General features: G+C 39.8%; 2 protein-coding genes and 1 pseudogene across 10 annotated transcripts, besides 9 other annotated features; all 3 read left to right on the top strand.

Moving 5' to 3' along the window:
• Positions 5,999 to 6,418: a silencer, noted in NCBI's record as "silent region_12383". NCBI's record gives its function as "represses an Ori minimal core promoter by ATAC-STARR-seq in GM12878 lymphoblastoid cells {active_cell/tissue: GM12878}" and the evidence as "EXISTENCE:reporter gene assay evidence [ECO:0000049][PMID:35858748]".
• On the top strand, positions 6,472 to 121,685 carry CUL3 (cullin 3). Of its 7 annotated transcripts, none has more exons than NM_003590.5 (16): positions 6,472 to 6,891; positions 33,979 to 34,176; positions 56,194 to 56,307; positions 77,063 to 77,223; positions 78,197 to 78,311; positions 80,253 to 80,481; positions 84,832 to 84,977; positions 85,703 to 85,879; positions 88,013 to 88,183; positions 88,763 to 88,870; positions 91,348 to 91,472; positions 93,986 to 94,082; positions 95,869 to 96,003; positions 109,757 to 109,943; positions 113,490 to 113,635; positions 117,459 to 121,685. In NM_003590.5, the coding sequence occupies exons 1-16, from the start codon at positions 6,826 to 6,828 to the stop codon at positions 117,588 to 117,590; spliced, it is 2,307 nt and encodes a 768-aa protein (NP_003581.1). In that variant the 5' UTR covers positions 6,472 to 6,825; the 3' UTR covers positions 117,591 to 121,685. The 7 variants fall into 7 exon arrangements, with proteins under 7 accessions (NP_003581.1, NP_001244126.1, NP_001244127.1 ...); NM_001257198.2 differs by lacking the exon at positions 6,472 to 6,891 and adding an exon at positions 21,880 to 22,146; XM_006712800.3 differs by lacking the exon at positions 6,472 to 6,891 and adding an exon at positions 28,499 to 28,641.
• Positions 6,749 to 7,008: a silencer, noted in NCBI's record as "silent region_12382". NCBI's record gives its function as "represses an Ori minimal core promoter by ATAC-STARR-seq in GM12878 lymphoblastoid cells {active_cell/tissue: GM12878}" and the evidence as "EXISTENCE:reporter gene assay evidence [ECO:0000049][PMID:35858748]".
• Positions 70,108 to 70,177: a silencer, noted in NCBI's record as "silent region_12381". NCBI's record gives its function as "represses an Ori minimal core promoter by ATAC-STARR-seq in GM12878 lymphoblastoid cells {active_cell/tissue: GM12878}" and the evidence as "EXISTENCE:reporter gene assay evidence [ECO:0000049][PMID:35858748]".
• On the top strand, positions 91,618 to 92,655 carry ANKRD49P1 (ANKRD49 pseudogene 1; annotated as a pseudogene).
• Positions 105,936 to 107,135: an enhancer, noted in NCBI's record as "MED14-independent group 3 enhancer chr2:225349417-225350616 (GRCh37/hg19 assembly coordinates)". NCBI's record gives its function as "activates an origin of replication core promoter dependent on BRD2, BRD4, P300/CBP and CDK7 cofactors, and independent of MED14, by STARR-seq in HCT116 cells {active_cell/tissue: HCT116}" and the evidence as "EXISTENCE:reporter gene assay evidence [ECO:0000049][PMID:35650434]".
• Positions 106,130 to 106,669: an enhancer, noted in NCBI's record as "H3K27ac-H3K4me1 hESC enhancer chr2:225349883-225350422 (GRCh37/hg19 assembly coordinates)". NCBI's record gives its function as "activates a minimal SCP1, AML or CMV promoter by ChIP-STARR-seq in primed H9 embryonic stem cells {active_cell/tissue: H9 hESC(primed)}" and the evidence as "EXISTENCE:reporter gene assay evidence [ECO:0000049][PMID:30033119]".
• Positions 149,204 to 149,263: a silencer, noted in NCBI's record as "silent region_12380". NCBI's record gives its function as "represses an Ori minimal core promoter by ATAC-STARR-seq in GM12878 lymphoblastoid cells {active_cell/tissue: GM12878}" and the evidence as "EXISTENCE:reporter gene assay evidence [ECO:0000049][PMID:35858748]".
• Positions 157,790 to 158,408: an enhancer, noted in NCBI's record as "OCT4-NANOG-H3K27ac-H3K4me1 hESC enhancer chr2:225298144-225298762 (GRCh37/hg19 assembly coordinates)". NCBI's record gives its function as "activates a minimal SCP1, AML or CMV promoter by ChIP-STARR-seq in naive and primed H9 embryonic stem cells {active_cell/tissue: H9 hESC(naive and primed)}" and the evidence as "EXISTENCE:reporter gene assay evidence [ECO:0000049][PMID:30033119]".
• Positions 158,409 to 159,028: an enhancer, noted in NCBI's record as "H3K27ac-H3K4me1 hESC enhancer chr2:225297524-225298143 (GRCh37/hg19 assembly coordinates)". NCBI's record gives its function as "activates a minimal SCP1, AML or CMV promoter by ChIP-STARR-seq in primed H9 embryonic stem cells {active_cell/tissue: H9 hESC(primed)}" and the evidence as "EXISTENCE:reporter gene assay evidence [ECO:0000049][PMID:30033119]".
• On the top strand, positions 189,728 to 213,137 carry FAM124B (family with sequence similarity 124 member B). Of its 3 annotated transcripts, NM_024785.3 has the most exons (3): positions 189,728 to 190,798; positions 191,330 to 191,454; positions 211,627 to 213,137. In NM_024785.3, exons 1-2 carry the CDS (start codon positions 190,067 to 190,069, stop codon positions 191,414 to 191,416), a joined length of 819 nt encoding a protein of 272 aa, NP_079061.2. In that variant the 5' UTR covers positions 189,728 to 190,066; the 3' UTR covers positions 191,417 to 191,454; positions 211,627 to 213,137. The 3 variants fall into 3 exon arrangements, with proteins under 3 accessions (NP_079061.2, NP_001116251.1, XP_047301844.1); NM_001122779.2 differs by lacking the exon at positions 191,330 to 191,454; XM_047445888.1 differs by lacking the exon at positions 211,627 to 213,137 and having other exon boundaries at positions 191,330 to 191,458.
• Positions 218,529 to 218,823: a silencer, noted in NCBI's record as "tiled region #15583; HepG2 Repressive non-DNase unmatched - State 23:Low". NCBI's record gives its function as "represses a minimal TATA promoter and a strong SV40 promoter by Sharpr-MPRA in HepG2 cells {active_cell/tissue: HepG2}" and the evidence as "EXISTENCE:reporter gene assay evidence [ECO:0000049][PMID:27701403]".

Raw genomic sequence — 243,793 nt, 5'->3', positions numbered from 1 at the left:
AGTTCACCTTCCTCCACCCTGGACAGTTGTACCCTTGTGACTTTTATGGACTCCATCAATGGCTCCCATCAATGGCTCCCTTGAGCTCTGGCTTTCAGTTAGGTTCACACAATGGGAGGCACCAGTCAGAAATCCCACGGAAGGAGGAAAGTGAGGCGGGTATTTTGTCTGTTGGCAGCCTTCTCACTGTGCCAGAAAGCATCAGTAGCTTTGGTTTCCCCCTAATGCCTCAGTTTGTCAGGCAGCTCTCTCCCACAGTAATAGCAAGAATCTCTGGTGTCCACTTCTTCCCTTTTGTCCTTCAAGCCTGGAAGCAGTGCAAGGCCCCCTGCTGTTGCTAGTCCTAAGCTGCTTCATCACCCCTTGATCACCTTCTATCTCTACCCATACCATGTGAAAGTCCTGTAGTTAAACTCTTCTCAATTTCCCTGTTGGAGTGAGCCATCTGTTTCCTGCCAGGACGCTGAGTGACACATGGGGGAAACAAACTTTGACTATTTTAAGCAAAAATGGAATCTGGGGAAGGCATGTTTGGAGTCACAGAAAACTAGGGGAGGTAGGAGGACCAGGGTTGGACAACAAGCAGGAACCAGAGGACAGCTGGAAAGTCGAGGAGCAGGAATTGCAACTAAAGTCATTCTGTGGGAAGAGCCCAGGCCACCCACTGCCACTGCTTGAGTACCCACCAACCATCCTGTGTCCTTCAGTCACCTACTCAACAGTCAGAGCTTCTAGGAGAGGGTCTGATTGCCTGTGTCTCCCTGTACCTCCACTCCCAGGCCGAACTGGGCAGAGGACAGGGAAGATCAGACCCCTCCAACTACCATGGTAGGAAGTAGAAGCCACTATCCACCAAGACCACACCCAGTGGGTGATTCTGTTAAAACAAGAGACCAGGGTACTAATAGGAAATACCTCCTCCCCTCCCCAAGAAAGGACAAACATCACTATACTAATTAACAGAAGAATATGAAACTGCCTTTACAACAGGCATCTAAAGTAGTTTTTTTCCTCAAAAAAAACCAAAAAAAACCCCAAAGGTTCATGTAGAGATAGCCACTTCTCAATGAGAATTTCAGTAACAGAGAAGTTCCATACCATTTTTAACCAATTTCTCATAAATGAAAATTCTTTAAAAGGTTTTTAACTAGGTTTGATGTAAAGTTGCTGGTTTTATCCTAACAAGGTGTCCACTTGTCACACTATTTCAGAATTGCCCATTAAAGGGTTTTTTTTTGCCCAATATCTAGCCATGCAAAAATTAGAGGACTCAGAGACCAATAACTTAAAAATCAACTTACTCTAGGAATTCATTTGTCAATTTCAGGCTAGAAATAGGCCCCAACAATTTGTTTTTGTTTTTGTTTTTGTTTTTGAGATGGAGTTTTGCTCTTGGTGTCCAGGCTGGAGTGCAGTGGCACGATCTTGGCTCACTGCAACCTCTGCCTCTCGAGTTTCAAGTAATTCTCCTGCCTCAGCCTCCAGAGTAGCTGGGATTACAGGTGCCTGCCACCATACCCGGCTAAATTTTTTTGTATTTTTAGTAGAAACAGGGTTTCACCACATTGGCCAGGCTGGTCTTGAACTCCTGACCTCAGGTGATCCTCCCACCTTGGCCTCCCAAAGTGCTGGGTCTACAGGCGTGAGCTACCACGCCTGGCCTGGCCCCAAGAATTTTTACATCTTTTAGTCTCTTAAAGGTTCTTTTCTTTACGAGGGCTCCTTCTCTCAGATTCTGATTTCTACCAGTTCTAGATATAAGAGTTAAGAATATAGTTTTATTACGAACTGAAGACAAAGAGCTTATTAAAGAAGTTTAAAGATAATGCCATTGCCGGGCGCGGTGACTCACATCTGTAATCCCAGCATTTTGGGAGGCCGAGGTGGGTGGATCACGAAGTCAGGAGTTCGAGACCAGCCTGGCCAGCATGGTGAAACCACATCTCTACTAAAAATACAAAAAAAGGAGCCAGACATGGTGGTGGGCGCCTGTAATCCCAGCTACTTGGGAGGCTGAGGCAGGAGAATTGCTTGAACCCAGCAGGCAGAGGTTGCAGTGAGCTGAGGTCCCACCACTGCACTCCAGCCTGGGCAAAAGAGCGAGACTCCGTTTCAAAAAACAAAAAAAAGATAATGCCATTTTATTACATTTGTCCACTGTAGTATTTATAATTCATACAATTACTAAATCTAACATAAAATTTAGACCATTATTTTTATAGCTCTTTTGGCACAATGCTTTATCTCAACTCCAAAATTAACTTACTTCACAAAGACAGAGCTGATGAGTTACAAACTTCAACATATATTTTACTTGTCATGAATGAAAGCAATACATACTCATAACTGTCCCCTAGAGGTTTCTTGATACATTTACTGTTACAATGGTATTAATAAGAAGAAATTCTTTTTCTTTGAAATAAGATTACATAGAAGCCATGCCTATATTTTTAAATTGAGAATCTATATTATGTTCAATTGGGTTAGTTGGTTGTATAGATATTTTTATTTACAAAATGTTAATTTATTGGGTACATGTGGAATAAACAGACTGTCCAAGCCAACCAGAACATTTCCAGAGCTGCCAGGGAGATGATTTTCTTTTGTATGACCATATGATGAAATACTGAGATGGATTTTTATGATATAATCAGACATTTAACATTTTTTAGTTTAAGATGTAACGTCTCATATGCTTATGTGTCTCATATGCTTCTTGTCTCAATAATATAAGAAAAATTTTAAGGACACAGTAGAAAAGTTGCATGGAGAAGGCCTACAGTTTTCACATATTTAAGCATCTGTGGTTATGTTCTCAATGGGGTATTTGCCGACAATGTCATCTTATAATGCACATACACATGCTACTACCCTAAATATATACAACTCCATATCTAATGGCCTATAATACTTATTAGTTGCCTGGTAGAGACAAGAAAGTAGAAGATCTAGCCCTTCCATTCCAAGAGCTGATAATATCTATACATCTTTGCCTTCCAACTTAAAAACATTTTCTCTCTCTTAACATAGTCTTGGTCTACTCAAAACCATTGAACGGGTCTTTCAAATTGAAATTGTAGGCTTTGAGCTGTTTTAACAACCAATATCTGTACAATAAAATCAGCAGATCTGAAACATTGATTAAAGTGACTTGGTATCCCGAGTACCTAGAAACTGATGGTCAAGAAGAGGCTATTACTTCCTTTTACCAGCTCCTCACATCTTATATTGCTCTTTCACAGACTGGGATGTAGAAAAGGGGCTGGCCCACCCAACTGCCTGATCTCTCTGAATGCATGTGCTCCATATGCATAAATGGAAAGAATAAATGGAAATGAGGCCACTGTTTTCCTGTGTCAGGACACTGTCAGCATGAGTAGGAATACCAATCGCCAGCCATGCAAGATCTAGTGAGTTCCTATTCCAGTGCTGCTTTCTCTGCTAGATCAGGTGGCAGTTTGCAGAAAAGCAACATCCTGAAAGTTTATTTGCTATTTGCAAGTCAGGGAATATGACTGGGCACAGAAAAATAATCTACTGCTGCTTCAGAAAGTATTTCATAGACATTCTGAGGATGTTGCTTCCACAGGAAGGAAAATATCTGATTTCAGAACTGAAGCATATACAAAGTTGGGGCCAAATCCAATATGGGTCTGTGGTTTACAAACTGTGAGATGTGAAAAAGGATGTGATGGCAGGTCCCATCTGTCTCATTCACCCTAGTTCCTGACATACAGTAGCCATTCAATAATAATTATTGAATAAATGAATAACTGAACAAATAAATGAGCAGACTTCTTAATGACAAAATCATTTTGAAGCATTTTTCTGATCCTTGGTGGTTAAAAGCTTAAGGGAAGACACAGTTCACAGTGATGCTTTTAGACGCAGCTAAATTTTGGTTAAGCAACACCAATATACGAAAATCTGGGTTCACAAAGCAAATACATTACAGTTACTATACTTACTATATGCTTTACAATTAAGTAGAAACATACCTTAATGTAGTGGGTTTCTAAATGCTGGCCCATGATGTCTCCTTAGGTTCACAGTGAAATAAGAAAAATTCGTGTGACGTATTGTTCATTACGAGGCTGTTCAATTCAAGGAACTGTCCTTTATTCAAAAATGGATCTTCCCTCATTTCTGAGGTTAAAATACTTTTTAATAAATGATGGGAATAATCTATGCTAGTTGTTCCTTTTTAATACCCTTGCCAATATAAAGTTGCCAAATCTATAATGACTCCCTAGCTTATCAGAAAATATTTTATTAGTCTGAGAGATCCAAATGTCGGAGACTGGCTTAGTTTCAAAATATGACTCATTTTATAAAAGCATACAAGTGTTTTTTGTTGTTGTTGTTTAGAAACCTACCTATTGAATAAAGGAAGTAGTATAACCTTGGCTTTAATGCCCATGTTAATAACAGCCAACAGGTGGTAAGTTGCTGCTCCATGCCCAGTTCTCAGGGCTCTTTAAAACGTATTCATCTATTTAAATTTCACGGTAGCCCAAGGAGGAAGTATTGTTATTGTCTCCCTTTTACAGATGAGAAATTCTGGGGATTGTCAACTCCATGCCCCAAAAGATGCAAAACACAGCTAGTAAAGTGGCAGAATTGAGATTCAAACAATGGCTCCAAGAACACATATTCTTTTTTAAAATATTTTTTTATTTCTTTTTTTGGTTCCTCAGAGATCCCTATTCTGAACATATATTCTTACATTACAAAGAAACTGGGCCATATGAGAGTACAACCAAGAGAAAAACATTGTTTGTTATTATATTATGTTATGGAAATGGAGGTTCAATTAGCATAGAGATTATAAACTCCTATTCAAGGCTGACATTATCTTACATTGAAGTCAGAGCCTCTCCCAATCTTAGTTTATCAACTCAGTTCTTGATAACCTATTTTTAGCTTCAGTATTTACAGATATTGTCTTAAGCAACATTCTTGTTTCTTAAGCTCCTGCTTTAATTAGCCAATACCAAAAAACTCCCACAAAAAAAAAAAAAAAACAAGAAAATATGGTATTTGCAGTGGGGCGTTTTAAGCAAGAAGGGGCTTTAAGCACAACACTCATAAGCTTAGTCATCAGGATTAAGTTAATTTAGGGCAAATTCAACCTTACAGTCAACAAATAAGTGTATTTCACTTTATATTGTTTGCTATTTAAAAGTATTAAAATTCCAGCTTCTAAATGTAGATATCCATCCCCCAAACATATGCTTCTTTAAAATAGGAAGAACACAAACTTTAATAAGAACTCACGTATTCCCTTGCAGAGTCAGAAACCCAAACATAACAGCAATTGGGCAAGTAGGTAAATGAGGAAGTACAATTCATAACAAATGGACAGCAAAACCGATAAGTCAAATTAGACATTTTGACTATAAAGCGACCAAACGCCTCTCCTCCAAAACCAAAAGCCAAAACCTTTTCAAATATACAGCAACTGAATCAGACGGTAATTTTGGCTTTAAAAATCTACAATACTCTTGGTAATGGTAGAAATGATTTATCCGGTAGGTTAAAGATAGGTTTCTATCATTCCACTTAACATTATTTACCAAATGCTGCATTTCATTAATGGAGCTGTCAGTTTATTCTGATGGTAATGAAAAACAGGTTTTAACATGAATAAGCCCTGGGTCCACCAGAAAATATCAGTGAATCAAGAGGTCCCGAAGCTTATGCAGTTTAAGGGAACTTCGTAGATTAAATTTCCACCTTCCAGTCCTGAGAGCTGTGGTGTGCACACCCAGTCCGAATACCTTGTTGAGCATACAGGACACTAATTTCCGACACTGCAGCTAACTCCTGCACAAACTCTTCAAGTTGCAGGCTTCTACTCAAGTACCCATCCCTAGTCCACATGCCCTAGAAAAACACAGGAACCAGTTCGGGACGTAGTTACACATCTAGCACCCCACGCTCCTCCTCAAGACTATCCTCCTGCTGTCCCAGCCCAGTGGGGCCCAGCCCACTACCATCCCGCTCCCGCTCTCCGAACTTCCCCCCTCCCACTCCCCACCATGTGACCAGGACCCTCCCAACCGCCGCTCCGAGCTCCACCAATCAGCAACCACCTCCACCCAGAACCCGGGACCTGGCGCTCCACTTTCAAAAAGGCAGCTTAATCCTCCCGCCCTCAGCCACGCCCCCTTTCCGCTTCCCCGCCCCGCCGGCCCCTCCCACTTCCTTCAGTTCCCTGTTCCCCTCCTCCCCTCCGGTGGCGCCCACCCTCTCCCGGGCTTCGCCCCGCCCACCAGGGGGGCAGCGCGCTCGCCCTCTTCTCGCGAGATCTGAGCGTCCCCCGCGGCGGCCGCCGGGCTCCCCCTCCCGTCCTCCCACCTCCCTCCCCCGGCATCTCTCACTCTCCGGCTCTCCTCCCTCCCTCCTCCCCCCTCCACCCTCTGGGCCGGATCTCGTCTCGCTCAGGCGGAGGAGGAGAAGGAGGAGGAGGAGGACGACGTTCGGCCTGCGCAGTGAGATGTTTGTCCGTCGCCGCCGCCGCCGCCATCGCGGAGGAGCGCGATAAAGGGAGCCGAGCCGGACGTGAGGGGGACCCCGCGGAGCCGCCGCGCCAGCGCAGCCCCCCAGCCGCATCGGAGTCGCCAGAGTCCGAGCCGCCGCCGCCGCCGCCGCCGCCCCCGCCGCCGCCGCGGCTGCCCAGGGGCCGGCCAGCTCCCCAGCCCTGCCCGGGGGTCGCGCCGCCGCCGCCCCCAGCGTCGCCCCTAGCCTGCCTGCCCGCCTTAAATGTGACACCGGCGTCGCGGAGCGCGACCTGAAGCCGCCGCCGGGGAGGGGACGAGCACCATGTCGAATCTGAGCAAAGGCACGGGCAGCCGGAAGGACACCAAGATGCGGATCCGGGCCTTTCCGGTGAGTCTCTCCTCGGCGTCCGGGACCCCGGGGCCGGGGGCCGGGCCGAGAGCCGCACGCGAGGCCCGGGCTGAAGTCCCCCAACAGGCCGCAGGCCCGGCCTCCCCTCCCCCACGCCCGCCGGCCGCGGGGCGCGAGCCTTCCCGGCAACCGGGCGGCGCGGGGCCCCGGCGCGGCCGCCCTCCCGGGCCGTTCCCCGCGCCGGGAGCCCGGGCCTGGCGCCGCGCCCCCGTCCGGGAGCTGCTCCTTCAGCCGCTCCGCGGGCGTCGGCTGCGGCCGGGGCCCCTCGGCCGCCCCACGCCTCCCCACGTTGCCGGGGTTGTAGGCCCAGTCTCCGGCGCTGCTAGCAGCCGCGGAGTCCTCCCTGTGTGGGGCGTGTGTGGAACTTTTCACGTGGGGTTTCGCTACACTTTGAAAATTTACCCAGCCTAGCTTTTAGGGTGATGAAGGGGCTGCCCTCTCTCTCTGCCCCCCTCCCCAGGAAGGTCTATGCCATCAACCTGCCCCCGACGCAGTGACAGTGGTTCCACGGAATGCTCCGTGGTCATAAACTAGTAACATTGGGTGTATTTATAGCGTCTTTCATCCTACAAGCTTCCTAAGCACTTTACAAACTCTTGTGCAGGATTGCCTCGCCACTCGGAGGAAGGCCGGGTGGGGGGGAAGCAACAGAGAGCAAACCGGCCAATTGGTTCTCCATTTCTCAGCCTTGGGAGCCCAAAGAATGAGTGTAGTCGCCTTGCGGAGTAGCTTTGTTTCATCGCTTTCAGTGACAGCAAACGTGTTCTGCTCAGAAACTTTTTCTTTTTTGGCATTACGTTGAGTCGTACCCTTGCGATGTTTAGTATATAGGATATAACTTTGGGTGTCAAATCTGGTTCAGCTTCCCCGTGGCAAGCAATTAAAATGTACTGTTAACGAACTGGGCATACTTGCCTATGTCGCTACAATAAAAGGCATACGTCAAGACAGACGAACTAGCAATCGGACAGAAGATTTTAAAAAGTAAAATTAGAGAAAGATCTTGGTCTTCCCTTCTTAGATTCATAAATACTTCATATGATGTACCAGCGAAAGAGGGGGATTTGTTGTCACTTTTTAAAGCATGCTTTTCCTGAAGCGCAGTTGCAGTGAGGAAAGACTTACCTTGATGTGATTGCCCCAGTTGAGTCAAGTGATTTAGTTTCAGAGAACATGAGGACCTCTCTGAATTCCTAAAATTTAAAAGGATACACCTCATGCAGAATTCTGAAATTGTAAGAACATAAATACTAAAGTCAGTGTGCGAAAACCTCTGCTTTGTGTAAATAGGTACGATGGAATTTAGGAGAATAAGTGTTTTGATAATAATTAAAGATTTTTTGAATGTTTCAAACTTTTTTCTAAGTAAACGTGAGAAATGTTGACAAGCGAGTACTAACGAAGCTTACTAGTATGTTTTCCCTTATAATTGGGCAGAGCTGGGTTATGCATTTGTGAGTGATATTAATTTTCCTACTAAATTCTGACCACTTTAGAGTTTAGAATTACTTAGAATTTTATGAAGTTAATAGTTGTATACAACAGATTTTCTTTTTTTTTGAGACAAGAGTTTCGCTCCTGTTGCCCAGGCTGGAGTACAATGGCGTGATCTCAGCTAACCGCAACCTCCGCCTCCTGGGTTAAAAGCCTCCTGAGTAGCTGGGATTACAGGCATGCGCCACCACACCGGGCTAATTTCGTATTTTTAGTAGAGACGAGGTTTCTCCATGTTGGTCAGGCTGGTCTCGAACTCCCGACCTCAGGTGATCACCGACCTCGGCCTCCCAAAGTGCTGGGATTACAGGAGTGAGCCACCGCGCCAGGCCTATATACAACAGATTTTCTAGCAGTGTGTGCAGCCTTACACTACTCAATTCTTGAAGTCTCATGTTCTAAATAAGATTTTTTGCTAAAATGTGGAGTAACTCAAATTTGACATCAACTCACTCAAGTTAATGGCCTTCTGATTGACCAGTTGTACGTTAATGTATGTGTAATTAAACTCTTTGACCTCTTCAGGTTTCCCTGCTCTTACCTGTTTTGCCATCATTTAATTTGTTCAGCAAATACTGAATATTATGTGCCAGGCACTGTTCTGGGGGTCTGTCAGTATAGCTAGAAAGACCAAGATCCCTGCCTTTTGGAGCTAATATTGTTGGGGAGAAGAGGTGGGAGAGAATTTCATTATTCCTTTAGCTGACCAGTATAATAACGTTGTGTGATACGTTACCACATAGTACTGGAACTGAATTTTTTTTTGTTAGCTTCGTTATGATTATGAGCTAATTTGGATCCATTCTGTCTATAACTTTTGCAGGTTTTTCTGAAAACCTTACATGAAGTAAGTGACTAGTTTTGGTATTCAGTAGTTAATAGCTGCTGATTTCTAAAAGAATTTTTCATTACTGTTTAATAAGTATTAATAACATTCCTAAGTGATTCCCATTGGAAAGAACTATTACAGTTTATGGCCCTTTGTTACAGATAGATGTATATCTCAGTGTTAGGGTGTTTCATAGATTTATCTTACTAACCGTGTGCTTATAGACCTTCAAAATTCCTGTCTTCCAGATTGGCAGTCTTGTTCATAACTACAGACTGCGTGAGTTGCTAGTCAAAAGTAGTTAATACCTAGTGTTCCGTAAAGAAAAAATATGGCCGGGCGCAGTGGCTCACGCCTGTGATCCCAGCACTTTGGGAGGCCGAGGCAGGTGGATCACCTGAGGTCAGGAGCTTTGAGACCAGCCGGGCCAACATGGTGAAATCCCATCTCTACTTAAAATACAAAAAATTAGCGGGGCGTGGTGGCGGATGCCTGTAAACCTAGCTACTTGGGAAGCTAAGGCTGGAAAATCGCTTGAACCTGTAAGGCCGAGGTTGCAGTGAGCTGAGATCGCGCCATTGCACTCCAGCCTGGGCAACAAAAGCGAAACTCTGTCTCAAAAAAAAAAATTGTTTATGGTTATACATATGTACATCCTTAATTGTTTATGGTTCCACATATGTACATATTTAAAAATTATTGTATTTTACATCTGTTGTTTGGATGTATACTTACTGTAATTTAAGGGAAACTGTAGTTTCACCAAAAGTGTCAAGCACTCGGCCGGGCAAGGTGATTCACACCTTCACACCTGTAATCCTAGCACTTCGGGAGAGGCAAGGCAGGCGGATCACCTGAGGTCCTGAGGTTAAGAGTTGGAGACCAGCCTGGCCAACATGCAAACCCCTGTCTCTACTAAAAATACAAAAATTTGCCAGGTGTGGTGATACACGCCTATAATTCCAGCTGCTCGGGAGGCTAAGGCACGAGAATCACTTGAACCTGGGAGGCAGAGGTTGCAGTGAGCCAAGATCGTGCCACTGCACTCCAGCCTGGGCAACAGAGTGAGACTGTCTCAAAAAAAAAAAAAAGAAAAGAAAAATTATATATGTTTAAGATGTACATGATGTTTTGATATATGTATACATTCTGACATGATTACTACCATCAAGCTAACACATAATCACCTCTTTTTTTTTTTTTTGAGATGGAAACTCGCTCTGTCACCCAGGCTGAAGTGCAGTGGCACGGTTTCAGCTCACTGCAACCTCCGCCTCCTGGGTTCGAGCGATTCTTCTGCCTCAGCCTCCCCAAGTAGCTGGGATTACAGGCGTGTGCCACCACGCCTGGCTAGTTTCTGTCTTTTTAGTAGAGATGGGGTTTCACCATGTTGGTCAGGCTGGTCTTGAACTCCTGACGTCGTGATCCGCCTGCCTTGGCCTCTCAAAGTGCTGGGATTACAGGTGTGAGCCGCCACGCCCGGCCAATAGTTCTGTTTTTTATGTCTGTGTGATGAGAACAAGTAAGATCTACTGCCATAGCAAATGTAAAATATGTAATATAGTATTATTAACTGTTCTTAACTGTGCTGCACATTTGATCTCCACAATGTATTCATCTTAAAACTTGTATCCTTTGACCAAAATCCACGCCCCCATTTCTTTCATTCCCCAGCCTAGGCCTTAGAGCAAGACTCTTGTCTTAAAAAAAAAAAAAAATCTCAAGCACTCATCTCAGATTGTTTTACAAAATTAACTTGTAAAAAAATATAGAATTGTGTTTTGAGATTGTTTTCATTGCAAAATAGAGTGGTAATTGAACTTACTGGATATTTTATAGATACTACTCCAGATAAATTCCCATCAGTAATATCAGATTCTTTTTAGTGTTTTGAGTGCATTTTTTTTTTCTTTTTTGAGACAGAGTCTTGCTCTGTCGCCCAGGCTAGAGTGCAGTGGCACGATCTTGGCTCACTGCAGCCTCCACCTCTTGGGTTCAACCGATTCTTGTGTCTCAGTCTCCCAAGTAGCTGGGACTACCGGTTTGCGCCACCACGTCTGGCTAATTTTTGTATTTTAAGTAGTGATGGGGTTTCGCCATGTTGGCCAGGCTGGTCTTGAACTCCTGATCTTAGGTGATCAGCCCACCGCTGTTACGCAAAGTGCTGGGATTATAGCTGTGAGCCACCGCGTTTCAGCCTTAGTGCGTATTTTAAGTATACCTTCATCATTGTCTGTAGAAGTTATAATACACAACAGTTTAATGCACAATTTGCATTTTTAAATAGACCTTTTCCTAGAAGTTCTTTTTAAGATGGAAGACAATAAGGACGTTTCTGTATTTGTAAGCTGTTGACAAAGGAAAAGTTTATTCCAGTTTATAAGCTTTCCCGCCTTGCACAAAATGTATCATTTCACATCTTTTTGATAATGTTTAAATTTTAATTTGTATGCAGAGGAACAAGGACCACAAAACTTTTTAAAGAAAGCAGGCTGTAATTGTGAAACTTCTGGAAATAATGTGGGTCTGGATCAAATAATTCTGCCCCAGGGAGTCTCTTCCTTACTCCTGGGCTTTGTTCCACTATGTAGGATTAGTTGCTTTCAGGTGAACCTTTTATTATCTTTATCTTTGAAAAATCATTTCTTACCATTTTTACTGTCTGGGGTTTTGCCCACATGGGTTTGATGAGCTTGATTAGAATTGGAGAGGATACGTTTGAATGAAAATGCTGTCCTTTCCTGTATCAAACGGTAATAAAGCCTTTCTTGGCCTAGCCTTCAGAGTTTGGGAAACCTGTTATGAAGGTGACTGTCTCCAGAATGTAATCAGGCTCTTAAGATCTCTACCCTGGGGTCCTGGAAGTAGCTTCAGTTAGTTTATAAAAGCTTGCTAACTCATCAGGAGAAAGAGTGTTATGATAAAATGCCCACTCCCTAATGCTAGAGGAACTCCACTTGTGTAGCATGGACAGCAACTGTTTGGAAGTGATTGTTAGCTGGAACATACAGGGCGACTCACATTAGTGAAGGAGTTTTATGTTCATTTGTGATATACTTAAGAACAGGAAGAGTCTTAAGGACAGATGGGTACAGTTAATCTTTTTTTTTTTTTCTTTTCTTCGAGCTACAGAAATGTTTGCCAGATTTGAGGGAACAGCTTTCATCTTCATAGTAGGTTTCTCTTTCTTAGGGAAGGTAGTTGTTGGCATAGTACTACCTGGACTGGTACATAGAGGAAAGCTGGATGGTAGTCTTGCAGATCACACTGAGCAGAGAATTAATTATAAATTTGCTTTTCATTTTTCATGTTATGAAACAAAGTGAAACAGATTCATTAAAGTGTTACTTATACTTAAACTAATACTGTTTATAGTTTTGGGACAGCCAGTATTGTCATAGCTGTTAGTACTACTATGACTTTAGAAGTTAGAAAAATAAAAGCATACGGTTGTTATTAACAAAGTATTTATTTTGTCTTGTCTTTCTAGATAGCAGTTCAGAGGAACCTGGAAAATTATTAGTACCAATATTGAATTAGAAACTATTTAAGTAATATGAAATATAATGTAAAAATTTGGCTTTTTAAGTAATACATAAATCACAAACTTGATTCAAACAAATTAGAGAATGCTTCATTTGTTTGTACATCATTCATTAAATGAAGTTAAGGGATGAAAGCATTTGTCCAGTTCAGGAAGATTATATGATTAAGGCTAGAAAAAGTGGTATGCCTTTTTTTTATATTATACATTGGGGGACTTTAAAGGGAATTTTTTGTTATTTTCATTCCAGAGTACATGGATGGTCTTTAGTAGTCCTGTTAGGTTTATATAAAAGTTACTAGACAATTTGTAGTTTTAAATAATGCAACTTTTTTTTAAAAGTAGTTCTTGTTAGCCCATTGTAAGGTCAACAGAATGTAAAGGTATTACTAGTAAGAACAAATCACTGAGTTAACACATGAATTACAATTAGTTATTAGTCTATCAGTGTCTTGTGAAAACTATTCAACCATAGTCTGTTAAAGCAATGAATTTATTTTAGTAGCTTTTCTAATTATAACAATGATGTATATTCCTGGTAGAAAAATTGATAATTATCTAAATGTACAAGTAGGGAAATAAAAAAAATCACCTGTAATCCTACCACTTGGAAACAAACAACATTAACATTTTCATGTGTTTTTGGAATTTTAATTTCATATTGTTGGCTGAACAGACAGTAAAATTAAGGTAAGATAATCATTGTATATGCTGCTGTTAAAAAATTTCTTACTGTAAATTTTTGAAAACATAGTTTTTAATGACTATCATACTTCAGTTTGCTTAACCATTTCCCTATTGCCAAATATTTTGGTTGATTCCAGGGAGTCCATATTTTTTCTGTTAAAAAAGATTGCAACTATGACTATTTAGACACATAAATATTTGAGTCCATCTATGATTATGGAATTATTGGGCTGCACGTAACTGAAATATATTACCTAATTGACCTCCATAAGGGTAATAATAATAGCTAACACTTTCTAAATGCTTATCATGTACTCTGCATATCTAAACTTAATCATTTGAGCAAACTCTATTGAATACTACTATTATCTGTTCTACAAATGAGGCTTTGAGAGGCTAAATAATTTGCTTAAGGTATTCTTCCAAGTGGCAGAACTAGGATTCTGACCCAAGCAATCTGGCTCTAAAGTGAGCACTCTTAAGAATTAATTATATTTCTCAAGGTTGTATCCGTTTAACTTCTGTGTAGCAGTATCTTACCCAGCATAATGTATGTTTAATTTTATAGGTGAAAAAATAGTACTTTAATGCTTTAATTTGCATTTCTTTGACTACTTAGGAGAATAAAACTATGAATAGTCTGTAGAGAATTTTCATTTACTTTTGCACTGGAGTATTCAACATATGAATATAGGGATGTGACTAAAAAGTAAAGAGACTGAAAGCATAGTAGTTAAGAGTGTGGGCTTGAATACCAGCTCCATGTCTTTCTAGCTGCATCACCTTTTTTTTTTTTTTTGAGACAGAGTCTCCGCTCTGTCACCCAGGCTGGAGTGCAGTGGCGTGATCTCAGCTCAGTGCAAGCTCCACCTCCCGGGTTCACGCCATTCTCCTGCCTCAGCCTCCCTGGTAGCTGGGACTACAGGTGCCTGCCACCACGCCTGGCTAATTTTTTTGTATTTTTAGTAGAGACGGGGTTTCACCGTGTTAGCCAGGATGATCTCGATCTCCTGACCTCGTGATCCGTCTGCCTCATCCTCCTACAGTGCTGGGATTACAGGCGTGAGCCACCGCGCCCGGCCTCTAGCTGCATAACCTTTAACAAGTTACTTCTTGTAGCCTCAGTTTTCCCCTGTGTAAAATGAGACTGCTAATGAGACCCACCTTACAGGTTTGTTGTGTGATAAATAAAATAAAGCTTTAAAATAGAACTTAGCAGATAGTTAACTATTATTATACCAATATTTAGCCACGATTAGGCCAATATTAAAATTGGATGTTGTTTTTGCAAGCAGTTACATCGAATGCCATACACTTATTTTAGCGATCCTGTCATTTTATTGTACAACTTCTAGAACTTAAGTTTTGAAAAGCCTGCAGAGCCAGTTTGTGAATCGTTCTAAGAAAGCATTCTCAAAGGATATGGGTTTAGTACCACTGGGATACTTAAAGAATCCTGTTGGCTCTTGAGGGGTGGCTTCAAAAACAGAAGTTCATATATGATTCACATGTAATCCTTAGAGTAAGTGTGTAACCTCTTGTAACTTTATTGAAGGAATAAACACTCATTTGGTTTGCATGTTCTATAATATGTACGTTAAATGTGCATCTAAAAACACATCTAGTTTTTCTTTTTTCCTTCCTTTCCTCCCTTTCTCCTCCTTCTCCTCCCCCCCCCCCCTTTTTTTTCACTCCTGAACTAGGTTAGGTTGTGGTCCCTGTCCAAAGCTTATGCCAGACATCGTTTTGAACCATGCAGCATTTAGCATAGTGTGAGTGGTTAGTGAATGATTGATTACATGAGAAACTAGTCCTCTAAGCCAAACCATAGTAATTGATAAATTCAGTGAGTCAGCGCAAATGATGCTCTGAAATGTTTGAAGTTTTTGTAACTCTAAGTGAAGTCTTAAGATGTAGTAGAGGGTCGTTAAAGATCATGTGGCACTTCTGTATGTAGCAGGGTAGTCAGCCTAGTCTCCTGGAAAAATGAGTTGAAATTGTCAGTGACCCTGAATTGGGAGTTAGAAGACTTAGTCTGCGGTCCAGTCTTTCTGTTTACTAGCTGTGGTCTACATTTCACTTCCTCCACCATGACTGTTCTTCGCATCTCATCCCTTCCTGTCACACTGTTAAATTGTACACTCTGGTCCCCTATTTCTCAGGCTTATCTTTTTGAATTGAGGTTTCTATTACAGTCCTTGAATTATTGGGCCCAGATGTGGTTTATTGCCACTTCCATCATCATCTTTTTTGGCTTGAGAATTACTCTCCTGCTCTCTCCCTATGACCATCTGACTTCCTGAACTCATGCTCCCTCAGTCATTGAGGAGTTTAATACCTTCCTCACAGATACTATGTTAATACATTCCTCACAGATATTATGTCTAGCCTCTATTTTAATTTTGTTCATTGCATGTGGAAGTCATTCATTTATTCAATTTAAAATACGTTTATTGTGTGTTGCTGCTATGGGTCAGGTCCTGGATCTACAGTGGCGATCAGACAGGCTTGTATTGCAGGGATCTTCACGCTTAGAGCTTGTCATCCTACTAGTTTAAAAATCTTCAAACTTCCATTTTGCATTTTATCCTAGCTCTTCTGTTTGTTAGATGTAGGACTTTGAGCAAATCACTTAGTGTCTTGTCTGTTCCCTCTTTTGCAAAAAGGAAAAAATGATGATACCTACCTCATAAAATTGTTTTAAAGATGGAGTTAATACATATAAAGCTTCTTAGAATAGTGCTTGGCACATAATAAGCATTATACATAAATGCAAGGTGTTATTATTTAATTATTCTATCTTGTTGCTTGGTTCCTTCTCACGTTAATGTGCCCTTTGATCTCAGGAAGACCCATTTATTCTCCCAAGCCATGGTGCTGTCACTTCCACCTATGTTACCAGTTGCCCCTTTCTTACTACCTCCCCAGAACAAGGCCAGAAATAGCAGCAGAAAGCATCTTGGATCGTTCTACCTATTTGCCCCCACTGAACATATTTTCTAGCTACTCCTGGAGAAAATTGCAAGACAGTGGTCTCTAATTTAGCTGGACTCTCAGTGCCTCTGAGCAGTTTCCTTTATGTCCCTGGTCAGCTTCCTCTCCCCTTTCTTGCCTGAGCTATTCCAAACTTTAATCATTGTCCTTAAGCTATCTCTTGAGAATTCTCAAATTGCTCTTACTTCAAGAAACCTAACTACTACATCAGTGTGAAAAGGAATGTAATTAGGTGAAAGTTCGAAGTTCATTCAGCATTCTTCCCTTTCAATTATATTATTTAATCTGCATCTTTATTCATTCTCGACTCCTTCCCTCTGGTCTCAGAGAAGGAAAATGTCTTTTTCCTGTCTTCTGCATTATAGTAACTACCTCCTTTCACAGCCAAGATTCTTGAGAGAGGAGTCTCTATTTCCTTTTTTAGAGCATAATTTTCTTGAGGAGGCCTCAGTCTTTTTTATGACTTTGATCAGTACAGCAGTACGCACCCAGCATATAGTACACAATGTTGAATAAAGGAACTAACAGACTCTTTAAGTTTGTTTCCTCCTCTTTAAGATGAGAACTACAGCAGTCTTTCACAAATTGTGAGGATTAAATGAAATCATGTCAGAAAATGCTAATAGTGGTATCACTATGACATTTAAAAGAATTTCCCAATCATAAAATCAAAATTTTCAACTATAATTCTGTTTCATGTAGGGCAGTTATTTTCAAACGTTTACAGGGAGCCTGGAGGGTGTCTAGGACCCAGGAGGCCTAGGAAGTGTTAAGTAGAAATCTTTGAAAGCTCCCTCTGTGGTCCTTGAGAGCAGCTCCTGTGTTACCATTTGTATATGGGGTTCTGTAAAAGATTTCATTTTAAGAAATGCTGTTAACCATTGCTTTAAAATCACTAGTAATAATTATTAATGAATCTTTTTTAAAGGTGAGGAGAATACTACTTGCTCAACTTGATAACGGTTAATAGGAAATTGAGAACTGATCCTGTAGTTGCCTTAACTCCTAATCCAAATCTGTTGCTACTAGACAGCATTCTTTTTTTTAAATTCAGTTTTAAAGTTGAAAATGTAACTAAGCAAAACTTCCTAATTTGACCTCCATTTAGTACTTGTAATCATTGAGAAAGGATTGGACCCAAATTTACTCTTTAAATGAGAAATGTTACTGCTGAGCAGATGAATAAAACGACTTCAAAGGGGAATTTTTACCTACTTTAAGAAAATATAAGATTCCTTAGAGATACTTTCTTATAAAAGCAAGCCATCATTGCTAAGAGGAATTCCTTCACATATGTGTTTGTAAGTCATTCTTACCTAAAACAGCTCTTAACTGAGCAACACTTAGCCTCTTCTGTTTGCCCTGTCCTCTCCAAAGTAATGGTGAAAAATTCCTTTTTCTTTTTCATCTCCAATTCCTTTCCATTTCCACTAGAGGTTGCCTTGTAAGATTAGTGACAACTTGTTGAATGTCTGACTTGTGGTAGGCTGTTTTAGATACTTTTAACTAATTATCTGAAATCCTGAAAACAATTTTAAGTATAATGTGGTTACTCCTGTTTTAAATCTATTTGGGTCTCAGAGAGGACTAGTAAAATATTTATGATATTACATATACGCCTAGAGAAGGGCAGAGTTGGGATTCAGATTCTAGGTATGTCTGACTGAAAAGTTCATGTTGTTTTCATTATACAGAAAATTAATTCTAAGGTTACCTTTTAAATTATTAGCCAGGGGCAGATCTGGGGACGCTGAAGCTTATACAATGCACTACTCTCTTTACAAAAAGAATCTACCTTCAGGTTCCAGGAGTTGGAAGAAGCCTTCGTAAGCTTCCTTCGTAAGCTTAAGTTTTACTGGCTTTAAGTAAATGGACCATTTATAAAAGTTATGAAAAACTTGGGAAATGTGTATTGTTCAGTAACATTTGAATATATAACTTGTTTAAGGGGACCTTAGTGTGTATTGACTTGAATAAAGCAGTCAAAAGCATAACCTGTAAGAAAGGCTTATTATTACTAGTTGACCTATTTATGAGTTAACACTTTGCTACTTTAAATTGTAAGGCCGACGACACACATTAAAAAAATTTGGTTAATAGAAATTTAAGTATATACTTAGCAAAAAGTGATTCCTTGAAGTTAATATGTCTAAAATACTTTGATTTTTGATTTTTTGTCTTTAAGAATATACTAAAGAGATAGATTAAACAGTAAAATGTATTAGAAATACAAAGATTAAATTCTCTAGTAATAATTTACTACTTTTGGTGTACGCAAATGCAACATGAAAGAAATAATGCTTTTTTGATGAATGCTATCACTAGCCAAATAATAATTTGTGTGCTCTTGTGTTAGTATTTTAATTTTTGAGGGCTAAAAGTGACTCTTGAAATCTTTTTGTGGTGCTATAACAAAATCCTGCAGACTGAGTAATTTATAAAGAACAGAAATGCATTTTCTCACATTTGTGGAGGCTGGGAAGTTCAAGATCAAGGTGCTGCAGGTTCTGCTGTCTGGAGAGGGCTGCTGTCTGCTTCCGACACGATGTCTTGATGCATTGTCCTCTCGGAATTCTTTGGTGGGGACGAATCCTGTATCTGCACATGGCAGAGACAGAAGGGCAAAAAAATAAACTCTCTGTCAGCCTCCTTTATAAGGCCACCTAATCCCATTCACAAGGGTTCTACCCTTATGAGTTAATCACTTCCTGAAGACCCCACCTTTTTTTTTTTTTTTTTTTTTTCTCTCACTCTCACCCAGGCTGGATTGCAGTGGCTTGATCTTGGCTAACTGTAGCCATGCCCTCCAGGGCCTAATGGATTCTTTCACCGCAGCCTCCTGGGTAGCTGGGACGACAGGTGCAGGTCAGCAGCAATTTTTTTTTTTTTTTTTTAAGAGACAGGGTTTCACTGTGTTGCCCAGGCTGGTCTCAAACTACTGGGCTGAAATGATCCACACACTTTGGCTTTCAAAAGTGCAAGGATTACAGGCGTGAGCTGCTGCACCTGCATTGCCGTACCTTTTAATACTGTTAAATTGATGATTAAATTTCAACATGAATTTTGGAGGAGACACAGGCATTCAAACCGTGGCAGAGACTTTTGAGAGAATCTGTTCTTTCTCAACAGATGAGCAAACAGGGGTCTAGAGAAAGTGGTTTACCAAGGGATACACTCCTGACTTGAATTTATGGAAGGACCATGACCAGAAGCTTGATTTCTGGTTAAAAGCTCTTTTCTCTTTAGCAGACTGAAACAAACATGTAGCCGTAATAACTCAATGTTAACACTGGCCTATTTAATTATAAAATGATTTCTCAGTATTGAGCACTCTGATTATTTGAGTTGACATGGTACCCTGGAAGGACACTCAGCTTAGGACACTTGGACTCCTTCATTGCTCTGTGTGATCTTGGATAAGCTTCCTTAGCCTTAGTTTCTTCTTTGTGAAATGAAGAGGTTTTAACTTGGGGTTACCTTAGGCTTATTCTAGCTCCAAAAATTTCAGTAAAAGACAATTGTGTTTATACATAAATCTAGGCACCGACTACTAGTGTCTTTTCCTGTGGCCTTTGTTTGAAATATTTTGTGTGATGTTGCAAAAATTACTTACTTTTTAGTCTTAGATTTTTCTTTATGAATGGTATGGTTCAGTGATGATGGTTAAGTTCTAATGTGAAGCAGTGGGAAAGTTAGCTGTGTTCTTGTGTACATTTTTTTTGGTGAGTTGACAGTTGTAGGAAAGTTTTAAACAGACTTATAGCAGATTTTTGTAACAATTTTGTGTCATAGACCTTTTGCTGTCATATCTTATTTGATTACAGTTAGAATCATTCAAAGACAGAGCAAACTATGGCAGTTCGGTATTTTGTATGTTTTTTTCCTTTCCCTTTGGGTTATGTGTAATTGATTTAGGTACAATCAATTTGTCATTGTCTTACAGTTTATAGAGTTTTTATACATTATCATAGATGAATGTGTAAAAAGTAATTTTATATACATGTGACCCATGTATAAATAAATAGTAGTGTTAAATAGTATAAATAGTAGTGTTTTGGATTTCATAGTATATTGGGAAATACAACAAATTTTATTTTGAAGTGTTGATTTTAGATATAATCACTAATTTTCTTAATATAGAGGGTCTGTAAGTACAATGTTTGAATTCTAGTTATGATGACTACTGTGTTTTTTGGATAAAATGTGTTTAAGGGAGTCCTGTAACATCTCTATTTTTATGGGTGGAAATAGCACCAATAGTAGGACAGTGACAAGCTTTTTACCTCAGTGAGAGTACTTACATTATTGTATCTTATTTGTTGTGGTCATTATCACATTTTGAAATGTTATACATACCTTTTTTTCTATATATGCAAAAGTCATTCACAGAGATATAGTCGAAAGAGTTGTTAGTACTTTTAGCTCAATTGCTCTGTGACTTAAATGGACTTAAATAGGCTAATCTGGAAGCTTGACCTTGTGTCTTTGAAAAAATTGTTTCACATTTCCCACATTCTCAAATTGAGTTTTGGATAGCCTACTCATATTGAGGACTGAAATGCAAATCATAATTGAACCTTCTATTGATGATTTAACTTTCTCATTATGAATGTTACTGTTCTGTAATGTAATGATACTAGAGCCCAATTGAATGTCGATCAGGTTGTGATTTCATGGAATTGTCCCATGCTGCTGTGCTTTTCTAATTGATAATCTTTTTTTTTCTTTTTCCTTGGCATCAGCTCTTTTTTTGGCAGCACTCCCCCACTCCCATCTGTTCTCCACTGTAACCAGAGAAACCAGTTAACCAAACATCAGTAGTTTTTACATTCAGTTTTAAGTCACTAATCAAGGCTATATGTCTCTTCTACATAGGCAAGGAAGAAACAAACATATTTATTGAGCAAGTGCTGTGTGCCAGATGCTTTCACAGACTTTCTTAATTACCCCACAGTCCACCGTCTCACGTTTCTCTGGCCACAAGCAAATGAGGAAAGTGAGCTTTGAAAGGTTAATTTGTTCAAAGTCTGTTTGAATGTGTCCCACTGGGCTGTTTTTCTCAAAGCTTGGATCTTTGGCTACATTTTTGATGGTTGATGTTGCTTAAGGAATAATTGATGGATAAATGGTATTATTGCAGATGTCATAAGTAGTTGTATACTGTTTGGTCATCAAATAAGACTCCTTATCATTAACTGCAAATGGACTGTATTCAGATCATTTTTTTTTAATATTATCTATACATTGTGCCACGCATTGTAAGGGGTACAATAACATAAAGACCTTATCTACTGTGAGGTGCTTACAGTTTGGGAGGGAGCTTCCTTATGTAATTAATAGTTTAGTTGTATCAGATTTAAAAAATACTGCCATTCCTCAGATGCTTGTACCAAAGCTTTTTTTTTTTTTTTTTTTTTTGAGACTGGAGCTTGAAATTAAGATCAAGTATTTTCCCTTGTTTATTTTTTTTCTAGCTGTGTCATTCTGAATTGCCTGGAATTTCAAATTCTCACCCTTTCCCCCACCCACCCTGTTCTAAATTTTTTCTTGTAGAAAATTATTCACAGAGGACTAAAGACTTCTTGTCCTTTGTATGTAGTAGATGTTAAGAATTCACTTCTTTTCATTTAGTTTTAATTTGTCTCATGATGTAGTTCTCTCAGTAATCACAGAACCTTCAAGATGTGTAAGTATATAATAGACTGACATCCTTTCAAATTCAGGCATTTTGAAGGTTATATTTTTTATATCATCTGAAGTAATGTAAATGAAAAGATTTTGCTTTAAAGAAAACAAAGACCATTATAGATTTATTTTTGTTATTGATACTTTTCTGATGGGAAAATTGTAATCCTGGATTGGAGGGAGGTAAGGAGGCAAAGATCACTTTCAAAAATTAAATTCTTGACTTGGTTTTTGAAAGTCTTACTAAACTATAAACATTTAAGAATCCTTAATTATATTTTTCCTTTAAAAAAGCTTTTGTTTCTTTTTCTGCTGAATGAATTTAATTTGCTTGCTGATCATTTTGTAACTTGGCCTTCTTGGGGAAGGGTCCTGTATACATCTGATAATTAGATAGCAAATATTACATGTTTGTGTATATAGATGATAAATGTGTGTGCAGTTTATTTTATTGTTTTGCTGACGCATTAGTTGCTAGATCCCTTAGTGTATTTGCAGTTATTGCAACTTAATCAGTTTATCAATGGGATTAAAGCCCTGCTCAAGTAATTTAGAATGTTACTTTAAAAGAATGTTACTTCTCTTTTAAAAAATATATTAATACATAAAGTTAGAGCCTTTAAATTTTATTGCTCCTGGAATGAAGTATAGCTTAAAGTTTTTATTGTTAACATATTGATGAGGTGAGAGTTGAACATTTAGGCATTTAAAAAATTTTTCAGTAGCAGTTAATGTTGCTTCTGTGTCAGGGATGGGCAAGTGGAAAGATTAAAGCTCATTAGTAACATAATTATTTTGCCAAGGATGTTGACGTGCATTTGATGCCAAGACCCGATCATGTGTATGTATTAATCTGCACTTGAAGCCCATTTCATTTGATATGTAGTTTTTGGACTTATTTGATTTAGGGAAAGATTGTAGCTTATTGATCTGCTTCTGAAGGGCCTATTTCGTCTACCCTTTTTTTCCCAGTTAATATTTATTAGTAAAATTAATGATTAAGCAGCCTTCTGGGTGAGGCCTTTAGGTGAATGGGAAAAATCTGAAAATATTGCTTGATGTAAAATTTAAAAGTGTGTTACTTGTACACTACTTCTGTTAGAAAAAGATTTGATTATTTAAAAATTAGATTAATTGCTGAGGGTAAACACATTCAACCGTTTTCCTGTATCATTGTGCCTTATAAGTAAAAAGTTTGTGTTGTCAAAATTACATTGGTATAACATGGATAAAGTAGTATTCATTCAACAGACATTTGTTTACAACCTTCTGTGTGGCATTGAAGAAAAATGCATAATCTCTTAAGCTCATAGTCTAGTGGAGGAAGATGCATGAACAGATAATTCAGCTACATGGGAGTGTAGTGATGGTTACAAACTGTCACTAGTAGTTATAGACTATCACCACATTCCCATATAAACGAAAATACACTACAGTTTATTTAGTGTATAGTTAAGTAAATACAGTTTACACTATAAAATATCACGGAAGAACTGAGAAGGAGTTGTTAACTTTGCTTGAGGAGTTCAGTGAAGGATTCCTAGAGGTTATGACACCTAGCTGTGTTCAGAAGATATGTGTAAAGAATCAGATAAAGAAAAGGCAAAGCAAAGGAGGACCAAAAGCAGGGGGGAAAAAAGACATGGGAACTGAAATAAGTGGGGAGGGGCTGTGACAGTGATGGAAATAGAGTGAGAAACAGCAAGTTGTATATTTAAGAATTCCCATTGGTTTAATGTTGTTGGGAAATACATGTCAGACAGGTGTGGATAAGTGAGCATAAACTAGGTCTGTGCCTACTATGCTACCATAGAAAGGTTTTGAACAGGGTCATGGTGTGCCTATGTTTATTTTGATTGTGATTTTGAGGGAAGTAGATTCCATGAGGTTGGAGTTCATAGTGTTTGGAAGGCTCTTGCAGTGAACTAGGTGAAAGGTTTTTTTTTTTTTGAGACAGAGTCTCACTCTGTTGCCCAGGCTGGAGTGCAGTGGCACAATCTCGGCTTACTGCAACCTCTGCCTCCTGGGTTCACGCCATTCTCCTGCCTCAGCCTCCCGAGTAGCTGGGACGACAGGCGCCCACCACCACACCCGGCTAATTTTTTTGTATTTTTAGTAGGGATGGGGTTTCACCGTGTTAGCCAGGATGATCTGGATCTCCTGGCTTGGTGATCCGCCCACCTCTTCCTCCCAAGGTGCTGGGATTACAGGCGTGAGCCACCGTGCCCGGCCGAAGCCTAGAAGTTTTAACACCACCCTGGGCAACAAAGCAAGACCCCCATCTCTACAAAAAAAATTAAAAATATTAGCCACGCATGGTGGCACACAACGGTAGTCCCAGCTGCTCAGGAGGCTGAGACGGAAGGATCCCTTGAACCTGGGAGTTTGAGGCGGCAGTGAGCTATGATTGCACCTCTGCACTCCAGCCTTGGTGACAGAAGAAGACCCTGTCTAAAACAAAAACGAAAACAAAGAGAAAAACACCTTGTGACTAATCATCTTCGTGTGAGCAGTTTCTCTCTGTAGTGTAGTAAAAAGTTTTCTTTTGCGGTTTTCACATATTTTTCATTATGTTTAGTGGAAAACTGTAAACCTGGAATAACACGATGGAACCCATTCGACGTGCCCCCAGTGAACCTGGAAGTGCTCCCAAAAAGCAGAGAAAAGTCATGACGTTACAAGAAATTGTTGAATTGCTTGATGTGTACTAGATTAAGTTCTGCAGCTGTGGTTACCTGCCATTTCAAGGTAAATGAAGCCAGGACCATTGTTAAAAGGAAGTTTGTGAAGCCATCGCTACACCTGTGCCAGCTGGTGCAAAAACCTTGTGCTTTTTGCAAAATACTTTTTTATCTCATATTGAATATGCAGCTTGTATGTGGGTGCAGGATTGCTGTAAGAAAAGTATACCTACTGATTCTAATATGATTTAAGAAAAGCAAAGTCATTATATGACAAAGTCAAAGGAAGGTGAAGGATCTAAAGCTGGAGAATATAATGCCAGCAAAGGATGGTTTGATACTTTTAGAAAGAAGTTTGGCTTAAAAAATGTCAAGGTAATAGGAGAAGCAGCTTCTGCCATTGAAGAGGCAGCAGACAAGTTCCCAGACACCATCAAGAAAATCATTGGAGACAAAGGATCTGTCTAAACAGGTTTTTGATGTAGACAAAAGTGCCCTATTCTGGAAAAAAGTGCCACAAAGGATATTGACTAGTAAAGGAGAGAAGCACATACTAGGGTGTACAAGGCAGGAAGGGATAAGCTAACTCTGCTGTTCTGTGCAAGTGCAGTCAGGTTTTTGATCATGGCTGACTTTATCTATAAATCTACTAACCCCTGAGCCTTGAAGAGAAAAGATAAACACTAGCTGCCAGTCTTTTGGTTGTTCAAAAAGGCCTGGCCTGGACAGTGAGAACTCTTTTTCCGGATTGGTTCCATCAGTGCTTTGTCCCTGACGTCAGGAAGTACCTTGTCAGTAAGGGATTGCCTTTTAGTATTTTTTCTACTGGACAATGCACCTAGCCACCCAGAATCTCATGAGTTCTTCAAAACTGAAGGTGTTGAAGTGGTATCCTTGACCTTAAAGTGTTTTTAATTCAGCCTGTAGATGGGGAAGGTGGGGGGTCAATAAGGACCTTTAAGGCTCTTTAAACGCAGCAGTAGTAATCTATGGAAAAGATTGTCATTGCTATGGAAGAGAACCTCAATAGAGGGAACATGATGAAAGTCTGGAAGGGTTACACCATTGAAGATGCCATCATTGTTAAAAAGCCATAAAAGCCATCTAGCCTGAAATGATACATTATTGCTGTAGAAAACTGTGTCCAGATGTTGTACATGACTTCCCAAGATTTACAACAGAGCCAGTCAGAATCACGAAAGACTGTGGTAAAGTGAGGAGTGAAGGGTTTCAGGATATGGATCTTGAAGAAATTCAAGAGCTAATGGACATCACACCGGAAGATGACTTGATGGAGATGAGCGCTTCTGAACCAGTGACAGATGATGAGGAAGATGTAGAAGAAGCAGTGCCAAAAACCAAGTTGACATTAGAGAATCTGGCAGGAGGTTTCTGATACTCAAGAATGCTTTGACTTTTACGACATGGACTGTTTTATGATGTGGGCACTGAAACTTAAAACAAACAGTGGCAAAAGATTTGGGAACAGATAGAAACATTTTTAGAGGAATGAAAAAGCAGAAAAGTCAGGCAAATTACAATGTGTTTTTGTGAAGTTACAGAGTATGGCTCCCTCTCCTGCCTCCCTTTCTACCTCTCCCTCCTCCATCTCTTGTGCCTGTGCCACCCCTAAGACACCAACTACTTCTCTTCCTCCTACACCTCAGCCTACTGAATGTGAAGACCAGAAGGATGGGGACCTTTATGACAATCCACTTCCACTTATTGAATACCAAATACATTTTCTTTTTCTTACAATGTTCTTAATATTTTTTCTCTTTATTCTAAGAATACGGTGTGTAATACATGTAACATACAAAACAGGTGTTAATAGACTGTTTATGTTATTGGTAAAGCTTTGGGTCGACAGTAAGCTATTAGTAGTTGGGGGACTTAAAAGTTATACACAGTATTTTGACTGCTCAGGAGGTCAGTTTTTCCTAACTCTCACATGGTTCAGTGGTCAGCTGTATTCGGGATGAAAAAATGGGAACATATTTGAGAAATACCTTGGGGTTAATGTCAGTAGTACTTGATGATTGGATAAGAAGGAGATGAGAGATAAGAAAAAATATAAGGCTTATGTTTCTAGCTTGTATAATTAGGTAGTTTATATTGCCACAACTGAATTAGAGATTACAGGAAGAAGGTTTGGGCAGGTTTGGATGGTGAGTTGTCAGGGATTTTTGACATGATAAGTTTGATCTGTGTCTGGAGCTTTTGATTGGAGATGTGTAGCAGGTGGTTGAAACAAGAGTTTTAGACTTTGTGGGGAAGATCTGGGCAGGCAGTATAGATTTGGGAGCCACTAATGTAAATGCCAGTACAGAAGTCCCCACCCCATCCACAGGGAATCTGTTTATTCCAAGACCCCCAGTGGATACTTGAAACCATATAGCCCTGAGCCCTATATGTACTGTTTTTTCCTATGACGTTTAATTTACAATTTAGAAACAATAAGAGATTAGCAACAACAATAATAAAGTAAAACAATTATAACTATATTGTAATAAAAGAACATGAATGTGGTCTCTCAAAATATCTTGTACTGTACTTAACCCTTGTGATGGTATGAGATGATACACTGCCTATGTGATGAGATGAAGTAAGGTGAATGATAGTGGCCATACTTCTGTAGTTTTGAGTTGCGACAGCAAAACTAGTGCAGATTCTTTTTCCTTCTCCACAGTTTCGTGGATAGAAGAAGATGTGTTCTTTTCTTTTCTGAGACAGAGTCTTGCTCTGTTGCCCAGGCTGGAGTACAGTGCCACAATGTCAGCTCAGTGCAGCCTCCACCTGGGTTCAAGTGATTCTTGTGCCCTAGCCTCCCAAGTAGCTGAGATTACAGGTGTGTGCCACTGCACTCATCTAATTTTTATATTTTTAGTAGAGATGGAGTTTCATCATGTTGGCCAGGCTGGTCTTGAACTTGTGGCCTCAAGTGAACTGTCCACCTGGGCCTCCCAAAGTGCTGGGATTACAGGTGTGAGCCACCACCCTGGCGAGAAGATTTATTCTTAACATAGATCTTAGCAATCTCAGCATACCTTTTTTTTTCCTTATTAAGTAGAGAACTTTCACCTTTTCACTTAAAGGAAGCACTTTATTGCTTCTCTTTGGCATTTCTGAATTGTCAGCATCACTACTTTTGTGGTTTGGGGACAGTATTAAGTAAGATAAACATTGCCTGGACATAAGCATTGTGATTTTGATCTGATAAACCAGATGGCTGTTAAGTTACCAAGTTTTTAATGGGTGTGGGGTGTGTAACATAGTGTGGAAATGCTGGACAAAGATGTAATTCAGGATTCACATCCTGAGTGGGATGGCATGAGATTTCATCATACTACATAAAATGGCATGCAATTTAAAGTTTATGAATTGATATTTCTGGAATTTTTTATTTAATATTTTCAGGCAGTGGTTGGTTGCTAGTAACTTAAACCAAGGAAGGTGAAACTGTAGATAGGAGGACTGTTGTAGTTTATCTTCTTTAAGATATGGACAAACTTAGGAAATCTGATAGAAATTAGGGACCTACTCTCCAGAAAAGAAGTGCACACACAGTATACTTGGAAAGTTTTGTTTATTGTTTTAGGAACCTCTGGAATCCCTCTTAAGTTTTAGAACCCTGCATGTACGGATAATAGATGTAACCATGACAATGAATGAAAATACATAGAGACCCAGTAGAGAGTGACAAGAGCCAAGGACAGAGTTCTCAGGGTGAAAATGATTTAAATGGCTCTGGAAAAGTAGTATACAAGAGATGTAGGGGAATAATGTTTTCTAAAAGAAAGCTACGTTATACTGAGGTGCATTTATCATAGTGTTATTCTTAAGGTGCCTTTGTTTTAGCTCATATCTGTATATTTGCTAAGCTTGAAAAAGCTATATTTCTTTCTGACATTTATTTGATGACTGTCGATGAGCGTTCAAGAGATTCTATCATTGGGCACTTTCCTTTGTTGATGCATGAGGGATTATACTGTGCTCTGGGCTGTGTTAAATCTACTGACGTTCTCATTTAATCTTCATGACAGCCCTTTGAGATAGATGCTGTTATTGAACCCAGGACTTAATTTTCTCAAGGTCACATGGCTTGTGAGTAACAAAGCTGTGGCACAAACCTAAGGCTGTCTGACAGCAAAACCCATGTTCTCTACCAGTATACTAACTATGTTTACCAAGATAATCAGTGACTGTGATGTTACTTTACCATATTAGCACAATGGAATGTGACATTAGTCCACTGATTTGGACTAGGTTTTGGGATATATAAGTTCTAATCCCAGCTCTATGATTTTGGGTAAGTCATTTAATCTCTCTGGGTCTATTTTTCATTGTCGTCGTCTTTTTTTTTTTTTTTTTGAGACAAAGTCTTGCTCTGTTGCCTAGGCTGGAGTGGGCTGGCGCGATCTCGCCTTACTTCAGCCTCTACCTCCCGGGTTCAAGCGATTTTCCTGCCTTAGCTTCCCCTGTAGCTGGGATTACAGGCACGCACCACCACATCCGGCTATTTTTTGTATTTTTAGTAGGGATGGGGTTTCACCATGTTGGCTAGGCTGGTCTCGAACTCCCAACCTCAAGTGATCTGTCCACCTTGGCTTCCCAAAGTGGTGGGATTACAGGCGGGAGCCACTGTGCCTGGCTCTTCTTCTCATTTGTTAGAAAAATTTTTAACCTTAGCTATCACCAGAAGGAACATTTTTTCCTGCAGCCCCATCTTTTATCTATCAATAAGGCATTAATTTAAAAAGAAAAAAAAAACGCACTACATACAACCTTGTGTAGTAAAACAGCTCTTGATGTATATATGTGAAAATGGTTATGTTATAATAATGTGAGAGTACTTTTACAATGTTTGAAGCCTCTTGGTTTTATAGTTTTAAAATTCTTCAGCTTCTAGTAGAAAAATTTAGTAATTTACTCTGGGTAGAGACATTTTAATACTTTTTCTGGCTTTCAGAGGATCTTAGGTTATAGAGCCTGTAAAGATGATTTGATGTTTTGCTCAGCTATTAGCAGTATAGGTATCTTTGAGGCTTATAGTTGACATTAACTTTTCTCTTTTTTGAAATTGTTCTGAGTATTTTGCTTTATCTATTTGTTACTCAATGTCAAGAGATAGTGTCTTAGTTTGCTTTATTAGAACCTCAGCATATGTAGTCAACAAACTAAAACCACATTGCACGTACGTAGCTATGGTATTTGAGGCCATCATTATTACATGGCCTTGAATCTTCTGTTTGTGAAAAGTTAGCCGCATCAGTACATTTTATATGGATGACATCCTATCAGGATATCTGATTAAAAAGAGGTAGCAGTATAGGTGTAGGGGTAAATTCTTTTACAGTCATTTGATAAAAGTCTCTGACAGACTTAGGTCTTGGATAGGATTTCGGTAAAAGAAAAGAAATTGTTCTGTTAAAGTTCCTTCTCAAGCTCTTCAGAAAAGATCAGAATAACAAGATTCAGTTTGAGTCATTTGCTTAAGGATCGTCTTGATTGAGAGTTGAGCTGGTATTTTACTGCCAGGGTGACTAAAATAACTATTTTGCCTACTCCTTCCTCTTTTCACATTCATACACATCAGACGTGACTTGGAGAGGATTCCACTAACTCAGTAATTTTTATCCAGTTCAGATCAGAAGTTTGTGTGAAGCTGATCAATGTTGCTTAGGTTGTAAATGCAGAACTTGGAGATTTTATGTGGCATTTACAAAGGGGTCATTAGTCATATATTAGCAGAAAATCAGTCACCGAAGTATGAATCCTTGTTATGTGCCATATACTGTTTTAGAGGCTGAGGAATTTGGCAGTGAAAAAAAGATCCCTGCCTTCATGAAGCTGACATTTGGTTGTAGAGAGGGAGACCAGGAAAATAATGAAGAATGTGGGTTGGAGTTGGGGATCAGTAGTGAGGTGAGGCTGTTACTGTAAATAAGGTGGGCATTTAAAACTTCACTGTAAGATGACAGTTGAGTAGAGGTTTGAGCCATGCAGGAAACTGAGGGAAGAACATTTCAGACAGAAAGAATAGCAAATACGAAGACACTGAAATCAGCTTGTTTGATGTATGCCAGGGAGTGCATGGAGCAGAGCGAACAAAAGGAAAAAATGGATGAAGTTGAGAGATTATCAGATCGAATAAAGCTTATAGAACATTGTAAGGACTTTGACTTCAACTCCAGGGGAAATGAGAACTCATTTGAGAGTTGTGAGCAAATGAGTGACATGATTTGATTTATGCTTTTACATGGTCACCCTGGTTGCCTGATGATAGCAGGCCAGGAGTGGAGATGGAGACCAGTTGGAGGTGGTGGTGGTTTTACCAGGATAGTAGCAGTGGAAGTGGTGAGAAAGAGTTGAATTCTGGGGATACATTTTGAAGTTAGAGACAACAGCATTTTCTGTTGGAGTAGTAGTGGGGTCAGAGAGTAGTTAATTATGATCACAAGCATTTTGGCCGGAGCAGCTGGAAGGATGGAGTGGACATTTGTTCAGCTGGAAAAGACTTCAGGGGAAACCAACTGAGGGAAAAGATGAGGAGTTCTGTTTCAGGCTTGGTAAGTTTGAGATGCCTACTACGCATTAAAGTGGAAACATTGAGTAGGTAGCTGGATATATGACTCTGGCATGTACAGAGGGGGCCAGAGAATGTATCAATTTTAAGATTGATTTAAAACCATGAGAATAGATCAACTCCACCTAGAAAATGAGTGTGACTAAAAAAAAACAAAAAACAAAAACTGAGTGTGGCTAGATAAGAAATCGAGAACTTGAGCTTTAGGATTGGAGGTTTAGGTGATAATTAAGAGCCAGTAAAACAGATGAATAGGAGACAGAAGTAGAAGAAAAACAAGAGATTGTAGTGCTTGGAAGTTAAGTGAGGAATTTGTTTCTTTTTTTTCTTCTTCTTTTTTGAGACAGGGTCTTGCTCTGTCATCCAGGCTGGTGTGTAGTGGCGCAGTCTCCACTCACTGCAGCCTCGACCTCCCGGGCTCAAGCGATCCTCCCGCCTCAGCCCCACTAAGGAGCTGGGACTACAGGTGCATGCCACCATGCCCGACTAATTTTTGTATTTTTAGTAGAGATGGGTTTTTGCCATATTGCCCAACCTGGTCTTGAAACCCTGGACTCAAGTGATCCTCCCGCTTTGACTTTCCAAAGTGCTGGGATTATGGGTGTGAGGCACCATGCCTTGCCAAATTTGTTTCAAGGAGTAGGAGTGATCAGCTCTTTCAAATGCTGCTGGATAGGTAAGTAAGAGGAGAACTGAGACTTTGCCCATTAGATTTTGGCAATATAGAAGTCACTGGTGGCCTTCTCAAGAGTAGTTGCAGTGAAATGGTAGAGATGAAAGCCCTACTGGAGTAGATTCAAGATATAATGGAAAGATGGAACTTGGAGACAGTGCATGTACAATCTCCTCTTCTTGCCTGTGATTTTGCCATAAATGGAAAGAGAGATTAGATGGTGCTGAAGGAATATATGGGTTTGTGAGGATTTGTTTTTGACATAGGAAACTGACATTTTTTTTTTTTTTTTTTTTTGAGACACAATCTTGCTCTGTCACCTAGGCTGGAGTGCAGTGTTGTGATCTTGGATCCCTGCAAACTCTGCCTCCGGGCTCAAGTGATTCTCCTCCCTCAGCCTCCCGGGTAGCTGGGACTATAGGCATGCGCCACCACGCTCAGCTAATTCTTAAAAAATTTTTTTGTAGAGACAGGGTCTCACTGTATTGCCCAGGCTGGTCTCAAACTCCTAAGCTCCAGTGATCCTTCTGCCTCAGTCTCCCAAAATGCTAGGTAGGATTACAGGCATGAGCCAGTCCATGTGGTGAAACTGACAGTTTTCAGTATGAATGGAAATTATCTACCAGAGGAAAAATTTTGATGATGCTTAGATGTGTGATTACTAAGGGGAGGAGTTTTCTTTCTTTTTTTTTTTGAGACAGAGTCTTGCTCTGTTGCCCAGGCTGGAGTGCAGTGGCGGGATCTTGGCTCACTGCAAGCTCTGCCTCCCGGGCTCACACCATTCTCCTGCCACAGCCTCCCAAGTAGCTGGGACTACAGGCGCCCACCACCACGCCTGGCTAATCTTTTTTTTGTATATTTAGTATATTTTTTGTATATTTAGTAGAGACCGTATTAGCCAGGATGGTCTCGATCTCCTGACCTCATGATCCGCCCGCCTCGGCCTCCCATAGTGCTGGGATTCCAGACGTGAGCCACTGCGCCCAGCCAAGGGAGGCCTTTTCAATAGGTGGTTTGGCATAGAACTAGAGATTTACTTGTCAAATTTCATTCTGTATAATATTACATTGGGTTCTTGTTAAAATGTCGATTCTGTTTCTGTAGGTCTGGAGTAGGGCCCGAAATTCTGCACTTCTAACAAGTTCCTAGGTGTTGCTTATGTGTCTGGTCCTTATGCTATACTTCGAGTACAATAACTTGGCACTTTGAGCACAAGAACCTAGCAGGTTTTATTGGCATAAAATCAGGTCGGTTGGTGTGTGAATATGATGGGAATTTGTATAGTGTCTCATCGGGTTGTTTTTATTTTCTCAGTGGAATAGGAAGCAGTCATAATCATAGAGTGAGGATGGAGGAGGTGGTATAAAATCATCTAGAAGAGTAGAGTGAGTAGACTGACTAGTGGAATTGTGGGGTTGCATGAAGGCTGCACTTAACGTTAGTGGTTATGAATTTAAACTCAGATGGACCAAAAATATGGGCATATGTTATTCTTTGTTTTCTTTCAGCTATACGGATATATGTCAGGAGTATGTGGGCTGTTGGGATTTAACTTGGCAAGTATTTTGGTGGGAGAGAGATAAGGGGTAAGTGACTTACGGGTATATAAATCATTATGATTTTATTTAAAGTGAAGAGTTCTGCTCCAGGTAAGATTGGAGGGAGGTCTTAAAAGATGAGAAAGTGCTTCTAACAGATCTAGAACCTATTTTTAAATGTATCCTTTTTTTCCCCCTGTTAAAATAGGTTGTTAATGTTCTTATGTGTCATAGATTTATAATCATATCTATATAATACAATATTTACTATATATGGACAAATATAGAAAGACTTTCAACCATTGGTTTTTTTTTTTTTTTTTTTTTTGTCTCTTCTCTCTCTTGGATATTACAGATGACCATGGATGAAAAATATGTAAACAGCATTTGGGACCTTCTGAAAAATGCAATTCAAGAAATCCAGCGTAAGAATAACAGTGGTCTTAGTTTTGAGGAGCTCTATAGAAATGCATATACAATGGTTTTGCATAAACATGGAGAAAAGCTCTACACTGGACTAAGAGAAGTTGTTACCGAACATCTCATAAATAAGGTATCAAACTTTAAAGGACTGTTGCTAATACTATATTGAATGTAGAAAATCCTTTATACCATATTGCACTTTGACCGGAAGTGTTCTTTTTAAAGGTGCCAGAAGCCTATAGAAATTACTAATTCGTGACTGTTAATAAGCACTCATGAAAAATTTATAATCAGCTAAATCGAAAATTTGGATATTTGAGAGATGAAGTTTGTGAGCTATAATAAATGCTTTCTTTAAATCATAATGAAGCAAACTCAGTAATTCACAAATGCTTATTAATATGTTAATTACAAGGAATTTTTTTCCTTAAAATGATTTAATCAGCCCATTTTTACTTTCTCATTTTTCTGTATATTTGAAAACAATAAAACTACGTTGTTTAAAATATATTTCTAAGATGGATCACTAACTAAAATTGACTTTATTTTAACTGAGTTCTGTGGTACATTTGAATTTTTTTTAAAGATAAATTATTGTTGGGCTGTTCACATTATTAAAAATGGTTCTCTGATTTCAGAAAGATGTATTTTTTTAGAACAAATGTTTTTATAGAGTGAACTCTTCCAATGCATGTAAAATGTAATTTCATTTAGAAAATAAATTTTATTACAATGCCTTGCTTTAAGATTGTCAAATAAAATGTGAAATACCACACAGACTGATAAAAACTTCTCATAGTCTTTATGTGGTATTGGGGTATTTATTTTTTAAGTTTTATTTTGAAAAAAAAGTTTCATGAATAGCACGATGTGAACTCTTGTGTACCCTTCACCTAGATTCACCAGTTGTTTACATTTTGCTACATTTTTTTTGCCAGTTTTTCTATTGATATGTGTTATAATTACTGTTACCAATATTATTATTGCTGAACCATTAGAGAGTAAGTTTTAGATTTCATCTACCCCAAAAGACTTTGCAACATTTCTTTTAAGAATAAAGAAATCTTACTTAACCAAAGAACAATGATCAAAATCAGGCAGTTTAACAATATAATACTGTTGCCTAATACATTCCTTATTCAGATTTCACCAATTGTCCTGTTTAGTGGTGATTTCCTTTATAGCAATTTGTTTTCTGATCCAGGATCCAGTCCAGGATCTCATGTTCAGTTCCTCAGCCTTTCTTTGTCTTTCAGCACATTGACATATTTGAAGAGTATAGGTCAGTTGTTTTGTAGATTATCCCTCAGTTTTTGGTGTGTCTGATTGTTTCCTCATGACTAGTTTCAGGTTATGCATTTTTGGCAGGAATAATACATAAGTGATGTTGTGTCCTCAGTGCATCACATCAGGAGGCACTTGATGTCAGTTTATCCCATTATTGGTGATGTTAACTTTGATCATTGGTGTCCGCCAGATTTCTCCACTGTAAAGGTACCTTTTTTCCCTTTGTAATTCATAAGTAATCTGTTCAGATATATTTTGACACTGTATGAATATCCTGTTCCCTAGAAACTTTCATGTGATGGTTTTAGCATCCATTGATGATTCTTGCATGAATCATTATTACTATGGTGGTTCCAGAACAGTAATTTTCTATTTCTGCTCTTTCTTCTGTAATTTCTTTCTCTTAAAGGGAATTACATGAGCCACGCAGTTAGTATCTTATGAAGCAAGGTGATTGTGTTTTTCACACAATCAGCAGTTTTTTATTAAGTGCCTATTATGCACAGCTTTCAGTCATAATGTAGTGGATGCAAAGAGATAAGATACTATCCTTTCCTGGGGTTTTTATTGTGATGTGAGAGATGGATGATACACACATTTAGATAACCGTGTGAGGCATTATATAATTAAGTGGCAAGTGAGTTGCATAGGCAATAAATGGCTTAAGAATTCAAACGGAGGAGAGGTTGCCTTGGGATGTAAGATTTTATGGGAAAGAATGAAATTGAATTGAGCCTTGAAAAATATTTGGGATATATATGAACAGTGTGGTGGAAGGCATTCCATGATGGCAGATGTTGTGAAATTATATAGAGATGAACTGGTTGGTTAAACTTAGGTGGTAAGTAGAGTTTGACTGAGGCATATAATAATTACAGGGATTAGTGGATTGTAGTGTTACAAAGATGGTTTGGGAACAGATTGTAGAAAAATTTGGGTGCCAGACTAAGTAATTTGGACTAAACTGTAGACAGTTATTGGAGGTTTTTAAGTGGGTGAAAATGTGACAGAATATTTGAAGATGTGATTTTAAGTGGGTGATTATGTGGCAGCATATTATGAGGATGCTATAAATGTAAAATTGAGAGGAGGTTTATAAAATCAGGAGAAGACCTGGAAAGATCTGGGTAAAGTGATAGGCTAGAAATGAATGGATGATGTCAGAAATTCTAAACTTAAGTCTAGACAAAGATTGCTTACTGGGAGAATTATAGTGCCACCAATTGCAAATACTGTGAAGTAATAGTGGGAAACTGATTTGAAATGGGTAGAGAATATGATAAGTTTTGTTTAGATTATATTGAAAATGTTTATCCTTGGAAGATACCTTAGAAATCATTTTGCATGTGAGGAAAATTGAGTGTGAGATCATAGTAAGATGCCCAAGTAGAGATATCGTATGTTTGGAGACACATAGATTTAGAGCTTGGGCAGGAACTCAAAATTAGATGTGGAGATTTGGCATTTGGTAACGTATACTGAGGAACAAGTGTTGGAGTTCAGAAAATGAAGAGCCCAGAGCCAAGGGATGAATCTTAGGAGCAAACTATAGTAAGTAGGTGTGGGAAATGGAAAAGACCAATTTAAGAAATTTGGCATCAAAAGGACAAGTGGAAGAGTTTTGTTTAAAGCTGCTGAAGGAGAGAAGATTGGAACAGCTGAGTTATTGGATATAGAGAGTATGGGATTAAGAACAATGGAAAAGAAGTAAACTTGGAAGAGGGGCATGTTCTCATTCGTCAGAGGTTCTATAGGGAATGATAATTAACACAATTAACTTTTATTTAGCATTTACTGTGTGCTAGGCCCAGTTCTAGTGCTTTTACATGTTTTAACTTAGCTAACAGTCACAGCCCAATGTTGCAGATACTACTATTATGTCTGTTTTACAAATGAAGAAACCAAGGCACAGATAATTGGTCATTTGTCCAGGTCCATATAGCTGTTAAGTGGCCTAGCCGGAACTGAATTCAGGCAATGTGGCTTTAGTCTGAGCCCTTGAATTCTCTGTAGATCTGCTCCTAAGGTAGAATGATCAAGTTGTAGTATGCTGAAATTCAGTGTAAGGGGCTTCAAGTTAATGGACTTACTGTCTGTAAACCTCCAGTCCTTTAAATTCTAGGAATCCTTTAAATTTACTTAATAATGGAGTTGGAAATAATATCCCTGAGATTCTTTATTTCTAAAATTATTATGAATCTAATAAACCATCCATCTTCTGAAAACGAGACGAAGAGACTTGGAGTAGCCTTTGTAAGGGATATACTAAGGAATTGGCAAGTGCAGAAGAAGATAGCTTCATAGGAGTTGGCCTGAATGTGTGCTATGTCAGTTTTTTTAAACCTTGGGCACAGGTGCAGAAAAAAACATCAGTAGTTGTGTGTTAGGGTTGAGAAGTGGCTCGTCCAAAGAGTGAGGAGAAGAGAGAAGGCCAGAGTGTGAGATCAGTGTTTCGGTGACCAAGTTTTGGGCTCCAGTATGGTCAATTGGATGTTGAAGATATGGTCCAGTAGATATTGAAGTTACGTGAGCAGTCACTCCATGAGAACTCTGAGTTTCAGTATATTATAAGTTGCTTAAAGTGGTCCCATATTTAAGGTTAACTGTTGTCTTCCTCATCTTAAGCTACTGTAACAAATCCCATAAACCAGGTGGCTTAAACAAATATTTCTCACCATTCTGGCAAGTGAGAAGTCCAAGATCAAGGTGCTTGCAGGTTCATTTTTCTGGTGAGAGTCCCCTTCCTGGTCTATAGACAACCACCTCCTTGCTGTGTCTTCACAGGGCAGGGAGGGAGAGAGGTCATGTCTCTCATGTATCTTATAATGGTTCCATCCTGTTAATGAGGGTACCATTCTCAAGATTTAATTGCCTCCCAAAGGCCCCACCTCTAAATACTATCACATTTGGGATTAGGGTTTCATAATATGAATTTGAATAACACAAACATTCAGTCCATAACAATTATCATTTCAGAATATAGGCAGTTTTTATAATATATTCCCCCAAAACATGCATTCAAGTTGATTGTACTAAATAAATTTTAAAATATACAGTATATGCTAAATTCTTAAATTTACTTTCCTTATACATAGTCATTAATGATCATTGCCGGCATCTGAAAATGTTCTTTTATTTATTCTTTTCTTTCACGCTCATTTGACCAGTCAATTTTTGACTAGGAAATGTAGCAATTTCAGCATGTCTGTTCATTGATTATTTACAGTGAATTAGGTTTTGAAGCCTCTGCTAGTTTCTGTGCTTTTGTTTTCATGTTTACTCCTATTTTATAAAACAATTTTAATAATCATATAAACACAGTACTACTGTATTGAAGGGGACACTATCGAAAGAACTATTAACTGATAGGTAGGACCATCTGACATGTTTGTTTCCTAAGGTAGGACCTCTGACATGTTTGTTTCCTAAGGTAGTAAGTCTCAGTTTGTTCTACTAAATGAGACTTAGAGATGTTACTGATACAATGTGCAAAAGCATAGTTTGCATGAAAATCAGTACTGCCTATCTCTGCATTGCATCTTTTGACTAGAAGGTGAGATATTCTTTCAGGGTTCTGTGGTATCAGAATACCTATCTTTAATCTCACAGAATATACCTTTTTTTGTTGTTCTGAAAGCATTACTGTTTGGTCTGCTCATCAGTTTTTAATTCACAATGCTTTTGGCAGTTAGCTGAACTGCCTGACGAACCATATATTTATTTATTTTAAAGCAAAGTGCTTTTAGTGCTATGGTATACATAGCCAAGACCCATCTTTTCACATTGAAGAATTCCAAGGAAATATAATTTTTACATGGATTGAGGGCTGGTTTGTTATATAGTTTGTTGGTACTTTGATTTCAAGGTGAGGATAGTGAACAAAGTCAAACATTTTGGTAAAGTAGCGCAACACAGACTACCAGACAGCAGATGACGGGAGGCTTCAGAGAGGACATCTCTTTGGGATTGTTGTAGCTGATTGTTGGCTTTCAAAATAAGTTCACAAAATTGAAGCAGGCATAGAAAATATAAGTACTGTTTCTCTAATAAAAGCACTTCTGGTAGGATATTATTTTTCTTGTCTCTGGAAGAATGTTTCCTTTGAGGAAACTGACACCCATAGGAATTTAGTTCATTTCTCAAGACCACAAGGCAAAATTTAGGGTGTAATGTGGCCTTTGTACCTCACCATAAGAAAAATCTTGGTTTAGAAAATGAAAACATTTCAACTTACACAGGAATTTGTTTTTTAACTTTTTTTCTAAATAAAGTAAAAAAGCATAGTAATGGAGGAAAAAAGTTCTGCTTTTCAGATTTAAAGACGTTTAGAATATATATTATTTTGTCAAAGTGTCAAAGGTATCCTGTAAGACTTTTCCCATCACAGAATTCAGCATTCAAAACTGTTTGCCAGGCTCTGTGCTAGGTGTAAGGAATATATTGGTAAATAGAATACATCTGATTCCTGCACTTATGAAACAGATAGTAAACAGGTAAACAAGTATTTAGTTATAAAATATAATCAAGAAAGGACACAGTGATAGAGGAAAAAATGATAAAGACAACCACATAGGTCAAGAAAGGGCTGTTTGAGGAAGTGATAGTGTTTAAACTGGGATTAGAAGAATAAGCGCTCACAAGAAAAGTGGGTTGAAGAGTATTCTAGGCAAAGTGAATGGCTGTACAATATTTTTTTCTGTAAAGGACCAGATAGTCAGTATTTTTGTTTTTCTGAGCCATACATTCTCAGGCACAGCTCCTCAGAGTCTGTTTTTGTAGCACAAAAGCAGCAACAGACCAAATGTAAATGAATGAACATGGCAGTATTCCAGTAAAACTTTACTTTAAAAAGGCAGCAGGCTGAGTGCAGTGGCTCACGCCTATAATCCTAGCACTTTGGGAGACTGAGGTGGCAGGAACACCTGAGGCCAGCAGTTTTGAGACCAGCCTGAGCAACATAGTGAGACCTTGTCTCTACAAAAAAAAAAAAAAAAATTGACCAGGCGTGGTGGCTCACACCTGTAATCCCAGCACTTTGGGAGGCCCAGGTGGGCAGATCACGAGGTCAGGAGATCGAGACCATCCTGGCTAACACGGTGAAACCACATGTCTCCTAAAAATACAAAAAATGAGCCGGACGTGGTGGCGGGCACCTGTAGTCCCAGCTACACAGGAGGCTGAGGCAGGAGAATGGTGTGAACCCAGGAGGCAGAGCTTGCAGTGAGCCGTGATCACACCACTGCACTCCAGCCTGGGCGACAGAGTGAGACTCCGTCTCAAAAAAAAAAAAAAAAAATTGCCGGGCTTGGTGGCACACACCTGTAGTCACAGTCGCTCAGGAGGCTGAGGCCCAGGAGTTTGAGGCTGCAGTGAGCTGTTACTGAACTACTGCACTGCAGCCTGGGCAACAGAGCGATTAAAAAAAAAAAAAAAGCTGGAGGCTATTCTTTGCCACTTCCTAAAGACATTGAATAAAATCCCATCATAAGTAGGGAGCTAAGACTTGGTAATGGAGAGGAATGGGACAAGATGGGGTTGCAGAGAGAAGCAGAAGCCAGATCATATCATGCCAGACCTTGAAGCCATGGCAGAAGGCTTTGTAATTAATTATATGTACGTTAGGAAGCCATTTAAGGATTTTAAGCAAGATAAATAAGTTAGAGAGCATAAGAGTTGAAATAAGGGGACCAGGAAGGAGTAATCCAGAAATTCAGGTGAATAACAGTGATGATTTACACTAGTGTAGTGACAGTTAAGATTGAGAAAAGTTTTAAAATACAAGATATATTTTGGATGTAGAAAGAACGTTACCTGCTAGCAGATTGTTTGTAGGGAATAAGAAACGGACAAATCTAAGATCAGTTTTAAGTTTTTGGCTCTTGGCTAGGCTAGGTGATTTAATTTTCTGATACGGTGGGGCAGACAAAGGAGCTCCATTTTGAACAGGTTAGTTTTAAGATACCTGTAAAATTTGATATGCAAATCAAATTATCCGAGAAGTTTGAACTGGAGATGTGTATTTGGGAATTGTGAACATATAGATGGTACAGGTTGAACATCCCTAATCCAAAAATTCAGAATGCTTCAAAATCCACAACTTTTTGAGCGCCAACATGATGCCACAGTGGAAAATTCCACAGCTTATCTCATGTGATGGAGTCACAGTCACAGCACAGCCAAAACTTTATTTCACAGACAAAATTACTAAAATATAACATTACCCTCAGGCTATGTGTATAAGGTGTATATGAAACAAATAAATTTCATGTTTACACTTGGATTCCATCCCCAAGATCTCTCATTATGTATATGCAAATACTCAAATCTGAAAATTGAAACACTTCGGGTCCCCATGCATTTAGGGTGAGGAGTACCCAACCTGTATTTAAAGCCCTGGAAGTAAATGAAGTCACAGAGACAAGAGAAAAGAGGGCCCAGGATTGCACCCTGAGGAATTTAAACACTTCGTGTTCAGATACATTGAGGATTGCAGTGGAGACTGAAAAGTTGCCAGTTAGTGGTACTTAAGACTTAGCTCTAATCTTACATTATAAGATAATAATATTTGACAGGTATTTAGCAGAGTTACAGTTTTTCACAGCCATTTTGCGTGTGTGTGTGTGCGTGTGTGTGTGTGTGCACGCATATATGTGTATATGTAAGTCAGATACTAAAGCACGGTTTTAAATTTAGAAATAGTAATAATTAGTTTTGCTACTTTTGGGCATGTTAAGGGTGGAGCCATCTTCTTTCATTCTCCTTTCATAAGGTTCCTATTTGGGATTCAAACTTGACAGTTTTTAAGCTTGTTGTAGAGTAACAAAGGACTTGCCTTTTCTTCTTCTAACTCCTGTTGAGCACTTTAATAGTAAGAAATAACCTAGATGCAGCTGCAGTGGGAAAAGTAATAGGTAGAAAATAGAACTGAGCATTGGTACTTAATTCTCTCACTAATAATCTTGAACAAATTACTAAACCTTTCTGGGATTTAAAGTATTAATCTATAAAATGAGTTTGGAGTTGGTCGTTTTAGCCCAAAGAACTTTAAAAATTATGATTATGTGTCTTGATAAGTTTAGGTTATTAAGACTTAGGAAGATAATAGTCTCTAAGACTGTTTATTCCTGTGCCATGTGTTTTGAATAAAAATGTTTCAATTTTTTTTTTTTTTTTTAATTTATTTTCCGAGACAAGGTCTTGCTGTCGCCCAGGCTGGAGTGCAGTTGGCGCCATCTTGGCTCACTGCAATCTCCACCTTGTAGTTTCAAGCAAATCTCGTGCCTCAGCCTTCCGAGTAGCTGGGATTACAGGCGTGTGCCACCATGCTCGGCCAATCTTTGTATTTTTAGTAAATATGGTGTTTTGCCATGTTGTCCATGCTGGTTTTGAACTCCTAGTAGCATCAATGATCCACCCGCCTTGGCCTCCCAAAGTGTTGGGATTACAGGCGTGAGCCACAGCGTCCAGCTTTTTTGTTGTTGTTGTTGTTGTTGTTTTTTGGAGACCAGGCCTTATTGTGTTTCCCAGGCTGGAGTACGTTGGCACAATCTCGGTTCACTGCATTCTCCGCCTCCCAGGCTGTGGTGATTCTCTCACTTCAGCCTCCTACATAGCTGGGCTACCGGCACGTGCCACCATGCCTGGCTAAATTTTTGTATATTTTTTTGTAGAAACAAGGTTTCCACCATGTTGCCCAGGCTGGTCTCGAACTCCAGGGCTCAAGTGATCCATCCGCCTCCCAAAGTGCTGGGACTACAGGCGTGAGCCATTGTGCCTGGCCTCAATTTTTAATTTTCTTGAAGTCAGGGGAGAAACTTTAGTTTTAATATGGGAAGAGCTTTATTATCTCAATTTTGTAATGCTTAGCAGTTTTCTTAGATTTACCTTATGCTTAATTTCTTCATCTTTAATACTCCATAGTAATAATCAAATAACATGGTAACCTCATAAATGAACCTATAAAAATTATTGAACTTTGAAAGTTGGTTTCTTAGAAAAATAGCTGAACAAAAAAAAGTTAACATTTAAAATTAACTTATCTTTTTAGTTATTATTGGAAAGAACATTTATTCTAGTGGTTTTCAAAGTTTTTCTATCCGTATGTCCTATTCTTCAAATAATATCTTACTCCGATTGAATGGGAGGAAGCCAGAATAAGAGGAGCTTCATCCTGCTCACCTTTCCTTTATTCAGAAAACCGCCTGTTGAGCAAGGCTCTGGTGTGAGCATTTGTACTATATCAAGGAAAGATTCCTGCCTTTGTGGAAGTTACGTTTTAGACTTACATACTTGGATCTACGCTTTGTAGTCATAATCTGTTCTAAGCACTTTTGTTTTACCAGTGGGGAAATTGCAGCCTTGAAGGGGACATGGTTTCAAGTTTCAAGTGACTTTCTTTTTTGAATTTCTTTGTAAACTGCAATGTCTTTTTGTAGAACAAATAATTCCTCACCATTTATCTTTTGTACCTAGGGTCTTATTTGCTGAAAATGCTGTCTCTGTGTGAACTACTTTTTCAATATATTTTTCTCCCTATTTCTAGATGGGGAAGAAGAACCAGTTTTAAATTTTATATTTGTTTGTAAGTAAGTTAAGATATTTATGTGAACATGAAGTTGGTAACTTTAAGGTAAACTGTGGACTCTTCTTTATGTCAATTAAACAGACTTCCTTTTATAATAAAGCTTTTGGAGTGCTTTTCCCTTTCTAGGCAAATATTAATTAATCTAATGGAAAACATTAAAATTAATGTTTTTAATGGCATATATATATACAATATATAATGACTGCAGTGAGTTAAGAATATTGATAGAAACACTTGGGAATAAGATTTTCCTTAGCAAATTCAGATTCATTTCAGAGGCCCACAGAGATTGAGTTTCTCCTATGTTTCAGCCACCCAAAAATAAATAAGACATGATTCTTGCCAGCAAGAATCCCATAATTTTAGCGAGGTAATCAGATTTGAGGGGGAGTTACTTTGCCTGAGGAATTCAGGGCAAGGTAGAAAGAGGAGGTCACTTTTGATTATACTTAAAGCATTACTCAAGATTCATCATGTGAGCAAAGCCAAAATACTGTCCCGGTAGATAACAAGGAGAGAAAGTTGAATGAGAAAAATGGCAGGTAGGTATGAGCGTAGTGAGATAGATCAGTATAGATGGAAGGTGAACATGTTGTTCATAAGGATGAACAAAAGCATCTTCGAATGTTTTTGTAGGAAATGAGGATAGTAAAGTGGGTTGGGCTAGATTTTGAAAACCATTGTAGGGGATTTGAGTGTTTTTCTGTTGGTGGTGGGAGCCATTGCTTTTTAATCCTTAGAAAGGCTGACTGCAGTGGAGAAGATGTAGTCAGGCATTTAGGATGAGTGCCATTTTCAGTTCCTTGTTGCTGCTTGCTCATCTTTAGTTTTCATGCTATCTTGTCTTGATGTTTAACTTAAAAGTTGCTGGAAGTACTCAACCCATTATGCTTTTTGGGATGGTGGTGACAGGAGTGAGAAGAGACTGTGAGCTAGGTGTGAAAACTGTTAATGGGTATGATATGGGGATAGTGACCTAAATATAAATAGCATAATCCCAAAAGAGACAGAGACTTGTCGGGGATAGTGTGTGGAAAAGGGATTATTAGAGAGTCAGGAAAACAGCAACCGTGGGATATGAAGGACATTGGAAATTGAATGGTTTCTACATTGAAAGGGATGGAAGAGAAATGATGTTAGGGGAGAGGAGGCTTAAAAGTGTTGTTTTAACAAGTTTGCCCATGTTAAGTATCAGCTATTCTGCTTAAGTTGTTAGGTAGACTGTACTTTGAGGGCAAGTACCCCCCCCCATCCTATTTCTGTTGTATTTTTTAGTGATATTCTTCTGTTACTAAGTGAATAAATGAAGGAGGACCTGTTCATTTATCTTTGTGTCTCCTCTTTGCATGTGGTTGGCACTCAGTTGTCTGTTGAAATGAATCTTTGAGAATACTACCAGCAGTCAAAATGGAAACCACCTTGGTTCATAGCCACAAATAGCTGAGATCCATTTTTTTTTTCTCTGTGTGGGGTAATACCTCTCCCTACTCGAGTTAATTACTAAATCTGACAACCATTTAAAAACACAGGTGATTATCGGGCTATATGCTTCTGTTTTTTTGAGATTGAAGTCTGTCTGTCGGCTTAGAACCAGATCATGTTATCTTGAGAAACCATGGTGGTTTTTTCCATCGTACTCGAGAACAAAAATACTGGTAGCTTTGTTGTCATGCTTTGTGTATGTTTTCCTGATTAATTCTGTCAGTGTGCCTGTTACTAAGTTTAACCATGATACTAATGCTATAATAATAGCTTTTAATGTATATCTTAACCATTGGGAATAGTATACTTTACAAACGATAAGTCATAGTGGTGTTTTTCTGTGGTGTACTGTCATTTTTCTTTCTGCATTCCTTTCCAACCAGTAAGTAAAAAGCTATCATTTTTCATAGTAGTATTTTGTACTGATTGAGAAATCCTGATTTTTCTAAGTCATACTATTTTAAGACCAGTTTAAAAGCATATTTGAACTAAGAATGCCTTTTTTAAAAATGTCAAATTTTATGTGATTTTTAAAATAGTATTTGCTTCAACACGTAGCAAATTATCTTTATGTATGAAATTGTGAAAGTGTATTGTCCTAACACCTGTTCTGTGTTCCTTCTTTGAACTTTGTAACTTTTCCGTAGTGCTATTTATTGTATTCTACTTTGTATTGAGGTCATTTGAATGCTAATATTAGGCTCCCCCTTCTCCCCTCTCCCTCAGAGATTATAAAGTGGCTGAAAGTGTCTTGTATCCCCCATAGTGCCAAGCACCCTGTTTTGCCTGCTGGAAGCAAACATAAATACATGAATTGTCAGTCTGGGGAAATACTTTGTATACTTTTGAATGAGTGGTTGATATCTGATAATAGGACCTGATTTCTTTAAGAGCTTCATTTTGGACACTTAAAGCAAAGAGTAAGAATGGGGAATATTTCCACTGAGAATGAATTTGATTTTGAAATTGAGAATAGTGTGCTTTTTGTGAAATGCTGTTAAGTTACATTACTATGTACGTTAGAAAATTACTTAATGAGGAATCTTCTGGCAGCAATGGAGAAAATTTTTTCCCTACAGTGGCTATCTTACTGTTTTTTTAAGGATACTGGTATAATTTTTCTGATCACTATTGCCATCTTAATTATTAAAGTTAATTAAAAATAATGAGAATAACACAGTCTACTGTATGAAAAGGATAGTGAATTTTATATTATTCAGGAATCTCATCATTAGTTAATTCTTGGAAAGTTTAAAATACCTACAAAACTTAAAATTAATTATCTTGGCCTTAGTAGAAGCTTGTTTGAGATACAGAAATCTTAAGATTGCTATATGTATTATAACAGCAACATCTGTTAACCAAATTTATATTAGTTGTACAAATAATTGGAGTTTGACTGCATTAAGAATTCCTCAAAATATGAGGTAAGAGTTCCTTCCAGTCATTCAGAAATTCTATCCTTTAGAGGAAAGGAAAGCAAGTGTCCTTATTCCTGACCTGCCCCTATTTTTGTATATGACTTCTGTAAAAATAGCAGAACATTGCAGTGTTTCTTTTTAACCTTTTAGATCAGGAATTCTCAGGGTGAGGGAAAGAGCCATGAAGCTTTTTTCTCAAACAGTTCTGTCAGCTGTCCTCTATACCTTATGGCTTGTCTCCCATTGGGATTCACTTTATCTAGTAAGCCACTTTTATTGATAGGTTTGTGTCATACCACTGTGGTATGATAAGGTGGAAAAATTTTGAAATCTTTAAGAATTATTTAATGGCATTCCTTGGAAGACTAAAATTCATGTAACTGGCAAAATTTATAAAGTGACAAACCCCTAGACCACATGTGATTAATGCAGGACTGAAAAAAGTATGTTTTAAGTGGAAATTTAAATGCTATTTTTATTTTTATTTTTTAACTTTTTTTGTATATGTAAGAATGTTTTTGTAACATTACTTATAATGGTAAAAAACTAAAAGCAACTTATCCATCGTTAATAAAGTGATTGAAGAAGTTATGGCATTAAGTGCTATTTTTGTAGGTCATAGTAAATGTTGCATGCTTTTGTATTATGCTGTCTTTAACAGATGAAACAGGCAACATGTTTTGGAATTTAGAGCCAGAAAGATAGCAGGCATCCAGTGGCTGTCAATTATTTTAAAATAGAAGCCCCAATTTAAAAAATCATACAAAACTATTATAAATCATATTTAATAAGGGGAAATGAAGTCTTTTCTGCAGTGGTGCTAAGTAAGGCATTGCAGTGGAACATGATGTCATTGATCTAATCAACCATAGTCACATCACAGGTAAAGAGGTGCTACAGACTAGATAGGTTAGGTGACTTGCTCAGAGCCCTTAGTTAGTGACTTCCCTGGGCAGTTGTCTGCAAAGAGGTTGAGTATCCCTAATCCAAAAATCCAAAATCTGAAACTTTTTTCTTTTTTTTTTTGAAATGGGAGGGGTCTCACTCTGTCACCCTAGCTGGAGTGTAGTGGCATGATCTCGGCTCACTGCAGCTTCCACCTCCTGGGCTTAAGTGATCCTCCCACCTCAGCCTCCTGAATAGCTGGGACTACAGGCACACACCACCACCCCCAGCTAATTGTTTATATTTTTGGTGGAGATGAGGTTTTGCCATGTTGTCCAGGCTGGTCTTGAATTCCTGAGCTCAAGCCATTGTGCCCACGTCAACCTCACAGAGTGCTGGGATTATAGGCATTGAGCCGCCACACCAGGCCAAAATCCGAAACTTTTTGAGTGCTGAGATGATGCTTTAAGGAAATGCTCATTGGAGCATCTCAGATTTTGGATTTTCGGATTAAGGATGCTTACCTGGTAAGTATTATATTCCAAAATCTGAAAAAACCGAAAATCTGAAAAAATCAAAAATCTGAAACACGAGTGGCCTCCAAGTGTTTTGGATAAGTGATATTCAACCTTAGCAGATTTTTATTATCTTAGCTTCTGGGTGAATGTTAAAATACTATAGATTTATAGAATGACATACCTTTGAGTTATTGTACCTCTGTGATACTTTTTAATGTCCTGGTATAATTAGGATGTGCTCCATGTTATTATGTCTCATTTTATGTTTTTAATACATGATTAGTATTTTTTTGATGGACAGTAATGCCAAGTATAAATTTCTGTACTTTGGGGATTTGTCTATATTTGGACCTAATGTTGTCCTGAATTTGGAGACTTGTTTACCAAGGAAGTCCTCAATTTTCAGTATTCCATATCATCATTGATTATGTGACTCTGTTTTAGTTTCAATGAACTTTAGAATTAAAGTTTTTAATTTGTTTTAGCTGATGATTTCTTTGTTTTACCTAGACATTTAATTAGGATTGGCTGGCTGGGATTTTGCCCCAGGCATTGAAATGTAGAGTGTGAAAAAATTTTAATTAATGATTAAAAACAATTATGTGTGTTGTGGGGTATGGGAGAACTGTGCACATTATGTCCTTCAGCTCTCCAGCTAGCCCAAGAGCTGCTGGCCCAGTATTGCTTCCTTGTCAATCCATGGAGATATTTGGGAATGAAAACTCAAGGGCAAAGTTTGGAAGCCTGTAGCTCCTGGTCATTCCTGCTGTTGTCTCCTGTCATCCTCCTTTCCAGCTCCTTTTGTTTCTCTTTACCAGTAATTTGACTGACTTGAGGATGTGTATATTGCAGCTTGGACATTAATTTATCATTAAGCAGGTTTTATTATACAGTTGAAAAATAGGCCAGACACGGTGACTCATGCGTATAATCCCAACACTTTGGGAGGCCAACGTGGAAGGATCACTTTGAGGCCAGGACTTCGAGACCAGCTTGGGCAAAACAGTAAGACCCCTTACCTACACACGCATGCGCGCGCGCACACACACACACACGCACACGCACACAGCCAGAAGTGCTGGCACACACACACACATACACACACACACACACACAAAAAGCCAGAAGTGCTGGCGCGTGCTGCTGAAGTCCTAGCTACTTGGGAGGCTCAGGTGGGAGCATCACTTGTGCCCAGGAGCTTGAGGCTGCAGTGAGCTATAATTGTGTCACTGTACTCCAGCCTGGGTGAAAGAGTGACACCCTGTTTCTTAAAAAAAGAAAAAGGTTTCCTTTTGACAGTAATTCCACTTTAATCTTTGCTAAGGATTTAATTTTTAAAAATGCGAGAAAAGCTATATCCACAGAAACAAAGAATAGTGGTCAAGTTTGAATTGTTGCAGAGTGGTTCATAAGGTTGATATACTCAAATTGTTTAACAATTCTTTCATTGTTTGGAATTAAAATTGCTTTTATGAATAAAGCTTGTGGCATCATAGCTTATGTTTATGATAAAATAATAAGGAAACAGGGCCCAATTTTCAAATAATAATTCAAATTTTTAAAAATTAGTGTATAATAAAATTGGCCTTTATTTTCATATATCTCTGAATTTCAGCACACATAAAGATTCATGTAACCACTGTCACACTTGATATAGAACAGTTGCTTGACCCCAGTAAACTCCCTCTGTTATCCCTTTATAGTTCTCTTAACCCCTAGTTCCTGACAACCACTGATCTGCTATCTTAACACTATAGTTTTGGATTTTTTTTTTCAAGAATGTCATATAATTGGAATTATAGTTTGTAATCTTTTGAGTCTGGTTTCTTTCATTCAGCATAATTATTTTGAGATTGATCCAAACTATTCTATCAATAATTTGTTCCCTTTTATGGCTGATACTCTATTGTATGAATGTACCACAGTTTGCTTATTCATTTACCTGTATACTTGTTGAAAGACATTTTGTGGTTGTGAGTAGAGCTGCTATGAACATTTGTGTGTGATTTTTGTGTGAATGTAAGTTTTCATTTCTCTGTTAAATACATAGAAGTAGGGTTGCTGGGTCACGTGATGTTATTTAACTTCCTAAGAACTGCCAAACTGTTTTCTGGTAAGGCTGTACCATTTTGTTTATGGTAGTTCTAGTTGTTGCAAATCTTTGTCAGCAGTTGATACTGTCAGCATCTTTTGTTTTAGCCATTCTGATGGGTGTGTAGGGGTTTCTCATGGTTTTAATTAGCTTTTCCCTAATGACTTACATTGTTGAACATCTGTTCATGTACAAAATTGCCATCTGTATATCCTCTTTGGTGAAGTGTCTGTTCAAGTCTTTTGCTCATTTTTAAATTATTTGCTGTCATTGCTAAGTTCTAAGAGTTTTTTTTTTTTTAATATGTTCTGGATACAGTCATTTGGTTTTTCTCCTATTCTGTAGCTTCTCTCTGTTACTGTCTCAGTGGTGTCTACAGAACAAAAGTTTTTAATTTCAGTAGAGTCCAGTTTAGCATTTTTTCTTTTATAAATTATGCTTTTGGTATCATTTGCTTAAAATTATCAGATGACATTTTCTTCTTACACTTTATTGTAATCTGACCTTTTTCTTTGGATTACTATGGTGCATTGGACATGATATGATACAGCTAGGTATTTTTCTTCTAAACCAAAGGTTAATATTAAATGTTAATCAGTGGCATTAAAAAAGCAGGGCTCTTCTCACTCATAAGTGGGAGCTGAACATTGAGAACACGTGGACACAGAAGAGAACAACACACACCAGGGCCTGTTGGAGGATGGGAGGTGAGGGGAGGGAACTTAGAGGATGAGTCAATAGGTGCAGCAAACCACCATGGCACACATATACCTATGTAACAAACCTGCACGTTCTGCACGTGGATCCTGTGTGGGTTTTTTTGTTTGTTTTTTAGAAGAAAAAAGCAGGACTCAGAATTGCATAAATACTATTATTACAATAATATAAAAACATACTCATGTTGAAGAAGTTCTGCAAAGGGAAGAGACAGAAATGGCTAGTGTGGGAGCCAGTGGTTTCCTAGTCCTGGATGTTATATCAGAGTCACCTGGGTAGATACTTTAAAATTAGGGTTGTCTTTTGATCTTGTGTGGTCCCCAAATATTTCTTCTTCTTTCTTCTTTCTTTCTTCTTCCTCCTTCCTCTTCCTTCTTCCCTCCCTCCCTTTTTTTTTTAAATATAAAGTTTGGTTTTTAGAGCCGTTTTCAGAATAACACCAAAATTCAGTGGAGAGGCTGGACACAGTGTAATCCCAGCACCTTGGGAGGCCGAGGCGAGTGGATCACTTGAGGTCAGGAGTTCAGGACCAGCCTGGCTAACAAGGTGAAACCGTTGTCTCTACTAAAAATACAAAAATTAGCCAGGTGTGGTGGCGCACACCTGTAATCCCATCTACTTGTGAGGCTGAGCCAGAATAATGGCTTAAACCTGGGAGACAGAGGTTGCAGTGAGCCAAGATTGCGCCACTGGACCCCAGCCTGGGCAACAGAGCGATACTCCATCTAAAAAAAAAAAAAAAAGGTGGAGGATGGAAGGTACTAAGATTTCCCAAATACACCCCTGCCCCAACATATGCACAGCCTCCCCCCCTGTATGCACATCCACACCAGAGTGGTACATTTATTACAATTGATGAACCTACATTGACACGTCATCACTCCAAGTCCATAGTTTACATGAGGGCTCACTTTTGGAATGAACTCAGTCTATGGTTTTGGACATATATTCACTAGTATAGTATTGTACAGAATAGTTTCACTGCCCTGTGAATCCTGTGCTCTGCCTACTTACATACCTATTTTTTTTTTTTTGCTCTCTCTTTAGTTTTGCCTTTTCCAGAATGTCATATAGTTGGATCATACAGTATATACCCTTTTCAGATTAGCTTATTTCACTTTGTAATATGCGTTTAAGTTATCTCTATATCTCTTCATGGCTTAATAGCTCATTTCTTTTTAGTGCTGAGTAATATTCCATTTTCTAAATGTAGTACAATTTATTAATCCACTCATCTGCAGAAGAACGTCTTGGTTTCTTCCAAGTTGTGGCAATTATGAATGAAGTTGCTTTAAACACTTGTGTGTGGGGTTTTGTGTGGACGTAAGTTTTCAGCTCATTTAAGAAAAAACTCAGGAGTGTGATTGCCAGATTATATGGTAAGAGTATGTCTGGTTTCGTTAGAAACTGCCAAACTGCCTTCCAAAGTGACTGTACCATGTTACATTCCCACTGGCAGTGTATGAGATACTCTTTTGCTCTGCGTCCTTGCTAGCATTTGGTATTGTCAATGTTTTGGCCATTCTCAAAGGTATGTAATGGTATCAGATTGGTGTTTTAATCTGCAGTGTCCTAATGACCTATGATCTCCTCAAATGCTTACTTGCCATCTGTATATCTTCTTTGGTTAGGTGTCTGTCAAGATCTTTTGCCTTTTTAAAAATTGAGTTACTTTCTAAGTTTTAAGAATTCTTTATATATTTTGGATAATAGTTCTTTATTAGCTTTGTCTTTTGCAAATACTTTCTCCCAGTCTGTGGCTTGTTTTCTCATTCTCTTCACTGAAGTCTTATTTATTTTTAGAGATAGGATCTTGCTGTGTTGCCCAGGCTTGCCTCAAACTCCTGGGATCAAACAATCCTACCCCCTCAGCCTCGTGAGTAGCTGAGACCACGGACACACTACTGCATCGTACTTAAAATCTGTTTGTAAAAGCTCTTCGGGTGACTCTAATTTTCTGCCTGATTTGTGATCCACTGTGTTGAGCTTTCTCTTTCTTCCTTTGCAAAGCTAGTACCAGGCACAGCCATCAGTTCTCCATTACTTGCACTTCATCTTTTTTGTCACAGCTGGTCCCATCCTGCTCTCAATTTCTCTGGTGTTGCTACTTGTTCTTCCATGTCTCTCCCCTCAAATTCCAACTCTTTATCTGTGTAATTTTAGTATAGGTTTTCTTTAATTATCTGTTCATACTTAATCCATAGGCTGTTTTGGTTCTGGTACTACCTGTACAGCAGGGTTCCCTCCCATTTGCCTTGCTGGTGCAGAAAGTAGGTGATTGTGTTAGGCCATGAGATTAACAATGTTATCCCTCCCACCATATTTCCCATGCTTGCTTTCTTTTTCAATTTTTTTATAAGATGTTAATAATTTGTAAAATAAAGATCCTTTTTTCACTTAATGTGTAGTTTATGTGCCAACTTAACCATCTTTTTAAAAGCCTATTTTAATCTTCATAATCTTCATCTCATTCCTACCATTTTATTGTGTATGTTTGAATAAATAATCTGTTCACTTTCAACTAATTTTCTACAGAAATGTTGGAGGAAAAATTTTTTGTTCATAGAGTAATCTGAATAAGAAGACATTGCAGCAGTGTATCTAAGGCATTCATTTTACTTCTTTCAGTCATGAGTTTGTGTGTGTGTGTATGCATAATTGAAAAATAAACAAAATTAGCTCTTAATTGTAGCTATTTTCTGCTAGTAAAATTCACCGTTATTGGTCAGGATAATTTTTTGAGGTATGATGCAAACAAGGCAATTATGACACATTGTACTAGGAGATCACGTTTTATTTTGCTGAAAGGCAGGTATAAATATGATGACAAATATGTAAATACTTGATATATTTTTTTATAAAATGTACAAATCAGTGATTTGAAAGAACATGCCTTATTTTGTAACATTAACTTTTTATTTAATTGGTCAATTTTTTATTCATTCAACAAATATGCAGGCACATTTACGTGTTCCAAATTCAGGGTGATTTTAATGTAGTTAACATTTAACTTAATTTTATAATATAGCGGTATGTAGAAGTTCATATAAGTCCTTAAGAATAATTAATGGGCTTGATATTCTGATGTTTGAAATACGTATTTTTTTTGTATGTAGCGTAGATTGCTCTTGCATTGTCATGATTTTAATTTAATTGCTACTCTTCAGTAAAGGAATATGAAGCTTGGTGTAAAATTTTGAAAATAAGCACGTTTTCAGCTTGCTGGGTTTTTGTTGGGATTTGTATCTGACAAGTGCTAGATTTAATGAGTTGAAACAAATGATACATTATTCATTTTGTATAAGTATTTCCATTAACTAACTTGATATAGTTAACATTTTTGGAGGAATTTCTGGGTGATGTAACTTGAAGTCATGGAGCTTAGTCTTGTGAACAAAAGATTAAATATATGATAAAATTCTAAATTATGTGGTACAGGCCTAGTGATTTTTATACTGTATATTTAGTAGACTAGATATATTGTCTCATCATTAAATCTAATAACCTCGTTTTCCCCAATATGTAGGAAAAGATTCTGTTTTCTTAGTTTGAATTTATTCTTCCACAGTGTGTTGTGTGTATTTTCTTTGGCACTTTTAGCCACTTGTTCATATTAGATCTGATACAGAATGGCATTTTATTTATGTGTATTTATAATTGTTTTAGAGGTGTCTATATATCTCAACATACATTAAATAGTTGATGTTTCTCAGAAAGCACCATGACTTCAGCTTTTTCCCAATCTGAAAAAGCATAACCACTATTAGAAATTCTCTATGGTAAAGGATATTTGGAGATAAAAAAGTTTTGTTTAGTGTAGAGTTATTGAGAGTTTAGCTGGATTATGGAAGGTTGGTTGGATTTGAATAACTGTAGAAGTTGGCAGTATAGTCCCAAAGTGTTACAGGAACTTGGAGACAAACACACGACGACTTTGTGATAAAACAAGAACCAGAGTCTAGATTCTGTTTCTGAGTGAAATGGTCTTTCTTTTGGGCAGATAGCATAGCAGGAAAGAGTAGTGGTCAATAACATTTTATCAGAGAGGATGGTACTAAGCTTGTGGACTGTGGAAAGGAATTTTTGAAGTCTTGAATAGTCTTTTATTAGGGTTGGATTGGAAAGACATTTCAGGCTCAAGGGAACTTTATGTGCAAAAGCAGGTAATCCTGAAAGTGCTTATGTTGGAGGTGAATCATGGCATTGGAGGGCAGGGATATGAAATAAATGGTGTTATATATACCAAGCACTATTCTAGGTGTGGGATATACACATGGAAAAGATAGAAATCCTGCCACCATGGAGACATTTACATTTTAGTGGAAGAAACAATAAACAAATAAACTAATATAGTAGGTAATGATGAATGCTATGACAAAAAACAAATTGTATGGTGAAGAAGTAGAGCTAGGCTTTCTTTGAAGTAATTGGTTGGGAAAGACTTCTCCAGAGATGAAATTTGAGCAAAATAAAGTGAGTGGGACGAGCCATGTGAATTGAGGCAGAAGGAATGGCAGAGCACAGTTGCTGTATTTAGTAAAGAGGCCATTGTAGCTGAAGTGTACTGAGTAGTTTATTATAGAGTGTTTACGGAGTACTAAGCACTGTTTTAAGTGTATTGCTAGCGTTAATTCAGTTCTTAAAACAATCCTACAAGAAGAATGCTATTTCACATATAAGGAAACTGAGGCACAGAGGTTAAATATTTATCCCAGGTCACCCAGTTTGTTAGGGAGCTGGGATTGGAGCCCAGGTAATTGACTCCAAAATCAGTATTCTCAACCATTATTCAAAGTTGGGGAAGGGAAGGTGTAGTAGGAAATTCAGCAGTAGCATGAAGCCAGTCTTACAGGCCCTTGTAACTTACTATAAGAATATAGGATTTTACTCTGACAATGATGTCAAGTCACTGGAGGGTTGGGAAATACCTAGGAAGTTGATTTATGTTCTGGAGATCAGAAGAGGAGTCTGTACTATACATATACATTTGATACTCTTCTGTGTATAGGTTATAGCTTAAAATATTTCTACTAGCCTATAACATTTCTTTGATTTAAATTAAAGATTCCACTTCATTATTTTATTAAACAGATATGTGCATGCCTGTATATACGAGTGTGTGGATGTGTGTGTGCAAACTAATGAACTCTTCTGTTACTAGGTGCGAGAAGATGTACTAAATTCATTGAATAACAACTTTCTTCAAACGCTAAATCAAGCTTGGAATGATCATCAAACAGCTATGGTGATGATTAGAGACATACTAATGTACATGGTAAGTAGAGCTTTTTAAATGTTTTCTTCCTTTAAGCAGTTAAGCATTTGAAGTTGAAGGCTGGGCACGGTGGCTCACGCCTGTAATCCCAGCACTTTGGGAGGCCAAGGTGGGCATATCATTTAAGGTCAGGACATTGAGACCAGCCTGGCCAGCGTGGCAAAACCCTGTCTCTACTAAAAATACAAAAATTAGGTGCAGTGGTGGGCACCTGTAATCCCAGCTACTTGGGAGGCTGAGGCAGGAGAATCGCTTGAACCGGGGGGTGAGCCAAGATCGTGCCACTGCACTCTCACTTGGGCAACAGAGTGAAACTCCGTCTCAAAAAGAAATTAAACATTTCAAAACACAATGACTTTCTGTCTAACTTAGTTATAGTACGTCTCAGTGTGGAAGGTGGTTTTTGTTTTTTAAATGAACAGTACTTTCTTTGTAAGGGCCAACCGAAGCCTATGTGAATAAAAATCTTTATTTATTTATTTATTTATTTATTTATTTATTTATTTATTTATTTATTTATTTATTTTGAGACGGGGTCTCGCTCTGTTCCCCAGGCTGGAGTGCAGTGGCATGATCTCGGCTCACTGCAAGCTCTGCCTCCCGGGTTCACGCCATTCTCCTGCCTTAGCCTCCTGATGAGCTGGGACTACAGGTGCCCGTCACCACGCCCGGCTATTTTTATTTTTATTTTTATTTTATTTTTCTTTTTAGTAGAGACGGGGTTTCACCACATTAGCCAGGATGGTCTCTATCTCCTGACCTGGTGATCTGCCCACCTCGGCCTCCCAAAGTGCTGGGATTACAGGCGTGAGCCACTGTGCCCGGCCATGAATAAAAATCTTAATTGTTCACATACTTAGTGAATGCTTAGAATGAGAAACTGAAAGGGAATGATTTAATTTTTTTCTTAGTATTTAGCACTTGTCCTTTAAAATGGAAAATATGGAAAAAACCATATTAACATCTCCTTAAGAGTTGTTAAATGACAATGAGAAACAAAAGCTGAATATTCTCTTACAAGTTTTTAAATCCTTAATTCTTACATCTTCAGTGAGAGAGGATGTCATATTAATACAATTATTTTTTCTGATAATCATACACTCATAGCTGCCATCTATTTTTCTTAATAGTATATTATTGCAGTGCAATATTGCAGCTAGTCTTGTTTAAGGATATTAGCTTCTTCACATGTATATTCCATTTTTCACCGGCTATTGCTGTATTTTGTTTTCATCAGTCAAGAAAAAAATCCTGTTCAGCAAGATCATTTGGAAAACACTGACTTTGATCTCAGCTGTTTAATAACTTTCAGAGAGATTAAATTCCAGTTAAAAAAAATTTGGTGCTATAGAATGACGCTAGATTCATTAAGTTTAATTACTGTATCACTCCAAAATTAATAAGTTAATGACTTGTTTTACATCAGTGTTTATGTTTGTGTATTGGATATAATTATTTTTCCCAAAGTTTTACCTTTTTATATTTTTGTTTCTAGTTTTTTTAGTTTTAATGTAGTGATGAGAGCTTGTCCTAGTTTCTTTTACTTGGTAGAATAAAGCAATGTTTGGGAAGAATTTCCAATGAGAACAAACAGCTGTAAAGTTTTTTGTTCTGCTCTGTGAATTCAGTCAGGCCTATTACCCCTGGTTTTGTAAGGGCTTAGTGGCAAGGGGGTCAGGGAGAGGCCACTTCACTTTTAAGGGATTTGATAAAAGGTATAACAAATTATTTAGCTTTTCTGAGCATTATTTTTCTCATCCGGTTATAAATTAACCTTGTGTTATCATTTTGAAGTTAAATGAGATGGTATGTGACAACATATATTATCTGGCATATAAATTTGAAATAAGTTAGCTTGTTGTTTTCGAAGTTCTAGATATGGTGAGTCTTTAAATCGCATCCTAACTATCTAACATTAAGATAGAAAACCACTTGTAATCTTACGGTTTATTCTTTTGACAAAAGAAGAACTTTAAAATTTTATACACACGCAGACTCTGATGTTATTTTTAAAGTGTGTTTTGTTTCAGTCCTCCTCCTCCCTTTTTTTCTTTCTTTTTTCTTTTTTTTTGCAACAAAATCTCAAACCTTGAATTCTGACTCTACACATGGTCAAGAAGTTAATTAGTTCACCCCTCAGGTTCCTCATCTATAAAATGAAAATAATATTGGGTAGAGTAGTCATGAGGCTTCAGTGGAACAATTCATGTAAACCACTTGTAGGGCTTGGCCCATAGTAACATGCTCATTAGAGATTAACTGGTATTATTTCTTGTCCCTTCATCTTTTCATCAAACCCATTCGGTAGTACCACAGTGCTGCATGAACTGAAAATTCATACAGGGTAGATTGATGCCACTGTTTCACTGTTTGTCGCATCACAGACCTGTGGTCAACCCTTCACACTGCCCAGCAGTTTCACTCTTTTTCTTTAGTCAGCTTGCTCCAGCAGTTATTTCTCTTCAGACCTCCATCTCTCCCTTGGGTTTCCTCCCTTGTAGTAAATGATCTTACTTTCTATTTCTCAGAGAAAAGAGAAAGCATCAGGTAGGAACTATGCTCATTTTTTGCCGCTAAATCTAGAACTTTACTTGTATTTTCTCCCCTTTTATGTTTTTCTTTTTCCCTCCTCTTTTAGTGGAGGGTGGTGTCCTCTTCTGTCAGGCCACATCTCAACCTGTGCTATGGGTCAATCCCTTTCTACCTTGTCATGAACCTTAAGTATTTTAGGGTTCTACCTTTCATATTGGATCTTACTCAACCAGCATTAAACATGTTCAAGCCACTCACTCAATCCTCAGAATACAATTCTGTTAAATTCTCTGGTGAACCCCTGCACTGTCTCCCAGGATCTGTCGTGTGTCATTCATAACTAAATGTGTTGTAAGAAATGTTGACATTTGCCATCTTCCTTTTCTCATCTTTCATACACTTTGAATACATTACAGTTAAGCTTCTACCTCAACTATTATGTTAAGTTTTGCCCTTACTAGTATCACCATGGTATCTTTTCATCTCAGAATAGAGAGACTGCTAATCCCCATTCTCCTTGTTTTTTTTTTTTTTTAAGCAGCATTTGCCACAGTTGGTCATTCCTTCGTTCTTCTAACATGTTTCCTTGATTTCTGTAACAAAGAACTCTCTTTGTATGCCTCCTACCTACCTTCTTACTGTTTCTTAGCCTCTCCTCCTCCTTCAATGACTACTAACTGCCCCCACCATCCCCCCTTAAATAGAGGCATTCTTGGGGTTTAGTCCTAGTTGTTCTTCTCATGGTACACTCTCTTCACCTTATGTAGCTTCATGTGCCTCTGTGCAGATGATTCCCAAATTGTGTCTCTAGCTTCATTTCCTGAGATTCAGACTCATATATGCATTTGTCTAGTTAATGGAGCCTTCATTCTCTGAAGTACTTCAAACTTGGCATGTCCAAATGAGCTCATAATCACTATCATTCAGTTGATAATCACTATCATACTGAAACCTGAGAATTATTCTTATAAGTTCTTTTTTTCTCCCTACATCATCTGTTGCTAGACTCTCCAGTTTTCTCTTTATTGTCTGTTACTCAACATCAAACCACCTTCATTTCTCTCTTGAAATATTCAGTGTTGCTAGTCTTACAGTGTTCACTGGGCTCTTCTCTGTTTTCCATATTGCTCCCAGGATTACTATTTTAAAGCCAAATCTGATCATGTCACTGCCCTGTTGAAATCCTTATCTCTCATCTTGGAATTCTTTTACATATCTTCTGTCTGGAAATGTTTCTAGAATTTTTTTTTTCTTTAATGTCACTTGCTCTACTTATTCTTTATGTCTTACCTTATATTTCTGGTAAGCTTTCCCTGACCCACGTACTCCCCACTGGCTGCAGTTGCTCTCATTGTACCTAGTACTATTCCTTTGCAACATTTATCACAGTCATTAACCAACTATTCAGTGTGTAGTTTGCCCAGTGGAGTGTATGAGGATGGAAACAGTGTTTGTGTACTATTATGTCTTTAATACCTACCACAGCTCCTTGTACAAACTAGGCACTTACATATATCTTTAATGAGTTGGTGCAGAGTTATATTGTATGTTTTTTTTTTTAAATAAACTACACTTTTTAAAAATGCTTATTAAAAATATGCTATTTTAGGCCAGGCACAGTGGCTCACCCCTGTAATTCCAGTACTTGGGGAGGCCTAGGTGGGTGGATTACTTGAGGCCAGGAATTTGAGACCAGCCTGGCCAGTGTGGTGAAACCCCATCTCTACTAAAAACACAAAAAATTTGCTAGGTGTGGTGGTGCGTGCCTATGATGCCAGCTACTCGGAGGCTGAGGCAGGAGAATTGCTTGAACTTGGGAGGCAGAGGTTGCAGGAAGCCAAGATCATGCCACTGCACTCTAGCCTGGATGACAGAGTAAGACTCTTATCTCAAAAAAAAAAAAAAAAGGCTATTTTAGGTTCAAAAAGAAAGTGTTGATACCTTCATGTTCTACAAGATAAATTTTTTAAATTTTCATATCCTTCATTTACTTACATTGCCTTTTTATGTGTAGTGTTCTAGGCTTAATTAAAATCTACTTAAAAGTACATTTTTATGGGGTTTTTTTGTTTGTTTGGTTTTGTTTTTTGAGACAGGGTCTTGCTCTGTCGCCCAGGCTGGAGTCCAGTGGTGCTGTCTTTGCTCACTGCAGCCTCCGCCTCCTGGGTTGAAGTGATCCTCCTGCCTCAGCCTCCTGAGTAGTTAGGACTACAGGTGCATGCCACCACACCTGGCTAATTTTTGTATTTTTGGTAGAGATGGGGTTTCGCCATGTTGGCCAGGCTGGTCTCGAACTCCTGGGCTCAAGTGATCTACCCGCCTCAGCCTCCCAAAGTGTTGGGCTTACAGGCATGAGCCACTGTGCCCAACCAAAAGTGCATTTTAAAATTAAGGTAAAATTTAATGTATGTTGAAATGAACTAAAGTGTACAAAATGATTTTTGACAAACATATGCACCTCTCTAACCGATACCTCATTTAAGATAAAATATGCTTTTAATTTTTCAGAAATCAAAAAAGTTTTTCTCTGTGGACATCTCCACTTTTTTTTTTGTAAGACTTTTACCCTCAACCTAGACTCTTAGGTTATATTACCAACTATGCAGGTTTCTTGTGGTTACTGGCTCTAACTATTGGGATTTCAGATCTTAGGCCCAGAGCAGGAGGAGAGAAGAAACTTCACTGTCTGCCCACCTACTACCTAATCAGCTAGCTGACTTTTGTTTTTGTTTTTGTTTTGTTTTGTTTTGTTTTTTTGAGACGGAGTCTCACTCTGTTGCCCAGGCTGGAGTGCAGTGGCGCGATCTTGGCTCACTGCAAGCTCTGCCTTCCGGGTTCACGCCATTCTCCTGCCTCAGCCTCCTGAGTAGTTGGGACTACAGGCGCCTGCCACCACGCCCGGCTAATTTTTTTGTATTTTTACTGGAGACGGGGTTTCACTGTGTTAGCCATCATGGTCTCGATCTCCTGACCTCGTGATCTGCCCGCCTTGGCCTCCCAAAGTGCTAGAATTACAGGTGTGAGCCACAGGCCCGGCCTAGCTGACTTTTACTCTTAACAAGGAGGTGTCTGTGTCTAAAATGTTATGCATTAAACTATGGGACACACTGCCTCTTGAAAATGTAAATAAAGTCACAGGTTACATGGAGGTAACGATTGTTCAAAATTTGTCCCACATAACTTTGTTGTTTGGCAGGTTCGGTGTTGCAAAAATCAACTCTACATCTCTCTTGATGGAACATGTGGCCTCTAGTTTCTGCCACTCCACCCCTTCCTAATGCTTGAGACTTGCATTACCTGTTTGGCTCCTGAAAGCATTAAGAGTTTGTAATCCCTGCTTTACTTACATACGTTAATTTGATTCATTCTTTTTTTTTTCTTTTTGAGAGGGAGTCTCGGAGTACAGTGGCACGATCTCAGCTCACTGCAAGCTCCGCCTCCCGGGTTCATGCCATTCTCCTGCCTCAGCCTCCCAAGTAGCTGGGACTACAGGCACCCACCACCACACCCGGCTAATTTTTTTTTTTTTTTTTTGTATTTTTAGTAGAGATGGGGTTTCACCGTGTTAGCCAGGATGGTCTCAATCTCCTGACCTCGTGATCTGCCTACCTCGGCCTCCCAAAGTACTGGGATTACAGGCGTGAGCCACCACACCCAGCCGATTCATTCTTTTATTAAAGAAATAACTCCATGTTTAGCTTATAAGATAGTTTGGTACTGGTTAATATGTTTCACTTTCAGTTTTAAATTATTCAAATGATTAATGATTGGGAAAAGATTTGACATTACAGAAAATTTGTTATATACGTTATATTACAGCCTGAATTATTGATACAATCCATAAGTATTTATTAATATTTGGTTCATTTTTCTCTTTCAAGCTATGAAAATGAATATAATGTTAAGGGAAAATTATAGATAGTATTCCATAGACTACTCAAGCAATTACAGTTAATGTCAAAGGGAACAAAATGATTTCCTATCTTGATCTTCTGTTAAGAAGGCTAATAGAAGAATTGCTGTGCAAAACTTTATGGAGAATTTCAAAGGTATTTTTGTGTTTCTTCTTGAATTTGTATTTCCAGTCATTTTCACAAACAGCAAAGGTATTCTGAAAGGTATTCTGCAAATACCTTTGCAGCAAAGGTATTTGCAGCAAAGGTGTTCTGCAAATTATTCTGAAAGGAGATTAGAGGGAATAAATTCAAAGGAATGGGGAGAGAGTAACCCAAGAAAGGAGGGTCACTGCTTCTTTGAGCTATTTGGAAAGTCATCAAGGATGGGTAAAGAGATGAAGTGGTGTGTAAAAATAACTTTATGAAGAGGAGAGAAGCTGAGAAACTCTCTTTTGGTATTCTAGTCTCCTTAGTAAGGTAGAAGGTAGGACCATCAGTTTAGGGTGACAGAAGCATGTGAGTTGTTGAGCCCTTAAGGAGTGTGGTAGGCTACTCCCCAGCCCCCTAATCCCGAAATATGTCCATGACTAATCATTGAAACCTGGGAATATTGCCTTTATATGGCAAAAGGGACTTTGCAGATGTGATTATGTTATGGATTTTTAGATGAGATTATCCTGGGCTGTTCCCCTGGGCCTGATGTAATCATACTGGTTCTTACCAGAGAGATGAAAGAGTCAGTCAGAGAAAAAAGGCGATATGATTGTAGAAACAGACTGGAGTGATGGACTTTGAAAATGGAGGCGGGGGCACTAGTCAAAGAAGACAGATGGCCCCTAGAAAAGCAAGGAAATGGGTGCTCCTGAGAGCCTCCATAAGGAGCCAGCCCTGCCAACATCTTTGCTTTAGCCTGCTGAAACTGATTTCAGTTTTCTGAATTCTAGAATATAAGAGAATAGATAAACCACAAATTTGTGGTAATTTTTACAGCAGCAATAAGAAACTAATACAAGGAAAAAAAATGGAATGCTCACTGTGCTGTGATCAACTAGGTGTAAATAAATGGATTATCTATAGTTGTGAGGGGATAATTTAGGTGAGTTGGCACAAATTTTGTATAGTGGAGCCAGTTAGAGTTTGACCTTTTTCCAGGGTACTTAGCCTCAGAGAAGAGTGTTCAAAATAAGGAAAACCCACTGATAGAATTTTCCCTCTTGGGTGTGGGGGAGAATTCTAAGATAGTAGCGTTTTTGAAATGGTTGCTGTGGGTCTGTGCTGTTAAAGGAAGCAAGTGAATCTCATATGGTCCATGAAATAGAAGTATTACGTATTTGGGATCAGCAGACCTAGAGATCTAGTGAGAATGAGAAACGGGATCGTTCAAGTGTAACAAAGTAGGAGAGGTGGGAAGAAAAAGATGATCTTCAATGCCAGAGTTATTTGATGTCTTCTAATGATGAGGTTCAAGGTTTGCTTATATCAATGTGTGGCTGGAGGGAATCTTGATAAAATGCAAGATTAAAATTTAGGCATCTTTAAGGAGTGTGTCAGATTGCTCATTAGTGTGAACGTTGTAGTGCAAATGTTGCTCATGGTGTGAACCAAAGGTAATAGGTGGCAAGGAGCAGAGTTTAGATGAATACTATACGCTATTTGCTAAAGCTACCGTGGAGAATTTGTGTGCCTTTTTGGAGGCCAGAAGATAGGATAAGAACATAGAGATGATGGAGTCTGTGGGTCTGTGTTTTCTCATGTACATTTTGATGATTTTAGCTCTTTAAAAAGTTTGTTCACAATATTCTAGGTTGCACATTTAGAGAATTTTGAAAATAACTATATTCTGGAAAAGCACAGATAGATTAAGAATTTTCCTGGCACCTTCTCTGCTTTCAGAATGATGTACTAGAAGAAACAGGATGCAGTGACTTTTGGGCTATACCTCTTCAACATTTTGACTGACTTTGCTTTTGTAAGAAAGGTCTTTTTAAGACAGGCTTTCCCCATTTGTGCTCTAATTTTTATAGCTATGACTGACCAGTATCCAGTACCCCGGCATCTTTTTATAGTTAGAAGTCACATACTAGGCCTTATGTCAAGGAAACCAGGGCATCATGAAATACTGTAAAGGTTAAGAATGTGCCTGATAATAAGGGTTTCTTCCTTCCTTAAATTCCTGCTGCTTTTTAATTTTATTTTTCTTGCTACTTAAAAATGTTATTTAATATTTTTCAGCCCCTATCTGAAACAGATTAATAGAACAGTAAACTTTTTTTTTTTTTTTTGGAGACTTAGTCTTGCTCTGTCGCCCAGGTTGGAGAATGATAAACTTGATCGCTGTGCCTTGTGAACTGTTTTCTGGGTATATGCAGTGATGATTTTAGCAGTCCATGACATTAAGTTTAGGAAGGCAAGTATTCAGTGTTTACACTGCCTAACATGAAGTAGACCCTGTGGTCAGAAATAGAGCACATTATTTGTTTTTCTTTTCTTTTTTTTTTTTTTTTTTTTTTTTTTGAGACGGAGTCTCCCTCTGTCGCCCAGGCTGGAGTGCAGTGGTGCAATCTCAGCTCACTGCAGCCTTCGCCTCCTGGGTTCAAGCGATTCTTCTGCCTCAGCCTCCCGAGTAGCTGGGATTACAGGCGCCCACCACCACGTCCAGCTAATTTTTTGTATTTTTCTTAAAGACGGGATTCACCACGTTGGCCAGACTGGTCTCGAACTTTCGACCTCAGGTGATCCACCTGCCTTGGCCTTCCAAAGTGCTGGAATTACAGGCATGAGCCACAGCGCCCAGCCCGGAAATACATCACATCTTGATAGAGTAAAGGGAATGAACTTGTATACATAAAGTGGACTCTGACAATGTATATGGGAAGTTTGGAGTAGTGAGAAGAATGTTTAATGTGAATTAAGAAACTAGTTCCTGCTTTGTCATTAATTTGCTCAAGTTATTTACCCTCTCAAGACTCTTGTTTTCTTATCTGTAAAATTATTGGACAAGAGATCTGATTCTTATCTTTTGGGAGTCATAGATCCTTTGGAAAATGGTCATATTTCACGAACTCTCTCCTGGAAGAGGCAGGCATGTGTGCATGCACATACCATAGAACACATACTTTGTGCAGTTTCAAGGGGTTTATGGGTGCCTGAAACCTATCTATGGAATCTGTAAGGATATGTTGATTAGATTATTTTAAATGTTAGAGCCCTTTTAGCTCTTAAGTTTTATACCATCTTAAAACTGAAAGTGAACAGCTAGATGTAGTGTCTGAGGAATTATGATAATGAAGGAAGAAAACAGAGTAGATTAAGTTGATCACAGTTTCTTTAGGAACTCTTCAAGTAGGTTAATATAAGCCTTCCTTGGCTGAGTCTCCCCAACACTGCTACTCAAAAGAGCAAATAATACTTTTACCTTTGGTGCGTGCCAGGCACTGTTTAAGCACTTTATGTATGTTTATTTAATCCTAACAATATTATTATCTTATCATTATTTTTGTTATTTTTAAGCAATACTTTAGGAGATCAATAAAACAAAAAAATTTATTGTGTTTCTTTGAAGGTAAATGTTTTTCCAAATACATAACAACAGATATCATTTATTACATACCTGTATCACTGTGCCACATGTTTTAAATACTTGACCTTAAAGTTGAATGTTATCTCCATTTTTGTGAATGGAAAACTGAGGTTAGAAAGATTAAGAATGAGGTTAGAGAGATTAACCCGCCAAAATCATACATTTACTGAATAACTGGAGTAGAACATTGGATTTAAGCCTTTGAATTTGCAGTGTTTGATTTTTGATTCAAATTTGAATTTAGAAGTTGATTCTAAAGCTCATGGTCTTCACCACTGTGCTCTATCAATCACCTCAGTGCAAAAGAATTACATTAATTGACTGTTTAGTAGAGTTTATGATAAACCCAGAATTTTAAGGTGTATCACTTGTTCCATATATTGAAGCATTTAGTTTGTTTACATTTAAAATAATTACTGATACATTTGGGTTTAAATTTACTGTCCTGTTTTTTTTTTCTGTCTCATCTGTTCTTTATTACTTTCCTCAGCTTTTTTTTTTTGCTTTCTTTAGATTAATAAGTGTATTTTATTACCCCCACCCCCATTAGCTTATTATTTACATGTTATTTTAGTAGTTACCTTAGAGATTATATGCATTAGATTAGTTTTTTGTTTTGTTACTTACCACTTTCTGGGTAGGGCAAAGGTCTTAGAACATTTTGACTTCTTGGGGTTTTTCCCCTTTGGTTTTTATACTTTTGATCCTGGGTTGTTTTTGTTTTGTTTTGTGGGGGAAACGGGCAAGCATGGTGTTTTAAAATTTGAATTCCAGTATTGTTTGTGAAAAATTGTGGAGGCCCTGCATGATACCTTCCTCCAAAGTAAATTTAATTTTGTTCCGGCAGGCAGGTAAAGTACAGTCAGATCACCGTGATCTAGTTGAGGCTAGCTTTTAGTTAGTGTTGGTCTGTTAACAGTTTGCCTTTATTTCCAGGACATACCTATTCACAGAGCATAGTTCCTCTGGGGTCTGAACTGAAAGAAAGCCTGAGGTGTTTGCCAGGTTGCCTTCTGAATTAATGTTCCTAGAATTCTAACAGTTGTCTCTTCAGCACAGATCTTCAGCCTCCCTTTGATAGTTTCTGTTTGGATTCTTGGTGTCATCACCCCTTGCTTAGGGTGCTGTATCAGTAAACATCTCAGTGAAAAATTTCTTGCAGAAATTGCGGCTCTTTGTGTTTCTCTCCTCTTCAGAACCTTGACATCTTAAGTCCTAGCTGCTTGGTAACCAACTCCACTTTTGTCTTTCTGGTTGGGCTCTTATTTCCAGTCCTCCAAAGACAGCAAGTGACTGAAGGGAACCAGTGAAGGCTGGTATGGGGCTCCTCTCAGTATGTTTGCCTTTTCTCCGGAATCTTGGCCCTACAAGTCTAGGTTGCCTTTGTTACTCTTGATGCTTTTAAACACTGGGGGTTTTTGGTTTGTTTTTTTAATTGTGGTCAAATACATATAAAATTTACCATCTTACCCTTAAGTGTGCAGTTCAGAGCTATTAAGTGTACGTTCACATTGTTGTACAGAGCTGTCACCACCATCCTCTCCAGAATTCTTTTCATCTTGCAAAACTGAAATTCTGTACTCACTAAACAGTAACTTTCCATTTTCCCCTCCACCAAGCCTCTGCCAGCTACCATTCTACCTTCTCTGTTTATGATTTGATCACTCATTACCTCATGTAAGTGGAATCATAAGGTGTTTGTCCCTTTGTCACTGGCATATTTCACTTAGCATGTCCTTAAGGTTCATCGTATTACGGCATATGTGAGAGTTTACTTCCTTTCTAAGGCTGCATAATACCGCATTCTATGTGTAGACCACATTTTGTTTATCTGTTCATCTGTTGATGGACACTTGAGTTGTTTTCACCTTTTGGCTACTGTGAATAATGTTGCTGTGAACACGAATGTACAAATACCTCTTCAAGATGTGCTTTCATTTCTTTTGGGTGTATACCCAGAAGTGGAATTAGTGGATCCTATGTTAATTGTTTTTGTAATTTTTGAGGAACTGCTATATTGCTTTCCACAGCAGCTATACTATCTTAGGTTTCCACCAACAGTGCACGAGAGCTCTAATTTTTCCACATTCTTGTCAAAACTTGTTATTTTGTGTTTTGTGTTTTTTTTTTTTATAGTAACTCTTCTAATGGGTATGAGGTGGTAGTTTTTTATTTTCATCCAGCTTTTATAGTTGTTCTTCCAGGGGCGTTGGTCTTACAAAAGCTTTTCTTTCAGTACTAAAGGTGGAATAACATTTTGAGGTAGATGTTATTTTACAGATGAGGCAACTGAGACAGATACTAAGGTCACACCTAGTAAATGGCAGACAAGACTGAAACAGAGGCTATTTGGTTCTTGAATCAGTGCTCTTAACCACTGAATTGTATTGCTTCTCTAATACAGGTCTTCTTTCCTGAAAGATAGTCTTATAAATTCATTGCTCTAAGACCTCAAAGTGTGATTAACTGTTTTTTTTCCCTCTGACCTCTAGATTATTAAATTTGAAGTAGAGAACAGTGTTTTTATTTTATGATTTATTGCAGTTTACACAACTTTAGAGAAACATGGGTTTGATTTGTCCAATATCTTGGTAGACAATTCTTAAATGGAAATTATTTTTAAATAAAAAATTTTCACAACTGTGTTTTTCTTGTTAAAATTTTTCAGACCCCTGAGAAGGATTGTTTTTTTGAGACGGTGTCTCACGCTGTCACCCAGGCTGGAGTGCAGTGGCAGGATCTTGACTCACTGCAAGCTCCGCCTCCCGGGTTCATATCATTCTCCTGCCTCAGCCTCCCAAGTAGCTGGGCTACAGGCTCCCGCCACCACGCCTGGCTAATTTTTTTGTATTTTTTAGTAGAGATGGGGTTTCACTGTGTTAGCCAGGATGGTCTCGATCTCCTGACCTCATGATCCGCCCGCCTCGGCCTCCCAAGAAAGATTTTAAGAAAATTTTTACTGTGGTGGAAACTCTGAGCTTTTTAGTAGTGGCTAAGTCCACCAGGTTTTTTGACACCATATCATATGCTTCTCTACCAAATTTATCAGTAATATTTTTATATCTAGAAATGTTTATCTGTACAATTTACTAATTCATATGTTACTGGTGCTGTTTTAGAAGTGTAGTCAGTTACTGGTATCATGGAAAGTATTGAGAAAGTTCTTTAAACTTCGATCTAATTATAATTAGACTTTTTTTCCCCCACTATGATTCTGCAGTAGAAACTTTTTACTACTTTTCTGCTCATTTAAAATTTTTCTATTTCTGTCTTCATTGTGTTAAACCTTTTTAAATCTGTATTTATTTCATGATTTGAAAGTGAACTCTGAAAATATTTTATTACTTGTTAATAGAGGATTACCTTAGTGATTAAATTTGGTAAGGCAAGTTCTAACATGTTCTGACAGACTTGTCATAGAGTTATTTGCCTCTTTTTTTTTTTTTTTTAATTTTAAATGTGAGTTTAACTTTTCAGGGTTTATCTCTAGCTTACTAGCAGAATAAGTATTTAATATTTATAAAGATTTTTTTAACCCTGTTTACATTTGTCTTTTCGTATTCTCTTTTACAGTAGTAGACAAAAACAGTTACAGATGTTCTTAGTATGAGGATAAGAAACTGAAAGAAGAACTATTTAAGAGTTTGATTAACCAGCTTGACAGTTAGCTTAAAAGACCAACTTTCACAGCAATTCACACATTGTTAAACCTTTTTTTTTTTTCCTAAATAAATAGCTACTGCTGGCCATATGTGGGACCAGGCAGAGGATAGATGAATAAGTACTAATAAATAACTATCCTTGGTCTATTAGGAGTAGTAGTAAAAGTACTGAACTACTTTGAGAGGCCGAGGCGGGTCAGGAGTTAGAGACCAGCCTGGCCCAACATGGTGAAACCCCAACTCTACTGAAAATACAAAAATTAGCCGGGCATGGTGGCACATACCTGTAATCCCAGCTACTAGCGGGGCTGAGGCAGGAGGATCACTTGAACCTGGGAGGCGGAAGTTGCAGTGAACCGAGATCGTGCCACTGCACTCCAGCCTGGGCAACAGAGCGAGACTCTGTCTCAAAAAAAAAAAAAAAGAAGTATGAAACTACTGGACTTTAAAGCAAACATGTTATTAAAAGCTCCCTTAAACTTTGTAATAGAACCAGAGGACTTTTGTATTTATATTTATACTAAGCTTTCAGAGTTGAATGTGACCCAAAGGTTAGTTTTAGAATTTGTTCTCAAACACCTGTTTACTCATAGTTACAAATGAAACATTAGATAGGAATGATAAAATAACAATTTTTAAGTTGTTTCTTTCCTTGGGTGCACCATTGATTTTGCCTAGAACCCATTTATCCTAGCTTGCTTTTCTGTAACATAATGACTATTAAAAATATTTACTAAACTTTTTCTTGCAGGTAAATTAAGTAGTAAGAGTTAAGTTGTTTTTTGGACTTAATTTTCACATTTGTTTTTATTTTAACTTTTTATTTGATTTGTTTGTAATGCCACTCCCTGAGTAATGAAACTATTTAGCGCACTTTAAGAGACACCCCTTGACTTTGCATAGGTTTAGCTTCAATAGGAACTGTATTTTTGCATTGTGTGTCTTGACACCTTTGAGCATACTTTTATGTGCTGAATTTGATTTCTTATACATCATTTAACTATTTAGATATGTTGGTAGGGTGAAGAGGAAGAGGCACATCTTTGCCAAGATGGTGGAAGTAGTAATATCTGTGGTCTTGTAGGGCCAAGCATTTTGTTTGTTGGTGTCCTCGTGTCTTCTGGGCATGCAAAGAGCCCTAGGTCTTGAGTAAGCATTTGCAGGAGTTTTCCATGGAGGTCACCTGGTTGAGCTTTCCTTTTCTTGTGGCTTAGAAAGACTCCATCTCTCTCCAGTCCAACTCCTGGAGACCTGCCTGTCCTAGTTGATGTTTTAAAACTGGTGGTGCTTTTGTATTTTTTTATCCAGCCTTTATAGTTGTTGGCAGGGAAGTTGGTCTTAAAAGCTATTTATTTTCAGGACTAGAAGTGGAAATGAGTGGAATAGCATTGTGAGATAGATGTTATGTTACAAATGAAGTGCTTATGTTACAAATGAAGTTGGTTTATCAAGCTTACTGTATGGATGAAGTCAGATGCAGAACCAGCTGTGAAAAGGGGGGCATGAGGTGGGTCCCCACCATTGGCTCCTGTCTCTCACCACAGGTCCACCTAGCTTGTGAAAGTTTTTGCTCATTGCAGGCCTGCTTGGCCAAGGAATAGCAACCCTTGAGAGAGAACTGTAAATAGAGATTTAAAATGTGGTTTATCTCTGTGGTGATGAAACTCACATCCCTTTATGTAAACATAATGCTTGACTCACATTAGGCTTTCGAACATGTTTTTCAGAACATTTTATATTTAAAATGCCTGTTTTTGGCTTTAAAAAGGCAAGTAGAAAAAGCCACCAACTTTCTATCTCTGCTAAGGTCTCTTTAGTAGATAAGTGACTAATGTCAAACTCATACTACATTTTGGTCACTACATTTTGGTCAAAGCCTGGGATTAAGACATTTTAAAATCAGTCTTTAATTTTTTTTTTTTCTCTTTTGGAATGATTTTTAAAATCTTGTTCATACTTTGAGTTTGCTAGTTAGAGGTAACCGGAGCTGGGACTTTTAAAAAATCTTAAAAAATAGACACATAAAAATTAAAACCTCACAAGAATTTAAATGATATTAGAATCATATCATGTGCATATCACAAGTTTACTGTGAATATATGTGTGCATTTCTGTTTAACATATGCACACAAATACTCAAGGGTTATGCATCTGTACCCTTAATTGTACTTGATGGTAATTAATCATACATGTCAGACATTTAATATAAATGATTATTTAGTATTACTATTAATAGTTTTATAGAGCCACACTTAAGTTTCTGTGTTTCTTCTCCATTTATTAGCTCTTTTTTATCTATAATGAAATTTTAGGGTTATCAAGTTTTTCTTAATATTATATGTCATTTAATTATCATCACACATCTTGACAGTCTCAAGTTGAAAGACAAAGGCTTAGCTCTTACACCACAGTAACCCATGGCTTTAAACATTCTGTGTTCTGCCTACACCTTCCAGCTTCAGGTTGATTTTGTCTCTTACCCGAAATGCTTGTGACCATAAGTGTTTTCAGATTTTGCATTTTGGGGGGATTTTGGAATATTTGCATATACATAATGAGAGATTGTGGGGATGGAACCCATGTGCTAAACATAAAATTCATTTATGTTTTATATACACCTTATATACATAGCCCAAAGGTAATTTTGTACAATATTTTAAGTAATTTGTACATGAAATAAAGTTTTGGCTGCAACCCGATGCATGAGGTCAGTTGTGGAATTTACTTGTGGCATCATGTTGATGCTCAGAGTTTCAGAGTTTGGAGAATTTTAGATGTCAGATTTTTGGATTGGGGTGCTCCAAACTATGTATTCTGATCACATGCCTTGGCTTCCTTTACTGAAGCATCATTTTCCTCTATACACAGCATTCCTGAAGAATTCATCAGTTCTGACTGATGTCTTTCTGCCTTTTTGCCAGAGGGCTTAAGATAGCAGACATTGTAGGCCATAAGGTAATAGATTTACCTCCTTTAGTAGCGATACCATCACTATGCTTAAAGTTGGGACAGGGGAAATCCAAGCCATGGGAGACCGATAGCAAATAGAAGGGGAAGAAGTAGTGAAGTGTACATTTATTTGATCCTGCATGTATATTATTTTTTGGTGAGAGGATTTTCATAGGAAATGATATTAATGTTTTAGAGATTATCTTTACCAGCCATTTGTTTTACTGAGGGCCACAATGAATAAGTGACTTAAGGTCACATAGCCAGTTAACAGTAGAGCCAGGATCATATAAAGAATTCCTAACTTCACATCAAATATTATTCTTACTATTAGAGGTTTTTTATTAAAAAATTTACCATAAGTGATAGATCCCCCTTAGAAAAGTTTGATAATTTCCATACAGCCCAGTAATTCCTCTCTTAGAATCCACCCAAGAAAAATGAAAGCATATGTCCACAAAAATATTGTACCCAAATGTTTATAGCCACCTTATTTGTAATAGACAAAAAATGGAAACAACCCAAAGTATCCATCAGCTTATAGATAAGCAAAATGTGGTGTATCCATGCAATGGAGTGCTGTTTAGCCCTAAACAGAAGGAAATACTGTTGTATGTTACAACATTAATAAACCTTACAAACTTTATGCTTAATGAAGGAAATCAGACACCAAAGATTACATATTACAGGATAATTATATGAAATGACCACAAAAGGAAATTTACAGAGACTGAAAGCAGAAGTGAACAAAGGACTTGTCAGAATTGCCAGTACTTTCTATTCTAGCTGCAAATCCCGATAAAAGGTTCTCTCACTACTGTTAGGCTACTTTTCCAGTATAATCTTCCATATTCTTCACTTACCAGTTGAACTTTGTGCTTATTGAAGTTCTGTTGTATTTTTCAAACCTGTGTATTCGAATTGTACTTATTATTAATATATAATTAATATTGTGTAAATTGATAAAATCTTGTGAAAAAAATAAAATTTTTTATTTGGCAAGCTAGATTGGATGCTTTGGAAAGACTTCATAAAAGCAAATGGCTACATACTGGTTTGAATTAAGTGTAGGTAATTTAAGACATTAGAGTGAAAATAGTAAAAAAAAATCTAGAAGGATTTTACATTCAGATTACTTCACAAATGCCTCTAGTTCATGCTTCACCTTAATGAAACTGAGCTAGGAATGCTAGACAATTTATTATGTATGAGTGTTTATAAGTACACTATTTGTTTTCTTTTTGAAATGGGGTCTTGCTGTGTCATCCAGGCTGGAGTACAGGGGCTGGCTCATTGCAGCCTCTGTCTACTGGGTTGAACTGATTGTTCTGCCTCAGCCTCCCGAGTAGCTGGGACTACAGGCGCGCACCAACATGCCTGGCCAATTTTTGTATTTTTAGTAGAGACAGGGTTTCACCATATTGGCCAGGCTGGTCTCAAACTCCTGACCTCAAGTGATCCGACTGCTTCGGCCTCCCAAAGTGCTGGGATTACAGGCGTGAGCCACCGCACCTGGCCTGTATGTATACAATATTGAGCTTCAGTCACAGGACTCATTTTCAAAGAAAGTCCTGATGTCTGAATGAACGTTTATATTTTTAAATTAAAATGTTCAGGATGCAAATGTGTGTATATGTTTAATAGTTTCCCTGTTTTACTACCTGTCTTTAGCCATTCAGATAGTGTTTTTGATCACATTGGTTAAAAGGTATTCTCCTGTCTCTGGTGCTTTTCTGTACAATATATACTTATATGTAGAACTTAGAAAAATCAAATGTGTAAAATAGTTTAAGCAATAATAGTGATTATTTTTATAATAAAAGGGATTCTTGTTGGTTTTTGAATTATTAAATTTATGCTAGTTTTTATTATGTACATATTGTTCTGTGCTGAGAAGTAAAACACGATTAGTTATGACAGTAGGAAAAGGTTGGGCCTGGAGGTCATGTGAGATGAAAGAGGAGGTTTACAGGCGGTGGCTCACACCTGTAATCCCAGCACTTTGGGAGGCCGAGGTGGGTGGATCACGAGGTTAGGAGATGGAGACCATCCTGGCCCACATGGTGAAACCCCGTCTCTACTAAAAATACAAAAATTAGCCAGGCATGGTGGCGGGTGCCTGTAATCCCAGCTACTTGGGCGGCTGAGGCAGGAGAATCACTTGAACCTGGGAGGTAGAGATTGCAGTGAGCCGAGATCACACCACTGCACTCCAGCCTGGTGATAGAGTGAGACTTCCTCTCAAAAAAAACAAAAAACAAAAAACAGTGTTAGCCATCAAAAGCAAGGAGGGAGGCTGGGCTCAGAGGCTCGCGCCTGTAATCCCAGCATTTTGGGAGGCCAAGGCGGGCAGATCACAAGGTCAAGAGATCGAGACCATCCTGGCCAACATGGTGAAACCCTGTCTCTACTAAACATACAAAAATTAGCTGGGTGTGGTGGCAGGCGCCTGTAGTCCCAGGTACTCACGAGGCTGAGGCAGGAGAATCGCTTAAACTCGGGAGGCAGAGTTCACAGTGAGCCAAGGTCACGCCACTGCACTCCAGCCTGGTGACAGAGCGACACCCCATATCAAAAAAAAAAAAAAAAAGCAAACAAAAAAGGAGGGACGTGGTCAGAGGGAAACTTGGAATTTAAGATCTTGAGGATGGAAGTGTGAAGTCCAAGAAGTTCAAAGTCATCAATAAGCATTTTGAACTCATCAAAATTGATGTTAAGATTTCAAAAATGTGATGTGAGCTTGTGCTGAGATTATATAGAATGTAGAAATGTGAGCACTGAAGAAGATAATATAAAAAATAGCTTTCCTTGTTATTAGGTGTTAAACCATCATACAAGATGAATGAAAGGAGAAGGTTGGAGGAATGATGTCATATGAAGCAAGAACTGCACGTGGAGAATTTAATTAAAATTGTTTGGGGCCGGGCATGGTGGCTCACGCCTGTAATCCCAGCACTTTGGGAGGCCAAGGTGGGCAGATCACTTGAGGTCAGGACTTTCGAGACCAGGCCAACTGATGAAACCCCGTCTCCACAAAAAAATAAAAAGATTAGCCAGGCATGATGGTATATGCCTGTAATGTCAACTACTCAGAAGGCTGAGGCAGAATTGCTGGAACCCAGGAGGAAGAGGTTGCAGTGAGCCGAGATGGCACCACTGTACTCCAGCCCAGACAACAGAGTGAATGAGACTCCATCTCAAAAAAAAAAAAAAGTTTGGAAAGTTGATTAGTATTATTCTGGTTACATTGTTAATATGGTAGAGCTCTGTTCATGTTCACCTTATCGTTAGCTATAACCTGTAGATTCATGTTCAAGAATCTGGTGAAAGATATGGGCTTTCTTTCCAAAGTACTTAAGCGTGAACAAACATATAACTTAATAATTTTAGAAGGCTCACAGACCCACCAAAGCCCAGAGAGATCCTTGCTGAGACGAGAAAGGAATTACATTACTAATCCTTCTGTGCATTACAAAAAACAGTAGTTTTATTTCAGTGTATTTTGCTATCAATATGGATTTTCAAGGAATGCACAACACTTCTGGATTATCTGTGCTTTATAAACTGAGATATCTGTAATCATGTTGGTAAGAACTTGAAAGTAATAATCTGTTTGAAGTGACAGTAAGTAGAGGTGTTTTAATTATGTAATACTTAATGCTGCTCTATTTTATGCATTAAAGCCTTTTAAATATTTATCAGTAACAATCAATCTAAGTTGTATAAATCCGTACTTTATTCAACTCTCAGTTTTACTTCAAAGAATATGATCTTCAACTACAGTATTTAAGAACGAACCATGTTTGAGTATGCTGTAGCTTTGGGGAGAAAGTGTGCTACCTTACTATTTACCTTTTTTTACTCTGTTTTTTTCTTCCTGGCTATGATGCTTACTTTTTACCCTTTTTCTTTAGGTAAATGGGCCACCATTTATAGCCATTGTCAATTGTAAAAACTTAACTTTATATAACTTGAGAGGTGCTGGAAAGTTGCACATTGCTTAAGATCATTTGAAGTGTTTCTCACCTGAAAAATGATTGCTTTTGGAATTTTATTTCCTTTATTTGTTATTGTAGCACACAATAATTATTATGCTCACAAGAACTGTACTCATATTTATATGACTTTAACTGTAGGACCGTGTGTATGTACAACAAAATAATGTGGAGAACGTCTACAATTTGGGATTAATTATTTTTCGAGATCAAGTTGTACGTTATGGGTGTATTAGGGATCATCTACGGCAAACTCTATTGGATATGATTGCAAGAGAGCGGAAAGGAGAAGTCGTAGACAGGTAAAATTTCTCTCTTTACTCTTGTGGTTTTGGTTTTAGTGATTATATCTTGAGAACGATTCACTGTCTTAGTTTTATTAAAATAAATAAAAGTTTGAATGTTGAGCACATTGGGAAAATCCTCAGAAACTTAGTATCAGAGTTAACAGTTACCCAAAATTTAATTTGAAAGCACACATCTTTTATATTTTTAGAAGAGACTATCCTAAGCTTTTATTTAATATGCTTTTCAGCTAGCCGTCACTTTTGGCTTTTCATTTATTTTTCATGCCAGCATTTTTTTCTTTTTTTCTGTGTAATAACATTTGTATTTTTTTTTCTTTAAGGGCTTTTGTCTGTCCTTCATTCCTAACATTTTTGAAGAAAACTATTGAACATAGTCTAAAATGACTAAGAACTCCTGTGCCCCTTTTAAGTCAGATTTCATCCCCCTTCATAACAATGATTGCAGTGTCATTTTGGTGATGCTGCAGCTAAAGTGGCTTGAAATGCATGATTTTTTTTCTCTCCTTATCTGTTTTCAGAACAGCTGTTGGATGAAAACGTGTAAAGTTCTTTTTATTTCGTCTTTGGTGCTTGATCAGCATTGTCCAAAATCCATGTAGTGCAAAAAGTTATATTGCCCAGGAGTAGCTGTATATTGGACCCATGTCTGGCAGTACAGCTTAATCTGCCTATCTCCCTCTCTCCCTTCTTCCAGATAAACAGCCTCTCTGTGTTTTCAAATACATAGAAATATTTAGACATTTTAGAGTAAGAACACCTTGAGAGAAATAGCTGTGCAGTCAAGATATGCTTTCCAACTTAAAATTAGGCTAAATCCTTTCGTTTTACATGAGTGGCCTATTGGAGATTGGTCACTTCAGTAAGAGTTAAATGTCCTGAAGATATTTTTACCTACTCCTTTTTGTAATTTTTATGTGAATTTTTAAATGTAATTTAATTATCAAGTGATAATAACTTTTTTCGACAGAGGCGCAATAAGAAATGCTTGCCAGATGTTAATGATTTTAGGTCTCGAAGGAAGATCAGTCTATGAAGAAGATTTTGAGGCTCCTTTTTTGGAAATGTCTGCAGAATTTTTTCAGGTAATCCGTGAAAATGTAAATAAATAATCTTTTAAGATGTTCTTAATGTTATTTAATATAGTTACTAATTTAACTATTTTGACCTTTTTTAACTGAGACCCATTAAGGGAGGGGAGTATGCAAAAAATGCCCATCAGCACACTACCTCACATTCTGACCATTCCAGTTAAGCAACTCATCGATAACAAATTGAAGAGGTTGAACTTACACACATGGTTTTTAAAATAACAGAGATGACCCTTGAACAGTGTGGGGCATAGGGATGCTGACGCCCCTGTGTAGTCAAAAGTCCACATAAAACTTTTGACTCCCCAAAAACTTAACTAATAGTGTGCTATTGACTGAAAACCTTACAGATAACATAAACAGTTGATTAGCATATATTTTGTATATGTATTGCATATTGTACTCTTACAATAAAGTAAGCTAGAGAAAAGAAAGTGTTATTAACACCATTACACGGAAGATAAACTGTAATTTACTGTTCACTAAGTGGAAGTGGATCATCAGGGTCTTCATCCTCGCCTTCATATTGAGTAGGCTGAGGAGGAGTAAGAAGAAGGAGGGCTTGATCTTGCTGTCTAAGGTGGTAGGGGAGGAAGAAAATCCACTTCATGGACCTGTGCAGTTCAAACTTGTGTTGTTCAAGGGTCAACTGTATGTTATGAAACTGTAAACTTAGAAATATCCTTAACTTTTTACTATATCTAATATTATAAATTATTTAAGTACTATAAATTCACAGCAGTACATCACCAACGAAGTCTCATCTGCAGGCTTTTAGTCACTTAAATTACTAGTAAAACACACATAAGGATATGGATGATTCTGTAGTGCATATTTGCCTAAAGGTTGTTGATTAAAATATTACAGGCCAATGGTACTATTGATAGAAATTGGCAACAGTGGTCCAAACCAACTAAATTGCTAAAAGTAAAGCTAAACTGGTACTAATCTGTAATGAAATGATGATAACAACAATAATTGAGTACTAGTAAACATAAGATAGTAGTTATAAGGTAACTGTAACAAGGCATTTTTCCTGAAAACCGTAACTACCTGAGCAGTTAACAGTAGGAATTTTGTAGTGTTGCCAAAACAGATGTATTCGTAGGAAGCTAAAGTGTTGGCCGGGCACAGTGGCTCACGCCTGTAATCCCAGCACTTTGGGAGGCTGAGACGAGTGGATCACTATATCAGGAGATTGAGACCATCCTGGCTAACACGGTGAAACCCCATTTCTACTAAAAATACAAAAAAATTAGCCGGGCGTGGTGGCGGGCGCCTGTAGTCCCAGCTACTCGGGAGGCTGAGGCAGGAGAATGGTGTGGACCCGGGAGGTGGAGCTTGCAGTGAGCTGAGATCGCGCCACTGCACTCTAGCCTGGGTGACAGAGCGAGACTCTGTCTCAAAAAAAAAAAGAAAAAAAAGATGAATAGTTATTTAAAAGCTCTTATTTTCAAACTTTAGTGTACATGTTTACTCTTTGAGACTGGGAGTGGGATGGCACTGGAAGACTTAATTAACCAGCAGTATGCCAGCAAAGCTTATGATAAACATGATGAATCTTTCTGGTTATAATTTTACATTAAAACAAATCAAAAAAGAATGTCCCACTGTATCTTGGAGTCAGATGCTTCTAAGCTTTTGACCCTCACTGGCGTGTATATACTTGTTCTGCTATTTTTTGGAGTACATTGGCACAGTTTGAAAAACATTGCTTACAGATAATGTTTTAATTTAGTATTATGTAAATACCAAAGGCTTTAAAGGATATAATTCAGACTATATCAGTCTTTCGTGTAATGAGAAATTACACAAAATGCTAATAGTACTTATTTTATTTAGGCTGATTTATTATAAACACTGTAGAAACCCAGCTAAAAGCAAAAACACTCTTTTCTTCTATGTTTAAAAAATATATATATTTTTAAATGGCAGATGGAAAGCCAGAAATTTTTAGCAGAAAATAGTGCTTCAGTATATATAAAGAAAGTAGAAGCTAGAATTAATGAAGAAATAGAACGAGTGATGCACTGCCTTGACAAATCAACGGAAGAACCAATTGTAAAGGTGGTTGAAAGGGAACTCATTTCCAAGCACATGAAGACTATAGTAGAAATGGAGAATTCTGGGCTAGTACATATGTTGAAAAATGGAAAGACAGAAGGTAAGTGTTACCGATTGAAAAATAATTAAATCCTTACTCTGCCTTATCGATATTTTTAAAATTTTCCTACAATTAAAGCAGATAATATCAGCTTTCAAGAAGTTTTGGTGTGTATTGTTAATTTGTCTCCATTGTTAACTTTAATGGGATTTCCAAGCTTGATTCTGTCTTACTAACGAAGATTTTAGATATTTCTAATGAATTGAGCATTTCCTGTCTTTAAGTCTCATTTTACATTTAATCCAGAAGATAAAAGGTGTAATAGTATTGGTGAGCCCAGTGAGCTCCTCATTCATTCCTGTACTTCCTGTATACCAAAGGGTGTGGGCTCTCTTTAGTCCTACATACTCTCTTGGGGTTTTGTGATTCTCTTAAAACCTTAAGTTTCCACCTTAAGATTTTTGTAGACTTTCCTTTGGGATTTAGTTGTGACAGGGTGCTGAAAATGCAAAAATATTTGTGTCTTCCATATTGACATACTTAGATAAATTAGATTGGTTTGGGGAACACTGAAGTTACAGAATGGAAAAGGAGGAAGGAGGAGTGCATAAAAGTAAAGAACATTTTTGAGATAACTAACATTTGTTTTTTATAGCTATTTATTTTCCTGGGGTAAAAGAAAAATTGTGACAAGTATCCTAGAAGAAATTACAAGTTAAAAGAACAATAACCATATCCTCTATTCTTAGTTTCTGATGCTTTGTTTTAAAACTTTGCCTTTACCACTTATATGGTATTAGGAAATAAAAAACATGGTACTTTGTTCTCCTGCTTCCTAGACGAAATCTAAGCAATATTTTATCCACTTCTTTTTAGTAAAAGAAATACATATTGCCTGTTGGGGTCATGAGCTATGTAGGGAATGAAAAAATTTTTTAAAGGAGAATTATAAAGAGAAGGAGGATACAAGAGAAAGGAAAACGAAAGCTGGTGGGAAGTTGAGCCATGTTTATCTCTAGTGGAATCCTTACCTTGTGTTTTAAAATTGTTAAATGTTTGTATATATGAGAAATCCCTGAAAAGTTATATGTAATTTAAAAAAACAAAAAAAAAACAAAAAAAACTAGAGAGGCTTCCTTTTTAAAAGACTCTTCAGTTAAACCTTTTTTGTAAAAGCCAAAAAAAAAAAAAAAACAGAAGTCATCTAGTATATTTGCTGTGTTTTCTAAAATTGAGGTCCAAGTCAGGGGTTGGCAAGCTTTTTTGTTGTTGAATAAAATGGCTTGTGAGCCACGCAGTCATAGTGAGAAAATAGTCCTAGACAATAACAAATGAATAATCCTGTGTTTCTATAAGACTTTATTTATGGGCCCTGAAACTTGAATTTCATATAATTTTTATGTGTCACTAAATAGCATTCTTTACAGTTTTTCCTCAGCCATTAAAAATGTGAAAACCATCCTTAGTTCATGAGCTGTACATAAATAGATGGCAGGCTGTATTTGCCCCACGGGTTCTAATTCGATGACCCTTCTCTAAGTGGTCTCTGGTAGACTGGGACTTTATGCAAAGCATTTGCCCTGCTTAAACAAAATGAGTATTGATAAATTATGTAATGTACTGTTTAGGTATTGAATGAATGCTTTCTTACCTACCTTAGGGGATAGGAAATGTTTGATGGAGAGGTTGTTGGGCATACCTGAATTACAGCATCTCTGTAACCTGTGTGGAGATGTATGTAAAAGGTGTCAGGTATGCCTATCATGGCGAGCACTTACGTGAATGAAGGAATACCATAATAGTACTCACCAGAGTTCTCCTTTATTTAGTACCTTAGGTTTCCAACAACACAGTAGCTATCTGTGATTCTAAATTAAATTTTAAAATCCTGCTTTTGTCCAGGCAGGGTGGCAAACGCCTGTAATCTCAGTATTTTTGGGAGGCTGAAGCAGGTGGATCGCTTGAGCTCAGGAGTTTAAGACCAACCTGGGCAAATTGGTGAAACCCTGTCTCTATGAAAAATACAAAAATTAGCTGGGCATGATGGCACATGCCTAGTCCCAGCCACTTGGGAGGTTGAGGTGAGAGGATCATTTGAATCTGGCTGGGGAGGTCAAGGCTGCAGTGAACCAAGATGATGCCACTGCACTCCAGCCTGGGCTACAGAGGGAGATCCTGTCTTAAGAAAAAAAAGGTGGGGGGGTTAATTTTTCTGAGCTTCCGCTAGAAACCTGGTGGCAAAATATCCTAATTGTGGTAGGCCCTGCTCTTGGAAAAAATGTTGCTCTTGTTGAGAATATAGCAGAGCCAACTTCACCATTATGAAGCCAAATTCTCATAAATCAGAAAATGAAAAACAGTTTTCTCACTGTGAATGGAGGATAAATTGGATTGATTATTAGATGCAGATAGCACTATGAAATGAAGTTCAGAGGTATCTTTTTTTTTTTTTGAGACGAAGTCTTGCTCTGTCGCCCAGGCTGGAGTGCAGTGGTGGGATCTCAGCTCACTGCAAGCTCTGCCTCCCAGGTTCATGCCATTCTCCTGCCTCAGCCTCATGAGTAGCTGGGACTGCAGGCTCCCGCCACCACGCCCGGCTAATTTTTTGTATTTTTATTAAAGACAGGGGGGTTTCACCGTGTTAGCCAGGGTGGTCTCGATATCCTGACCTTGTGATCCGCCCGTCTCAGCCTCCCAAAGTGTTGGGATTACAGGCGTGAGCCACCGTGTCTCGCCAGTATCTTATTATTTTATTAAGTGTATGTAGAAATAATGATATTTAATTTTTGCATGCCAAATTATTTTCATTTACTTTTACATTCCCTTTACCCCAACATTTAAATACAATGAAATTGTAGTAATTTATGTACAACTAAATACACAACATGTAATATCTAAGCAAAACTTACAACAACATAGGATTGAAATAGACAAGTTGTGAACCATTTTGTTAGAAGTATTTGGTGTGCCACATTTACTGTAGTATGTGTCCATAGATTGTTGCATTTGTAATACCTGTTCTAAATATGGGAAACTTGGTTGTAATTTATGCTAAGTATGTGAGAAGCTATAAAATTGCCATGTGTAGGTTACTATGGGCATATATTATTAATGGAAACTAACTAAAATTTGCTGCTGAAAGTCACTGAAATAAAGTTTAGTAAAACTTTGTAAATCTTGCTTTGAAATATTTTAAAAATGTATACAACTTTAAGCTCTAAACTACTCTTAGAACTGTAGACCAAGGTAGGCAAATTAGGGCCTGCCTGGTGCACTACCAGTTTTGTTAAAAAAAAAAAAAAAATCAAGAGTATTTACACATGAAAATTTATATAAATTTTCAGGGTCCATGAAGTTTTATTTGAAACATAGTCACACTGAATAATTTATGTATTATCTGTGGCTACTTTCTTGCTACAGCGTCAGAGTAGTTGAGTCAGAGCTCTATGGCTCACATTTTAAAATATTTATTATCTGATACTTTACAGAAAAAACATTGGTCAGCCTCTGATCTAGAAACTCTTAATGCCATTTTAAAAAGTTATTGATTGTAAAACTTTTAAAATTATCATTGTAAAGTTCTGACACTGTGTTCTCCCAGTAAGTTGTTATTGCAAAGAAACACTAGACATATGGGAAAACTGTATTTTAAAATCTGTATTTTAGTCTTGTGAAAAATGATATTAAAAAATGGATAGGATCCAGAGTTTTCATTCTAAATTTAAAAAGTATAGTGAGATAGACCAAATTTTGAAGTACAGATATTGGCTTAGGATGCTACCTGGGAAACATTAGGGATTGCTCTCAGGAAAATATTGAAGAAGTGGTATTTATATTATACATTTCATAAAAACTTTACCTGAGGTGTAATGAAGTAAATCCTAGTATAGTTCATTTGATTTGTTTTCATGATTATCAGTTAAACCTTTGGAAATACCCATAAGACTTAAACTGGCTTTAAAATTTCTTCCTCATTACAGGGACTACCAATTACCTCTTAATTAGTGACCCTTTTTGTAGACGTTTTGTAGTGTCATTAGGTCTGCATTAGAGTTATGTAGGATAAAGTATTTATGAACTCAAAACTGCAGTTGCCATGTTTTTGTGACATTACTTGTTTATTATGGTTTTTGACATCTCTTCCATGTAAATTTAAATTTGCTAGGACATTTAATTGATGGTTTCAAAGCATCTCATCTAAAAGTTGTGTTTTATAAATTACAATAATAACCATTAACTAGCCTACTTCTTCATGTTTTCATATCAATATATGTATATTTTTAATAGTCATGTGGTCAGCAAATGGGGGTAATGGAGAAATAAGCTTCTCTCAGTATTATAGCGTGAACAGAGATTCGTGTTTTTTTCTTTAATCTTTAATGTAGCCAATTTGTGTTTTCTGATTTGTAGACCTTGGTTGCATGTACAAGTTATTTAGTCGTGTGCCAAATGGTTTGAAAACAATGTGTGAGTGTATGAGTTCCTATTTGAGGGAGCAAGGTAAAGCTCTTGTTTCTGAAGAAGGAGAAGGAAAGAATCCTGTTGACTATATCCAGGTAAGTAAACCCAGAAGATTCTCTGTGTTTATGATAAAGGCATTTTGACAAGTGCTAAAAAGGCCACTTTTACCATGCTGTGTATTGTGTACTTTCAACTTAATTGTCCCAGTAGTAAATTAATATTTGTAATTATCCTACATATTTTAGGATTTTGCAAGGTGTGCGTATTTATATCAGGGAGCTAAAATTCAGCTGCTACTTTTCATTTAACTTCTTTGATGAAGACCTTGTTTAAATAGCCTCAATAGTGAATGTGAGGTTCTTTGGTATGCCTTAGTGTTTGTATACTGTAGTATATTGGAAAAAACAACTGGTTTAAGTATTTTTTGTTTGAAAATGTTTTGTTTTCAAGGAGTACTATGAATAAATTATGTGCCATGTTTTGTGTTTTAACATAATCAGCTTTTTTTGGTACATTTTTTAAGCTAATTTTTTTCACTGGCTAACCCATTCCATCAAGACAGGAGAATGAGAAACAGTGAGGAGGTTCTTTGGTTCGTTTGCATTGTATTAATACATATATGGAAGTTATAATACTTCTCTCATTGACATTTTTAATAGAGGCTTAGATATAGGCTTGAAAATAATATCAAAACTGTAAGTTTAAAAATGAATATACATGTTTATTACCAGCAAAGTTAAGATAAACATACATGGTCATAAGTGTATTATTTATGGAAAAATTATTATAATGTGTCCTAAATTTTGTTTTTATTTCTAAGGGCTTATTGGATCTGAAGAGTAGGTTCGATCGCTTCCTCCTGGAATCATTCAACAATGACCGTCTCTTTAAACAAACTATTGCGGGTGACTTTGAGTATTTTCTCAACCTCAACTCCAGGTCTCCTGAATACCTCTCATTATTTATTGATGATAAGCTGAAAAAGGGAGTCAAAGGGGTAAGTAGTAATGCATTTGAAAATAACATTTAATTTTATTTAAAGATATAAAATTATATGTAAAATTAGGACATTTCACAGATAAAAATTAAGCATGACCCATTGCTGTGCTTAAATGGGTGCCATGGTCTATTAAAAAATATTGTTTGAAATACTTGACATGCCCAAACGTAGTTAGACATTTCACTTAATGTGTAATTGGCTTCAAAAACAAGCAACTGGATGGGCTTGGTGGCTCATGCCTATAATCCCAGCATTTGGGGAGGCCAAGACAGGAGGCTCTCTTGAGGCCAGGAGTTTGAAATTAGCCTTGTTAACTTAGTGAGACTCCATCTCTACAAAAAAAAAGAAAAAAGAAAAAAATTAGTGGCACACAGTGGTATACACCTGTTGTCCCAGAAGCTGAGGCAGAGGATCACTTGAGCTCAGGAGTTCAAGGCTGCAGTGAGCTGTGATCGCGTGACTGCACTCTATGCTGGGCGACAGAGCAAGACCTTGTCTCAAAAAAACTGAACAACTGTCCAGGTATGGTGGCTCATGCCTGTAATCTCAGCACTTTGGGAGGCCGAGGTGGGCAGACCACCTGAGGTTGGGAGTTTGAGACCAGCCTGACCAACTTGGTGAAACCCCATCTCTACTAAAAATACAAAATTAGCTGGGCATGGTGGTGGATGCCTGTAATCCCAGCTACTCAGGAGGCTGAGGCAGGAGAATCACTTGAACCCAGGAGGCGGAGGTTGCAGTGAGCCAAGATGACGCCACTGCACTCCAGCTGGGGCAACAATAGCGAAACTCCGTCTCAAAAAAAAAAAAAAAACTGAACAACTACACAGCTGTAGTTGGTAAACAGTCATTTTTATGACTGAGAGTTAGGCATGCTGAAGATAAAGAACTAGAAAACTTTCTAGTAGAGAGTGTTGTTTGCTCTCATCTGGTTCTGAAGGTTATATGTCAAACAATAATTGGATGCCAAGAATATTAAGGCATAGATAGAGTAGATCTCATCTCAGAAAATGGTTGGTGTAGCTCAATTTCAAGCCTTTGTGATATATGATATCTCTGGAACCTGAGGAGCTCACGACAGCATAGAAAATCAACTGAAGCATAAAACATGCTCACATCTGAATTGGTCTCTTTTGACTTCATTTTGGAATTTGTGACACCAAAGGGAAAAGCAACATGTCGTCACAGGTTTTACAGGCAGTAGCTGCAATAAGGGAACAAAATCACTAAGGTTGCACAGAATAGAAAAGTCTATTAATTTATGCATTCATTTGGTCTTCCGTTTTTCAAATATATTAATACAACCTGCCACAGAATCCTTTTGCCCTTATTTAAAAGTAAGGGCAGCCAGGCACAGTGGCTCACGCTTGTAATCCCAGCACTTTGGGAGGCAAAGGCGGCGGATCACCTGAGGTTGGGAGTTCAAGACCAGCCTGACCAATATGGAGGAAACCCATCTCTACTAAAAATACAAAATTAGCCGGGTGTGGTGGTGCATGTCTAATCCCAGCTACTCGGGAGGCTGAGGCAGGAGAATTGCTTGAACCCGGGAAGCAGAGGTTGCGGTGAGCCGAGATGGCGCCATTGCGCTCCAGCCTGGGCAACGAGTGAAACTCCGTCTCAAAAGAAAAAAAAAATAGAAATAAAAAAATAAAGTAAGGGCAATGGCCTTTTTACTGTTTGGATTATAACAAATTATTGCCTTTTGTTTGCACAGTTGAGGCTTTCAGTGAGCTTAAATGAAAAATTCCGTCTTTTGGCTGTGTAAGTTTTTGCCTGCATATGCAAAGGCTTCATAAAATAATCTCTGTGACTAAAATTTCATTTCATCTGTTCTCAATCATCCCTTAACCCAGCGCTATATTACCTTATGCCTCCAATTCAGTGGTAGCCCTCTACGGAATAGAATTCCACTCCAACCCCTCATTCATGATGCACTAAATGAGAATGTAAGAATGATGCTACTGTGTGAAGTAGGAGACACTTTCTCAAACCGTATCCCTTTTTTTGATGTATGTCAACCAGATATCTATGTTTTCAAACAATAGTGTTTTTAAGCTGTAAATGAACCGTAGTACTGCTTTTGTAGAACTAAAATTGTATAATTGTTACATCATCTTAATTTTGCAGCTAACAGAACAAGAAGTAGAAACAATATTGGATAAAGCAATGGTCCTTTTTAGGTTTATGCAAGAAAAAGATGTATTTGAACGTTATTATAAACAACACTTGGCAAGGAGACTTCTCACAAATAAAAGTGTTTCTGATGACTCTGAAAAAAACATGATATCTAAGTTAAAGGTAAGGTGTGTTTTAGATGAAATAGAGTGCACCTAACTGAGGTTTATTATGATTGTGTACTGACAACGTGATTGGAAATTAATTTGGTAGATTATTAAGTGTTTATTTCTAGAAATAAAGGTAGATTGTTTTGGAGAAGAACACAGACTACACTAACATTTGTTCAAGTTCAGGGACATTCAGAGTTTGCTGGAATTTCTGTTGGTGTGTCAGGATACATTCATGGAGGCCTGGAAGGGAGGATTAGTAAAAGGGAAACAATAAAGAGGCTATGCTGTGTAGTTCTTTTTCACAAAGTGTGGTCCATAGAATACTTGCACGTGAATCACCTGAGATGCTAGTTAAAAACAGTTCTGGGCCCTGCCTTTCATGGGGGTATATTGGAATCTCTGAAAGAATCTGGGAATTTGCATTTTAAAATCCTAAAGTTTGATAACCACAGGCACAGAGCAACTGTTGGAAAAATTTACAGGAAGATTATCAGGGATAGCAATAACATGAAATAATTTATTTCTTTCTGTACTTTCTCATAGAAACATCTACCATTTATTTGTGTATATTTGTGTTTTTCCTCCACAGACTGAATGTGGATGTCAGTTCACGTCAAAACTGGAAGGAATGTTTAGGGATATGAGCATCTCAAACACAACGATGGATGAATTCAGGCAACATCTACAGGCAACTGGTGTAAGATTCTGCGTTAATTTCTACTTAGATATTCATGTAAAGTCTTTTGTAATGGGTATATTTTCATCCACTTAGCAGATGACAGTTGTTTCTTTAAATGTCATTAGTGACAACATGTGTTTTATCTGTGAGTACTTAATTTTCCTTCACATTGCCTCTTATTCTGTGTTTATGTTAAAACTTTTTATTCTTTTAAAATTTAGTTGTTTCTTCCCACTTGAAGGAATACACTGACAATTTAATAAAGAGAATTATTCTGTTGTTAATAAAGATAATACAAATCTATTATAAATTGTGGAAAGAGTACTGGGCTTAACACAAGTTTACTGAGTTTCAGTACTCTTCTTTTCACTTTACCCCAAGATTGTGTCATCTTGGGATAGTCACCTGACCTTCCTATACCTCACTACTATTATTCTCCTCTGTAAGTTTAGCTTAAATGGGACTTACATCCTAAGGGTGCGTAGCAGGTGAAGTGAGACTATAAAAACACAGAAATTAATGTATTATAAATGTGTTTGGTATAACTCCCCAAAGGTGGTGAGCTGGAACTTCTTTAGCTTTGGAGTCTGATGGGAGTTTTATGAGCATTTAATGAAATTCAGAATTTAGTTTCATTTTTTACTCTGATTTTCAACTTAACCTTAAGTTTAGAGAATTGTACAGTTTTTAAATTTTTAAAATCACCGTGTACCACTCTATGGTTAAAATGTGTCACAACCATTTAACAGATTTGTGAGTCTTTTCCTTTGGTATCTAAATATGAGATCATCACTTCTACTGGCCTTATAGTCTCGCAAACCAGATACGTGAAAATACGTAATTCTGTAGAATAACCATTCATTTCTATGAAAACATTCTGACTCTAATGTAAATAGTTGTATGATTTGCTTTATAAATATCAGTGTTTACAGTGGAGAAGAGCTGAGAGGAGGAAAGATGCAAGTCCATGACAGAAATTTCGGGTGGACAGGAAATAGTGGTGTAATTATCCTGGATTTTTATTTTTAGATTGTTTAGGAATTTATAGTTAAATCTAATATATTGATATATTTTCTTGTATTTTTTTGTTTGCTCTAGTAAGTTTTTAAATTTTTTTCTTCCACTAATCTTACACATTGAAAGCTATAGGGAAGATTGGGCTAGATCCCATGCATATTGATATGGGATGGATGGACTGTCCACTTTGTGACCCTCCCTTCCCCTAACCAACTTGCGAATGTATAAACAGTTCTCCACCTCCCCCAGTACACCATCTAAGAGTCTCCTCTATGATCCTCTCTTCTGTGCATCATCCAAGTTTATTTTCAGTTTCCTTAAAGTTAAGTAATCATTTAGTGGATACTTGTGAAGAAATCGGAGTGTAGAATGCTTCTTGATATTCATAAACTGATTCCTCCCCTTAAAAATTTACATTACTAAATCATTGAGGTAAGATAAAAATGGAATGATGGTTTATAACACATCCTGAATATCAATAATAGAAATAATATTTAATCTTTAAGAGTTTTTGTTGTGCCTTATTGTTGTTTACTTAAAAATTTAATTTGTTTAAAGGAAGAAAATAATTGTGACAGTTGATACTAGCATAGAAGTAGTTATTCATTGTACAGATATTTGTAGAGCACCTGCTCTGTAGCACTGGATCTATAGTGTTATAGCACTGGATCTGTATGCAGAGGTTGTTAGAATGTGAGCTACATGCTAAAACGTAAAAGTTTTAATTAACTGTAGTTGAAATAGGTGCTGGAATATTAGAAATATGTATTAAGATAGTAAAAATATTTTAAAACTGAGACGAAGGATATTATGCTAGAATTTTCTCTAAAATGATATAATTGACCCTCCTTGACCTTTTATTTAAAAAGGCCCAAACTTTTCAGTTCTCAGTGATAACAGTAAGACTTGATTTATGTGCCAAAAACTATTCTTTGGTCAGTGTTTTTAAATTAACATAATAAGCAATAATTAAGCTATTTGCCATGTAGTTAAAATTTGGGAAACACTGGGTGGGTCTAACCTTTAAGGAAATCTGTTTTTTTGCCGGGTGCGATGTCTCACGCCTATAGTCCCAGCACTTTGGGAGGCTGAGACGGGCAGATCATCTGAGGTCAGGAGTTCGAGACCAGCCTGACCAACATGGAGAAACCCCGTCTCTACTAAAAATACAAAATCAGCCAGGCGTGGTGGGCATGCCTGTAATCCCAGCTACTCGGGAAGCTGAGGCAGGAGAATCGTTTGAACCTGGGAGGCGGAGGTTGCAGTGAGCCGAGATCGTGCCATTGCATTCCGGCCTGGGCAACGAGCGAAACTCTGTCTCAAAAAAAAAAAAAAAAAGAAAAGAAAATCTGCTTTTTTTTAAATTAGATATTAGACATGGAGCTAACTGCTTTGGTAAATCTAACACAATGTCTAAACAGAACAGAAAGCAAATCCTAGTTAATTTTGAGGGGAATATCTCTTTCTGTTTTACATAGGTATCTTTAGGTGGTGTTGATCTTACAGTCCGGGTGCTCACGACAGGATATTGGCCCACTCAGTCAGCCACACCAAAGTGCAACATCCCACCAGCACCAAGACATGCTTTTGAGATATTCAGAAGGTAAATCAAAATCAGACTTTGTATCACTGTGTACAAGTAAGTGTTCAAAATTAAAAATGAATTTGAACATTAGTATCCGTAATTGAGGATGAATGTATTCCATTTATTACCTCGTGATCAAAAGGAGCATTTATCCTGGCATACAGCAATTTCCCCCTCTATAGGATCTTGATGAGTAAAGTAAAGCAGGCATAATTTATCTCTAGAAAGATTGTTTATATGCTGGCATTTGAAATGCCTTTTATTTAGAGCAGCAGTAAAAATGGAAAAAGAGAAAGTAAATGATGATGGAAAACTAGACCCAGAGAATTCCTTGGACTTTTCTGAACACTTCAGCTAACTCCAATTGTTGGAAATACGTGGATACCTTATTCCCACTAGTACTCAGAGTCTCTGAGATGGCAGTTTTGATGAGGAAGAGGAGCAAGATGAAAAAAAAACAAGAGTGATATGCAAGAAAAAAACAGAGAAAGATCCAAGCAAATATTTTTTTTGGGCTGCTGAAAATAATTGGCTTATCCAGTGTGGAGACTGCTTTGTGAAAAGACCACTCGTGTGAACACTAGGGATGAAGATGAGTGTATCACCCCCTTCATCGAGCAGCCTAAGGTGGACACTTAGACATTGTCTGTGAGCTGATTGCACAAGGGGCAGAAGTTTTTGCAGTGACCGTAGATAGCTGGACACCCCTGCAGGGTGCTTATAAGTGGAATAATACCAGAGTGGCTTCTTTATTTCTTCAGCATGGTGTAGATTAGTTATCAGTGACCAAACAAAAGGTCTCTTGACCCACTTGCATCTTGCTGCTGGGATCAGAGACAGCAGAGCTACTCTAGAACATCTACTGGTGAACTGTTAACCTCAAACCAGATCTGAAAAAACAACTGGGAAGAAACTGTATTTGATATTGCCAGGAGGACAAGTATCTGTCACGACCTCTTTGAAATTGTGGAAGGCACTGTACAAATTCTTCACCTTAGTCTTAATGATTCTAGTAATTGTCTTAAGTGTCCAAGTACCAGTGCCTTCTTTGTGTGAGATGTAAAATATTCCCATAGTAAAAGGTTGACATCAAACATCTTACTACAAAAAATTCATTGGTACTTATTAAGATGTTCTTCCAGGTGAATTGCCTGACCTTGATGTCAAAATGTATTTGAAAGTTGTTTGAATATATCTTGAATGATTTCTGTGGAGTTTGTGATTTGTATCAGAAATAATTTCGACTTGCCTACACTTAAAAACTTGACGTGGGTTGTACAGAAACTAAAGATATTTTTGGTGCTGATCCAGGAGATACGTATTTTTAAATAGCCCATATCCTGGATCTTTGTTGAGTATTCAGCATATTGACATGTATCTTTGTAAGGTGAAGTAACTAAGAATTTAACTTAAAAAGCCTCGAACATTCTGGTGCTATTCCTGCTGTCTTCTCTACATTACCATAGCCAGTTGCTTTCATTTTGAACCAGAAGCACTAGCATATTATTGACTTGTAGCTTCATAAATTAAAAAAATAAAAACTAGATTTTGTCTTTTAGAACATAGGCCATTTTCCAGGAAAGCAGCTAGGTTTTAATCCATTAATCTTGTATACTGTCTCCACCACCACAATTCACATAATCCTGTAGACAGTCCTGCTTCACCCTGGTCAACTGCATGATCCTTATTGTAATAGTGAATCAGTATAACACTTTAGACATGCACACAGATAACACGCTGTTGCAAGAGTTCATGATATGTCTGCTGTCCAACTAGTTTTATTTGCCTGATCCTACTGGTTTAGGCACTGCCTATAGTCTCGAGTTCACAGAAATGTTGGGTTTTTTCCCTCCCCAAAGTCCTCATTTTTTATAAACTGTAGAAAGGCAAAATGACAAGGGAAAAGGAATTCTAAGAGTGAAGGGATGATTGTTATATTGGGGCAAGAACCACAGAGTGGCTCAGGCTTTGGAAAAAATATGGTGTGGATAGTGACAAAAAACATAAATATAAAAATTCAAGAAAAACTACCAGTTTTGAACAACAAAAACAAAGGGAGAGTTTATCCTTTATAATTTTAATATGTAAGAAAAAATTACATAAACTTTTCCCAGAGGAATATTTTATAAATGTGCATTGAGTATTTTTCGTACTGTGGTATAGGAGTATATTTTGTACTGTTGATGTCTGCTACTGACTTAGAACAAATTGATTATTGGGTTACTATGGAGAAAGGTGGTCTTAAGAACAGCAAGGGCTGAGCAGCAGTAGGTTGGGGCAGAGTGTACAGTAGAAATTATTTAGTGTGGGGCCTTTGTCATTTAATATCTAGCTGAGTTACTTAGGACTCTCTCAAGGTCTTGCCTATAGAAAGTTGAAACTGAACTTGATTCCTAAAGTTTCCTTTAAGTTTTAAAGTCCATACACACACACACACACACACAAATGTTTAAGGGATGTTATCCTGTAGTTTGTAATTTCAAATGTGTAAGTTTGTTTGATTTTCTAAAACCTGGTTTGATTTACTGAAGGTTCTACTTAGCCAAACACAGTGGTCGACAGCTCACACTCCAGCATCATATGGGTTCTGCAGATCTCAATGCCACATTTTATGGACCAGTTAAAAAGGTAAATATTGATAGTTTGAACGTATTAAGTAACTTAAAGTTAGTCTATTAGAGCTGATGTGTGATTTATGTTGACCTGGGTAAATTACTTACTTCTGTTTCTCTGCCTGTCTCACATGTTAGAAAGGTTAAAAATCCTAGCTTTGATTTATTACTTCTGTTCTCTCAGTTGCTAACTGCACCTTTGAAAATATGAAGACTATACCAGTATAGTCTTCCCTAAGGACTAAACATTAGGATAATTACATATTTTATTCATAAAATTAGGTTTGAGAAAATATTGCATAAAATAGTAAAATGTAAGTTGATTTCAGTGCATACAAAGCCATGAGCCCCTTTTCAAAATTCTGTCACCTATAATCTTTATTTCTAATAAATCAAGATTGGGAAAATTAACATTTGTGATTTGTTAGATATATAAATGTTATTAAAGTAATTTAAAAAATTAGTATTAGACCAGTGATTTGCCTTCATTTTTAAAAAGCAATCGCATTTTTATATCTAGATTGTGAGGTTTAGAGTAATAATTTATTTTCATTACTTGATATGAATCAGGATTTTTTGCCTTCAGAAAATATTAAGTCTTCTAGAAAAACTGTAGAAATATACCTAAATTGTCATCTAGGAGGCAAATAAGCTTTAGATTTTAATGAGAATTTTACTAGTTTGGTATGATGAATCACTGTTAACATCAGATTAAGTATTGCTGAAAATGCCCATAAAAATATTCTAATTTTGATATTTAATTGAAATGGGAAATAGTGCTTTATAATTTCGTTAAATAATATTCGACACATATTTAAGTGTAAGTGGGAAGGACAAGGAAACTAAAGAACTCAGCTTTTAATTACTGCCTGCTTTTGTTTTAAAAGAGGGTTTTTTTTCCCTAAATAATCATGTTCTTTTGAAGTTTATTAAGCAGATCAGTAGATTTTTAAAACATATGCATATGTTAATTATTGAAGAATTAGAAAGTTCCACTTTGTATCCCTTAAATCGTAAAGCAGGAATAGGCTTTGAGAATGGCAGTTCCCCCCTCCTCCCCCAGCCCCCATGCTATGCTATGCTATTTTTTGATCTCTTACTGTGATCACATCACACAGAAAGAAACCTAATCCTGTTACTTTTGGTGGTAGTATAACAGTAGTGGTGTTTTGTAAGTCTATTATTATTATCATCCCATAGTGTACTGTTAAAATAATTTTAGCATTAAATACAGGGAATTGATTAGTTACTTGTTCAGATAACATTAAAATGTTCACAATGGGGGGACAAGGGACAGTCCTAAATACTGTTTGTGTGTGTGTGCACACATTTTAAGAAATAGATTTCCTTTATATAAATAAGTTATGTAGTTTTGTTGGGGGAGGATGGAGATTATGGGACCTATTTCTGAAACATACCATTAAAGTTACCAGAAAATTGGTCAGGCGTGGTGGCTCACGCCCATAATCTCAGCATTTTGTGAGCCTATGCGGGCAAATCACTGGAGCCCATTAGTTTGAGACCAGCATGGGCAACATGGCAAAACCCCGTTTCTACAAAAAATACAAAAGTTAGCTGGGCATGATGGTGCACACACATGGTCCTAGTTACTTGGGAGGCTAAGGTAGGAGGATTGCTTGAGCCCAGGAGGTTGAGGCTGCAGTGAGCTGTGTTTGCGCCACTGCACTGTAGCCTGGATGACAAAGTGAGACCCTGTAACATACATATGTACGTACATACATACATTAATGTTACCAGGAAATGATTGTGTCTTTGTTTATATTTTTTTAAAAATGAAACAGGAAGATGGATCTGAAGTTGGTGTTGGAGGTGCACAAGTAACTGGCTCTAATACACGGAAGCACATATTGCAAGTTTCCACTTTCCAGATGACCATATTAATGCTCTTTAATAATAGAGAAAAATACACATTTGAGGTATGGATTGTGGTTATATACATTTTAACTGTGTTGTTTCTAACTCTCACTTGTTACTTGAGTCTTTCTTATTTGAATAACCTTTAGAGAGTCTCTTTGGGTACTTTTAGAGAAAACTGTATAAAATGGATCATGGAACTGTATGAACATCATACATGTATTGAGTTATGTCTTATTTTTAAATTAACTTTATAGAAGTACTTTTATATAAAACATACCTTATATAAGTAGACAATTTGATGAGTTTTAAATGAGTGCATCTTTGTAACTACCATCACAAGAATATTGCCCGAAAATACAGAGCATTACCTCCAAAATTGCGTTGTACCCCTTGCCAGTCTATTCCCTCCTACCACCTCCAGCCCCAGGCAGCCAGTGACCTGCTTTATATCACTATAAATTAGTTTTGTTTTTTTTTAGACTTTCATGTAAATGGAATCATACATGTTGTCTGTATGCTTTAATCCTTTGTCAGTTCACCTGCATTTGGGTTGATACCGGATTTAGGCTAAGTAGAGCTATATGTTTAACATTTTAAGAAACTGCCGAACTGTATCCCAAAGCAACTATACCATTTTCCTTATTTGCCAGCAGTGCAAGACGGTCCAGTCGCTCTACATCATCTGCAGTCTTTAGATTTTGAGCCGCTTTAGTTGGTGTGTAATAGTGTCTCATTTTGGATTTAATTTTCTTTTTTTTTTTTGATGATGATGTTGAGCATCTTTTATGTGTTAATATGCCACTGATATATCTTGTTTGGTGAAGTGTTTGTATCTTTTTTGAGTTGTTTTCTTACTACATTGTAAAAGTTCTTTATAAATTCTGGATACAAGTCCTTCGTCAGATATATGTGCTCTGAGTATTTTTTTCAGTCTGTTGCTTGCCTTTTCATTTTCTTAATGGTGTCTTTTGAAGAGCAGAGTTTTAAAATACTGAAAAAGTCCAGTTAATCACTTTGCTTTTTGTAGTTTGTGCTTTAAGTCCTAAGAAATTATTGCCTACCCTGAATTTGTAACGATTTACTTTTATTTTTTCAATAGTTCGTAATTTTAGCTTTTACATGTATGTCTACGATGAATTTTAGGTTAATTTTTTTATATAGTATAAGGTAAGGATTAAGATACATTTCCCCTCACGCTGTCAGTTGTTTGTTCCAGCATCATTTGTTGAAGGCACTATTTTTTTCCCACCGAATTACCTTGTCGTCATTATTTAAAAATCAATTGATCATATATGGGTGGGTCTATTTTTATGCTGTCTGATCTGTTTCATTGATCTCTATGTCTGTCTTTATGCCAGTTTTATGCTGTCTTGATAGTGCAGTCATTTTTCTCTTTGCACCCATCTTTTTTCATTAGAGTAACTAATTTTATAATATGCTTTTTTTTCCTTTTCCTTTTCTCCCAATTAAAATATGATTTGATTACATTAAATCCAATTAGTCTTTTCCTGTACATTTAAAGGGTGTTTTGGGGTTAAAATGAAGGTCATGTGATTCACATTAAGTTTAAATTTAAGGTAATGAATATTTTGAAAGACTCAAAATTAATTCCATATTTGTACTTAATTGAAAACCAATTTTCATATACAGGTGAGCACAAGAAAAAAAATAGTGTGTTTGAAATTAAGAGCAAGTTCTAGGCCTATTTAATATTCATGTCCATACTCCCATTTATGTATCCCATTTATATGGGAGTATGGAAGTTAGTATAATTAAGAGAGCCATCATTTTTATGTGATATATTTAAAGGGAATGCTTGAAATCTAGGTATTTTAGTAGCTCAGTGGCTAAATTGAGAAGTTTTTCTTATGGATTTCCATGTGGGTCTTACCTAGGGAGTAACCTTGAATTTTTTTTACTTTTATTTTTATTTTATTATTACCTTGATTTTCAAGCATGAGTTATATTTGATTGAGTCCCAAGAATACTGATTAAGCAAGCGTTGAGTACCTTACCCAAACCTAGGCTTTTCAAACAGAGGTGGAATTAAATTATCTCTAACAGCTGTTTTTGTGTAGTCATTTTTTTAATCTGCGGCTCTTAATGGATAAAATATTTTAAACAAAATTAGCTACTTGGTAAATGCTAGAGTTGATTTTCAGAGTCCTGGCTTATAAAGACCTGGTAAAAAATAATGGGATAATAAAAAATACGAATTCATTTTTTAAAGCTGTTACTGGAATTGCTGGAAAATTTAGTGGTTCAAGCTTTTCCTTTTCCCATCTGACTTGGAATCATTGATGCTAATAAGCAGTTATTAGATGGAAGGTTAAAATTAAGTAGAGAATATCTGTAAGTTTTCCAACTTTAGCTAAGTCACAAAGCAGAAACTGATTGTAGTGTATATAGAATGCCATGCCTATGGCTCCAAAGCCTTCTGGCTGCTGACACCTCAAATCTGGGGCATTGTGAGAAGGCACAAGAAATGTGTCTTTACTCAACACCACGTGTTTCTCTACAGTCTGTTGCTAATGTTTTATTAGCTAGCCTTTTTAAAGAAATCACCTCCACAAATTAGTGGAGATAGTTAAAAGTATTTAATTATAATAATTTAAAGGAAGGTGAACTTTTATTTTTGAATATTCTGTGTGAGTTCAGTAAGATGGTGTATTGTTTAATGCCACATGACGAATTTCAAAAGTTAGTGATTTAAAACAACCACTAACAATTTATTATCTCTCGTTTCTGTGGGTTAGGGATTGAGAAGATACTCAGTTGGGTAGTTCTGGCTTGGGGTTCATGAGGTTGCATTTAGATGTTGTCTGGGGTTCTGGTCATCTGACGGTTTGACTGAAGCTGGAGAATACACTTCCAGGGTGGTTCACATGGCTGGCAAATTTGTTCTGGATGTTGTTAAGTGGCCTTAGTTTCTCTGCACATGGGCCTTTTCATGTGGCTCTTTGTCCTCAAATCTTGGTGGCTGGTTTTCCCAAGAGCGAGCAATCCAGAAGACCCAGGCAGAACCTGCAGTGCCTTTTTGATCTTTCCCTGGAAGACATGTAGTGTCACTTCTCATTTTCTTGGTTGCCCAAGTCAGCCCTGATAGTGAGAGGACCACACAAGATTAACATATACCAGGGTTATTACGTGCTGTCATAGAAGCTGGCTACAACAGGTGGCATTAATTTGTAGTGTCATATTTAATCTGTAGTAGTCAGGCTGCTGCTGAGGTTTTTTCTTTTCATGTTTTTTGAATGACTAAAGGTAAGTTTATTGTGATTTAGAACAGCTAAAAATAGGAAATACATACAGTGGTAGTCTGTACCTTGGACTTTAGTAATTAGCAGTGGGTTTTTGAAAGAGGTATGGATAAGAACTATTAATACATATTTTTGTTAATGTTCTTTATTTTTTATAATTTTATGAGAATGAGTCTGAAATTTAAAAACTACAGACAATAGCACTATTAATGTCAGAATTTAAATAGAAAACTTAACAGTAGTATTTGATATTCATCAATAATTTATAGCAATCATTAGGGACATAACTTCACAATATAGAAAGGAAAATGAAAGTACAAGGGAAAGTAGACAACTCGAGAATCATGGAAATTCCTTACAAATTTATTGACTAACCTGAGTTGAAAAGGGGGATATAGGAAATTTGAATAACACAATTAGCAAGTTAAAATTGAAGGCTGTTTAGCGAACTTTGAACTCAGAAGGCAAAATAGACATACTGCTCTCAGGAAATATCTGAGGCTAGCATAATTTTTTTGCTAAAACTGAGCAAGGAAAATACAAAAGAGAAAGAAAGCTTAAGGTTATTCATCATTCTGCCTTGCTCCTTAGATTCTAATACACTGAAAGCATAAATCTCAATATTAGCAAGTCATATTCAGTAGTGTATTGAAAGAATAATGCACTGTGTTCAAAAAGGATTTATCCCTACAATACAAAGAAAGGTCAGCATAGGAAAACTTTTTGAAAAGATCGTTATTAAGATATTGTAATAATTGTAAAAACAAGCAGTTGCCTAATTGCCAGGCACCATTTTAAGGAGAAAACCATTTGATCTCTATAGATGAACAAAAAGTATTTGATAAAAGCCAGTCCTCATTCCTTATAAAAGTGGGGGACTCATCGCCACCTTAGAATGGATTGCCCTTAATGCCATAAGGTTGTATCTGATGACAAACTAAATCATTGTAGTAGTTAGTAGGAAAATACTAGACACCTTTCTATTAGACTGAGGAACAAGATGAAGTTGCCTATCTTTACTACTACTATTATGCCTTGCTCTGCAGGTCCTAATATACTAAGAAGAAGAAAGGAATGAAATTCATAAGTATCAGGAAGAAATTGAAAAAATTATCAAAATCTGTAGATAATATGATTGTCAATTTGGCAATACATGATAATCAGTGAGAAAACATTTCTTTAGAAGAGTTTTGTTGGAAAGAAAATACCTTTTCAGTAAACCAGCATTAATCAGTAAATGACATGAAGAAAAGGATGTTTTATTAAGAATCATAGCCTTCCCAGGAATCATCTTAACAAGAACTGTGTAGACAGGGTACTTATACCAAGAAGACAGTAAAAGCTAAAGAATATGAAAGGGTAAATGTACCCAAATGGGAGAATTACAAGTTATAAGTGTGCTGTTTTTAAAAGTCACCTATAAATTCAAGGAAATCTGAAATGAAATGTCCAAAATATATATATTTTTAAATAAAACTCGACAAGCTGATTCCATAATTCATCTGGACCAGAAAATGCACAAGATTAGGCAAAACTACTTTTGAAAAGGGATGGGTCTTAGGTAGGAAAGCTCAGTGAAAGGGGAAGGAATTTGTCCTAATAACAAAACATACCATATCACGTTTTTTTAATTTATAATTTTTATGGGTACATAGTACATGTATATATTTATGGGATACGTGAGATATCTTGATACAAGCATATAGTGTGTAATAATCACATCAGGGTAAATGGGGTATCCATCTTAGCATTATTTGTGTTATGAAAATTCCGGTTGTATTCTCTGTTATTAAAAAGTATACAAGTTAACATTATTTAAAATGCATAGACAGACAGCTCATTTGAACAAAAGGGAGTCCAGAAGCAAACTAATATATTTGTAGGTGTCTGGGATGTGATAAATGTCTTTTTTTTTTTTTTCTTTAAAGCTCTGGGATGTATGTGCAGAACGTGTAAGTTTGTTACATAGGTATACTTGTGCCATGGTGGTCTGCTGCACCCATCACCCTGTAGGGTCCAGCCCCACAGGGTCGGTTGTTTTTCTCCCCTTGTGCGGAGACGAGAGATTGTAGAAATAAAGACACAAGACAAAGAGATAAAAGACAGCTGGGCCCGGGGGACCACTACCACCAAGACGCGGAAACCGGTAGGGCCCCGAATGCCTGGCTGCGCTGTTATTGGATACAAGGCAAAAGGGGCAGGGTAAGGAGTGTGAGTCATCTCCAATGATTGATAAGGTCACGTGAGTCACCTGTCCACCAGCCAGGGGGCCCTTCCCTGTTTGGCAGCCGAGGCAGAGAGAGAGGGGGTTAGAGAGAGAGGACAGCTTATGCCGTTATTTCTGCATATCAGAGACTTTTAGTACTTTCACTAATTTTGCTACTGCTATCTAAAAGGCAGAGCCAGGTGTACAGGATGGAACATGAAAGCGGACTAGGAGCGTGACCACTGAAGCACAGCATCACATGGCATGAGATGGTATCTCATTGTGGTTTTGATTTGCATTTCCGTAATGACCAGGGATGATGAGCTTTTATTCATGTTTGTTAGCAACACAAATGTCTTCTTTTGAGAAGTGTCTGTTCATATCCTTTGTCCACTTTTTGATGGGGTTCTTTTTTTCTTGTAAATTTGCTTAAGTTCCTTGTAGATTCTGGATATTAGACCTTTGTCAGATGGATAGATCGCAAAAATTTTTTCACATTCTGTAGGTTGCCTGTTCACTCTGATGATAGTTTCCTTGCTGTGCAGAAGCTCGTTAGTTTAATTAGATCCCATTTGTCAATTCTGGCTTTTGTTGCAGTTGCTTTTGGTGTTTTAGTCATGAAGTCTTTGCCCATGCCTATGTCCTGAATGGTATTGCCTACGTTTTCTTCTAGGGTTTTTATGGTTTTGGGTCTTATGAGTAGTTTTTTCTCTTTCTGTGAAGAAAGTCAATGGTAGCTTGATGGGAATAGCATTGAATCTGTAAATTACTTTGGGCAGTATGGCCATTTTCACAATATTGATTCTTCCTATCCATGAGCATAGAATATTTTTCCATTTGTTTGGTTTGTAGTTCTCCTTGAAGAGATCCTTCACGTCCTTTTTAAGTTGTATTCCTAGGTATTTTATTCTCTTTGTAGTAATTGTGAACGGGAGTTCACTCGTGATTTGGCTGTTTGTCTATTATTGGTGTATAGGAATGCTTGTGATTTCTGCACATTGATTTTGTGTCCTGAGACTTTGCTCAAGTTGCTTATCAGCTTAAAGAGTTTTTGGGCTGAGACGATGGGGTTTTCCAAATACACAATTATGTAATCTGCAAACAGAGACAATTTGACTTCCTCTCTTCCTGTTTGAATACTTTATTTCTTTCTGTTGCCTGATTGCCCTGGCCAGAACTTGCAATCCTATGTTGAATAGCAGTGGTGAGAGAGGGCATCCTTGTCTTGTGCCAGTTTTCAAAGGGAATGCTTCCAGCTTTTGTTCATTCAGTATGATATTGGCTATGGGTTTGTCATAGATAGCTCTTATTATTTTGAGATATGTTCAATACCTAGTTTATTCAGTGTTCTTAGCAGCAAGGGGTGTTGAATTTTACCAAAGGTCTTTTCTGCATCTATTGAGATAATCATGTGGTTTTTTCATTGGTTTTGTTTATGTGGTGGATTACGTTTATTGATTTGCATATGTTGAACCAGCCTTGCATCCCAGGGATGAAGCCAACTTGATTATGGTGGATAAGCTTTTTGATGTGCTGCTGGATTCGGTTTGCCAGTATTTTATTGAGAATTTTCACATCGATGTTCCTCAGGGATACTGGCCTGAAATTTTCTTTTTTTGTTGTGTCTCTGCCAGGTTTTGGTATCAGGATGATGCTGGCCTCATAAAATGAGTTAAGGTGAAGTCCCTCTTTTTATATTGTTTGGAATAGTTTCAGAAGGAATGGTACCAGCTCCTCTTTGTACTTCTGGTAGAATTCGACTGTGAATCCGTCTGATCCTGGGCTTTTTTGGGTTGGTAGGCTATTACTGCCTCAGTTTCAGAACTTGTTATTGGTCCATTCAGGGATTCAACTTCTTCCTGGCTTAGTCTTGGGAGGGTGTATGTGTCCAGGAATTTATGCATTTCTTCCAGATTTTCTAGTTTATTTGCATAAAAGTGTTTATAGTATTCCCTGATGGTAGTTTGTATTTCTGTGGGATCGGTGGTGATATCCACTTTATCGTTTTTTATTGTGTCTATTTGATTCTTCTCTCTCCTTTATTAGTCTGGTTAGCAGTCTTATCTATTTTTTAATCTTTTCAAAAAACCAGTTCCTGGATTCATTGATTTTTTTTTTTGAAGAGTTTTCTGTTTCTCTTATCTCCTTCAGTTCTGTTTTCTCTTATCTCCTTCAGTTCTGATGTTAGTTATTTGTCTTCTGCTAGCTTTTGAATTTGTTTGCTCTTGCTTGTCTAGTTCTTTTAATTGTGATGTTAGGGTGTCAATTTTAGATCTTTCCTGCTTTCTCCTGTGGGCAATTAGTGCTATAAATTTCCCTCTACACACTGCTTTAGCCGTGTCCCAGAGATTCTGGTACGTCGTGTCTTAGTTCTCATTGGTTTCAAATAACGTATTTATTTCTGCCTTCATTGTGTTATTTACCCACTAGTCATTCAGGAACAGGTTGTTCAGTTTCCATGTAGTTGTACAGTTTTGAATGAGTTTCTTAATCCTGAGTTCTAATTTGATTCCACTGTGGTCTGAGAGACTGTTTGTTACGATTTCCATTCTTTTGCATTTGCTGAGGAGTGTTTTACTTCCCATTATGTGGTCAATATTAGAATAAGTGTGATATGGTGCTGAGAAGAATATATATTCTGTTGATGTGGGATGGAGAGTTCTATAGATGTCTGTTAGTCGAGAGCTGAGTTCAGGTCCCTGAATATCCTTGTTAATTTTCTGTCTCATTGATCTGTCTAATATTGACAGTGGGGTATCAAAGTCTCCCCCTATTATTGTGTGGGAGTCTGAGTCTCTTTGTAGAGACTTTATGAATTTGCTTTATGAATCTGGGTGCTCCTGTGTTGGGTGCATATATATTTAGGATAGTTAGCTCTTCTTGTTGCATTGATCCCTTTACCATTATGTAATGCCCTTCTTTGTCTTTTTTTATCAGAGACTAGGATTGCAACCCCTGCTTTTTTTTTTTTTTTTTTTTTTGGGGGGGGCGGGCTTGGTAAATATTCCTCCATCCCTTTATTTTGAGCCTGTGTGTGCCTTTGCATGTAAGATGGGTCTCCTGAATACAGCACACTGATAGGCCTTGACTCTTTATCCAATTTGCCAGTCTGTGTCTTTTAATTGGGGCATTTAGCCCCTTTACGTTTAAGGTAATATTGTTATGTGTGAATTCGATCCTGTCATTATGATGTTAGCTAGTTATTTTGCCCATTAGTTGTTGCAGTTTCTTCATAGTGTCAATAGTCTTTACATTTTGGTATGTTTTTGCAGTGGCTGGTACCGATTTTTCTTTTCCATATTTAGTGCTTCCTTCAGAAGCCCTTGTAAGGCAGACCTGGTGGTGACAGAATCCCTCAGCATTTGCTTGTCTGTAAAGGATTGTATTTCTCCTTTGCTTATGAAGCTTAGTTTGGCTGGATATGATATTCTGGGTTGAACATTCTTCTCTTTAAGATTGTTGAATATTGGCCCCCCCCACTCTCTTCTGGCTTGTAGGGTTTCTGCAGAGGGATCTGCTGTTAGTCTGATGGGCTTCCCTTTTTGGGTAACCTGACCTTTCTGGCTGCCCTTAACATTTTTTCCTTCATTTCAACCTTGGTGAATCTGATGATTATGTGTCTTGGGGTTGCTCTTCTGGAGGAATATCTTTGTGGTGTTCTCTGTATTTCCTGAATTTGAATGTTGGCCTGTCTTGCTAGGTTGGGGAAGTTCTCCTGGTTAATATCCTGAAGTGTGTTTTCCAAGTTGGTTCCATTCTCCCCGTCACTTTCAGGTACACCAGTCAAACGTAGGTTTGGTCTTTTCACATAGTCCCATATTTCTTAGAGGCTTTGTTTGTTCCTTTTCATTCTTTTTTCCCTAATCTTGTCTTCACGCTTTATTTCATTAAGTTGATCTTCTGTCTTTGATATCCTTTCTTCTGCTTGATCGATTTGGCTGTTGATACTTGTGTGTGCTTCACGAAGTTCTTGTGCTGTGTTTTTCAGCTCCATCAGGTCATTTATGGTCTTCTCTAAACTGGTTATTCTAGTTAGCAGTTCCTGTAACCTTTTATCCAGGTTCTTAGCTTCTTAGCTTCTTAGGGTTAGAACATGCTCCTTTAGCTCAGAGGAGTTTGTTGTTCCCCACCTTCTGAAGCCTACTTCTGTCAGTTTGTCAAACTCATTCTCCATCCAGTTTTGTGCCCTTGCTGGCGAGGAGTTCTGATCCTTTGGAGGAGAAGAGGCATTCTAGTTTTTGGAATTTTCATCTTTTTTGCACTGGGTTTTCCTCATCTTCATGGATTTATCTACCTTTGATCTTTGATGCTGATGACCTCTGGATGGGGTTTTTGCATGGGCATTCTTTTCGTTGATGTTGAATGTTATTGCTTTCTGTTTGTTAGTTTTCCTTCTAACAATCAGGCCTCTCTTCTGCAGGTCTGCTGCAGTTTGCTGGAGGTCCACTCCAGACCCTGTTCACCTACGTATCACCAGTGGAGGCTGCAGAACAGCAAAGATTGCTGCCTGCTCCTTCCTCTGGAAGCTTTGTCCCAGAGGGGCACCTGCCAGATGCCAGCCGGAGCTCTCCTGTATGAGGTGTCTGTTGACCCCTGCTGGGAGGTGTCTCCTGTCAGGGAGGCATGGGGGACACGGACCCACTTGAGGAGGCAGTCTGTCCCTTCGCAGAGCTGGAGTGCTGCGCTGTGGGATCCACTGCTCTCTTCAGAGCCAGCAGGCAAGAACATTTAATTCTGCTGAAGCTGGGCCCATAGCTGCCTTCTTCCCAGGTGCTCTGTCCCAGGGAGATGGGAGTTTTATTTACAAGCCCGTGACTCAGGCTGCTGCCTTTCTTTCCGAGATGCCCTGCCCAGTCAAGAGGAATCTAGAGAGGCAGTTTGGCCACAGCAGCTTTGCCACCCGCCCAGTTCGAACTTCCTGGAGGCCTTGTTTACACTGTGAGGGGAAAACCGCCTACTCAAGCCTCAGGAATGGTGGACGCCCCTCCCCCCACCAAGCTTGAGTGTCCCAGGTTGACTTCAGACTGCTGTGCTGGCAGTGAGAATTTCAACCCAGTGGATCTTAGCTTGCTTGCTGGGATCTGTCGGGGTGGGACCCACTGAGTAAGACCACTTGGCTCCCTGGCTTCAGCCCCCTTTCCAGGGGAGTGGACGGTTCTCTCTCGCTGGGGTTCCGGCTGCCACTGGGATATGAAAAAAAACTCCTACAGCTAAGTTGGTATCTGCCCAAACAGCCGACCAGTTTTGTGCTAGAAACCCAGGGTCCTGGTGGTGTAGGCACACAAGGGAATCTCCTGGTCTGCGGGTTGCAAAAACTGTGGGCAAAGCGTAGTATTTGGGCCAGATAGCACAGTCCCTCAGGGCTTCCCTTGGCTAGGGGAGGGAGTTCCCTGACCCCTTGTGCTTCCCAGGTGAGGTGACGCCCCACCCTGCTTCTGCTCACCCTCTGTGGGCTGCACCCACTGTCTAACCAGTCCCATTGAGATGAACCAGGTACCTCAGTTGGAAATGCAGAAATCACCCACCTTCTGCATTAGTCTCGCTGGGAGCTGCAGATCGGAGCTGTTCCTATTCGGCCATCTTGCCAGATCTCAAATTTGTCGTTTCTAAAAACTGAATTTAATTGTTTTTTATTTGTGGGAATGAGAAGAGGGTAGTATTAAGACCTCAATTCCATGGATCACATCAAATATAAAATTCCAGATAAATGTGAAAATCTAAATATAAGTGCAAATCTATATAAATAATGGAAGAAAATGTTGAATATTTTGGTAACCTTAATGTGAGAAATGTCTTTTTAAAAATGTATTACCAAAATAATAAAGGAAAAGATTAACAGATTTAACCACATAAGTGATAACACATCTATATGATGAGATACATTAAGTTAAAAATAGACTAGGAGAAATTACTTATAACATAAAAATTGAAAACCATAATCTATAAAGAGCATCAGTAAATCAGTATGAAGGCAAACAATTGAGTATAAAAACATGAAGGAATATAGATAGAGAAAGCATAGAAGATTACAGATATCCTGTAAATATAAAAATATTTTTTCCCATAGTGGTCATGAGAAGTACAAATTAAAATAATGAGATTTCATTTTTAGCCAAACATGAGCAAAAGAAAATCTGGCGTTGAAGAGGGTGTGAGGGAGTGGATATTCATATACTATTTTTGTGGGGGGTTAAATTGTTAAGCAACTTGAAAGCAGTTCATTAGTATTTATCAAATACTAAAAAAAAAAAATTTTGAGACAGGGTCTCATTCTTGCCCAGACTGGAGTGCAGTGGTATTATCATGTCTCACTATAACCTCGACCTCCCAGGTTCAAGCCATCCTCCCACCTTAGCCTCATGAGTAGCTGGGACTACAGGCTATTTTTTAAATGTTTGGTAGAGAGCAGATCTTGCTATGTTGACCAGGCTGATTTTGAATTCTTGGGCTCAAGTGATTTTCTTACTTTGGTCTCCCAAAGTGCTGGGATTACAGGCGTGAGCAACCGTGCTTGGCGCAAATATAAAATATTTATAACTTTGAGGAAGCAAGTGCATTTCTAGAAATTTGCTTTTGAAAAACAGGCTTTCGTGCTCAAAGTCAGAAATGCATGTACCAACAGAACATTGGATCCAGTCTAAATCTCCACTTGTGTCATGATAGAACAGTACTATGGAATTCCTTGTAGCTTTAATCTCTTTTTGCTAGCTGAAAAATCTGAAGAAATTAATAGAAAAATTCATGTTATGGTCTCATTTAACACTAATACTGGTGTATAGGTGGATGTGTTCGTGTACGTTCATGTATATGCATATACTTGTATTCATGTGTATATATAGATGAATAGGAAAACATTGCTTTTAAAAAGTAATTTAAATATACAATTGATTACCAGAGTGCAGGTAAAATAGTAATAGTAAAGATAGGCATCCTTATCTTGTTCCTAACTCTAATAGAAAGATGTCTAGTATACTAACTACTGTTATGCTTAACTCTCTCATTATATATACAACCTTATGACTTTAGGGGCATTTCATTCTGTTCTTAGGCAGCTAAGAATTCCCCACTATAAGGTTTTAGGACTGACTTTTATAAAATACTTTTGGTAATAGTTACCTCTTGGGATGATCTGTAATCTTAAAATACCACCTAAGGTATTTCTGGTTCATTGAATATGATTAAGCAATAACTAAAGTATGTAAATAAATCACTTTTAGCATGTATGTAATAATAAACATCTTCATTCTAATAATAGCACCTATTTTCTGGGATTAGCATTTATACTATTTGAAATGTCTAAAGTAGGTAGATATAACCAGAGATTATTTGAAGAAAATGAATATGTGTAATCACTGAAAATCACATTTCTCTGAATCCTTGCCTACCTGACAGTTTTTTAGGAGAACAGAACTGTTGCTCAAAGACTTGTCTAGAGAGAATGACTGACTCTCCAGATCAGTTACTCGTATAATCTGAATATCACCATCTTCATGCCCACTCTTCATAAGCTGCTTTTGAGAAAGAGACAGATAGCTGTATACAGTGCATCAAAGCAATAAATCCTAGTGTCAAGACTTTTACTCAATCACATATCACTATAGACATGTAGAGACTAAATCATATAACTGTACAGTTTCCTTGCTGTCCCACTGACAGAATAGTGAATTTAAAATTACACAGCATTCTTTCCTGAGCTGCTTTTTCTCCCCTAGTATTACACTTTATTCATACCATTCACATCATTATTCATAATACGCAGTAAAGATTATTACCTGAACTTCAAAACAGATTGCTTGTTGATATTTATGTTTAATGTAATTCCAGGTTTTTTTTTTTCTTCATTTGGTCATAGAAGCATACATATGGTCAGTCTGGATGGTAAATTTTGATTGTATGGTAGAAGGCCTGAGCTCAGGCTTACCTTCCTTTTTTCTATGAAAGAAATTACTAAGCAAAAGAGTAGTCTGGATAAACTTGGATGGAAGATTGTAAAATATTTATAAAATTAGCAATTATATGTTGGTTAACACTTTATTTTTACCTAAATGTTGAAGCAGGTTCCTGATAATCTCTGCTGGATAACATTTTTGGATTAGCCATTGTATCTCCTGAAACAAAAAAGTACATGTCTTTTTAATATTTTATAACTTGAATCACCCTTTCCTCTCGTTTGTTCAAATAATGAGATTTTAATGATGTGTCATAGTACTCAAGAGAATTCTTTTTTGTGCATTATTTATTTAATGGAATTACCTCTTTTTAACTACTGCTTGGTCAGTTTACTTGCTAATTAACTAACTTTAATCTTTCAAAAAGTCTAATTATGTTAATCTGATGAAATTTCAGGAAATTCAGCAAGAGACAGATATCCCTGAAAGAGAGCTTGTTAGAGCCCTACAGTCCCTCGCCTGTGGTAAACCAACACAGCGGGTTCTTACAAAAGAACCCAAATCAAAGGAAATAGAAAATGGTCATATATTTACAGTTAATGATCAATTCACATCCAAACTACACAGAGTCAAGATTCAAACAGGTATCTGGAATTATATTTTTCCTCTCAAAAAATTATATATTTTTCTCTTTAGAAAAAAAATCTCATCTATTGGATTTCTTTTAAAAATACTCCTTTTCTGGTGCTGCATGATACTTAGGCTTAAGAAAGAAAGCAGCTTTTATTGATAAGTATTTGTATCAAAATGCATTTGAATCCAAGTACAGTAAGCATTTTAAAAAGTAATTTATAGTGTGAACAAAGTATTTCTTTTCATGTTTTTCAATAAATAGAATACAGTTTATGAACATATTGGTACTTAAAATTGTTTTTAAGTTGTTAACTAATAGTCAGTGGAAGTCTAATTTTAAAGCTGATTTAGAAGTTTTTCAGAATTGGGAGACCTATATAAAAGTTTGATGTTTGGATGTTGCTATTTATATTTTGATAAATATTTTTTGTTTCAAAATCTTAAAACCCATATCCTCTTTAATTTAAAAACATAGAAATGATACTGATGTGAATGATTTTTAATAGAGCCATATAAGTCGATAATGAAAATTCTATTCATTAAACATTTAACATAATGTAAGATGCTTGTTTTCTGTGTATTTAAAGGGGAAAAAAGGCACTCCACCCTTGCTGATTGATGTTTAAAACTAATTGTTTACTACTTGGCTTAAAAACTAGTATTAGATAGGCTTCCTAGTACTAATATATTCATTACAGCCAAATATGTGTGCAATAAAACAGTGTCCTAAGATAAATAAGATGATCTTTTAAATGACTGTCATTTGTTGATTTTAAAAAAATGTTATTTATATTGTATATTATGATAGTCTTTTTAAAAGTAATGTTAAATATACAGTTGATTACCAGAGTACATGGATTCTAGAGCTTTATATGCACACTTAAATTTTTGTTTTTCATTTTGATCTTTTTGTTTCGTATGTATACTTTGTAGAACAGAGTAGTGTCTCTGGCAAGGCTTTGCCCCCTTTGTCTTGTAGTTGTAAACTGTATCATAGTAATCTGCATTAGCCAAGATTGGCCCATGTCTTGACATAAATATATATTAAGAATAAAACAAAACTGTGCTAGCCAGTGTCATGGAATAAAATTTATTTTTCTTCCAATGCAAGACATAACTACTTTATACATTTGGGCAGATGCAGGTTTTGGATTTTAGGGCTCATTTGTATCCTAGAATTAGAGGAAAATATGTGGGAATATTTATCTGGATTGCCTTACCCTCACCCTACTGTACCCTAAATAAGTAACTGTCTTTGTTATCCCAGATTCTATCATGTCCAGCAATAATAATATCAGATATTAGTATTATGTTTAAAAAAGTCTTCATAGATTTTTAGATTTTCGTGTTAAGTGTGCACACTTATGTGTGTATCTGGAGTATGTGTATGTAGTGTTTTAGGTATGTTCAAAACAGAAATATATATATGATGAATTTCACTAGAGCTTAAAAGTTCTTTTCAGCAATAAAATTCTACAAAGCAATGTTTTTTTCTTGGGAATGGTTTTTAAATGATCTTGGCTCTTACTCATAGTTTAAGTCAAAATTTTCTCTTTGGTGGTAAATATTGTGACCACATTGGTTTTACTGTCAAAGGCTCAGTAACATAATCAAATATTCGAAGACTCAGACCCTACCTATTTATGCTGCTTTTACTGTAGCCAGTAGTAAAAGTTCATGCAAAGAAGTTAAAGGAATTACTAAAATAACACAGCCTTTGAAAAGAATTAGATTAATTGTAATCTGGGGGGGCAGTTTCCAGAGTTGACAGTCTTCACCACCACCACCACCACCACCACCACCTGCCTTTCTCAAATTCCATCCCCCAGCGTGCATATAGGTCATATATAGGCACTTGCACAACAACCCCTTCTGCTGCACTCAAGTGAGGAGTGTTGTGTTAGGCTCCAGAGTGAGCCCCTCCCCTCCCATTTAAAAAGAATACTCATTTTGACTCATCAGCACGATCTGCACATCCATGTTTTTCTGCAGGTATTTAAGAAGACACTTATTTAGGTGACCACATCCAGATGAGCCAAAGGGATTGTTTAAACAACTACTTTTTTCCCTGCAACTTTGTATTTTTTGTTTTCAAATCCACAAAGAAAGTGAAAAGCACTATAATGAATATCAATATGGCTGTGACCTACGTTTACCAGTCATTAGAATTTTGTCTTCCTCCCTGCCTTCCTCTGTGTGTGTGTATGTGTTTGCTACAGCATTTGAAGTTAATTTACAAATATCTCAGTAGTTTCCCCCTAAAAAACTTTAGCACACGTCTCCTATATCATATCCAAGAAAATTAATTTCATGTCATCTGTTTACCACCCATATTGCCTCAGTTGTCTCAAAAATTTCTTTTATATCTCACTTTTTGGATCCATGATTCCATCAAGATTTCCACATTACATTTAATTTTTATGTCTTTTTAGTTTCATTTAAACCAGTACCTCTATCTTTTTATTTTTTCATGACATCAACTTCTGAGGAAAAGCATCATAAGCATCATTCTTAGTAGATTATTTTCATCGAATTTTTTTTTTTTTTACTAAGATATTGATTATCTTACACTTGGGAAATGACACCGAAAGCAGTATTTTTATCCAAAGGATTCTAATTAGAAACAGTTGAATGGATACGCACACCAGAATGATCTTCTAAATTGTACAATCTGCTGTCTCGTGGCTATCTATGCCCATGCCTCAGTCAGCAATGCCCCATGTGCTGCTTTGCAATTTTACGGTTTCTACCTCCAGAAACTTCACATCTATCTCCTTTTGGTGAACGAATAAAACACCAGTTTTCTTTTTCTGCTATTTCATTCAGAGCAGAGTTGCAGGAGAAGACGACTTCTGTATTTCCCTTAACAGTTGCTTTGAAGACTATAGGGAAGAATAGAGTAAGACTCCTAAAGATTGGAATCTGGTATGAATTTGTGATGAGGTTGTGACATAAAAAGCATAATAAAATATATGACAAGAAATGGTTAGATAACAGAACTCTAGGGAGATTTTTGGCAAGGAGATTTTAGGAACTGACATCCTAGTGGTACTTTTAAATTATTTATTTCACTGACTGAATCTTGGCAGTACATACTCTTGTCTCCTCATAAAGCCTTAGAGATTACAGCTACATTTTGAGTTAGTAAGACAACAGATACCTATCTGAGATAATTTTGGTGAGTTTTAACTTGGAGCCATGGTAATAAAATAATCAATTGACCTCTGATAGTCATAAGCAATGAAAATTATTTACTGGTAATTTTACTACTGAATATTTTCAGCTACTGTTTTTCTTCCAGGTAAGAAATTATATTCTGCATAAAAACAAAATCAACTTTATTATCTCAAAGTTAAATTCCTCATTTTTGAAAAGGATAATTTAGTATTCAAGTAAACATTAAGACAGTTTCTGAATGCGTACTTGAATTAATAAGTGTGTATATTCAGAGGCTGAAATTGGTTTTTATCTGTGGATTACATTGAATTATAATAAGCTTGCTTATAAACCAAATTTTAAAATTAGATTTATGATAAATGTCTTTATTTCTATTTTAGTTGCTGCCAAACAAGGTGAATCCGACCCAGAGAGGAAAGAAACAAGGCAGAAAGTAGACGACGACAGAAAACATGAGATAGAAGCTGCTATAGTGCGGATAATGAAATCTAGAAAGAAGATGCAGCACAATGTTCTAGTAGCGGAGGTGAGGACTCTTCACTACTGGGCTAATATAGAAAAAACAGTAACATTATTAACAAAATTATTGTATTCAACTAATTTTAAAAACAATTTTACAATTAAGAAATCCTAGTGATGTAACACTTATGAAATGTATGGCACTCACTTGGTAACTAAACATGGTGATACATCCAAATATGTGCACACTCTCGGAACCAATGTGTTTATAACTAAAATGATAGTAGAATATTGTCACATGAAGTATTAAGAAAAGATTTTCACTGCTATTAATACCTTTGTGTAAACAAACTCCCTTTACTTCTAAAAATTAATAATGGTTACCATTCATTAAATGCTTTCATTTTACAAATTGGGAAACTAAGGAGGGGAAGACCCCTTAGGAAGCCATTAAGATAGGTGGGAGAGGATTAGGACCTGGGTAAAGTATTGGTAGAGGGTAGAAAACTGAATCAAGATAATTGGGAAGTAGAATTGACAGACTTTACTGATTGATAATGGGAAGTGAGAGGGAGAAGTTGAAGACGCCGTTTAGGTTTCTGGCTTGAATGAGTAGATAGAGGTTTGTTTCTTTAACCAAAAAGAGAAGGGTAATGTAATGTGCCGCTGTGGTCCAGATGTCACTTAATATTGTTTTGTACAAGTTGACTTTATTGTGTATTGGCACATCCAGGGGCAGGTGGAAGACAATAGACATGAGGGCTAGAAGTTGCATTGGGAATTAGCTATATGAGAATGCAGTTAAAACTACAGGTGTGGATTAAATTGCTCAGTGTTAGCATGGAGAGCAAGAAAGAACTATGGGATAGACCCCTCCCTTATTTTAGGAACAGTGAGTGTAACAACAGAAACTCTTTAGAGCACTGGTTTTCACAGTGTGGTTCTTGGAACAGCTACCTTAGCATCACCTGGGAACTCATGAGAAACACAGATCCTTAGGTTCCACCAGAGCCTGAGAATTGAATCAGAAACTCTGAGGATAGGGCCCAAGAGTCTGGTTTTTTAACACGAGCTGTAGGTGATTCTGATGTTTTTTCAAATTTGAGAACACTGCTTTAGAAGGAAAAGAAAACAAAATGACAGTGTCCTATGACAAGGGAAGAGAATTACAAGGAGTGAGTGGTCAGTAATATAAAAAATCATGGAAAAACCAAGTTGAATAAACACTTTGGCAATTACGTGACAGGTTAACTTTCTCAGACATTTTCATTGGACTCGTGAAAGTGGATATCCAGTGGTAGTGCCTTGAGAAGGAAATGGAGGTGGAAACCACCAAGAGTGGCTTATTCTTTGAGGTACTGGCTCAAGGGAAAGGGCAGAGAGAGTAGTATTAGAGGATTCAGTGTAGAGTTGAAGGGTTTGGGCTTTTTCCCCCCCAAAATGGGAGGATACTGAGCATGTTTATATCCTATGAATAAAGAATGGATCCTTAAATTGAAAAAAATGAGATGAAGGGATAAATACCACATTCTAGAAAAGGAAAGGTGAGGATTGTATAGAGAGTATGATGATGGTAGTGTACTGACACAGATGTTACTGAACATGCCTCTTCCTGAGAACCTAGGGCAGGGTGCAGGGGTATGTGCTAAGCAAGATTTGGTGTAAGTATGGATAAATGTACATGTGTAGGGTGGGTATTTAAAGAACTTCAAATTGAAATGGCTTCTTTTCTCTATGTGAAACCCGATATGAGCTTGGTGCAGGACTGGGTTGAGGAGTTTAAGGGGATTGTCAGAAATTTGAAATAATACTTGTCGAAGAATGGTGCTCAGGAACTTGCTGAACTTTTGAATACTATAAATTTGTGTTAGTCTACACCAGAGATTGGCAGATGTTTTTGTAAATGGCCAATTGTAGCATGAAAGCAGCTATAGATAATACATAAATGCGTGTGACTCGCGGTGGCTCACGCCTGTAATCCCAGCACCTTGGGAGGCCAAGGTGGGCGGATCACCTGCGGTCAGGAGTTCAAGACCAGCCTGACAAACACAGCGAAACCCCGTCCTACTGAAAATACAAAAATTAGCTGGTGGTGGGTGCCTGTAATCCCAACTACTCGGGAGGCTGAGGCAGGAGAATTGCTTGAAGCTGGGAGGCGAAGGTTGCAGTGAGCCGAGATCGTGCCATTGTACTCCACCCTGGGCGACAGAGCGAGACTCCATCTCAAAAAAAAAAACTAATAAAAAATAAATAAATACATGTGACTGTGTTTCAGTAAAATTTTACAGAAACAGGTAGTGGGGTGTATTTGGCCTGTGACTGCAGTTTGCTGACTCCTGGTGTACACATACGGTGTTAACAACTACATCTTTACTCAGCAAAGACCTCTGTGGTAGGTTGATAATGATGTAGTACATATAGAATATAGGTTTAATCAAATAGTGTTTATGGGATAGGACCAAAAGAATCAGGAGTAGAAGGTCCTGTTGAGAGTGCAGCTTTCAAGAGAAGTGATCTTGAATGCAGTTTAGGCTCGGTTAAACAGGGGAGGGAGCAAGTCGATAGGAGCTGTTAATAGGCTGGAAGAAAAGAAGGGCAAAGGGTGGGAGATCTCAGGTGATGGGTTGAGAGCAAGTTTGTCGATACAGGAGTGGTAATCCTGGAAGGGCGATAAATTGTAGTTGCAGAATGAAGTGCTGAATTTTCAGATTCCAAAGAATTATCAATCCATTGTGGCTTTGGGAAATGAACTGATCAACAAGAGTAAAAGCAAAGCTGGCTCATGGATGCATTAGAGCAAAGAACATGGACTTTGAGGTCAGAAAGGTTTAGATTCATCTCTGTTGGCTCTGTTATTTACTACTTGTTGATGTCAGTTTTCTTCTCCGGCTTTATTTTCCTCGTTTGTAAAATGAGACAACTTATTTTGCAGGGTTAAGAACATTAAATAGGCCGGGCACGGTGGCTCACGCCTGTAATCCCAGCACTTTGGGAGGCCGAGGCAGGCAGATCACAAGGTCAGGAGATCGAGACCATCCTGGCTAACATGATGAAACCCCGTCTCTACTAAAAGTACAAAAAATTAGCCGGGTGTGGTGGTGGGCGCCTGTAGTCCCAGCTACTCAGGAGGCTGAGGCAGGAGAATGGTGGGAACCTGGGAGGCGGAGCTTGCAGTGAGCGGAGATTGCGCCGCTGCACTCCAGCCTGGGCAACAGAGCAAGACTCGATCTCAAAAAAGAAAAAATAAATTAAATAAACTCATACATGCAAAATGACAGATGAATAGTGCATAGACAGACTATGACTGCTGCTTTAGTTATTATTTTATTATTATATATAGCACAGTACTTAGAATCCTGATAGTACTTGGAAAAAACCAACAGAAGCACTTACTATGATTGGGCAGCATTATTCTTTATTCTAAGGCGTTACATCTGTTAACACATTTAGTGTACACACCAGTGGGCCAAGGTCCCAGAGCTAGTAGTGGTAGAGCTGAGTTTATCCAGGTACTCTGAGTCCGGAGTTTGTGTTCTTTAATACATAGGCTACCCAAGTTCTGTGAGTTTTGAGTATAACTCAGAATTCAGTAGATAACAGCATCAAAACGGTTAAACTATAGGTGGCATATGCTCACACTACTGTAATTCCAACTAATTCAATTATTCAACTGCTATCCACTTTAGCATTCACATTCTGATTTGAGGAAGTGTGTTGTAACCATAATATTACATTTTCAAACAGAACCTTTTTAAAGTTTCTGTGCTTTTATCTTTGGTAATCCAGTTAGTAAAGTTCAGTCTCTGAGTGTTAAAATGACATATCAGTTCTGTTCAAAGATACGAATTTTTATGTGTTTATATAAAAATACTATCTACTTTCTTTTTTAGGTAACTCAGCAGTTGAAGGCGCGATTCTTACCAAGTCCAGTTGTTATTAAGAAACGTATTGAAGGACTTATTGAGAGAGAATATTTGGCACGAACACCTGAGGATCGCAAAGTATACACATATGTAGCATAAAATGCGTTCAGAAATTTGATTTATTCTTGGACTGTACTCTTCGCATGGACTGGGAAGTTCTTTTAAATCATTAAATATTAAGACGACCATCTCTTCTATTAAATTACAGTACATGTTCTAGACCATTGAGATCAAGCCTTTACTCCCTTTGAGAGTTTCCAACATCAGTTGATTGAGCTTCAGGCTTTACAACGTTTATCCCTGTAGAGATCATCTTTACAGTTCCTCGGGAAAATGTGAATGTGCTGCGTTTTGTTTTCTTTACTGTATGAAAACAGGAAAATAAAAGAGAAATTTAGAAAATACAGCTCATTACAATAAAATTGTTGGATTTCATTTCCCCAGGTCTTCAGTGTTGATGTAAATGTGTTTTGTAGTGTTGCTTAGCACTTTGCGCATTGTGTAAGTTGGGTAACAAAAATGGCAAAAGAAATGCAGATTTCCCAGTTATCTTGCTCTGAAGACATTTCTTTAGCTAGTCTTATTTAATTTTAAAGGTTTGATAAATATACAAAGACCCAAGCATACAATTTGAGCATGCTGTATTCTACCACTTGCACTTACTCATCTTCTAGCCTTATGACCAGGAACCTTTGTTTTGGGCTCAAGTACACATCCTGATTTGGTTTCTCCCTGTTGTAATTTGAGATTTCCCAAATTAAGTCTTATAATGATTAGGTTTTGTTCTGAGTTATTTCTAGAGAAAGAAAGTATTTTAGTATGTGTAAATTGTACAATAATTTTTTTGCTGTTGTACTCACTGCTAATAGTGGATTGTATAGGGTGGTGTTTTTATTTCATTTATTGTAGACAAAAATAATGAATTTAGTATACACATACCCACTAATTCAAGTATGTCAGAGCACAAAGTTGGCAGCTGGTTATATTTAATTCAGCCCCTCTGAAAAGCACATACAGTCTATACTTTGTTTATAAATACCCTAGGTCCTCCCTGCCCCTAAATATATATTTTGGTGAAGCTGTGGTGCACTATTAATTTTCTGTTTCAAAATGCAATCTAAAGATGCAATAAATATGATGACCTTGATAGTTTTAATGAAATCTTCAATTCTTGCAGCTGTGTTTTGGAAAGTGATTAAGCAATATTTCTCAAACCTGATGATTCTTGGATATTTAGCTATTGTCCTCCAAAGAGTCATCGTTTCACGTTTTCAAACATGTGCTTTGTGCTGAAGATTCTTGTCAGATATCCTGTGCTTCCAGAGTATTTTTATCTTCAATTTTATTTAATTTTGTTTCATTTTGTTTTCATAAGACAATGTTTCAGATATGTAATGGGGCAAACCACTATAGATTTCTGTTGGATAGAAAAATGAAATGTTACTAATAAGTTTAAATTGACCCTTCGTTGACTATCAGTACTGTTGATACATTTATTAGAATGTATGTCTCAGAAGATGGTTTCTGTTTAAATTTATGGTCAAGTTACAACAACTGAATTCTAATATGGATTAAAAACTCCACATAAATATTTTTCCCCATGCGTCTTGGGTTATAATTTTCCTTTTAGACTTGCAAATATGCTTTTATTGCAATTTTGTCTCCATCTGTACTGTAGAATTACAAGCCTTGTGCTCTTTATCTCTACATTTTCCACTTCTACATGATGCAATTAAGATGCCAATGAAAAGTATTGTGAACATTATTCTCAGGACACTTTTACCATACTTGAGTAGTACTAAGTCAGGTGTAACATGGAAAGCTAAGGGTTTCACCTTCTGATTTTGACATAATTGGAAATTTTCTATAATGGTAAGATGTTTATAGGAAAGTAATGGTAGTTCATGTTTGAGAATTTTTTTATTGCTTTCATTTCCCAGTTAAATGATATTTAACACCTGGGAAAACAGGACAGCTCAGATTGTCGAGTTAGTAAACATGAGCGATGTAAAAACTTTATTTGAAATCTCCTAAGTGAGACATTAAACATTTTAGTGCTAGTTTAAGCCATTAAAAGTAAAGTTTAAGTTTACGTCATTGTCTCAAGTGTGGCTGTAAAAATCAGATCTAGAGTTTAGAGACATACTTGTTAACTTTGGAGCACAGGTTTGATATTTATGCTTCTAAATACATTAAAACATTTCTGAATTGCAGTTGAATGGTTGGAGATTGCTGGCGATGTGATGCTGCACTGAAAAAACTGGTCACACAAAATGTTTATATGTTTGACTGCATAAGTATTATTTTAGGTCATAAAGGTTATAACAAAATACATTTAACATTGCTTTCTTTTTAGCAAGAGGTCACAGATGCTATTTTTTCTCAGTTTTTAATGCTTTAATTTGAAAGAAAAATGCATCCTAACCATTCCATCCTGTTGGTGCAGAGAAATTTTGGTGATTTATTAGAAGACTTTTAAGGAGGGTGGATACATAGTTTTTCAACTGCAAAAATCATGTCATCTCTTCAGTAACTGTTAAAGTGTAATTCTCTGCCTTCATTATCAAGTCCAGGACAGTGTTTATTTTGAATCGTTAACATTATTTAAAGACTGAAAATTCATTGCAATTAGGGAACGCACAGCCTCACAAAAAGTGGTTGTGATTGCAAGGATTCTTTATGTCAGTGAACTTAAAAAGGGAATGGGGGAAGAGATGCATGCCTTTCTAAAGGTATGCTAGAGTCACCTGTGTAGCATTGTAATTATGTACTATCAAACCCCCAAGATGCTGATGATAGGCCTTCTCTGTAAGAATCCTTCTCATAGTGAAGCACTGTTGATGTTTTGTTCACCGGATATGTTGGGTAGCAGAAAAGGCCTAGAACCAGTTTTAAGATTATGCCTACATCTCTAGAAGACTAGTACACTGGCATCATCTTAGGTTTCTAAATATTATTTAATTCCTTAATTTGGAAAGCAGTTTTAATGTTTACAGTTTAAGATACTCATTTTCAGTAACTAGTGTTAAAGATTTTTATCTTTGCCTGTCTACTGTAACTTAAGACTTTCATAGAATAATTTTTTATAGAGTATATGGTATATTGTGTCAATCTTGGAAGGAAAGCTGTTGCATATCAATTGTAGGTCATGTATTTTACTATATGTTGCATAGTATTTTGCATTCTGTAAATACGAATGTTAAAACATTTCAGGTCAGCAAAATTAGAAGTCATTTCTAGTCCTCAAAGCAGAAATAATTAGAAATGTTAACATTTAAGTGCTTATCATATGCCAGATACTATTCTGAATATTTTATGTATATTCATTCATTTAGTTGTCATATTGGCTTTATGTGACATAACTGTCATTATACCAGTGTTGTCCAAGGTTGCTAGCAGGAAATGGCAGAGCCAGGAGTTGGACCTAGGTTTAATCCTATCCATATTCCATGTTACAAATTGACATGATTTTCCATATTAAAAAATTTTCATTTATTTTGTACCTCATTCACATGAATAGTAATGTGACAAACTAAAGTTAATACATGAAGCATTGCAATATGGAATTTTGCACATTTTTGTTAGCTTTACATTATTTGCTGATACCAACTTTTGGTAGGAAGGAAAACAGGGAAGGTGATTGCTGCTATTCTGGAATGTGTCCATTGAAAAGAAAATAGGCGCTTTGTCTCCTACAATCTTAGAGAAAGTTTTACATACTTAAGTGGGTACCACAGATAGGCATGTACCTTAAATTCAAATCTACAGTTTTACAAAATGTTTTCCTTTGTGTGCCTTTCCTATGTCAAATTAGCCAGAAGGAAGAAGAGACGTTAAGAATGGCAGATAAATTTAACAGGTAATGATACAGAGATTGGCCATTACGCCAGCTCTCAGGAGAAAAACAACTAGGATGTCTTGAAACCCGTGCATTTAATTTTAGAAATGGCAAATTTGTAAGCGTGTCATTTAAGTAATTTGATGCTCAGTTTTAGGGTCTAAGTTGACCTCGAGTGAGCCATGCAAAAATAGCTTTAAAATTATACATGAGCAGCTCAAAGTAAACGTGTATTTTTTAGTAACAATGAAATTGTCAAATTTCAAGATTTTAATAACAGGACAGTTCAACTAATAAACTTTATTGCATACAAGATTTATTGCAATGTGGGAAAATTAAAATTCTCAGTCTCAGAATTCTTTCTGCAGTTGTGATTCTTGAATAAATGCCTCAGCACGATGTCTGGTATGTAGTGGATGTAGGCACTCAGTAAATCTTCAGATGAATGTGCTAAATGATCACTCAGTGTCTTGAAAGAAAATCTTTAAAAGAATTGAACTTCACATTAAAATTTGTACTGCACTATTGGGGCTATGACAGTATAAGGATATTTTTATAAGTAGAAGTTATTTGATACTTGACTTTAGGTAAAAAGTGGAAAATACAGACCAGCTCTTACGTGGTTGCAGATGGGTGTGTGTGTGTGTGTGTGTATGTGTGTGTACAGCATCTTGCTCTGTCATCCAGGCTGGAGTACACTGGCATAATTGCGGCTCACTACACCCTCAACCTCAATCTCCTGGCCTCAAGCGATCCTCCCACCTCAGCCTCTCAAGTAGCTGGGAGCACAAGTGCACACCACCATGCAAGCTTTTTTTTTTTTTTTTTTTTTTTTGTTGTTGTTGTTGTAAGTAGAGACAGGGTCTTGCTGTGTTGCCTAGGCTGTCATCAAACCGCTAGGCTCAAGCAATCCTCCTGCCTCGCCCTGCCAAAGCGCTAGGATAACAGGCATGAGCTACTGTTCCCAGTCGGCATGTTGTGTTAAATGCTGACTTCTAAGCCCTCTTGCATAGCATCTCTGTGATAAGAACTTGACCGGTATTAGATCATTTGGTCCTATGGAGAGCCTGTGAAAAAACTCAGGCTTAGTGACATAAAAATTTTTACGAAATCCCACTAATAGTTAATGGGGTGCAGGAATTTGGACCCAAGTCTCTTAATTCCAAAACCTGTGCTTTTAAAAGCGTGTGTCCCCAATTACTGGCTGTTTTGGCAGACTGCACAGAACCTTGAAAATTGAATTTGAATCTGAAGGTAGATTTTCTTGGCACATATTTTGGTGAAAGTTTGCATTGTTTTATTAGAAAATGTTTTTGGAGAACTTGATCTTGTAAAACTTTATAGATCCTTCACAAAAAATAGGCAATATCAGCTATGCATGTTGGTATATGGTATAAAGTATTTTCTTTCTCATAAGTTTATACAACTGATGTCAGATATTAATACCTACAGAATGAACCTTTTTACTTTCTATGTAATACTATCTTCTGTATTAAAAAATTTTTCTAATGGAATGGAATTGTAGACTGAAAGAGACTGAGGAAGCTTACCTCAAGAGTGTGAAATCAAGTGAGGAAAAGGACAGAATTTGCATTTGTTCCAGTGCAACTCTAGCAATAGGCAACCAGTGTATGTGTGTGACTATAAAATAGACGGTCACAAACCTATTTCAACATCTACATCTGATGGGGGAGAGGGTGCTGAGGAGGGTACCCCTCAGGGCAAGAAAGTCTGTATGCATACTGTGTTCATCGCATTTTAAAGATTCTCCTCTTAAGCTTGCCTACAGACTCATGCAATACTCCTAAGAGTCCTTTTTTTTTTTTTTTTTTTTTACCAAAATTAGTATTATCCAAGTTTGTAATAAGGCATCCATATTCTCCAGTCTTCCCTTGAGCTAATTAAAAATTAATGCAAGCCACCAGGCCCGGTAGCTCACACCTGTAATCCCAGCACTTTGGGAGGCCGAGGTGGGCGGATCACCTGAGGTCGGGAGTTTGAGACCAGCCTGACCAACATGGAGAAACTCCGTCTGTACTAAAAATACAAAATTAGTCGGGCGTAGTGGCACATGCCTGTAATCTCAGCTACTCAGGAGGCTGAGGCAGGAGAATCACTTGAACCCGGGAGGCGGGGGTTGTGAGCCGAGATCGCTCCATTGCACTCCAGCCTGGGCAACAAGAGTGAAACTCAAAAAAAAAAAAAAAAAATGTAAGCCATTTTCATAGAAATGAAAGTTTGTAATCATTAAGGCTATACAAGAGTGCTATAGATTTTTAAAAGCAATTCCAAAAGAAGCGTGGCAAGTGCTTTGGTGTTTTTCAATCTAGCTTCACACCAGATTTTCCTAGAAAAGCTTTACAAAGAAACAAAAAAGTAATGTCCCTCGTGGAGATTATTATTTAATAAGCCTGAGGTGATTCTTGTGGGCAGCTAAGTTTGAGAACCATTGCTTTTGATTGTACATGGTACAATAAAACATAAACTTCCAATTTCACTGATCAGATGAGAATGTTGATGTGATTTGCAAGTTGTGGGGTTTTCTTTAACATAATTTATCTGCAGTTACAATGCCTCATCTGGTTAAGACAACATGTTGATCAAATGAGGTTTGATTACAAAGTGGACCAGTTAATTTCAAGCTACTTACTCATGGTCACAGATGACAGTATTAATCACAGCTAACCAACTCTCAGTGGATCCTAATGGGTAGGGGGAGGAAGAGGGAGAATTGGTAATAGTGTCTTCCTAGGCAAAGGGCAACCTGTGATCTTACCATTTTAATTAGGTATTCCCACTGGGAGAAGTTGAATTTAGAAACCAAGTGTTCAAAGCTCAGTGACCTCTATCCCATTTCTAAGAGTTTAGATAGCAACACTAAAAGAGTGATTCTAAGTCTAAGAAAAAAGCGAGTGCCTACTGAACAGATTTGGATTTTTTTTTCCCCATAGCAACCATTGGTTGTGAAGCAATTTAGTGAGATCTGGGTGACAAAAATTGAGATGTTTGTACCACCAACTTTGTAAGATCATAAACATAAGTATAAACCGTAATCTTGGCTATTTTTATTGCAACCTAGATGATGCAGTGTTTCTACTGAGATTTAGTCTTTGATGATTGTCAATTTAATCTGACAGGAGGTGACTCCCTTAAGAACCATGGTACTCCCAACTCCCTAATACTCAAATGTAACTTTTGGGTTTTTTTTTTCGAGACAAAGTCTTGCTCTGTTGCTCAGGCTGGAGTGCAGTGGCATGATCTTGTCTCACTGTAACCTCTGCCTCCCAGGTTCAAGCGATTCTCCTGCCTCAGACTCCCAAGTAGCTATGATTACAGGCGTGCAGCCACCACACCCAGCCCATTTTTGTATTTTTAGTAGAGACAGGGTTTCACCATGTTGGCCAGGCTGGTCTGGAACTCCTGACCTCAGGTGATCAACCCGCCTCAGCTTCCCAGAGTGCTGGGATTAGAGGTGTGAGCCACCATGCTGGGCCCCAAACATAACTTTTGGATTATTTCTCACTAATGAGCTTTCATAGAATGATCCATATTCTCTTGAGCCACAAATTAAGAGAAATACATGTTTGTAAAACTTTTATGTCTTGTAAACAAAATGAGACTCATAAAACTAATTTCATCAAATTAGTACACAGATTAAGGTCTTAAATATGTAAGAAAACCTATGAACTCTTTGGCAAAATCAAACTCCAATTCTCGAGATTGGTTAAGCAGGAAGGGCCCCTTTCCAGCCTGTACTTTGGCCCCTAAAGATGCACCTTCCCTTTGGAGACTCACTAATTATTGCTGTTCTCATGACCCTGGCCACAGTAATTGCTCCTTCGGCCTGCATGTGGATACACAGCCTATTAATGTTTACTTCTCCATATAAATTTCCTTTTCCATAGGACTTAACAATACATCCAGTGGCAGTACTGAGTGATGCATGGCTTTGTCACTACTGTGGGAGACTTTCCCTTCTACAACCTCTCTTAGAAGATTGAAGCTTAAATTCCCAAAGGAGCAGCTGGTGGCATGCTGTCACTGTAACAGCTCTTAGCAGGGTATCTGTCACTTAGTGAGTTCTCAATAAATGCTAACTTCATTCTGACCCATTAATGACAACAGCATTCATTTATGAGACAATGGGGAGGGTACCCCTACTTTTGTAGAGTTAATGGTCTTGCATATGAACCCGAGCTGTCTCATTAGCTTGATTACATCATGCTGTAATCAACTGAGCTTATTGTGTAGAAACTGATTTATAAACAAAGCCAGATCATAGTATTCTCCCCTCTCTTTTGCTAATGTAACTTCCTGAAATATACAAATTATCTACTAAGAACTTCCTATAGTCCTTAAAAATTCCATTTTCCTCACTTTTTGCAATCAATATGACCCAAAAAGAACTAAAACAGCTGTGAAAAGTCACACTACTGAAATCTATTTTTGCGTACGTTTTTTGCACTTGTATGCATGTATGCATATATGTGTACATTAGTGTGCACATTTGTATATGCATGATGAGTGACATCAAATCTTAAAAGTAGACAGCCAAAGGGCAGATTGGTAATTTTTTCTTTTTTTTATATTGATAATATCTGTTATAAAGGACTAGATACACAGTTCACCAAATGGCAAACCACATAGTAATAAAATGAGTCTAAACCCTGATTTTATTTCACTACCTTTTACCTTTGTTAAGAAACAGCGTATTATTAAGTAAAATTCTGTATTAGACAAGAAAAGTATATACATGAACAAGGCCATATAGATGGAACTTTTTAGGAAATGTGTTTACTAAGAAATAGAATGTTTTTAAGTTAATTTCCCATTGCTAAGTGCATCATTATCAGGTGACATGCTGTGAATACCTCCCTTCCTTGGTAAAAATACTAGAAATATATAAAATATATAAAGAAGTCTACATATATACAAAAGTGTTGTTTATCTAGCACAACCAAAGATTTATATGATTTATGCAATGGCTGTGAGTTGCCCCCCTTTTCACTGTGCTAGACTCTCAAAGCCTCCTTGCTTCTCTCGTGCTAGAGACTGGGAAGCAAAATCACTAACGTGGCAAAATGGCTACGCAGGAGTCAATGAGGATGAAACAGAAGGAAGGGAGCAAGGAAGGGCTTGGTGTTGTGAGAGTTTGTTTAGATGTGGCAAGACAATTTGGGTTTAGATTCTGAAGTGCAGAGAAAATCTAACCTCCAGAATTATGATGTGTAACTGTATAATTTAAAATTGTTGGCCGGGCAAGGTGGCTCATGCCTGTAATCACAGCACTCTGGGAGGCCGAGGCGGGCAGATCACTTGAGGACAGGAATTTGAGACCAGCCTGGCCAACATGGTAAAACCCCATCTCTACTAAAAATTCAAAAAGTAGCTGGGTGTGGTGGTGCGCACCTGTAATCTCAGCTACTTGGGAGGCTGAGGCAGAAGAATCGCTTGAATCTGGGAGGTGGAGGTTGCAGTGAGCCAAGATTATGCCACTGCACTCCAGCCTGGGTGACCAAGTGAGACTCCAAGTTTGTGGTATTTGTGTTAGAGCAGCCTGAACAGACTAAGACACATTCTCACCATAGAGAAAAGAGCTTGGGACTTGACCACAGTCTAAATGGTACAACTGCCAGATGTAGTCTTCTGGTTGCCAGTCGAGGACACTTGACTCCTTAATTGCATTGAATTCATCCACTATGTAGCATTTTCTTTTGAAAATTCTGATCTACCAATAGTGACAAACATTTGTATTTTTCTTGAATTTAATGGAAGTCCAACCATGGTAAGTCAACTTCCTGTGGTTAGGTATGAGTTGTTTCCTGATGTAGAACCCAAATGATATAGTTTAGATTTGTGTCCCCACCCAAATCTACTGGCAAATTACGATTGGATCATGGGGGCAGATTCCCCTCTTGCTGTTCTCATGGTAGTGAGTGATTTCTCATGAGATTTAGTTGTTTAAAAGCATGTAGCAACTCCCCCTTCTCTCTCTTTCTCCTGCTCCTGCCACGTAAGATGTGCCTGCTTCCCCTTCACCTTCTGCCATGATTGTAAGTTTCCTGAGGCCTCCCCAGCCATGCTTCCTATACAGGCTGTGGAACTGTGAACCAATTAAACAGTTTTTCTTTATATATTTCCCAGTTTCAGATAGTTCTTTATAGCAATGCAAGAATGGACTAATACACCAAGACACGTATATATCTACTAGTCCTTCCCAAGCAGGCTTTCAATTTCCCAGAGTCCCTGGAGTGATTGGATGTATTTTCATACACCCCCACCCCCCAAAACTTTTTTTTGTTATTGTTTATTATTTCCTTAATTTTGAATCCGTGTCAGAATGAAAGCTACTATGAAATGGGTTATTTTTGCATGAGTATATACATTTCCTGTTGTTGCTATAACAAATTATCACAGACATAGTGGGTTAAATTTATTCTTTTACAATTTGGAAAGTTAGATGTTCAAGATAAGTCTCACTAGTCTAAAGTCAAGGTGTCATTTGGGTTGGTGCCTCTTGGAGGCACAAGGGGAGAATCCATTTCTTTGCCTCCAACTGCTTCCAGGGGCTGCCTACATTCCTTGCTTATGGGCTCTTCCTCCATCTTCTAAGCTAGCAGTGTAGCATCTTTAAATCTGTGTCCTCTTGCACTTTTTTTTTTTTTTTGAGATGGAGTCTCGCTCTGTTGCCCAGGCTGGTGTGCAGTGGTGCCATCTTGGCTGACCTCAACCTCCGCCTCCTGGGTTCAAGCGGTTCTCCTGCCTCAGCCTCCCAAGTAGCTGGGACTACAGGTGCCACCACACCCAGCTAATTTTTGTATTTTTAGTACAGATGGGGTTTCACTATATTGGCCAGGCTGGTCTCAAATTCCTGACCTCGTGATATGCCCGCCTTGGCCTCCCAAAGTGCTGGGATTACAGGTGTAAGCCACTGCGCCTGGCCTCCTCTTGTACTTTTTTCTGCTGTCACATCACTTTCTCTTTGACTCTCTCTCCTCCTAAGAACCCTGTGATTACATTAGGCCCACAGCTAACCCAGGCTAATCATGCCTCTCGAGATTTTTAACATCATTACATCTGCTAAGTCCCATTTGTCATACAAAATAACATACAGGTTCTGGGGATTAAGATATAGACATCTTGGGGGGCCATTAAATAGCCTACCACACCAAGTAAACAAATTATTTTATCTTTTCTGCAATGTCAGATTTATAATTAGTTTAACGAACCATATGTCAAGGTTTATTTTCTTTATAGATAGAAGCCTGAAAAGTTTAATAACTTCCACACAGTAATGTGATCAGAGTTTATTAAAGTAAGATCAAGACATATCAATGTGAGATCAGCATGTAAATTCTATTTTGTTTTTCTCGTATTGACATTTCTTTTCTTCTGTTACTCTACAACATGAAATATTATTTCTGAATTTTTTAAAGGCCACCCTTTTACATGATTGTACAATTCATTTGAGGAAGGCCATGTAAAGGTGTTTTTGCCAGTAAAAACTCATGTAAAATTAAGTCCAACAGTATAATTTTATATCTTAATTCTTTTCATGCTGATGGCAATATATTTGATAATTTATCATCCTTGGGTTTGGAATATTAAAAGTAACTTGAAGAATTGATGTAGAATTGGCCGGTTGATTTAGCTGGTAGCTATCAATAATCCACAACATGCAAAGCACCCAACCGTCATAATCTGTTTTGTGTTACTATAAAAGAATACCCAACACTGGGTAATTTATAAAGAAAATAGGTTTATTTAGCTCATGGTTCTGCAGGCTGGGAAGTTCAAGATTGGGCAGCTGCCTCTCGTGACTTCTGGTGAGGGCCTCATGCTGTGTAAAAACATGGCAGAGAAATGGAAGGGGAACCAGGCAAGTGCAAAAGGGGAAAAATATGAGGAGCAACCTTGCTTTATAACGAGACTTTCTCAGGAACTGATCTATTCCCACAAGAACTAATCTATCCCATTAGAATTAACTCAGTCTCAAGAGAAAGACATTAATTCATCTTAATGACCCAATGACTACTTACAGGCACCACTTCCCAACACTGCCACATTAGGGATGAAGCCTCAATATGAGTTTTGGTGGGGACAAACCATATTCAAACCATAGCATTAACCAATCACTTTAGAGAATGTACCATTGAATGGGAGAAGTGAGACAAATGACATGAATTTATAGCAATATGGGAAGTTCAAGCACTACTTAGGAAAGAGGCAATAAATCCAGAAAGACTTTGTATTGTTCCTTGCTCCTTCAATATTTCATTTTCACATACCTACAATTGGGAAAAATTAAAAAATAAAGGGTGGTTAGGAAGATACTGTTTTTTTTAAAAAAATTAATAGACTTTGTTTTTTAAGAGCAATTTTAGATTTACAGGAAATCTAGCAGAAAGTACAGAGTTCCCAAGTTCCCATATACCCCTTCTCTCTCCTGCTATGGGTTTTGACAAGTGCATAATTATTATGTATCCCCCATTACAGTATCATACAGAGTAGTCTTGCTGCACTAAAAATTCCCCATGCTCATCTTTTCATTCCTTTTCTCCTCCTCTCAAACATCTACTAATTTTTTTTAGTCTCTATAGTTTTGCCTTTTTCAAGACATCATATAGTTGGAATCATACAGCATGTAGCCTTTCAGACTGGCTTTGTTCACTTAGCAATACACATTTAAAGTTCCTCCATGTCTTTTTATGGCTTGATAGCACATTTCTTTTTTATCATGGAATAGTGTTCCATTGTATGGATGTACCATAGTTTCTTTACCCATTCACTTATTAAAAGACATCTTGGTTGCTTCCAGATTTTTTTGTAATTATGGATAAATCTGCTATAAATGTCAGTGTGCAGGTTTTGTGTGGGTGTAAGTTTTCAACTCACTTGGGTAAATACCAAGGAGCAGGATTCCTGGATGATAGCTTTATAAGCTATCTTTAGCTTTATAAGGAACTGCCAAACTGTCTTCCAAACTGGCTGTACAATTTTGCATTCCCCATCAGCAATGAATGAGAGTTCTTGTTGCTTCGTATACTTACTGGCATTTGTTATCATCAGTTTGGGGATTTTATCCATTATAATAGGCATGTCATGATATCTCATCGTTATTTTTAATTTTCAGTTCCCTAATGACATATGATGTTGAGCATCTTTTCATATATTTTTTGCCATCAGTAGATCTTCTTGATGAATTATCTGTTCAGATATTTTGCCCACTTTAAAATTGGGTTGTTTTCTTACTGTAGAGTTTTAAGAGTTCTTTGTACATTTTGTATGTAAGTCCTTTATAAGATACATGTTTTGCAAATATTTCCTCCCAATTTGTGGCTTGTCTTCCATTCTTTTAACAGTGTGTTTTACAGGGAAGTCTGACATTTTAGTAAAGTCCAGCTTTCATTTGTTTCTCTTATAGATCATGCTTTTGATGTTGAATCTAAAAACTCATTGTCAAACCCCAGGTCACATAAATTTTCTTCCAAGTAATTTTCTGAAAGTTTTAGAGTTTTGCATTTCATATTAAATATACTGTTGACCCTTGCACAACATGGGTTTGAATTTTGAGGCTCCACTTATACGTAGATTTTTTTTCAACCAAATGTGGATGGAAAATCTAAAATGCAGTATTTGTGAGATGTGAAACCCATGTGTATGGAGGTGTGACTTTTTGTATACACAGGTTCCACAGGGCCAAAGGCAGATGAGCATGCATGGATTTGGGTATACATGGGGTGGGGGTGGGGAGATCCTGGACCCAATCTCCAGTGTTTACTGAGGGACAATTGTATAATTCATCTGAGTTAATTTTTGTGAAATGTGCAAGGTCTGTGTCTAGGTTCTTTTTTTTTTTTTTTTTTTGCATGTGGATGTCCAGTACCATTTATTGCAGGAATTCTCTTTTTCCATTGAATTACCCTTGTTCCTTTGTCAAAAATCAGTTGAGTATGTATTTCTGTGTTCTCTATTTTGTTCCATTGATCTATTGGTCTATTTATTGGCCCATGCCATGCTGTCTTAATTATTATAGCTCTATAATAATTATTGAAGTCAGGTAGTGTCAGGCCTCTAACTAGAATGTTTAGTTTTTGATATGGCTCTTACATGTTTCCATGAAATATGACTGTTAAGAAGTTCTTTCTTGAAAAATTTATTTTTTTTCTATATAGTGAACACTGCCATGTTACATTTTATTACACCTCCAAATTCTAGAAAATTTTCTTTCTAACCTCATTTACCTGCAGAACAATTTGACTGGTATCAATCCTTTCTGAATGGGAAAGGACTATTACCTAGTAAGGGAAAAAAGGTAGTCCTCTTTCTAAATTCTGATTGTTTGCATAAAATGGATTGTTACATTGAATGTAGTATGCCTAAGCGGCTCTCACTCCACAATTCTTATTATCAGGGAAATGTGAGCATAGTGCAGACTAAGAACATGCCATCTTGATCTCTATCCTTCTCCAAGTTCTTTACCCACGTGTCTCACTGATGTGGAAAGAAAATGCTCTCTCACCACTGAAAACTAGAGATGGGTACCATCTTCAACCCTGGTGCCACAGATGTCAACTGAGATGATACAAATGAGACTGACATATTTGCCATCAGTTATCTTGCAGGGGAAAGCTCACTTACCAAGCAGTTTCCTCAGGCCAATGTAAGAAAATAATAACTCCCATGAGCTTCCAAATCTCAGGGCAGATCACCTCTAAATTACAGGAGATAAAATTGCCCCGACATACTCACTGGCCCAAGGTAAAACCTAAGCTGGGGCCTCCTGCAGTCAGACCACCGTGGAGACTGACAGCCCACGTCCCCAGTAATACGATACAATTAGGCTCTACGATTGCAGGTGAGGATGGGGCCAGCAGCAACCATGCATGGGTCCTGAATAGCATCAGCCACTGGAAGACAGGATGCCAAACTGAAGAGTTGATAAATGGCCCCAGTAAGACAGAATTAATGCAGAAAGCAAAAGATAATTTAACAATATTTAAATGTATGTCTTCAAGGATATTGCAACAATAAATCTTTATGGTCAGGAAAAAGCACCAACCAAAAAATAAAAATAAAAAATAAGAAAGACTTCTTAGAAATTAAAAAAAACATAATTGTCAAAAAATTCCTTAACACATTGGAAGCACTGAATGGGATGAACATTCCCAACAATGAAAATATTTTGAAGGGTAAAGAACTCTTCCAGAGTGCAGAGCTAAACAATCAAGAAAGAGAATTTAGAAAAGAAAAGGTGAGACATAAAGAATAGACCAAAGAGGCCCCATATTTGTGAAACAGGAGTGTCAGGAAACAAGCAAATGGATGATAAGCCATAAATAAACACAAAGACCAGCCTGAGCAACATAGGGAGACCCTGTCTCTTTAAAAAATTTTTAAATTAGCTGGGCACAGTGGCATGCATCTGTGGTCCCAGCTACTAGGGAGGCTGAGATGGGAGGATTGCTTGAGGCCAGGAATTTGAGGCTGCAGTGAGCCATGATTGCACCACTGCACTCCAGCCTGGGTGACCAAGTGAGACTCTGTCTCAAATAAACCAAACAATAAAAGCAACAACAACAAACCCTCCAAAACAAACAGAAAGAAAATTTCCTGGCTGGGCACAGTGGCTCATGTCTGTAATCCCAGTGCTTTGGGAGGCCAAGGAAGGAGGATGGCTTGAACCCAGGAGTTTAAGACCAGCCTGGGCAAAACAGCCAGAACCCATCTCTAAAACAACGAAATAAAATCATTAACCAGGCATGGTGGTGTGCGCCTGTAGGGCTATGTACTGGGAGTCTGAGGTGGGAAGATCATTTGAGCCCAGGAGTTAAAGGCTGCAGTGATCTAAGATCAATGTCACTGCAGTCCAATGTGGGTGACAGAGCATGACCCTGTCTCAAAAAAAAAAAAAACAAAAAAAAAAACCAAACTCCCCAAGTTTAAGAATGGCATGAACTCTAACTCAAAATGCCTCACAAATGTTCAGCACGAATATTTTAAAAGTTGAAACAAATTGAAAAACATACATTTGATTTCTCAGGATAAAATGTGTTTTCCAAACTGACAAACACAATAAACCGTTTGCCTACAAGGGAAAAAGAAGTGGACTGACATCGGAATTCTTGTCTCCAATACCAAATTCCAAATGCAGTGTGGAGCAAAGTTGGCAATTTCTGAGGAAAACACATTTGCTGAGAGCTCTATACCAGACAAACAATGGGGCATCTCTGAGGGCAAAAGAAAGCTGCTTATGAACCAGCCACAAAAGTTTCTAAACAGAGTATTTTTGGAATTCTCCAGCCAAAAGTAAATTTGTATCCAAATTCAAATTTGCAAAACTGTGAGCCAGTGAACATGTAACAAACAATGATGAGCAAAAAAACTCACTCTCCGACCTAGACCTACTGTATCAAAAACTTCCATTTAATCAGATTCCCAGGAGAGAAGCTCTGCTTAAAGCAATTCTGAATTCCCTTCCAACTGCCATCTGCTGAATGGTAGGACAAATTTTAAATTTTAGTCCAATTTAGTTTTATGCCAATTTGGCTTAAAACAACAATTGATGTACTCTCTAAGCTTAACTTGGTTTACGGGGGCATGACTGTGCAGATTTTGGTTTCATTGCACCTTCCCTGATCTTTTCTAGCTTGATATCTGGAACATGGAGTGGAGCTGAGTCTTGTGTTGTTTTCGGGTGAAAAAAGGCTTCTGATCTTGAGTTGGTCCTTGGGTGTTGATATGGTTTGGCTGTGTCCCCACCCATATGGGGACCCAGTGGGAGATAATTGAATTGGGGGGGCGGTTTCCCCCATACTGCTCTCATAGTAGTGAATAAGTCGCACGAGATCTGATGGTTTTATCACGAGTTTTGGCTTTTGCTTCTTCTTCTCTCTCTTTGCCTGCTGCCATCCATGTAAGACATGACTTGCTCCTCCTTGCCTTCTGCCATGATTGTGAGGCCCCTCCCCGGCCACGTGGAACTGTGAGTCCATTAAACCTCTTCCTTTTGTAAATTGCCCAGTCTCGGGTATGTCTTTATCAGCAGCGTGAAAATGGACTAATACAGGTCTGCACTGGCTGGAATCTGCCAAGAGGTGGATGGTCCCATCCAACTCTCAGTATCCCCTACCTGCATCTGGCTTCTGGAAGGGGTGAACTCATGGTTTATTCATTCTAGGCTCCAGGAGATTCACTTGCCCCTCCCTACTGCCTCATAGGCCTCCTCTCAATTCTCAGTGAAGTTGCAGCCCCTCACCCACATCCTCCATCCCCACTTTAGCTCATGCGCCCCCACCACAGACTTTGCCCTACCTGCTGCTTGTTAATTCAGTGTCCCCATCTCTGAAGATGTGAACAAGGGTGGGGGCCTCACACTTAGGTCCCCACTCCTGGCTGCATAACTACACCGCCTATCTTCTTATGTTTCCTGGGGCTTCCCTTGTTTGAACTGGGCCGTCCTGGCCTTCAGGTTCCTTCCACATCCCAGCTGGGAATAGAGGCCTCATAGTCATTTTAACACAGGTTTTCCTCACCAAGCCAAGGCTCCAAGAAGAGGACTTTGGGACACTCGTGTGACTTCCTCCCCCTGTGCCTCAGTCTCCTTTTGCCTCTTTGTCTTGCCCTTCCAACTACCTTCTCAGCACCAGAAGGGACGAACCCCCCATTTATTTCTTCTGTTAGTTATCCTCCACCTGTCTGATTGTAGCCTCCTGGTTAAACCCCCATGGCAGACAAGATGATTTTCTATGAACTCTGGGAAAAATTCCACATCTTTCTGATCTACGCCTAGCATTTGATATATTAAGTGATAGCAAAGGAGTTTAGGCATTTCTTTGTTTTCCACTGACTTTCAAGCTTATTCGCCTATTGTCTTACTGCAAAATGCCACTTAAATGTCAGAAACTGAGCACTCTTTGTTCATCATTACATTTCTTCTCTATGGAAGAATCTTAATAATTCTCATTTTAAAACATCTCTTGATGGTGAGTGAACACCTTAGATTCAAATATGTGGCAAATAGAAAAGCATATAAAAGTTTTAAAAAACATTGCCTGCACTATGCTACTTAAACTATGATTAAGTCTAAATTATTTTCATAGGGGAATTATGAAGTTTTACAGGCTGTAAAAAAGAATTTTAAAAATAACAGTGGCATAATATAAAAAAGTAAAAAAGAATTCAGTAAAATTCTTACAGACCTACTTTCTCTCGATGGGCAATGAAGCAAGGTTAGACATTAATACATAAAAAGATGACAAAATTATCCCATTTGGAAACTTAAGACTACTCTTCTAAAACACTCCTAACAGGCTGAGTGTGGTGGCTCATGTCTGTAATTCCAGCACGCTGGGAGGCCAAAGTGGGAGGGTCACTTTAGCCCAGGAACTTGAGGCTGCAGTGAGCTATGATCACACTACTGCACTCCAGCCTAGGTGACAGAGTGAGAAACTATCTCTAAAAAATAAAAATAAAATAAAATAATAATAATAAAATTAAATTAAAATTAAAACACTCCTGTCAGAAAGGAAATAAAAATTGAAATTATGATCTCTTTACAACTGAATGACAATGAGAATATTAGATGTCAATAACTACAGAATTTGGCCATAGCCATACACTGAAGAAAATTCAGGGTAAAATGCTTTTATTATTTTATTATTATTATTATTTTTGAAATGGAGTGTCACTCTGTCACCCAGGCTGGAGTGCAATGATGAGATCTCAGGTCACTGCAATCTCCGCCTCCTGGGTTCAAGCGATTCTCCTGCCTCAGCCTCCCGGGTAGCTGGGACTACAGGCATGTGCCACCATGCCCAGCTAATTTTTGCATTTTTTGTAGAGACGGGGATTCACTATGTTGGCCAGGTTGGTCTCAAACTCCTGACCTCAGATGATCTGCCCGCCTCAGCCTCCCAAAGTGCTGGGATTGCAGGCATGAGCCACAGTGCCCGGCCAATGCTTTTATTATTAAATAAGAAAGAGACTAAGCATTCAATTCAAGCATGTAATGAAACAACCACAAAACAAGTCAGAAGAAAAGAAAATGATATAATAAAATTAAAACTAGAAACAAATGGGTGAGCAAACGAAAATAGAAGTGATGGATAAAACCAAGAGTTTTGCCTTAGGTGGGAGTGAGTAGGTCAGTGACAGAAACAAATTGGTTCTCAAGTTCATCTGAAAGTAAATGGAGACTGTTGGTTAAAGAGGTCAGATTGGACACATGCATTTAATCTCCACTCCCTATTGACATTCTACAAAAATGAGGGTAAAGGAGTCTTTAGTTGTTTATTTGTTTGCTTTTTGCATAATCCTCAAGGACAAAGAGGGCAAGAGAAAGCAGTAAGGAAAGTTAGGATCTGCAGAGACGTTCCTAGAAAGCTGACTCATCAATGGACAGTGGAGAAAATCAAGCAGCAATTGATTGACTCTACAGAGCCTTCCAAACTCTCAGGATTGGACCTATCAAGAAGCCATGAAAGTGGATGAAAAGACCAGAGAGGATTATTTGCTAGTCTGTTTAAGAAGTTAGACCTTCAGTATCTTTTCCAGCTCTCCACAGAGCCTTTAACTGGCTCTCTTCCACTTTCAAATTTGGACTGAAGTTGTTGGTTTTCCTGGAGAGAATAAAACAGAGGGCACCAGAACAAGTTGAGGGTGAAGATATCTTTCTGAAAATGGAGAGGTAAATGAAAGCTGATGTATTAAACCTGAGACTTGAAGCCCACTTCCCCAGCAGAGCTCTCAGAATGCTGGCAGCCAGGCAGATGAATCCTCTAGGCAGATGGACTGGGTTTCCCCCAAGACAAGAGACACAGAGATGTTTACATCAGGGATGCCCTAAAGAAATGGCCCAGCCAGAGCTTTGCAAAGTGAAGATGGTGGTCGACAAACCTCACACTCAGAGCTTCCAATCTGCCTTTGGATGCCTATTGTAACAGCGAATGACAAAAGCATAAAATATGAGAGACCAAGATAGAGAAACTTACTTAGAAGCACAGAGAGACTCTTCAGGGAGAAGGAAAATGTGCAAGAACTATCTTCAGAGGGCTAACAGAAGATATGGTATCAGTGAAGCAAGAACAGGATGCTCTAAAAATAAAAGATATTTAGAGAGTTAAGAGCTCTTAGAAATTAAAAATATCATCATAGAAATGAAAGACTCAATAGAAGAATTGGGAAATCAAGTTGAGGAAATTTACTGGAAAGCAGGGAGGAAATGCGAGAAAAAAGATTGAGAACTGGCTCAGGATGTTAGATATCTAAATGGAATTCCAGAAAGAGAGAATAGAAAAAAAAAAAAAAAAAAGAAGAAGAAGAAAGGCAAAGAAACAGTTTTGTCCTAAGGCTAAATGAGTTTTTCCCATGGAACGGGCCTACCAAGTGCTCAAAGTAGACACAATACAAAGTCTATCATTATGACACAAAATTTCATAACACTAGGAACAGAGAAAAGAGCTTACAAATTTTCTGACAGAGAGTGAAAGGCTTCGTACAAATATCAAGTATCAGAATGAATGATATTCTTGACAGTAACATTGGAAGGTAAAACACAATAAGGAAGTGCATTCCAAATTCACAGGAGAATGACAGTTTCCCAACAAACATGAAAAAAGCTGCTCGATATCAGTAATAAAAGAGGACAATTGGCCGGGCACGGTGGCTCACGCCTGTAATCCCAGCACTTTGGGAGGCCGAGGTGGGTGGATTACTTGAGGTCAGGAGCTCAAGACCAGCCTGGCCAACATGGTGAAACCCCGTCTCTACCAAAAATACAAAAAAAATTAGCCAGGCATGGTGGCACACCCCTGTAATCCCAGCTACTCGGGAGGCTGAGGCAGGAGAATTGCTTGAGCCCAGAAGGCAGAGGTTGCAGTGAGCCAAGATCGTGCCACTGCACTCCAGCCTGGCCGACAGAGTGAGACTCTGTCTCAAAAAATAAATAAACAAATAAATAAATAATTAAATAAATATAAAAAATATTAACACTGCTCAGTGTTGGCAAAGATACAGGAAAACAGACACAGCTTTCAGTTGTTTGAAACAACTAAAATATACCAGGGTCCACATTACCTGCAGGAGATACCAAAGGTCATTCTGGTGTCAAATTGTTTTGTTCTGGGTTTGACATTGGACTTGAGAGTTAGAAAATCCAGGACCTTTTTCAATTCATTCACAATTAATCCAAGAAACCTGATTTATCAATTTAATGCTTATTATGTTCTGGAAGAAATGCATAGGCTTGTAATGATAATTAAGATTCAATCTCATTCTCAATGAGATCTTGGGATTCCTGCAAGTTTGGCCTTCACTTATGCAATCTGTAAAATGAAGGCATTGGGCTTAGATGACTTAGATGGTTTCTTCAGTGTCTTACAGGCTTACATGTTATATTTTTGAATTGCTATAAAGCATGTTTTGCAAATTCTGACACCAAACAATGTTTTGCATTCCTATAGCACAGATAAACCATGTTTATAGTAGCCTTACTCATTCTCCATTGGGCCTTAGGTGGTACAGTGATGTCCAAGTGACTCGTGACCTCTCACTTCTTCCACTTTTCCAGGTAGAAGATCAGCCTTGCTCAGCCTCCTGGATTAGATGTTTTAAGAAAAGGAGAATTTGCATCAAAGTTCTGACATTAATTGTTTGAGGAAAAGAGGTAGATTTCCTAAAAATTCCCCTGAAGCCCATAGGATATATTCTCTTCAAAATAATGAGTGGGCCGGGTGCAGTGGCTCACACCTGTTATCCCAGCACTTTGGAAGGCCATGGTGGGCAGATCACTTGAGGTCAGGAGTTTGAGACCAGCCTGGCCAGCATGGTGAAACCCTGTCTCTACTAAAAATACAAAAATTAGCCGGATGTGGTGGTGCATGCCTGAGGTTGCAGACAGCCGAGATGGTGCCACTGCACTCCAGCCTGGGCAACAGAGCGAGACCCTGTCTCAGAAAAAAAAAAAAAAAGTTATATCCAGTCAAAATCCTAGAATCAGGTCAATGACTGTTTTTGATTACCTATTCTAACTCTAATGGAGATATGCCAAGGAAAGTGAATAACGCAGTAAACTTTAAAAAGTAAGTTCAGACATGTTCCTTATTGGCATATTTTAAAAAGGGATTCTAACATGCAGCCTCAAATATTTCTGAGAATTAAGTAAACATGTTAAATGAAGGAAAAAAATCTCTTATTCTCATAAATGACAAAACTGTACCATAAATGCAAACCAATTTAAGAGAATTAAAATTGACTTTTAAAATAAACTAAAACTTCAAACATTATGTTAAAAAAATTTTAAAAAGGTGAGACTGAAGATTTTGAAATTAACATGTTCTATTTCACAATTTTACTTATAGAATAATCTCATCATTCATAAATATAGAAACAGGAAAGGGGCTGCTTTATTTGGGGAAAAAATATTTCTCATGGTAGTGTTTCTCGAAGTGTCATTCATGAGCTACTTTTCTCAAAATTATCTGTGATGCTTGCTAAAAACACCCTGATGTCTGGACTTCTTCCCACACCACTGAATCAGAATCTCTGAATGGTGGGCCTGGGAATATTTAAATTTAACAATATCCACAAAGTATTCTATTGCACACTAAAATTTGAAAACACTGCCTTAGACAGCTATTAAAATTTGTATGTAAATGTCACGGATGGGCAGCATTTATACACGTTAGAGTTTGTATGTATATGTGATTTTTTTAAATGGTGGTATTTTTGAGTTATTGTCCCATATAATTATTTAGTTAGTTAGTTAGTTAGTTAGTTATGTTTTTTGAGATGGAGTCTCTCTGTGTTGCCCAGGCTGGAGTGCAGTGGCGCGATCTTGGCTCACTGCAACCTCTGCCTTCCGGGTTCAAGTGATTCTCCTGCCTCAGCCTCCCAAGTAGCTGGAACTACAGGCACGTGCCACCACCCCTGGCTAATTTTTGTGTTTTTGGTAGAGAGGAGGTTTCACCATGTTGGCCAGGCTCGTCTCCAACTCCTGACCTCAAGTGATCTGCCTGCCTTGGCCTCCTAAAGTGCTGGGATTATAGGCGTGACCCACTGTGCTCAGCCAAGGATTTGTGTATTAATATTTTATTTTAAATTTTATGATTGCTTTTAGACAATTATTTCATGTCATTAAACATATATGCAAATATGTATATATATATGTATTTGTGTGTATACATATGTGTATATATATATGCACACACACACACACACATATTCCTCAAGTTTCTTATGCTACCATAAAGTTTTGTCAGGAGCTTGAGTGGCTGTAAGAGGAACCAGATAAGAGAGAACAATAGTGTATTAAGGGAAGAGAGTGCGAAGGAGAGATGAGAACCAAGAAATCCATCTATGATGACTTTGAAAATGGAATTGGAGATCTGCCTGGGGATGCCACACTCCACTTCTTCACATTCATGTGAGACATGGGGAAGGCCAAGGGTTGAGAACAGGACGCCCTTCCCATGAGAAGAGCAGTCTGATTGTCTTGAGTGGCACAGTTAAGACCCAAAAATACAGTGGTTAAAAGAAATGGGCCGGGCGTGGTGGCTCACACCTGTAATCCCAGTACTTTGGGAGGCCAAGGCGGGTGGATCATGAGGTCAAGAGATCGAGGTAATCCTGGTCAACATGGTGAAACCCCGTCTCTACTAAAAATACAAAAATTAGCTGGATATGGTGGTACGCACCTGTAGTCCCAGCTACTCGTGAGGCTGAGGAAGGAGAATCGTTTGAACCCAGGAGGCAGAGGTTGCAGTGAGCTGAGATCCTGCCACTGCACCCCAGCCTGGTGACAGAGTGAGACTCCGTCTCAAAAAAAAAAAAAAAGAAAAAAGAAAGAAAGAAAGAAATGGAATGTTGGAGGGGACTGGCAGGTGGAAAATTTCAGACTTAACATGATAAGTAATAGGAAGCCACTGTAGCTTCCAAGTGAGGTATCTATCAGACAGGTCCTGGAAAACAACTAGATAAGTAAGTTTAAATCAACCAGGGGGAAAAAAGATTAAATGCCTTTTAACAATCATAATTAAAATTAATTAAAATATCCAAAGTAGAAATATAATTTGGATTTTTCCCAACCTCGACAAAATAAAATATTTGATTCTGGATAACCACTGGTACTTGCTACTTTCAGATAATTCATTCTTATTCTAATCATGCTCCCCAGTTAAAAATATAGCATATCAGGATTTGAATCTGATTTTAAGTTCTTAAACTTCAAGTTGACTGTATAAAAGCTAGAGAAAAAATACTTAATTAGTATAACATTTAATGTTTTATAGGAGAAAATTTTGCTCTACAAGTTCCCAAATAATATATACCACCAAAGTTTTTATTCAAAACACAGACAATAATACATGAATTCACTTGAAGAATAATATTCTCTCCCATTGGGTCTTGTCAGCAAATGTCTAATAGTAGTTTATAAAAAGAGCCCACTGTAGCATTGATTAGTTGTTACTATTTTTTTGGAAATTAAGAGTGGATCATGGAAAGAACATTAGTTATTAATTTACAAACTGAGCTTGGGGTGAGACCTCAGGGCAGGGGCACAACCTTTCTGTGTGTAACTTAAACAAGGTAGTTTGGGCCAAACTGATTGGTCCAATCAAGCTCTCCAATCAAATGTTCATATGTGTGTGTGTTTTGCCAACATTTTTTTTACCATTGGTTTTATGTGACTTGGCACATAAAACACTTGGCGCCATGTGTATGGTCATATACAGGGCATATTTGTCACTACACTGGCACCATGATCTATGGTCACATGGGGTCACCTGACACATTTATATAACCTGCCTAGCCTCTTACGGCATTTGAATCAGGCTACTGGAATAAGACCTACTTCACCTTCAAAAATTGTCATAAACTGGCACTCACTGAATCCACCAGGGGTCAGCACACCAAGCATTATCACCCCAATATTGATAGGAATTGAACAAAGAACAAAAATTTAGAAAGCTGAGAAAAGCCAAATATCCTTTGAAATGTGCATTTGCCCATAATTTTTTTTTTCCATTCAGGTCAGGCAAGTTGCCATATTTATGTTTGTTTTCAGCTGCTTCTGTCCTTCCCTCTGAGGACCAGGAACTCAGCAGTCATTAACCCTGATTTCAACTGAAGATGACTCCACAGGTTAACCTTTCAACTTATTTCCCTTGCACAAAACCCGTGGCAAATACAGATATCCCATAAAAAGGGAAAACTGTTATGAGAGAGTCTGGATGAAGAACAAAATAAATTATTTCATGGACCAGAAATTGATCGGAAATGCAATGCTATACAACAGCCAAAGCCACACGAAAACCCTCACTAAAATAATTATTGCAGAATATACTTCAGTAGGAAGGAAAATAAAAAACGTAGAGGAAAGATATGGAACGCAAAATAAGGAGGGGAATCACAGAAATTGATAAAGTATAAATGAATCTTTATAAACCATTGACTATAAAAATATTCTCAATTTTTATTTGTTGTGCTCTAAGAAGTACAAAACTAAAACTCTCTAGATAATAATAAATTGAAGAGGAAATGTAAATGTGAAGTTAATATGTGCTAAGGACTTTTTGCCGTTGTTCAGAACAAAAAAGTAAAATTACTAAGCATTTTGTATTATTTAGAAAAATATATGATGAATATGTATGTTGACAACTAAAGGTAAATAGTCAAAAAATGAAAACACTATAAGTAACTTCCAAAACAAAAGGGGGTAATATAGCAAGCTTCACTAATTCAATAAACTATTAAAAAAAGGAAAGAAAAGAAAGACAAATGAAGGTGAACAGAAAATCAAAACTAGGAGGGTAGAAATCATTTTAAATCAATCAATAATACAAAATTAGAAAATGGAGTAAGCTTGCTATAAAAAAGTAAGAGACTGTATGATTAAGTTTTTAAAAACTCTAGGCATAGTGCCTTGGTCTGTTCCAGCTGCTGTAACAAAGTACCATCAACTCTGTATAAACAGCAGAAATTTATTTCTCATAGTTCTGGAAGCTGGGAAGTCCATCATCAAGGCAACAGCAGACAGGTTTTCTAGTGACGGCTCACTTTGTGGTTCATAGATGGAGCCTTCTAGACATGTTCTCACATGGTAGGACAAGGCAGATCCCTGGAGCCTCTTTTATAAAGACATTGATTTCACTCTCATGACCTAATCACTGCTGAAAGGGCCTACCTCCTAATACCATCACATTGGTAATTAAATTTCAATATACAAATTGTGGGGGTATAACATTCAGACTATAGCATATAGTATTCTTTTTTTTTTTTTTTTTTTTTTGAGACAGAGTCTTGCTCTGTTGCTCAGGCTGGAGTGCAGTGGGAAGATCTCAGCTCACTGCAACCTCCGCCTCCTGGGTTCAAGCAGTTCTCCTGCCTCAGCTTCCCGAGTTGCTGGGATTACAGGCATGTGTCACCACCGGCTAATTTTTGTATTTTTAGTAGAGACGGGGTTTTACCACGTTGGCCAGGCTGGTCTCGAACTCCTGACCTCAGGTGATCCACTTGCCTCGGCCTCCCAAAGTGCTGGGATTACAGGCGTGAGCCGCTGCGCCTGGCCAGCATATAGCATTCTTATAGAAAATACACACAAAATGAAATCAATGAGATAAATTGAAACTAAAGGGATGGAGAAACTTGTCTCATGCAAACAGTAATCAGATAATAAACCTAAAAAGCTGGAATAGCAATATCGATTTTAGACAAAATATAATTTATATTATACTATATATAAATACATTAATTTTTACATAAAATATTATATAAATAAAAAAGGAAAGAACTTAAAAGTAAGAGAAACATATAGTACTCTTGAACTTATAGGCACCTGAAAGATGGACCATACTCATTTTCTGGTCACACTGAAACTAAATAATAAAAAAAGAAGGCCGGGCGCGGTGGCTTACACCTATAATCCCAGTACTTTGGGAGGCCAAGGCGAGCGGATCACCTGAGGTCAGGAGTTCGAGACCAGCCTGCCCAACATGGCGAAACCCCGTCTCTACTAAAAATACAAAAAAAAAATTAGCCAGGCGTGGTGGTGGGTGCCTGTAATCCCAGCTCCTCGGGAGGCTGAGGCAGGAGAACTGCTTGAACCCAGGAGGCGGAGGTTGCAGTGAGCTGAGATCTTCCCACTGCACTCCAGCCTGGGTGACAAGAGCGAAACTCCTCCTCAAAAAAAGAAAAAAAAAAAAAGAAAAAAAAAGAAACTAAATAAGAATTCAACAATAAAAAATACCAAAATGAGTAAATAAAAGTACTAATAAAATAAGTAATATACACACACATTTGGAAACTCTAAAATGTAATCCTGAATAATTTGTGGATTAATTTTAAAAAGATGGCACCATGGAAATGACAGCATATGTAAGACGAGAATACTAATAAATGTGTTACATACCAACATTTGTGGAATTCAGCAAAAAGTTATTAGAATTTCATTTTGTGGGAATAAATCCCAGTACTTTGCGAAGCCAAGGCAGGAGGATCACTTGAGGTCAAGAGTTCGAAACCAGCATGGCCAACATGGTGAAACCCTGTCTCTACTAAAAATACAAAAATTAGCCTGGTGTGGTGGCGCGTGCCTATAGTCCCAGTTATTTGGGAGTCTGAGGCAGGAGAATTGCTTGAACCCAGATGCAGAGGTTGGAGTGAGTCGAGGTGATTACACTGCACTCTAGTCTGGGCAACAGAGAGAGATTCCATCTCAGAAAAAAAAAAAAAAGAACAGGAGCAGAAAGTAACAAAGTATTAAAAAAAAGGAATGAGAATCAACAAAATCAAAAGCCGTTTTTTAATCTATAATAAGAAATAAGAAGAGGCAATATCTATTGATTTAGTAAGCATTTTTTAAACTACACATGAACATTTAAAACTTTGATAAAATATTTACTTTTCTTAAAAAATATATGAACTGCAGAAACTAATCCAAAACGACAAAGAAATTTTGAATAAACCCATAGCCATAACAGAAATTAAAGTAGCCCTCAAAAGGTTCTCCTAGCATTCTCTCTACCCCTTGAAAAAAGATTGTGTCTTCTAGACATGTTTAGAAACCAGGCCAGATGATTTTTACAGGGAAGGTCTTACCAAACTTTTGAGGATCATTTGTCCTATCGTTTTTTTCTTTTACTTTTTTTTTTAACTTTTTTTTTTCTCTGTCACCCAGGCTGAAATGCAGAGGCGCGATCTCGGCTTACTGCAATCTCCCCCTCCCGGGTTCAAGAGATTCTCCTGCCTCAGCCTCCTGAGTAGCTGGGACTACAGGTGCGTACCACCACGCCCGGCTAATGTTTTGTATTCTTAATAGAGACGGGGTTTCACTATATTAGCCAGGATGGTCTCGATCTCTTGACCTCGTGATCCACCCGCCTCGGCCTCCCAAAGTGCTGGGATTACAGACATGAGCCACCGCGCCCAGGCCATTTGTCTTATCTTAAACCGTTTCAGAGAAAAAAAGAGAGAGGAAGTTATCGAGCTAATTTTATGAAACTTATATAACCTTGATACCCAGACAGGACAAGGACAGCAGAAGAAGAGAAAGTCACAGGCAAATGCAAATAGAATTCAGCTTTATATATATCTAAGAGGCCAAAGCGGAACTTTTAAGGGATATTTTGACCTAGCCTCAGAATACTCCAATGTCTTCTCTTGGTCATGCACACCAGCTCTGACTCAGTACAGCAGTTGCCCACACCAGCATAACCGGGGGGCACATAGAGACTGGTACCCTTTTAAAAATTAAAAATCAGGCTGGGCGCGGTGGTTCATGCCTGTAATCCTAACACTTGGGGAGGCCAAGGTGGTGGATCACTTGAGCTCAGGAATTCGAGACCAGCCTGGCCAACATGGTGAAACCCCGTCTCGACTAAAAATACAAAAGTTAGCTGGGCATGGTGGTATGCACCTGTAATCCCAGCTTCTTGGGAGGCTGAGGCACGAGAATTGCTTGCAGCAGGGAGGTGGAGGCTGCAGTGAGTCAAGATTGCGCCACTGCACTCCAGCCTGGGTGACAGAGCGAGACTCCGTCTCAAAAAAAAAAAAATTAAAAATCTACATAGGTTATTAACTTCTCTAAGAAGTGCTACTGTAAACTGTTTGATTTTTTAAGTTAAACTTTCTATTTTGTGATAATTATAGACTCATATAAAAAACATAGTATGTATATAAACGTATAGGTATAATAAGGTAAACAATATAAGATATAATCATGCGCTGGGTGCCATGGCTTCGGCCCGTAAACCCATCGCTTTGAGAGGCTGAGGCAGGAGGATCACCTAAGAACAAGAGTTCAAGAGCAACCTGGGGATCCCCGTCTCTACAAAGTAAAGATAAAAAGTTAGCCAGGCATGGTGGCACACACCTGTAGTTCTAGCTACTCGGAAGGCTGAGATGGGAGGATTGCTTGAGCCCAGGAGTTTTAGGCTTCATTGAGATGTGATTGCGCCTCTGCACTCCAGCCTGGGCGACAGAGTGAGATCCTATCTCAAAAATAAATAAATAAATAAATAAATAAATAAATAAATAAATAAATAAAAGAGAGATCCTGTTTACCCTTCATCCAGTTCCTCCAATGGTAACATCATGCAAGACTATAGTGGATTATCAAAACCAGATATTAACCTTGATACAGCCAAGATACACAACCGCTCTAAGACTGCAAGCAACCCTCATGTTACCCTGTTTACTTTTTTTTAAGTCCCATATTTGTTTAATCCGCATGTGTTTGACCATGGAATCCTTTTATTCACCCAAAATCTACTGAATCCTACAGAGCACACTTGGGAAAATGCTGTTTTCAGTCTTTAGTTGATGGGACTATTAAGCCCAGTGTTCATGGCATGTTAGGATCAGGCAACCCTTTGTAAAAACATCTTTTGAACTTTTTGAGTGTTCCATCTGTAAGGGAACATCTGATTTGCTTCTTGAGGTGCAACAGAGGAAGCCCGATCACAACTGGTCTGGCTTCCCTCTCTTCAGGTGTGGGTGGCTCATCTCTTTTGCAGGCAAGGTTGGACGGTACCCTCCAGCCCCCAGGTCTAGGCACAGGTCTTAAGGGAGCGCTGGGGGAAGCCTTACTAGGGGCTTCTGGAACTGGGTGGGAGGGAGTCAGAAATTCTTAGTCCCTTTCGACTCCTAAGATTCCATGATTCTGGCTTCGGTTCGTGCCTTGGGGTTCTCTCACTTCCCACATCTTGCATCTTTCAACATATCACAGCACTTTGAAAGCCAGGCTGGATGGTCCTGTCTTTACCACATGATGTCACTCTAAGAAAATTAGTAACCCCCACTGGGCATGGCTGTGGCTTTTATATGCTGAAGATATCTGAGACTTGGCCTATAAAACAAGCAACTTATCAAGTTAACTGTCTTCAATTCGGTGCACATTTAACTTAAGACCATCTCATAGGCATGACAGCTACCAGGCTGTGGCTGAGATCCCACCCCTCCTGGGGAAAGACTTTTGGGACGGGGAGGAGAACAACCCAAGGATTAGAGGGCATCTCTGGATCAAACCTTCAGGAGAGCAAATGGAAGGAAGGAAGGAATGGCTAGAAACTGGAACTTCCACGATTGACTTTTTAAAGCAAGTTTTATTACTTTTTCTTAAATACTTTTCAGGAGTAATGTTCCTTTTGGAAAACCCTGGCTGGCCTCAACTGCTAAGGGAAAACTGACATCTGTTCTCCCATCTCCTGGGTGGGTGGGAAAAGTGGCAGGAGTCTGGCATGGTGGTATCTGCTGAACAGATCCCAGAGGGAGGAGGATGGGGTAGGAAACAGAAGAGACCTGCCTGTCAGGAACACGTGACAGCTCGTGGAGTGCAGAGCTGTGGCCGAGAGGCGAATCTCTCACTTGGGGCTGGAGTGTGAGCCGTGTGCATTTATGTGAGGGTGCAAGCAGCAAAACCGTTGCAACTTCCTGATGCTCAGGGAGGAAGGGAAGAATGAAAAAATTAAAAAATGAAGCCTGGAGGGGCCAGGCGCGGTGGCTCACGTCTGTAATCCCAGCACTTTGGGAGGCCGAGGCAGGCGGATCACAAGGTCAGGAGATCGAGACCATCCTGGCTAACACGGTGAAACCCCGTCTCTACTAAAAATACAAAAAATTAGCCGGGCGCGGTGGCGGGCACCTGTAGTCTCAGCTACTCGGGAGGCTGCGGCAGGAAAATGGCGTGAACCCGGGAGACGGAGCTTGCAGTGAGCCGAGATCGCGCCACTGCACTCCAGCCTGGGCGACAGAGCCAGACTCCGTCTCAAAAAAAAAAATGAAGCCTGGAGCTCTTCAGTGTTCATTTGTTTTTAGTTTTTAGAGCGGGGAGAGAGGCTGTGAACTGCAAAACAGTTCAGGGAAGTGGGTTTGCGGCGAGAGGGGTAACGGGCGCCAGGTAGGCCGGCCGCTTCTCTGAGGGTCTCTTCATGGCACCTGCTAGTTGCTGAACCCACCTGGGCGCAGTTCTCCGAGCAGGTGGAAGGAGTGCGAAAGACAAGCCTCAAAGGGAGGAACCCGTGCGGGAGCCGACAGCTTTGGACGTCATTGTGCCGGCTATGAGGAGCCACAGTTGTTAGAGGAGGGAAGAGTCAGCCACAGCCGGTTCGCTTAATGAGATGGTGGAGGGCGTGCTTCCTGAGCTTAGTGAGAGAATAATTACTATGAAAAGGAGAAAGGCCGGCCAGCTTTAAACACTAAGCTCCGCCTAGAGGGAGGCCCAGTTTCGTCCTTCGCGCTCCCCTCCTCCAGGAAGCTTTCCGGGATAGTGCCTTTTCCCTGCGGACCCCATCAGAACCGGATGGACCAGGTCCCCAGGCAGCCTCGGCTCGGCGCGTCCTCGGTCTTGGCCCTCGGGGCCCCGCGAAGGCCCGGGGGACGTGGTGCCCGCAGCCGGGCGGGGATCCTGGCAGTGTCAGGGGGTGACTCCGGCGGGGCGCGAGGGCTAGGGCGCGGCAGAGGTGTCGCGGGTTCGAGTCCTGCGGGGACCGGGCAGGAGCAGCTCGTGGAGCGCAGAGCTGTGGCCGAGAGGCGAATCCAGCCAGCCCTGTGTCCCCGGGGATTCCCCCGCGGCGTTACACGTGGCACCGGCCGGCGGGGAGGTGGAGGGGCGCGGTGGGGCGGGGGTCCGGGTCCCGGGGCGAGTGCGGAAGCAGCGGGACTCGGCCGCGCCGCCGGCCCGGGGTCCGGGCGATGGGACGCGCGGTTCCCCTCCTGCAGGCGCCCGGAGAGGTGGGGCTGGACACCGGCTCTGGGGGGTCTGCGTCCTCCCGGGTTGGCGGGGGGCGGCGCGGGACGCTACGCTTCGGCGTCCTTCCTCTCCCTCGCTGGCTCTGGGCCTGAGTTCTCTGGTTTTGTTTCATTGCCCTCTGTTAGTCTGGTTCCTGAATCCTGAGTTAGGCTTCACATTTTGAATTCCTCCCAAATCCATGTCCCTTGAGCTCAAAGCCGTTTGTCCCATCTTTCACAGCACACAGCAGTCACTTTGCATCCTACACAAACAAAAAGTCATGGAAACTATATTTTTTCTTTTTTTTTTTCTCTCTCTCTTTCTTTCTTTCCTTTTTACGAGTATCGCCCTGTCGCCCAGGCTGGGGTGCAGTGGCGCGATCTCGGCTCACTGCAACCTCAGCCTCCTGGGCTTAAGCGATTCTCCTGCCTCAGCCTCCCGAGTATCTGGGATTACAGGCACGCACCACTAGGCCTGGCTAATTTTTTGTACTTTTTTTAGTAGGGACGGGGGGTTTCACTATGTTGGTCAGGCTGGTCTTGAACTCCTGACCTCAGTTGATCCACCCGCTCAAGCCTCCCAAAGTGCTGGGATTATAGGCGTGAGCCACCGCACCTGACTGAAACTGTCTTCTTTTACTCTCTAGTACCCCAGTCCTTACCCCTCCCCCATGTCCATCATGAAAAGATCCAGTGATGGGTGAGACAGCGGGTTCTCTAAGTGGGTTCTCAAACTGGAACAGTCGGTCCCACAGTCTCCTGAGGCCCCCTGACCCATCTCCTTTGGATGAGGTTTATGGCAATCCACTCTTCTTCATTCCTATTTTTCCCCTTGTGGTTATGACTGTGTGCTGTCCTGGATACTGAAAAGCTTGTTCCTTCTTTCCTCTTTGCACTAAAATGTGCCAGCACTATTGTTAGAGGAAGAGTCAAAGAGGTGAGGGTGTGTAGCTGGGATGAAGCCACGGATATCTGAATGGCAAGCCCGCAAGCCTGCAGAGGCAGGGAGCACTGACTACCTGGGCCAGAATAGAACCTGGAAGTTCCGGTAATGCGTTATCAAGGATGAAGCTTCTCTCTTCCCCCTTCTCACTTGGGTGAGTCAGGTTTTGCTTCATAAAGGCCACGTTGTCACAGGTTGCTTATGTAATGCTCACCCAATGAAAGGAAACATTCAAAGGGTGACTTTGCCATTTGGTTGCCAAATTAATGCCTTAGAGAAAAATGGGTAGAGTTAGAAGGGACCTACCCCCAATAACTCAATAACTGGGGAGTAGAAAGTAAACTGTAGGAATGAGAAATAGCTTGCCCCTTTGAATCTTCACACTGATCAACAGGGATTCCAGTTCAAGTGAGTGGGTTAAGTAGCTAGAAAACAAATAGAGCAGGTCCCCAGCAATGCAGAACAGTCATTACTTCACAGCTTTCAGCTGGAGAGTGTTGGGCGAAAAAAAAAAAAAAAAGGAAAGAAAGAGAAAAAGAAAAATAGGGAGAAATACTTTAAAGCATCGCATTGAGCTAAGAGGTAAAGGAAGGCAATTATGAGTAAACTCAATTCAAGAAATGTAATTTTAATGGATTAGATGGTTGCTTGCAAGCTGAAGATGGGAAATGTGGCTTTAATGATGAACCGTACAAAGTATTTTGTAGACTGAGGATATTTCATTCCATTACTCTCTTCTTTGGATTATGACTTTGTAGGAGAATATGGAAGTTGTGATCAAAAGAAATCAATTCAAATCTGAATTTGGGCCTTTCTAAGATGCATGATCCGGGGGGTGTAGGGGTGGAGGATAGGACGTAGGGAGGGAAAGTTACTGACTTCTCAGAGACTCTGCTTCTTCATCTGCTAAATAGGATTTTTGTGAGAATTAAGTGATATTAAGTACCTGTGTACTCCTGGTAGCTGCTATTAACAAATATAATTGTCATTACTAACATTGGTATTCATAATACTAAACTATTTTTGTAGAAGTCATGCCACAGCTTTAATAGGCACTCAATAGATATTTTAAAAAAATAAACAAACGACCCGAATTCATTAGTAATACTGTCTATGTCTTATACATAGTCACATACTTCCTGTTTTATCTGAAAAGCAGCACAGTTGTCCCCGAGTATCTGTGGGAGATTGGTTCCAGGATATAAAAACCAAGGATACTCAAGTCCCTTATATAAAATGGTGTAGTATTTGCATATAACCTATGCACATCCTCTTTAAATTATCTCTCTAGATTACTTATAATACCTAATACAATGTAATGCTGTGTAAATAGTTATTTTGTTTAAGTGATAATAAGGAAAGAAGTCTGTACATGTTTAATACAAATGCAAGCATTCATTCTTTTTTTCAGAATATTTTTGATCCAAAGTTTGTTGAATCTATGGATGCAGAACCCACGGATAAGGAGCACTGACTATATTACACAAACTAATCTAAATATTGGCATTTTCTTAGTTATAATCGGTTCTATTTAAGAATAATAGATAAGTTTACACACTGTGGCACAAAGGAGCTGGTAACAGCTCTGTAATCAAAGTTATGATCAATTAAAACAAAAAATGGGAAAGGAGACCATAGTCAGGACTACATAGAGGGACAATTTGTCTTTCAAAATCCATTTTGACTTCAGGAAATACCCAGTTTTTCTTGTCATTCCCAAGGCTAGCCTTCCCAGGGTGCAAAGGAGCTTTGGATGTCAGAAAAAGCGGAAGCTATTCTTCCTGCCTCTGGAATTTTTACATTCCAGGGGTGATAGAGAAAAGGGAGAATAATTAAATAGTAAGTAAATTAATAATGTTCTCATTCTGCTCTCAGGGCCATACTATGGGATTTACATGGCAAAGTTTGAGTTTATATTATAAATAAATCCTTTAGGCATTTTATGACTAAATCTCTTAAGCAAAGGCCTGTGAAGACTTGCCTTGCCTCACTGAAATGTTATTTATAAAGTATCCCAATTCTATGTGATGAATTATGTTTGGAGTAAATAAAGGATTTGGTAGGTGGGAGGGTGTGGTGGTGGTGGGGAAAAGGCACAGCTGGGTGGGATGTATAAACAAAACCTTGACATAGGGGCTGTGAAAGTGGAGAGGAGAGTTATGTGGTCAAGAGTAGAGTGACTTCTATATTGACATGACCATCCTCATGATGGTGTAAGGTTGGGAGGTGGAAGAACTTGCACTGGGAATAGGAATTAGCTCACAAATCCAGAGGCCAGAGCATTTAGCCATGCTGGACAGGGCAGGAGGGTAAAGGAATGGTGGCTATGAATAAGCTTAAAGCCCTGGACAGGAATTTTTGTGTGATGCCAGGGGCAAATGTGAAAAAAATGACAAGGTTCAAAAGAAAGGCAGAATGTCTTCTGTGGCCATGCTAGAATTTCCAGTGTAGCAGGTAATTTGGGGCAGCCACCTCCTTAGGAATGCCTAAGATTATTTCTCTGGAACTCATCTGCAAAGCAAACATACTGATTTTACTTAGATTGCATATTTATTTGGAGTGGGTGGCTGTAGATTAAGGAGATAGCAGTGGCTAATACACTGCTTTCCCCAACTGCCTCTTGTGTTATTTAGATCTTTTAAATTGTAAGAAGAAGTGGGAGGAGGAACAGGAGGAAGGGGAAAAGGAGGAGGAGGAGAAGAAAAGGTAACTGCATTAGTCAGGATTCTCCAGAAAATCAGAACCAACAGTATATATAAATAATAAATAGAATGATATTTATTATAAGGAAATGGCTCATGTGATTATGGAGACTGCGAAGTCCCATGACCTTCCATCTGTGAGCTGGAAACCCAAGAAAGCTAATGGTATAAATTCCAGTCCAAGTGTGAAGGCCTGAAATCCAGGAGCACCAATGGTATAAATCTCAATTCAAGGGCAGGACCAATGTCTCAGCTCAAGCAGTCAGGCACAGAGAGAGAGAGAGGGGTCAACATTTGTCCACCTTTTTGTTGTATTCAGGTTAGGTGATATCGACTCACATTGAGGAGGGCCATCTGCTTTATTCAGTCCATAGATTCAAATGCTAATCTCTTCTGGAAACATCCTCACAGACACCCCCAGAAATAATGTTTCACCAGATATCTGGGCATCTCATGGCCCAGTCAAGTTGACAGATAAATTAACCATACAGTAACTGCAAAAAGTGGAGTTTTATTATAAAGATATTAGGGCAATTATGGCTCTAGTTACTTCCCATAGAGACCCAGCAGCCCTCACACACACTGTAAAAGAATCATGGTTGGTGGTGCAGAATACAGGAACCAGGAACCAGGTTACTACAGGCATCCTTAATTATCCTCTTTCGTGATTCACAGTCTTTGTCGTCATTGTTGCTGCTCCCCAAGGCACCAAGTCCTCTGACATTCATCTTCCTTCTGGGATCTCTTTGATATCAACTGCCTGTGTCTGTGTTGCCCATTAACATCGCTCTATAAAGAATACCCAACTGGTCCAATTTAGTCACCATGATGCCAGGATAGATGTCCTACCCTTCATAGGTAGCAGGAGAGGGAAGTCACTCCCGAAGTCTGTGATTTCAGAACTGTCTTGCCTCAGCAGGAGCCTGTAGGAGAGACCTCCGTAGAAGGGGCTGAGGCTTCCCCAGGAAATGTACTGTTTTCTACTCTGAAAGTGAGCTCAGATCAGGAGCATAAAGGACTGGGAAACATGCTCAAGTTCCCCTGCCTCAGCACCTAGTGAATATGTGGAGAGGAAGAGGGACTTCAGTGGGTATGAGAAACACTCTCCATCTGAAACAACAACCCCCTGTCTTAGACTGTTTTCTGTTGCTTATAACAGAATCCCTGAAACTGGGTAGTTTATAAAGGGAAGGGATTTATTTCTTGCAGTTATAGAGGCTGGGAGATCCAAGGTTGAAGAGTTGCATCTGGTGAGAGCCTTCTTGCTGGTGGGGTTTCTCTGCAGCGTCCGGAGTTGGCACAGGGCATCGCATGGCAATGGGGCTGAGTTTGCTATCATGCTAACTCTGGTCTCTCTTCCTCTTCTTATAAAGCTATCGGTACCACTTCCACGATAACCCATTAATCCATTAACCCATCAATGGATCAATCCATTTGAGGGCAGAGGCTTCATGATATAGTCACTGCTTTTTAAAGCCCCATTTCTCAATAACTGCCACATTGAGGATTAAGTTTCAATGTGAGTTTTGGAGAAGACATTTAAACCACAGCACTCCTTTTACAACATTACCGGCAGGTTACTCAGGCTCTCTTTGAAAATGACAATAGTAAATAATAACTCAATTTTATGGAGTGTTCATTGCCTGGCAGGTATAGGCACAGTGCTAAGCCTATACCTGCCTATGTGATTCTCTGCTCACAGAATCACACATATTCACTGCTTCTTATCAATGTGATGAAGTAAGCACTCTTGATATAACTGGCCACATTTTGGATGAATCATCTATTCCTGTGTAACAAACCACCCCATAACTTAGTGGATTTCAAAGGCCTCCTCTTTTATTTGTTCAGATCCTGTGAGTCAGGGCTTCAGGTAGGGCTCAGCAGGTCATTAATGGTGGTAGGTCCTCAGCTGAGCTGGCTGGGATGGCTGGGTCGCTCTGCCATGATATTGGCTGGAGTGGGGCTGGAGGGTGCAAGATGGCCCCACTCACAGGTCTGGGCCTTGGTGCCGGCTGTGGGCCGAGGGGCTTGGGTTCTCCTGGGTGGTCTCTCTTTGTCTCCCTGGTCTCTCATCCTTCAGTAGTTTAGCCTAATCTTCTTGACATGGTGGCTGTCTTCTAAGAGGGCAGATGTGGAAGCTGCAGGGTCTCTTAAGAAGGAGCCCTGCAAGTCACATGTTGCTGCTCTGAAACATCCTACTGGGTCAACCAAGTCACGGGGACAGCCCAGATCCAAGGGGAGTGGAGACAGACGCCCCCTCTGGATGGGAGGAACAGTTGGTGGCCATCTCTGCAGACGACCCACCCCAAGGATGCACACTCACCGAAGATGGTAGGTCTACCTCTTTCCTCGAGTCTGACCCTCAAGTCCTTGCTTGAAATTGCCTCAAATTTCCAGTAACAGCCAAGTCAAAATTGGACATTTGTATTTGTTAGAATTTTTTTCCATTTAGTTGAAATCTAATTCCCGTTCCAGGGTGGTGATATGAATTTAGGCAGGCTCTTTAAACCTTCCTAGTTATGAAATGAACTATTTTCCTTGTCAAGGATTAGCTCATGATGGTTGTGGCAGAAGACCCCAGTGTTAAAGGAGATATAAATACACACACACACCCTTTTCTGCTGTAAAGTGGTTCTGCCCTGGGGGTGTGGGGGTGGGGGGTCACAGAACAAGAAAATGTCGCAAAGAAAGCCCTTAGAATACTTTGTCTTTATAGCCTTATCTCACATAAAATGGCTATGCTCATAGCTCCGAACGATTATTTTCCTCTTATCTCCTACCCTTTTGAATATGCCTCTTTTCAACTATTTTCTTTTTTCTTTTTGGCCTGGATTCAGCTGATGAATTGTCAAGAGAAAGAAACTGGATAGCATTCCACGTTTCTCATTTTTGCAGAGCATAGTACACTGAGAAACACTCTAGGAAAGCCGGAGCCATCAGAATGCTCAGCAATGGCCTCCCAGAGCTTAGATTTTTATGGTAAACTGAATATTTAGCTCTTAGCATTTCAGCTCCTGTTGGAAAAATTTTAGAAAATCTACTTATTTCTTGCCTTTGTAACCATAGTATATGAACATATTTGAATTTTGATTCACAAGCAAATGTCTCTCAGTCCAGTGTAAGCGTGGTGGCTCACGTCTATAATCCCAGCACTTTAGAAGGCCAAGGCAGGTGGATCACTTGAGGTCAGGAGTTCGAGACCAGCCTGGCCAACATGGTGAAACCCCGTCTCTACTAAAAATACAAAAATTAGCTGAGCATGGTGCCACATCCCTGTAGTCCCAGCTACTTAGGAGGCTGAGGCAGGAGAATCGCTTCAACCTGGGAAGCGGAGATTGCAGTGAGCAGAGATCACGCCACTGCACTCCAGCCTGGGCAACAGAGTGAGACTCCGTCAAAAAAACAAAACAAAACAAAACACCGCATCATTTTCTGAGGGAGTTGTAGTGGGACTGTTACGGGTGGAGGGTGTCCAGGACAAAATGAACAAACAAAACAAGCAAAGAATGAAGCAACAAAAGCAGAGATGTATTGAAAATGAAAGTGCATTTCACAGGGTGGGAGCAGCCCGAGCATAGGGGCTCAAGAGCCTGGTTACAGAATTTTCTGGGGTTTAAATACTCTCTAGAGGTTTCCATTGGTTACTGGGTGTACAACCTATATAAATGAAGAGGATGAAGTAAAGTTACAAAGTCATTGACTCGGTGTACGCTCTACGTAAATAGAGAGGATATTTCCTGTCATAGCTGGAGTGTTTCCATTTGAGTTAGTTCTAGGAAATCAGCGGAATTGGCCTTATGTTCCCTGCCTCCAGACCCTATTCTGCCTCAGGACCCACCCAGTGCCTGGCCTGAAGATGAAACCCTCAGGAAGTGGCTTTGTTGACAAAGCTGAATAGTTTAGTATAACTTTCCTTGTTCTGATAAAAATTAAAGGCAGACACTCTTTTCTGAAAATGCTATCTACCTGGAGATTTTAACTGTAAACTTAAATTCTTTCTACCAAATGAAGGGAAACGATTTTATCATTATAATCTTGGAGAATTTTACTCTTGTTGTATCTGACTCTTAAAGAGGAAAGAAGTGATTAATATGGGATTGGTCTATATCAACACGGAATCCCAGTTCTCCCCAAAAGGAAGGCTCTGAGCAATAGGGGATGTGAAGTTTTATTGGGCTATTATAGTAGATCGGCATGTCTGTCTAAACACATTCTTTTATAACTTCCATTTCAGTTGAAACTTTTATCTCTCACACGTTTCCCCACTAGACTTTTGATACCCTCTGAAAGATAAGATTTGTATACATAACTATGCTTTAGGGCTGGGTGCTGTTTGTATTTGACTGGATAAAGTTAACTTTGAACAAGAGTTATTTGGTGATTTTTATTTTAAAAAGGAAACCCTCCCAATATAGTTACATTATTTGTCTAATCAAGTATGGTTTACGGAATAAAAATTTCACATGCATGTTCCAACCTACATGTATAACCAAGAAATGTGATAACTAAAGAGGTTCTGGAGTTACAAAAGTTAGAATCATTTCTGTAGTTAATAAAACCCAATTAATATGGGTATTATACATCAAATCATTCTCCACAGCTGTCCCCTTGTGTTTGCCCTTCATGAGTTCCTTTATTTGTTTCTTCATTTATTTATTCATCAAGCTTTCAAAAACCTAGTATGTGTCAGGCACTGGGAATCTAAAGATAAATAGAACTGTAGCCCTTCCCCTTTGGAGAAAGATATTCAAGGGTAGTGTTGCAGTGTGCTAAGTTCCGTAACATGGATATGAATGTGGTGAGGCCTACAGGCGTCAGAGAAGGCTTTTGGAGGGAGCAATGCTTATGCCGAATTTCTAAGAAGGAGCAGGAATTCACCAGGTGCCAAGCGGCGATGAGGTTTAGGCACAGACATTTAAGAGGCAATTTACATGTGAAAAGGCAGAAGAATGCAGCTTGTTGGGGAAGCTGCAAGCAATTGGATGCAGCTGGAGATCTGTTCTCTTTGGGAGGTATGCCTGCCTGCCAGCCATGGAAGGCCTGTCGGGCGTGGGGCTCTCGAAGCCGTTGGTGTCAGGCCCAGGAGCTGCGCTTTATTCTGCAGGGCAGACAGTGGGAATCCTGAACGGTTTTAAGGCTCTGTAAGTAAAAGTGGTGGTGGTTGTGATAGGTGGAGAAGAGGAAGGTCAAGGTGGGAGAGGGGTGAAGAAGAAACACAGAGGTAAATAACGCTATGGGCGGAGGCTATCCTTTGGCTCACCTTAACAAATAGGGATGATAGGCCGGGCGCGGTGGCTCACGGCTGTAATCCCAGGGCTTTGGGAGGCCGAGGAGGGCGGATCACGAGGTCGGGAAATCGAGACCATCCTGGCTAACACGGTGAAACCCCGTCTCTACTAAAAATTAGCCGGGTGTGGTGGCAGGCGCCTGTAGTCCCAGCTACTTGGGAGGCTGAGGTAGGAGAATGGCGTGAACCCGGGAGGCGGAGCTTGCAGTGAGCTGAGATCGCGCCACTGCACTCCAGCCTGGGCGACAGAGCAAGACCCCATCTCAAAAAAAAAAAAAAAAAAAAAAAGTAGAGATGATAGGTCGGGCGGAGTGGTTCACGGCTGTAATCCCAGGGCTTTGGGAGGCTGAGGCGGGCAGATCATTTGAGGTCAGGAGTTTGAGACCAGCCTGGCCGACGTGGTAAAACCCGTCTCTACTAAAAATACAAAAAAAATTAGCTGGGCATGGTGGTGCATGCCTGTAATCTAAGCTACTCGGGAGGCTGGGGCAGGAGCATTGGTTGAATCTGGGAGGCAGAGGTTGCAGTGAGCCAAGATTTTGCCACTGCATTCCAGCTTGGGCAACAGAAGGAGATTCCATCTCAAAAAAAAAAAAAAAAAAAAAAAAAAAAAAAAAAAAGGACGATAAGAATATGGCCTGTCTTATAAAATTGTTGAGATGTTTCAATGATTTAATACATGCAAGGCATGATAAAACAGCATCTAGCCCATCACTGTAAACAGTAGCTGTTGTTAATAGAAGCCTGCAATGCGATAGAGTATGAACTCAGAAAGCTTGCTCTGGTGGTCCAGCAGAGAAAGGTTTAGGCGGAAAGGGCCAAGGAGAAGGTGTTTGAAGTTCACCAGAAGAGAAACCATTGAACCAGAAAATTGATTCAAAAGATATTTAAAAGATAACTTCTTCAGGATTTGGCAGCTGACAGGATGTGAAGAGTGAGAGTGATGAATCATGGGTGACACCCCAAGTTGCTGGCTTGGCAGTCTGGGGGAGTGAGGTGTTAATAACAAGGAAAGGAAAAGAGGAGGAAGGGAGGGTTTGGAGCAGGCTGGGGAGGAATGAGCTCCGTTTTTGACATGTTGTATTTGAGGTGTCTGTGGGACACCAAAGTGGAGATGCTGGCCTGGATCCATGGATCAGGCGTAGGAATTTGGATTTGAGACTCATCACGACATGGGTGTTAGGGAAGCCATGGGCGTGGTTGAGCTGGTACAATGCAGATGGGGCACAAAGCGTGAGCAGCATCTCCATGGAGGTCTGGATCAGGAGAACACTGGACCCTTTCCTTCTGGGGTGATGATGATGTGAGAATGAGTCCAAAGTTGTTCTACTTGTGTGGGAATGATCCATCAGGAAGCCAGCCCATCCACGGGGGAATGGCTGCTGGAGACAAGAGAGGAAGAAAGAAAGAATCTCCAAGTGACTGGAAATGGTGACTGGGGATTATAAGGGAGGAAAATATCTTTTCATCCTAATTTCATGGCCTAAGGCTCCTAAAACAAATGACTGATTAACAAGAGAAAAGCATGCAAATTTATTTAATATAAGTTTTACATAAGGAAGTGAAGACCTGAAGAAACAGTTAAGCCAGTGTTTGTTTGTTTGTTTGAGACAGGGTCTCACTGTGTTGCTCAGGCTGGAGTACAGTTGCACAGTCATGACAAAATCATGGCTCTCTGCAGCCTCCATCTCCCCTGGCTCAGGGCTCAGGTGATCCACCTCAGCCTCCCAAGTAGCTGGGACTACAAGCGTGCATCACCATACCCAGCTAATTTTTCTATTTTTTATGGAGACGGGGATTTGCCATGTTGCTCAGGCTGGTCTCAAAATCTTGGGCTCAAGCGATCTTGACCTTGACCTCAAGTGATCTGCCTTGACCTCCCAAAGTGCCAGAGTGTTTTCTATAGTAGGTTTGATAAGGAGTGGATAGTCGTGGAGAAATAAGAGAAGGCAAAGAGTGTGATCTAATGGTATTTAACTGGGGGAAACTAAGTAAGGCCCACCTGTCCAGATGCTTCTCTGTGCCCCTTCATCTTCTGAGATAAGGATGTTCCTTTCCTCTGGTATAGGAAAGGCACCCCTCACATGAGGTTTGTATGACTTGCTTCAGGGGTGAAGGGCAGGGGAAGATCAGAAGACCTTCCTTCTTCTGCATTTTCTCATATTCCTTCATTTAAAATATTCTGGAGTAGTGTGTCCTGAACCTCATCACTTGAGGAGCTACCAGAGTCCCTGTAGAAATGTTCCCAGGCAGGAGAGGACAATGGTGCAGTGTGAACTAACTGCTTGTTAGTGTTGGGCAGATGGTGATGAAGAGCAGTGGGTGATGGGGAAGGTGGGAACTAGATGCTGGCTGGAGGGCAGCTGCTCCCCCAAATAACTGCTGTTTATTGAGCATTACTGTGTGCCCTTCATGGTGCTGAGCCTCTCAGATGAATGTGTTAGTCCTCATAGCAACCTTCTTAGTGGCTACTATTAGCGTCTGTGTTGCACCAATTAAAAAACAGTCTGACTGGGCATGCAGGCCTAGCTGGGAAAATCGCTTGAGGCCAGGAGAACAAGACCAGCCTGGGCAATGTACTGAGACCTCACCTCTACTAAAAATAAAAATAGCTGGTGTAGTGATGCGTTCCTGTAGTCCCAGATACTCCAGAGGCCGAGGCAGGAGGATCCCAGGAGGTCAAGGCAGCAGTGAGCTATTGATGCAGGATTTTTCTCAGCCCATTTGCTGGACTCACAGCAGGGGCACCCTGTCTACCCGGCCCGCCATGCTCAGCCCCTTGCAGGAAGGAGCACATGAGCAAGTGAGTGTAGGACCCTGCTGGACAATCTGCTGAAACAGGAGCAAGCTCCATGCAGGGCCCAAGGCCAGACCAGGTGTGTCTCCTCAAGCAGAATGCAGGCAAGGGTGCTCAAGCCCCAGAGTGGGTGTTAGTGTGCTAATTAGTTATTTTAGTTCTGCCGTCCATAGCTCAGTGGATGGCAGTGTGTTAGCAGCTCAGTTGGCCCCTGCCCCGTTGCATGGAGTGGCTGCCCTCTGCCAGTGAGGGCAAAGGACCAGTGTAACAGCCTTTCTGGGTACCTGTACTCAGTGGGTCCCGAGCTCTTGTCCAGTGTCCAAGAAGAATGAGGTCATGCTTGACAATTGAAGAATGGTGAGGGCAGAGAATTTTATTGAGGGATGAAAACAGCTCTCAGCAGAGAGGGGAGCTGGACGGGGGACGAGAAGGGCAGGTCATCTTCTCCCGAAGTCAGGAGGTCTCCTCCCCAAAGTCAGGCCATCTCCCCTCTACCAACTGAGTATGGGGTCTTTATAGGCACAGGATGGGGGTGGGGCAGGCCATAGGTAGTACTGGAAAAGGCAACTTTTAATTGGCCAAAAGGCATTATTCAGAAATAATCAATTGGGAGAGAGCGAGTAAACAGGAATAGAAGTTCTCACTCTGATCCATGGGTTTCAGGCTGTTTTTGGCTTGAAGGTGGGGTTTCACCAGGGACCTGCTCCTATAAGTCTAGGATTTCTCTGCCTCCTGCCTCTATCACTATGATTGTGCCACTGGATTCCAGCCTGGGCAACAAACTGAGACTGTTGAGAGCGAGAGAGAGAGAGAAAGTCTTAAAAGGATGACTTGCCCAAGGTCCCATGTTAGTGAATGGCAGTTTCAGGCTGTGAAGAATCCACGTGTGTCCACCTCCTGAGGCTGTGTAGGATCTCTTGTGGGCCAAGGTTTCATCAGGAAACAGATGGCACTTTCAAATTGGGTGGTTTGAGGTGAGTTAAGTGACAAGTTTTAATGGTGTGAGCAGGGTGTAGGGAAACCACAAGGAATAATGCAAGACATCAGGGGAGGAACCAGGGGGTGCTATGGCAGCACTTAGTTCTGGAGGGGTAAGGGGAGAGGCAGCCATGGAATCCTGGAAGGGGGACAAAAGGAGCTGGGACCTGCGGAGTTGGTCAGCCTGAGATGACCCTGCAGGGAGGGAGGGAGCCAGAGAAATAGTTTCCTGCCCTTGTAGTCCTGCAGTGTCCAGAGCTCCTCACTGGCCAAACTCAAGCAGAAGCCAAAGGGCAAGAGGCCAGTCTCAGGGCACAGACCAGGGAGGAGAAGGGTGCAGAGTGATCGGGAAGAACAGGTGGAAGCCTCCAGCACAGTCAGGGCAAGGGAGTGGGGCTGAGAGAAGTGGGGCAACAAGGCCATCCTGGGGCCAGGATCAGGCAAACTTAGCTGCACCGCTGGCTGTGAACTGGAATGAGACACTAGGAGCCCCCCCAGGAGATCCAGCCCAGGGCATCACTGTGGCACTACAAAGCCCCTTAGGCATCTTTGCCCAGTTCCAGAGCCCAGAGGACTGACAGTGACTAATGCCACACTTGGCACATCAAGAGCTTCCTCTCCCAGAACCTCAACCTGCCCTACACAGTATTTCATGACACTTGTTAAGGAAATTCTGTCACATTTTTCCAGGGCATTCCCAGCAGTCAAGTACATGTCAACAGTGTGAAACTGGTCTTTGACCTGGAGACCACTTAGAAGGGCTCTGTCTGCTTTCTCCAGGGTAAAAGGGAAGTGTGTATGTGCCTGTGTGTGTTGTGTGTGTGTGTGTGTGTGTGGGTTTGTGTACGTGCCTGTTTGTGCTGTGTGTGTGTGTGTGAGTGTGTGTGAGGCCGTGACTATGTATAGGCATTGTGTATAAAGAGAGAGAATGGGGCGGGGCGCGGTGGCTTACGCCTGCAATCCCAGCACTTTGGGAGGGGATCACGAGGTCAGGAGATCGAGACCATCCTGGCTATCATGGTGAAACCCCGTCTCTACTAAAAAAAATACAAAATTTAGCCGGGCGCAGTGGCGGGTGTCTGTAGTCCCAGCTACTCGGGAGGCTGAGGCAGGAGAATGGCGTGAACCCGGGAGGCGGAGCTTGCAGTGAGCCGAGATAGCGCCACTGCACTCCAGCCTGGGCGACAGAGCGACACTCCGTCTCAAAAAAAAAAAAACAAAAAAAGACAGACAGAGAGAATGAATGAATGAATACATGAATGAATGTGCTGGAAGTGAGATAGGATAAGACAGCCATCAGAGCCGGACTGCCCTCCTAAGCAAAGTGCCCACACAGCACGCTTCTTATCAGCACCTAATTCCTCCCCAGATCCTTATATTATGACTTGGTCCTAGGTAGCTGGCTGAGAGCAGGACAGTTTGATGAACTCGCTACAGAATTACAGCAAAATTAGAGTGTGGAGATAGGTGGCTAGGTTCTCAAATTCACCATAGATCCTGAAGATAGTGACCAGTGGTGATCTTTGTGTAACCTTTTATATGGTGCCTTCGGGTGGTTTTAGTATGCTTCCTGCCTCCTAAGAACACCCAAAAGAGTATTGTTTTCAAATTCTGATTTGGGTAGCTCTGAAATCCCATTCATTCATTTGTAAAAATTAATATGAGGAAAAAGCATTTATTCAGATCTTACAGTGAACAGGAAGCTAAGTTAGATGGAAGTGGAAAATTATCATGCCGACATTCTCTGGGGGGATGGGATCTGTGGGGAATAGTTTTCATTTGCTGACCACCAGCTGTGGCTTTGCTGGCCCCGCACAGATCACACATGACACATGGCACCTAAGTCCCCAGATTGGTTCTAGGATGGTCAGTCTCGTTCTCACTTCCTTAAGTTTTGCTTGGCCGTCAAGAGGCTCAACACAAATGACTGTGTTAGTTCTTCCTCCTTGAACATGTTTCCACATTTTCCTGCTTTTGGTTTCTCCTTTTATTCCATGTCATCATTATTTCAATTTATAACTTTTATAGTAAGGATGTTGCAAACCTGTTTGGAAGGAGGTAGAGGATAAATTATTATAAAAGAATAGAATGGAGAATGTAAGATGTAAATAACACATCGGTTTTTTTTCTCCCCAAATCAGACTTAGTTGCTCTGATATTACCTGTCAAATAGCCATAAAAGTAAAACACTAGAAAGTAGTTATTAAAGACCATTGCAGTAAGTGATCGTCCAGGCTTTATCTGGCTTACTAATTGTATTAGTCTCTCCAGGCTGCCATAACAAATTACGACAGAGTGGGTGGCTTAAACAACAGAAATGTATTTTCTCACACACAGTTCTGAAGGCTGGAAGTCCAAGGTCAGGTCAGCATGGTGGGACTCAGGTGAGGCTCTATTCTTGGCTTGCAGAGGGCTGCCTTCTTGCTGTATCCTCATATGATAAACAGAGTGACAGAGAGCTCTCTGTTGTTTCTTTTTATAAGGACATGAATCCTACTAGATCAGGGGCTCATCCTTATGACCTTTATATTGATCTGTTCTGACACTGCTATAAAGAACTACCTGAGACTGGATAAATTATGAAGAAAAGAGATTTAGTTGACTCACGGTTCTGCAGGCTGTACAGGAGGCTTGGCTGGGAGGCCTCAGGAAACTTACAGTCATGGCGTAAGGCAAAGGGGAAGCAAGCATGTGTTACCATGGCAGAGCAGGAAAGAGAGAAAGAGAAGGGGGAAGTACCACACACTTTTAAACCATGAGATCGTGTGAGAACTCACTATCATGAGAACAGCAAGGGGGAGATCCACCCCTGTGATCCAATTGTCTCCCACCAGGCCCCTCCTTCAACACATAGGGATTACCATTTGAGGTGAGATTTGGGTGGGGACACAAAACCAAACCATATCAACCTCATTTAACCATCTTCCTTAGAGGCCCCATCTCCAAATACAACCACATTGAGGATCAGGGCTTCAACATATGAATTTTGATGGGGAGGGGAGGCATGGTCAGTCCACAGGGCTAACCAAAATGATTTGAATGCTAGATCCCGTAAAGCATGGGTTATGCTTTGGCTCTGGTCTTTAGCACCATCACAGCTGTATGTCTCTGTTCTGCATTCAGATTTTATTCCTGAATTCCTTCATGAGATGCATTTTGTTTATTTTCTGAGTACCCCACTAGAATGGGAGAAAACAAGGATTTTTGTTTTTGTGTCTCTAGAACCATGCCTGGCACATAATAGGACCCAATAACTAGTCACTGAATGAATACATAAAATTATGGTATTAATTTGTAAGTTAGAAAAAAGAATTAAATGCAATTACAGATATTTTGAAAAGGGACAAAAATTCTGAATTCTCTGAAGAGTGAGAAGTTTCTCTAGGCCATCCATCCAACAAAAGGTTTTTCAGGTTCATAGCAAGGAGCCACTCACACCACCCTCATGCCTTCTCACTGTGTATTCAGTTTCAAGCTAAAACACCCATCACAAAGCCCATGCTATCAGACAGAAGAGTCAAAGGGCACTCTATGAAATAGAAAATATATTTTTCTTGTTTTTGATATATTAGATAATTTCTCACAATGGTGATATTCGAAACCAATGTATTAGTCTGTTTTCATGCTGCTGATAAAGACACACCCAAGACTGGGCAATTTACAAAAGAGGTTTAATGGACTTACAGTTCCATGCGGCTGGGGAGGCCTCACAATCACGGTTGAAGACAAGGAGGAGCAAGTCATATTGTACATGGATGGGAGCAGGCAAAGAGAAAGAGAGAGAGCTTGTGCAGGGAAACTCCTGTTTTTAAAACCATCAGTTCTTGTGAGAGTTATTCACTATCACAAGAACTGCATGGGAAAGACCTGCCCCCCGCCGATTCAGTTACCTCCCACGGGGTCTCTCCCGCAACACGTGGGAATTCAAGATGAGATTTGGGTGGGGACAAAGCCAAACCATATCACTCAACATATTAGCAATTGTTTCCATAGCAACTGAAATATTTGATTAATCAATAAGCTGTTTTGCCATTATCATTTAGAAATTGTAGTATACCCACCACAGCCTGCATTTAATAGTTTCCAAAAACTCTCAAAAGTATTTAATAAACAACTGTTATTTTGGCATATGATAATTCTAGGAAATTTGTACTTTCTTCCCCCAAACATCAAAATTTCCATTTGTTCAGCAATGTCATTAAATATGAAAAAATAAAAAGAGGAATATCACTCTTAAAATTATGATTTCTTTTTCATAAAAATACATATTTTTATGAAGAAAATGTGATTTAATTAAATTAATTAATTTATTTTTGAGATGGAGTCTCACTCTGTCACCCAGGCTGGAGTGCAGTGGTGCAGTCTTGGCTCACTGAAACCTCCGCCTCCTGGGTTCAAGTGATTCTCCTACCTCAGCCTCCTGAGTAGCTGGAACTACAGGTGTGTGCCACCATGCCCGGGTAATTTTTTTTGCGTTTTTAGTAAAGACGGGATTTTGCCATGCTGGCCAGGCTGGTCTCGAACTCCTAATCTCAGGTGATCCACCTGCCTTGGACTCCCACAGTGCTGGGATTTCAGACATGAGCCACCATACCCGGCCAAAAATGTGATTTTAATAATTGTGTTCTTTTTTCCTTTTATTTTTAGTTGGCACATAATAATTGTACATATTTATGTGATGGAGTGATATTTCAGTACATATATACAATGTGTAATGATCAAATAAAGATAATTATCATATGCATCACCTCTAACATTTATCATTTGTGTTGTGGGCATTCAAATTCTTGTCTTTTAGCTTTTTGAAAATATATAGTAAATTATTGTTAATTGTATTCACCCTACAGTGCTACAGAACACTAGAACATATTTTTCCCATCAGGCTGTAACTTTGCATCCATTAACCAACCTCTTTCTATCCTCCCCTTCCTCCATCCTTCTCAGTCTCAAATAACCACAATTCTACTCTTTACTTTTATGAGTTCAATTTTTTTCAGCTCCCACATGAGTGAGAACACGTGGTATTTATCTTTCTGTGCCTGACTTATTTCACTTAACATAATAATATCCTCCAGGTTTCTTGATATTGCTGAAGAAGACAGGATTTTATGCTTTTTTATCGCTGACTAGTATTCTGTTGTGTATATATACCACATTCTCTTTACCTATTCATCTGTTGATGGATATTTAGGTTGATTCCATCTCTTGACAATAGTGAATAGAGCTGCAATAAACATGGGGGTGTGGATTTATCTTTTATATACTGATTTCCTTTCCTTTGGATAAATACCCAGTAGTGGGATTGCTGGATAGTACGGTAGTTCTATTTTTAGTTTTTTTTTTTTTTTTGGAGAAATCTCTGTACTGTTTTCCATAGTGACTGTACTAATTTACATTCCCACCAACAGTGTATAAGAATTCTCTTTTCTCCATATCCTTGCCAGGATTTGTTATTTTTTGTCTTTTTGATGATAGCCAGCCTAACTGGGGTAAGATGATATCTCACTGTGGTTTTGATTTGCATTTCCCTGATGATTAGTGATGTTGAGCATTGTTTTATATACCTGTTGGCCATTGGTCTTCCTTCTTTTGAGAAACATCTGTTCAGATCCTTTGCCCATTTAAAAATAGGATTATTTGTGTTTTTTGCTATTGAGTTCCTTGTATATTCTGAATGTTGGTTCCTTGTCGGATGAATAGTTTGCACAACTTTTCTCCCATCCAGCAGGTTGTCTCTTTACTCTGTTGATTCTCGTCTTTGTTGTGCAGAATATTTTTAGTTTGATATAGTCCTATTTGTTTTTGTTTTTGTTGCCTGTGCTTTTGAAGTCTGACCCATAAAATCTTTGCCTAAGCCAATGTCCTAAAGTGTTTTCTTCTAGTAGTTTTACAGTTTTGGGTTTTACACTTAAGTCTTTAATCCATGTTGAGTCCATTTTTAAATATGGTGGGAGATAGGGATCTAATTTCATTCTTCTGCCTATGAATATCCAGTTTCCTAGCACCTTTTATTGAAGAGACTGCCCTTTCCCCAGTGTTTGTTCTTGGCGCTTTTGTTGAAAATCATTTCGCTGTAAATATGTGGACTTATTCTTGAGTTCTCTATTCTGTTCCATTGGTCTCTGTATCTGTTTTTATACCGATACCATGCTGCATTGCTTACTATAGCTTTGTATTATTAATATATTTTGAAGTCAGATAGTGTGATGTCTTCAGCTTTGTTTTTTTGCTCAGTATTGTTTTGAATCTTCATGGTCTTTTCTAGTTTCATAGAAATTTTAGGGTTGTTTTTTCTATTTCTGTGAAGAATGTCATTGGAATTTTGATGGGAATTGTATTGAATGTTTAGATTGCTTTAGTTATTATGGTAATTTTAATAATATTAATTCTTCTGACTAATGGATCAGAAGAATTAATGCCAGAATTAACGCATGGAATGTCTCTCCATTTTTTGTGTGTCCTCTTCAATAAGATATTAAGACTTTAGAAAACATTGTTAGAGGTGGCTGGTGTCAGTATTGAGAAGAAAATATGAAACATTTTAAATTAACATCTTTTGTTTTGTTTTGAGTTAGAGACTTGCTCTGTCACTCAGCTGGAGTGTAGTGGCGTGATCATGGCTCACTGCAGCCTCGACCTCCTGGGCTCAAGTGATCCTTTCACCACAGCCTCCCAAGTAGCTGGGACCACATATGTGTGGCACCATGCCCAGCTAATTTTTTGGGGGTTGGGGGGGGATGGAGTCTTGCTCTGTCACCCAGGCTGGAGTACAGTGGCATGATCTTGGCTCACTGCAACCTCCATCTCCCAGGTTCAAGCAATTCTCATGCCTCAGCCTCTTGAGTAGCTGGGATTACAGGCATGCATCACCATGCCCGACTAATTTTTGTATTTTTAGTAGAGACGGGTTTTCACCATGGTGGCAAGGCTGGTCTCAAACTCCTGGCCTCAAGTGATCCATCCACCTCGGCCTCCTGAAGTGCTGGGATTATAGGTGTGAGCCACTGTGCCCAGCCCCAGCTAATTTAAAAAAATATTTTTTGTAGAGATGGAGTCTCGTTGTACTGCCCAGGCAGGTCTCAAACTCCTAAGCTCAAGGAATCCTCCCACTTCGGCCTCCCGAATGCCTCCACAGGCATTAGCTACTGTGCCTGGCCTGATATCTTTTTTGTACAGTCAAATCAATATCAGAAGAGAGGAAAATGTCCAATCTGACTCCATTCACTTCATTATTTTAATACAGGTGGAAGTTGGGAGTAACTGTTGAACCAATTAACCAGGGGTCTTCTTTGTCTCCCTAGTGCAATTGGTCGTGATTAGCAAATATTTACTGAATGGAAGTGAATTCATTGAGCATTCCTTATGTGCACAGAACCATGCCAGGCATTGTCAAGAATAGAGCAGGATTATAAGGCAGGATCTCTGCAGCTTGAGGTTTATAGTCTCTCTGAGGAGATTATTGATGTAATGACCAGCAAATGATAGGCCGGAAGAGCATGTGCTATTTACGGTATTGAGTTGCTCAGCACTTTGCTCTGGCTCGTCTTCTCTCTTTATACTTACCCCATTGGTGACCTCACACAAAGCCTTTTATTGGCTTTGAATAGTGTCTTTATGCTGTTGACTCTCAAATGTGTATCTTCCACCCAATGTTCTTTCATCTGCATCTCAAATTTATACGTTCAAGACACCCTCCACCAAACCTTCTCCTTCACCAACTAGCATCCTCCCAGTAAACATCACCACCCACCTGGCTGTTTAAGCTGTGCAAGCCAGATACCTGTGAGTATTTTCATTTCTTCCCTTCTCTCATCTCTCACATCAAGTTTACCCCAAGCCTTATGGACCCCACCTCTTCTACCTCCCAAATAATTCCATTTATTTTCACCATCTATGCTGCCTCAATGCTAGATTGAACATCTATTGGCCCTCGCTGCATTAAAGTAGCAGCCTCTTAACTGGTCTTCTGACACAACCCATTCTCCTCTTAGCAGTTGATGTCAAAAACATAAATCGGATTATATCACTCATTTAGATCCTTTGCTAGAATCCATACAAGGGATAAAATTGCATAAACCTATATACATGTATACAAATGAATGAATGCATGTAAACGTTGGTAAAAGCTGAATAAGACCTGTATCTAGTTAATAGTATTGCACCAATGCCAATCTCCTGATTTTGATATTGTATTTTATATATATACACACACACATATATATACATATATACATATATATACACATATATACGTATACATATATACATATATATGTGTATATATATATATACACACATACATACACATGTAAGATGACACCACTGGGGGAAGCTGGATGAAGGGTACACAGAAATCTGTGTACTAACTTGGCAACTTCCTATGAATCTATATTTAGTTAAAAACAAAATGTTTTTTAAACACTTGCAATCATCCATTGGCTTCTGCTGCAGCAAATCCAACCCTTTACCACAGCCTGCAGAAGCCATTCCCTGCTGTGACTCCTGCCAACCTCCTTTGTAACCCCACCCAACCATATCATTCTCCTACCAGTTACCCTGCCTCAGCTACACTGTATTCCTAGCAGTTCCCAAAACACAGCAAATGCCTTTCTGTCCCAGGACATTTGTGTATGCTGCCCCAGCTGCCTAGAATGCTATTCCTATGGCTGGTTCTTCCTCATCTTTCAGAGAAGTCTTTACTGACATCTCATGTATACCAGAGCCCCACTAGGTTCTTTTCCTTAACAGAGCTGTTGTGAGTTGTAATGAGTACTAGCTTAGTAGTATTCATTGATGCTTATATTCTAGTGAGAGCAAGTGAAAACGCAGAGATCATATCTGCTTTATTTGTTAATGTATCCCTGTTCACTAGTATAGTGCTTGGCCTATAATCAGTGTTCAATACATAATTATTGATAAAAAGAAAGAAAGAAAAATAAATATGCTTTAGGGTCCCAGAAAATGGGGATATCAGTTTTGAAGGGAGCTTTCAAAAAGTTGCATGCAAGAGCTTGCTAAAATCCAAATTAACGCAGGGTATTGTGTTTGGTAAAATGTTGCTGGTGTGTGTGTGTGTGTGTGTACACATGTACAGTTAAGATTCTGCCTTTGAAATGTAAATGTATATCATGGATATGTACAGTTCTATTTTATGTTTTATTTGCTTTGAAATTTTGCAATCTATTATAAAATAAATTCACGAACTACTGCAAAATCTAAACACTTTGTTTTCACCAATGAACTTTGAATTCATTTGGACTCATTTTACCTGACATTTTTATGCAGGATAAAGGAGGGAGGTACTGCACTTAGGCTACTTTAATTTTTTATTTTTAAATTTTTTGTAGAGATGGGGTCTCACTTTTTGCTCAGGCTGGATTTGAACTCCTAGGCTCAAGCGATCCTCCTGCCTCAGCTGCCTGAGTAGCTGGAACTACAGGTGCATACTACCATGCCCAGCTTTGACAATTTTATTTTTTAAAAAATTTATTGTTTTATTTTTATAAAAGTTCTAAATGTACATTTCACGGTAATTTGGAAAATACAAAAAGATAAAAATGAAAAACATCATAGTTATTCCGTAATTCAGAGAGTCACATTTTTTTCTAACTGTTCTTCCTATAAAGATTTCTTTACCAAAATTAGAAATATGCTATGCATGAAATATTATATCCTTACTTTTATTTTTTTTCTTTTTGAGACAGAGTCTAGCTCTGTCGCCCAGGCTGGAGTGCAAGTGGTGCGATCTCGGCTCACTGCAAGCTCCACCTCCCGGGTTCATGCCATTCTCCTGCCTCAGCCTCCCGTAGCTGGGATTACAAGCGTCTGCCCCCGCGCCAGGCTAATTTTTTGTACTTTTAGTAGAGACGGGGTTTCACCATGTTAGCCAACATGGTTTCGATCTCCTGACCTCGTGATCCACCTGCCTTGGCCTCCCAAAGTGCTGGGATTATAGGCGTGAGCCACTGCACCTGGCCTATATCCTTACTTTTAAAATTTAACATTAACATAAGCAGTTTTACATCAGTCAGTAGTATTAGAAAGCAGCTTCTAAAATGATAATGTTGGCTGGGAGAGGTGGCTCACATCTGTAATCCCAGCACTTTGGAAAGCTGAGGCGGGCAGATCACTTGAGGTCAGGAGTTTGAGACCAGCCTGGCCAACATGGCAAAATCTTGTCTCTACTAAAAATAAAAAATTAGCTGGGTGTGGTGGCGCACTCCTGTAATCCCAGCTACTTGGGAGGCTGAGGCAGGAGAATCCCTTGAACCCAGGAGGGGGAGGTTACAGTGAGCAGAGATTGCGCCACTGTACTCCAACCTGGGCGACAGAGTGAGAATCTCTTTCCTGCACCCTCCCTACACACAAAAAAAGATAATTCCACAATTTATTTCACTATTCTCCTAGTGTATGGCTACATTCTAACTTATTATTATCCTATATGAAATTTAGGCATTTTTTTCCTACTTTTACAGATTCTCAATGTGACAATATTATCCTAAGCTTCCTGCACATTTATTTCCTTATTTTTTCTGGAGAGAAATGTTAGTATTTGGTTCTGGTTTCCCAAGCTTCAAGTTGGAGAGAAAAGTGGAGGCAGTGGGTTAACTTAAATTTCCAGAGCATTCCTTTGCATCAGTGCAAAGTTAAAATTTTTGGATAGATACCTGTATTTTGGCTGGTCCCATGGTGCTGGAGGAATTTAGGGCATGATTAAAAGAGATGAAAGGAAACAGTGTCAAGACCTAGAAAATCTAGTGTGTTGAGCCTGAAAACAGGATTTCAAGCTTAGTGAATTCCACATTCATGGCTGCATATCTGGTCAGATTTAGGCCACTGGGTAAGCATCTATGGAAGATATCACTGACATTTAAGATATATATATATATTTTTTTTTTTTTTTTTTTTTGAGACGGAATTTTGCTCTTGTTGCCCAGGCTGGAGTGCAATGGCGTGATCTTGGTTCATTGTGACCTCCGCCTCCCGGGTTCAAGTGATTCTCCTGCCTCAGCCTCCCAAGTAGCTGGGATTACAGGCATGTGCCACCACACCCGGCTAATTTTGCATTTTTAGTAGAGATGGGGTTTCTCCATGTTGGCCAGGCTGGTCTCAAACTCCTGACCTCAGGTGATCCGCCTGCCTCGGCCTCCCAAAGTGCTGGGATTATAGGGATGAGCCACCGCACTTGGCATAAGATATATATTTTTCAACCTGAAAGCAAATGAACAACTGAAATTACAATAGGCTGATAGGTTTTCTAGAAAAGTAGTCATTTTTATTTTTAATGAGGTAGATGATAACTACTATGAGTCAAATAAGTATTTTTGGCTCTTTCATCTGTGTCTTAAAGTATTTAATTTCAAAATTATGTTGACTGAACACAGGAAGAAATTTTTCACAGGTTTGATTGTGGTGAAATACAGTGCATTAATAACAAGGTAAACAATGTCAGAGCCAAGCGTGGTGGCTCATGCCTCTAATCTTAGCACTTTGGGAAGCCGAGGTGGGAAGAGCACTTGAGCCCAGGAGTTCCAGACCAGCCTGGGTAACACTGTGGGACCCCGTCTCTACAAAAGATTTTTTAAAAATTTAGCCGGTGTGGTGGTGGACTTGAGGTCCCATTTCTCGGGAGGCTGAGATGGGAGGATCACTTGAGCCTGAGAGGTCAAGGCTGCAGTAAGCCATGATTGCGCCACTGTACTCCAGCCTGGGTGACAGAGTGAGATCCTATCTCAAAAAAAACAAGCAAGCAAGCAAACAAACAGACAAACACCAATGTCATGTGTGTGTTTGTATGTGTGTGTGTGTGTTTATAGACAGAAAGCTTTAGTGTAGAATTATATATTCTGCAGATCATGGAATCCAATATATCCCTGTAGGTTGGAAGTTTCTTCTTAGACCTCTTAAGAGCCTATGTGGTGACTGGGGACAAATCAGTAACTTCAGAACAATAAAGCCTGGCATAAATATTCCTATCTTCAAAGCTGCAGTTCCAGTAGAGTTAAATTCCTTTAACACTGTATTTCCTGTTGTTCAGGAGCCTGCATTGATCACAGAGATAGGAATCTCACAGTGCTTGTGTCATGCTTTCCTTTGAAGGCATGCTTGGGTGTTAACTAATTACTAGGCGAATGGACTATTGTTTCTAAGATTTTTTTTAAAAGCATGTTTGTTGATATTATGATTAGGCTATTTACAGAAATCTTTTCAAGACATTTTCTGAGTATCTCTCTGTAAAATCAGAAATAAAATTAATATAGATGGTAGAGTGGAGAGCAGCGGTGTTAGTTAGCTCTTTTGACAAGAATGTGGTGCTAATGAAGGCACCATTCCCTGAAGCCCAGAAAAACAATTCCATCCATACCAAGTGGATAATTCTCCCAACCTTCACCAGCTTTCTCAAAACTTGAGGCTGTTTGTCATGAGAGGAGCAGGGTCAAGGGAGAAAATGGTGCAGCCCAAACTTACCTTCCCCATGGCTCTCCTCCTGGCGATGAGTTGTCATCATGACCATTTTTGAATATGATGACTTTCTTTTTAGTTAACAGAGAGTTGAAAATATGCCTCATTAATTAACACTGGCTTTACCTTGCAAATGCCAGGTATCAGCTGTCAAAGCTAATACTTCAGGTTAACACAAAGAGGACATAGTCTGTGCTCACAGAGAGAGGACCTGCAAGGTGTTGCGTGCCTGCGGGAAGCCCTGGGGGTGGCAGTTGCAAAGCCGCCTCTTGTCCAACAGTCAGTGGTTTGCTTTGGCCATGGCTCTCACTGCATCATTGCAAGCAGTCAGAAAATGTTCATTGATGAGATCAGGAACAATGATGCCTGCCCTTTCAAAACCACATCTGACTGTCTCTCCACCTTCTAGCCCACCCAGAGGAGAATCCATAGCTGGCATAACCTATAAGTGGAGAAAAGGAAGCTAAGAAAGGATTTGCTGGTCATGTCTTTAACGCTTTGAAAAGTATATTGTCTAATTTACTGGGAGAACCTAACTGTGGCTTTTTTTCCTCCATGCTTTCTCCCATCATGTTTACTATTACTGCTTTATTGCTTGAAACCATCACACACACACACACCGCCAAAACCAAGTGTCATTGGTGACATTTTTTTCGTTTTCATTTTCTTTTTCTTCCTTTCTTTTTTTTTTTTTTGAGACGGAGTCACGCTCTGTCACCCAGGATGGAGTGCAGTGGTGCAATCTCGTCTCACTGCAACCTTCACCTCCCAGGTTCAAGTGATTCTCCTGCCTCAGCCTCCCAAGTAGCTGGGACTACAGGTGTGGACCACCACACATGGCTAATTTTTGTATTTTTAGTAGAGACGGACTTTCACCATATTGGCCAGGCTGGTCTTGAACTCCTGACCTTGAGATCCATCTGCCTCGGCCTCCCAAATTGCTGGGATTACAGGTGTGAGCCACCGTGCCCGTCTGGAGATATTTTAAAATAAAAACAAAGCTATAAAAATATACATTTATGAAATTTCAAATGATCTCTACTTTCAAATGATCCTAATACTCAAATGTAAAGTGTTTCATTTCTTTTAAGAAATATAGCTTCCATGGTACTGGAGAGTTTTACCATTTACTATAAGAGTAAATGGACATGGTAAACCAATTCAAGGGATGTCAAATAATGGCTGCTCTTTTCCTTAATGAAATCTCAAGGTCTGTTTGCTTTGGATGGCCAATGAGCATAGTAGACTTTAATTAGCTAATTTATTTAATCTACTATTTTTCTTAAAGTTATCATAGATATCATGATATTTCTCTCCTAAGTACTGACTATGCATCACTAAAATGTAAGAACATTTTCCTACCCACCTACAATACCATTATCACATCTAACAAAATTAGTAGTAATTCCTCAGTAGAATTTAATACTCATTTTTTTTTCAAGTTTCTCCAGTTGTTCCTAAATGTCATTTACAGTTGGCTTATTTGAACAAGATCCAGTCAAGGTCCACATATTGTGTTTGGTTATTATAACTCTTAAGTCTCTTTTAACCTAGACTAGGCCCTTCCCTCTGTCTCCACATCATTGACTTAACAAGGAAATCTGGCTAGCTATTCTGTAACACTTAGCCTTATTTTATTAATTGTTAAGCATGAAGGCAACAATGGGCACACTAGTCTTGCCATCTCAATAAAAGTTGGTATCGTTATTACATAATTGATCACTTAAACCTAGGGTTTACTGAAACCCAAACTCAAGAGCAGAGAAAACGTAAAACAAAATAAAAACCCTGGCCAGGCACGGTGGTTCACGCCTGTAACCCCAGCAGTTTGGGAGGCCGAAGCAGGCAGATCACCTGAGGTCAGGAGTTTGAGACCAGCATGACTAACATGGCGAAAACCCATTTCTACTAAAAATACAAAAATTAGCCAGGTGTGGTGGCACGTGCCTGTAGTGTTGGATACTTGGGAGGCTGAGGTAGGAGAATTGCTTGAACCTGGGAGGCGGAGGTTGCAGTGAGCTGAGATCACACCACTGCACTCCAGCCTGGGTGACAGAGGGAGACTCTGTCTCAAAATAAAATAAATAAATAAAGCCCTGACCTTGACCTGAGTACAGTTCTACATGTAGTTGTTCTATAGCAAACTCCCTTTGATTATTCCATGAATCTGAGTCAATGGGCACTTTTCACTGATTCGGTGCCCAGTTCCTTTGAATGCCTACTGTGATTTCCTTCTACCTGTTCTTCATTCTCAGTTCACTTTTCAGACAGCCAGCAAGCTTTACACCTTGGTTGCTTTTAGGTATGCAATTCCCTCCCAGCTCTATAAGTTATCTACCTGGTAAGAAGAGTGTAGTAAGTGGGAAGATGTTTCCTGAATTTACCTTTCAGTGGGTTATATCTGGTCTGCTTCTCTACCCTATTCTCATATGGAAAAGAAAGTCCCCATGACAGAATGGCAAATTAGTACTAGTATTCTCTCCAATAACTTTAAATTTTCCAGGGGGCATGCACTGGGAATGTGGGGCAAGGGTTCTTCATTCATAATGAAAGAAAATTGCTGTTTAAAAAATGTGGCCAGGTGTGGTGGCTCATGCCTGTAATCCCAGCAATTTGGGAGGCTGAGGTGGGAGGATAGCCAGAGTTCAGCAGTTTGAGACCCATCTGGGCAAAAAAGCAAAACCCTATTTCTTCAAAAACTAAAAAAAAAAAAAAAAAAAAAAAAAAAAAATTAGCTGAGCATGATAGCACCTCCCTGTAGTCCTAGCTACTTGGGAGGCAGAGGTGGAAGGATTGCTTGAGTCCAAGAAATCAAAGCTGCAGTGAGTTATGATTGCACAAATGCACTCAGCCTTGGCAACAGAGCGGGACCCTGTCTTTCTCACTATATATATGACTCCTACATGAAATATTTAGAAACTTATACCCACTGGTTAACTAGTATGGGTTAAGTATTATTATTATATTTTTACATCTGTAGACTAAAGTGCTTCCATTAGACTGCTTTCTAGTTGCAGTTAAAACCATATTAAACTTGGGTGAGCTGAGGCAATCTATTTTCTTTAGTCTTATACTCTCAATCTAAAAGGTCAGGAAATTGGACTAGACTTGTTTGTTTGTTTGTTTGTTTGTTGCGTTATTTTTGCGGGAGGTGGCGGTTTTTTTTTTTTTTTTTTTTTTGAGACAGGGTCTTACTCTCTCGCCCAGGCTGGAGTGCAGTGGCACCATCTCAGCTCACTGCAACCTCCGCCTCCTGGGTTCAAGTGATCCCCCCGCCTCAGCCTCCTGAGTAGCTGGGATTACAATTGCATGCCACCATGCATGGCTAATTTTTGTAATTTTTAGAGACAGGGTTTCACCATGTTGCCCAGGATGTTCTCCAACTCCTGAGCTTAAGTGATCTGCCTACCTTGACCTCCCAAAGTGCTAGGATTACAGGTATGTGCCACTGCGCCTGGCCCTGGACTAGACTTCTAAGGTCCCATATAGCTGTTGAGCTTGATGACTTAAGACATTAATAGCAACCACAATTTTTTCATTTTGTCTCTTCCCTCCTCCCATTTGTAGCCTCTTCTGACAGGCTCTTGCCTTTCCGTGTGTAGGGAGCCTCTGTAATGGTTAAGGAGCCAGGAGTCAAGAAGTCCCTGCCTGTTCTTGGCCAGGTGAGGTAGGTCACACCTGTATTCCCAGCACTTTGGGAGGCTGAGGTGGGTGAATCACCTGAGGTCAGGAGTTTGAGACCAGCCTAACCAACACAGTGAAACCCCATCTCTACCAAAAATACAAACATTAGCCGGGCATGGTGGTGTACACCAGTAATCCCAGCTGCTGGGGAAGCTGAGGCAGGAGAATCACTTGAACCCAGGAGGCAGAGGTTGTAGTGAGCTGAGATCATGCCACTGAACTCCAGCCTGGGTGACAGAGGGAGACTCCATCCCTCCCGTCCCCCCGCAAAAAAGTCCCTGTTCTTAATCTTCAAGTAAGACTTTGCTGAACAGATAATTTCTATCCTATAGGCTTTAGATTTCCCTTATATAGAAACTACTCAGCTTTCTACTTAAGAACAATAAATCCAAATGCATTTATGTTAAAATGTGTGTTCTCATAAAGTCGCTCAGAACTGGTTGGATTAAAAATATGGAGCAAGCACATACAGTAGTACCAAATGAAATCACTGAAATTCAGTACACACATTGCCTACGCTAAAGAAAGGAAAGCATTGTCGGGCACAGATCCTGTGCCAGGGACATGCAAGCTCATTATCTCACTAATCGCCACGAGCTGGCTGGCCTGTTTTGGGAATGAGCAAAGCCACTTGGCCTTGTGCATAACACAGCGAGGATTCCAGCTCGGGTCCTCTTCCCACCCAGACCAGTTCTCTTCCCACTGTTCAAACTCAGCTTTTAAAGTTGTGTATTTGAGCAATATTATTGTTTATATTTAGACTGTGTGTAATTCAAGAGCTGCCCCCATTTTTCTCATGTATTATCCCACAAAATAGATACCACAGATAACTTTAGAAAGCTTTTCAAAATGATTCATATTTGGAGGAAAACTCAGCCACAAGATATTTGTACCAGGCAGCCATAGAAACCACAGTCTCAGTTTGTGTCTTATAAAAATTCTGTAATGAAGCTGAATAGACCAAAATTCCTGTTTCAGGCTTTAAAAATGGATTGGTTATTAATGTGAATGGTTATTTCCTCCTCTTCTATTTTCGCTGTCTGGTCGGCACAGCCGTGGCCTTTTCAAGCAGCTGGGATATAAATATAAAGTGGGAATGGAGGCCCATTAGGAGTAGAAGAACAGCTGACGGAGCAGAGCAAAGCGCCGGGCTCTGCAGGGCCAACCGACCCGTCCAGGCACGCTAGTTTCGGTTGGATTGACTAGTCAGCTTTATGTGGAACAGGCTTTAATGATTTACAGGTTGGCATAAGAAGCCTTGTTTCTTTCCATGAGACGGTCCATCTCTATTTGTAATCTACGTGGTAATTAAAGCCAGACTTTTTGACGGAGCATCATCTTTGGCAAATAGTGAGGTGTGGTATTAGCCCCTTTCTAGCTTATTTTTAAAGGTGCACCTTAAGTGTTTAAAAATTGTCTATGGTTTGAAGTCAGTTGGCGTCATCCTTACCAATTTATAGATGTGTCGCTTCATAAATGCAAGTCCTTAATTTGGAAAGGCACTTGTCTAAAAGCAAAGTGAACATTTATAACAACATTTGTAATTTCTCTTGCAAACCCTTGGAAGGATTTTTGTTTTTGTTATTTTGTTTTGTTTGTTTCAGGAGGGATCATTTCTTAAACTTCTCATGAGGGAGGATTGCTGTTGCTGATTAATGATGGTTGACTTACGACTCAAACTGTGGACAAAGAGCTAACATTTTTCTATCAGGGGACTAGAGGTCATGTAATGCATCAAGTAGAAAATTCACCATATATATTCAGCTCCCACCTTACGGCTGCACACATTTGTGAAGTGCCCACTAGGTGCCAGGCATTGTGCCAATGGTTGGTTGTATAGATATGATCTTAGCCCTCCAGGAGCACACAGCTATTTTTCCCAGTTCAGTGAATCCCATTTTTTTTGGTAAAATTTAAAAAAAGGATATATTTTTTAATATATATTCATTCTTTTTTCTACTACAATAATTAGAGATTCTTTTGCCATTACATAGCTAGATGTCATATGATGAAAACTTCTATTCTCCCGTTTTCCACTTGTTTCTCAGTTTTCTCATCTGTAAAATGGGCATAATGATAGTACTTACCTCATAAAGTTGTGGTGAGGATTAAATTAATTAGTATATATCAGTGTTTAAAACAATACCTGGTACAAAGTTAAGTGTTCAATAAGTACTAGCAACTATTCTCATTGTCTGTCCAGTAATTATCTGGATTTGCTGCTTCTCTGGGTTACTGGGAGCATTCTGAATCACATGGCATTTTTCCAGAGGCTCCTCCAACAAAAGCCTTCTTGCCAATACCCTAGCCAAACTTGTTCTTGAAGAAATTCCTATCTTAGCACATGGTACCGTCAGTTACATAAACCAGCCCTTCATTCCACCAGGCTCCCACCTGCCACAGGGCATTTGCATAGGCCGATTTTGGCCCACTTCTCCCAGTTAACTCCTGCTCCTCTTCAAAGATCACAGCTTAAGCTTCTTCTGCTAAGATGGTCTCTGACCTCCATGAATAGGTCAAATCCTGTGTAACTTGTCTAGCATTTGCTACAGGTGCCATGTTACTTTAAGGATTGTCGAAGTATTTGATTAATATCTGACTTTCCCACCAGAATATAAGCACCATGAGAGCCAGGGCTGTATCAATTTTTGTTAATCATGATATCTGCTGCATCTAGCCCAGTTCCTGAACTACACAGCAGTTGTTAAGAAACATTAGAACTGGGATTCGAAGGCTATAGTTCATGTGTTATTCAAATTGGTTCATGCATTATTTATTATTTAATTACACATCTAATACATGGTGTTTATTAGATGTGTAATTTATCTGTGATAATAATGCAGAAATATAGGAAGTAAGAAATGAACCTGCTCTTGGACCCTGTGATTTTATCTCCCAGAGGTATTTACTATTGATATACTATGAATACAAGTTTGGCTGATATTCTTCCAGACTTTTTTTCTATGTTTACCAATCATACACACATATACATATGCACATATATAGTTCTTATAGGAAAAAGAATCATATCCTATACGTGCTTTTGTTTCAACACTGTGATGAACCCATCTTTTGAGGTGTGTGCGTAACAAAGAGGTCTAAAAGATCATACAATGAGTACTTCTGTACTTACTACCCAGCTTAATAAAGAAGTATTATCAATGCACTTATCTTATTCCCCTACACACACCTGAGGCAACCCTCAACTTGAATTTGCTGTTTCTCATCCCCAGGATTTTCTCTATTCTTTGATTACTGAGGTTTATATCTATAATCATTGGAGAGTTTTTTCATATTTCCAAATTTTATATCAATGGTATAATTCTGTATGCACTTTCTGCAACTTGCTTATTTCACTCAACATTATGTTTGCAAGTTTCATTCGAAATAAAATGGGGAGCATTTATTTTCCTTAACATAAATACGTTACTGTAAGAATATAATATAATTGATGATCTATTCTTCTACTGGGGTACATTAATTTTTTAATTTTTTAATTTTAATTTTTTTTTTGAGACAGAATCTCACTCTGTGGCCCAGGCTTGAGTGCAGTGGCATGATCATAACTCAATGTATCCTTGACCTCCTGGGCCTGGGCTCAGGTGATTCTCCCACCTCAGTCTCCCGGGTAGCTGGGACTACAGGCACGCACCACCATACCCGGCTAATTTTTTGTATTTTTTTTTGTAGAGGCAGGGTTTTGCCTTGTTGTCCAGGCTGGTCTCAAACTCCTGGGCTCAAGTGAGCCACTTGCCCTGACCTGCCAAAGTGCTGGGATTACAGATGTGAGCCACTGTGCCTTGTCTAGTATGCCTTTAGAGAGTCCTCTCACCTCACCCCTGCCTCTTTGGTTTTTTTTTTTTTTTTTTGGTATTTCAATAAATGCAGCTACAAACAGTCTTGAATCTGTCTTCCTTTGTGCATTTGCAGAGGATTTCTTCAGAGATTATACCTGGGAGGGCACGCGCTGAGGTACAGGTTATGTAAATCTTCAACCTTATTAGCTGTTGCCAGATCTAGTTCTGTTGAGTCTGAGAACACATCACTCCAAAATATGACTTAGGAGACCAGAATATGCCACCCCAAAATATACTTCTTTGGCATATTTTGAGCTGGTTATTCTGAGAAACTGCAGACACAGGAGTAGCTCAGAAAAGCTGTCCTATGGAAGAAATTTACATCTATTAAGGAAGTCTCTCTAGGTAAAAGTATCTGTATCAGGAAGAGGGCTGCTTGGAGACAGCTTTTATCACTTGGGAGACTTTTAATTAATTAATTTATTTGAAAAATGGATACATAATAATTATATGCATTTATGGGGTACACATGATATTTTGATACATGCATAAAATGTGTAATGATCAAATCAGGGTAATTGGGATAGCCATCACCTCAAACATTTATCATTTCTTTGTATTGAGAACATTCCAAATATTCTCTTCTAGCTATTTTGAAATATACAATAAGTTATTGTTAACCGTAGGGCATAGCAAGACAATCTTTATTCACCAGACATTTCCTCCTCTCACCCTCCCATAACTTGTGTCTTCACCACTACCCAGATGCACCAAGCTTCTGTTCCTTTCTGTAGCTCACAATGCTATAGAAGCTTTAATTATCTGAAAGTCTCATACCCTTCTTTGAGCCTCATATTTTGTGGGACTTCCATGTACACGTACATAATTAAATATGGTTTTTCTTCTGTTAATCTATCTTATGTCAATTTAACTTATAGCCTAGCCAAATAACCTATAAGGGTAGAGGGAAGTCATTTTTCATTTTCCTACATCTCCAAAGTTTGTTCTTTCTTTTCTTTCTTTCTTTTTTTTTTTTTTTAGAGATGGGGTCTAATTCTGTTGCCCAGATTGAAGTGCAGTGGTGCAATCATGGCTCCCTGCAGTGTCAACCTCCTGGGCTCAAGTGATCCTCACACCTCAGTCTCCCAAGTAGCTAGGACCACAGGTGTGTTCCACCATATCTGGCTAATTTAAAATCAAAAAAATTTTTTTTTGAAGAGACAGGGGTCTCATCATGTTGCCCAGGCTGTTCTCGAGTTCTTAGGCTCAAGCAGTCCTCCCGCTTTGGCCTCTCAACTTGCTGGGATCATAGGCAGGAGCCACCGTGCCCAGCCTCTTTCAGTGGTTTTGTTGTTGTTTTTTTGAGATGGAGTCTTGCTCTGTCGCCCAGGCTGGAGTGCAGTGGTGTGATCTCGACTCACTACAACCTCTGCCTTCTGGGTTCAAGCAATTCTCCTTTCTCAGCCTCCCGAGTAGCTGGGATTACAGGCGCCCACCACCTTGCCCAGCTAATTTTTGCATTTTTAGTGGAGATGGGGTTTCACCATGTAGGCCAGGCTGGTCTCGAACTCCTGACCTCAGGTGATCCGCCTGCCTTGGCCTCCCAAAGTGCTGGGATTACAGGCGTGAGCCACTGCACCTTGCCGCTTTTGTTGTTGTTGTTTTTACAGCTGCATAGTATTTCATTAAAATGATGTACACTACTTTATTCCCTATGGCACTTACCGGATTTTATTTGAGGAGTTAAAACAATGTGAAATGTAAAATCTTTCATGTTGCCATGTCTACAGTAGTAGAGCACTTGGGAGCTTGGGGTATTTAGCTCCTTTGGTCCTCTCTGTTGAGAAAGTCAGGTTACTTATCACCATTGCTACTTGTTGTCTTCAACAAATGATGAAACCAAACCTGAGAATTTAGGAATCTCAGGTCCTCGCTGGGTGAGCAGCAGAACCAGGGGGAACAGCCAGCCCTCTGACTCATGGCATGTTCCACGTGACTTCTCTGCCTTAGCTGAGAACTATAACTGACCAGGGCACGGGAAACAAAGTCACAGCAGAAGACCACAACAAAGAGTGAGGAGGAAACATGCCTTCTTTGTGTGCACCTGTGAAAACACAGGGTATCAGCTCACAGGCTGAGACTGGGCTGCATTGTCCTGGAAAAGGGGGAAACAGATGGCAATTTAAGAGGAACCTGATAGCATTGTTTGGGGCTGGGCAGGAGGCGTCCTCTGGGAAACTAGGAGAGAAGCTTTCAGCTAAGAGCCACAGCAGCATGAAAAAGGCGCTTACTGTGGCCACTTCCTCCTTTCCCACCTCTGCCCTAGAAGGAGCCCTTGGGAATGCACAGCCCTCCATTGTTTGTCTGGTGCTGTTTCTGCCAAAACTCCCAGGAGAAGCCCGGAGCCCTGACCCAAGGGCCTTTGGGTGTGTGTGTGTGTGTGTGTGTGTGTGTGTGTGTGTGTGTGTGTTGGGAGAAGGGCGGAGCACAAGGATGGCACTGGCTTAGGAGTGTCCATCATAGGGAAGCACACATTAACCAGAAGTGATATGATTTAGCCATGTCCCCACCCAAATCTCATCTTGAATTGTAACTCCTGTAGTCCCCTCGTGTCATGGAAGACACCCAGTGGGAGGTAATTGAATCACAGGGGTGGGTTTTTCCCATGCTGTTCTCTTGATAGTGAATAAGTCTCACGAGATCTGATGGTTTCATAAAGGGCAGTTCCCCTGCACACGCTTTATTGCCTGCCACCATGTAAGACATGCCTTTGCTCCTCCTTTGCCTTCTGCCATGATTGTGAGGCCTCCCCAGCCATGTGGAACTGGGAGTCAATTAAACCTCTTTGTCTTTATAAATTACCTGTCTTAGGTATGTCTTCGTAGCAGTATAAAAATGTACACTAATACAAGAGGCATCTAGAGCATGGGACAGGAATAATGTTAGGGCTCTGAGAATAATCCCTACTCCTTGGATCTTGGTTTTCCTTTTTATGTGTCCTGAGCCTAAATGACTCTTACCTGAATAGCTACATGGTATTGTCCCCTTAGGAGTGGTGAGGGAGCATGGTTTAAAACCCAGAAATCCAGGCTCTGCCAATAACCAATTGTGTGGTGTTGGGAAAGTATCTCAGCCTCCCTGGGATTCTGATCCCTTAAGAGATGCCAAGATTCCTTCATTCATGACAGATCCATTTAGTCCTGTGCTGTAGGTTCAGGGTTAGAGGCTTCAGTCAGGAGTTAAAAAAATAAGCACCATGTGGTCCCTTCTCCACACCTTTTCTCCAAGTAGTGCCCCAGGTTCTAGAATGCCTCGCCCCTGGTTAGCAAGTGAGTATCACACAAAGAACCAGAGTTAAGGTTGTTTGGGAACGAGGAAAACAGAGGCTTGAATGGCTCTGAGGTTCGCTTGGTGACAGCTGCTTCTTTGAGTTTGCCTAATTGAGAAGGGGAAATGAGTCACAAATGTTAGCCTGAAACACTAAATGATGCTGTCTGCCCAGCCAAAGCCATGTTCTGAAGTCCTCATAACACACTCCACTCTCCATTTTGCCCTGGGTGCCACTTAAACATTGCTTGTCTCTTAAACTGGGTACTCCTGGAATCCTATCCTCTTCCTTCTTCTGTCCTTGTTGTGTCTTCTCTTTCTGGGTAGTCACATCCTTTCCCATGGCTGCCTGAAGACCAGCAGTTCCCCAATTCCTATTCTCTGGTTTACTGTTCCCTTCAAAGCTGTAGTGAACAGGCCACTGGACATCTCAACTCTGGCCATCCCACGGGCATCCATGCACAACACAACCACCCTGCCCTCCTCATCCTCACTCCTAACTGCCCTCCTTTCCAGTATTCCTTATCTGGTGACTGACAGCTTCACCCAAACATCTGCAAGTACCACCCTGGAATGCCTCCTGGACTAGCCACCACGGTTTTCTGCCTGCATCCAACCAGCCAACAAACCTGTCCTTTGACTGCATATCTTGCTGTGTCCGTGGCTTCCTCAAAGCATCACTTCCCTTTTCATACTGACTTTTAGGTGGTTCTGGTCAGATTCAAATAAAGTGTTCTGCAAGGCCCTTCCTGATCAGGCCCCTGGCTTCCTTCCACCCTCCTCTTCATTGAACCTCCACTCCAGCCACCTTGAACTGCTTGCAGTTGCACCAGTGTGTGACAGTCCTGGCCCCCTCGTCTAACTCAGTGTCTCCCCATGGGGTCTCCATACATCCTGCAGCACCCTTTATCATGGCACTGACTGCATCATTTAGGGTGCCCCTCCAAAGTGGGGGATGGTGACGATTCTATCTTCTGCTCCTGGTGCAACGCCTGGCTCTTGACATGTGAGATAAACATATTTTATAAATTAAAGATGGAAAGGAACTTTTTCTCAGAGTTTTCCTGGGTTGGGGGTGGGTGGGAATCTCGAGGTTATAATGCATCCCATTGTATTTTGTAGAAAGGACAAATCCCCGAGGATTTTCATGGGTTCCAATGGAGCCTCGGATTTTCTAGGTTTGCTTGAGCGACTCATCACCAGCCTCTCCATTTGCTGTGAGGAGTGGACCAACCATCTGCCATCCAGGAGCTGATGACTGCAGAAACCTGGGCATCATTGCCTGCCAAGTTTAAGAAAAATAAGATAGAGAATTGGAGTGACAGCTGTCCGGGTGCTGAGAGTCAAAGCTGATGATTTCCCTTAGTATTTTTGTCTGTGCCTTCAACAGAAGCACCATGCTAAAACACTGTTGTGCTGCACAGCTGAGAATCTGGCATTTGTTGTGGGTGGAAGGCAGTGACCAAAGGTGGAGGCAGTTTGGGGAAGGTCAGTCAGTATTTCACGTTGTTCCTGGGGAAATAATCACAGAGACAGCCAGTCAGAAATGAGGCTGGTCCCCCTCTTCCCTGGCCTCCTGCCCCTTGGATTTGTTGGCACTTTGGCTGCCAACAGATTAATGAAATCTTTTCAATCCTGAAAGAAATGACAACCTCATCAGGAAAAAAGTGTATTTTCAGCATTAGATGGAAGATAATATCAAGAAACAAAATCTTTTCCTATGTAAGAGCTTTAATACTTACCTTGTGCAAAATGTTGTGAGTTAATATCGTGGTTTCAGGGGAACAATTTTTCTCCTCAAATCTTTAGAGTTATTTCCAGAATTTCAAAGCCTATTTCAAAAACTATAGTTTTGTCTAAAGTACAATCAGCTCTGTGAATGGAAGGGTTGCGGAAGGGAGAGTGTTCACACTGAGAGATGAGATAGTTATCTGCTTCCAATGCCAATGCATAACATGAATGCTGTCGAGTTTTTTTTAAAAAAGCTTGAGATTTGTAATGCCAAAAAAAAAAACCTCTAATGATTTTTTTAAAAGTTGAAACAAGATGAATTTAATTACTGAGCTGCTCACAATAACTAGGAAACAATTCCTCTGTTATAAATTGTATTTATGTATTTTTCCCATGCAAAAAGTACAGGAATTATGAAACACAAATGATTAGAATTGTACGTTAGATTTACATAGTGAATCTGAATAGAAATAACTCCTTTTCTTGGATAATAATATTTTACTTTAAATTAGGTTGTTATACTATTAAAGGAATCCAGATATATAAAGTTGTTATATTTTTCATCACAAAAGTATTTTTTAATGTAAAAAATTGTCACACTGTGTTTCATTATAAGGATTCATAAATTTGCCTCTTTTATTTTAATTTTTTACAGCTCTTTTTGAAGTACATTTTTTTTCTTTGAGACAGGGTCTTGCTCTGTTGTCCAGGCTGGAGTGCAGTGGCATGAATTTAGGTCAGCACAGCCTGGAACTCCTGGGCTCAAGCGATTGTCCTGCTTTGGCCTCCCAAAGTGTTGAAATTACAGTTGTGAGCCACTTCGCCTGGTCCAATTGCCTCTTTTAAAAAGAATTGTGTTTAGAAAAAGTGCTTGTTCATACCTGTTGAGGAGCACAGCTATCAGGAGAGCAAATGATTTTTTAAAAATATTTATTTATTTATTTATTTTTATTATTTTTTATTTTCTGAGACGGAGTCTTGCTCTATCACCCAGGCTGGAGTGCAGTAGTGCGATCTGCAACCTCCACTTGCTGGATTCAAGTGATTCTTGTGCCTCAGCCTCCTGAGTAGCTGGGATTACAGGCATGCTCCACTTTGCCCGGCTAATTTTTGTGTTTTTAGTACAGACGGGGTTTTGCCATGTTGCCTAGGCTGGTCTCGAACTCCTGACCTCAGGTGATCCACCCGCCTCGGCCTCCCAAAGTACTAGGATCAAGGCGTGACGACTATGCGTGGCCACAAATAATTTTTAAATCAATATTTAGAACACATTTAGGGTGAGTGTTTAGAGCTTGACAACTTTCTCATTGAAGATTATTCCGTTTAAGATTCAACAGCTCAAGAGTCTGCAAATCTAGATCCTTAACCAGAACTTGCTTTTATATCTTTTCCTTACAAGAAGAATACCCAGGCTGGGACTTCAAGGCCCCAGAGAGGCAGTGCAGCAAGTTCCTGGGTTCAAATCATCCTTCAGCTACTTCTTAGCTGTGAGACCTTGGGCAAGTTACCTAGCCTTTCTATGCCCCAGTTTCTTCATCTGTAATTTGGGGCTAGTAATCTCTTCTTCATAGGTTTGTTGCAAGATTAAATTAATTTACATTAAGGGCCAGGTGTGGTGACTCATGCCTGTAATCCCAGCACTTTGGGAGGCCAATGCGGGCAGATCACCTGAGGTCAGGAGTTCGAGACCAGTCTGGCCAACATGGCAAAACCCAGTCTCTACTAAAAATACAAAAAAATTAGCTGGGCGTGTTGGCGCACTTATAATCCCAGGTACTGGGGAGGCTGAGGCAGGGGAATCTCTTGAACCTGGGAGGTGGAAGTTGCAGTGAGCCAAGATCACGCCACTGCACTCCAGCCTGGGCGACAGAGCAAGACTCCATCTCCAAAACAAAACAAAACTAATTACTTTAAGAATTAGAACAGTTTATGACTGGTACATAGTAGATCCTCATTAGACACTAAAAATTATAATTACAATTGTTAATTATAATTATTTATTATTATAATTATATGAGCAATTATAGGAAAGCTCTCACTCTTTCTAAAGAATTTGCGTGAATAAAGGAAGACTAATTTTCTCAATGTCTTTTTAGTACACTCAGAATTTTCGGTACAGCAAATAATTTTCAGTGAAGTCAAAATTATTTAGATAAAGTCTTCTCTTCGTGCCCTAGCAGAAAATGTTCAGAAACAAAATGAAATAAAGAGACAAAGGAAAAAAAAAACTGGCAAAGGGTCAGGTTTTGAGAATTGTTTTCAAGAAGTCATTGTATTCAGATTGGTGGAGCAGGCTACTGTAAACCGTAAGTAGGAAATGAGAACCCGTTGTAAGTTGATAAAATGGATGTCTTTTCAACTAAACAGATTGCTATCAGCCTAACAGAGCCAACTCATGTTCCTTTTCGGCCGGTCATTTCCTGTACTAAGTGTCTATAAGAGCCGCCCATTTGGGTGTTTCTCAGGATTATAGGTTTTTAGGTCACGCAGAAACCCTGGGGAACGCCTGAAAAGGCTAAACACAAGCAGTTACATTATGCACAAGCTGGATGACGTGACCCCGCTGCTGCTGTGTGGAGAGGGAGGCTGCTGAACCCGAGCTGGTGTGAGCTTCTCTTGCCGTAAGTCCACGGGTGGCCAGGAGCACGTGTTAGTCTGGTTAAGAGCTCTGCTCAGAAGTAGCCGCTGCAGCTGAAGGTTTTCAGGCGGGCTGAAGGCTGGGCCGCTTCTTCATTCATTTCAGAAACTTGAACAGTGGGCCTTCTACACACGCTGTCTTTGTCAGCCTCAGGCAGTTCCTCCATGGATGAGACACAGGGGCCTCTGGCCATGACTGTCCATCTTCTTGCCAACTCTGGGCACGGCTCCCTTCTGCAGAGGACTCTGGACCAGCTCCTGGATTGCATTTGCCCAGAGGTCCGGCTCTTTCAGGTGTCTGAACGGGCCAGTCCTGTGAAATACTGTGAAAAGTCCCATTCCAAGCGGTCCCGGTTTCCAGGGATGTCCGTGTTGCTCTTCCTGCACGAAAGCCCGGGAGAGGATAGGCTATTTCGCGTCCTGGACTCTCTCCAGCATTCGCCATGGCAGTGCTACCCCACCCAGGACACTCGGGGAAGGCTGTGTCCCTACTTTTTTGCCAATCAGGAGTTCTACAGCCTGGACAGTCAGCTGCCCATCTGGGGGGTGAGGCAGGTGCACTGTGGCTCCGAGATCCTGAGGGTGACGCTGTACTGCAGTTTTGATAACTATGAAGACGCCATCAGACTCTACGAGATGATCCTGCAGAGAGAAGCGACCTTGCAAAAGAGCAATTTTTGTTTCTTCGTGCTCTATGCCTCCAAGAGCTTTGCTCTGCAGCTCTCCCTGAAGCAGCTGCCCCCGGGAATGTCAGTGGACCCCAAAGAGTCTTCGGTGCTGCAGTTTAAGGTTCAAGAGATCGGCCAGTTAGTGCCTCTGCTACCCAATCCATGCATGCCTATCAGCAGCACCAGGTGGCAGACTCAGGACTACGATGGCAACAAGATTCTGCTTCAGGTATTTCTGTTTTGTCTCAGATCTTGTAGAGGCTCATGGAGCTGTGTAATTTTACATCGGAATGGGCCTAAGCTAGTGGTTCTCAGACTTGGTTGCATATTAGCGTCCCTTAGGGTCTTTCATAAATTCCCACCCCAGGGCAGTTTGATCCGAATCTCTGGGAACATCCAGGCCTAGGTAACTTTTTTACAGCTTCTTGGATGACTGTAATCTGTAACAGGGTTGAGAATCACTGATCTCATAAAATCTCATCTGACAGATAAGAAAGTTCAGATTCCATGAATTTGCAGCTGACACAAGTACTTTATAGTAGAATCAGACAGGATTCTACTATAAAGATCAGAATCCTATTAAAGAATCGGCCTCCTTTCTCAGGCTTGCCGTTTAAATGCCCATCAACTATACCCCTATCCTTTGTTTACTCTTTGGGCTCAGGAATGTCACAAGCTCTTCTAATCTGACTTAAGGAAGTTGAAGTCATACTTATGTTTAGATATGGTTTTTTTAATTTTTAATTTTTTTATTTTTTAGAGATGGGAGTCTTCCTCTGTTGCCCAGACTCGAGTGCGGTGGTGCCATCATAGCTCCCTGAGGTCTTCACCTTCTGGGTTCAAGTGATCCTCCTGCCTTAGCCTCCTGATTAGCTGGGACTACAGGCACGTGCCGCCATGTCTGGCTATTTTATTTTATTTCTAGAGACGGGGTCTCACTATGTTGGCCGAGCTTGTTTAGGGATGTTAAGTTTGCAGTACTATTGACTTAATTTTTATTCTTTATTATTATACTTTAAGTTCTGGGGTACATGTGCACAAAGTGCAGGTTTGTTACACAGGTATACATGTGCCATATTGGTTTGTTGCACCCATCAACTCGTATTGACTTAATTTTTAAGCATCTTGCATCACTGTCAAATTTTACCACATACCAAGTTAGATAGAATGCTTTCTTAAAAAAACTTGAAATTAAAGCCTTCCTTTGTAACCATCCTCGAAAACCTAACATAGCATGTGTGTATTTAGTCATGATAGCTGCCGTGCATTGCCTTTCCATGGTATGTGAGCCTGGGCACTTAGTAGCTGTATGACTGTGGGCCTCAGTTTCTTCATTAGCACAATAAAGGCACCCGAGAATTAGCATCTTCCTCTCTCATACTTACTTACAGGAAATGACCTGACACTTATAAAGTACATAATTAAGATAGTGCCAAGAACTCAATTTTAGCTATTATTGTTCATATTATGCCCTATACTAAGGATTCTCTTAAATTGATAATTTTATTTAATACTTATAACAACCTATGAAGTTACTATTTTTCCCATTTTGGAGATAAGAAAACTGAGCTTTCCAGGGGGTCAGTTATTTGCCCAAGATAGGAAGTATCTATCTACCCTCAAAGTTCATGTGGTCAGCCGCTGCAGTCCAGTGTATGTGTGTAAATGTGCAAGCAGGGGGATGAATGTCATGTTCACAGCAAAATATCCTGTGGCTTCTGTCCTTAAGAAATGGTCAGAAGCTCCTTAAGGCCTATTGAATAAAGTAATAAGAGACTACAAGATGAGATGTCTTTCCATTTGGTTAATTTTGTTGTCATCACTTTGACTTGTTAATAAAACATGAATCATATTCCATATTAAATGATTTCTAAATTATTCACCTTCTTGCTCACATAAGGTAGACAGGCACTGTTTCTGTTAGTTGCCTATTATAAAACCCCATAATTTCCAAGGCATCTAAAATTTCTTTCAGTTTTAGCGACTCTCTAGTACTTAAAATCAACCTCATGGTCAAACAAAAATGTAATGTGTGTGTGCAGCAAGGGACATGATTTTAATCATTCCTGTCTTTAAGGCTGACTGACATTTTTGCTATGGAACCACAGTTTAAACAACTTAGTTACTTTGGAAAGTTGAGTCACATTTGGGGAGTGTAGAAGAGTTTTTTGGATAAAGAGAAACTCCATGAATTGTATGAAAAGAGCCCTCTTCCTCTCTGGATTGTCCCAGGAGCCTGGCCACTTCTCAGGTGTGAATGGGGCATCAGCCCCTCACTCTTTTGTTTTTGAGACAGAGTCTCTCTCTGTTGCTCAGGCTGGAGTGCAATGGTGTGATCTCAGCTCACTGCAACCTCTGCCTCCCGGGTTCAAGCAATTCTTGTGCCTCAGCTTTCCCAAGTGGCTGAGACTACAGGTGCCTGCCAACATGCCCAGCTAATTTTTGTATTTTTAGTGGAGATGGGGTTTCACTATGTTGCCCAGGCTGGTCTCAAACATCTGGCCTCAAGTGACCACCTGCCTCAGCCTCCCAAAGTGCTGGGATTATAGGCATGAGCTACCACGCCCAGCTGCCTCTCACTCTTGATAGCCCCCTTGGACATCACCTTTGTCCTGACCTCCAAACCTCAGAGACTTCTGCTTCCTCACTCCAAAACACGCTTTGATCTCCTCTTGTTAAGTCAATGAGTCTAAGCTTTTGCAAACAGAGTGAGAGATCGCCTTCTGGAAAATTCTGCTTCTGGTGTCATATAATAAAAGTGCCTGAGGAAAGTGTGTAAAGGCTCAGCCATAATCCAAAGACAACACATTGTAGCTCCTAGATAGCTTTTGATTCTTTGAATGGAGTGAATTTTTCAGGATAGAAAATTCTTGGGCGTGGTGGCTCAGGCCTGTAATACTAGCACTTTGGGAGGCTGAGGCAGGTGGATCACTTGAGGCCAGGAGCTTGAGACCAGCCTGGCCAACATGGTAAATCCCCCTGTCTACTGAAAATACAAAAACTAGCTGGGCATGATGGTGTGCACCCGTAGTCCCAGCTACTCGGGAGGCTGAAGCAGGAGAATCGCTTGAACCAGGGAGGCAGAGGATGCAGTGAGCCGAGATTGTGCCAGTGAACTCCAGCCTAGATGACAGAGCAAGACTCTGTGTATTAGTCTGTTTCACACTGCTGATAAAGACAGGCTGGAGACTGGGAAATTTACAAAAGAAAGAGGTTTAATTGGACTCACAGTTCCACGTGGCTTGGGAAGCCTCACAATCATGCAGAAGGCAAGGAGGAGCAGTCGCATCTTACATGGATGGCGGCAGACAAAGAGAGCTTGTGCAGAAAACTCTTGTTTTTAAAACCATCAGATATTGGGAGACTCATTTACTATGAGTGAATTAATTCACTGTTCACTCATGCCTTAAATAGCACCCCAGTCACCTCTTGAATGCTTTGCTGCTTAAAAATTTCTTCTGCCAGATACCCTAAATCATCTCCCTCAAGTTCAAAGTTCCACAAATCTCTAGGGCAGGGGCAAAATGCCGCCAGTTTCTTTGCTAAAACATAATGAGAGTCACCTTTGTTCCAGTTCCCAATAAGCTCCTCATCTCCATCTAAGACCACCTCAGCCTAGACCTTATTGTTCATATCACTATCAGCATTTTTGTCAAAGTCATTCAACAAATCTCTAGGAAGTTCCAAACTTTCCCACATTTTCCTGTCTTCTGAGCCCTCCAGACTGTTCCAACCTCTGCCTGTTACCCAGTTCCAAAGTCGCTTCCACATTTTCAGGTATCTGTTCAGCAATGCCCCACTCTACTGATACCAATTTACTCTATTAGTTTGTTTTCACGCTGCTGATAAAGACATACCCGAGACTGGGCAATTTACAAAAGAAGAGGTTTAATGAACTCATAGTTCCATGTGGCTGGGGAGGCCTCAAAATCATGGCGGAAGGCAAAGAGGAGCAAGTCACATCTTACATGGATAGCAGTAGGTGGCAAAGAGAGGGCTTGTGCAGAGAACTCTCATCTTTAAAACCATCAGATCTCATGAGACTCATTCTCTATCACGAGAACAGCACAGGAAAGACCCACTCCCATAATTCAATCACCTCCCACTGGGTTCCTCCCACGACACATGGGAATTGTGGCAGTTATAATTCAATATGAAATTTGGGTGAGGACACAGCCAAACCATATCACTCTGTTTCGAAAAGAAGAAAAGAGGAGAGAAGAGAAGAAAAGAAAAGAAAATCCAGCCTAAACTTCCTTGGGTCCTGGGGAGAGGGGCTGGGTAGCGAGTCTGGCTTCTGTAAGTGAGTAGTCCAGGCCTTACACAGTGTGCTCAGGATCCAGATCCCAGCTCTGTTATCACTGTCTTGGCCCTATCCTCAGCCAGGCATCCGCCAGGGTCGCCAGCTGGCTGCTAGCAGCTCTGAGGGTTACATCCTTCATGTGGATTCCAAGTGCCTTGCCCCACCATGGCGCAACAAAATGTCTGGACTTCAGTTAGACCAACTAGGATCAGATTCTCTTCTCTAAATCAATTATTACGTGCAGGAAAGTGAGATTATATGGATCAGTTTAGCCCCGAGGCAAAGGCTCTGGCTTCTACCCCTAGATGCTGTGTGGTGTTCTGTGGGACTTTTAGGGAAGGTTGTGGGTCTCCAGAGAAGATCAGGGCGGAGGAGACAAATACAGAGTGGTCCCAAATGGCTGATGTTCAGCAAAAGTAAGAAAATTATACCTATTAAAGGAAGAACCATAACCACAAACTAACCTCTCTGCAGACCATCCCTCCACATGGCCAGGATGGAGGCGTGTGTGCAGAAGACCTGAGTGTGAGGGGAGCTAGGCCGAGGAGGGGCAGTGAGAAAGCTTTCCTGAGTAGCAATGCCCAGATCTGCGTGAGCTGGGTGGCCCAGGAGGAATTAGCCAGTTGGAGAAGGGAGCAAGGGTGTCTCAAACAGGTGACCGTGGGTGACGATGTTGGTGTGGTGCTGCTTAGCAGGCCATGCTCAGCAAACTTCCTGAGGTTTCATGTGGCTGGAGTGAAGGGAGGGGGAGTCAGGGGAAGAGGATGGGCAGGTGGCCTGAGGCTAGATCAGTGGGAATGTGGTCAGCCACTGGAATGTAAGTACCAAGAGCGGGGGGACTTTTTGGGCTCACTCCTGTGAACCTAGAACCTAAGGTCAGTGTCTGGCACATGGTAGGCAAAAACATCCTTCTACAAATGAACCCTGGCTAAGTAGCTTCTATTCTATCCTTGGTGAAATGAGCAGTCACTGATGAGTCCTATGAATGGAACTGACATGGATTATTTGTGTTATGAGGGTCAAATGAGAGAATGTACATGGTGGTGCTTGGTAAAGTAGAAGCTCCTGGAGACCATGTAACTGCGGTGCAATTGTGATCTGTGCATGTGAGAGGCTGTCAGCTGTCTCTGCCAGCGCGCCCAGTGAGCAATGCGTTTTCCACATGACCTCTTGCCATTGCAGACAGTCTGATGCCTCTCAGAGTCTAGAATGGGTGGTTTTGATGACAGCGATATGAGCATATCAAATAGATGTTCAGTAAATGAATGTATGAGTACATGAGAAGGCAAGTCCATGTTTATTCATTCCTCAGAACTTTGTTGAGTTCTTGCTCTGGGCCAGACATTGTTTTTCCTTTGGCAGTTTTAATTCTGCTGTCTCAATTCTTAGTGGGTGCAAAATGATAGTGGGTTCAACCTTCCCTTTATTCGTTCAAACAGTCCCTCTGCTTTTCTCCCTGTGCTTTTGCCTCTGGTGGTAGTGACAGTGTCAGTGTGTTCTGGGGGAAGGTAGCATGGGTGATGATGTCCGCCTCTTTTTTTAAACCTCCTGCAACTTAAACTGTGCCCTCAGTCAAATTAGCTATTTTGTCAAATCAACCACATGCTGCAGTATCTCTAGTCAACTACTGCTGGCTTTCAGCTTTCCACAGCTGAGACCCGTGTCCAAAGTTGTATTTTTTGTACTTTTTATAGATTTTTTTTCAATTTTTTGCATTATGGCTCTTCTCCCCTGATTCACCTGCTGATGCATTCATCTCCTGCCCTCCTCCTGGCAGGGGCAATCCAAGGGTAGAGTCCATGACTTTGGTGTCAGGCTCTGGCAGACTCTAAATTCCAGGTCACTGAGTTAGCATTGGTGATCTTCTCATTCTGTTTGATGTACAGTAGGCAAACTTTATAAATTAAATGATAAACCTCCCTCAAAGCCACTTGAAACGCTCAGCAAGGTCTATATTTCATGGCCCTGTGGGAGATGTGACAGCCATGATCTTGTTAGCCTTTGGGTGGGTGTTCTGTGTGGTATCACACTGCCCTGGTGGTCTAATGAGGAGCTGGACCCTCCTGCAAGCGCCTGCAGTACCAGGCAGCCTGCAGGAAATGCACTGTAGAGCTGCAGCCACCCACCTTGTGTGTAGGGAAGGAGAAGGTGAAATTGACTGAGGATGTCAAGTAACATGGAGGAAGTGTGACTTGGGGGATTGACTGAATGGGCTGTAGCAAAGTATAGGGCTGGAGAGTTCAAAGGAGTTTAGAGAATTTTTTGTGCACTGAAAATGGGTGCAGGAGGACACAAAATGGGATTTGAAGAAATCCATTTATTACGGTGTTTAGAGAAGGGGCAGACATGCTCATACCTATAATATATAATTTAGGACCATAATCCTGTTAGCATCAAATAGGACAGGTTGGAAGGGGGCTTGACTGACCACTTCAGAGGGGACTTCAGTTTTCCAGTCAAAGCCGGTGCAGTTTTGAAATAGGGAACTCATAATGGAAATAGGAGGTTAAATTGCATGGGTAGACTTGACTGAATTTGGCAGTAATTGGACATGGAGGGTGAAGAAGAGGAAGGTGATGATGAGTCTGGACACATTGGGCTTGAAGTGCTTGCAGGTCTTTCAAATGAAGAGATTCCATGGTCAGGTGGTCTCTGAGGGCTGGAACTCAGGAGGGGGCATGGGCTAGGGGCATAGGTGGAGTTGGTGGCTGAAGCCCTGGAAAGGATCAACATTACCAAGGAAGAGAGTGTAGAGAGAGAAGAGGTAAAGAGAGTGCCTGGAAAATGCGTGCACTTCCGGAGGAGAGGGAAGAAGAACCAGTGAGAGACGCTGAGAAGAAGCAACCACAAAGCCAGGAGGACGAGGAGATTGTGGTGTCATGGAAGTCAATGTCGCTTGGTGGCTTTCAGTCCCTAAGATGTGGCTTCTCAGGTGTGCTACAGCAGGTCCTTCAGGTTCTGTCCTGGTCTCCTCACTGGGCCCCCAGTTGCTTGTGTGTTGCCATTGCCCCTGGAGAGATCAGCACCTGCTGCAGGCCCTGTGTCCTCCACCAGTAACTGCTGCTACCACCACTCCGGGCTTATGGAACCGTCCCCAAACACTGCTGAGACCAAGCTGTAATTTCAACAAGATCTTTCTGAAGAGTTGAGGACAAAGAGGTGGGGAAAAACCCCCCAAAGAATTCTAGGCCAGAAGAATAACTTACAAGTACTTCTAGATGTCGCTATTCTCAGAGCTCCCAGGCAAGCTATGGCCTTGAGGTCCCTCCCAGGTCTCCTCCAAGTCTTCTTTACCCACTTCTCCTGGAGGTGCTCCAGGCCAAACTCACACAGTGAAGGAGGATGGTTTTCTCCCTTCTCTCTGAGGTCCACCTTCCAGGTCTTCTTTCCTTGATAAGGGTGACTGCTTCCCAAGTTGACTAAATGGGAAAGGTCACACACACCTCGCCTCCCACCACCATTGTTTGATGTTCAGTAGGAAAACTTTATAAATTACAAGATAAAACCTCCCTGGAAGCTAGAGAGGTTTTAGAATAGGGTGGTGTCCTATTCTTGCAACCTGGGCAGGACAGATAAGTAACAGAACAAGAGTACAACATCAGTACAGTCTGGGGTGTACCATCTCAACAACACATGTTGGTTGCCGGCCATCCATTCTGGAGGCTTTTCCTGACTTAATCATAGGGATGAGCTGAAACTCATGCCTGTGTATCCTTCTTGCAGTCCTGGGGCCTCACCTCTGGATCTCCTGCAATCAGCACCTGAGCTAGAATCCACATAACTCTCCAAGACAGCCATGTGGGAGAAAGTCATGTGATTTTGAAAGATTTGGTTTCACACATATGCTCTCAATGTAGACCCATTTCTCAACTGAGACCCATTTCTCTAGACGAATGCACTGTCCTCTAGGACTTTCTGTGATGATGAAAATATTCTGTATCTGTGCTATTCGATACGGTGGCCATTCGCCACATGTGGCTACTGAGCATTAGAAATATGGCTGGTGAGACTGATGAACAGAATTATTAATTTTATTATATTTTAACAATTTAAATGGCCTTATGTGGTTGGTGACTGCTGTATTGGACTGCCCTGGCCTAGGTTATTTCTAAGGTCTCCTGCATCTTGAAGCTTCTGTAACTATACTGTGTATAGCCTCGTTGGTGACAAAACTTTATCTCTTATCTCATCTGTTGTTTTTTTTTTTTGAGACAGAGTCTTGGTCTGTTGCCCAGACTGAAGTGCAGTAGTGTGATCTCGGCTCATTGCAACCTCCCTCTCCCAGGCTCAAGCTATCCTCCTGCCTCAGTCTCTGGAGTAGCTGGGACTACAGATGTGCACCATCATGCCCGGCTAATTTTTGTATTTTTTGTAGAGACCGGGTTTTGCCATGTTGCCCAGGCTGGTCTCAAACTCCTGAGCTTAAGTGATCAGCCAGCCTCAGCATCCTAAAGTGCTGGGATTACAGGCATGAGCCACCATGCCTGGCCTATCTCATCTTTTTTCTTTGCTTTTTTAGAGAGAGGGTCTGATCCTGTCACCCAGGTTGGAGCATTAGTGGCATGATCATAGCTCACTGCAGCTTTAAACTCTTGGGTTCTAGTGATCTTCTCATTTCAGCCTCCTGAGTAGCTGAAACTCTAGGCGTGCATTACCATGCCTGGATAAGTTTTTAATGTTTTGTAGAGATGGGAGTCTTGCTATGTTGCCCAGTCTGAACTTGAACTCCTGGTCTCAAGGAATCTTCCTGCCTTGGCCTCAAAGTACTGTGATAACAGGCATGTGAGCCACCGTGCCAGCGCCAAATCCTCATCTCTTAAGGGTAGAATTCAGTTCAATTTTTGGAAACAATCAAAAGATATTTAGCATTAATTGTATTGAGTATGGTACATAGTTGAAGAGATTTTAATATTATATTTTAAGATTACAACATATGTTACCTCCCTGTACTGAGACTATACTGACTCTCAAAGTCAGATTGCTAAAAAAAGTTCCAAAAATATTTGACACAATTATCAATCTTTTAAGTGCCTGTATAGCTTTTCGTAATCTACCTAAGGACAACAGATAATCTAATAATATGATATTATATGTAACATTTAATGAACATTTATATGCCAGCCACTGTGTTGTGTTGTTTCGTTATAAATATCTCCACTTTAAAGATAGGAAATTGAGGTTTAGAAAGTTTAAACAACTTGCCTATAGTCACCCGGGAAGCAAGGATAAAGTCAAGTTTCAAACTCAGGTCTCTCTGTCTCCAAAGTTCAAGCTTTTAACTCTTAAACAATTTTTGTTTTCTTTTAAAAAGAATATTTGTTAATATATAGTGTTTTGATTTCCATTACAGTTTTAAAGAATATAGCACATAGAATTGATTGTTTAAAACAAGATAATTCAGCCTGTTTTAGATAATATACTTCTTTCATTTCTAACACTGTAGCGAAACTTGATACTTTTTCCTCTTACCAAGTTTAATGACAGTTTCGCTGATGGCACTTTCCGTTTCATATCTTAGCAAGATTTTAATAAGAGTAACCTACTGGATAAGGTTGCAAACAGAGTTTTTTAAAATTGCAAGATTACCAACGAACGTTTCTTTCTTTTTTTTTTTTTTTTTTGAGACAAGAGTCTTGCTCTGTCACCTGGACTGGAGTGCAGTGGTGTGATCTCAGCTCATTGCAACCTCCGCCTCCCGGGTTCAAGCTATTCTCCTGCCCCAGCCTCCCCAGTAGCTGGAACTATAGGTGTGCGGCACCATGCCCAGCTAATTTTCGTATTTTTAGTAGAGATGGAGTTTCACCATCTTGGCCAGGCTCGTCTCAAACTCCTGACCTCGTGATCCACCCACTTTGGCCTCCCAAAGTGCTAGGATTACAGGCATGAGCCACCGCACCCTGCCAAGTGTTTCTTTTTCATTAGAGACTCTTTTCCAGCTTCTAATTAAAAATAAGTTTGTTGGCCGGGCGCGGTGGCTCATGCCTGTAATCCCAGCACTTTGGGAGGCCGAGGTGGGTGGATCACGAGGTCAGGAGATCGCGACCATCCTGGCTAACACGGTGAAACCCCGTCTCTACTACAAAAATACAAAAAAATTAGCCGGGCGTGGTGGTGGGCGCCTGTAGTCCCAGCTACTCGGGAGGCTGAGGCAGGAGAATGGCGTGAACCCGGGAGGTGGAGGTTGCAGTGGGCCGAGATCGCGCCACTGCACTCCAGCCTGGGCGACTGAGAGAGACTCTGTCTTAAAAAACAAACAAACAAAAAAAAAAGTTTGTTGACAAGTATTGGGGGAATCTTTCCTCCAAGTGATTTAATTGGTAAATGTCTGAGCGGTGTATGTTCACGCCCGCTGGTGGGATTCCTTCCTATGAGGTTTCCCTTCTCTGTGGGCCTTGCTGTCCCATTTGTTTGCTCACTCGATGAGCTCACGGCATTTTCAGTCTCTTTTCTGTTACCAGAGGCCCTCGTCATCTCCTTCAAACTCAACCAAGCAGATTTTCCTTGGCTCGATGGCTCTGGTATCTTGCCGTCTTTCTATGCCTGGCTTCTCAGTTGAGCTGTCTGTTTTTGCCGCCTTTAGCCACAAACTGATGGTGCTTCTCCCCCTGCCATTCTGCACCCTGAGTCTTCCCCTAGGAGTTGATTAATCCACTCTCTGGAGGGCCAGCAGTGCTTGAGGATAAGACATCAGCAGCATTGGTACACGTGGGCCACTCCTGCCTTCTTGAAATCCTCTCCTCTGTGGGCCGTCATAACCCAGTTCTTTTAATTAAGGGGTTCATTCTCTCTGACTATTCCTTTTCTGTGTGTGTGTGTGTGTGTGTGTGTGTGTGTGTGTGTGTGTGTGTATTTCAAAGACTCAACTGTTTTTTCCTCTCTCTAAATCATGTTTTCTCAACCTTGGCACTGTTGACATATTTTGGATGAGATAATTCTTTGTTGTGGGGGGTGTCCTGTACATTGCAGAATGTTTAGTGGCAGCCCTGATCTCTATCAGTTGGATGTCAGTAACACTGGCCCACTCACCCCCGAGTTGTGACAACCAAAAATATTTCTAGACTTTGCCAAATGTCCCTTGGGAGACAAAAATCACCCCAAATGAGGACCACTGCCCTGCACCGAAGATTTCCCCACTGAGGTTACGAAATAAAAATCACCTTGTGGGGTTGGTTATCACTTTTGTTCAACTTAATCCTGTACTTGAATTTCCTCTATCTCTTGAGGTTTTAGCCTCTTTCCTACTCCCTATAAGACCATTTAAACATGATGTCTCATCCCCATCCCAGACTCAATCCAGGCAAAACCAAGTCATCATCTGCAGCCCTCCTCTCCCCGCCCCCGACTTCTCCAGCTCCGTTCATTCTTCTCCCAGTTGCCCAGGTTTTGAAATACCAGTTGTTTTTAAAGCCTCCTTTTTTCTCAGAACCCCCACATCCAATCAGTCCCCAGCTGTTCTAATTTTCCTTGGGAGTCATTTCTGCTTCCTGCCTTCCTGCTTTAAGCCCACATTGCTTCAAACGCACATTATTATTACAGCATTATAATGCCTTCACCCTGGCTCCAGGCATTCTGTTTCATCCTGCACAGTGCTATCAAAATACATTTTTAAATGACTGCCAAATTTATGTTCCGTCTCAGTTCAATAACAAAAGGTGAGAAAATCAAATTAAAATGCCCCTGCCTGGCTTTAAAGACCTTCACATCAGACCCCTACTAGAATCTCCCTTTGCAGGCCAGTTGTGGTGGCTCATGCCTGTAATCCCAGCACTTTGGGAGGCCGAGGCAGGCGGATCACTTGAGGCCAGCAGTTTGAGACCAGCCTGGCCAACATGGTAAAACCCCATCTCTACTAAAAATATAAACATTAGCTGGGTGTGGTGGCGCCTGCCTGTAATCCCAGCTACACGGGAGGCTGAGGCAGAGAATTGGTTGAGCCTGGGAGGTGGAGGCTGCAGTAAGCTGAGATCGTGCCACAGCACTCCAGCCTGGGCAACAGAGCGAGACTCCGTCTCAAAAATAATAAAAAAAAGAATCTCCCTTTGCCGCCTCACTTCTTCACCATCCCAGCCTTCTTACCCTCCTCTTCCCTCCAGAGCTCTGGGCTCACTCCCACACCTTTGCTTTCTATATTTTATGTATTGTGGCAAAATATGTGAGACAAAAACTTACCATTTTCACCTTTTAAAAAAAATTTAGGAAGGCTTCTTTCTTTAAAAAAATTGTGGTAAAATACACATAACAATACATTTACCATCTTAACTATTTTTCGAGGGTACGATTCAGTGGCATTAAGCACATTCACAGTATTGTGAGACCATCACCACTATACATTTCCAGAACTTTCTTGTCATCCCAAACAGAAACTCTGTACCCATTAAATCAAACTCACCGTTGTCCCCTGCCCTTGGTAACCTCGATTCTACTTTCTGTCTCTATGAGTTTGCCTATTCTTGGTACCTCATATAAATGAAATCATACAATATTTGTCTCTTTGTGTTTGACTTCACTTACCATGATGTTTTCAAGGTTAATCAGTGCTGTAGCATTTATTACAATTTCATTTACTTTTATGGCTGATTACTATTCCACGGTATGTTTATCTGTATCCATGCATTGCCTGAACTATTCCTTATCCAAGGATGCCTTTCATTTAATCTTCAATTATCCAATTTTAAGGCTCTGATCAAATTCCACTTCCTCTTTGAAACCTCCCATGAAGCTCAAGGGCACATTAATTCCCATTCCTAACTAGAACATTTCATACCTAAATCTTTGTAACACGTAACTGATTATATATTTTCCCGTTCTTGTATTTTATAATGTGGGACTTTATGAATCTGCTTCTCTTTTCAGTATTTTATTACACATGTTTATTTCCAGTTGAGTACTTGGCAGATAGCTGCTTCTGAAATACTTGTTGATTGACTGACTACCTGTTTTCAGGAAATAAGATTATCTCTTAAAGAAGGTATATACAGAAACTGGTTTGGCATAAGCAAGCATGTGTTTCATTTTGTTTTATCAACAGATATTTAGCTATGTTTGTTTCTTTTTCTTTATTAGCCATTTAAAATAAAAGAACATAGTGGCTCTGCAAGTAAGTAATTTATGTTCTTCTTCTCTAGCATTTCTTGAGGGCTCCATGTTCTCCTTTCTGAGTCTCTCAGCTGTACACTCTCAGGATCTATGAACTCCCTCTTAGTGTCTCTCATTCCCCTCCCATTCTCCAGCTCCACCCCCATCATACCCCACCCCCAACACACACACACTCCCACTTCTACACCCTCGCTCAATACTTTATGTTGCTGTGAAAGAGGCATTGCTCAGAGGGTCCTGCTATTATAGGAGAGCATGTTGCCATTGGTGGTTTTGGCCAATTGATGAAAATAAGTACCTTTCAAAGGATCAGTTAATTGCAAAAGTCTGGTTTCAACTCTTAAGTGAGCCTGGCACTGTTTAGAGGTTTCTTATTATTTACCTAAATTGTTTCCATGCAGTCATTTTTTTTCCCCAGTGTTGAAGAAATTCTCTCTTGCTATCTTCTTGGAATCACTTACAGAGAGAAACATTATTTTCCCTTCATGATACTAGTCTGCCCCTTAACAGCTTAATCATTTTTCAATGATGTATATTTTCACTTGATTTTCAAGAGTTCAGAGTTATAAATGAGTGACCATCTTCCTGTTAATCACGTAATGCTGATGTTCCTTGAACTTGAAAAACCTAGCTCTCAATCTATAACATTTTACAAATATTTCTTAGAAAGATGATCTCAAAATGATCAGAATTCCTACAAATGCATTTCAATTTGTTTTTCGGCAAGAGCTTAATTCTCCCTGAAGGGATTCATCTCAATCACTCAGCATTATGTTTCTCCTGGAAATTCTTCATTCCAATGCCAAACATCTGCATTTCTATGTTAATAACCTTACACTCACTTTTGCCCTCTGCTTTAAGGATCTTAGACTTCTCTTTAAAAAAAGTGGACATTCCCCTCTCTTAAGAAGATTGCACAAATGTCTAGCCATAGTAATAAAAATCATTAGGAATTTTCTTAAGACTTTATGTCCACCTAATGTAAAATAATTTGGGGCCTAGTTTATAGGTGCTACATTCTCATTCATTTCTATGTGCAAAAATTCATATTTTGTTAAGCATTAAGCTTTATTTATTTATTTATATAGCAGATATTTAGTGATTACTTATTGAATGTTAGGCACTGTGCTAGGCACTGGACATACGATAACAAAGAAGGTGTATATAAGCCTGCTATTCCAGATTGCAAACTCTGTGGGAAGATACAGAGGAGTAAATAGCCAAGTACAAAATGGCATGGCGAGTACTCAGATACGAGAAGTTCAGACTGCGCTGTGAGAGCTAGTAATAATACTAATGACGATGATAATAACAAACACATGCAAGGCACGACTATCATTTAATCTTCACAGCAACTCTATGATGTTAGCACTTATTTATCTTCTTTTCCATATAAGGAAACTGAGGGACAGAAATATTAAGTAAGTGGTCTAAAATCCTACTGCTAATAAGTGGCAGAGTTGATATTTAGTGACACCTAAATCAGATTAGTGACATTGAGAAGGCTTCCTTCTCAATGCTGTGTAAGCTTGGAGCTAACAATGAGAGGAAGTTTCAGGAAAAAGGGCTAGAGGATGCACATCCCACACAGAAGAAATAATATATATGAACCCTGGCATAGGAAAGGGAAAATCATGTTCCATTTCAGCATGTGGAGGCTGAAAGGGAGAAAGTGGTGAATTACCAGCGTGGTATAAGAAGAGGCAGACAGTAAAGGGTGAGGCAGGCCACATCCAAGGGCTTAGATTTTATCTTAAGAAGAGTAGGGCATCATTGAAGCAGGACGATGGTGTGGTGATCCAAGGGCTTAGATTTTATCTTAAGAAGAGTAGGGCGTCACTGAAGCAGGACGATGGTGTGGTGTGATCCAATCCTCTGGCAGGGGAGTGGAGAATGGATTTGTGGGAGGTGACAGCATATGTGGGGACTTCCATTGGATGGCTATTGCTGTAATTCAGACAAGAGGTGATGATGGCCTGCTCCAGGGTGAATGACAGTGGGAGCAGAGAGAGTGGAATGTCAGCGATCTATAAGAGGAAGTGTCCATGGGGACGGGTGGATGGTTGTACCCGGGGTATGGAGAAGGGTGACTGATGCTCTTCCTGGGGTCATGTGGGAGCTAATGGTGCCATCTTCTAAGATAGGGAAAAGAGAAAGCAGAACAGACTTGGTGTGAGGAGGGAGATGAGTTCATGGTGCAGATGATTTGGGGCATGTTGTTTTTGAGGGATTGGTGGCTAGAAGGCAGTTGGATAGGTAGATGTGAAGCTTAAGAGACAGATGAAGCTTAAGGGACAGATCTGAGGTGTAGTTACACTTTTGGGAGCCTTCATCATTTAGACGCTAACTGAAGGCCTAGATGCCCCTGAGATTGCCCTGGGGCAGGTAGAGTGAGAAGAAAAGAGGACCCAGGCCAGCTCTGAAGAATGACAACATTAAATAAACCAACAAGGGAAGAGGCTCCCTCAATGGAAACGGAGAAGGGGTGGAGGGAAAGGTAGGAGAAAATCCAGTGGAATTTATTGGCCAAGAAGCTGAAGAAAAAGACTTCAGGATAAAGAGTACAGACTTCAAGGTCAAATTCTACCAAGAGCTCAAGAAATAATGAATGACAGGAGGGCTGATTGTAGATGACCTTGGCAAGAGCAATTTCATTGGAGTGGTAGGAGGGAATTACCAGCGTGGTGTAAGAAGAGGCAGACAGTAAAGGGTGAGGCAGGCCACATCCAAGGACTTAGATTTTATCTTGTCAGTGGCATGGGTAGAGAAAATAAGGGGAGGTTTGTAGAAAAACATAACTACACAAATTTTATATACAGGTTTGACAGTGAAGGGGAGGACAGAGAAACCTGGAGGGAAAGAGAGGGTGGAAAGAATGTGTTTTTCAAGACACGAGACTTGAACAAGTTTAATTGCTGTTGGAAAGGAATAGGCAGAGAGAGAGAAAGAGAAGGAGAGGGAGAGAGATTAAACATCCAAGATAAGAAAGTGGGAAAAATGAATAATTGATAGGTCAGGGTCACCAAGAAGGCGGGAGGTGATGGGAGTCTTGGCCCAGGGACCGGTCACTTTCACCTAGAGAGAATGGTGAAGCTGCAGGTAAGTTTCGCGGTAGCAGTGAGAGTGTTGCTAACTGGTGACAGCATCTGCTTCCTTGATAATCTGGATGGTGAGACCACCTGATGAGAGAGAGTGGGGGCGATGGTGCTGCTGAAGATTTCAGGACAGTTTTGAAGGTTTGAACAGCTGCTGGGTGAATGGAGAGAGGTGACTAAGGAAGCAGGCAGACTGGCGGGTAGCCTGGGAGAGGCCGGAAACCACGCCATCATGGGGCACCCATTTCACAGACCGATGTGTTTCTGTGGCATCCTGAACACATGTTCAGAAAATGTGGGCAGGTAGATGGATGAAAGGTGGGGAGATTTTGTGGGAGTCTGTGACAGAATGGGAATAGTGAGGGGAGTTGGAGGTATTGGTGAAGAAATGGTTGAAGTGATAGTCTTTGGACTCAAATTGACTCTGAAAGGCAGTGTGGATGGGAGGGGCTGACAGGGAGAAGCTGGGGATTGGGAGTGTTGATGTTGAAGAGCAGATGTGATGGGGAATTGAGTGCCGGAGCCCATGGCCTCAGAATGCCTGGCTTAAATAGAATCTTTCAAAGATGGGACATTTGCAGGTGGAGAAGGCCCAGTGGAGGGGCTGTGGGACTGGGTGACAGAGGGGAGTGGAGGGGTGAGCTGGGCTGGCCCAGGAGGGCGCTTCCTGGCTGCCCTGAGATGTCTCGGCACTGGTTGGGGCTTCAGGACCAATTTCATTATGATCTGACATTGATTTAGATGGCAAGGGGCGATTACTCAGGCTTCTCTCTGTGTTCACAGTTGCTAGAGAATGAAATACAAGCCCCAGAGTCAAAGTTATTGATTTCTTTCTCCAGATTGGATAATCTAATATCAACCCTGAACCATTTCTCAGTATGGAAATATCCATGCCAGTTTCCATTTCTAGAAGAAAAAGATGTCATTGGGTCAATTAAAAAGGTACATTATGATACAAGGGTACAGTGTCAAATGATTCTCCAAGAGGCAATGATGGCAGTTGGCCCTTTGAAGGACTAAGGGAGTTTGTTCTCCAGGGGAAGGGAAACCCCAGCTGACATTTCGGAGATAGTATTTTTTCCTCCTGATTTTGAAAGGATAAGCAAATAGTCTTCATTGGAAAGTGAGAATTTGGGGGTGATTTGAGGTTGGGATAGGGAGAAGGCTTTACTTTTTATTTTATACATTTGTACAATGAAATTATTTTTATGGTGATAAATTACTACTTTTATAGTAAGACTTTTTTAAAAAAACAAACAGATGAAAAGGAAAGAAAGGAAAGGAAGGGCAGGAGGAAGGAAGGAGAGAAGGAAGAAAGGAGGGGAGGGAGGGCGGAGCTGTGGAATTAGAGCAAAGGGAAATGTAGAGAGAGATAGCAAAATGAAATTAGGCAAAGAATTTTTCAGAAATATGGAGGAGGAGGTCGGGTGTATGTGATAAGAAACAGACTCACAACGACCGCAAGTTAACTGACTACTCGAAGCCTAGCTTTTCTGGGTCCATGGCAGTAGTTCCGAAACTTCGCTGCACATTAGAATTACTGGGGGAGATTTATCAGCTCTGACAGCCAGGTGTACTCTGACCTGATGAAATCAGGAGGTCATGGGCTGGGAGCAGGCATCATTGTTTTTTAATGATCCCAGGATGTTCCCTTGTGCAGCAAAGTTTGGGAACAGAAATTTCTCCTATGGGTTTGCATAAGGACAGGTCCTTCGGTGCAGTGGGCATCCCTTCAACAGTGTCGCCCCTAGAGAGAGTATCTGATGCTGGTGGAAGCTCTCTTCAACACACTCTGGGGCACTGCACTCAGCTGTGGTTCAGTGCAAGCACATCTGCGATAGGGGTTTCAGGTGTGTGTGGCTCTAATGAACTGGCTTGGCTCAGGGGTAGAATTTAGATATTCTAGAATAGTGGTTTTCAAGCTGGTTCTGTGAAGCCCTGGGGAACTAGAGAGGGGGTCCCGTAGGCAGAGGCTACCCTCTGTACGTCAACCAGGGCTGCGCTAATTAGATTGCTTCATATTTTGGGCTTCCAGGTAAGAAATTGTTTGGAAAAAAACTTCTTAAGATAGAGAGATGGCTCACTCCTGTCATCCAGCATTTTGGGAGGCCAAGGTGGATGGATCACCTTAGGTTGGGAGTTTGAGACCAGCCTGACCAATATGGAGAAACCTCATCTCTACTAAAAATACAAAATTAGCTGGGCGTGGTGGTGCATGCCTGTAACCCTAGCTACTAGGGAGGCTGAGGCAGGAGAATCACTTGAACCTGGCAGGTGGAGGTTGCAGTGAGCTGAGATTGCGCCATTGCACTCCAGATTGGGCAACAAGAGCAAAACTCCATCTCAAAAAAAAAAAAAAAAAAAAAGACAGGGAATCATTGATCTAGAATAGGGCTTGGTCAACTGTGGCCTGAGAACTAAAAATAGTTTTCTATTTTTATATGGTTGGAAAAAAATTCATGACACATAAAAAATATGAGATTCAAATTTCAGTGTTCATACATAGAGTTTTACTGAACACAGCCATTCATTTATATATTGTCTATGGCTGCTCTGCAGCAGAGTTGGATAGTTGGGATAAAGACCATATGGCCGGCAAACCCTCAGATATTTACTGTCTGGCTCCTTGCCGAAAATATTTGCCAACTTCTATTCTAAAAGAATCAGTGGAAGTCCTTGTTTTTTTGTGTGTTTGTTTTTGCAGCTTGGTAATATGCACCTCACCATTTCTATCAGAAAATTGAGATGTACTCTGCGTCATCTATACAAACAAATATGCTCTGTGTGAGTGTGTGTGTGTGTGTATGAGAGAGAGAATTTACTGATTTCTAGACCTGTTTTCTCACTGTCCTCATTTCTGCCTTCTTGCCTTGTAAGATAAATATGTATCATTATTTTTTCTCCCTTGAAATAGACCTTATTTTTTACAGCAGTGGTAGGTTCACAGCAGAATTAAGCAGAAAGAACAGAGAGTTCCCATATACAACCTTCCCCCCGAAAAGAGCCTCCTTTCCTGTCAACATCCTTTATCAGAGTGGTACATGTGTTACAACTGATCAACCTACAACGACACATCACCATCACCCAAAGCCCATAGGGTACATTAGGGTTCATTCTTGGTGTCGTACATTCTGTGGGTTTGGACAAATGTATAAGGATGTGCATCCACCATTACAGTATCATGCAGAGTAGTTTTCACTGCCCTAAAGTCCTCCTGCTCCACTTAGTCATCCCTCCCTCCCCCCAACCCCTGGCAACCACTGATTTTTTTACTGTCTTCATAGTTTTGGTTTTTCCAAAGTGTCATATAGTTGGCATCATATAGTCTCTCTCTGTCACCCAGGCTGGAGTGCAGTGGTGCAGTCATAACTCAATTTAACCTCGAACTCCTGGGCTCGAGGGATCCTCCCTCTTCTGCCTTCTGAATAGCTGGGACTATATGTATGGACCACACGTCTGGCTGATGTTTTTATTTTTTGTAAAGATGGGGTCTTGCTAGTTGCCCAAGCTGGTCTTGAACTCCTGGCCTCAAGTAGTCCTCCCACCTCAGCTTCCCAAAGGGCTAGGATTACAGGCATGAGCCCAGATAGGCTTCTTTCAGTTAGTAGTATTTATTGCAAGTTCTTCCGTATCATTCTTCTTGATATTTGATTAAGGGCTGGGCCAGGTAGGGATGGATCCTGGATACAAATTTCCAAGGGCTGTTATCAAAATGGAAAAAATTGCCTTTTTCCAGAAATCTTCTTGGGAAGAGTGTTGTGCATGGAATAGGATGCAAGGCTCCCAAGGGTGGAAGTCTTAAAGGGGGGTCAGTGAACTCCATCCTGTGGAGGGAGAGTGCAGTCAACTGCAGGGTGAGGGTTTTGCTGAGTGGTGTCTGTAAGTTTGTAACCAGAGTGGAATTGCTAAGGATGAAAACACCTAAACTTCCATATAAGCCATGCCCCCTTTTTGTTTTCTCATGCAATACCAGGCCTCTAATCTAAATAAATGGTGCCCCAAGAATTTAAAGAATATTGCTGCCAAATTATTAGCCGTCTGGAGTGGTCACATGTCTTAGAATGGCCCAAGATATGTATTTTTATTAGCATGATCTAAAAGAAGGATCACCAGCTTTGGAAGATTGAATTCTTACTTCAATCCTTATCTTAACTTTAACCACATGGTTTGGTGGCTTTCTAAATTTCTTTTTTTACATGGTTGCTAATAAATATATCATTTACAACATCCAGTGAGGTCACTGAATGACATCTGTGAATGTCTGCATTGTTTGAACAACTTGCTCTACCAGAAGTGTGGTGTTGTCAATTGGCCATTTGATTCCCAAAGTCTTACCCTTGTCAAAAACTTAATTTAGGGAGTCCCAAAGAGAGGTATTTGGGGCTGGGTCTGATTAGATATCTCATAATTATATTGTACTTATCACTTCTATTCAATTCAACCAAATTTACTGAAAGTCTGCTATGGGCATGGCATGGCAGAGGGTGAATAAGGCATAGTCAGCTCTTGGCACTTAGTTAATGGAAATTATGTTTCATATGTTCCTCCTTTCCTTTCCTGTAGGTTCAGCTGAATCCAGAACTTGGTGTTAAGAATGGCATCTTGGGAGCTGGCATGCTTCCCCTGGGCTCCAGGCTGACTTCTGTCTCTGCAAAGAGGACCTCAGAACCCAGGAGCCAGAGGAACCAGGGCAAGAGGTCCCAGGGGCATTCTCTGGAGCTTCCTGAGCCCAGTGGGAGCCCCACATCAGACAGGTGTGCTGGCACTTCGTGGAAAAGCCCTGGCCGGTCATTCCAGGTCAGCAGCCCAGCTATGGGTGCCCACCTGCACCTGTCTTCTCATCACCTTGAATCCGGGGCCAGAATGAAGGTCCTCAACCGGGAAAACAGCTTTCAGAAGCTTGAGGCCGAGACGAATGTTGACACCGGCTTGACCATCATAAATTCTGAACCCAGGCAGACTTATTTTGGCGGATTTCCAAGGGATTTACAGACCAGCCAGCCACCATTCTGCTTGCCAGCCTCTTCCTTGGGGGTGGCTACCTCCAAAAACAACAGTGTCCTTAAGGAAAGAGTCTCTCCTTTGCCACTTGCTGGCCAAAGGGACCTTGGTACCAGGAAGACAATTTCAGAATGTCTCCTTCATCTGCAAGTTCAGGGTGAAGAAAAAGAAGAAGATGAAGAAGAATTCTTTATATAGCATAAAATAAATGTGGTTTTCTAAAACACAAGATCAGATAAAATGTTCTAGAAATGGAGTACTGACCCAGAATCAGCCTGTTAGTTGTTCATCTGAGGGGGGCTGAATGCTCCCCATGCACAATCTGTATTGATTTTATTTCAAATGTTCAAAGTCTAAAGGTGCTGGGAATGATTGTTTATTTGCCGTCACAGTCATAAGAGAACACAGCCAACACACAGGGAAAAAAACCGAATGCTTTTGTTCCGTGGAGATGCACTAACCCAGCTGGATGTGTTGAATCCAGCACCTATCAGGATAATTGCATTGTATGCAAATGAATCGGTATGTTATACAACACTAATTAGTGTCTGTAATTTGGTTTTAATTTTTACTTAGGTTGCATAGCTCATCCCCCTGGACAATATGGACTGCTATTTACTCTTGAATGCTTTTTAATTTTCATGTGACCTCTTTTGGTAACTAGGCCTTGTTCACATACCCTCCTTGTGATTTTGTCTTTAAAGTTGTTTGTATCTGGAATGAGTGAAAATGCAAAGTGTTTTGAAAATTATAAACAGTTAATTTTGTTTTCCTGTTTAATGAGCCAAAATACTGGAAGCCAGAAAATCAGGTTGAACATGAATGCTAGGCTCTAGGGCTTTCCTGCTCATCTGCTTCTCATTTGTTTCTGCACTATGTCAAAGAGGACAGTGGTTCTTGTTACAAACCAAAGAGGAACATTGAGCACAGTGGGAAAATTGGACTGGTTGATCTGGTCACTGGAGCAGGACTTGGGTTCTTCTGGCCAGATTTTGACTCCCAGATTCCTTTACAAAACGCACTCATTCATTCATTTATATATGTTCATTCAATAAACATTTTTTGAATACCTACATTTGAATAAGACATTGTGTATATGGTACATATACATTCTGGGGCCATGAAACCCAAAAAGTGTTTATGGTTTCACCACTCTGATAAATTCATTCTACCAACTTTTAAAAAGATACTGAATTCCAAATATATTCCTCCAAAAACTTTTTCCACAGTTGAGGCCCACACTGGCCACATAATGGTGTAATAAGCATTTGCAACCTGCAGATGGAGACTGGGCATATTATGAATTGCAATTATAATTGCAATGGACAAATTCTCGTTGCCCATATGCTGAATTTTTTGGATATGTCTGTACACACATGTTTAAAAATCCCGAGGCCTGTGTTTCAGTTCATTTATAAGGTTATTCAATTCCACGAACTTCACTCTCAGAACAGATGTTACATAAGAGTGTAAATGTTGATTTAGCTGGATCTTTTGGAGACTTGGAGACTTACTACACCTAACTGGAGACAGAGATGAGTTCAGTCCTAAAGTCAAATCTTGCAAAAGTGAGTCTAGGCTGATTTTGGGTGCTCTTCTCCGCAAAAGGGATAGAAACGGAGGAGAGTTGTAAATGGACAAAGACAAGACTCCTCAATTGATATTTTTTGTCCTTAAAACATCAACATATTCTCATTCCCATTTTGTCTCTCTCTCCCCTAGACTACAATTTGATTTTAGAAAACGGGATGAAGAGCTTAACTTTGGTATAGCTTTCTATAATAAGAGTTAAAACAAAAAAGGAAGTTGAACTACTGAACTTTGAATAAGCACAGCAGGAAGAAGTTTTGAAATTTCCTTCCCACTTTTTTTTTGATGTTATCTAAATTTTCTTAATATAATACATGGGTAAGAATAAAAGTACCTGAAAATTATAAAGAATATTGAGAAATGTGAATCAGGCACCTTACAAAATTGACTTGTAAAATAATATACCCTTAAAATGTCATCTATTCTATCCTACTTGTATTATTCAGGGTTCCCTAGAGGAACAGAACTAATAGGATAGATAGATGTATATATGAAAGGGAGTTTATTAAGGAGTATTGACTCACACAATCACAAGGTGAAGTCCCACAATAGGCTGTCTGCAAGCTGAAGAGCAAGGAAGCCAGTCCAAGTCCCAAAACCTCAAAAGTAAGGAAGCTGATAGAGCAGCCTTCGGTCTATGGCCGAAGGCCCTAGAACCCCTGGCAAATCACTGGTGTAAGTCCAAGAGTCCAAAGCTGAAGAACTTGGAGTCTGATGTTCAAGGGCAGGAAGCATCCAGCACAGGAGAATGATGAAGACCAGAAGACTCAGCCAGTCTAGTCCTTCCACATTCTTCTGCCTGCTCTATTTTAGCCACGCTGGCAGCTGATTAGATGGTGCCCACCCAGACTGGGGGTGGGTCAGCCTCTCCCAGTCCACTGACTCAAATGTTAATTTCCTTTGGCAACAGCTTCACAGACACACCCAGGAACAATACTTTGCATCCTTCAATCCAATCAAGTTGACCCTCAATATTAACCATCACACTACTCAACACAGGAATTCAATTTACAACATGATGGGATGGAAATACCAGTGAACTGGGTGGGGAGGCCCAGATTTTGGTTTCACTTTTAAATTTACTATTGATGTGACCTTGAGCATGTCAGGCTCCTTTGTCCTCTGTTGCTTTATCAACTGTAACAAAAGATTGTTAGGGGAATCAAGATGTTGTATATGAAAGCATCTGGATTTCATGAAGCATTATAAATGTGTGAGTTTTTTATGATTATTGTATTATATTGTATATTATATAATATAGTGTATTATTAATACCATTGGTCCTTCGGACCCACAGTTTAAAAATATCATGAGAACAAAGGACTTCTTTTGAAACAAGTTTTAGTGAAATCAATGAGGCAACAAAAAATAAATCCACCTTTCTAAGATTTGTACTACATGTGCCATTTACTTTATGTTTCTATAGCTAAGAGGAAAATTATTTATAACAAATAATCAAATGCATCCCAAAGTTCAATAGAGATTTTATACAACAGGGATAAACTATGAACTAGCTCAATCCAATTTATCAAATTAATTAGACTTAATTAAATTAGACGGTATTCCCTAAAATGTATAATGTGTCACTTTTTAAATCTGAAAGTCTTCTGATGATCAGAATACTTTATTTTTCTATAAATAAAATCCACATCTATTGTGGGTTCAGTCCTAGACTGCTGCAATAAAGCAGATATTGCAATAAAGCAAGTCCCATGAATTTTTTGGTTTCCCAGTGCATATAAAAGTTATGTTTACAATATACAGTAGCCTATTAAGTGTGCAATAGCATTATGTCTGAAAAAAACCAATGTACATACTTTAATTAAAAAATATTTTATTTCTAAATGCTAATGATCATCTGAGCCTTCAACGAGTCATAATCTTTTTGCTGGTGGTGGGTCTTGCCTTGATGTTGATGGCTTCTGACTGATCAGGGTGGTGGTTGCTGAAGACTGGGGTGGCTGTGGCAATTTCTTAAAATAAGACAACAATGAAGTTTGCTACATCAGTCAGGATTCTTCCTTTCTTGAAAGATTTCTCTGGAGCATGTGATGCTGTTTGGTAGCCTTTTGCCCACAGTAGAACTTCTCTCAAAATTGAAGTCAATCCTCTTAAACCCTGCTGTTGCTTCATCAACTAAGTTTATGGAATATTCTAAGTCCTTTGTTGTCATTTCAACAATGTTCACAGCATCTTCATCAAGAGTAATTTCCATCTAAAGAAACCACCTTCTTTGCTCATCCACAAAAAGCAACTCCTTATCTGTTCAAGTCTTATTATGACACTGAAGCAATTCAGTCACATCTTCAGGCTCCACTTCTAATTCTAGTTCTCTTGCTATTCTTCTGCTAATTGACAATGCTCTTAGTCACCCAAGAGCTCTGATGGAGATGTACAAGGAGATGACTGTTGTTTTCATGCTGCTAACATAACCTCCATTCTAGCCCATGGTTCAAAGAGTCAGTTCTACTTTCAAGTCTGCAGTTACTTCCTTCACTGAAGTCTTGAACCCCTCAAAGTCAATCATGAGGGCTGGAATCAGTTTCTTCCAAACTCCTGTTCGAGTTGCTATTTTGACTTCCTCTCATGAATCACAAATGTTCTTAATGGCATCTGGCATAGTGAATCCCTTCCAGAAGGTTTTCAATTTACTTTGCTCAAATCTATCAGAGAAATCACTATCTATGGCAGCTATAGCCTTACAAATTAGATTTTTAAAATCCTAAGACTTGAAAGTAGAAATGACTCCTTGATCCATGGGCTAGAATGGATGTTGTGTTAACAAGCACGAAAACAACATTTATCTCTTTGTACATCTCCATCAGAGCTCTTGAGTGACCAAGTGCATTGTCAATTAACAGTAATATTTTGAAAGGAACTTTTTTTTTTTCTGAGCAATAGTTCTCAACAGTGGCCTTAAAATATTCAGTAAACAGTAGATATTGCAGTAAAACTGCAAACAGATGTGCTGTCATCCAGGCTTTCTTGTTCCATTTATAGAGCACAGACTATGTAGATTTAGCATACTTCTTCAGGATCTTAGGATTTGCATAATGGTATATGGGCATTGGTTTCAACTTTAAGTCACCAGCTGCATTGGCTCCTAACAAGACAGTCAATCTGTCCTTTGAAGCTTTGAAGCCAAGCATTGACTTTTCCTCTGTGTAAGTCCTAGATGGCATCTTCTTCCAATGAAAGGCTGTTTCATGTACATTGAAAATATTTTGTTTAGTGTGGCCACTTTATTAATGATCTTAGTGGATCTCACAGACAACTTGCTGCAGGTTGTACATCAGCTCTTGCTGCTTCACCTTGTACTTTTATGTTATGGAGATGGCTTCCTTCTTTCAAACTCACAAGCCAACCACTGTTAGCTTCAAACTTGCCTTCTGCAGCTTCCTCACCTCTCTCAGCCTCCACAGAATTGAAGAGAGTTAGGGCCTTGTTCTGGATTAGGCTTTGTCTTAAGGCAATGTTGTGGCTGGTTTGATCTTTTACTCAGACCATTCAAACTTTCTCCATATAGCAATACGGCTGTCTTGCTTTCTTATCATTCATGTGTTCACAGGAGTCACACTTTTTATTTTCTTTAAGAACTTTTTTTTTTGCATTCACAACTTGGCTAACTTGTGTGGTACAAGAAACCTCACTTATTTCAGCTTTTGACATGCCATCTTCACTAAGCTGCACCATTTCTAGCTTTTGATTTATTTATTTATTTATTTATTTATTTATTTATTCATTTTTGAGACAGAGTCTCTCGCTCTGTCACCCAGGCTGGAGTGCTCACTGCAGCCTCCGCCTCCCCGGTTCAAGCGATTCTCCTGCCTCAGCCTTCTGAGTAGCTGGGATTACAGGTGCTTACCACCATGCCTGGCTAATTTTTGTATTTTTTTTTTTTAGTAGAACAGGGTTTTGCCATGTTGGCTAGGCTGGTCTCAAACTCCTGACCTCAGGTAATCCGCCCAGCTCAGCCTCCCAAAGTGCTGGGATTACAGGCATGAGCCACCGTGCCCAGCCTCTAGCTTTTAATTTAAGTGAGAGAGGTGCAACACTTTCTTTCATTTGAACACTTAGGAGCCACTGTAGGGTTATTAATTGGCCTAATTTCAACATTGTTGTGTCTCAAGGAGTAGGAAGGGCTGAGGAGAGGGAGAGAGATGGGAATGGCCATTCAGTGGAGCAGTTACAACACATATGACATTGATGGATATGGGTGCTATTTGTGGTGCCCCCAGATAATTACAATAGTAACATCAAAGATCACGGATCACAGATCACCATAACAGATATAATACTAATGAAAAAGTTTGAACTATTGTGATGATTACTGAAATGTGACCCAGAGACATGAAGTGAGCCCATGCTGTGGGAAAAATGGTGCCAATAGACTCACTTGGCACAGGGGTTGCCACAAAGCTTCAATTTGTAAAATAAAAAAAAAAAAACCCAAAATCTGCAAAAAAACAATGAAGCAAACACAATAAAACAAGGTATGCCTGTATAGGCATATTAAAAATCAGTTGCGTTGCAGTTATTTGGCTATTTTTAACCTTATTAATAATATTTCACACTTTTTGCAGGTATTATTTGTTCATTGCTAAACGTTAACAGAGATGGTAACATTTGGAAGCTTGCAAACATATTAGTTTATTAGTGGAAGTAGAGCAAGGGATGTGAGATTTGAGGGTGGAGCAGGAGACGATAGGAAGAGATGGACACACCTTGGCTTACAAAGGCAGGTGAAGCTGGAGCCTCAGCAGCAGCTGCCATGTGCCTTCTGCTTGATGGGAACTTTGTAAGGCAGCCTTGGTCTTTCCATTGCCCTTCAACAACCTGCTCGGTCACTCCAGTTATGCATGGAAGGATTGCTGGTGGAAAGGCTCCTTCCTTCCCTCCCAGAGAAAGAAGGAGAAAGGGGAAGGGAAACATAAAACAGGAGAATGGAGCCACAAGCACACACTGCATTTTCTGTTGATTAAAAGCTCCTCAATTACATTTCCATGTTACAAAATATATTCAGAAGTTCCTGAAAAACTCACTACCGTGTGACTTCCTAGCATCTTCTCTAAGCCATCATGGATTGGTCTTTCCCTTTCGCTCTGTTCCTTTCTCTTCCCTTTCCTTCCCTTTTTATTTCTTTTCCCTTCCCTCCCTCTGTTTCTCCCTTCTTTTTGTGCTTCAATTTGATCCTCTCTTTATTCTTTGCTCTGTTTTAAAATACTTTTTCTTTGCTGCATCTCCCAGGATTCCCTCAAGGGGCTGAGACGCAGCTGCAACTTCTAAATGGGCCTCCTCGCCTAAGCTCAGAGAATGAGCAATAAGAGATCTCTGGGGAAATTCTCCCTAGTTTCTAGTTCATTTCAGGATTCTGCTCTGGGTCAACTAAACCCACGTCACTTAGAAACAAACTGATCTCTGCATCCACAGCTCCCTTGTTTTGCACCTACTAAATCCTTACCCGAGGTTTGAGATGTTTCTTAAACATTTCTCACAATTCGCAATGTTTAAAATTCGCTGTAGCAAGTAAGAGGAAAAGGTGCTTATGGCCCCTAGGCCACATAATTAGGATGTATGTTATTAAAAACTTGATTTCATCAAAATTTATTTTCTAATATAATTATTTAAAAAGTCTTGTTATTCCAGAGAACCTAGCTGAGTTATTGGAGACACAAAGTCTCTCTTATTGGAAGAAGAAATGTATTGTTTTCACAAATCCCAGTTCTGCCAGAGATGTTTCTGAGGTGAGTCTCTTGAGAACAATAATTCTTTTTTTTCTTTTGTACTTTATTACTTATTTTTTACCTTTAATTGGTATGATTCCATATTCAAAATTTAATAAAAGAAATATTCATTGTCTATTTCTTTTTTGGACACTTATTTTTTATTTGTTCTTAGACATTCACTTCTGAATATTATCATAATTAGTTTCATTGATTATAGCTCAAAATAATTTTGTCATATATAAAATTTCTTCCATATGTCAAAAATGCAATTTAGGCCTTTCTTACATAAACATCTCTATTGTCAAGCAAAAAGCTGCTCTTAACTGAGTTTATTTCTTTTTTTTAACTTTTAAGTTCAGGGGTACATGTGCAGGTTTGTTTTATAGGTAAACTTGTGTCATGGGGGTTGGTTGTATGATTATTTTGTCACACCAGGTATTAAGCCTGGTACCCATTAGTTATTTTTCCTGATCCTCTCCCTCCTCCCACACTTCACCCTCTGATATGCCTCAGTGTCTATTGTTCCCCTCTGTGTCCATGTGTTCTCATCATTTAGCTCTCATTTATAAATGAGAACATGCAGTATTTGGTTTTCTCTTCCTGCGTTAGTTTGCTAAGGATAATGATCTTCAGCTGCATGCATGTTACTACAAAGGAAAAGATTTCATTCTTTATATGGCTGCATAGTATTCCATAGTGTATATGTATCACATTTTCTTTATTCAGTCTATCATTGATGGGCGTTTAGGATGAGTCCATGTCTTTGCTATTGAAAATAGTGCTGCAATGAACCTATGTGTGTGTGTCTTTGTAATAGAACGATTTATATTCTTTTGAGTATATACCCAGTAATGGGATTGCTGGGTCAAATGGTATTTCTTTCTTTAGGTCTTTGAGGACTTTCCACACCATCTTCCACAGTGATTGAACTAATTTACACTTCCATTAATGGTGTATAAACGTTCTTTTTTCTCCACAACCTCACCAGCATCTGTTATTTTTTAACTTTTTAATGATAGCCATTCTGACTTGTGTGAGATGGTATCTCATCGCAGTTTTGATTTGCATTTCTCTAATGATCAGTGATGTCGAACTTTTTTTCATATGATTGTTGGCCGCATGTATGTTTTCTTTTGAAAAGTGTCTGTTTATATTGAGGATAATAATTCTAAGGAGAGACAATAATACTGAATTAGAGTTGATACTGATGACAGAGCTATCTGGCACTTCCCACATGCGAGGCACTCTCTTGAACATTTTGGTCTTCACAAAAGTCCTGTGGGGTAGGTGCTGTGATGATCCGAACTTTACAGTTGAGAAAATTGAGGCACAGAGAGGTCTAGAGCCTAATCCTGGACTGTGCAATGAGTCATGGGCACAGTTAGGATTGGAAGCGAGGCTGTCAGGCTAGTGTCTGTGTCTCTGACCACTAGCCTAACAGCCTGGCTTCAATCTATTAGGAAGAGGGGGGCAAGAAGAGTGACCTGAGCTTCACGCGGTCCACGCTGCCTCCACACTGTGCACACACAAAACTGGCGTCACCCTGGTTTCCTTTCTGCTCCTCAAGCATGCCCCACTTGTTCCATCTGCCTGGAGCTTTCTGCCCAGACCTGCCTGGTGGACTCCTTGTTGTCATGGAGTTTCAAGTTAAAATCCCTGCTGCAGGGGCTTGACCAGCTGACACGTTATTAAAACAACCCTGGCACCCAAGCCCTAGCGCAATGTCAGGACCAGAGTAGCTGCTTTTACAAATAATTTGTTCAACAAATGCACAGCAAGGAATAGGAATGTGGAAGAGGCTTCCATTCTCTGGAAGCCAGAAAGTAAGATATAGTCTTAGTGAGTTTGGGTTGTGTATTAGTCTGTTTTCACGCTGCTAGTAAAGACATACCTGAGACTGGGTAATTTATAGAGAAAAGAAGTTTAATGGACTTACAGTTCCACATGGCTGGGAAGGTCTCATAATCATAATGGAAGGTGAATGAGGAGCAAAATCACGTCTTACATGGTGGCAGGCAAGAGAGCTTGTGTAAGGGAACTCCCCTTTATAAAATCATCAGATCTCGTGACACTTATTAAATATTCGCAAACAGCAGGGGAAAGACTCACTCCCATGATTCAATCACCTCCCACCAGGACCCTCCCACATGTGAATTATAGGACCCAAAATTCAAGGTGAGATTTGCATAGGGATACAGCCAAACTATATCAGGCTGCTATCACAGAAAACCATAGACTGGGCAGCAATTTATTTCTTATGGTTCTGGAGGCTGGACATCTGCATTTAGGCTGCCAGTATGGTCCAGTTCTGATGGGGACTTTCTTCTTGGCCTGCAAATGGCCACATTCTCACTGTGTCGTCATGTGGTGGAGGGAGACAGAGAGAGCTAGTTCCCTGGTGCCTCTTCTATTAAAGGCACTACTTCCATTATGAGGACTCCACACTCATGGCCCAATCACCTCCCAAAGGTCCCACCTCAAAATATCATCGTACTGGGGGCTAGGCTTCAACATATGAATTCTGGGTGGTGGGGGGGAACATTCAGACCATAGCAGACATGAACTATATCATTCATGTTTGTATCCCAAGTTCTGGGCCCACTCCAGAGAGCCCTCTCTGCTTTTCTCAGGTATGTACTTTTCCTAGTTTGCCTGTTGGCTGCAGAGCTATTACAGCAGCAGTGGCTTCTTCCTCATCTCGTCCTTATTAGTGTACAAGCATCACTGCACATGTCTTTCATGGTTTGTGCTGTTGTGCTCTATCTGAAGCTCACCCCCAAGGTTTGGGCCTCCTCTGTTGGTCCCACAGTCATGTCCTGTGAGCCAGATCCTAGAGCTTGTTCAGGCTTCACAGGGCTCCACCAGCCAGAATCACTGCAGGAGCCCTGAGTGCAGCTCAAATGAGGGGATCTGGGGATGTGGGGGCTTCTAAGGAGCAGCTTTTCTCTTCGGTCAAGCGATTCTCAAGGGTCACAGCAGAAATGATGCTGTCATTCTCATTGTATAGGGCTGTTTGAGTTCCTGCGGGCACTGACGGTGGTTAATTCAAGCTAACACCCATTAAAAGTCATGGTTCCTTTATGTCCTCTCACGGGATTGCAGTTGCATTTGGGAATCTTCTCTTGCTTTGTGCAATGATCTAATTCACAGAATTAAGCAGGACTGAATTTCAGCAGGATTTTTTATGGGATGTGTATCTTATTTACCTTGCTTTTCACCCTATCAAAAGTCTGTCACTAGAGGGCACTGTTGTAACACTATGTAAATTACTGTGGCCGAATCGCCAAACCCTTTTTTCCCCCCTCTGCTTCACCCCAAGAGAAGACATGGTAGATATTTAAAAGTTAATTAATGCTTAGAAAGTTCCCCCATAGGAGTCTTGGTGGGAGGCAGAGCTCACCTGAAAGATGTCCCATCCCCATCTCCCGTGACTTGGGCTTATGACTTACACTTGGACAGTCAGCTAGTCTCACCTGGAGTTTTGATGTTCACACTCAAGAATGCGGCGGATTTCTTTTGGGTGGGAAGAGGACGTGGTCAGCATTGCTCTGGTCAAAGGAAGAAGCGATGTCTAGTCTTTGACCGTGGGGGCGGCGGAGCCTTTGGACCCACCTGGTTCTGTGGCCTGATTTTGGTTGTGATTCTGCCACAGTTCTCGTGAGTTTTCTGAGCCCAGTTCTCCAGCCTTCTGATAAATTCATTGTCAGCCTGAATCAGCCAGAATCAGTTCTGCTCTTACAGCAAATAATGGAGGCTGATACAGGTGCAACACTGATTGGGTTGAGGCCAGGTACAAAATTGGGGCACAATGTTAAGAAATTGATGGTCTGGATGTTCTGTTGGCTTTGATTCTTTTACTCTTTTCCTTTTGGTTTGCTCCTTTCTCCTCTTCCATGGCTTTGACAGTAAGGTGCCCAGCTCCTACTCCTTTAGCAGGCTAAGAAGGAAGCAGGAGGGGACACAAAGATGGAGGCAGGGTCCCTTTGGAGAAGTAGGTCCTCCTGTTAACTTTTGTCCAGGCTACACAAAACAAATCCTGCAGGCCACGTGTGGTCTGGCCTAGGTTACCAGGACAGAGCCTCAAATTAGTGTAGGGCCCTTTGATTTATAAGCAAGAGTGACTGAGAATGGATTACTTAAACAAAAAGGGAGAGAAGGAAAGTTATTGGTCATGTAGCTAAAAAGACTGTTGTCAGGGGATCACAGCCCCAGAGCCACATCCCATCAGCTCGGCCCTGGAGTGGGAAGACTTTGTCTTTTCAGAGAGCTCCAGGAGAAAATCCACAGGGAGAACGCTGATTGGCCTGGCCCGAGTCACACACCCATTCCTGGGCCAATTGGGTGGTCTGTGTGGCAGGGCTCTCTGATTGGTGGGGCCGTGGCTCTGGGTCCATTTGTTGGAATGAAGGATGAGGGGACCGGAGGGAGGAAGCCAGCCCCACAGAGCGACAGGGAAGGACCCTGTGCAGGAAAGGGACAGAAGTGAGAGGAGACAGCAAAAGCAGGCGTCCATTTCTGGCCAAAACTGTACCTGGCAATAAGAGAGGAAGGCCCTTTTCATGTCCCCGTGAGGGGGTCTGTATTAGTTCATTTCACACTACAATAAAGAAATACTTGAGACTGGGTAATTTATAAACAAAGGAAGTTTAATTGACTCACAGTTCCACACGGCTGGGGAAGCCTCAGGAAACTTACAATCATGGCGGAAGGCGAAGGGGAAGCAAGGACCTTCTTTACATGGTGGCAGGAGACAGAAGTGCAAACGGGAAATGCTAGACCCTTATGAAACCATCAGCTCTTGTGAGAACTCACTCACTATCAGGAGAACAGCCTGGGGGAACTCACCCCCATGATCCAATCACCTCCCACTGGGTCCCTCCTTCCACACATGGGGATTATAGGGATTACAATTTGAGATGAGATTTGGGTGGGGACACAGCCAAGCCACATCAGGGTCCTTGGATGTGGGCTTTGCTTATGTTTCAATGTCTTTTGACCTTGTGAGATCCCCCAGCATACAGTGACCCTCAGTCTGTTTTGTTTCCTTTAGAACCTGTATTAGTTTTCTAGGGCTGTTGTAACAAATGACCATAAACTTCATGGCTTAAAACAGCAGAAAGTTAAAGTTATTCTGTCATAGTTCTGGAGGCCAGAAGTCCAAAATTAAGGTGCTGTCAGGCCCACTTGCCTTCATGGAACCCAAAGAGAGACTTCCCTGTCTCTTCCAACTTTTGGAGGCTTCAGGCCTTTCCTAGCTTCAATCTCTGCCCCTGTCTTCACATCGCCTTCTTTTCTTTGTGTCTTCTCTGTGTCTCTTATAAGGACACTTATCATTTGGTTTAGGGCTCACTCAGATAATCCAGGATGAACTCATCTCAAGATCCTTAATTTAATAACATCTGCAAAAACTCTTTTTCCAAATAAGATCACATTCACAGGTTCTGGGGGTTAGGGTGTGAACATAACCTTTTGGGGGGCTACCATCAACTTACAACAGAGCACTTATATAATCTTTTCTGGTTCAGTCATTTATTTGTATTACGTGTCACCCTCCCTTTGCCCACTCCACTGCTTGCTCTCTTTCTCTCTCTCCCCACCCAACTCTCCTCTGTCTTTCACTCCATCAGAGCTAGGATCTGTCTGTCATCTCCATAACTGTATCCATAGGACATAAAACAGTGCCTGAACAAGGGAAAGAAAGAATGAAAGATTGGGTTTCCTTGGACTGTGGCCCCTTAGCACTTTATCCATAAATTTGGTGCTGCTCTTAACCTATTGTGTCAGTGTTGGGTATGTATGTACATATGTATAGATCCCTGGTTTTAATATGCGCTCCCTGAGGCCTGTTTTTCATAATTCCAGGCAATCATTTCTGCCCCATAATTCAGAGCAATAAAATTGTGTGCCAAGTATTATGCTACACGCTGACTTGGTTATTAATAATAGATAAAGACAAGTATAAATACAGCCCACACATTGCATAGGTTTGATTTTATTTGGATTCCAGCTGTAAATAATTTTGGCTTTCTCCCATTCCTCCCAATATTTTTCTCATATCAAATTACAGGGTAAGCTGCCAAGCCTTGAACCACGTGTGGCCACAGCCTTTAAGTATGTTTTTACTCTAACCCTTCTTTTTCAAGTCAATCCCTTTGCCAAATTTTTAATTTTCTTAAATTGGCCCAGAACAATTGAGGCGTGAAAAGAAGCCTTCATATGGACAGTAAAGTGGTTCTAACAAATTGAAAAGTAAGAGACTAAAATTTGTTTTTGACTGCCTTCCATCTAGTCGTTTAAAAAATCATAATTACCATGTTCTACCACCTAAGCCGCTGCCTCATCAGTCTGAAACACCTACTGGGAAGAAGTATTAATGGAATAATTTCTAGTGAGACACTTCATAGCCACAAAGATAATTAAATGATAGCACCGATGTCCCACTGCTTTGAAGGTTTGTGTGTGTCCACCCTGTGTACATGGAGGGTTTCCAGCCAGCCTCCCACGAAGTCTGTCTTGATTGCCTGCTACCAAGCAACCACACAGTGCTGGGCACTGAGGAAATATTGGCCTGGTTTGCAACCACGGGATTTAAATGGATTCTTGGAGCTTTCTGCAAAAGAACAGTTCTCCCATGTTTGAAGAAAGAAGTAGGTGTACTCCAGAGAAACAGGTTTCAATTACATCGCGCATTGCTCTGCTAAATGAGCAAGCTTTAAAAGGGCCCTGCAGACGCCACAAAAATGTTTCCCAAGTGCAAAAGTGTAAAAACATAAGCATCTTTTTGTAAATGTTGCCCTAAAAAAGCCTGCCATAGGAATGAAAACCTAAGGAACGAAAGCCAGATTGGGATCAGATCCACGAGATACATAATTAGTGAGCATATCACCTCCTTCGATGGTTACTCATCTGTTTTGACCACACCGACGTGGGCCAGAGTTTGCCTTCAGTCACACCCATGAAAGTCTGGGTGAGTCTGAATTTAATGCCTAATTTGACTTTGTGAATATTTGCAGCTTGCATATAAAGAAGAGATAGTCCAATGAGGCAGCCGAAGTCAGCGTCATAAGGAAAATTTTTCCCTTTTGCTGTGAGCATCATTTAAGAAAAAGGCGAAAGTATATCAGTGTCCTGGGCAGTTTTGATTAAGTCTAAAAAGTGCACTCTTTATCAGCACTTGAATTTAATATGGTGGGGCACCATTCAGTTACGCTACAGACCAGCATGTCTCTATATCGTCGTAACATTAAGATTCTAAGTTTCTGTACCTGTGCTAGGTTTTGTTGTGTTACTTCCGCAGAAAGCCTACAGAAGTGGATGAAAATAGAAAGGTACGTGATGAAATAAATTTATATTCTCTATCCTTTCAGCTGTCATATGAGGCTGTGAACAGTTTTCTTGCCCCAAGTGGCGTGAAAAGGAGGGTATCCAGGAAGAGGAGATGAAGGCCATGTTTTAAATGTATTAAGAAAGAAGTGCTAGAGCCTCAGTTTTCACACAAAGGCAAAGGCTTTCCTTTTTCAATTGATAGCTCTGTAGTTTCTTTTTCTTTTTCTTGAGATGGAGTCGCTCTCTGTCGCCCAGGCTGGAGTGCAGTGGCGCGATCTCGGCTCACCGCAAGCTCCGCCTCCCGGGTTCCCGCCATTCTCCTGCCTCAGCCTCCCGAGTAGCTGGGACTACAGGGGCCTGCCACCACGCCCGGCTAATTTTTTGTATTTTTAGTAGAGACGGGGTTTCACCGTGCTAGCCAGGTTGGTCTCGATCTCCTGACCTCGTGATCCGCCCGCCTCAGCCTCTCAAAGTGCTGGGATTACAGGCGTGAGCCACCGCGCCCGGCCGATAGCTCTGTAGTTTCTGTTTAGTTACCCCTGAGTCAGAGTTGCACAAAGACCCAGTGAGGTCACCTGCTGTCGGGTGGATGACTTGGGAGCTGGGAGTGACTGCATGGTACAAGTCTGTTCCATGAGAAACACTGAAAGAAAAAAGGAGTATGTGTCTCTGGATGGTGATTGTATGATGCAGAGGAGAGGAGAAGGAAGGCTTGAGCCTGATGGGAGAGAAATCACATCACGGTAGCAAGATGGGAAAAAAGGAATTGGTCCAAGATCTCACTCTTAGCTGCCAAATGGCCATGGCAACAGGACCTTTTGCTTAGTGTGACAGGAGCTGAAACAAGGTCCCTGGCACTCAGTGAGGGGTTGCCATAGGGAGAATTGGAGGGTTCTGGGCATGCTAAGCACCGGGCTTGGAAAACACAGAGGAGAGCCAGCACCCATTGGCTGTGGGCCTGGAACCAAGGTAAGAAAAATAAAAAGACAAAATGAGCCTGGGTTGTGTGTGTCTGTGTCTGTCTTTGGGATGTGCAATTCTTTGGGATGTGCAATTCTTTGGTAGAATAATAATGATCATGATGGGCACTTAGTATGTCTGAGGAAACAAGATTTTTTAAAGCGTACAATTCAGAGTCTAAGATTTTTACATTTATTAACTCATTTAATTCTTACAACCCTACCACGGAGGTACCATTATAATATTCCTCATTGGTTAAATGAGGAAACTGAAGCAAAAAGAGTATAAATCATGTACAACTAGTAAGTGGAGCCCTGGCTGTCTGACTCACTGATTCCTGCCTCTTCATGACGTTGCCACGTGTGGATAGCTGAGCACCGGCACCAAAGAATACCTAGTTCCTAATCCCCAGATCTGTGAATGTTACTTTACATGGCAGAAGGGATTTTGCAGATGTGATCAGTTAAAGGTATTGAGATGGGGAGATCATTCTGGATTATCCTGTAGCGTAAATGAATTTATAGAGGGAGGCAGAGGGAGATTTGACTACCGAAGAGGAAGAGGGTGGTGGGATGTGAGGATGGAATCATGAACCAAGGAATGCAGGTGGCTTCTAGAAGGCAGAAAAGCCAAGGAAGCACATTCTTCCTTAGAGCCTCTAGGAAGAGCTAGGCTGGCCAACATCCTGATTTTTGCCTTGTCAGATCCATGTTGGACTCTGGCCTCCAGAACTGTAAGATAATAAATTGTTGTTGTTTTAAGTCACTCGATTTGTAGTAATTTTTTATAGCAGCCATGGGAAACTCATACACTGTAATTCTCAAATCTTTTCACAGAAACACATGGAGACAATGTTCCCAGGGTGAACTTATGTTCATGGGCATACCCACACGTTGACACCCTTGACTTCTACCCAATTAAATAGTGTGTAGTGTTTGTGGATAAGCATGTGTGTGTGTGTATTTGATGAGGGCGAGGCATGATAAACACATGTTGTAAGTATGTGATTTAGTAGTATAAAAGATCTGAAAATTCATTTTTTAAGAGAATGTGAATATTAATCTAATACATCATTTTAAACCTTATTATTTTGACTCCACAAAAAATATTAAAAAATATACCTATTTGTACTTACCATACCTAATGCCATGGTTTGAATATGGTTTATTCCCAACAAAACTCATGTTAAGGCCTGGTCTCAATGTGGCAGTGTTGGTAGGTGGTGCCTTTAAGTGGGAATTGGGTCATTAAGATGGATTAATGTCTTTCTCATGAGACTGGGTTAGTTCTCAAGGGAATACATTAGTTCCTTCAAGAGTGAGTTGTCATAAAATAAGTTTGCTTCTTGTGTTTTTCCCTATTTTCACATACCCAGTTCCCCTTTCATTTCTCCGCCATCTTTTGATATAGCATGAGGCCCTCACCAGAAGCCATCAGATGCTGTCTCCCATTATTGAACTTCTCAGGCTGTAGAACCATGAGCTAAATAAACCTCTTTTCTTTATAAGTGACCTAGTCTCAGGTATTCTGTTATAGCAACACAAAACGGACTAAGACAAGGTAGCATTGAAGAATAAACTCATGTATAGCTTACTTGATTTTTTGTAGTAATATACATTATTATTTACTTTATTAGTTTGATGTGGTGATAATTAACTTCCACTGAAACCCACAGAAATGTTCTCAGCATTATTTTTCACTCCAAAAAATGTAAAAATGTAAATGTAGATGGTCTACTCTACTTTATCTTTCCACGTCTTTCTTTCTTCTTTCTTTCTTTCTTTCTTTCTTTCCTCTTTCTTTCTCTTTCTTTCTCTCTTTCTTCCCTCCTTCCCTTCCTTCCCACCTTTCCTCCTTTCCTCCTCCTCCTCCTCCTTTTTCTTCTTCTTCTTCTCCTTCTTCTCCTCCTCTTTCTTTCTTTCTTTCTTTCTCTCTTTCTTTCTTCTTTCTTTCTCTCCTTCCTTCCTTCCTTTCATTTTTGAGGCAGGGTCTCACTTTATGAGCCAGGATGGAGTGCAGTGGTGCAACCTCTGGGCTCAATTGATCCTCCTACCTCAGTCCCCTGAGTAGCTGGGACTATAGGTGTGGACCCCCATGCCTGGCTAATTTTTGTATTAGTAGAGATGTGGTTTTGCCATGTTGGCCAGGCTGGTCTCAAATTCCTGGACTCAAGCAATCCACCCACCTTGGCCACCCAAAGTGCTGGGATTATAAGTGTGAGCCACTGCACCTGGTCTCTTGTCCTTTTCTTAATAAAGATGTATCCACAGTTAGAAGGATAAGGAAAAGGGACAGAAAAACAAAATTCACAATTCTGTACATCAATCCCAGGTCACCATTAGAGATTGGGGTCCAGGGATGTTTTCATTCTGCCGGCATAAACTGTATCCTTTAGCTCTAATTCAGAGCTAAGATGATCAGAATGCAAGTGATGGGAAGTGGGGTTATGATTGGAATAACCTGGAATATTAATTGATAAAAACTGTAAACTTGGGTTCTATATTAATTGTAAAACACAAGCATTTTGTCAAACAGCCATGGACACAGACATCCAGTGTTCACTGGGATAGACAGGAAGGTACATTTCCCTTTTGCACAGCAACCAGGGTCCTATCATACTGCACAGGTTGGGTGTGCACACTTGAGGAACTACCTTCATTATTTTTGCATTTTTGGACTCATGTTAGTTAAGATAACTTTTCAGAGGGGACAGCTGAGGGTTGCAAAGAAAGTTTTCCTTTTTCCAATTTACACAAGGATGCCGTATAGGCTAACAAGAGGCCATGAGGGCATTTGCCCAGACATGGTGGGAAAGGGCCAGTGGCAGAAAGCAATGGCCTTATCAAGGCCATTTTTACCCAGAAGAGGTAAAGACAGCAACTGAGAAAAGGCAAAAAAGACACCTGTCATTGCATATGAGCCTCACAGGTCCCAGTCTTAGTGGGACTACCTAGAATTCCTTTGTTAAAAATCACTGCAGTCATTTTTATGTAAGATGACTCATGTACATCACAGGGACATGCTGATGCCTAACTGATATTAGTGTTAAGTGGATTCTTGTTTGCGTAATACTTTATTGATCATAAAAATTATCTTTAAGTGGAAAAACAATAATCCACAGAAGCAGTTAAACTATATAATAGAAGGATAAAAAATTTCTAAATACTTTTGCTAATTTTCATTCCTAGTTAAACTTTATGCCAAGCAAACTTGCAACCTACTAGATTGTCACGAGGCCAAGTTAGTTGGCAACAAAATGTAAGTTGCCCACGTATATAATTGAGCTCTCCAACTATAACAAGTTCTCATGTTTCATTTCACTCTTAGAAGGAATTGTGTGCAGTATTGACTCATAATTTGTTCTACTGGAGGCTAAAAAGCTTGTCAGGTGGCAATGATTTACTTGAATTAATCAAGAATGTACTAGTTTAAAAAAGTGATTTTTAAGTCTTTATAAATCTCCAAATTAACACTGAATAAAGAAATGTAGAACATATAAAAGGAAATAAAAATGTTGGATTCTTTTCTTTTTCTTTCCTTTTTTTTTTGAGACAGAGTTTTGCTCTTGTTGCCCGGGCTGGAGTGCAATGGCACCATCTTGGCTCACTTCATCCCCTTCCTCCCAGGTTCAAGGGATTCTCTTACTTCAGCCTCCCAAAGTAGCTGGGATTACAGGCATGCACCAACATGCCCGGCTAATTTTTGTATTTTTAGTAGAGACAGTGTTTCACCATGTTGGCTAGGCTGGTCTCAAACTCCTGACCTCAAGTGATCTGCCCTCCTTGGCCTCCCAAAGTGCTGGGATTACAGGTGTGAGCTACTGCGCCCAGCCTAAAAATGTTGGATTCTATCCACAATGGAAATCTCTTCCCAGAATTAATCTCTCCTTTTCCTACCCTCCCATATTTCCTTGTATCTCTGTAATGGCAATGATCACAGTTTGTCTTATAATCTATGCTATGTTGCACATGTACCTGATTCCTCTAAGGAGTAATGAGGGGTGATGAAGACTAAAGATTATTTTAAAAATTATTATATTCTCTAAATTACACAGTAGAATGTTTAGTTCATAAGAGATGTTACATAATAATTCTATGCATTATAGTTGGCCATCATGTCTATGGGTATAAATTTATTCTAATCATGTTGAAAATATCAATATTTCAAAACTGTCTTGAACCTTATTAAAATGTTTTAAAATGTAGATTTCATTATTATTCAATTGTGAATATTATTCATACTTATATTATGATTCAATTGTATATAATTTAATTATGGTGAGGCCAACAGATCAGGAGACAACTGCCAGACTGCCATTGTAAAGATAGCTATTGCTCACAGCTCCTGGTGGAGGGGGCATGCCACACCATTCACGGCCACATGGGAGAGCACTAGGGCAAGTCAGGAGGCAGAATTGGTGAGGGGAATAGTGGGCGAGGACCTTTATCCTGGTTTCCCTGGTGGGGTGGGCTAAGCAGGCTTAGGATTGGCTAGTTTGAATAATTCCAGTGAGCTCTGGGGTGGAGGGACTGCGTCTGGTTGTCTAGTATTTGGCCCTGGGGTGATTAGGGCAGGGGAATATTGGCCTGAGTCTGAGGGCCCTATGACAGATGCTAAAGGAGGTGGCTGGGTGTGGGCTCTGGGGTCGTTGCTTGGCATCTGAAAGGTGCACTTGCAGGTGAGTCCTTTACTATCTCTAGAAATTGGCTGGCCTGATTCAGGCAGTCTGTCTAGAGTCAGCAAGGTCCTAGATGTCAAAGCATCAGAATAAAAAGACACACTTAATACAAGTGCGGAAACTGCTGCCCAACATATAGAACAATCAGAATAGGAACGGCTAACACGCCCAGAACATGTGATTTGTGCCTGGCCTCGTGCCATGTGCTGTGCACCTGTGAACCCAGTTCATTCCCCACGACCCTCGGAGTTGTGCTGTTTTAACTTGCCCAGCAGTATTCTGCTGGTAAGTTTCTAAATTAGAAATTTAGAAATTTCTAGACAGTCTGTCTCTCAAGAACCAAAAGGAAACAGATCTTTTTTTTTTGAGACCAAGTCTGGTTCTGTCACCCAGGCTGGAGTGTAGTGGTGTGATCTTGGCTCACTGCAACCTCTGCCTCCCGGGTTCAAGCAATTCTCCTGCCTCAGCCTCCCAAGTAGCTGGGACTACAGGTGTGTGCCACCACGTCTGGCTAATTTTTTGTATTTTTAGTAGAGACGTGGTTTCACCATGTTGGCCAGGCTGGTCTCGAACTCCTGACCTCAGGTGATCTGCCCGCCTTGGCCTCCCAAAGTGCTGGGATTACAGGCGTGAGCCACTGTGCCCGGCCAGGAAACATTTTTAATGCAGGTGGCATGGGGCGGTTCAAAGAACATAGCATCATAGAGAGGATGAGCTTAGCGAGAAGGTGAGTGCAGAGTGGACTATGCATTCATCCGAATGGAGAGAAGAATGAAAGAATATGTTTCTAATGAATGAAATGTATGTACACACAAAATTTCATTAAGCTAAAAGAAGTGTATACTCTTAATGATACTCCATTCTGATGTTTGTTCTCCATTTGTCCAAATGAACTCAAATTAATTGCCTTACATTAAAATGTACTTTTCATTTATTTATTTTTAATTTTTAAAATTTTTTTATTTTACTTTTTGAGACAGAGTCTTCCTCTGTCACTCAGGCTAGAGCACAGTGGCACAGTCTCGGCTCACTGCAACTTCCACCTCCAAGATTCAAGTGATTCTCCTGCCTCAGCCTCCTGAGTAGCTGAGATTGCAGACACGCACCACCACGCCTGACTAATTTTTTTGTGTTTTTAGTAGAGACGGGGTTTTGCCATATTGGCCAGGCTGATCTCAAACACTTGACCTCGTGATCCGCCTGCCTCGGTCTCCCAAAGTGTTATGATTACAGGCATGAGCCACCGCGCCCGGCCAAAATGTACTTTTTCTTAAAGAAAAATGGAAGGGGGTTGGCTTCAGCAGTGGATGGGTTTTGCCGGTTTCCCCAGCCAAAAGTCTCAAAGTGTTATGGCCACTTGCAGGTCAGAGAGGATATCCCTTCTGAGGGGTCAGAGTAGGGACAGGATGCGTGGAGGTGATGTGATGGTGGGAGGTCCACTTTAAGCCAGGCCACCTGCAATTCTGTCATTGGGAGCACAAAGATGGAGAAAATGAGGCTGGCACCCAGGCCACTGCAACTGGCCTTAAAGAATCCCTACCATTTGTGGTAATTTGTCACAAGGAAGCCAATTTTAGACCATCTGCATCTTGGAAAATTTCAAGACCATGTCTTATTGGAGCTATATCCAAGCCAGTGTAGTCTGAGACCATGCCAGGAACCCACTCAAGAGTCCATCTTGTTCTAGAAGACTAAAACACGTGTCGAAGTAACCCCGCAAGGTCTATATCAAAACCAAGAATCCTTGGGCTTCCTGTAGCATAGCATTCAGTAAATATTTACCCAATTAATTCCGTTTCATTGAAGAAATCTTGACCTGCACAGGGAAAAGGTGTCACACATCCACAATGTACACTCTCACTGTTTTAATGAGTATTTGCAAGTTCCCAGGGCCTTGGGTGCATCTGTAGTAAATGAGCGGGGTACTATCGCCACCTTGCGATGAGAAATGGAAGTATTTTCATTCTGAGAGTTGATTATGCAATGCTTCATTTAAATATGGATTAGTTTCTGTCACTTGCTTTTGATCAGTCCTTTCATTTTCATGTTTTGTTGCCTTACATATATTTACAAGAATTTGCACTAAATTAAAAAAAATCTGCACTAACCTAAAGTTGGTGAAAAACACCCTCAAACCTTTTGAAGCAAGGAAGGGGCCACTGTCGCTGTCTCTACAAGTCCCTAGCCTATGTTTATTCTCAGATGGGCTGAACATAGCAGATTTGGGGCCAAATACCCAAAATACCAGGACATCTGTTGTAATTCCTAGGAACTTCTGACCATTTTAAGCATTCCTTCATAGGTAATTATTACAAATTTCTCTGTGTTTGTCAAAGATGATTGGTGCTACCTCCTATATTGATTTTACTCCTTTTTTTTTTTTTTTTTTTTTTTTTTGACGGAGTCTTGCTCTGTCGCCAGGCTGATCTTGGTTCACTGCAATCTCCACCTCCCGGGCTCACGCCATTCCCCTGCCTCAGCCTCCCGAGTAGCAGGGACTACAGGCGTGTGCCACCATGCCCATCTAATTTTTTGTGTTTTCAGTAGAGACGGGGTTTCACCATGTTGGCCAGGATGGTCTCGATCTCCAGACCTCCTGATCGCCCACCTCGGCCTCCCCAAGTGCTGGGATCACAGGCGTGAGCCACCGCACCCGGCTTCTTCTTTTTTTTTTTTTTTTAAATGAATGAGAGGATTATCTGTTATAAAATCGGGCTACATATTTTGTAAACCTTATCTACAGAGAACATTTCCAACCACTGGAAATTAAAATAAGCAAAATATTACTAACAGGGAAAACTTCACATTGATTCTAAACTAACATAAACCTTTTTAAAATGTATCAGAAACTAGCTTGTTTTACCCCCCAAAATAGGACGTTCATAGATTTTAAGGGTGATCCATCTCCCATGCAATATTCAATCATTTTATTCTCATGAATTGCTGCACGGGCTCTGTAATTTGTCTGCCTCTTGAAGGCGCTCCATGTGGCTGTGACACTATTTTGGAGAGAGGTTGCTGTTCTCATAATATTTCCTCCTGGTCTTTTATTATTCCTATTTCACTCTTCTCATCACCCTCTCACCCCGTCCTTGCTAGCACCCATAACTTTTAAGTGTTATTTAATATTGAGCAGGAAATATGCTTTGTTGAACATGGAAAGAGTGTGTATTTGTAGGGGGCAAAAACAGGCCTTTTTGCTTTTTGCTTAAAAATAAGAATCTAGGTCTTGTTTGCGGCAATAATTTAGATAAATAAAAAAATTAATCAGGATCCTAAAATATGGAAGGTACCTGGTATTTAAAAGGAAGAGTTGCCTGACAATATCTTAAACAGCTCTATAGTCTTAATCTTCTGGGGAGAAACACGAAGGAAATCAATCAAGAAATTATATCCTGAGTCGTGTTAAAACCACTCCCTCCTATTCTAATATGGCTCATTGGAACCCGAGTGGAAACAGGACTGGGAAAGAGGGCTCATTTCGCTACTCCAGAACAATACTTGGCTGATGGAGTCCTTTGGGTTTCCTGAGGGTATGAATTCAGGGCCCTGCTCACCCTGTACATCCCTCTGTCAGAGCGAGGTGGATATCCTGAGTATGATCATTGATTTCTGGACCTGTGCAAAGACAGCATGTCTTAGGCCCTCCTTAGAATCATGTCCTCCTATGCCTTAACACGATAGCATCCCTTTTGGGTTCTAGCTCTGAAAAAGTACGAGCAATTGAGAGGCCAATGAGGGCAGAATTCTCACATCATTAAAAACCCCCAATACCACCCTGACCTTTGAAGATTTAACCTTTGTACAGCCCCAGCTGAGTTCTTGCTGGTTAGGAGGTGCTAAGTGGACACATTTCTCCCAGGCTGTTTGAGGAGGCTCTGAATGCCCTGGGGAGTTAGTACACAGCTCCCACTGCACACCCACAGGCTCAACGGGTGCTCTTCAACTTCCCATGTGGTTTCTTATTGTCCCAACTAAATGAGAAGCTCTTTCATGGGCAGGGAAGTTGTCAAGTCTCTTTAACTCTCAGGGAAGCTCAAGAAATTTATGGGAACTCAATACATGGTTGGGACTGATAATCAGATACAGAATGAAGAATGAGGAGGATGGAGGAGGAAGAAAAAGAGGAGGAGGAGAACAAGAGGAAGAGGAGAACAAGAGGAGGAGGAGGAGGGAAGAAGGAGGAGGATGAGGAGATTTGAGGGATAGTTCTCAATAAAACCCGGGGCATCAGAAGAGTGAAACAGGGAGTCAATGTTCAAAAGCCCTGAATTGGAGCAGAACGATCGCACCTACTGTGATCTTGTCATCTTAGGTTTGGGGTCTTGGATTATCCACCAGCAGACAACAAAAAGTGAGGCAGCATTGTTCGTAGGCTAGGAAAAAAGTCAAACCAATTGTTCCAAAGCTGGTAATAGAGGAGTTTCTCAGCACATCCCTCCTGCTCTCCCCGCACCCCACCCCGGGCTCCCACAGCCCCCGGGGAATCATCAGCCCAGGGCGTCCACATGGAAGAACCGGGTCAGAGGCCACTAATAGACTAAGAGGCATTGCTGATGGCAGAGTTCCAGATTTCCGCCTTTTCCAGATTTAGGCATTTTTATTTTGCAAGAATATCCCCACAGAATGGTGATCAGGCACATCTTAAATTTCTGACATAAAGAAGCCCAGGGGCCAAGAATGCCTGGGAGGCCCTACATCAGGGCGGTGATGGTTGCAGTAGAAATAGCAGCAGCACCAGACAGCACCATTCCAGCCAAGGCAGCCGTGGCCTGAGCTCCTGGGTGGAGGCTGCTGCTGCTGCTCCTCTGTTCCTACGTTCAGAGTTTCATCCCCAGATGGAGGCGATCTGCTCCACCGTCGACAGAGAAGGATGAAAATGACCAATGGTTCCAACAAAAGCTTGACTGTTTTAGTAATGATAGTGGGCAAGTCTGGCAACAGGTAAAAAACAATGACCACGGTAGGTGGTAACAGGTAAGGGATGGTGCCAGCTCTGAGGTCTCGTTGGTGGAGCTCTGGAGGGGATGGGAGAGAAGAGGAACCAGGGTGTTCTGCAGACCTCCTCTGGGCCGGGTTCTGAGACGGCCATTTAGCATCTTTCTTTTTTTTTTTGAGATTGGGTCTTACTCTGTCGCCCAGGCTGGAGGGCAGTGGCACGATCTCAGCTCACTGCAACCTCCACCTCCTGGACTCAAGTGATCCTCCTGCCTCAGCCTCCCAAGTAGCTGAACTACAGGCATGTGCCACCACGCCCAGCTAATGTTTGTACTTTTTTTTTTTGGTAGAGATGGGGTTTCACCATGTTGGCTGGGCTGGTCTCGAACTCCTGACCTCAGGTGATCCACCTGCTGACCTCAAGTGATCCACCCGCCTCAGCCTCTCGAAGTGATGGGATTACAGGAGTGAGCCACCGCTCCTGGCCCCATTTTGCATCTTATTACACTAATTTATATTTACTTTTAATTATGAAATCTTTCAAATATGCAAAAGAGTACAGAAAATAATATCACAGCCTCATGTAATGACACCTAACAGAACAACTGTAAACATTTTGTCAATTTTCCTCACATCTCTTCTGAGGTCTTTTTCAGCTTCTGGGTTTTGAAGGGGTTGCTTTGGGGGCATGCGGTAGAGCCCAGCTGCTATAATTTTAAAAACAAATAAACAAGGAAGCCATAGCCAACATTTGGCTGCTAAGAAGGGCAATCGTGATGCGATTCTTGTGTCAATTCATATATTCTGTTTATTCCTTATTTTCAAAAGTACTTTATAATTTTCGGGTTTTTTTTTTTTTTTTTTTTTTTTTTTGAGACAGGGTCCTGCTCTGTCGTCCAGGCTGGAATGCAGTGGCGCGTTTATGGCTCACTGCAGTCTCGACCTCCAGGACTCAAGTGAGCCTCTTGCAACAGCATTCCAAGTAGCTCTCAAGTAGCATCCCAAGTAGCTCAGCATCCCAGCTAATTTGGATGCTGAGGCAAGAGGATCGCTTGAGTCCTCGAGGTTGAGGCTATTTTTGTGTATTTATTTTTTGTAGAGATGGGTTCTCATTATGCTTTCCAAGCTCTTCTGGAACTCCTGGCTCAAGCAATCCTCCTACCTTGGCCTCCCAGAGTGCTGGGATAATAGGTGTAAGCCACTGTGCCCGACTTGATTTTCTGTTAAAGAAAATTTGTGATTCCTCTTCCTTACACGTGCTTCTGTTTCCCTGTGTTCTTATGCGTTTTTATCCTTTTGATGTAGTTGCAACCATGGTTTCCATGTAATTCTGTGTTCTACTTTCCCTCTGCTATGGCCACAGACTATTATTTCATAAATGTCCATTTCACTACACAGTTAGCATCTATGGTAAATTGTAGTAGCTGCAGGCGATACTGTTGAGCTTATAAGCCCAGATTTCCTTTGGGGGAAATTTAAGTTATTTATCTTGTTTTTTTTTTCCTTTCTGTTCCACAGTATGATCCTGAAGATTGTTTAGCGGCATTGAACTGAGCTGATTTGTGCTCCTAATTTCATGGCACTTCATCACCATCATTTTATGCTGCAGCCCCTCTTTTATTTTAATTTTACTTTCTTCTCTTTTCACTCCTGGTTCCCAATTTCATTCCCCTCCTCACATCTTGTATATTTACTATGTGCCCTTCCAAGCGACTTTCAGCAAGTTTCTTTAGATGTGTGTCCAATGAAAAACATACTGTATTGCTTTTGCTTTAAAAAATGTACTGAAATGGTATTATGCCCTAGATCCACTCTGTTCCTTTTTTTTTTTTTTTTATTTGAGACAGAGTCTTGCTCTGTTGCCTAGGCTGGAGTGCAATGGCGCGATCTCAGCTCACTGCAACCTCCACCTCCTGGGTTCAAGCGATTCTCCTGCCTCAGCCTCCTGAGTAGCTGGGATTACAGGCGCCTACCAACACACCCAGCTAATTTTTGTATTTTTAGTAGAGACGGGGTTTCACCATGTTGGCCAGGCTGGTCTTGAACTCCTGGCCTCAAGTGATTCGCCCTCCTCATCCTCCCAAAGTGCTAGGATTACAGGGGTGAGCTTTTTTTTTTTTTTTTAGTGTTATGGTTTGGAGATCCATTCATGTTGCTGTATGTGCAGCTAGTTCCCTCCTTCCTCTCTTCTTCCTCCTGTACAGTGTTATAGTATATATGTGGTGAACATTTTACTTATCTGTTTCATTTCGATGAGCATCTTTATTGTCTCTGACTCCTGGAAACCGCAATGCTGTATTCATCCCACTAGTACTTGGTACCTTGGGCATCTGTGAGATAACTTTTCTGGCCTATAGACTCAGGAGTAGAAAAGCTGCGTGTGAGGATATTGGTGTGCTCAATTTTACAAAATCTTGCCAGACTGTTCTCCAAATGAACACATAAACTATGGTCCCACTAACAGTGCATAATTCTTGTTTTTTCACGTCTTTGTCAAGAAATGATTTTATCAAAATTCTAAATTTTTGGCAATCTGATGGGTGAAAATAGAATCTCAGGGTTGTTTTAACTTACATTCTTCTGACCCTAGAGAAGGCTCCGTTTTCTTCTCTGAACTGCATTTTAATATTCCTTGTCCAGTTTCCTATTGAGTATCCCATTTTTCTTCCTCTCTGATTTGCAGGCGTTCCACTGATAGAGCAAAAGTGCTGTAACTTGTCTGATTACTTTCTAGTCACTTTACAGATGGACTATGAACCATTTATGTCTAAGTAAATTGAGACAATTTGTTGCCCTACCATGACCATTAATTTAAATGCTGGGGGAGAAGATCACAAGGAGGAAGACGTTCAGTTAGAATGCTTTCATTTGCAAGTGAGAAAATCACAACTCAGAATAATGTAGACACAAAGGAGGACTGTATTGGCTCACCAAAGTTCAGGGTAGGTCAGATTTCAGGCATGGTGGGATACGGAGGTTTAAAAGAGGCCATCTCTTCATCTCTTGGTTCTGCCTTCTGCATTGGCCTTGCTCCTGGGCAGGCTTCTCCCTATAGCACTAAGATGGCCCCAGGCTCTCCAGACTAACGGGTGCTTGTGATTTCCAAGTAAAAGTCAGGGTTTTAGTGTTATTGAGGGAGGAGTTTGTGCTTAAATAAGATTACTCAGGTTCTAATCCAGGTTTGCCAAAATTAAAATTTGATTTTATTAAGTAAAAATTTGGCTTTATTAAAATGTATAACTTTAATAAATTATAAATTTAGAAACCCAGTTCTTCCTTAAGCTTTGAAAATTAAATTATGAATCTTGTCATCTATTTATAACTCTAGCAAGTTTCAAAAATCACTTTTAAGGGTGCTTTTTATAACCTAATAAAATTCCCTTAAACATTTAAACTGTGTTTATAAATGTAATGTATTTTATTTTCTTTGAAATACTTTAAATGCCTGATTAACGCACAAATCTTCTCAAATCTTAGTCTGATAAATCAGATGCATTAAAACTGTACATATGGAGAATCTTAACTTCTCTTCAATGTTTTTATGCCTTTTATGACCTTAGTCAATTTCTCTTATTCCTTTCATTTTAAAGATTCAAGCCTAAATTAATTACTCAAATGCCCTTTTACATTGGAATGACTAGACTAATCTGTTAAGTAAGCAAATTCTCTTAAGCATTAACAGTGTTTATACTACTCAATGTGCACAGATTGTTTTTACTTCTATACTTAATGAGGCTGCATACAACCAGCAGTCTTGGTTGGGGCATAGATCTGGAGTAACATAATGGGAGGGTATTTTTTGCACCATTCACAGGGACAAATAGAACCTTTTTTCATGGCCATTAAGCCAAGAGGGACTTCAAGTCCATGCCTCTCAAATGGAGTGGTCTTAAAGGCCTCTTAAAATTATACATTATCTAATTCTGAAATCAGATTTGATCTCAACACTTGGTTGGGTTCAACTCAACCAACAATTAACTCATTAATTCTAATTCTGAATTCTTTTCATATCCCTCCTATTTCGTAAGACCAGGACTCTAATAATTTTGTAAACAAATTTCACTGGATTCTCTACATCTCTAAAGGCTCGGTCAGGCTTTGCAATCACAAATCCAAAGTCATACTAAAGACTAACACTCCGTTGCATAAAAAGCCACTTTCCAGGCATAGCTCCCAGTTCTAGGTGAGAGAACTCACTTGGTTTTATTTGTGTCATGGGCTCATTTCTGAAATAATCTCTATATTCTTGGCTATGAAATATTTGGAATGGCCTATCTCAGGAAAAAGTCTTTCTCTTCTTCATGATGGCATTGGGAAAAAAACACATATTTAACATGCACTTTTATATTTAACTAAACATAATTACATATAAATATATGTGTGTATATCCTGTAGATAGTTATAAAGGGCATAAACTCATGACACAAAGATATGTATCTATTCTGTTTTTAAGGGACAGATGTTGAATTTTATCAAATGCCTTTCAAAAATAATAAAAATGGTCATATTAATTTTTTATAATTTATTAAAGTGGTAAGTTATATGAAATTTCCTAAGGTGAAACTTCCATTCCTAATATGAATACCACCAGGTCATCATGTATTATTGCTTTCAAGTGCTGATAGAATCGTCCGACTAATATTTCATTACATTAACATTCAGAATTGAAATTGCACTGTAATTTCCTTTTGCATTGACTCTCTGTGTCACGTTTTGGTATCATATGTAACTTCAACTTTTAAAAAGGACCGTTTTCTCTCTACTCTATGCTCTGAAACAATTTAAAAAACACTGAAATCTGTTCCTTAAAATGTTGACAGAACTATTTTTCTCCCTCATTCTCTCTCTGTCTTCTCTTGCAATTTTCACTATGTTCTCTATCATAATTTGTTTAGAAGTCTTGTCTTTTCTGCAGCCTCTTTTGGTAATCCATATTTTCTGAGAAGATTATTAAGTAAGCAAACTCTCTTAAGCATTCACAGTGTTTACATTACTGTCATTTGCTTGAAGTTGAGTGAAGTCATTTGCTTAGATTTGAGTAAAAAGTGTTTTACAGTTTAAAAAAAAGATGTCCTTGAGTTAGGCTATTTCTCTATCCTCATTCTCATTTTATTTATGTGTACTTTCTACCCTTTTCTCTTGATTAGATTAAATCAGAGTTCCTCAATCTTGGCAGAACTGACATATTGGGCCAAATAATTCTTTGTTGCAGGGTACTGTCCTGGCATCATAGGGTGTTTAGCAGTGTCTTTCATTTCTACCCCAGATGCCAGTGGCAACCTCTTCCCCACCCCTGTGACAACCAAAAATATCTCCAGACACTGCCCAATGGCCCCTGGGGTGGGGTCTGGGCAAAATCACCCATGTTGAGAACCAATTGACCAGGTAATGATTTACTTGTGTGTGTGTGTGTGGTTTTTTTTTTTTTTTTTGGAGATGGAGTCTCGCTCTGTCGCCTGCCTCAGCCTCCCGAGTAGCTGGGACAACAGGCACATGCCACCACGCCCGGCTAATTTTTTGTACTTTTAGTAGAGATGGGTTTCCACCGTGTTAGCCAGGATGGTCTCGATCTCCTGACCTCATGATCCACCTGCCTTGGCCTCCCAAAGTGTCAGGATTACAGGCGTGAGCCACTGTGTCCGGCCCGTGTGTGTGTGTGTTTTAAATTTTCATTTTGTTTTCGAAGAACCAGCTCTTGGATTTATTTTTATTCCGTTATTTTTCACTCTCCTGATTTGTTTATTTTTCCTTTTATCTTTTTTTATTTTTTTCAGGCCTTCTATGGATCCATTTTCTTTGTGTTTGTGTTTGTCTAAATGCCTGGGTTGGAGCCTCATTTATTTATTACCATTCTTACCTGTCCCCTGTGGTGTCAAGAGAGATGCAGGGGGCTTCTGCATCCCCTGACCCATAAAGATCTTTCTGTATCATACAAGAGGTCACTGACTTGTCCCACGAATGTTTCCGCACTTCGCAGAAGCTTATGGTTTGCCAGCTCTTCCCGAGGTTCCCAGCTCTTTCCATCATATAATCCATCATAGAGTCCCAAATCCAAATTGTGTAATTGTGTTGGGTCTGATTTAGGACAACCACATTGTTGGCTGGTAATTTTCTTTCTCTTTTTTATTCTACAGATGGGCTCTCACTAAGTTGCTCAGGCTGGTCTCAAACTCCTGGGCTCAAGCGATTCTGACACCTCAGCCCTCCCAGTAGCTGGGACTATAGACGCAATCCACTGCGCCTAGCTGGTTGGCTGGTAATTTTCAATATGTGCACTTTGCAGAAAAGTGACTTGCAGTGTCACTTGCTTAGGTCAGATCACAGATCATCACCCTGTTCTTTATTTTTACCAACTAAATAGTACGACCATTAGTTGTACCATTAGTTGAAGTATTATTTCTAATAATAGAAAAAAGCAAACAACAGATCCTAATTAATGATTTGAAATGATGCTTTTCTTTCCACAGAGGTCTTTCATGACTGATGAGTTCCACCAGCCTGGAGGCCCCGT

The sequence above is a fragment of the Homo sapiens genome, chromosome 2 (assembly GCF_000001405.40).
Source record: "Homo sapiens chromosome 2, GRCh38.p14 Primary Assembly".
In the NCBI taxonomy this organism is placed as follows: domain Eukaryota; kingdom Metazoa; phylum Chordata; class Mammalia; order Primates; family Hominidae; genus Homo; species Homo sapiens.
The sequence above is the reverse complement of the archived record's forward strand: the minus strand, read 5'-3'. Positions and strand labels throughout refer to the sequence as shown.

What these genes read in the sequence shown, in the direction of transcription:
- CUL3 (NM_001257198.2), top strand. Translation starts at nt 22,063, where the DNA reads ATGTTAAGAATTCACTTCTTTTCATTTAGTTTTAATTTGTCTCATGAT. An exon ending in GAGACATACTAATGTACATG is followed by an intron (nt 56,308 to 77,062) that starts GTAAGTAGAGCT and finishes CTTTAACTGTAG; the next exon opens with GACCGTGTGTATGTACAACA. An exon ending in GAGAAAAATACACATTTGAG is followed by an intron (nt 96,004 to 109,756) that starts GTATGGATTGTG and finishes ATGAAATTTCAG; the next exon opens with GAAATTCAGCAAGAGACAGA.
- FAM124B (NM_001122779.2), top strand. Translation starts at nt 190,067, where the DNA reads ATGGATGAGACACAGGGGCCTCTGGCCATGACTGTCCATCTTCTTGCC. An exon ending in GCAACAAGATTCTGCTTCAG is followed by an intron (nt 190,799 to 211,626) that starts GTATTTCTGTTT and finishes CCTTTCCTGTAG; the next exon opens with GTTCAGCTGAATCCAGAACT.